The 255901-nt window shown below is 46.4% G+C and overlaps 69 protein-coding genes and 3 non-coding genes across 72 annotated transcripts; 40 read left to right on the top strand and 32 right to left on the bottom strand.

Moving 5' to 3' along the window:
* Nucleotides 1–16593: 16593 nt before the first annotated feature.
* Nucleotides 16594–17413, bottom strand: F5B22DRAFT_470676 (uncharacterized protein). The gene is made up of 4 exons (XM_047972148.1): nt 17410–17413; nt 17251–17345; nt 16947–17179; nt 16594–16883 (listed from the first exon to the last, which is right to left on the bottom strand). Exons 2-4 carry the CDS (start codon nt 17254–17256, stop codon nt 16775–16777), a joined length of 348 nt encoding a protein of 115 aa, XP_047834333.1. The 5' UTR covers nt 17257–17345; nt 17410–17413; the 3' UTR covers nt 16594–16774.
* Nucleotides 17414–18593: 1180 nt separating this feature from the next.
* F5B22DRAFT_t45 lies at nt 18594–18674 on the top strand. The gene has a single exon. It is a non-coding gene; the product is annotated as a tRNA-Ser (tRNA).
* Nucleotides 18675–19224: 550 nt separating this feature from the next.
* Nucleotides 19225–22119, top strand: F5B22DRAFT_470558 (heterokaryon incompatibility protein-domain-containing protein). Its single transcript, XM_047972146.1, has one exon. The coding sequence runs from the start codon at nt 19554–19556 to the stop codon at nt 21933–21935; it is 2382 nt and encodes a 793-aa protein (XP_047834332.1). The 5' UTR covers nt 19225–19553; the 3' UTR covers nt 21936–22119.
* On the bottom strand, nt 22101–23529 carry F5B22DRAFT_470573 (uncharacterized protein). The gene has a single exon (XM_047972147.1). It carries the CDS (start codon nt 23376–23378, stop codon nt 22266–22268), a length of 1113 nt encoding a protein of 370 aa, XP_047834331.1. The 5' UTR covers nt 23379–23529; the 3' UTR covers nt 22101–22265.
* A 4218-nt stretch (nt 23530–27747) lies between these two features.
* Nucleotides 27748–28830, top strand: F5B22DRAFT_593850 (uncharacterized protein). The gene has a single exon (XM_047974012.1). The coding sequence runs from the start codon at nt 27820–27822 to the stop codon at nt 28645–28647; it is 828 nt and encodes a 275-aa protein (XP_047834330.1). The 5' UTR covers nt 27748–27819; the 3' UTR covers nt 28648–28830.
* Nucleotides 28831–29189: 359 nt separating this feature from the next.
* F5B22DRAFT_634197 (L-Aspartase-like protein) lies at nt 29190–31027 on the bottom strand (the record flags this gene model as incomplete). Its single annotated transcript, XM_047976945.1, has 9 exons — nt 29190–29455; nt 29491–29650; nt 29712–29888; nt 29945–30064; nt 30130–30181; nt 30224–30434; nt 30502–30718; nt 30751–30808; nt 30954–31027. 9 exons carry the CDS (start codon nt 31025–31027, stop codon nt 29190–29192), a joined length of 1335 nt encoding a protein of 444 aa, XP_047834329.1.
* Nucleotides 30809–32195, top strand: F5B22DRAFT_470547 (NAD(P)-binding protein). Its single transcript, XM_047972145.1, has 2 exons — nt 30809–31582; nt 31637–32195. The coding sequence occupies exons 1-2, from the start codon at nt 31087–31089 to the stop codon at nt 32017–32019; spliced, it is 879 nt and encodes a 292-aa protein (XP_047834328.1). The 5' UTR covers nt 30809–31086; the 3' UTR covers nt 32020–32195.
* A 1-nt stretch (nt 32196) lies between these two features.
* F5B22DRAFT_470509 (uncharacterized protein) lies at nt 32197–34668 on the bottom strand. The gene has a single exon (XM_047972144.1). The coding sequence runs from the start codon at nt 33943–33945 to the stop codon at nt 32689–32691; it is 1257 nt and encodes a 418-aa protein (XP_047834327.1). The 5' UTR covers nt 33946–34668; the 3' UTR covers nt 32197–32688.
* A 1669-nt stretch (nt 34669–36337) lies between these two features.
* F5B22DRAFT_660627 (uncharacterized protein) lies at nt 36338–37910 on the top strand (the record flags this gene model as incomplete). The annotated part of the gene is made up of 2 exons (XM_047980307.1): nt 36338–37355; nt 37519–37910. 2 exons carry the CDS (start codon nt 36338–36340, stop codon nt 37908–37910), a joined length of 1410 nt encoding a protein of 469 aa, XP_047834326.1.
* A 163-nt stretch (nt 37911–38073) lies between these two features.
* On the bottom strand, nt 38074–38611 carry F5B22DRAFT_593847 (uncharacterized protein). The gene has a single exon (XM_047974011.1). The coding sequence runs from the start codon at nt 38401–38403 to the stop codon at nt 38176–38178; it is 228 nt and encodes a 75-aa protein (XP_047834325.1). The 5' UTR covers nt 38404–38611; the 3' UTR covers nt 38074–38175.
* A 2110-nt stretch (nt 38612–40721) lies between these two features.
* Nucleotides 40722–42959, bottom strand: F5B22DRAFT_470460 (uncharacterized protein). Its single transcript, XM_047972142.1, has one exon. The coding sequence runs from the start codon at nt 42749–42751 to the stop codon at nt 40781–40783; it is 1971 nt and encodes a 656-aa protein (XP_047834324.1). The 5' UTR covers nt 42752–42959; the 3' UTR covers nt 40722–40780.
* An 815-nt stretch (nt 42960–43774) lies between these two features.
* F5B22DRAFT_470465 (uncharacterized protein) lies at nt 43775–45284 on the bottom strand. The gene has a single exon (XM_047972143.1). It carries the CDS (start codon nt 44804–44806, stop codon nt 44102–44104), a length of 705 nt encoding a protein of 234 aa, XP_047834323.1. The 5' UTR covers nt 44807–45284; the 3' UTR covers nt 43775–44101.
* On the bottom strand, nt 45160–46977 carry F5B22DRAFT_593844 (RraA-like protein). The gene is made up of 5 exons (XM_047974010.1): nt 46376–46977; nt 46125–46299; nt 45845–46015; nt 45540–45743; nt 45160–45393 (listed from the first exon to the last, which is right to left on the bottom strand). Exons 1-5 carry the CDS (start codon nt 46558–46560, stop codon nt 45319–45321), a joined length of 810 nt encoding a protein of 269 aa, XP_047834322.1. The 5' UTR covers nt 46561–46977; the 3' UTR covers nt 45160–45318.
* Nucleotides 46978–47020: 43 nt separating this feature from the next.
* On the bottom strand, nt 47021–47368 carry F5B22DRAFT_593841 (uncharacterized protein). Its single transcript, XM_047974009.1, has one exon. It carries the CDS (start codon nt 47322–47324, stop codon nt 47103–47105), a length of 222 nt encoding a protein of 73 aa, XP_047834321.1. The 5' UTR covers nt 47325–47368; the 3' UTR covers nt 47021–47102.
* A 159-nt stretch (nt 47369–47527) lies between these two features.
* F5B22DRAFT_634191 (major facilitator superfamily domain-containing protein) lies at nt 47528–49395 on the bottom strand (the record flags this gene model as incomplete). The annotated part of the gene is made up of 5 exons (XM_047976944.1): nt 47528–48275; nt 48327–48665; nt 48749–48955; nt 49018–49275; nt 49343–49395. The coding sequence occupies 5 exons, from the start codon at nt 49393–49395 to the stop codon at nt 47528–47530; spliced, it is 1605 nt and encodes a 534-aa protein (XP_047834320.1).
* A 2199-nt stretch (nt 49396–51594) lies between these two features.
* Nucleotides 51595–53643, top strand: F5B22DRAFT_470373 (aspartic peptidase domain-containing protein). Its single transcript, XM_047972140.1, has 2 exons — nt 51595–52398; nt 52477–53643. The coding sequence occupies exons 1-2, from the start codon at nt 51796–51798 to the stop codon at nt 53365–53367; spliced, it is 1494 nt and encodes a 497-aa protein (XP_047834319.1). The 5' UTR covers nt 51595–51795; the 3' UTR covers nt 53368–53643.
* On the bottom strand, nt 53643–56652 carry F5B22DRAFT_470376 (uncharacterized protein). Its single transcript, XM_047972141.1, has 6 exons — nt 56370–56652; nt 55912–56291; nt 55772–55844; nt 55521–55702; nt 55397–55457; nt 53643–55321 (listed from the first exon to the last, which is right to left on the bottom strand). The coding sequence occupies exons 1-6, from the start codon at nt 56443–56445 to the stop codon at nt 53919–53921; spliced, it is 2175 nt and encodes a 724-aa protein (XP_047834318.1). The 5' UTR covers nt 56446–56652; the 3' UTR covers nt 53643–53918.
* Nucleotides 56653–56862: 210 nt separating this feature from the next.
* On the top strand, nt 56863–58148 carry F5B22DRAFT_470216 (Molybdopterin biosynthesis MoaE). Its single transcript, XM_047972138.1, has 2 exons — nt 56863–57244; nt 57318–58148. Exons 1-2 carry the CDS (start codon nt 57115–57117, stop codon nt 57680–57682), a joined length of 495 nt encoding a protein of 164 aa, XP_047834317.1. The 5' UTR covers nt 56863–57114; the 3' UTR covers nt 57683–58148.
* Nucleotides 58149–59378: 1230 nt separating this feature from the next.
* On the top strand, nt 59379–62888 carry F5B22DRAFT_643319 (OPT family small oligopeptide transporter; the record flags this gene model as incomplete). The annotated part of the gene is made up of 12 exons (XM_047978251.1): nt 59379–59609; nt 59672–59965; nt 60025–60085; nt 60138–60385; nt 60449–60473; nt 60569–61010; nt 61084–61145; nt 61267–61433; nt 61549–61659; nt 61839–62045; nt 62212–62424; nt 62583–62888. 12 exons carry the CDS (start codon nt 59379–59381, stop codon nt 62886–62888), a joined length of 2367 nt encoding a protein of 788 aa, XP_047834316.1.
* Nucleotides 62889–63064: 176 nt separating this feature from the next.
* F5B22DRAFT_593818 (P-loop containing nucleoside triphosphate hydrolase protein) lies at nt 63065–64753 on the bottom strand. Its single transcript, XM_047974008.1, has 3 exons — nt 64324–64753; nt 63535–64260; nt 63065–63448 (listed from the first exon to the last, which is right to left on the bottom strand). The coding sequence occupies exons 2-3, from the start codon at nt 64189–64191 to the stop codon at nt 63404–63406; spliced, it is 702 nt and encodes a 233-aa protein (XP_047834315.1). The 5' UTR covers nt 64192–64260; nt 64324–64753; the 3' UTR covers nt 63065–63403.
* A 2092-nt stretch (nt 64754–66845) lies between these two features.
* F5B22DRAFT_593811 (MmgE/PrpD family-domain-containing protein) lies at nt 66846–69313 on the top strand. Its single transcript, XM_047974007.1, has 3 exons — nt 66846–67565; nt 67670–68447; nt 68531–69313. Exons 1-3 carry the CDS (start codon nt 67266–67268, stop codon nt 69142–69144), a joined length of 1692 nt encoding a protein of 563 aa, XP_047834314.1. The 5' UTR covers nt 66846–67265; the 3' UTR covers nt 69145–69313.
* Nucleotides 69314–69340: 27 nt separating this feature from the next.
* F5B22DRAFT_469255 (SH3 domain-containing protein) lies at nt 69341–71273 on the top strand. Its single transcript, XM_047972137.1, has 2 exons — nt 69341–69789; nt 69913–71273. Exons 1-2 carry the CDS (start codon nt 69727–69729, stop codon nt 70657–70659), a joined length of 810 nt encoding a protein of 269 aa, XP_047834313.1. The 5' UTR covers nt 69341–69726; the 3' UTR covers nt 70660–71273.
* Nucleotides 71274–71609: 336 nt separating this feature from the next.
* F5B22DRAFT_643315 (uncharacterized protein) lies at nt 71610–73676 on the bottom strand (the record flags this gene model as incomplete). Its single annotated transcript, XM_047978250.1, has 1 exon — nt 71610–73676. One exon carries the CDS (start codon nt 73674–73676, stop codon nt 71610–71612), a length of 2067 nt encoding a protein of 688 aa, XP_047834312.1.
* Nucleotides 73677–74472: 796 nt separating this feature from the next.
* On the bottom strand, nt 74473–76080 carry F5B22DRAFT_643314 (Endonuclease/exonuclease/phosphatase; the record flags this gene model as incomplete). The annotated part of the gene is made up of 3 exons (XM_047978249.1): nt 74473–75323; nt 75401–75846; nt 75914–76080. The coding sequence occupies 3 exons, from the start codon at nt 76078–76080 to the stop codon at nt 74473–74475; spliced, it is 1464 nt and encodes a 487-aa protein (XP_047834311.1).
* Nucleotides 76081–78211: 2131 nt separating this feature from the next.
* On the bottom strand, nt 78212–79757 carry F5B22DRAFT_643313 (putative casein kinase I; the record flags this gene model as incomplete). Its single annotated transcript, XM_047978248.1, has 4 exons — nt 78212–78281; nt 78418–78955; nt 79012–79573; nt 79746–79757. The coding sequence occupies 4 exons, from the start codon at nt 79755–79757 to the stop codon at nt 78212–78214; spliced, it is 1182 nt and encodes a 393-aa protein (XP_047834310.1).
* A 5919-nt stretch (nt 79758–85676) lies between these two features.
* On the top strand, nt 85677–87324 carry F5B22DRAFT_469216 (uncharacterized protein). Its single transcript, XM_047972136.1, has 3 exons — nt 85677–86399; nt 86504–86732; nt 86790–87324. The coding sequence occupies exons 1-3, from the start codon at nt 85933–85935 to the stop codon at nt 87123–87125; spliced, it is 1032 nt and encodes a 343-aa protein (XP_047834309.1). The 5' UTR covers nt 85677–85932; the 3' UTR covers nt 87126–87324.
* A 2234-nt stretch (nt 87325–89558) lies between these two features.
* On the top strand, nt 89559–91228 carry F5B22DRAFT_660609 (uncharacterized protein; the record flags this gene model as incomplete). Its single annotated transcript, XM_047980306.1, has 5 exons — nt 89559–90005; nt 90126–90545; nt 90655–90719; nt 90789–90853; nt 90978–91228. Exons 1-5 carry the CDS (start codon nt 89850–89852, stop codon nt 91226–91228), a joined length of 957 nt encoding a protein of 318 aa, XP_047834308.1. The 5' UTR covers nt 89559–89849.
* A 525-nt stretch (nt 91229–91753) lies between these two features.
* Nucleotides 91754–92376, top strand: F5B22DRAFT_660606 (uncharacterized protein; the record flags this gene model as incomplete). Its single annotated transcript, XM_047980305.1, has 1 exon — nt 91754–92376. Exon 1 carries the CDS (start codon nt 91858–91860, stop codon nt 92374–92376), a length of 519 nt encoding a protein of 172 aa, XP_047834307.1. The 5' UTR covers nt 91754–91857.
* Nucleotides 92377–92607: 231 nt separating this feature from the next.
* F5B22DRAFT_469158 (uncharacterized protein) lies at nt 92608–93357 on the bottom strand. The gene is made up of 2 exons (XM_047972135.1): nt 92921–93357; nt 92608–92779 (listed from the first exon to the last, which is right to left on the bottom strand). Exons 1-2 carry the CDS (start codon nt 93207–93209, stop codon nt 92724–92726), a joined length of 345 nt encoding a protein of 114 aa, XP_047834306.1. The 5' UTR covers nt 93210–93357; the 3' UTR covers nt 92608–92723.
* A 727-nt stretch (nt 93358–94084) lies between these two features.
* F5B22DRAFT_643308 (Mpv17/PMP22 family protein) lies at nt 94085–94960 on the bottom strand (the record flags this gene model as incomplete). The annotated part of the gene is made up of 3 exons (XM_047978247.1): nt 94085–94604; nt 94725–94804; nt 94862–94960. The coding sequence occupies 3 exons, from the start codon at nt 94958–94960 to the stop codon at nt 94085–94087; spliced, it is 699 nt and encodes a 232-aa protein (XP_047834305.1).
* A 1735-nt stretch (nt 94961–96695) lies between these two features.
* F5B22DRAFT_469137 (YIF1-domain-containing protein) lies at nt 96696–98214 on the bottom strand. Its single transcript, XM_047972134.1, has 3 exons — nt 98170–98214; nt 97042–97996; nt 96696–96967 (listed from the first exon to the last, which is right to left on the bottom strand). Exons 2-3 carry the CDS (start codon nt 97846–97848, stop codon nt 96809–96811), a joined length of 966 nt encoding a protein of 321 aa, XP_047834304.1. The 5' UTR covers nt 97849–97996; nt 98170–98214; the 3' UTR covers nt 96696–96808.
* Nucleotides 98215–99076: 862 nt separating this feature from the next.
* F5B22DRAFT_660600 (SRP54-domain-containing protein) lies at nt 99077–101429 on the top strand (the record flags this gene model as incomplete). Its single annotated transcript, XM_047980304.1, has 3 exons — nt 99077–99310; nt 99379–100890; nt 100949–101429. 3 exons carry the CDS (start codon nt 99077–99079, stop codon nt 101192–101194), a joined length of 1992 nt encoding a protein of 663 aa, XP_047834303.1. The 3' UTR covers nt 101195–101429.
* A 4477-nt stretch (nt 101430–105906) lies between these two features.
* F5B22DRAFT_634176 (uncharacterized protein) lies at nt 105907–108037 on the top strand (the record flags this gene model as incomplete). The annotated part of the gene is made up of 2 exons (XM_047976943.1): nt 105907–106490; nt 106564–108037. The coding sequence occupies 2 exons, from the start codon at nt 105907–105909 to the stop codon at nt 108035–108037; spliced, it is 2058 nt and encodes a 685-aa protein (XP_047834302.1).
* Nucleotides 108038–109181: 1144 nt separating this feature from the next.
* F5B22DRAFT_469041 (ribosomal protein L14-domain-containing protein) lies at nt 109182–110316 on the top strand. The gene is made up of 3 exons (XM_047972133.1): nt 109182–109339; nt 109568–109702; nt 109784–110316. The coding sequence occupies exons 2-3, from the start codon at nt 109580–109582 to the stop codon at nt 110093–110095; spliced, it is 435 nt and encodes a 144-aa protein (XP_047834301.1). The 5' UTR covers nt 109182–109339; nt 109568–109579; the 3' UTR covers nt 110096–110316.
* A 1392-nt stretch (nt 110317–111708) lies between these two features.
* On the top strand, nt 111709–113984 carry F5B22DRAFT_634174 (uncharacterized protein; the record flags this gene model as incomplete). Its single annotated transcript, XM_047976942.1, has 6 exons — nt 111709–111945; nt 112090–112148; nt 112202–112493; nt 113282–113677; nt 113764–113850; nt 113955–113984. The coding sequence occupies 6 exons, from the start codon at nt 111709–111711 to the stop codon at nt 113982–113984; spliced, it is 1101 nt and encodes a 366-aa protein (XP_047834300.1).
* Nucleotides 113985–115204: 1220 nt separating this feature from the next.
* Nucleotides 115205–117063, top strand: F5B22DRAFT_634173 (uncharacterized protein; the record flags this gene model as incomplete). The annotated part of the gene is made up of 2 exons (XM_047976941.1): nt 115205–116512; nt 116656–117063. The coding sequence occupies 2 exons, from the start codon at nt 115205–115207 to the stop codon at nt 117061–117063; spliced, it is 1716 nt and encodes a 571-aa protein (XP_047834299.1).
* An 853-nt stretch (nt 117064–117916) lies between these two features.
* On the top strand, nt 117917–119545 carry F5B22DRAFT_468921 (RNA polymerase II transcription elongation factor-domain-containing protein). The gene is made up of 2 exons (XM_047972132.1): nt 117917–118164; nt 118246–119545. Exons 1-2 carry the CDS (start codon nt 118050–118052, stop codon nt 119229–119231), a joined length of 1101 nt encoding a protein of 366 aa, XP_047834298.1. The 5' UTR covers nt 117917–118049; the 3' UTR covers nt 119232–119545.
* Nucleotides 119546–121232, bottom strand: F5B22DRAFT_468915 (uncharacterized protein). Its single transcript, XM_047972131.1, has 2 exons — nt 120913–121232; nt 119546–120778 (listed from the first exon to the last, which is right to left on the bottom strand). The coding sequence occupies exons 1-2, from the start codon at nt 121113–121115 to the stop codon at nt 119860–119862; spliced, it is 1122 nt and encodes a 373-aa protein (XP_047834297.1). The 5' UTR covers nt 121116–121232; the 3' UTR covers nt 119546–119859.
* Nucleotides 121233–122748: 1516 nt separating this feature from the next.
* F5B22DRAFT_634170 (uncharacterized protein) lies at nt 122749–124671 on the bottom strand (the record flags this gene model as incomplete). Its single annotated transcript, XM_047976940.1, has 1 exon — nt 122749–124671. The coding sequence occupies one exon, from the start codon at nt 124669–124671 to the stop codon at nt 122749–122751; it is 1923 nt and encodes a 640-aa protein (XP_047834296.1).
* A 4987-nt stretch (nt 124672–129658) lies between these two features.
* Nucleotides 129659–132245, top strand: F5B22DRAFT_660592 (cryptochrome; the record flags this gene model as incomplete). Its single annotated transcript, XM_047980303.1, has 2 exons — nt 129659–130164; nt 130222–132245. 2 exons carry the CDS (start codon nt 129659–129661, stop codon nt 131732–131734), a joined length of 2019 nt encoding a protein of 672 aa, XP_047834295.1. The 3' UTR covers nt 131735–132245.
* On the bottom strand, nt 132246–133534 carry F5B22DRAFT_468814 (uncharacterized protein). Its single transcript, XM_047972130.1, has one exon. The coding sequence runs from the start codon at nt 133401–133403 to the stop codon at nt 132420–132422; it is 984 nt and encodes a 327-aa protein (XP_047834294.1). The 5' UTR covers nt 133404–133534; the 3' UTR covers nt 132246–132419.
* Nucleotides 133535–134516: 982 nt separating this feature from the next.
* On the top strand, nt 134517–136869 carry F5B22DRAFT_468665 (uncharacterized protein). Its single transcript, XM_047972129.1, has 3 exons — nt 134517–134789; nt 134849–135775; nt 135828–136869. Exons 1-3 carry the CDS (start codon nt 134767–134769, stop codon nt 136648–136650), a joined length of 1773 nt encoding a protein of 590 aa, XP_047834293.1. The 5' UTR covers nt 134517–134766; the 3' UTR covers nt 136651–136869.
* On the top strand, nt 136776–139515 carry F5B22DRAFT_593688 (phytoene dehydrogenase). Its single transcript, XM_047974006.1, has 2 exons — nt 136776–137525; nt 137602–139515. Exons 1-2 carry the CDS (start codon nt 137489–137491, stop codon nt 139308–139310), a joined length of 1746 nt encoding a protein of 581 aa, XP_047834292.1. The 5' UTR covers nt 136776–137488; the 3' UTR covers nt 139311–139515.
* A 355-nt stretch (nt 139516–139870) lies between these two features.
* Nucleotides 139871–142697, bottom strand: F5B22DRAFT_468581 (Annexin). Its single transcript, XM_047972128.1, has 2 exons — nt 140751–142697; nt 139871–140609 (listed from the first exon to the last, which is right to left on the bottom strand). Exons 1-2 carry the CDS (start codon nt 142473–142475, stop codon nt 140016–140018), a joined length of 2319 nt encoding a protein of 772 aa, XP_047834291.1. The 5' UTR covers nt 142476–142697; the 3' UTR covers nt 139871–140015.
* A 1717-nt stretch (nt 142698–144414) lies between these two features.
* On the bottom strand, nt 144415–145242 carry F5B22DRAFT_643293 (uncharacterized protein; the record flags this gene model as incomplete). Its single annotated transcript, XM_047978246.1, has 2 exons — nt 144415–144580; nt 144653–145242. The coding sequence occupies 2 exons, from the start codon at nt 145240–145242 to the stop codon at nt 144415–144417; spliced, it is 756 nt and encodes a 251-aa protein (XP_047834290.1).
* A 6637-nt stretch (nt 145243–151879) lies between these two features.
* Nucleotides 151880–154177, top strand: F5B22DRAFT_593675 (phosphatidylinositol N-acetylglucosaminyltransferase-domain-containing protein). The gene is made up of 2 exons (XM_047974005.1): nt 151880–152278; nt 152386–154177. The coding sequence occupies exons 1-2, from the start codon at nt 151996–151998 to the stop codon at nt 153549–153551; spliced, it is 1449 nt and encodes a 482-aa protein (XP_047834289.1). The 5' UTR covers nt 151880–151995; the 3' UTR covers nt 153552–154177.
* A 9864-nt stretch (nt 154178–164041) lies between these two features.
* On the top strand, nt 164042–166141 carry F5B22DRAFT_468375 (uncharacterized protein). The gene is made up of 3 exons (XM_047972127.1): nt 164042–164586; nt 164734–165707; nt 165758–166141. The coding sequence occupies exons 1-3, from the start codon at nt 164478–164480 to the stop codon at nt 165899–165901; spliced, it is 1227 nt and encodes a 408-aa protein (XP_047834288.1). The 5' UTR covers nt 164042–164477; the 3' UTR covers nt 165902–166141.
* Nucleotides 166142–174915: 8774 nt separating this feature from the next.
* Nucleotides 174916–176477, top strand: F5B22DRAFT_467964 (Ctr copper transporter). Its single transcript, XM_047972125.1, has 4 exons — nt 174916–175569; nt 175634–176065; nt 176129–176202; nt 176227–176477. The coding sequence occupies exons 1-2, from the start codon at nt 175112–175114 to the stop codon at nt 175746–175748; spliced, it is 573 nt and encodes a 190-aa protein (XP_047834287.1). The 5' UTR covers nt 174916–175111; the 3' UTR covers nt 175749–176065; nt 176129–176202; nt 176227–176477.
* Nucleotides 176478–180997: 4520 nt separating this feature from the next.
* On the bottom strand, nt 180998–182171 carry F5B22DRAFT_468118 (MADS box protein). The gene is made up of 3 exons (XM_047972126.1): nt 181711–182171; nt 181452–181586; nt 180998–181399 (listed from the first exon to the last, which is right to left on the bottom strand). Exons 1-3 carry the CDS (start codon nt 181960–181962, stop codon nt 181118–181120), a joined length of 669 nt encoding a protein of 222 aa, XP_047834286.1. The 5' UTR covers nt 181963–182171; the 3' UTR covers nt 180998–181117.
* Nucleotides 182172–189872: 7701 nt separating this feature from the next.
* F5B22DRAFT_643287 (uncharacterized protein) lies at nt 189873–190264 on the top strand (the record flags this gene model as incomplete). Its single annotated transcript, XM_047978245.1, has 2 exons — nt 189873–189999; nt 190056–190264. 2 exons carry the CDS (start codon nt 189873–189875, stop codon nt 190262–190264), a joined length of 336 nt encoding a protein of 111 aa, XP_047834285.1.
* A 1794-nt stretch (nt 190265–192058) lies between these two features.
* Nucleotides 192059–192861, top strand: F5B22DRAFT_643286 (tetraspanin; the record flags this gene model as incomplete). The annotated part of the gene is made up of 3 exons (XM_047978244.1): nt 192059–192227; nt 192294–192526; nt 192586–192861. The coding sequence occupies 3 exons, from the start codon at nt 192059–192061 to the stop codon at nt 192859–192861; spliced, it is 678 nt and encodes a 225-aa protein (XP_047834284.1).
* A 4045-nt stretch (nt 192862–196906) lies between these two features.
* Nucleotides 196907–197229, top strand: F5B22DRAFT_643284 (uncharacterized protein; the record flags this gene model as incomplete). Its single annotated transcript, XM_047978243.1, has 2 exons — nt 196907–196927; nt 197020–197229. 2 exons carry the CDS (start codon nt 196907–196909, stop codon nt 197227–197229), a joined length of 231 nt encoding a protein of 76 aa, XP_047834283.1.
* A 206-nt stretch (nt 197230–197435) lies between these two features.
* F5B22DRAFT_467597 (DNA repair endonuclease XPF) lies at nt 197436–200606 on the bottom strand. The gene is made up of 2 exons (XM_047972122.1): nt 200468–200606; nt 197436–200390 (listed from the first exon to the last, which is right to left on the bottom strand). The coding sequence occupies exons 1-2, from the start codon at nt 200513–200515 to the stop codon at nt 197622–197624; spliced, it is 2817 nt and encodes a 938-aa protein (XP_047834282.1). The 5' UTR covers nt 200516–200606; the 3' UTR covers nt 197436–197621.
* A 452-nt stretch (nt 200607–201058) lies between these two features.
* Nucleotides 201059–201781, top strand: F5B22DRAFT_467637 (uncharacterized protein). The gene is made up of 2 exons (XM_047972123.1): nt 201059–201168; nt 201277–201781. The coding sequence occupies exons 1-2, from the start codon at nt 201145–201147 to the stop codon at nt 201457–201459; spliced, it is 207 nt and encodes a 68-aa protein (XP_047834281.1). The 5' UTR covers nt 201059–201144; the 3' UTR covers nt 201460–201781.
* Nucleotides 201782–202898: 1117 nt separating this feature from the next.
* On the top strand, nt 202899–204858 carry F5B22DRAFT_634158 (uncharacterized protein; the record flags this gene model as incomplete). Its single annotated transcript, XM_047976939.1, has 2 exons — nt 202899–203108; nt 203167–204858. The coding sequence occupies 2 exons, from the start codon at nt 202899–202901 to the stop codon at nt 204856–204858; spliced, it is 1902 nt and encodes a 633-aa protein (XP_047834280.1).
* Nucleotides 204859–205744: 886 nt separating this feature from the next.
* F5B22DRAFT_593583 (uncharacterized protein) lies at nt 205745–207480 on the bottom strand. Its single transcript, XM_047974004.1, has 5 exons — nt 207140–207480; nt 206915–206973; nt 206708–206852; nt 206562–206648; nt 205745–206485 (listed from the first exon to the last, which is right to left on the bottom strand). Exons 1-5 carry the CDS (start codon nt 207158–207160, stop codon nt 206324–206326), a joined length of 474 nt encoding a protein of 157 aa, XP_047834279.1. The 5' UTR covers nt 207161–207480; the 3' UTR covers nt 205745–206323.
* A 396-nt stretch (nt 207481–207876) lies between these two features.
* On the top strand, nt 207877–209474 carry F5B22DRAFT_593581 (uncharacterized protein). The gene is made up of 2 exons (XM_047974003.1): nt 207877–208993; nt 209056–209474. Exon 1 carries the CDS (start codon nt 208158–208160, stop codon nt 208893–208895), a length of 738 nt encoding a protein of 245 aa, XP_047834278.1. The 5' UTR covers nt 207877–208157; the 3' UTR covers nt 208896–208993; nt 209056–209474.
* A 484-nt stretch (nt 209475–209958) lies between these two features.
* On the top strand, nt 209959–211195 carry F5B22DRAFT_643278 (uncharacterized protein; the record flags this gene model as incomplete). Its single annotated transcript, XM_047978242.1, has 2 exons — nt 209959–210030; nt 210143–211195. 2 exons carry the CDS (start codon nt 209959–209961, stop codon nt 211193–211195), a joined length of 1125 nt encoding a protein of 374 aa, XP_047834277.1.
* Nucleotides 211196–211345: 150 nt separating this feature from the next.
* Nucleotides 211346–212670, bottom strand: F5B22DRAFT_467534 (short-chain dehydrogenase/reductase-like protein). The gene is made up of 2 exons (XM_047972120.1): nt 211530–212670; nt 211346–211460 (listed from the first exon to the last, which is right to left on the bottom strand). Exon 1 carries the CDS (start codon nt 212390–212392, stop codon nt 211565–211567), a length of 828 nt encoding a protein of 275 aa, XP_047834276.1. The 5' UTR covers nt 212393–212670; the 3' UTR covers nt 211346–211460; nt 211530–211564.
* Nucleotide 212671: 1 nt separating this feature from the next.
* On the bottom strand, nt 212672–214477 carry F5B22DRAFT_467568 (kinase-like domain-containing protein). The gene is made up of 2 exons (XM_047972121.1): nt 214075–214477; nt 212672–213992 (listed from the first exon to the last, which is right to left on the bottom strand). The coding sequence occupies exons 1-2, from the start codon at nt 214297–214299 to the stop codon at nt 212922–212924; spliced, it is 1296 nt and encodes a 431-aa protein (XP_047834275.1). The 5' UTR covers nt 214300–214477; the 3' UTR covers nt 212672–212921.
* Nucleotides 214478–215799: 1322 nt separating this feature from the next.
* On the top strand, nt 215800–218010 carry F5B22DRAFT_467510 (uncharacterized protein). Its single transcript, XM_047972119.1, has one exon. It carries the CDS (start codon nt 215898–215900, stop codon nt 217767–217769), a length of 1872 nt encoding a protein of 623 aa, XP_047834274.1. The 5' UTR covers nt 215800–215897; the 3' UTR covers nt 217770–218010.
* Nucleotides 218011–218298: 288 nt separating this feature from the next.
* Nucleotides 218299–218863, top strand: F5B22DRAFT_467497 (uncharacterized protein). The gene has a single exon (XM_047972118.1). It carries the CDS (start codon nt 218385–218387, stop codon nt 218742–218744), a length of 360 nt encoding a protein of 119 aa, XP_047834273.1. The 5' UTR covers nt 218299–218384; the 3' UTR covers nt 218745–218863.
* Nucleotides 218750–225878, bottom strand: F5B22DRAFT_467490 (SEN1 N terminal-domain-containing protein). The gene is made up of 6 exons (XM_047972117.1): nt 225602–225878; nt 224811–225428; nt 221103–224756; nt 219116–221054; nt 218907–219059; nt 218750–218853 (listed from the first exon to the last, which is right to left on the bottom strand). The coding sequence occupies exons 2-6, from the start codon at nt 225158–225160 to the stop codon at nt 218755–218757; spliced, it is 6195 nt and encodes a 2064-aa protein (XP_047834272.1). The 5' UTR covers nt 225161–225428; nt 225602–225878; the 3' UTR covers nt 218750–218754.
* Nucleotides 225879–226306: 428 nt separating this feature from the next.
* On the bottom strand, nt 226307–228440 carry F5B22DRAFT_593575 (DNA glycosylase). Its single transcript, XM_047974002.1, has 2 exons — nt 228015–228440; nt 226307–227959 (listed from the first exon to the last, which is right to left on the bottom strand). Exon 2 carries the CDS (start codon nt 227949–227951, stop codon nt 226326–226328), a length of 1626 nt encoding a protein of 541 aa, XP_047834271.1. The 5' UTR covers nt 227952–227959; nt 228015–228440; the 3' UTR covers nt 226307–226325.
* Nucleotides 228441–231263: 2823 nt separating this feature from the next.
* On the top strand, nt 231264–232833 carry F5B22DRAFT_593572 (RmlC-like cupin domain-containing protein). The gene has a single exon (XM_047974001.1). It carries the CDS (start codon nt 231510–231512, stop codon nt 232596–232598), a length of 1089 nt encoding a protein of 362 aa, XP_047834270.1. The 5' UTR covers nt 231264–231509; the 3' UTR covers nt 232599–232833.
* A 205-nt stretch (nt 232834–233038) lies between these two features.
* F5B22DRAFT_t46 lies at nt 233039–233109 on the top strand. Its single transcript has one exon. It is a non-coding gene; the product is annotated as a tRNA-Gly (tRNA).
* Nucleotides 233110–234578: 1469 nt separating this feature from the next.
* F5B22DRAFT_593549 (S-adenosyl-L-methionine-dependent methyltransferase) lies at nt 234579–237169 on the top strand. Its single transcript, XM_047974000.1, has 4 exons — nt 234579–234595; nt 234657–235414; nt 235481–235647; nt 235712–237169. The coding sequence occupies exons 2-4, from the start codon at nt 234888–234890 to the stop codon at nt 236761–236763; spliced, it is 1746 nt and encodes a 581-aa protein (XP_047834269.1). The 5' UTR covers nt 234579–234595; nt 234657–234887; the 3' UTR covers nt 236764–237169.
* A 46-nt stretch (nt 237170–237215) lies between these two features.
* F5B22DRAFT_t44 lies at nt 237216–237289 on the bottom strand. The gene has a single exon. It is a non-coding gene; the product is annotated as a tRNA-Val (tRNA).
* Nucleotides 237290–238752: 1463 nt separating this feature from the next.
* Nucleotides 238753–240341, top strand: F5B22DRAFT_593544 (SUR7/PalI family-domain-containing protein). The gene is made up of 2 exons (XM_047973999.1): nt 238753–239281; nt 239348–240341. Exons 1-2 carry the CDS (start codon nt 239269–239271, stop codon nt 240088–240090), a joined length of 756 nt encoding a protein of 251 aa, XP_047834268.1. The 5' UTR covers nt 238753–239268; the 3' UTR covers nt 240091–240341.
* Nucleotides 240342–240971: 630 nt separating this feature from the next.
* Nucleotides 240972–243595, bottom strand: F5B22DRAFT_467333 (kinase-like domain-containing protein). Its single transcript, XM_047972116.1, has 2 exons — nt 241724–243595; nt 240972–241670 (listed from the first exon to the last, which is right to left on the bottom strand). The coding sequence occupies exons 1-2, from the start codon at nt 243269–243271 to the stop codon at nt 241263–241265; spliced, it is 1956 nt and encodes a 651-aa protein (XP_047834267.1). The 5' UTR covers nt 243272–243595; the 3' UTR covers nt 240972–241262.
* Nucleotides 243596–247902: 4307 nt separating this feature from the next.
* Nucleotides 247903–249923, top strand: F5B22DRAFT_467213 (auxin efflux carrier superfamily). The gene is made up of 2 exons (XM_047972115.1): nt 247903–248188; nt 248331–249923. Exons 1-2 carry the CDS (start codon nt 248007–248009, stop codon nt 249751–249753), a joined length of 1605 nt encoding a protein of 534 aa, XP_047834266.1. The 5' UTR covers nt 247903–248006; the 3' UTR covers nt 249754–249923.
* A 1117-nt stretch (nt 249924–251040) lies between these two features.
* F5B22DRAFT_660588 (DHS-like NAD/FAD-binding domain-containing protein) lies at nt 251041–252677 on the top strand (the record flags this gene model as incomplete). Its single annotated transcript, XM_047980302.1, has 2 exons — nt 251041–251191; nt 251331–252677. 2 exons carry the CDS (start codon nt 251041–251043, stop codon nt 252497–252499), a joined length of 1320 nt encoding a protein of 439 aa, XP_047834265.1. The 3' UTR covers nt 252500–252677.
* Nucleotides 252678–255901: the final 3224 nt, after the last annotated feature.

The raw sequence follows: 255901 nt of genomic DNA, 5'->3' as shown, positions 1-255901 counted from the left end.
TTAAATTTAAATAAGAAAAATTTAATAGTTTATATTTTATACTATTAAAGTTTAATTTAATATTAATTAATTATTAATAGATTTAATAACTTAAACTTAATAAATTATAAGTATAATAAAATATATTATAAATAGGGTTAGTAATTTAATCACTTAGTCTTAATCTTAATTATAAGTGATTAAATTAGTCTTAATTATAAGTGATTAAATTAGTCTTAATTTTAGTTATAGATTTGAATGACTAAATTAGTCTTAGTTAAGGCTGTGAGTGATTAATTTAGTTAAGTTGTATATGATTAGTCTTAGTTAGAGTGAGTGACTAAATTAATCACTTAGTTAGACTAAAACTTTAGTCAAGGCTATTAAAAATCCAATTTAAACCCGTTTTAAAAGCTTAATATATAATAATAACCGTCTTTTTAAATAGTATTTTAATCATTAAACAGAATAAAAAAAAGGTTTAAAATTTGATTTTATATTAATTATTTAAGGTGATTATTTATAAGTGACTAAATTAGTCTTAATCACAGCTGTAAGTGATTAAAGACTAATTTAGTCATTCATTTAGTCACTTTAGTCTGACTAATTACCAACCCTGATTATAAATATTTAAAAAATATTTAAATAAAGGATTTTTTAAAGTAAAAAAAACTAAAATTTACCTATTATATATAAAACAATAATTATTTTAATAGGTTAATTTTTTATATTTAATATTTACTTTATTATTTATTTTATTAATATATTAATAGATTTATTTATATATTAAAATTTAATATATAAAATAATGAAAGTATTCTTTAAATTACAGGAAGGTTTAATTTATATAAAACGAAATATAACTTATATTAAATTTAAAAAAATATTTCTAATACCTTTAAATTAATAAATATTAATTTAACTTAAATAAATATTTAAAATCTTTATAAAAGTTATTATTACTTTATAAGGGAAATATTATATAATAGCTTTAAAAGGGCTATTATATATTTATTAAATTTAAAAGTTTATTTTAAAAATTCGAAATAGCTATAAATTAATAAATTAAATATAACCGCTTTTTTTATTAATAATTATTAAATATATTATATTTAGGAACCTATATTAAAAGGTTTTATTTAAACTATATAAAAAGGTTCTTTAAAATTAAACAATTATTTCCTTTAAAAGTTTAATTCAAATAATATTAAAAATTATTAAAGTTCTTAATTTAGGTTAATTTTAAATTTAACCTAAAAAGCAAACTATTTATAATTTAATAGTTTATTATTTTACTATAATAATATTAAAAATAACATTATTAATTTATTAAATTAAAAATATATAAAATAAATAATTAATATTTATTAAAATATTTTATAATATTAATTTAAAATAGATTAAAAAATAAAAAAATTTATAATAATAATTAAAATATTAATATCTTTAATAAAAATAATAATATAAATTTTAAATATAATAATAATATTTATATAATAAATAATTTATTAATTATTAAATTAAACAATTATATAAATAAAGGAAAAAATCTAAAAAATATAAATTTATTTATTATTTATTAATTAATATTAAATTAATTAAATTAAATAAATTAATATTTTATTATAGTAAAAAGCAAATGCTTTATATTTTTTAACGTTAAGTATTTTAATTAAACATTATTTAACTATTCCTAATACTAGGGTTAGTAATTTAATCACTTAATCTTAATCTTAGTCATAAGTGACTAAATTAATCTTAGTTTTAATTATAGGTTTAAGTGATTAAATTAGTTAAAATCACTTAAGTAAATAATTAAATTAATTTTAATTAAGGCTGTAAGTGACTAATTTAGTTAAGTTATATATGATTAAAGTGAGTGACTAAATTAATCATTTAATTAAACTAAAGTTTTAGTTAAGACTTTTAAAAATCCAATATTGCTCCGTATTTAAAGTTTAATATACTATAATAACCGCCTTTTTAGGTTATATTTTAACCTTTAAACAGAAAAAAAAAAGGTTAAAATTTCGATTTTATATGACCTATTTAAGTTAATTAGTTATGAGTGACTAAGTTTAGTCTTAGTCACAGCTATAAGTGATTAAAGACTAATTTAGTCACTTATTTAGTCACTTTAATTTAACTAATTACCAACCTTACCTATTACTTTTACTTCTATTAAATAAACCTTTTTAATTTCGAATAATATTATTCTTTAAAATTAAAATAGAATTTTATTAAAAATAGTTAAACAATTAACCTTATTAAAAAGTAAGAAAATTAAAAAAAACTATATTTTATAATAATAATATATGGAAAATTAACGAATAAAATAATAGAAAAAAGATAAAGTAGATAAAATAAAAGAATAGGTTATAAAGGTTAAAGGTTAAAGTTAAATATTAAAATTATATAAAGTTAAAAAAAAGTTAAAAGTAATAAAAGTATATAAAAATTAAATATAAATATTTAATATAATTCAGGGTTGGTAATTAGTTAAACTAAAGTGACTAAATTAGTCTTTAGTTACTCATAGCCTTGACTAAGACTAAATTAGTCATTTACAGCCGTGACTAAGACTAATTTAGTCATTTATGAAAAATCACCTTAAATAATTAATATAAAATCGAATTCCCAACCTTTTTTTATTCTGTTTAATGATTAAAATACTATTTAAAAAGGCGGTTATTATTATATATTAACCTTTTAAAACGGACTTAAATTGGACTTTTAACAGGCTTGACTAAAGTTTTAGTCTAACTAAATGACTAATTTAGTCATTCACAGCCTTAACTAAGACTAATTTAATTACTTAAACCTGTAACTAAGATTAAGACTAATTTAGTCACTCATAACTAAGATTAAAACTAAGTGACTAAATTACTAACCCTGATATAATTTATATTAATATTATTATATTTTTAAAACTATTAATTTATATATATAAATAAAAGTAAAAGGAGGGAAAATTAAAATATTTTATTATAAACATTTTATTTAAAATGTTAAAATTAATATATTATAAAATTAAATATTAAATAAAAAATAAAACTATTATATAAAAAGTTTTTATATAATAATAAACTATTAATTATTTTTATTATTTCAATATTTAAAATATATTATAATATATAAAATATAATATAATATTTTTTAAAATATTGTTTAAAAAAACTAGAATTAAACTTTTAATTACTTTTAATTAGATTAAATTAATTACTTTAATTAAACTAAAGTTTTAATTAAACTAAATTAATTATTTACTTAAATGATTAAAATTAAATTAATTATTTATTTAAGTAATTAAAACTAATTTAATTATTTATTTTAATAATTTTTAATTAAATTAATTATTTAAATTTATAATTGAAACTAAAACTAATTTAATTATTTATAATTAAAATTAAAACTAAGTAATTAAATTATAATTAAAACTAAAACTAAGTAATTAAATTATTAACCCTATTTAATAATTTAACATTAAAGTTAAAACTATTTAAATTTAAATAATTTTAAATTTTATAAAAATATATTAAATTTAACTTTAAAATTATAATGTTTAAAGTTAATATTAGCCCTTTAATATTATATAATTATTATTATAATAAATTAAAAAAAAAGCTATTAATATTTTTGATTAAAACTTTAATAATAAAAAGATTATTAATAAAGGAAATATTATAATTAAACTTAAAAGGATTAAACTTTTAAAGGATAAAAAAAAGGTTTTTTAAAAAAATAATATTTATATTAAATATAATAAATTTAAATATTATATTATAAAATGTTTTAAAAAAATAAAAATATAATTTAAGTATAAAAAAAAAAAGTAAAAAGGAACCTATTAATTTCTTTTTTATTAAATTTAAATTAAAAAACTAATTAAATTATTAAAAGACTTTTTAATAATCTATAAATTATTTTTAATTTATATAAAAAGTTATTAAAATATTATTTAATTTATATATTTTATTTAAAGATAAATAAATAATTTTAAAATAAAAGTTATTATATTATATAATATTAAAATTTAAATATATTTAATAAATAATTATAAATTAATTTATTATATTAATTATTAATGAAAGGTTAAATTAATTATTTTAAAATAACTTTAATAATTAAATAATTATTAAAGGTAATTTATTAATATTATTAATTAATATTTTATTATTATATTAAAAGTAAATAAAAAAAGATTTAAAGATTAAACCTTTTAAATTATTAATATTAAATATAATATTATAATTAGTTTAAAATAGTTAATTAAAAATAAGCTTATATTAAATGAGACTTATTAAACTTTATATTAATTAAAAGATTTATTTCCCCTTATTTGATTTTTATCTATTATTAAAATTATTTAAAAGTCCTTTAATAATTAATAAATAAGGTTAATAATTAGTTAAATTAAAGTAATTAAATAAATAATTAAATTAATCTTTAATTATTTATAGATTTAATTAAAATTAATTTAATTATTTAAATTGTTAATTAAAATTAATTTACTTTAATTAATTTAATTATAATTAAGATTAAATTAATCTTTAATTAAATTAAAGACTAAAGATTAAAATATTTAATTATTTAATATTTAATTTAAAATAAAAATTTAAAGTATAAATATATAATAATAAATAAATATAATATAATAATAATTTTTATATAGTAATAAACTATAAATATTTTTTATTATTATAATATAAAGGTTATTATTATATATATTAAAATAAAAGGAATATAAAGGTAAAGTAATATAATTATTTTAAATGTATTATTAAAACTTTTAAAATAAATATAATTAAAAAGTTAAGAAATATTAATAATAAAGGTATTGAAATAATAGTTTTTATATAATAATAAATTATAAATATTTATTATTATTATAATATAAATATTACTATAATATATATTAAACTAAAGGAAATATAAATATAAAGTAATATAATTATTTTAAATATATTATTAAAACTTTTAAAATAAATAAGTTTTAAAATATAAAATATATTAATAAATAAAGGTATGATTTTAATAGTTTTTATATAATAATAATATATTTCCTATTTAACCTAAGTACTTAATTAAGCTAGCTACCTTAATAACCTATATAAAACCCTATTATTTTAATCTTTAATAACTTTATAAATATTAATTGTATTATTTAATAATTAATACCTTTAAATCCATTAGTTAAAGGGGAATTTAATAGTATTTTTTATTACTTTTTATAAAATTTATTAAGCGAGATATTAAGTAATACGTTAAAGGAATATTAAGTAAGGATTAATTTAACGCTTATTTTAACGTATTGCTTAATAATTTAACGAATATAAGTTGTATAAATTAATAAAGGGTACCGTTAAATAGCGTTCTTTATTATAAATTTAATGGTATACTTTATTATTTTATATAATTAATATTTATAAAGTTATTAAATTATTACGTGATTAGCGTACCGACGTTGTTTGTATGGGCTAAGGGGGTGGCTAGATTAATTAGGTAGCTAGGTTAAATAGGAGATACGTTAAATTATAAATATTAATTATTATTATAATATAATGCATCTCCCATTTAACCTGGCTACTTAATTAACCTAGTTATATTTTTAACCTTTATATATATATAAAAAAAATCCCTTATTTTTCTATTAATAATTATAAAAACCTTTTATAAAGAAAATAATTTATAGCTTATATTTTAAATTATTAAATAAAACTTAAAATTATTTATTTAATATATTATTATTATTTAACGCATTTCCCACTTGACCTGGCCACCCAATTGAGCTGGCCACCCCCCTAGCCCATACAAAAAACGTCGGTGCGCTAATCACGTGATAATTCAATAACTTTACAAGTATTGGTCGTATAAAATAATAAAATATACCATTGGATTCGTAATAACGAGAGCTATTTAACGGTACCCTTCACTGATTTATACGACTTATACTCGTAGAGTTATTAAGCAATACGCTAAAGTAAGCGTTAAAATAATCCTTGCCTAGCGCCCTTTTAGCGTATTGCTTAATACCTCGCTTAATAAATTGTATAAAAAATAGTAAAAAATACCGCTGGATTCCTTATTAAATAACGGATCTAATGGTACTAATTATTAAATCGTAGGACCAACATTGGTTAAGTTATTACAGATTGAAACATTGGATTTTTATATAGGTTAAAGGGGTGGCCAGCTCAATTGGGTGGCTAGGTTAAGTGGGAGATGCGTTATATAAAACTTTATATAAAAGAATATTATTACCTTTTTTTTTTAATAATTATAAAAGTTATTATATATAAATTTAAATTATATTATAAAAAAAATAATATTATTACTTTTTATATACCTTTTTATTTTTTTTATTACTTTTAACTATTTAATATTAAAATATTTAACCTTTTAAAATAATTATATAAAAAGTAAATTAAAAGTTTTATATAAATATATATTATTTATATTTAAAAGGAAAATTTTATAATTATATTTTTTTATATATTTAATAAAGTAATTATTTTAAATAATATATAAAGAGGATTTAAAAAAATAGGTTTAATATTATATAATTTAAAATATATTATTAATTAATTAAATTATTTAATTATAATTTGAATTACCCTTTTATTTTTAATATTATTTAATTTTTATATAATTATAACTTTAAATAATTTAATTAAAATTAATTTCCTTTTTAAATATATTAAATAAAAAATTATATAATATTAAAATAAATTTTTTATATTTATTATTAAAAGGTTAAATTAAATTATATATTATATAATTAATATTATATATTATTTTATATTATTAAAAGGAAAAGTTAAAAGCTTTTATAAAATAAATTATAAATTTAATAAATATTATTATATAAAAAGGATTAAATTATAAAATAAAGGATCTTTTATTATTAAAGATATTAAAGATTAAATAAAAGTATAAGGTATTTTTAAAATAAAAAATTATATTATATATTAAAGTAATTATTATATAAAAAGAAAGGAAATTTATATTTAATATTATAAAGTTTATAATAAACCTAATTATAATATATAACTTTATAAAAATATTATAGAAATATTTAATAATTTAAATTTAAATTAGTTTAAATTAATTATATAAATAGTTATTAAAATATTTTTAAATATATATATAAAGGTTAAAAATATAATTAAGTTAATTAAGTAGCTAAATTAAATAAAAAATATATTATATTATTTATAAAAATATATTATATTATTTATAAAAATATATTATATTTTTTATTTAATTTAGCTATTTAATTAAATTAATTATCCTTTTAATTTATATAAAAATTTAATATTTTAATTTAAAATAATTTAATTAATATTAATCATATAATTTAATAATTAATATTATTAAATTTATTATTTAATAAAAAATTTAATAATATTTTTTACTATTTTTTACTATTTTTTATAAAATTTATTAAATAAAATATTAAATAATATATTAAAAAAATATTAAATAAAGATTATTTTAATATTTATTTTAATATATTATTTAATAATTTTATAAATATAAATTATATAAATTAATAAAAAGTATTATTAAATAGCTTTTTTTATTATAAATTTAATAATATATTTTATTATTTTATATAATTAATATTTATAAAGTTATTAAATTATTATATAATTAATATATTAATATTTTTTATATAAGTTAAAGGGGTAATTAAATTAATTAAATAGTTAAATTAAATAAGAAATAATGTATTTCTTATTTAATTTAGCTATTTAATTAAGCTAACTATTCCTTTAATTTATATAAAAATTTAATATTTTAATTTATAATAACTTTATTAATATTAATCCTATAATTTAATAATTAATATTATTAGATTTATTATTTAAAGGGGAATTTAATAGTATTTTTTACTATTTTTTATAAAATTTATTAAGCGAAATATTAAATAATATATTAAAGGGGTATTAAGTAAGGATTATTTTAATGCTTACTTTAATATATTATTTAATAACTTTATAAATATAAGTTATATAAACTAATAAAGGGTATTATTAAATAGCTTTTTTTATTATAAATTTAATAGTATATTTTAATTTTTTATATAATTAATATTTAAAGAGTTATTTAATTATTATATAATTAATATATTAATGTTTTTTATATAAGCTAAAGGGTAGTTAGCTTAATTAAATAGTTAAATTAAATAAAAAATATATTATATTAATTATAATTAATATAATTATAATAAATATTGAAAAAATAAAATAAATTTAAATAAATTTAATTTAATATTTAAAATTAATTTATAATTATTTATTTAATTAATGTTTATAATTAAATAATATTATCTTTTTTTATTTTATAAAAAAAACTTATTTAATATTTTAATATTATAATAATTTTATATTTTTTAATTAATATATTATAGTTTTAAAAAATAATTAAATTAATAATAAATTTAATTTAAAATAAATTAAATATTTTAATAAATATATTAAACTATATTTAATATATTTCCTATTTAACTTAATTATTTAATTAACCTAACTACTCTTTTAACCTATATAAATAATATTAATATATTAATTATATAATAATTTAATAACTTTATAAATATTAATTTTATAAAATAATAAAATATATTATTAAATTTATAATAAAAAGAGCTATTTAATAATATCCATTATTAACTTTTATAATTTATATTTATTAAATTATTAAGTAATATATTAAAGTAAATATTAAAATAATTTTTATTTAATACACTTTTAATATATTATTTAATATTTTACTTAATAAATTTTATAAAAAAAAATAAAAAATACCGTTAAATTTATTATTAAATAATAAATTTAATAATATTAATTATTAAATAATAAATTTAATAATATTAATTATTAAATAATAAATTTAATAATATTAATTATTAAATTATAGGACTAATATTAATAAAGTTATTATAAATTAAAATATTTAATTTTTATATAAGTTGTAATAAATATATTAAATATATATTATATTAAAATACTATACGCATTATAAAGGGATATTATAAAGATATATAAAACCTATACTAATAAAGTTATATAACTTATAATAGCTATTAATATATATATATTTCCATATACACTTATATTTTAATTTTATCTTTCCTTCCTTTCTTCCTTAATTTAGAATTTTCGTCTATAGCATTAATATAGCTATGCTCTAAACCCCCCCTAATTATAATATTATTTTAAGCTCCTCCTTTTCATTAACGAATGCTATATAAATATATTACCTATATCTAATTACTATTATCCGTAATCTATAAATTAAACCTTTCCCCCCCTTTTATTATTACATCCCATACCTAACAATAAACAAATGTAACCTTATAATAAACCTAATTAATAGAATTAAACCCTATATTCCCTAAAATTAAAAAAACCTTAATTAAAATAAATAACCTAAAATAATCTTAACAATTATTATTATATACCGTACTTAACATTCCTATAAGTAATAAATAATTAATTTAAAACTCTATCCCTTTTATTAAAGAAGAAGAAATTAACATTAAATCTAAAAATAGCTTTTAAAACTTTTTAAACCTTAAACCGGAAAATATAATACTTTTACTATTAAACCTTAATTTAAATAAAGGATTAATCAAACTACCTTAATTAATAAATAAAATAAACGTTATTAATTAAGCTACCTTAATCCGATAGCTATAAAAATAAATTACCGCTTTTTAAGCTTAAATAAAAAAAGGTAATTTAACCCCAATGCTATAAAAAAGCATAGTTAAAAGTACCTTTAGCAGAATTAACTTTAAACTAATTAATATAGCTATATAAGCTATCTTTAAAATAATTAGCTTAATAGGTAACCTTATAAGCTTAAACCCGGAATATATAAAAAAGATTAAAATTTATAGAACTAACTTAAACACCTTCTTTAAAAATAAAGATTTATTTAATAATTAATTAGAAAAGTTAACTAATAAATTTAAAAAAGATATAATAATATACTATATTAAAAAGAGCTAAATATATTATATTATATCCCTTTTAAAAGAAAATATTAAAAAAGTAATTAAAACTTACTTTTATTTTATTACTTAACTATATAGCAATTTAGTTAAAATAATATAAACGTTAAAAATGGCCTATTATAACCTAAATTAAACTACCCAGGTATAAAATACTTTAAATAAGTTCTACTTTAAGCTAAGTTCTAACGTTTACCAGTTTATTTTTTAATTTAACAACCTAGCTTTAAAGTCAAAGTTGCCTAAATTTAAATAATCTTAATTCTTATAAAAATATATTAACTTTAACCTCGAAACCAAAGTATTCGAAACTAATATTAATTTATTAATACTATATAAACGCTTTTATAATAAAGTAATAAAGGCAATATATAACTATAATTATTACTATAATCGTTAAAAGAAAAAACGAACTATTAATTCTATTAACTATAACTTTAACAATAAAAGGAATATAAATAAAGGAAATATTATAATAAAGCTTAAAAAAATAAAGCTTTTAAAGGAAAAGAAGAAGACCTATTAAAAAAATAATACCTACTTTAATTATAGCAAAATAGAATATTATATTATAAATTGCCCTAAAAAAAGCAAAAATATAACTTAAGTATAAAATAAGGAAAGTAAAAAAAAACCTATTAACTTTTCTTTTATTAAATCCAAATTGGAAAATTAGCTAAATTATTAAAAAATTCCTTAACAATTTATAAACTATTTTTAACTTATATAAAAAGTAATTAAAATATTACTTAATTTATATACTCCGTTTAAATATAAATAAATAATTTTAAAATAAAAGTTATTATATTATATAATATTAAAGTTTAAATGTATTTAATAATTAGTTATAAATTAATTTATTGCATTAACTACTAATTAAAAGCTAAGTTAATTACTTTAAAACAACTATAATAATTAAATAACTATTAAAAATAACTTATTAATATGGTTAATTAATACCTTACCGTTATTTTAAAAGTAAATAGATAAAAGTTTAAAGATTAAACCTTTTAAGTTATTAATATTAAATATAACGTTATAATTAATTTAAAATAGCTAGCTAAAAATAAGGTTACTTTAAACTATACCTATTGGACATTATATTAGTTGGAAAATTTATTCCCCTTTGCCCTATTTTTACCTATAATCGAAATCGTATAAAAGTTTCCTAGCGATTAATAAGTTAACCCCGCTGTCCAATAGGATGTTAACCGGAAGGATGCTGCTTTAAAAAAGAAATACACTATCTTAAAGCGACCAGCTATATACCTCCGAAAAAACATCTAACTAAAAAGTTTAAAAATAAAACAATTTTAAAATAAAAGAATTATTTAACGATTTATTAAAAAAACTAAATTAAACTTTAAATAAAAACAATAAAAAAAAAGGGTATTCTTAAATAAACTAATACCTATTAAATTTATTAAAGTAGCCTTAAAGGTAGCTATAATAATATTAAAAAAGATTTAGAAAACTTTTAATAATAAATATATTCCCTTCCTATAAAACGAAAACCTTAAATATATTAAATTAATTTATTATTTAATCCTTAAAGAATTAACCTATTTAAAAAGGTTCTTTTTAAAAGTAAAAGTTAATAAATTACCCTTATTATAATTAGGATATAATATAATCCTTAAAACTATTATTAACAACCCTTTAAATAGCCCTCCTTAGTATTAAACTTTAATTTAATACCTACTATTAAAAAAAGAAGTAATAAATAAATTGCTAACCTATAACTTTATTAAACCTTATATAAAAGTAAATGCTTTCCCTATCTTTTTTATTCCTAAACTAAATTTAACTAAAAATAGTTCTATATTAATTACTAATAAAAAAATAAATACTTAAAAGACTATATTATCCTAATACTAAATTTAAATAGTACTATATATAATAGCTAAAAAGCTAAATATTATATTAAGCTTAATATTATTAAAGCCTTTTATAAATTAAAAATAGTTTTAAAATCTTAATATTTAATAGTATTCCAGATTTAATAAAAAGTATTCCAATAGTTAATTCTACTTTTTAAATTAAAAATTAGCCCCACCTAGTAATAAAACTTTATTAATTCCTAACTATATAAACTATTTAACCTTTTTATTAATACTTATATTAATAATATCTTAATATTTATAAACGATAAAAAAGAATATTAGGAATAATATAAAGAAGTAATATATTACCTTTATAACGTTAAGCTTTAAAGAAATATAAAAAAATCCTACTTTAATATAACTTTTATAAACTACTTAAGTATAATTTTAAAAGCTAGATAAGGTATCCAAATAAACCTTAAAAAGATAAATACTATTATTAATTAGAATTTTAAAAACTTAATTAATACTTAAATTATCCGTTTATTTTTAAAGCTATATAACTTTATCCGGATATTTATATATTATATTAATAATATAGTTAAACCTTTAAACCGTTTATTTAAAAAGGGTATACTATTTAAAATAAGTAATAAATAATATAAAGCTTTCGAATTAATAAAAAAGTTAGCTTATAAAGCATTAATATTAGCCTTCTTTTAGTTTAACTAACCTATTAAAATTAAAACCAACACCTTTTAAAATATTACTAGTAGAACTATTTAATAATAATAAAAAGATAACACTTAAAAACCTATAAGGTATTTTTTAAAAATTATATTATTAGTTAAGTAAGCTTATCCTATATAAAATAAAGAATTATTAACTATAATTTAAACTATAAAGTATAATTACCTAAAGTTATTAAATATAAAGTTCTTTATAATAATTAACTATTAAGCCTTATTATATTTTACTATTAAAAAAGTCCTTTTTATAAAATAAATAAAATAGGTAAACTTTTTATCCAACTTTAATATTACCTTCCAATATTAGCCTAGTTAAAAAATGTAATAATAAATACATTATCTTATAAAATAATCAATCTATTAACTATTAAAGCTCGTAAAGCTAAAAAATATAATATAACCCTAATCCTACTTAAAGCTCTAAAAGGGCCGGTAACTGCTGTAAAAGAAAAGGTAATAATATTATATAGCTCCAACCTAATAGACTTAATCTAATAAAAAAACGAAAAATAAGGTCTAAAATGTAAAAACTATTAGTTAATCATTTTAAAGCAGACCTTTAACTTAAAGGTTTATTTCCGGATAGCCTTAATTAAAGAAGCCTACTATTTAATAATTGCTATTTACCCTAAGCAAAATAAATATATTAAAATAATCAAACAGGATTATTATTAACCTTTATTAAAACAAAATATCCAAATATATATTTATAATTATTATAATTATTAACAAAATAAAATCCCTTAAAATAAAACACCTAAACTATTATACCTATTATTAATCCTTATAGCTATTTAACGTTATATCATAATTAATAGGAAGGATATACCCTTAAATAAATATAGTTATAATTATATATAAATATTTATTAATAAATTTAACTGCTTATTAATTATAATACCCAATAAAAAAAACAATATAGCGGAAAACGTAATATATTAATACTATAAGTATACTTATTATTTCTTAGGTTTCCTAAAGGTATAGATTTTAAATAACGTAAAACCCTTTATTTTACACTTCTTAGCAAAAATTAATAAATTAACCTATATTAAATACTAATATAAAAGTACCCTTTACCCTTAAACATAAAAAACTATAAAGTTTATAAATTAAAAGTTAAATTAATAGTTACGCTTTTATATTAATAAATATTAAAATAATTAAAGCTTTTATTTATTTATATTAAATTTCGCATATAACGCTTTTTAATATTTAACTATTAATATAGTATTATTAAAGGTCTTAATAGGAACTAACGTAAGGAACCCTCTATCGCTACCCTTATTAAATATTATTAAAAAGATAATACTTAAAAAGCTAACCTAATAATTAATATAATAAACCTATAAAGTATAAAAGGTAGCTTATAAAATAATAAAAGCTATATAAAAAAGGTAAAAAATATAGGTAAATAAGAAATAATACCTAATAAACTTCCATATAAAAGATAAGGTCTTCCTAAAAAAGAAAAGCTTTATAACTAATAACCCAACTACCTAATTAAACTCCTAATAGGTTGGACCCTTTAAAATATTCGAAGAAAAAGAATATAACTATATATTAAACCTTTTAAAGTTAATAAAAATAACCAACCTCTTCTATATAAATCAACTATGTAAAGTAAACAAAAATCCGCTACCCTAATAAACCCAACCACTATTAAAACTTAAAAATATTAAAAAAGGACCGGAATAAAAAGTTAAGCAGCTATTTAGGTTACAAATAATAGGGCATAATAAAACGCTACAATACTAAGTTGCTTAAAAAGGTTACAACCCTAACAATACTTAATACCCAGTAAAAAATTTTAAAAATTTACTAATTAAAATATAAAAGTTTTATAAAAAATAACCTAGCATATTAAAACCGCTTAAACAGCTAAACAAATAAATAAAAGCTATAGCAATTAATAAATTTACCGCTAATTACTTTAATAATAATATTATTATATAAAATAGCATCATAACTAAAACTAAACGCTATAAATAATTCTTTAACCCATTTTACACCTATATTTCAATTTTAATAAAAAGAAGTATAATAAACGTATTAAATATATATTATACCGGAATATTATAAAGATATATAAAACCTATATTAATAAAGTTATATAACCTATAATAGCTATTAATATATATATATTTCTACATACGCTTATATTTTAGTTTTATCTTTCCTTCCTTTCTTCTTTAGCTTAAAATCTTTATTTATAATATTAATATAACTATACCCTAAACCCCCCCTAATTATAATATAAGTTAAAGGAATAATTAAATTAATTAAATAATTAAATTAAATAAAAGATATATTAATTAATATAAAATATCTTTTTATTTTTAATAATTATAAAAGTTATTATTTAAAGGTTTTTAAAAAAATATTATTAAAAAATAATATTTATTTACTTTTTTTTATAAACTTTAACTTTTAAATATAATATATTTTAATTTATTAAAAAAAGCTTATAATATTAAAATTAATAATTTTATATATATAAATATAATATATATTTTTAAAAAGAACTTTTTTTTAATATTTTTTAAAATATATATAAAGTTAATAATATTTAAAAATATTATTTATAAATTTAAAATTATTAATATTATACCTTTTAATTATTTTTATATTATTATTAAATAAAGTTATTAAATTTAAAAAAGTTAATATTATTTTTAATAAATATTTATAAATTAAAAAAATAAAACTTTAAATTATTAAAAAGAATAATAATATTATAAATTAAAAAAATAATAAAAATAATAATTATTAAATAAAAGTAATTAAATATATATATTATTATAATATATATAATAATAATAATAATTATAATATTTATATATATATAATAAATATAAAAATATTTAATAAATTAAATTTTAATTAATTTTAATTAATTTAAATATATTATAATTATTTTTTTAAAATATAATTATATATTAATAAAATATATTATATAATATTAAAATAGCTTTTTTATATTTATTATTAAAAAGTTAAATTAAATTATATATAATATAATTAATATTATATATTATTTTATATTATTAAAAAAAAGGTTAAAAGCTTTTATAAAATAAATTATAAATATAATAAATATTATTATATAAAAAAAATTAAATTATAAAATAAAGAATTTTTTATTATTAAAAATATTAAAAATTAAATAAAAATATAAAATATTATTAAAGTAAAAAAATATATTATATATTAAAATAATTATTATATAAAAAAAAAGAAAATTTATATTTAATATTATTAAGTTTATAATAAATTTAATTATAATATATAAATTTATAAAAATATTATAAAAATATTTAATAATTTAAATTTTAATTAATTTAAATTAATTATATAAATAATTATTAAAATATTTTTAAATATATATATAAAAGTTAAAAATATAATTAAATTAATTAAATAATTATATTAATTAAATAATTAAATTAATTAAATAGTTAGGTTAATTAAATAGTTAGGTTAATTAGGTAGCTAGGTTAATTAAGTAGTTAGGTTAATTAGGTGGCTAGGTTAATTGGGTAGCTAGGTTAATTGGGTGGCTAGGTTAATTGGGTAGCCAGGTTAAATGGGTAGCCAGGTTAAGTGGGAGACGCGTTACCTAGATGTACCCCAAAGAAAATTCTACCTGCAAAAGCTTTGGCCACTATCAGGTCAACAAGGGGGGGTAACCCTCAGTTTATCGCATCACTCCTCCTCGCCTCCCAAAATCAATCATGCCGCTGTAGGGCTATTTTTAGGTGCCCATTATATGCGTCTGGGGATATAGTGGCTGGGCCAGTTCTTTGTCCAATGACGTTTAGCTCAAATACGCCGTATTAAGATCCAACAAATTTAGCGGCGGAACTTTTTCATTGCTATGCTGGCCACGATCGCAGGGATTCCTATCACTTGATGTTTTATATTCGTGGCATGTATCTTTGCTCATTGAAGCGAACACATGTCAACGAGCCATTTAACGCCCTTCCTGTCTTGCCCATCCGCATAGTATCCTGCTACTTTTATCCCATTCTGCGCTTCGTCAATCAGCCTTAACTCCAGGGCGTCAAGTGAATCCGCTAATGTTTACTATAGAGCTAGCTCGAGTACGAGTTCGAAGATTGCAGATGTTAGACTGCTGCAGCGCCTAACAGCCATGATATTAAATCGAGCTACGGTACGACTCGTCTAAGAACCATGGCAACTCACTCCAACTCCTCCAATATCTCAGATTCGTATCCACCCTCGAGAAGCATAGCCTGGAGGCCGAGTAGACTCATGTCTGGAATCGAGTTCACACCCGAGTATTTATCCCTGGCTTCCGTTGTAAGCTTCACCTGATACCGCGTTCAGGACGTGCAAGCAGCGTAACCGTACCGGTAGTTCATACATTGGCACCGTATCCCACCACAATTGCGGAAACTATCCGTCGCTAATGACCCCGTACTCATGCAATACGTATTATACGCGTTCTTGCATTCTACCAAGACATCATCCGTGAGGCATGTGAGGTAGTAATTTGAACTCTTCGCCCTCAGCTTAGCATCGCATGTTGTCGTGTTCGCCATGAATTCGAGAAATCCTATAAGGACGACGATAATAAGGATAGACTGGATAAAGTGAGCTAGGTCTTGCTGAATGGTTCCTGAATTGGCAAGGGAGCTATTGGATTCATACTCACACCCATCGTATTGGGCACCTATTTCTGGGTTTATCCCGGACTCAGACGGTGTTGCGTACTGTTGCTTTCGGCAAGTTCACATCGTCCTATGAAAGCTGATGGGGGCCAGACAGTTGTTAATGAGAATCTACAATCATTTATATTGGAGTGATGTATTACAACTGCTCTAGTGAGATACCCCTTCGTCCGCCGTGCGCTGGTCCACGACATTTGTGTAATCATCGATAGCGAGTACGTGTTCACAGCGGGCTTCGTGATGACATCAAGGGAATCTCTTCAAGGCCATCCTGCTCATGGTGCAACTAACACAGTGACAACTATTCGTCGCTCTCCATTGAATCAAGATTCTATGGGCCGGGTCACACTCCTAGCAGCCTCACCGTATTCAAATCTGAGCCACCGCTGTTTACATTAGAAGGGAGCGATGGCAAGCACGTGCCGCATGATCAATCGAGCGTGATATCATTCTCAGTGGTTACTAATCACGCCATCTTCTTGCCTTGGCAAAAGACCATAATGGGCGTGACCGTCACATTTGTCCCGCTTCGTACGACAATACCAGTGCCTTTACGAGGTACACAAGACGGCTGATGCGGCCGCTACTAAGAAGAAACCCGACGATCAGGCTATTTTTCGGCCTGTTTTAGATGTGCTTATCATGTCTAGGAACAGCTCACCTGTAATTCTTGATGTCAGCTAAGACTGCTGAATACACCGATAGACCCAACTGCTAGATGCGGTTACCTTCATGAGACACGGTATTGACTTGTTCTAGATTAGATCTGCTCCTTTCAAACGAATATAGTAGTAGATATGGGCTCCCAAGATCGTGGCATTCGACCGTGGGTTTAGTTCCTAGGCCGATTTTTTTTACGCGGGTGGCTTGATGTTGACACGGCCAGTGATGATAATTGTCCAGTCACTCAAGATTTGTTCGTAAACTCATATTGATTAAGAGGGAGATTATTAACAACACTTGTAAGCTGTTTAAGCGAATATCGATATCGTTAAAGTTATGCCCAGCCCTAGCAACACTTTAGTGATAACTTATGATAGCATTGTGAAAATGTTGGTTGTAGTATAGATGAAATACGATATCCTCGTTGAGAAACAGCAATAGCAATTAAAACTTTGTGAAAATAAATAGCGTACGTACAACTGAGGACTCGAACAGGGGACCCGTCATCTAATCCTCTAAGTACAAGAGTTGATCTTTTATCAGAGCAGCCAATCTGACCTGTGGCAATATACCTACCATGACCCATCAAGCACCGTGAATGGTATGATCCGTATGAGAGGCACGAATTATCAGTCCAATGGATCATCATGAAGTTCGGAAGTAAGGCACTTTGGCGGAGTGGTTAACGCGCAGGACTGCTAATCCTGTTCCTTCGGGAGCCCGAGTTCGAATCTCGGAGGTGTCGTAAATTTTTTTCTTTTTTTCCCTCCGAACGCATAAGACTTGAAGCAAATTGTATCTACCACAAGACAAGCTTTTGAGACTATCCTCGTGAGAGCTCCTTGAATATTGTTGGCGAAAGCCTATTGATGCCTTTGGGCACCCCGTCTTCCCCCTTCTTGGAAGCACATTATGTTGCGGGATCGTGTGCCTTTTTATGAATTGAATACCTACCATTTCGAACATTGAACGTACTAAGTCTTGTCCCTCAGTCCATAAAGTGCGCAAGCCCGTGGAATGTTCACTTATCACCTTCACAGTCTCTTAGAATGAGAGCAAGTGGCTTCCCGAATGAGGTGGCTTTGGCACCCCTTTCACCACTTGCTATCTCACGAAGTGGAAACACGATCCTATCACCGCTTTTGTTTGCTCTAGGAGCGATGCGATATTGCGAGACATGTTGACGAAAAACGTGACAGAACTAGAAGCTGTTTTGCAATAATACCCTGTTTGATCAAGTGTTAGCTTAGAAGCTTCGACTGAAGATTGAGATATGTGATTGGGTTTATAAAGCAATGCTGATGACAAGCAGCAGCACGACGACCTCGTATCCTTCACCCTTCAATGCCTAACTCATTTAATGTCTCCTTGTACCTACCCGTAGGCAGCCCTAAAAGCGGTCTCTCTTGTATCAAGACATGCGTCCGGATTATTTCGCCTCATAAACGCCTAACGCTCAGCTGGACTTGGCAAGGCGGGATACAGTATACTATAAAAGCGCCTATGCAGTATGTCCACCTTGTTATCAAGGGCTATATCGGTCTCAAAGTGAAAACCCTTTCCAAGACGAACCATTCGATAGCGTGGCAAGAATTGTATACGGCATCTGCAAGAAACCTGCTCAATGAGCGATACTTATACCACCTTCGCCAAACGAAAACCAGGTGACCAACCGCGCAGCTTTGCCAAGCCTAGAAGCAGAACCCACGAGCTATCCAAGCTATGCGCGAACTGCCAAGCCATCTTTCAGGGTCACCTCAAGTTCAGCCGTGGGAGAAAGAGTGACGATGGAGCAACGGCATACAGCCTTTATGGAGAGGGCCGTGCTGATGGGAGCTTGGATTGTCACCTCTGCTTTTTACGGCTACGGGTCTTGGCCGAAACCGGAGTCGAATCGCTCGAAGGCTTGACGACGAGATATCGCATCGAGTCGGGCAAAGAGAGCGGCGACTTTTTCGCGCTTGTGTTCTCGTACAGTTTTGTCCCCTCATCCGAGGAGTTACTGGACTCGTCTAAGGATGCCTTCAGCGACATGTTCAGCCTTTCGCCTGTTTTCGACGAGACCGCCGCGGAAACGCTAAAAAGTCTCGTACCTCCTGAGCGTAGTGGATTTCATAACGTAACTCTCAGTGCAAAGAATCTCAGTTTCAGACACTTCCCTCCTTATAACATTGAAACAGAAGATAAAGTGGTCACATTCCATCGAAGGCAAGACATCGTCGACCGTGGGCTTTGGACGAGTTACAGGTCTACAATTCAGACCGAGACAGGCAATGCATCTAGCACGTTTAACACGAATTCCCCGTCAACGTGGGCTATTGCCAAGCTTTGGATTAAGAACTGTATTGACTACCATGAACGGTGCGAGATGACTAGAGGTACACTTACACGCCTTCCAACCCGCCTAGTGTATGTAGGAAACGATGCAACAACTCACCCTTGTCTTGTTGATGGGTCTCATCTGGCGGCATCTACCCCCTACGTGACATTGTCACATCGATGGGGGAATCAAAGGTTCATGACACTAAATACCAGAACGAAAGACATATTCTATAGGTCCGTTCCAGCAGCTGCTCTGACGCCTACCTTCAAGGACGCAATTGAGGCAACGTTGCGTCTGGGTTACCACTATATCTGGATAGATAGCCTCTGTATCGAGCAGGATTCCGCAGATGACTGGGCCGCGGAGTCGCAGCGAATGGGAGAGTACTATTCCAACTCCGTCTGCAACTTAGCAGCTTCAAAGGCATCCGACGATGGGAGCGGCTGCTTCGTGAACCGAAACCCTCTCGCAGCCCAGCCGTGCCTCGTCCGGGAAACGTGGACCAACACATCTCCGCAACTCACTTTTCACATACACGACTCTACGTATCAGTTCGCTCGTACCGTCCACGGCTGCGAGCTCGGTAACCGCGGATGGGTCATCCAAGAAACAATGCTAGCGCCGCGCACTCTCTACTTCGGATACGACCAGGTATTCTGGGACTGTCTCGGCCACCGCGCGTGCGAGGCGTATCCCGCGCAATGGATCACCCAGTCCAGCCTCAACAAGATCGGTCGAATGCCGACCTACATGTATCCCAACAACAGCCACCTCGACAACAAACTGTCTGATTTCCTGCGCTGGGAGACCCTCATTGAGGACTACTCGGCGTGCTCGCTGACGTTCCCAGAAAAAGATAAGCTCATAGCGTTATCTGGAATTGCCAAGGCTTTCGGTGATCCCGCTGACTATCTCGCAGGCCTCTGGCGCGACAATTTCTGCATCTTACTCCTCTGGCAACCAGCTAAGGCAACGACACGGCACCAGAACTTCATCGCCCCATCCTGGTCGTGGGCATCGATGGACGGCAGCGTCGAGTTCGATAATATATGGGACGATAAAATGCTCGACAATGAGGCCCGCTTCCACCGCGTCGGCTCGCGATATAGACTTGCTCTGTGGGGCTTGCGGAAGGAGGCTCGAGACGCATTAGCCAAGAAGCGTCTCTTGCACGTCCGTAGCATTACAAGCTCATTTGTCACACTAGTCTCGGCCGAAATGCAGCTTGCGGGGGACGACGCGACTGGCCGTTTAACGGGAGGTAGTCTCCGAGTCAAAGGGTTCCTCTTCGGTGTCGAAGACGTGCTTGCCTGCCGTGCGCAGAAATGGCCCGATTGGAATCACTGCTATGATATGAATCTGCTTTGGGACGACACGTCAGACGCGATGCAGGCCGATGTGCGTGCGAACAGCAGTGCATATCGGATGCTGCCCGTCCGCATCCGCAGTATTAATACGCTGTCTGGCCTGATCATCCAGAAAACCAGCAATAACCCGGGCGAGTACAGGCGTGTAGGGCTTTTTAACTTGAGAGATATCTTGGGTAAGCTTCCGTTGGAATCATTAGCGGTTGTGAAGAAATACTTGAAACATCGACCTCGTCCACTCGAGAAAAGCGATTACTTGGAGAAAACGGGACGGACTAAATATGGCATCGCAGAGTACGTTATTTCTATCATCTAGTGTGCTTGAAAGGGGGATTCAGGTGGTATAGCACAGGGAGGCACTAAGAAAGCAGTGCAAGGTAGCAATTGATGCCCAACACACAGGGGCAGAACTTCTCGACTTTATTGGCACTGAGACATCAGGGTGGCGTCAGGAATGATAAGTCAAATAGATGCCTTGTGAAGCTAAATCTAATAAATGAAAGAATCAATAACTATGGAAAGTGCAGCAATCCATTTGGCTCGAAGTGAAGTGTCAGGAGTCCAGACAAGTTATGCCTCTCGTCCAATAGCTTAGCCTCCTGTTATGTAGCTATATGTCTTATTGGAGAATGATTGCTACGCGATATTACACATATTGATAGCAGTATCGGCCGGCCATAGGATCAGCTATCTCCTCTAGAGTAACCTTCCCACCAAGAACGCCAAAGTCAAGGGTCGTGCTGTTAGTAACCTCTGGAGTGTCCGGCAGGCTCATATACGTGTTAGTACCATTGTACGCGTATCTTCTCGAAGTTGGATCGTGGGCCTGCCACATGGTCCACAATCGATCGATTTGTGCGTGGTGCAAGAAGAAAGCGGGATCAAGTGGACTAACAAAGAAGTCCATCATTGGACCACCGACTGTTACATGGCCCCCACGGTGGATGGCGTTAAGCTGATATTGAAAATCGGTGATGTTAGGGGCAGCCACGAGGCTCTTGATACGGTTGGCGTTGTTGAGCAGCCGCAGGACAGCATCATTCAGGTTCCGAGTGAAGCAGTGTGGATTCTTCTCTGTCCAGTCGTCTGGCAGACCAGTCAGGGTCAGCTCTACAGGGAACGGTCCAAGGTAGAGGGTAGTGTTCGCGAAAGGCCCTTCTACCACGCACCCTCCCCCAGATCCGGGCGGGATCATGTTGCCCTTTTCAAGGACTGGGGAAACCATGGGAGCTTCAGCAGCACTAATGACGTAGCTTCCTTGCCGTCGCATCGATTCACCATCTCCACCAAGAGATGATGGACTCCCATCGAAAAGGGTGCTCTGGTTTAAAGGGGCGTCGAGATAGGCCGTCCAGTCCCAGTAAGGAAGTCCCATGTCGGAAGGGTATCCGCAGCCATGTAGAGAGTCTTCCATGAGCTGAATGAACTCACGGTGGAATGAGAGAAAAGAGCCGGACATGTGTACGTGGAGGGCAACCCCGGCGTGATGTGCAGCAAAGTCCGAGTAGTAATTATCGCTGGCGGGCAATTCGCCCGCGGGATACCGACTGTCCTTCGCCATGAGACATTCAACGGCACTGATATACTGCTTTCTCTCATCAGTAGACAGGGAAGACCATTCCATGCGCTTGGTGGCCGTCTCCTTTGTGCATACCGATCTTTGCTGACCATAATGCCTCAGTTGCACAACCGGGCTCGAAAGGACGGTGGCCACTAAGGTGGCAAGGACGCTGAAAGCTGAAGACTTAGTCGTGTGCATCTTTTCTGGAGAGAACAGACTGAGTCTATCCTGAGAAAGCGGTGGAGTTGTCGTAGATAGAATGCTTCGGTGCTGGTGACTGAAGTGATACAAATGAGCGTCGTTCAACAGCTTTTATATGCTGTCGGATTGCTGCATTCGCGTCCCATCGTGACAATTGTTTCGAGCCATACAAGCTCACCTCTACCCATTTGGCAGTGCCAACTTGGCACTACCGTGCCATTCTCTCAAGATGCAGAACAAATTCGCAGTCCTACGTCCACGTCCCACTCGACGACGAGGCTGTGAGCGTCGTGACGACCATGATTAGAAATATACGAGCAAACCAAGCAATGGGATACTTCAAAGCTGTTGGCGATCAAAGCCCAAGCCGTGGCGGGGACGGCGCTACTACGGAATCTGCTGACAAGCATTTGATTAGTGTCACGATGGTATCACTTAGGTATGTGGATTTCAATCTCGCTTTCGCTTTCGTGTCCGCTCCAGGGTAACACATAGCTGCGCATGACCTGCACGATTTCACAAGATTGGCGGCTTCAGACACTTGTGGGATACCATAAGTGATTTTCCTCCCTCTTGTGATTTCGTGCAATGTCTACGCTGTGCGATCGCGAAAGCGAGAATGCCACGTTGCCCACCAGTTAGTTCTGACCTGATATGACAGCTCTTCTTGTCGTGTCATTTAGGATAACGATTTGTCTTCTCCCATGAGTTCCATCACCGCAAACAGATCTAACCAACCTTTTTATCTTCCCTATTCCAAGGATACCAATTGGCATGGGCTAGACTTCGATGGACTCGCGTTACCAGCCCGGAGATAAGATGCCAGCTTCAACGAGTCCTCTGTGATCTTGATCATTCCTATCAGTGCCGAAGACATTAACAGGTGGAGATATTGGACGCATCTCCCGACAGGCTCCATCCGAGAAGGGGCAAGGCGCGTAGGGTTTCATAGATGAGTAGTGGTCGCAGTCCTTGTATGGGCAGTTATATGACTGATTGGATCATTTGGTTCATTCGTAGTCGCGATTGATAGGGAATAGCTTCAATAAAGAAGGGATGTCTAGTGCTGCTGACTGTAGGTTCAAACTCTACCAGCACATCGTAGGCTTTTAAGAGCGTGAGACATCCAGAATCATTGATCAGTCCGCTGACCTAGAAGAAGTGCTTGACGTATGGGAAGCAGATTATGGCAATCCATCATCATGATGGCCGTGAGTTATGTAGGTAGAGGGTTCAGTTGAATTCCTAACAGCGCTTAGGTACCTAGGGAGGTAGGGAGGCACTGCACTTGCCTTAATCCAAGCCCCTCTAGCTCCGTACCCAGGTAGGCGCTATAGGTGGTATGTACCCGCTAACGCTATACCTACAGTGGGCCGGTTACCCTGAAACCCAGTATCGCCTCGGGGCTGAAGAGGTCATAAAGATGACTACTTTCCTAGTAGGAAATTAATCAATTGTTGATACTCAGACGATATAATTGGTCGAAGCAGGAATCAGTGCCTACGGCTGCTTTGATGACTAGAAATCACTGTCTACGATGTGAAGGGAGTCGGAAGTGGCAGAGAAACAGCTTCAGCAACTGGTCCCCTAACGGACAAGAACGTCAAGTGAAATAGCTTTTCTTCACCTTAAGCGTTTTAACAGCTACAGAGAACTAAACTGGCTATTCGAATCACGTCGAGGTCACTGTAAGTCTACATATCTACATATTTCACAGCGATAACTTCTGCGATCCTCTCGCGTTTTAAGCTCAAGCAACGAGGGACTCTATCAAGATCCCGAAAACTACAAAAGTCGGCTAGAAATCGAGGCAACTTCTTTTTATCCGGCGACTTCAATTTAAAAAAAAAAAAAAAAAATATTTGGTTACTATATCTGTAGAACTCTGCAGCTGATGGTATTAAGGACTGGAAGAAGATCTATGATAACAAGCGCCCGTTATGAATTACAAGACTTCGTTCAATCCGAGCCCGGGGCCATTGGCTGTATTGGCTTGAGGATCACGGTGGCGTCTTCTATTTTATTATGTTTAGGCTCTCTCCTCCACCAGTCGTTTCAAGTGAGCCATCACTATTACTCATTATTTAAGTACCAGCCGACCAATCTTTGAATAAGGTCGTCAACCAGCTAAAGGGCATCCCGTGCTCGTTCACCCTACTACCTGAGGTGCGATCCGATTACCACACTTAAAATAATGTCCTTAATCAGAGCATCGCTATTAGACTTTCACTAGTCTGGACCAAACTATTATTCAACAGCGAGATACTCTGTTTGGTGGTCTGCTTCAGCATGGATTCTAGTTCCAAGGTCAGCTTCCGAAGCTTGTCTTTTGACCACGGTACCTAACGAGTTACTCAAAGGAGTGAGTGTGATGTGATTGTTAACTCATTTTTAGGGTAACCCTGTGAACAAGCTAGAAGCGCTGCATCGTACATTCGGTTTTCTAGAATCGGAGACAGAGATACCATAGACAATAGTCGACTCGACACGACATACCAACGCTACTTGGGCAGACACTATCCGCATACACTATCCGTATATATTAGGATGCTCACATTTTCGCGGAGACGTTCCGAATTAGAGGGAGTGCGCAGATTAATTCATATCCCTTACTTCATGTAACCATCAATACGATCCATCCATTCCACACTAAAGTGCTGAAACGAGTCCCTGCTCTCAGTCGCTGTGTCTCCTACACCAATGATGCTAGCAACTGTATGAAGAAGATAAGCAAACAATCTCTGCCGTGCGCTGTGCCCTCCCTTTTTATTTTCTCCCTTGTGTCCTGCTTTATATATAATGCTACGCGTAGACGACTACAATAATCCTCTTGTTGTAACTCTTCATGTCCAGCTCTTGTTTGTTTGCCTCTATACGGTGGTTTATTTTGGAGCGATACTCCTAGCCCAAAACACATATATATCGAAACTCGTTCTATTGATTTCTACGAATAGCAAAACTCCTATCGCCATGTGTCCTTCAAATGGCGGAAATTCCAATGGAGACCAGAACTCCACCGGTATGTTAACCCTTCATCAGCTTTAATATGCAACAGTCCTATTAACATATTGTAATACTAGTTAGACCGTCTTCTCCCGAAAATTCATCGCCAAATAGATGCTTTCTAGTTGGTGCGGAAAAAACAATGGGTATTTCAGGGATCAGTCACGGTAAACTACACAAGATCTACAGAGAATTTGATGGCCACGTCGAATACGTATGCGAAAATTGCGTGATTGCGCTTGGCATGCCGAGGCCCATTACCATGGGATCTGACCAATCTCAATCAACTAATTGAGAAAATGTTCTCATTCTTGGTGATGGGGCGTATGACTCAAGTTTGGCGCAATCTCGGTCGACGTGTGTTGTACAGCAGAATCTTCAGGGAAGATGAGGCAATGTCCCTGCAAACCTTTATGATAATTGAATATGTCTGATGAGAATGGAAGAGAGATGAGTTGTTGGATGGGGCCAGACAAGTCGGAAGCTTCGATATAATGAGACATCAGTTGAGACTCTTTATCAAGTACTATGCATGAATATAGTCAAATCCCGAACTTATTGGACTTGGATATCACAACCCCGATGCAAGTAATGACGTTCCTCATCTTTACTCCTTGTCCTGCCACCCGCAAGTGTGTTGTAAATGAGAATATCTATAGAAGATCGTATGTAGCGTTAGGTATACAAGTAGTAATTGGGAAAATGATGCAAATACACACACACACACACACACACCAACATCATATATATATACGTAGAATGAATTCTGGGTTTGTCGAGCCGAAATAAGGAAAGTAGAAAACCGACTATCATGAAGAAAGAGCCTGGCTTGGCTAAATACCACCGCTGTTGAGCATTCAATGAGACAGCTTGAGAGATATTTCCCGTAACTGCCGTATCAACTATACTAGATTCTCACATGATGCCAAAGACTTAGGAAAGCTTAGAGTATGTAGTCATATAGTGAGTTCATAGATGATATACTTGTATAAGCCATTCATGGCATTTGATGTGTTGAGTTTGAGACTTAGTATGGTGATTATACGTCGAACTTGAATTGCGGGTGAGGAAACATATATGAATAATGATCCAAGGTTATTCATTATATATTTCCAATACCACAATGAATATTTGTCTTTCTACCCTTTTTTCTTTTCTTTTCAGATTCACTTCCTGTCAAGGAAAACAATCTACCGGTAAATATGTTTTTTTCCTTTTCTAATAGGCAAGCAGTTTGATGTAATCGACATCTATCGTGGCTGACGTATGAGAGTGACGTCATAGTTGTCCGCGTCTCTGAACAGGATTTGGCTTGGAAGCCTAGATCAGGTCCACCTCCACCCAACGCTTTTTTAGTTAATACATTTCAATGAGTTCTAATAAAACACACTATCTTGTCTCCAAATAGGATTACGGCGTCTTTAGTACAAGCACAATGCCTGCGGTATCTACAGAATTGGCCGAGCTTCAAGCCAAAGTGGCTCAGCTCCAGTCGCAGCTGGTTCAAGCCCGCCAGGCGATCGCTTTCAATCCCTCGCAGAGTGAGAATGACGCGAGGTTGGCGTGGCTAAAAGACGAACACCATCGTGCCATGCAGCGGTTTGCGACGCAGATCATCACCCTGGGTCACGATGACATGATATCAGAAGCCGATAGGAGCATGGAGAAGCATCGGATATTTCACACCGCGGCTATGCGTGAGGCCGACGAACGACTGGCCGCTGCACAAGGCGCTATTGAAGAGCACCGCAAGTTCCATGCTGCTGCTATGAAGGAAGCCGATGAGCGCCTGGCCATGGCAGATGACAGCATGATTGAACACAGGAAGTTTCACGCCCAAGCCATGCGTGAAGCCGACGAGCGCTTAGCAGCAGCGCAGGGGGCCATCGAAGAGCACCGCAAATTTCATGCAGCGGCGATGAAAGAGGCAGATGAGAGACTTGCGGCTGCTGACGACAGCATGGTTGAGCATAGGAAGTTTCATGTACAAGCCATGCGCGAAGCTGATCAGAGGCTGGCGGCGGCCCAGGGCGCCATCGAGGAACACAGAAAATTCCATGCCGCTGCCATGAAAGAAGCAGACGAACGACTAGCGGCTGCGGATGATAGCATGGTTGAGCATCGGAAATTCCATGTTCAGGCTATGAAAGAGGCGGACGAGAGACTGGGGAGAGCGGATGACGCAATGATTGAGCATCGTAAATTTCACACAGCTGCCATGAATGAGGCGGACAAAAGGCTTGCGAATACTGTACTGGCATGATACGTCGTCAGACAGCAATGTATAACACATTTACATGAAGGTAATTACTAGAATGGGAAGATAAAGACAGGCGTTTGTGATGATGGGTATAATTGTAATATGAAATGAATTCTATCGTGCACAGACTTCAGATGATATCGGCAACCCTTGCCACCAGTGAAGCGTGTTGCCGTTCGGGTGCACTTAAACAAGTATCGCAGTCAGTCATGACGGAGCACGAACGTTGTGTATCTTCAGATCAGTAGATGATTTTCTTCATTTCTTCTTTGATCAAATACACCGAATTGGCTCGTAATTACTTAACAGGGATATGGGCCTTCTCCATTTCTCTCGATGACGACGTGACGTTTAGCATGCGAGGATCTCGCTATGACCTTGACAATGCCCATGTTCTAACATTCTAAAGTTCTTTGATCTATTATTTCTCCCTAGAATTTCGTAGTAGAGTCATGTATATATCTTTTTCGTATTTCCATAATTGCCTTCATAATTCCTGATACTTGATTTTCTAGCCCGAAACCCTGCGGGTGTAGTCCTGTCTATTATGCATGCCGTGTGCCGTTACCGTTACAATTCTCTTTACCTGATACAGTAGCCCGCTGTCCCATTTCCTTCGCTTCTTTGAAACTGTTCAGAATGATATCATATAAGCGTCTCAACCGAATCGGCTCGTAGACTCGCGTATTATATAGTTCTAGGCTCGACGAGATACCGTCCATCGTCACCCCCTTAGCCGAATCCAAGTGTTCCTCGCCCAAGAACGGGGTGCCGAGGTCATTTCTAATAAAATAGTACATGCGCCGTGAGCCTAGCCGATGCGCGGGGTTGCGTCAGGTGACTCACTTGTCCGACCATCTATCTCTATGGCACGCGGGTCAAACGCTTGACATAGTGCTAGAAGATGTGCTGCAGCGATCTGGGACAAAATGTCGACGCCTTCAAGCGTGTAGCGCGCTGATAGCAGTGCCAGGGAGTTCAGGGCTTGGTTATCCATCTCGGCTGTCTGCACGTGCGATCTAACGAGGTTGGCCAGGAAGCCCAGCTCAGACGTCAGGCTGGCAAACTAGAATGTTCATTCCTTTAAATAGGAATGAGATGTTGGAGTCGTCAGGGCATGATGTAGGCGGCAAGCCGCGGTTGGTGGCCGGATTCATCATCTCCGTGCATTGGGTGAACAGCATGCGGCCGATGCTTTGCAGACCCTGGCACAATTTCTCGACTGCCGATCTGACAGCGCGTGCCTGGAAGTTGCCGCCATGGAACACGCGCCCCGCGTCTGCGGAGGGTTGTCAGTTACCAAGTTCAACTCGACTGTCAGCTGGTCGTACGCCAGGGCAAAATCCTCCAGCACGGGGCCGATCCATTGACTGGCGGTGCGCCACGAATAGCGATCCTGCCACAGTGTCGCTTCATCTGGCTATCGTGCTTATTGGGCAGCTGCGAGCCGATCAGGAATGTCTTGATGTTCCGCGCGCTGTCTACCTGGCCACTGTGCGGCCTTACTTGTGTGATAAACGGCTTGAAGCTCTCGTCACTGCCTCACAGTGCCTCCACGCTCATTGCTGTTAGAATCTACGATAGCGCCGCGAGGGCCGTACCGTTCATGATAGCAAGGCGTTCCTTGGCTTGTAGGCTGATAGGCTCTATGTCAGCCTCAGACAGGGCCGTATTAGCTCTTGTTACTTTCCTCGCCCCATCAATATCCCGTGGATCGGTAAACGCCATAGCCGATAACTTGCATTCCATCAAGGCGCTCATCCACGCGAGGGCGCTGCGGTCCCCAGATGCTGAGATGGTACTCCCGCGCATAGGGATGCGCGGCACGGTGTCCTCGTTAAGGAACTTTTGTCAGACATTCAGCGATGCTGACGCGTATGCCTGATGCAACCCCAGCCAACAAATTGAGTCGGATTAGTATGGATGCACGCGCCCACGACTCTGGCATGCATGTAGCGGCCAGGGGGTCGTTGAGAGGAAGCGAATTTCGCACCCATGCTCGCTGGTGGCTTTCTCTTGAGTTTCCGTTGCTAGGCTGAGCTTCACCATTAATTTGTCTGGTGTAGCTATTGTTCTTTGAATTGTCTTTTGCTTGTCGTTTGCGACAATCCCACATGTTTGATGACTAATGAGGCTTTGCTGAATTCTCCTAACATCGTTAGATCTACGTAGTAGTGTCGGCAAAACAACTCACAGGGGTAATACACATTTACTCGGCTCCGGATATAGCCACTAGTCCGCAAACTCAGGCCCGTGTTGTCAGAATAAAGCCGATTTGAATACACGTATCTCCGACATGTGCTCTCTACGTTCCAGTGTCCGAAGGTGCGGATAGAAAAAGCTGCTTCATCACCTTGAGATTCTTGCCAAAGACCTTTACCATATCACAATCGTTCGGTGAACCATCAAATTCATTGGTTCTTGGCGGTTGCAACCCTTAAAATGAATGGTACACAACAGAAACTCACTTGGCTCGTGACAGGCTCTAGTAACGGCATAGGGCTGGCTCTGGTTAGATACATCTTGAACACTGGAGATAATGTCATTGCCACATCTCGAAATCCATCCAAGACCCCTGAACTTGTCAAGGAGGTCGAATCGCATCTGAACGGGAGATGGATTACGTTAGACATCTCATGGCCCCAGGATAAGATAACTCGAACCATTGAGGAAGCTGATATCCTGTTTGAAGGGGGAATAAACGCAATTGTCAACAATGCTACATTTGCGATTGCAGGCGCAATTGAGGATATTCCTGAGGAGGATGCAAAAGCCGAATTTGACATCAACGTATGGGGGACACTCCGCGTCTGTAAAGCGATCCTGCCTCTGATGCGCCAGAGAGGGCGCGGTACTATCGTGCAAATAAGCAGCCTTCTAGGGCTTGTTGTCTTCCCTGCGCTGGGTATATATTCCGCGTCCAAATTTGCGCTCGAAGGTGAGCAGTCTTCGATTTCCAGCATCACAAGCTCGTTGCTAACTTGATCAATAGCTATCTCGGAGGCCATTTCGCAAGAAACATCTTCGTTCGGGATCCGCACGCTGATCGTGAATTTGGGTTCATTCCGGACAAATTTCCTTGCGCCAGATGCAATGCCTGTACATGAGCCTTCGGAGCCGTACAAAGCGCCGCACGCCGTTGCCGTCTCACTTCAAAATGAGCACAACAAGCATGGAAAACAGCCAGGAGACCCTGAAAAGGCGGTGAAAATCATACATGATGCCGTAAGCGGCCGGGACCCGAGTTTGACCAAGGTCTTGAGGCTACCACTAGGGGAGGATTGTTGGGGCGCAACGATGGCTCGCGTAGATCAAATGCGGAACGACATCGATGGCTGTAAAGAGGCTGCGTGTAGCACCAATCATTCTACATAGATGAGAGATGCTCAATGCCGCGCAACTTCAAACTTAATGTATGTCTTGGCTGCTGTGTAAGTCGTTTGCCACTAGTCCCCGGTTGGGTAGATGTGTGACCTACCCGTGACTTGGGTGACGACGCTCCTCTCCCTTGTTGAAACTTTGCATCATAGTGGAACTTACGAGAAACATATCTATAGAGATAGCTTGCCAATTCAACTTATTTTCTAATAATCTAGATCAATAAACCGTTGAATGTGGTAAGTTCCCGTTATGTATTGCGGTGCGCTGTTCGTTAAAACCAAATATGATTTACCATATCACCCGAGTCGATTCTCAAGCACTTGCACTTCGTGGCTCCGATCCCTTTGTGATTAATCAAGGGACATTATGCACCACGAGACTAACTCACTCACCAGACCAGAGTATGGCTTTAATAGCCACACAGGCCTCGAAAGCCCTAAGAGATTGTACTCCGGGCTACTGGCCTACTCTTACTAACGTTTACTCGCACAATATTCAATAGTATAGTATTAAACCACAAGCTTGAGTTTCATCAGGCGTAACAGAGTCTGATGAGTGATAACATAGTAGCCAACGTCTTCAGTGTTTCTAGCGTGGCAACGAACCCTAGTCCGATAGAGACTAATCCTCAGTCGGAGTTTCCCCAGCAACGGCAAGAATATGCTACTTAACCTCCAACAACCCTCCCTTGATGATCTCATCTTGTTCATCTGGTAGTTCTAGACTCGGCAAACAAACTCCCTTCATTCTGTCCTGCTCACAAAATATACTTGCCCATCTCACGTACTCAGCCCAAGTGCCCTTTTTGATATCGGCATCAGCGTTCTCTGGCATACTCCAGCTCATGGCAAGGGGCACCCTTAGACCAGGCTGCCAATGCCCCTGGCTATGTTTAGCCATGCTGCAGTTTGCGAGCACATAACCAACGTAGTTGGCGGCTTCTTTCTGCTTAGCATCGGTTTCGGCGTTCTCAGGCTTGAATGGAAGTGAAAGTAGTGGGAATAGCTCGTCCTGAAGCATCATCTCGTGGGATTTCCAGATTTCGTCTATAGTATCGAGAAAGTGGACGTGGCGACGAAAGTACTCAGGCCCATTCCATCCTGCGTCATCCACAAGTAGTCGCACGCGCTCGTACGCCATGTTCAAAGTCAAGTAGTCGGTGGTGATCTTAAGATCGAATCCTCCAGCTCCTCCAAGGTCTATTTGGCGGGGATTCTCGTGCTCCTGCTCTTCTGGCGGAACAATCAAACCCAGGGGCTTCAGAAGTGGGTGCTCGTGCAAGCCAAAGCAATTGGTACGTCCGTCTTTCCAGAGCTCTAGCCACAGCTGCATCCAACGCTGGATAAATGGGTTGCCCTTCCTCGCACCGAGAAAGCCCGTTATGCATTGCCCGATATATTTCCGTGACTGGAAGAGGGTAGTGCCCATCTCAAAAGGGGATTCTGGATCCTCCAATGCTTGCCAAAAGATATGATCAAATTTTCGAAATAAGACGGATCCAACGTCAAGCCATACACCCCCGTGCAGGTATAGGAGGCCCAGTCGTGCGCAATCACTAGCGTGCTGGCCTTTCGCTGGTCCGTCCATGGTGCCGTGCTTGAAGCATTCTGGTAGATACTCTGGGGGTACAAAGTTCTGCACGTTTGTTAGTGAGCCAGGCACCATGTCAAGAAGCCGCACATCCCAAGAGGGGCCTTGGCGGCGCATCCAACCGAGGACATTGCGCTGTGTCCATGACCGCATATTATCGAAGCCGGTATCCCAAAAAGCCCAGACATTTCGCTCGTGGCGTACTGGCTTGGGATGCTTAAGGATCTCAATGAGCTCCTCATCAGACCGCATGTCAATTTCACTCTCTGGGATCAAAGCGATCCCAGCAGTGACTGGTTGAAATGTCTTAACGTCCATGGTTGTGCTCATATTGTCACTAGGAGTGTTGAGGAGGAAGGAATGAGAAGCTGGCTTTTGAAAGGATGAGCGGGGTTGGAAAGGCTTTATAACATGGGCTGAAACGTGGGAAATGTAGCAAGAAATCCGAAGGAAGCCGGGGGCTTAGTTGGGATACATAAATTATCCATATAGACGGAAGACCCCGAAAGGCTCCGAACGCATTATATGTCCTATCTTTATGCAGAGTAGAGCTTTGGTTACATTCGCATAAGCATCAGGCACAAACGAGATGTTTTATGCATCCTTGTCGTATGTGGCGGTGCTAGAGTGTGTTGTCCGCTTATCCTCAGTTGGCTCGGTGGTTGGGTAGGAATGAATAAGCTGCATACTGCCGACATATATTGCAGCAGGAAGATACAGCAACAAGATTGTCAGATCTGAGGAATAGGTTCCAAGCTATGTTGCACTAATAAGAAGCCGTTCCATTCTAGGCTCGCGGTAGTCGATATATGTATTCATAGAGACATGCAAAGTTTTGGGGAAGCATTGCCAATAACGAAAAGGCATAGATTGAAGGACAGTGATCATTGATGAAGGTTAGCAAATGTGAAAGTCTCATTTAAAACAGCCTATCTGGGTCATATTAAGATAGACAGCTATTACACCAAAGTAATACTGTTGTCGAATTGACTTAGTATCTGTAACACATAGCACTTATTCTCTCACGCCACTGTAAGTTAACATTGACATCAGACTATAGTATGAGGTTTAGCATAAATTCCATAGTGTGTATTCACCTCAGTGCTTCTAGAATTCCTTCTAGTAATAACCAGAGTGCCATGGACTGTCGAGATGGGAGTAAACATATTCAAGTGCCGATTTAGGCAAGAAACAAACATATTAGGTTGGGATAAAGGCTCAGATTCCTTGGTAAGTTTCAAGCCCTATTTAAGAGTCTCAATATACAGTGTGCTCATCGTATACTCTCACCGAGGCGGTAGCTTAAAGATGTAGATAAATGAATTCACTGTCAGACTTTAATTATATTCTAGTTATTACTAGTGCAGGAAGAGCTTCTTGACGTCCCGAAGAAGCGTGAGTTCCGGGCGTTTTTATGGGCATAAGCCGCACTGGGACAATGTGTTCGGGCAGACTGGCTCTAGTCTCGTTAGCCACTCCTCTCCACGAGTACTTCAGAGTGACATCAGACATCACTATATGTCCTAACTAGATTCATTTGGCTTTTCGACTGACCGGCCATGATGATTCTATTGATATAGGAGATTTATCCGTCTAGCCACGATTAGTCTATTCGATGATTAGTGGTTTTAAACGTTATGAGGTGAAGATTAAGTAATATTTATAAGGATATATCAGTCCACTCTCTATTTACTTTGCATAATATACGGGTACATATGCTATTTTTGCCTTTTTAGTAGACATCTAGGGGTATACTAGTTTGCTATTGCTTTTATAGGGTATTAACTGGATAGGGGCCAATAGGATGAAAGGTAAGAAAAAGAAAAGGAGGAGAGAAAGGGCTGGACGTCCCAGACCACACACTTAGCTATAAACAGGGTTGCAAGATGAAGAAGAATGCTGGCAGTCAATATCACTGCATTGTAATCCTTGCGCACTACTTTTACCCATAGCCTTTGACTTGGCAAATGAGTATTTAGACTTGAGAATTGCGCATGGAGCTTTTTCAGCAGGGTACCATCTTATGAATTGCCTGCGCGTTGTGGATGCTTTGATAATTCCATCACAACTTTGCACGCCCTTTTACGTATCTTGCCTGCACGTTTAGGCCATAGCTGATAGCAAGGGCCGAACAACTGTACATAGAGTCAAGGCCAACTACTAAGGTTGGAAAAGAGCCAGACAGGACTATATGGATCTCGGCGTCTATAGTGGATATCACGCTGTGAGCGAATACAGTCAGTTCTAAATTATGCTGCCAACCCTTATTATAAACCCACAACTGCCTCGTCTAGGCAGCTTTAACTCTGCAAAATGCAGTTTCGGTAATGCATCCGTGCTGATTTTTTCATCTAGAAATACTTGAAATTGCTCGGCGAATTATTTTTTGTAGTAATTATCGCTGGGCGAACGGTCAATTTGACTTGTCTTTGTATCCTTTGTCCTCTTTTTTTTTTTTTTCTTTCAAGAACGTTTACGTACAGCCCTAACCCAAAGTCATAAAGCGCGTTTGGTCCTAGCTGACCAAATCCGGCAATTTTCCGAGACAGCACGCGACATTTTTTGTCCCAGCATCCCTTGTGCTGCAGATATGATATATAGGAGTTTATACGCATATGGCTGGCTAGAGTCCAACGGTGCTATTTCTATTTCAGCTAAGAAACGATCTCGCATCTAAGTTGGCGTCCCCTACCTGCCAAGTTCATAACAAGAGTGCGTAAGCATGTCGTCGCTGCTGCGGGTGGTCATTATCGCGGCGCGGTATCTCCTATGGGGAGATCTCCTAGTCCTCCTCTCGTGGTCAATGGAAGGAGCTGTCAAAATAGACAAAAATCTCAATGACGACCTGAACCGCCTCGAGGGGAGTTCCGGAGATCCAAATGCCTCCCTAACAGAAACAATCATATTGAAAACGACGGCGGAGTATGCTATCCCAAAGATTACTCTGCATGCACCTGAAATTTCATTCCCTGAAATGGACCCTTATCAAATCTCTGAAACCCTATCTGAAGTCCTTACTACTTCTACAACTCCTTCTGCTGAATCATCATCCATTACTACTATCACTGATGCTGAAACGGCACCTATCACTATCGTCACTGTTGCTGAAACACCCGCTATTACTACCGCCACTACTGCCGACACCGTGGTAATAACGGATACTAAAAGTCAATCCCAGGAAACCGGGCTTGATACACAAAGTGACCTATTAGGGTGCAATTTCCCTGAGTTATACCTGGGCTCCTTCAGGCTTCATCCGCCGCCTTTCGACATCTCAAATCGGATTGGCTTGTACCACTGGGAATCGGCAGCACGTCAACTACAAGAGATACGCCGTTTGATCAAAGCCAATGGAGAAACATTGGTTAGGAAATATGGGTCTATACACGTCGATTATCTTAACAAAGAGCTAGACAACTTTGTGGATAAGCCCCTGAGGTTCGGATGTAGAGTGCTCCCGTACCTACAGGCCAAACTGCTTGAACTTAGCACCAATACGACCGGACTCAATGCTGCAAAGAGAGAGCGTCGAATTGCATTGGCCAACTTGTTGGACGACGTAGAAAAAAAGATACGACAGTCCCCATGGGAATCCTGGACTTTGACTGTGTTACCGGCGTGGGCCCGCGAGGCTCCAGAACTGCGCAGCAAGGCTTGTCCCAAACAAGACTGTTTCAGGGTGAATGGAGCCACGCTTGAGTCTGTCACCCAGGACATTCCGGAGAAGCTGCTGTTTGCAGGTTAGTCTTTCTGTTGAGTTTTGCATTACCCTCCACCCTGTTGTGAATCTTGGGTATAATCCAGTCAGCCACTGCCAGCCACTCTTGTGTGTTCGGCTTGGATCAACGTCACAAAACCCTGATCCCTTTCGAGCCCGAATCACTGACTTCGATTCTTTTATAGTACTGGACATCAAAGACCACGCACAGTGGACTGTTGTGAACATTGGGAAGGCGCTCTATCGTCGGATGAAGGAGATTTTAGTTGAAGTGGACAGCGCGTTCATTACTTTCTATGAGTCTAGGCAACTTAACACAGCACTACTCATAGCCCTTCTTCTAGTCAATGTATCTCTGTTTCTATTCAATTTCTGGCCCCAGACGTACAGAAGTGTGATGGCTGCCAGGAGACCTGAACCGGGGCTTTTTAATATCGGTGGTCCTGCTGAGGGGATCGAATTTATGGCTGGTCCTCGAGCGGCGGGTGGTCCTCAGGCAGTGGGGGGTGGTCCTCCAGGCAACGAAGCAGCGGATGGCCCTCAAGCGGCGGGTGGTGATCCTCCAGGCGACGAGTAGTAGTACAAGCAGTCTAATCCTACTCAATTACCCGGGAGGCAACGTTACAATCTATAAACGGCAGGTCCAGCGTCATCTAACGATGCAATTGCAGCATGCAAGTTCGCAATATCATTGGCTTTTGATTTAAAGAGGGCTCACTGAGAATATCCAGAGAATTTGTGGGAAAATGTATTATATAACTGAAACTTAAAACAATATGACGACGAAACATTGTAAATTAACTAACTCCACTCATCACACTGCTCGAAGCCTTATGCGCGGCTTAATAGGGTATCAGATTTTGAGAGCAAATGGAAATACTGTGATACGCGACAATTACCAAAAAAATAACCAGCGTGTACTTGATACACCTAACGAGCGCATTGCAATAAACCCTGAAAATTATGCCGTACCCCAGACACCAGAACAAATACCATAGGATATCCAAGACGACTTCTAGGAAATCATAGAAACTTATGCGACGCGGTGTCGGCCAGCGGCTGCGGGGCATAAGGCCGTTAATGAAGCCTCGAAGGACATAAAGAAGACAAAAAGGATTAAGCTGTCGAAAGTTCACCCTCACTGCGTATGCATATGTCGATGCGATTTGAGAAGGCGTACTCCAGAATAACAGGTGTGTTATGGGTGCAACAACCAAGAACCAGACTGGCCAGGAAAAGGGAAGAAGAAGTACGTTGTAGAAGTAGCGGATAGAGAGGATGATGGTAGTAAGCGCTAGATTATGTTGCAAAAGAACGTGGAATAGTGCATTTCTCATGACCCGACAGCGGCTTGCGGTTGTTATAACTCCCCGACGTTGTTCCGCGCGGCGCCCTGGGTGATACATTGAAATCCAATGGCACTGGCGGAGTATTATCGAACTAATATACCACATTAGCCTAGATTTATCCAGAAAGTTTGGGTGTTCAGGGCCGTAAGTTCGAGAAAAGTCCGTTGGCGTACGGCGACACACGATACAAATATGTTGCTGTTGGGGTTGAGTCCACAGCTTCAATAAACAGGCCTCATGGTAGATATGCTGCGTTTGACGTTCCTCGTCGCAATGCAAAGTGATCAAGTCGTCTTGTGGTTCTACCAATTGACAGACTGGGCAAACGCCGATATCTTCTTCATGAATGTGTATTTTGGCATTGCGAATCCATTGATATACTAAGATTAGAGTTCCAGTGGCGTAGAACATGTATAGCAATGCTAACATATATCTTAACTCGTATATAGGATCTGGCGCAAGGCATTTGTATAGCGCTAGAGCTGCAGCAGATAGTATAGAAACCAGCGCGAAGAGCAACCCCTTTTCCTGGCGAAGAACAATATCGAAACGTGGAGGATAAGCGGCCCCCAAACCTATGCCCTTCGACCACAATAAGGAGTACTGAGGAGTAGGGCTGGGGTTGTAGCCAAAAAGCAACCCGGCCCAGTAGGGCTGCGAATATACAAAAGCATCCATTTGAGATTCTTCACAGAAATTGTTGCTTTAGGATAAAAATTCTTGGCTGCTGAGTTAGTTAATACAAAGAATGATAGCTGCTAGGCCTGCCAAGAATTTCTGGTGTTTATATGGTAGGTTTAGCTTTTGACACCTGCTCATACAAGGTCATTGTTAGAGTATACGTCTATTGTATATGTAAAAGGAGGGCTTGCTTGATCAGCTCTCCTGAATGGGTGCTCAATGGTTTTGTTTCCCAACCTTTGTTGTTGCCATTCAAAGTTGCTGTTAATATTATTGAGAGGAATGATGGATATTCTTATAGTATGAATATGTAGAACTATGCCACTACACTACGCACTACTATGAATTTGGCACGAGAGTCTATGCTACCGGGTTATGTTGCTCGCGACTATTTACAACACCACGCACCTTGAATATGAATCATTTGTAGCTGTTTATCCATTACTACCAACTAGATATAAGCCTTGTACAAATATGCATAATTGCTACGCCTACTTAATGATATTTAGATACTCAGTCACCCTATAATTAGCGCATTGCCAGCCTTTACTTACCAGACGCGCGGTTCCCTATTATTCTCGGCCCCTTGTCTAACCAGATGACTATCAATTTTAGCCATTCAGGACCAGGGGTAACCCACTCGCTACATCAAGCGCATCGTTTCAAAGAGCAAAGTATTGCTGCCTATAGAATGGTCTCTGGCACCGGTTTTACTCGCTTATACCTGACTTTAGTGAATGCCCTTCTAGATATGCCTCAGTATACAATGATATCAGTATATAACGTCATTGCGAGGTCCTTTTAGAGGCACAAATCAAAGCAAGGCTTGATTCTCATAAAACTTGTCACAGTACCATAGTTGAGTGTAGAGATGCAGGGTCTCGACCTAATAACGTCATTTACCTTTGAATAGCGTTGTGGTTATAGTACTACACTCCTATTATCTGTTCTGTGACAGAACTCGCCCCGGGATTGCTAATCTTCGGGGGTTGCCACTACGTCTCAAATAAGTGAGGGCTGAATAACTTCAGTTTCAGCACCATGGAGACAAGCGCAATACAAGGGTTGTGCGGCCAGACTGCGCATGCGAAATGGTGTACAAGCGCTCAGCACGTGTGACGGTCATATGTATTTATCTCGTTATTTATCTAGAATGCGTGTCATAACTTCAATATGTCCCCTTTACACGAAGGTCTTAGTACCTTCGTGCGTATGCTGGGACTACCCGTTGAGACACCCTCCACTACCATCTACTAACGTACACACCTATCCAGGTAGGCTTATGGCGATTCCTGAGTAGCGATCTTTGATGCCCGAAAAATAATTTCGACTATATGCAGTGGCTCTAGTGGCTTCATGAAAACACCAGAGGCCTTGAAGGAGAACTCGTTACGCCCATTCCACTCTTCTACGGCTATCAATGCATCCACTTAGGCCAAGGCATTAAAAAATTGTCGGGGTGGTCTCTGTTGTTGAAGAAATTGATACCGTTCATCCATCTCTTCGGCATGATCTGTTTAGTCGCGGGATCGAAGCCGACTTCCAACGAGGTCACCCAAGCATTTCGTCGCGCTAGTGTCGCCCCTCGATCTCTCAACTCATTATCCGTCTCCCTTGCTGTGAATGCATAGGAGATGACTCCGGAGACGTCGAAAGGATCATCAGGGATGAAAATACCGAGCCAAGGTGTCCATCTTCCTGGGACATGACGCCGTGAGAGCCACAGCACCCTACCCTCCGCAATTGCCCGACAGATGGCTTTCGCCATCATTACTGAAATATGAAGCAGGCTCCAATATTGCGCTGATCTTCCTGCTTTCTTCTCGGCGGCTTTCTCATATAGGAACTCCTTTAGCTTAGTATGAAGCGCATCGCCGCCCTCCTTCATTCTTTTCAAATCTGCTATCAAAGCCTTAAGCAGGCGTATCTCAGCGTCAGTAAGAGTACTCGTCAGAGTGGTATCGTTGGTCTTCCAATAAAGGTCCCGATCCGACTCGAGAACTTTGACCTTCATTTTCTTGTCCAGGCGCGACAGTACACCTTTGACCATTAGCCCTTCTGGTTTCATGTTAATGGCCGGAAGGCGGCACATCTTGATAAAGATCAATTCTCCAGCGGGCACGGGTGGCTGAATGACCAGCTTTACCCGGCTCAATACTTGAAATATTGTTTGGTTCAGGACGGCGTCTCGCGGTATATCGTGCCGCAGTATCTCTCCATTGACCACGAACAGGGTCAGGATGGCGATACTCAGACTCGCTTTGACGAGATTCAAGTCTTGTGAGTTCAGCCTAGTGGTATATCTGCAGCAGTTTGCGGCTATTGCCAACATGTCGGACGGCACTGTTATCCCACGAACACTGATATCCTCAAATATCGCCGGCGACATCGCCTTCACAATCGAGCCTGCTCCTGGCGTGTATCCGCTTCTATACAGGAACGAATACCGCCGAGCATTCTTTAGGATCTGGTTGCAACGATCCTGACTGGTTTTGTCGACTTGTTGGTATAGCGCAAGGCAGAAAATAGTGACCTCAGTTCGGAAATTAAGCGGTCGCACTTCAATTTCCCCTCTAGTCCTCCCGAAAAGGTCGACACCGTCTTCGTTGGTCTCGTACAGACCTGTCCTGTCCAATGTACAGGGCAGAAGCAGAACCATATGCTTGGAGGCGAGAAACTCCTCTTGGAAGATCCATGCCCGATGCCACCAGTTGTCGCTTAGAATCAATTCGATGAGGTCAAGAACGGCAACCGCCTCCTCCACCGACACTCGCAGCGTTGGCTTAGTCTCAATGGTATCAGCGAACTCGCCGTCTAGCAAGTTGCGTAACATCGTCAATCGGTCGACGGTCTTGATTTCCACGAACGCGAGGCCCAGCGAACACCCGACAAACCGCACATTCCCATCTGTGACTACTTTTCGGCCGCTGTACTGGTATACTAGATCCATGGAGTGGACTGCTATCTCTTTCTGGTCGCTCGCCTCTTGATTGATACAAATCTTGTCGATCCAGAACGGCGTGTTCACATAGTCCGGATTGCAGAGCTTGAAATTTAGGATGCGATTGAGTATGTCATCCGGGGGCATAATCACTCCAGACGGCTGCTCTGGAGCAAATCTGTAGCGACCAGACACTGTGTCATGGCCAGGAATGTACCACGGACACGAGACCGCGATGTACTCGTTCGACTTGAAGTGTTGCAGCTCAATTGGATCTGTCCCGCTTAAGGGGTCATTGTCAATCCTCAAATCCGCCTGTACGCATACTCGCATTGGCGTCTTCTCCTGCACATGCCGTGATCTTTGTAGTTCATAGATCCTCGTGCTTAACGGCTCAGGAGATCTGGCCCTCAGCTCACTAAGAACGCATCCCGTGTCGTTCTCCATGTCGAGCAATATGTGATCTTAGTTTTGAGTGACTAAAGGACTTGCGACTCTCGCTTCTCCTGAGGGTGTCAAGGGGAGGGAGGTTTGAATCATCACTAAAGCGGTCCACTGGGGATATAATGGTCGCCAATCTCTTTCCCAGTACCATCCAGGAATGTAGCTTCGCTGTCCGATAACTCAGCCACTTGTCCTACTCTACCTGCGCGTCTTTCATCCCTACGGAGGCGCAATGAAGGGTCCAAGCCCCTGATGCATGGGACTCGGGCACGGTAGTTCAGAAGCTTTTTTAAAATTACCGCCGAAAATGAAGGCAGGTCTGCTTCGTGCTGCAAGAATCCCAAGTGTTCAGCGGCAATCCAGTACTAGATGCCTTAATGGTGAACATTGACCAACTTGATTTTGATACTGAATGGACCAATGGCAAGTGGATTCTTGCCGCTAGGAACACCTACCCTAGTCTTTTCATCTTCAGCTCTCGCAGCAGATGGCGTGGCTGAAGACGCCCCAATACAGAGCATCTCCCCGGGCCAATGCCTACAACTTGCAATAATAAGCAGCACCAAGCCATATCACGTGGCTCAGGGGACAGAGGCTGATGGTTCAGCCAACAGCCCATCTATTCGCGTGCCACTCTCGCCAACTGCAGCCTATGGGATATCATATGATGATGCCCCTACTAAAACCCTACAAGGTTAGAGAAAATAGACAACACTGTATAGGCAGTACTATGTAGGCGTTTATACTTCTCTGTCTTGTCTCCAGGACGTAGAATACTACTAGAAGCTATGTTTGTGATGATAGGTCTATTCAGCAAGCTTGCATCGCCTTAATGAATTGGAGCTATGAAGTAGGCCACGGGTCGACCTTCAAACGATACTCTGCCGAGCAATACGCTGTACCATGTGGTCCTTCACGAGCATGGCAAACGGCCATGTTCCTCTACTCACTGCTGGCTAAAAAGGCTGCCTGGGAACAATAGGGCCTCTCGTCCTCAATCAAATGGGGACTTTGCCCCGCCAAGGAGAAAACCGAGAGAGGAAGGGCAAGTGATGAGCTTGGAAGGCATGAATCCAGCGAGCACTATACCGTTCCGTCAGCAACTGGTCCGACGTCCATTCGTTGGTATCGGCATATGCCTCCGCGGAGTGAGCACTCGAGAGCGACGTACGTGTTACCACAAACGTGGGAGGCCACTGATTTGAGATGATTTGTTCCCCCGAAATTCCTGGAGAGCAGCCTTGGTCTTATATAGGCGCTTCAGGACGAGTCCGATCCGTGTGTATCTGATATGGCCGATATTCTTCGTTTGCTGCGGGACGGACCGAAGCCTCCGATATAGCTAGCTATTGGTCACCACTGAATAGCATCTCGAGAAGAAAGGTTTGCTTTAGTCGATGTTTCCGGCAATGCCGCACTTTCATCGCGCTCGGATACTCCTTTGGGCTCGAGGACGGGCAGGGTTTGATCGACTTGCCACCTATCTGCCTCATCACGTACGATCCGGCTCCATTTAGCGATAAGGGGATGCTGGTCAGCGACATCGGAATAAATGATTTCGCCGCCCTCGTGAGATGCTGTGACGGGGTACACCCAGCTGCCATCCGCGGCCCAGAACTCGGAAGTAAAGATGCATTCGGGGTTCAACTCGGCCGCGGCCTCGGAAAGAAGCTTATGGGCGTGGTCGGAGTCGCCAGCCTCGGCTAGAGCAGCGCTGATGCCTTCGAGAAGGCCGAGCAACTGACCGGCCTTCAGACCGATGTTGGCGCCGAGAGAAAACCCTTGGTCGAAGCCGGTTTGAATGCTGCCAGCCTTACCGGCGGTGATGCCGTCGCGATAGCCCACAGTGTGGTGCTGAGCCTGAAGACTTTGGGTATCCAACGATATGTCATGGTTGCCCTGGAATACCGATGCATTTGGTCCATGTGCAGGCGGATCGGGATCCGGGCCAAATATATCGTCCAGGGGGTCATAGACCGATGGGGCCGTCATTTGGAGGCCACTGGCGTGAGAGTCGAACTCGTCGCCGAAAGACTCGGGCGGCGGAGCTAGATGCATTTGATCCTGTTCCTTTTACGGTATTCCTTCACTTTTCAATCCTCCTCATCTCTTGCTGCTCTGAACGCAAGTCTAGGTGCGTGTCCAGTGGTGACACCAGCATGCGCTGTATGCAAACTTGCTCGACTTTATTACTTATCTAATTAGGCTTAGCGTACCGCAGCTCTGACACAAGTATTTAAACTACGTAGGTAGCTAGGTACTTCGTAAATAAGGTACAGTGGGGAGTGTTCCGGGGTTTGCACCTAGGTACTGGTACAAATTTAGGTACCTACCAATCAATCGGCTGGCAACAGTCCAATTGCTCTTAATACTTACTGTAGTACCGAAGTAGGAATGGTTACATACGTACCTGGGTAATAAAAGCCAGTAACAAGAATCACTCAGAAAGTCATCTTTAAGTTCATTATCCTAGCTACAATGTGTCTAAGAGACTTGTCAAGAATTGTCGAATTTACAAGACAGGACCCGTATCATGGGATATCCATAAGATAGCAGCGCCAAAGGCAATCCTACAATCGAAACCTCTTGCTAGCCTCCACAAAACCCATACCCTTCTTAATCCCAACCGCCATTTTCTCGTCCGCCTACCCATCTTTCTGTTAGCGAATTGCACTCCAAGATTATAGCACACAGTTTGGATGAATCTGAATGCAAGATTTTGGGTGAATGAGAAACACAATGACCTCCAACCGCTTCTTCAATGAATGATAGCACCGAACTTGGAACTCACCTCGACCTGCTTCTGCATTAGCGGCAAAGCCTTCTCTGCCAGCTCGACAGGCAAAACGACGACGCCATTTATATCTGCAATCAAATAATCGCCAGGGCGAATCTCCATGTCCTGTTCGTCGGTCTGTAGCTTGACGGGCACGTTGACGGCGGCGACCTTGAGTAACTCGGCAGGAGGCGCAGTTCCCACATCTCGCGCAAAGACCTGTATGAAATAATCGGGTTAATTCTATGCTACTTACATAAGGTGCGAAGGAATATCGCCTAGAGAAAGTACATATTCAGCGAAGTGGAAGGGTTCTTCACCGGGTAACCAAGGGCGCGCTGCTCCTGTACATCACGGAACCTTCCGTCGATGACAGATCCGACGGCGCCGAGGGCCTGAGCACGCGTCGACATCAGACCGCCGTAGACGGCATTGGGAGTTTTGGGCGGGCAGGATACGAAAACCACGGCCCCAGCCGGCACGTCGTCAATCTAGGACAAGAGTGAGCGTGATGAGCGCAGTAAAATTGCACAACGGTTCGGGATTGGGCTGACTACGAGAGTAAAGGCATAGAACGCTGAGAGGGAGACAAGGACCTACATAATGAGTTGGATGCTTTGGTGCCGGATCATCAAGAGGCACGTATTTGACAGTGTAAGCTGGACCGACAATTTTCGTATCACCGTCCTGCCGCTGTGGAGACCACATGGTCAGGCCGGAGAGGAACCCGCCATTTCTATATTTCAATTTACAAAGAGCGTCGGACACATCGCACCTAGAATGGCCAAAGCAACCCCGGAAGTCAGGCCGTGTGGACTTGTTATGGCATGGCTATTGGTATTTTGACCTACGTCGTATAGTTCTGAAGGGCTCTCACAATTGGATCCTGTGAGGCGGCCATGTTGGTGAGTCGACGTTTAAAGGTAAGGTAAGTGTTATGATGGGTGGTTGCGGGCTGGGAGAGAACAAAGATGCTGCTCGGCAATTGTGTCTGAGGACGGGAACAAGCTCGTTTGAAGGCGTGAAAAAGTATCATTATCCCAGCGAATGAGCAATGTTGTCACTCAATTGAATGGATTATAGCTATCTAGGTAGGTATTACGGCTTGAGATGCAATGAGCATTCTCTATCGGACCCCTGCCGGTTAACCGCAGACCATGTGTGTAGTTACCTCCGATCGGAAGGAGAGATACGGTAGGACGGAGCATTCTCCCTGTAGCCGAGGACAATGACGTACCTGCAGCTACGGTTCAGCTGCTTGCATTCACTGCCCGAACAGAAAAAGCTACCTAGGTAGATTACCACATGCACTTGGGCCTACTGAGGTTAGTACCTTAGGTAGGCAGGCGCTTGACCCACTACCCCACGATATCACATGCTGCGCTGCCTTACATAGCTGCTTAGGTAAGGTAAGAGGATCTTACCCAGGAAGATAATAAACTTTACATAATCGTACATAAATATTTATGATAAGTCCTCGATTAGGAAAAGGAAATGTACGGTTCTTTTCTCTGAAAGTCATCTAGCCCGTTGCTCCCTCTCATACAATACAGAAATCATGAACATGAGCCGTAGTTTTCATATAAGAGGTCTGCCATTTTGTTCAAGTTCCTCACAGACAAGACACAGCAGCCACCGGAAGACTGCGTGCCACATAGGCTCTACGTCCACTTGCAGAAGAGATATAGCTTTCACAATCGTGACGAGCCCCGGCAAGGGGTATAGGAGCAAGAGTGCTGCCAAGCTTCGCCCATTATCGCCATAGTTCGAGTCTAACTCCTCGAAAGAACCTCCCGGCATAGTCGCCAGCAGCCAGACACGCCCCGATGGGTCTTACGGCAGCGTAGAAGATTCCGAAAGTTCGCAAGATGTATTAGTGATCGTCTAAGCGACTAACTGTAGGGGTATAAAGGACTAGAAGAGTCTACAAAACACGTGTCACTTAGGTATGGTATACAATACACATAACATACGCCAACTACCAACATCTGAAGAAAACCTGTCTATGGTCGATGAGGAAAATCGTCCAACTCCATCTCACTATGCTCCGCCCCCAAGGCTTCCTTGGCCGCAGAGGTCCCGGGCATGGGTGGTGGGTGCCTCTGGTGTGTAAAGCAGCTCGTAATGATGCCTACCACGATAATCCCCATCAAGAGCTTGATATCATCGGTAAAAGCCTCGGCATACACCATTTTGACTTCCCGCCGGAGTTCACTGGGGAGCCACGGTGCAATTGTTGGGCTATGGTGAATCGCCTCCAGGTCAGCTGGGTCTATCTTGCCACTCAAGCTGTGTGCCACTCTAGTATTTAATATGATACTGCAGAGAGCGATGCCAATACTCCCGCCGAAGACTCGCGCTTGTGCCACGATGCCCTGAGCCACAGCAAGATCGGCTTGGCTAGATTGTACCGAGGCCATGATGGTCGCCGCCCCAAGGGAGAGTCCGATACCTAATCCGAGCAACAGCTGGAAAATATATTGTGCCTTGATCTCCGTGGTGATATCGCGTAACATTAACATAAGACCAGCGCCCAGTAGCTGTAAGCAATGGGCGGCCAAAAGTGTCCAAGATGTGTTATTACGCCGACGGGAGACGGCTCCGGCGCAAAATGCGCCCAGTGCTGTGGCACCGAGCATGGGAAGCAGGTGAATACCCGAGTAGAGAGCATTGTCGCCGTTGACAATTTGGAAGCGCTCCGGCAAGATGACCAGGATAGCGAGGTAAGTAAAACCGGTGCAGAAAGTGCAACTCACGACTGTGTTAGTTTCCAGCGACAAGTACGGCGATTATTATACGTACACAACACAAGCAGAATAAACTCTACACACTAGTCGGAGCGGTAGGATAGGCTCGATTCGTGTATTATTTCTGGAACTTAGGTGGATTTCCCAGGCCACAAAGCCCAGCCAGCTAAGTACCGAAACGATCAAGGCCAGAATAATCACGGGATGATTCCAAGCAAAAGTATATGCCCCAGCTTCTTGGAGTGCAAACACTAACAGTGCACAAGCAGCTATAATGAGGATGTTACCCAAGAAGTCAATTCGTCGGATGGCGTCTATCCCGCGTCTTTGGCGGCCTATACCAGTCGGCCAGGCAAGGTAGAGACCGGCGACAAGAACAACGCCGAACGGCACACTAAGCAGGGCAGGTAGTTAGCACTGCAGGGGGAAGGAAGGTGCGCAGACGTGGAATGATAGAGTGAAAGGTCGCTCGCATACTTGATCCAGAAGACCCATCTCCAGGTAGCCGTAGAAGAAATGACGCCGCCCAAGATAGGTCCGAGTACGTAGGAGATGGCAAGCGTAAGTCCGATCATGGCACCCATAAGACTTGGCTTGTGTGCTGGACCAACTTCGAACAGCGCGATTTGGGCCAAGCTATAAAGTCCAGAGCCTCCCATACCCTGGAACACACGGCAGATAATCCTACTCGACCATCAGTGAATTGCCACGCTGTGTCTTCTGAGGAGGAAGCAAGTATTGCATACAGCTGGGGCATGGTCTGTGCCAGGGCACATCCGATTGAGAAGCCTGCAAACAGAATCCAAGCAGCGCAGAGAGTATCACGACGTCCGTAAATATCACTGAGCTTCGCAAAGCCGATGGCCAGGCCCAGATACGCCAAGAGATACGCCAGAACGACCCATGGTGCGTTGAGGAAGTCCTGGAGGTCGATAGAGATGGTAACTAGGGACGTCGATACGATGGAGGCATCCAAACTCGAGAACAGGAGGCCGATGAGTAGACTAAGCACAAGGGCACTGAGAGTTAATACGTTTGCAACGACGAGAATGGGGAGAGGGATAAACGCACATTGCCACAAGCGTGACTTGTCGCCAGCCGTTGAGCAGATGCTGATACGCCATTGTTGAATGATGGGTAGGAGGAGGTGGTAGGTGTGCAGAGTTCCAGCTCCAGAGATAGAAAAATACTAGTACCCTGGGTTGGTTGGTCAAATGGTCGCCTAATGCTTTGTTCTTTCCCAATTGTGGTTTATTCCAGTCTAGAATGGAAACTGGGACCAACGGTCATCAATCGACAGTTCCGTTCAAATCGAATCGTCAAAGATCTAGGTGCCTAAGTTAGGTAGATACTTAAGGTAGTCTGAATGTATTCTCCAGCGTTTGTTCAGTATCTATTGCGTCGTTTGCAGGCTGTTGGCTGTTAGGAGCTCAACCAGCCAACCCTCAACAATTTATTCCTTTCAGTACTGTTATTACCATGACGTTGCCGAGATGCTTGACCGGCTACCGAGCAGTTGGTCGACTAGCGGACGGCTACGGTGGTTGTTGACATCGGCCAGGCGACGGCCTATCTCTTAGACAACACAGATGGGCCAAGGTAAGTAAATCAGTACCTGTATGATTATCCGTCCGGTTGACTGAGTCTTATGCTCACTAGAGTTTTACGATAAGACATGTGCTTGGGCAAGTTTGCTAGATATGACGGCAACAATAACTTTTTTTTTTTTATCACGAGGATCTAGCCGACTGTGTCTCCCTCATTTGAGTTGTCTCGGCGTCGCACAGATGAAGATTCCAAGCTATTGCAGGATCTTTGTGTGGCACAAACATCGTACAATATGGCACAACGTAATGCTGTTCATTTGCGAAACGACATTCACAGCTTGGACAGGGCGAAGAAACCTGTGTTTGCTGGTAGTGTCCAATGTCACCACGGCCTGCTTACAGCCGCTTATTCATAAGACCATATCACAGGAAGTCTTACAGGCCTGCCATACTCTCTCTCTCTTTCTCTTTCTCTTTCTCTCTCACCGCCAGCCGGGCTACTGATGGATGTGCTTGGGATTGCCAAAGCGGGTAGTGACACATTGGCTTGTATGATGCTACCTAGGTAGGTGAGGTAAAAGAAACAGATATGGGCAAGCTGCTTAGAGGGAGCATGAGTATATCTGTGTGTCTAAGCATGATTGTCTTCATCGCCCTTTGTGCCACTACACCCCTGACGTGTGCTGCTTCGTCCGAGGTCACAGGAAAACAGCATGTGCCCAATTATGTTGAGTTGCGAATGCAATTAGTGCTTCTTGACATACGAAGTAAGATTTTACTCACCTAATACTGCCTAACACTAGGTATCAAAATGTAGGTACGAGAGATGTAGGTAGGTAGGTGTCTATGCCGCAGTATGCATGCAGACTAGATAAAAGTACCTATCTAACCTATCTGATATTCAAAGCGAATGCGGCTGATATCGCCAAGGCTGCTTGCTGTTAAGTCACTGTTCGACCTTGACTTATCACAACTTAAAAAGGACCTAATATGTAGGTAGTACTACTTTGTATGTACAGCGTATCTGCCCCAGCGGGCTGGGCGCAGCACCGCGGCATTGCAGCTAAGAAGCACTGCCCCAGATTGAGTCTTGGCGGGGTACATGAAGGCAGAATAAAAGGTAGAAAAGGGTCTGTCTCTGGTCTGTGAAAGGTGAGAAAGAGCATAACCGGGTAGATCGGCCGTACCAAAAGGGAGACGGCTCCTTGGATGCTGGCTGGGCCTGCTAGCCGGGTCTGGTATAAGCAGTGCTCTAAGCGACTTAGCGTCAGCACACAGGGGGATCACAGGGCATCTAGCGTCTCGGCGCGATCCGCATCACTCCCAAGATCAGAGTCTGGCACAGCAAGATGGAGCAAGATGGAGCAGGATGAGGCGACATGGGTCGAGATGGGTGTCTTGGCGACCTTCTGCCAAAATTTGGGTTCCATCTCGCATTCTGCTCGGCTCATCCCCATTCGTTCGTTCGGTCGGTCGTTTTATCGTTTCTTCGTTCGCTCTCTTTTGCCTGCCTTCCCATCTTTGCATCGCAACTCTAGACCAGGCAGACACTGGGTTGGCGAGTCTTTAGACTAGATTCTGTACACTATCTTCGTTCCTTATTTGCCTTCTCCTCCTTCGTTTCCGCCTAGATCGTCGTTGTCCTCTCTTCTCTCTATCTTCTTTTCTTCCTTCTTCCCGCTCCTTATTTTGTGTTGTATATTGTAGCGTTCGGCTTCGTTCCATTTCGCTTCTCTTGTGCCTATCTTCCGTCCACTGCAACAGCCGAAGACCCGTGTGTTACCATTCCAAGGTTGAGGTAGCCAGATCGAGTCGTGATACGTACGTACGTACTCGTATATACACATAGAAACACAAGTATATATCATATATATTCCACCGCACATTGGTTGCAATCGCCGAATCACCTGAAGCCTCCTCTCACAGAGTTCCAATTCCGGCTCGACTCCCGTCCGAAACCTCGCTTCCCGCTCGACAATGAGGACCTCTCTCGCCTGCCTTGCCGCTCTTGCGACACCCGCAGTCGCCCAAAAGGTCGTTTCCCTGAGCTTCGCGAGAGCCGGCCCCGAACACAAATCCCTACGGAAACGCGCTGGTACCTATTCCCAGGAACTGAACAACAACCTGACTGGTGGTGGTTATTACGCCGACGTTGCCTTGGGTACACCGCCTCAGCCCGTCACCCTCATCCTTGACACCGGCAGCAGCGATGTTTGGGTCTTGGACACACACGCCGATCTCTGTCAGTCGCAAGACCTTCAATACTACTATGGCACCTGCCTCGCTACCTATAATCCCGACAACAGCTCTACCTACGAGCTCGTTGACCGAGACGCTTTCAGCATTCAGTACCTAGATACCTCTGGTGCTGAGGGTGACTATATCAGAGACACCTTCCACGTCGGCGGCGCCAGCATCAAGGCCTTGCAGGTCGGCCTGGCCGAGAACTCAACTATCAACTCGGGTCTCCTCGGCATAGGTTTTAGTACGAACGTTGCCGCCAGCGATCCGTATCCTAACATTATCGACTTGTTCGTTGAGCAAGATTTGATTGATACTTCGGCATACAGTCTGTACCTTGTACGTCTAGCCTTCATTTGCATATCGTTCACCCCGCTGCTTGATGTTAGAGATATTAACTATAAGCTTTCATTCTAGGACGACCTTTTCGCTGAAACTGGCACTATCCTATTTGGAGGCATTGACACCAGAAAGTTTATTGGACAACTGAAATCCGTTGACATACTTCGTGACGCTCAATCAAGGATTTACTCATCATTTACCGTTGCGCTGAACTCCTTAACGATTGGCAAGGGCTCCAACTCTGAGAGCTCAGATTTACTTAGCGAACAAACGCCCGTCATTCTTGATTCCGGTACCACGCTGACATACCTGCCACCGCGTGTCGCAAGACAGATCTACCAGCAATTCAACGCCTATGACGATACTGGTGTCACTGGTCTTGTATATGCTGATTGCGGGCTTTTGAGCTCTGAAAGAGATACGACTCTCAACTTCCAATTTGGCGGCAGCAATGGCCCGGTGATCAAGGTCCCCATGCGTGAGTTAGTCCTCGATAACGTCAAGGGTTATATAGCTCTAGGGCTCGAGCTACCACGCGACATCGGCTTCGATGATGTGTGCAGTTTCGGCATCCAGTCGCTTCAGGGTATCTACCTCCTTGGCGACACATTCCTGCGCTCCGCTTACGTCGTGTACGATTTGGATCACAAGAAGATTGCTCTAGCACAGGCCAATCTCAATTCCACGGAAACTAATGTTATGGAAATCACCGCTGCTTCCGGTATCCCGCTTGTGAGCGGCGTTGCCGCCCAAGAGACTCATACCGCTGGTGGCAACAATAAAGATGATGCAGGGAATGGCTCAGGCTCAGGCTCAGGCACGGGCTCAGGCACAGATGCCGACGACGAGTCCACGACTGACAACGCTGCTCCTCGAGCGCTGCCAGTGCTGAATTGGGAAGCTACTGCTGTAGCAGTTGCTGCATCTCTTTTCAGCCTGGTAGGCGCCGGTCTATTCGTTCTTTAAAAGGGACGATGTACGCATTCTCCACCGTCTCTAGCTTTGCTTATGTATATTGCATCCTGTTGTGCCCGGAGTATGACACATTACATTATAGGGTGTGGCACAAGACACAACAAGACGCGAATCGGGTCGCATCTTATGTTCATAAAGAAATTGCCATGCCATCAAGCATATATAATATCACGAGAGTTACGGCCCGCTACCTTTGACGACTAGAAGGTGCATAGTTCAACGAATGGCATTCACACATTTCCACACAGCATATATATTTAGAAAGAGAGATAGGAATACATAGTTAGGCCTACAATAGGTAGAAAGACAGCGAGCTCTCTAGCATAATTATCATCAGTAGAATTGGTAAAAACGTTGCCTTATAATCAGCTAAGCTAGATAGTGTAGGTCGTCCTTAGGGCTAATGTTGATTGCAGTACAAAGACCTCTAGTTCTGGTCCGATATAGTCCTATTATCTAACGCCCCTATAATACAAATGGATGAAAAGCTATGAGCAGATCGATGTGAAACGGTTGAGATGGCAGATGAGTAGTAGGAAACACTATCCCATCTTTTCATACCGCTCTCTAGCTTTGTCTTTGGCTTTAGAAACGAAATCAGCATAGTCGTTCTTCGTAGCACGAGCAGCTTCCTGCGCCGCATCGCCAATCTTGCCCCCTTCGGCCCCGAGGCCGACGCCGGGTGCGTACGCCATCGTCTCGATGATATCGGTTCGTCCACCGCTTTCTGCACCCAGGCCTTCACCGGTGGTCCAGCCCATCTTAGCGAGCAAGCCCGCACCTTTGGAAATGGCGGGCTTGGAGGGCGGGTCCTTAGTGGGCTCTGCTTCTTTATTGTTTGATTGGACTTTTCGGGGGAGATGAATTTTTGGTTTCATGGGCTGGTTATGAGCTAATCGTCGTTCTTTGGCTCGATCTCGGTAATTGGAGGTGGGCTCTTTGCCTAGAGCTTTCAAGTCTTGAGTTGCTTTGGCGATAAGGCTCTCGTCCTTGAGGTTGGCCTTGTGCATGTCACTCATCTGCTCGTGTCGGCGAAGAGAAGGTTCGTTCTTGAACTTGCGCCTACACAATAGGCAGCACATTTGATCGAGATCAGCATACGACACGGATGGCAAGGTTGTGACAGTGCTTTCGCTTGCTTTGGTGGTAATTGGGACGGTGACAGAGGCGATCTCCTCCGAGGATATTGCGCCGTCTGAGGATTCCTTTGACCCGTGGAGTTCTGCATGCTTGTTTGCCCACATCTGCAGTTGAGGTGCCATAGCGATGACCTTTTTCCCCGTCGGCGCACTTAAGTCTTTATCAGCTTTGCGCTTCTTCGAGTCCTTGCCTGCTGGCATATCAGGCGCTTGTTTAGCATGATCAGGCCTCTTTTCTTTCTCCTCGTAGAGAGATTCATCGAAGATTAAGTGCTCATTGGCGTAGACGGAAGGATTCCAGTAGCTCAGTCTAAGGGTTGGGTTGTGAGTTGCTGCAAATGTGAATTTGCGATCCTGATCTTGTACAGGATGTAGATAGGGGATAAAGACCCCAGAGTGTATGAAGGCAACCGTGACCGGCTTAGAGGATATGGTGAACTGCGGGTGTGCGTTGTACTTGGCAACGGCAGCTCGAGCATCATCAAGTGTAGAAAATTCAGCAAAGCCGTAATTACAACTGATTTCTGACATCTTCTCCCGCACCATAAAAACCCGGACTAGTGAGCCGGGTTTGGCACCAAGCCCATGAGTATTACCAATGGGTGCAGTGCTCCTCAGCTTTGGGGGCATGCCAGAGGCTTGCTTAGGTTCATCTTCTTTTGTTATGTATAGCTTCTTGATACCAGTTGCAAGAGTGGTCTCGTTGGTGGATGGGGCTAGCCCACGAATGACAACAAACTGTGATGGTGTCTGCTGAGGGCATTCGTCACTTTGGCCGTCAAGCCGCATCTCAACCGCATTTTCGGCTGCACCAGACTGTTAGATATGGATTGAAATAGGCCTGGAAGGAGAAGGCCGGGGGTTCAAGTTGCTTTACTTACAAGAACGAGGGGCTTTACACTGTTTGCACGTTGCCCGACGGGAAAAGTTGTCAAAATGACACTGTTGTCTGGTTGGCATGGGCTCCCAATGGCTTTAAGGTAGCTACACCGATGGTAGACTCACTAATGTGCATTTCCAGTCATCCAAGTTCGGTGCCGGACGCCGCTCTCGGCTGTACTCGATATATATGCGAGTGGGAGCGCCATTGCGGTCCTCAATGTCGATAGCGGGATAGTACCGATCGAGAAAGTCTACAGCATCGCTCTCATATTTGAACTCTGCAAATGCATAACATCTACGGTTTCCTAGAGGAGGTGATAAGTTTAGTTGCGAGAGCCGAGCAAATGACAGATGTGCGATAATGAACTACATACCAACGCGACTGTCAGACTTGATGCGGACTTCAATGAGACCTCTTGCACCCATATCACGCATAGCATCATCAATCTAATGAGTTGCCATGTTAGCTATGTGGAAGGTTATCGGATCAGAACTTCTAAACCAAGTAGCTCACCTCTTGAGGTCCTAACCAGTCGGGCACATCATCGAGCTTAAGCGTGTGGTAAGGCCGACCAGACACATGCTGGTGGTTGGCATCACGATGGTAATTGTCGTCGGGAGAGCGATAAGGCGACACGGAGCGACTGGCTGATCGCCGGTTCTGTTTATCATTGTCGCCATCATAATCATGACTGGCATCGTAATCCCTGTAGCCGTGGCGGCCTGAGCGACGGCCCGGCGACTCTCTCCGGCGGTAAGGGGCATCTTCACGAGGATAGCCCCGATTGTCGCCATCGTCTTGAGTGTTATTTCTTCGGTAGGAGGGCGAATGATATCTGCGCGCGCGTGACGAATCATCACCGCGCGGTCCTTTTGGTGGTGATCTGGAAGAGTCTTCCCTCGTAGGGCAAGTCAGCGCAGGCTCAACAATGACGAGGAGAACGCAATGCTCCAGGCTATATCATGTTTTACCGTGCCGCGAGCGATAATGGTGATCCCCGGAAGGAGGTCGAGATCTCGATCTACGGTGGTCGTAGTCATCGTACATTGTGACGGAGTTTGCGATTAGGATTGCAACAAAGCGCGTTGCTCTCTCGGCCTGAGGCGGGGTATGGGATCATGGAGAGAATAATTAGGGTAGATTTCAGCAGTAGTACGGCGTGACGGAGAAGGTTTGTAGGCTTGAGGGGTTTGAGAGCGAACAAGAATGTTGAGCTTATTGTCTTGTCGTTAGTTACGAAGTAGATGATGTTCTCTGGATTCATGCAAACCTACGTGGGTTTCCTGAGCTACCTACATTGGTCCCTACGAGTAACTCGTTCTCCATCTTTATTACCTACCTAGGTAAGGTACAAAGCTCAAGCCCCACGCATGTACAGTACCTATGTAGGTGCCTAAGGCCTACATGTACATGTATCACGGGTAGTTTACGGTAATTTACTACCTAGGTAGTTCTATCTTCAGGGCACAACAATAAGCCAATCACGTTGCCAAATTAGGTAGCTGCTATCTAACACCTTGGTGATAGTGCTTGGGTAAGCCATGTGTTGGTTGGTACCTAATCTTGATGAACTTTCAAATCATCTTCACCACCCTCACCATTGTTATCACCATCATACCGAGTCTCGCTACTTTCACATAGCCACTGGAGAGTTGCAACTGGCCTGACCAGCACCTGACATTGAAGCACACCATTGGAAGGTAGGCTCGGGCCGACATGGAATCCCCTTTGACTGAGATCAGTGAGGAGGGCTGCTTCGTTGCCCTCACACATGAACACCTACAGGTCCAGGACATCATGGATCGCGTTCGTAGTCCTCAGGCCGGTGCAATCGTCCTTTTCGCCGGTGAGCTTGCGCAGCCTCTTCCTGACCTTGCGTCGTTTTCACCATACTGAACGCCCGCCTTCCTCCCTTTCAGGCACTACTAGGGATAATTTTGCGGGAAAGCCAGTCAAGGAGCTTCAGTACTCGTCTTATGCCCCTTTGGCTCTGAAGACCATGCTATCCCTCTGCAAGAGCGTGATGGCACGTCATGGCCTCAAGGGTATTGCCATGATTCATCGACTCGGTACTGTCCCCATCGGAGAGGAAAGTATACTCATCGCGGTCTCGGCTCCCCATCGTCAGGCTGCCTGGAGGGCCGGCGAAGAAGCCCTTGAAGACTGCAAGAAGCACGTTGAGGTGTGGAAAAGAGAGGAGTTTGAAGGCGAAGAAGGTGTTTGGCGTGCCAACCGTGATGGCATTCCTGGTCAAAAAATCACCGGAAGCGGCGAAATCCATTGATATGCTAGCTCCGACAGCCCTTCTCAGTCATTGCCTGTAGACCGTGTTGATGTGACAGACATGTTCAGCATATCTCGATCATCTGAGAAAGGCCAACTGGTCACTGACTCACTGCGCAGAAAACATCGGACTCGCTCCTCGTTGCACGGTGTGATATGATGGACTCTAACGAGTGCAGCAGCCGAGCAAACATGAAAGGAGTGTCTTCAATTCAGGTACGGAAACCACCTGAGGCGCTATTGGGTCCGTGAACCTGGTCTTCGTCAACATGTCGTACGGTCTGCGCCGATGGTATCCATCTCGCCTGAAGATCTCGCCTGAAATGTACTACAGCCCTCTACCACTCCGAAAAGACGAAGGTTTTTGAAGACGGGGTGCTATACGCAGGTCAACTCACTGACAGAAGTCTTCGGTGTCGATTTTTGGTCCCACGGGACCGTAATTCCACCCTAGCGGAGTATCGCATCTTTTGGCTAAATTGGCCCTGGCACATCAATTTATACTGCAGCGCTAAGCCATACGAAAGCTACCCAAACGCGCCCAGGGGGGCAAACGACACCAAATAGAGAAAGTAAAAATACGAATTGACTGTATGGGCCATGATGTTGCACTCTTCGACGTACTTCTTTCTTGTGCTTATCAGCCAGCCGCTTAGGCGAGGGTCGGTGCGAGTAGATGATGCTACCCTAGACTGAAACAATGACTGAGGAGGCCGTTCTTGAACGTTTCAACGGCTACGAGTGGCTAGCAAACAGTTCTTCGCACAGAACAGAAGCTGAATAGTTATGGTAGTCTGAAGCCCTTGTCGACCTTACGAATGGGGATGACTACGCCTACAACCCATAACCTTTGTCGCATTCCCGCCACATATGCATTATGATACTGTACTTTGAAACGACTCAAAGCCCTGCCTTACATCGTAGGTCAGCTGATGTCTATTCACTCTTTTCTGTGCCAACTTTTGACTGCACAACGTGGCGTCGGAGTTGGATATGATCGTATCTGCAACTTCACGATGTCATGCATGCCTTTTTGTTCCTGCACACTAGATTCAATCGACTCATTCCAAATAGCCCTCGAGACGGGTAACGAATTATGAAGGGAAACGGTGTGATAATCTCTCGTCTTTCTCAAAAGAAGATCATATATGGTTACTTGTGAACCACGAGGCCTTCGAGCAGCTTCTATCCACACTTCAATCTAGATCCTAGCTAGAACTGATATTGTCTATCATACAAAATGCAAGGAAATCTGTCGGCCTGCTTTCAAACTGTGGTGGCGATGGTCCAGCCAGCTCGGCTTTCCAAGGTAGCAGAGTCTCCAATTTAGGCATGATGATAGCGGACAGGGTGTCTCCATCCAACCCAACAGAGGCAGGATACAATGTTGGTATCAGCCAATCTACGGCCTTACCATTCGGTCTTCCAACGTGGATTCTGTGGACGTCCCGCGTACCTAGTCCTTATCCGCGTTCTGATATTAGCGATGGTCCTGGGCAACGGTCTCGATTCTAGCCAGGTCATCTACTCTCCATGTTGACAGCTACTCCACTACTATCAATTCATGATCCTGCTTGCCCAATATCTAACACCCCAAAGCTATTCTTTGATACCACTCATCGGGTGACATTCTGCCTCACTCCGAATTGAACTTTCGCCGACAATCTCATATGAGCGAATGAAGAGGTCTTATAATCATGTTTCGTTTTCGCAGACGTGTGCCGGCTGAAAGGGAACAACGAATCAAGCCCAGCGGAGGAGATGAGGCTACAGATACTTCTGATCGCTCAGAGTCCCGTTGCCAATTCGACCCTAACTTGCCTGTGGACGAGATCGAGCTTGTCGACGCATCGTCGAATAGCGGCGATGTCGAAAAGTCCGTCAAGGTAGATGTTAATGCTATAAAGGATGATAGCCCATATCCAGAGGTACACACTTTCGCTCATACTGTATTTTTTTCCTTCTGATTCTCACCGTTTCTCTTATTAAGGTTCGCGCTGCCGTCCGAAACTACGATGTCGATTTGCCAGCCAACACGATACGGGCGTGGGTCATCGGGATGGTCTTATGTACGGCCGGTTCCGCCGTCAACATGCTGTTCTCATTGCGAAACCCTTCCATCACTATCACAACATATGTGATCCAGCTAATCGCGTATCCCATTGGCCTTGGCTGGGATCTGGTATTTCCCGACCGAGAGTTTGAGTTTATGGGTATCACATTCAATCTAAAGCCAGGAAAGTTTAACTTCAAAGAGCATACTGTCATCGTTGCGATGTCCAATGTAGGTCCATAGCACCTCGCGTGATCTGATATTTCGAGCTGACAACCGTGCCAACGTAGGCAGCTTATGGTGGGGGTGTCCTATATGCTACAGATGTGTTGGTTGCCCAACAGGTTTTCTGTAAGCGCCATAGTCGTTGTTGTTATGAATGGGAACTAATGAATGCATGAAGATAAGCAGAACTTTGGATGGGGGTTCCAGTTGCTGTTTGGAATAACGACTCTCTGCACCGGTTATGGGCTAGCTGGGATAATGCGTCGATTTCTGGTATGGCCGGCTGCTATGATTTGGCCAGGAGACTTAGTAAACGCGACTTTGTTTTATATCTTACATGATAATATCCCGACCGACCCTACGCAGGCGAACGGCTGGCGCACAAGTCGATACCGGTGGTTTCTCTATGTTATGGGCGGCGGATTTGTGAGCAATCCTTTACTTGAATTACAGTGCTGATTAGGCCAAACTGACTTTGGGAACAACTAGTTTTGGTATTTCTTTCCGGGATGGAGTACGTATTCCTAATTCCATCTCTCTCGGGTGACAACTTGCTTCTTACTGCTTTGCTACTGCTGAACACAACCTCTGACGATTCCATTTACATAGTTTTTCAAGGCTTAGCGTACTTCAATTTTGTCTGTTGGGCTTTACCTAATAATGTCATCATCAACAAGGTCTTTGGAGGGTTGCATGGTTATGGTATCCTTCCTACAACGCTGGACTGGACTGTGGTATCTGATTACTCCTTGTCTCCTTTAATTCCGCCGTTCCACGCTATAGCCAACACAGTCGCTGGAGTTATCGTGTTCTTTGTAATCGTATCCGCGGGTCTTCATTTCTCTGGCACTTGGTACGCAGACTATTTCGTCGTCCAGTCATCGGACGCTTTTGACAATACAGGGGCCAAATACAACATGTCCAGGATCCTTAACGACCAAAATCTACTAGACCCGGACGCTTATCACGCATACTCTCCCGTATTTTTGAGTACACAATTCGCTCTATGCTACGGCCTCAGTTTTGCTGCCGTTGCTGCCGTTATTGTTCAGTACGCACTCCAAACTGATTTCTTCTATGGTGGCAGGTTTCAGATCTGAGACTAATTTATGAACTATGTGAAGCACTATCTTGTACCACGGGCCTCAAATCAAGAATCAATACAGGAAAGCCCGCACACAGGAAGGTAATGCGCAGACTACCTCGCGACAATCGCATCTACAGCGAAATATGACTCAGATTCTAACAACATTCGTTGTTCCAAGCCTGATATTATGTACAGCGAATATACTAACGTCGTGATACAGATGACATCCATATGCGTCTCATGAAGAAGTATAAAGACTCACCGGATTGGTGGTATTTAGTCCTCTTCACCGTCATGGTCGCATTGTCCTTCGCCGTTTGTACTGCTTGGCCTACAGGATTCCCGGCCTGGGCGTATGTCATTTGCATACTCATTCCTATCGTTTGGGTATGTAGCCCCTGTGGCTTGAGTGCCATTTCGTCGCCATAGGCACACTTACTCATCCACTCCAACTCATGAATGTCCGAGACGGAAAGTAGTTGCTGATTCCTAGCTCATATAGACCATCCCAATTGGGATTATACAAGGTGTCACAAATATCCAGATTGGTCTTAATGTCCTGACCGAATTCGTTATTGGCTACATACTTCCAGGCCACCCTCTTGCCATGATGGTATGTCATAGCAGAGCTGTAATAGTGTCTTGTTATACAGGGGCTAACTTTTGCATAGTGAGTCTAATGCGTGGCTTTTCCCCGGACTACCTCTACTGGCTTCAAGGATATGCCTAATTTTTTTAATTACAAGCTTGGAGTCGTGGTCAACCCTGCTGACTAGCTCCAGGATGTTTAAGAATTACGGTTATGTCGCGATGCAACAGGCCCTCTACTTTATCCAAGACCTTAAGTTGGGCCACTACATGAAGGTACCGCCTAGAACAATGTTTTCGGCTCAGCTCGTTGCCTCAGTTTGGTCTGCGATCGTCCAAGTCGCAGTATTGAACTGGGCTCTGGGCAATATCCCGGAGATATGCAGCAACCAACAGCCAGACAGTTTCACGGTAAGCTATCTTTGAAACTATTTCTCTCTTGCGATAATCGCACTTGAAAGCGAATATTTCCTGTTAGGCACTGTTTGGGAGACGGGCATATCCGTGGATTATACATGAGTCTTTAAACTGTTGTGCATATACTGGAAAAGGCATTGCTAACTCTAATAAACTGTAGTGTCCCGGTGGCAGAAACTTCTTCACGACTTCCGTTATATGGAGTGTCATCGGACCTGCTCGGATCTTCAGCGGTGATGCTCTTTATTCGTCACTGCAATGGTTCTGGCTTGTGGGTGCTGTGTCGCCCGTCATTACGTGGTTCGTTGCACGCCGATATCCGAAGTCCATCGCGCGGTACATCAACATGCCCCTCGTGTTTGGGGGTTCAGGTGTAAGTAGTTTCCGGCGTTGTCTTCCCCTTTCTCTAAAGTTTGCAGGAGAGATATGGCAGTGTTTCATCTCTTCGCCCGAAACAGACGGGTGAATATGCTTTTTCCAAATTATTTACAACTCATGTTCAAAGGACGATAACTAACATAAGTATTACAGTGGATTCCTCCTGCGACGGCCTACTCGTACCTATGCTGGGGCAGCGTCGGGTTCTTCTTCAACTACCTGACGAAGCGGCGGTTCAGGGGCTGGTGGCTCCAATACAACTACACCACGTCCGCGGCGCTCGACTGTGGCCTCGCTCTCTCGACCATTCTGATCTTCTTTACGCTGTACCTCACCTCGGCCAATGCACCGCAGTGGTACGGCAACTACGACATCTACGAAACATTAGACCAGCGGGGCCTGGCGATCAAGAGCTTCGTTGCAACGGGCGAGACGTTCGGCCCTAAGAGTTGGCCGTAAAGGGGATGTGAATAGCTACTCCATTCCGACGATGTTAGTGTGAGGTATGGTTATAAGGATGGGCACGATTATGGCTTCTATGATAGACGGAGTCTTCTTTCAACGTGGATGTGTGTTCTTTAAGTTCAAAAGGATATAGGATTTAGGTGCGCAATTGACTTTAATTACAAAACCCATGGCATAGCCTAACGAAGATATGAGCAACTCAATGAGATGTTTGCTAACTAACTGCTCACTGTCACCTATGCAAGCTACCTGATGCAATGAAATGAATGATGTAGGTCGTATGTCACTATCCTCCTTGTTTCCCAGCAATGTAGAGAATTGTGTAAATTCTAGACGTTCGTCAGTATATCCCGGGACATCTGCGGGAAACGCCATACGTAACCAGTAACGAGGAAAATTCAACAGGTCTCTTCAGTGACAACATTGAAGTATAACATCGATTTAGCACAACATGTCACTGTATGAGTACCTACGATGCCATGGTCTCGATGGACAGACTCGAGAGAAACCTACTCTTCTGGAGATCCGATCTTGATCCAGTTATCCCTGAATTTCTGATTTCGAAGGTTAGTATCCGAGCCCCATCTCATCAATAACTCCCCACAAGCAAGTGAATCATGCATGTAGCATATGTACTAACCTCGAAATGTCTGGATATATCCGAATAAACCGCATCAGGATCCCTATGGGCATTAATTTTCACGACAGGAACATCAGCCTCTCTACACGCCTTAAGCATCTCTTCACTATCCGATATGTTTCTTTCAACTCTCTCGCGTGCCTTCGCGTCGTCAGGTCGGCCGGATGACTCCGCACGGCCGCGTATCCGACGCACCAGGACCTCGCTGTCACAATGCAGATAAAGCGCACACACAGCCTGCGGCATCTGCGCCTCTACCCAAGGGTCCATATGCGCCTTGGATCGCGGGAACCCGTCAATCAGCCACATGTTCTGGCCGCGGGCAACGCCAGACTCTATCGTCTCGCGGAGTAATTGCACTGCGTCGGCGGTGGGTAAGACCGGGTTTCCGTCGACGCCGCCGTCGCGACGTGGGAACGTGCTTACCCAGGAGGCTGGGATGGAGGCGTAGGGGAGGTGCATCAGGGGCTGGAAATCACGTCGTAGACGCTTCGAATGCGTCCCTTTGCCTGCGCCCGGGGCGCCGAGTATGAAGATTATGAGAGGTGGTCTGTTTTCATTAGTCTTTTCAAAGCGAGTTTCAGATGACGTTTCTCTAGATGTGTTGAAAACCCTGAAGACGAGTCTTGATATCATGTTATACATGTCAGTAAACATGGTGGTGTGTTGTCACGGGGCGCGATGCGTAGGATGATGGGTTATCGGTTGTTATCTTGGAAAGAATGTCTTGTAGATATTGGTCTGTAATCAATTGATGCTGTTTCGTGGTGATGGCTTGAAGTTTCTTACTTAATCACTGAGACTGAGCTCTCGTTATATATGGCTGGGAAGTATCTCCATTGCCTTAGGTATATGGTGGCTTCTGCTATCGTGAAGTCGTTATATATCACTAGAGATCGGTAGTTCGTCAAAAGTTGAAATTGCTGCGTACAGCTTTTACGGTCTAGCTCCGCCTGAGAACGAAAGGAAGATTCGATTCCGCTTGAATGTGACGTGAAAACTGTCGTAACTGATAGAACCCGCCGGATGCTCAAATCGTCGGGTCCGTATTGGTTCCAACTAGAATGGCTTCGCATACTGCCATGTTACCTTCGCCAACTCTTGTTCATAGCTCCCAGGAGAAGATGTGGAGGGAGGTACAGTGACCGATCAAAAAAAACGGTACAGTCACCAAAATCCACTTTTACCCCCAACCACCTTCACTTTTAGATTTCGTATTTCCCACCCAATTAAATAGGGAAAAAAAAACTAAATAGTACATTCTATTCGTAATTGATTGGGCTCTATATATAAGGCTATTTCAATACTTTATATACCACCCGTTAGCCGCGATAATGGCCCGTATACATCGGGGCATACTTTTTATTAGCCCATTCAATATATTTTATTTAATAGCCTTCTATTATTTAACGGTAGCATATATAAGTAAATCTAACGCTTCCTACGTATTATTTAATATTTATAGCTTAAAATAGGCTTTATAAATTTATTCTTTAAATACCTTTTATACGTTTTCTATAGGGTTTAAATTAGGGAAATATAGTAGCTAATTTAATATATGGATACCCTCCGCTTTAAACCACTCCCGTATAATAATTACTATATATATAGGCGTATTATCTTATATAAAGATAAAGTTGTTATCGAAGTTATCGTAAAGGTATTCGTTAAATATAACGTAATAAATTTTAACGGTTATACCTCGTTAGCACAAATCAAGGTTACCGTTAAGGGCTATAATAAAGAACCTTTAGCTATAGTAAATATTACCCTAAAACATTTAGCTAAGCCTTAATTTTTTATAGTAAAGCTATATATATTTAATTAATAGGTATAATTCTTCTATATTATATAGTTTAATTTAATAATAATTAAAATATTATTATATAAAGGGAAGGGTTAAAAATAAACCTATTTAATAATAAACCTACTTTATATAATTATTATAACTATATTTAATAATTAATTTATTATTAAAAAAAACGTTATATTATTATTTAATAAATTTATTTTTATATTATAATATTTAATTTAACCTTTATATAGTTATTTTTAATATTAAAAATAGGTAGTAAAATATATAGTTATATTTTATCCCTTTTTTAATAAAGTACCTTTTTAAGGTTAAAATAAAAATATATAGATATATCTTTTTATTTAATTTTTATATTAGAATAAAGGGATTTTATTTAATTATTTAAAAAATATAGTAATTAATCCATTTATTAAATTTTAATAGCTAGCTACTATATAAAAGTAAAGTAGTTAATTTCTAACATTTATACCGCATTAAGATGCTATATATAGTATTGCGCAAAATGCCTAAAGAACGGTAAATAACCTGGGGTTTCCAGCTTAAATCGTATATTACTTTAATCCTCGTATATATATAAGGACTCAGGTGCTTTTTACGATTATTTAGGGGCGGAATAACTTCGCGATCCATAGTTGAAGGTAAAAGGTTATAAAGTTAAACTGTAGATTAAACGCGAAAAATCGCGGGGTTCGCGTTTTGTGCCGTTTTTTTTGCCCCCCCACTGTACCATAGTTGAGTAAAGGAGAGACGAATCACAGATGACGAAGACAGTTACTTGGATCATTGTTAAGCGCAATTCACATGATCGTACCTCACTGAGCCAAATCACATCGTAAAGAGCGAGGGTATCATTTGGTTCTTTCTCGCCAAAGTTTCTAGCTGGACTGACAGCAAGAGGTCGGACACTCCGGTGGGGCAAGCATGGGCAGTATCGGTGCTGTCCGAAGGGTCCGACAGTGTGCAAAATATGAAGGACTATCCGAGCATGTCATCGGAGTCTCCATACTTATGCTTAAATGGTATCTTCGAACAGTATTTACCTAGGTAGGTATATACCGTAATGCCGAAACCCTTCTTGCGTTGATTGTAGATTGTGGGAGTGTGGGGAGTGTGAGAGGCGGAGCGGCTTCCGAGGGGTAGGCACGGCATTGTTCCGGGCTAAGCTGGGCCGGGCTGAGGCTAATCAACGATATCCGCTGCCCGTCCAGGCCTCGTCTAACCTAGACGGGTTAGATGTTGGTGGGCAAATGGATGGGTCAGGGCGCTATCACCTAACCTCGGTAGGGTTAAGATGTATTCTTAGAGAGTGCTTAGAGGAGTGCTTGGAGGGGTGAGGGGTCCGTTAGGTCGTTTCTCCGCATTCCTCCCCAGTCTGCCCAGTGTTATTTATTTATTTCATCACTTCAACTGACTGAGGGTACGGTACACAAAAGTATACACACAAGTATGGAGTAAACATCTATGTAGATACCCGGCAATACACCGCCCTCTAGTAGATACGAAGAGGTATGTCTGTAGTATCTACCTAGGCAATAAGTACAAGTCGGCAAATAACTCGACTTTCCCAACACACGCGTAGCTATTGTATTGTATTAGTGGTTCGGCCCTTACTATGTACATATGTATGTAAGTATGTACACCCTCGGCATCCTCAAGGCGGCAGCTTCCCCAGCCTGGCCAATTATTTTAGTCAATTGATTTAATATCGTCTTCCTTCCTTGGACTTTTACTTCTCTTCCTTGCCTCTCAACCAGCACCCTTCTCCTTCTAGGAGTTTCTTTCCTGCTTACTTTCGCTGCTGGCTTGGAGAAGTAGTCTAGAGCCTCTGCTGGCATCCTCATCATCCCTATCATCATCATCACCATCCATTGACGTAGTCACAGCCCAGAAGTCACCCAGTTGTGCGTACGGCATTATGGCTGCTGTAACTCGGGGCATCCGAACGGCTTCGAGGCCGCTGCGACTCGGGTCAACCCCTCTGGCCCCTACACTTACACGCACCTTCGGCCCATCGTTAGCGTGCTCCAACGCCGCCGCTACAATAACCTCCTCTCAACCCCTCTACCACCAACACCGCCACCACCACCGCCGCCAATTTTCCACAACCTCCGCCAAAATGTCTTCCCCTCCCATGCCCACGCAGCACAAGGGCTATGACCCCGAAATCACAGACATTGCAAAATATGTTACGCAGCCTATCAACTCCGAGTTGGCTGTAAGTATTGGATCCTGCCATCTCTACTCTTTTTCCTCGAACCCCGCCTTCCCCCACGTAGAACCGCCGCTAACCGGTGTCCAACCCTGTTTGCGCAAATACAGTTCGACACGGCACGATGGGTGTTCTTAGATACCTTGGGTTGTGGTCTTGAGGGCCTGCGATTCAAGGAGTGCACAAAGCTCCTAGGCCCTATTGTGCCCGGAACCGTCGTTCCTAACGGCACCAAGGTCCCCGGTACCGACTTTGTCCTCGATCCCGTCAATGGCGCCTTCAACATCGGTGCCATGATCCGCTGGCTTGACTACAACGACTGTTGGCTAGCCGCCGAATGGGGACATCCTTCCGATAACCTCGGCGCCATCCTGGCCGTCGCTGACTGGGTCAACCGGACCAACAAGGCTGGCGGCAACCTCGCCAACGGCAAGGTCTTCACCATCCGCGATGTTCTCGAGGGTATGATCAAGGCCCATGAAATCCAGGGTTGCCTAGCCCTCCTCAATTCGTACAACAAGGTTGGTCTCGACCACGTCGTTCTCGTCAAGGTTGCCAGTACCGCTGTTGTCTCGCATATGCTTGGTCTCAGCGACTCTCAGATCGCCGACGCTGTTACACAAGCCTGGGTAGATGGCCAGAGCTTGCGTACCTACCGTCACTCTCCCAACACCATGTCGCGTAAGTCATGGGCTGCCGGTGACGCCTGCCAGCGCGCCGTCAACCTAGCCCTGAAGGTCATGAAGGGTGAGCCTGGCGTCCCCACTGTCTTGTCTGCTCCCGTCTGGGGCTTTTACGATGTCCTGTTTAAGGGCAACAAGTTCGAGTTCCAACGTCCCTACGGCAGCTATGTCATGGAGAATGTTCTTTTCAAGGTCTCCTACCCTGGTACGTCTAAATTCGCTTCCCACTCCTCTCAACCCTTGAAGTCTTGTGCTGTTACCTGTTCCGCCTGCTAACTGTATTTGTAGCGGAATTCCACTCGCAGACTGCAGTCGAGGCGTCTTCCAAGATCTTCCAAAAGCTTAAGGAGATGGGCAAGTCGGCGGCTGACATCAAGGGCGTCACATGCCGAACCCACGAAGCCTGCATCCGCATCATTGACAAGCAATTCAAGCCCATGGACAACTTTGCGGACCGTGACCACTGCATCCAGTACATGTGCGCCGTGATGCTCGTGTTCGGGCGGCTCGAGGCTACTGACTACACGGATGGCGGTGAGGCGGCAACATCGCCCCTCGTCGAGTCGCTGCGACGGAAGATCAAGTGTGTCGAAGACCCCCAGTTTACCAAAGACTACCACGACCCGGCTCTCCGCACCATCTCCAATGCCCTGACAGTAGAACTCAACGACGGCACTGTCCTCGATGAGATCGTAGTGGAGGCGCCCCTCGGCCATCGTCTCCGGAGAGACGAGGCCAAGCCACACATCCTAGCCAAATACAAGCGACACTTATCGCCTCACTTCTCCGAGGCGCACGTTAAGGAGTTGGTAGAACTAGGCATGGACACTAATAAGTTGGAGTCCATGTCGGTGGACGAATATGTCGACAAGTATGTGGTTAAGGATAGCAAGTTTGTTTAAATTGATACCTATATGTACATTGGGGTTTATATAGATGTAGATTTTTAGAATCTGATGTGCAGCACATCTCGCAGGCATCATTTGGTACAAATCAACATCTTGATTGAAATATGCCATACTCCCACGTAGTATTCTAGCATGAAGAAGTAAACATGACCTCGATCTCACAGATTCGTACACACATACAGTAGGGGGGTGACTGTCTGGTAGGATCCTAGACTCGTCCTCGCTCGTCCTACTAAGGCCAAGGCGGCGGCGGGGCTGTGGCGGGGTATGAGGCCCATAATATTTCTCCAGACAAGGGGCCTCCTTACCTAACAAATTGCCATACGGAGATGTCCCAGCAATACCATTCATTCATTGGTAATTATCATACAACCTGGTTGCCTCCGACAACATCAATCGACACCCATCTATTTCCTAATTTTTGCGTATCCTATCAGTAGCAGCAACAGGAACCAACGATAACCTCGGTTGACCTCGGTGTGCTCATCCAAACAAACCTCAACCCTGCTACCAGCCTGTTTTACCAATCGAACCACGGGCGCTTCCGAGACAGTCACCAACTCATATCCACCCATCATGGTGACCCTCGACCGTCAAGAGATCATTGCGAACAACAAATCACTGCGTCTCATCAAGAATGTATGTGCTAGTATACGTATATATCTATCGCTCTCTATTCATTTGTTCACATATTCGTTGATCATGGACCCCCCGTTCTTCTCCGTGTCTACTTAACGCTGACAGCACCGCCACGATATCTAGGAGCTCGAGCACTTGCTTGAAAAAGGCATCATAACCGACGATGTCTTCGATTCCATCTCGCGCCTCCTACCCACGGAATCATCTCTATCCGGCGCCCCGACCCCAGCATCGCGGAATGCCTCGGCCGTGTCGCCGCCTCCCGCGCCAGTAAACGCCATGGCCAACCTGGCGCTGAGCCAGAACCCATCACCGGGCCCGGCACCACCGGCCTACAACACCACAGGCCCGCCGGCCTTGCCCTCGCGCGCGAACCCGCCGCCGCCGCCTCCACCAACAAAGCCCGTTATCGCCCGCGCGAGGGCGCTGTACCAGTACCGAGCCGCCGACGACCGCGACCTGTCGTTCGAGCGCGACGATCAGATCGCCGTGCACGAGTACATGAACGACGACTGGTGGATGGGACGCAACAACCGGACCGGCGCCGAGGGCATCTTCCCCAAGAGCTACGTGCAGATCGACCACGACGAGAAAGCGGGCTACTACGCCCCAGCACAGCCAATGTACGCCTCGCCGGCGCCGGCGGGCCCGAATGGCGGCTACCCGCCTCCACCCCATGCCCAGAACCCTTACAACTCGCACGTCCCGCCCATGGCTGTCGCGCAGGGAAGCGGTGGCCAGGAAGGCCAGCAGGGCGAGGAAAGCAAGGTTGGAGCGGCTGGCAAGAAATTCGGCAAGAAACTCGGCAACGCTGCCATCTTTGGTGCTGGTGCAACGCTCGGCGGCAACCTCGTCAACAGCATCTTTTAGATCACTGTCGGTTTCTAATATTAATCATATCCTAAGGGACGGGAAGGGTAGCATTATGATTTGGCTGCGTTTCTTGCCCAAAGTAGCTTGGCTCTTTTGTCAATCTGTAGTAGTATGGGATGCGACAAGCTTTGAGCATGAGCAAGATCGCTACTCCAGTGGATTGAATCCGATGCTTGTGTGATAGACACTGCGTAGGCACTAGTAGTGTCTTTGGGTTTCCTGTTCATAGGCTTAGATATATTGGGCGTTCTTGCTTTTCTTTCAATTTGAAAAATCTTCATTGGCTTATCATGAATGACTTAGGATGTCTCGTTTTTATCGTGACAAGAGAAGAACTCGGCTTTCTAAATGCATGATTCTCTGTACTGCGTGTGGTCTTCAAAAGAGGGCGATATACCACTCGTAGTCGGTCACGATTAGACGCAACACATGGCTGTGTAGAATAGCTAAATTATAGCCCCTATCCAAGCCGAGGAGGAATCATATCACCTAAGACTTCTCTAAGACTTATCCATGTGAGAAGGAAAAGAGGTGCGGATGATCATATGAGAAAGATAGTTTACAACGAGAGCTCATGTATCGTAAAAATATGTGTTTTGCTATAATATGGCTTTTCAACACTTATATGACGGGGAGCGCGACCCCCTCCCCCGGGCGTAAGGTATCAACTAATGTTCGATTTCGGCCTCGTGTTTTTGGAGACATTAGGCAATCATAGAGCCCGTGCCGCTCAGCTATAGAGTCAACGAAAACTCTCATACCTCGTACTATCCTGGCCTGATCCTCGATTACTGGCTCATGAATTTACCAGAAACATAACAAAATGTCTAAACGAACGAGTCCCTAAGTCGTATATTCACTTCGACTCAGCATTTGCTTTCAAAGCGCTATCTACGCCATTCATATAAGCAGAGGACTCTAAGCATCTCTAATTAGCGTTGTTAATACTACCATACAACAGCACCCCTCACGAAACCCTTATCTATCAATTCCTTCATATTACTGACGAGATATTTCATCTTTCGAGGATCCATCTCGTGTCCTTCTCCCAGCGTATCTACGAAGAAGTCGAAATCCAACTCCTCAAACGGGCGAGAGCATTTCTCCAACAGACGTCTCAGCACTGAAACTCTACATCTCGGGTCCCGGATCGCCGCGTCCAAGGTCAGCGTCAGGAGAGACTGTTTCGTGATGTCAGTATCGACATTGCCATTGTCCTCGTCTCCGGAGTTATCATTTTGAGGATCAGCATCCTCACCCTCAGTAACATGTGTCTTCCTCACTTTTCTCTTGTGCCTTTCCCTCTCCTCGCACATAGCGCTCGCATAAAACCCTCTGAGCTCCCTGAGCACCCAAGGCGGGTCCTCGAAGCGATTACACGCAGGTGCGTCATGCTGATCTAGTCGCCAGAAATCAGCCGCGGGTTCCCATCCCCAGACGAACGGGTTGAAGTCGCGGACGAGCCAGCGCGGTAACGCCTCGTTCCCGAGGCTCCTCGGTGCAGCCCGCGCCCCGTCCCAGCCGAGTATGGCCTTGATGGTCGTGCCGTCCTCGGCGAGGACGATGTTGCGCATGCTAAGATCCGGGTGTGTGAGGACGAATTTCTTCCTCATTTTCGTCTGCCGCCCTTTTTCACCTTTTGCCATGCCACAAGGGACACACTCCGTCGACGATTGTGTGCCAGGTTCTTCAATCAGGCCGAGCAGTAGTCTCAACAACCCATCGACGCCCCTTTCGGCCACCGTGTCGGGCGGCCAGGCATCCAGCAAGGCAGTGTACATATCCCGGGGATGTCCCCAGGGTCCAGTCCGGCAGTATAATGGCAAGGTCGAGCACTCCTCGTCGCTGAACCAGCGCAGAACCATAGCTTTCACGTCGACTTCGCGCAGGGGCGCCGTGGTGGTAGTAACGAGTTCGCCGTGGTGTCTATCAAACACCAGCGCGCCACCAGTGCTGAACTCGTACCTCCCCAATTCCAACATAGCTTTCGCGACATTCCTCAGTATTGTCTCCCTCCTCTGCTTCAGCGAATCCCCATCTCCGCTTTCGCATCTCGTCCTCCCTTCGTCCCGTCCAAACCATACGTCTTCGAGCCGTCGTCCCTCAACATACTCCATCAGCAGCCACGGCACGCCGACCTCGTTATTCGGGCGACAGTCCGCGTCGATGACCTCGGGGACGGGCACATCCGTCTCCTCGCGCAGCATGTGCAGCAGAAACGCCTCCGAGCGAAGCGTCTCACAAGCAAGCTCGTCCCACCCACACCCGTCATCCCTGGACGTAGCCGCAGGTATCTTCACAATCCACTGCACACCCTCCGCATTCCCATCAATCCCCCGCGGGAACCGAAGCCCATAAAACACGTATCCGCTCCCGAACGTCGGCTCCCCAATCCCCGGCAGCGGCACCGGATCCACGGCTTCGCGCCCCGAGAGCCTGCGTCGACGGCGCTGCTCGAGAAGCTCGCGCGCGAGGTTCGCGAGGGCGCTCTTATCAACGCGCGCCAGGACAGGCGCGAAATCCCTCCTTTTCTTCTCGCGCGCAGCGCGCATTCTCACCTGATACTCCCCAGCCGTCTCCGCGTCCAACCTCGACGCGCCCAAGCCGTGCAGATCAACGGGCGCAGCCTTTGCAACCGCGAGTTTCCAACAGCTCATACTACTCACATCCCTTTTCTTTCCCCCTTCTTCTCCTCTTGTTTCTCTTCTAGGCACTACGTGCTCAGATCCAGCCTTCGTTTTCCTTCCCAGCACATCCGGAGAGAAGAAGTAATGCGCTATCCGCGATAGAAAGGAGTCTCCCGACGACGAAAACGGAGAGGTCAACCCCCGGTAGATCCTCGCCGTGTCGAGACCCCCCGTGTAGTCGACGTGGGCCTGGTGCCCTTGCACCCGCAGGGAGAGCCCCATGACAACAGACAGATTCGCGTGGCGGTCGTGAGCGAGCTTGGCCAGCTCGACTCGTCGATCATGGCGAGACCGTTCCAGATAATTTCTAGCTGCGAGTTCCGTCATATTCTCCCCGCGGTCCGCATGAGTAAATGTAAGGAGAGAAAAAAAAGAAAAAAAGAAAAGCATAGCAAATTAAAGATGAACTCAAACCATAAGTTGATTTGAGAGGGATCAATCGTCCATGCATTCTATTACGGTTGTCTATAGAGCATAATGGTTGTGTCCAAGCTAAGGAGTAAGAGGACGTACTCACGGCGCAGACAAAGGCATCCAGCAATAAGTTAGTCAGTGCATGCACTTGTGGAATGTCAATACCATATCCGGACATCAGAGACATCTTCAGACGTTAGGCATATCCTTGCGTTGATTTCTAACCGAAAAGAGAGAAATATCTATATAGAGCTCCAAAAAAAACCCCCCCATGCAAGCTCATCTATGAGTCTTTACCAAATTCTAATGTCAACGGGGTATAACCATTACACTCACCCATCTGATGCAAACGCCTTGCTGCCGCTGTAACCTCATTGTAGTCATTATGAAATAACTTCTCCAATCCCGTTGTGAGGCCGAGGTAAGGAACCCGCCGACGTATTAGTCACTATAACTATTCAGTGATAAATTCATAAAACCCAAGGAGCGAACAAGGTGAGTGCCTCCATAGTGCCCATGCTGAGACTGAACCGTTACCAATTAAGATTGAGTCGACTTATATAATCGTTGGGAAGTCTGGTAGACAGACCTGAAACACATGGATAAATAATGAGCAAGTGACTAGTAGTTAAACGTATTCTTGAAACGTGCGAGGAAGCATGGATGTGATGGTTCGAGTCCATCGTCTCAAGCGCTCAGAAGTCGAGTCCTACCGCGACCTAAGCCACCAAGTTCCTATGCCCACGAAGACGAGGGCAGTGAAGACAGCGATTCCTTGTTTAGATTGAGAAACGAGCATCGACCAGCCAATCAGCCACTCCCACTTCTTGACGCGACCACGATGATCCCACGACTCAAAGTCAATAGGATACGGAAGCTTGATGCGAGGGTCTTGAATATTTTTTGACGTATACTCTTCTTCGGGGGGCGCCAACACAGAAGGTTCAATAACTGGGACGGCGAGACGAAGAAAGACGGCCCTGTGGTCACTGGTTCGAACCGGTGGAAGCGCGTCGTAGGCTATAGTGTCGATTGTGATATCGGCCCCGCTAGGAGATTGAGAAACCCAGCGAGGAATATCGAGATACAGCACACGATCACACCAACCCGGCCATCGGTTACGAGCCCAGCCCCAGTACACTACGTCAGGGCCGGGCGAGGCGTAGTTCTCGTGGTCCTTCACCTGCGCTTCGGTCATATGTTTCAATTTATAAGTTGGCGGGAAGGAAATTGCAGACTCTGATAGCCCGTGCAGCGTCCGCCCTGCCGCCTTTTCTATCATGAGTTGGTCTAGCTGGAGAAAGTGACTGAAATGATTGTAATCCTGGGCGTTGAGGGAGGGGAACACGGACTTGGGTGTTGGAGACGTTTTGGATATTCGGTAATTCAAATCTCCCGCAACAAAAAGGTGGGAGCCGGGCTTGTAGATAGTGATGTCATGTAATGCCTTCACATTTGCGTCTCGAGGCAGGAGAACCTCACGCTCGTCGTAACTTTCGGGTGTGCGGAGCGTAGGATCCACAGATTTGCCTCCGTTAAGCTTCTTAGGGTTCTCGAAGACTATATAACAGTGAGCAAGTAAGGTGAGCGTGTGCTTTCTCGACCTAGCATTGAGCATTGAGGATGGCGGCACTCACGCAATCCGGACACAATACTCTCCCAATTCTTGTTCCTCTTCTCCAAATTCCACTCGTGGGCAGCCAAGTGGGTGCCCACGAAAGTAAGCTCGGTCTGTCTCTTGCGGCCGTCGGCATCGGGCTTGGAAAATAGCATGCGAAGTCCCACGGCTCCCTTGTTGGCCATGTCGCCGGCGCCAAAGCCAACCTCGGTGGACTTGAGGTTCTGTATAGCACCAGTGTCACGAGCAAAGAGCAATATGCCGGTCATACCAACATTGCGAGTTGTCATGAGGGTGTAAGGGTAGTCGGTCGGGGATTCGGCTTCATAATCATCGTTATGAGGTGATGTAGTATCGAGAGGGAGAGCTGCGAGGTTGACAGCAGTCACCCAACTTTGGAAATAAGGGTTAATCATGTAGGAGCCGATGAAGCTGCGTTCGAGAGGAGCCATCTCCTGGAGGCATCTGGAGGGAACGGAAGCTTAGCATATCCAAGCATATACAAAGCGTCTAGAGCGGCAGGCAGACATACATGACAATGACTTCTGGTAAGACATCAGTGTCTTTGACCATGCCCTTGGCAAAGGCATCGCGAAGATGGACTGCAAAGACGGAGGGGTTGATCTGTTCCTTTCCAGCGTTGAAGGTGAGGATAAACAGGTCCAGGGACGCTGTCGGATCGTGGGGCTGACCAAACATGTTAGGTACTGTAGGATGGATATCGAGGTACGTAAGGTGGTACCTGGATAGATCAGTACCAATTGTTTGCTTACTTAGGTAGGCAGCCCGATTAATCATAGGGGCGGGGTAGGGTTCCTACGTACTTTTTAAGTACCCAAGCAGAGCAACGGTGCTAACCCTGTACTGTACTGCCAGGTAGATCCGATGTGGTGTGGTGTGGTGGTGGCGTGGCTTGGTATATAATATAGTGTGGTGCCGTATCTGGTCAAGTAGAATTAAGCTGCGATGGTTACCAAGCAAAGTATAAAGTAAGACTCCAGCGATTTTGACTAGAACACGAGAGTCTCGTTGAGCTTCGAGGTTGTTCAAGTTTGTCATGAGACCAAACTGAAAAGCCAGGGAGGAGGAAGATGCTTGGACGAGAGATATGCCGGGGTGAGTGTCGATGTGTGTCCATCTACCGATCTACTTTGTATGTATGCATCCCAATGCCCTTGCCTGTAATGACTGGCTTGTGCATGAGGAACCAGAGGTAGGTGTTACCAAACTGTTGGTGACACAGTTGACCAACATGAAGTCTTGTTTGAATGGTGGGTGGTAGCGACTTTTTATATCTGCACTACCTACCTTCCTCTTACCTTGTTACCTCTCTTCCACACTAAGCATCACGAGTTGCCATGACTAGGTAGCCGGCCAAAATGCTGCTCATGTGACAGGGCACAGCCTCACGTCATAGTAGGAACCCTTTCCCAGGATGCCCTGAGAAGCAGGAACGACTCGATTCTGGTCCAAGCCTCAATAAGAACAAGCATACAGGCACTGCTCTTCTTTGCTACATTCGTTGATGCAATACCATTTTTCGCAAGCCTTTTTCATCCAGGCAACCTCCTACATGTCACGAGAAGAACCAACCATGGACTATTATAACTGAAATCAATTTCTTAATGTTACCTAGCGTGTATTGTCTGCCTACCATGTTGCCATTCGAAGGAGTGGGGACATATATAGCTTCGCCACAAGTCTCAGCGTCCATCGACTCGAGCTGATATTTCTCCTTGAACTGTCTTCCAGTGTCATCCTCCGGCGCCACTCCTAGCGTAGCCAGCTGAATATCACAACCGACTGTCACCAATCTACGCCTTTTCTCTCATCAAAAAGTCTTGGCTTGTACAGTAGCGGCGACAACCAAAGCTGGCGTCTCTAGTGGCAACCAATAGAGTAGGACCCAGTCTAGTAACAACTTTTCGGCATAATTGGCATTAACTTGCGCAGCAAGTATGGGGCGCGAGAGACCGAAAACTGCGACGTCCCCAGAATATGGCAGAGAGGGATATTGCTAAGGCTCTGGCAGTTTGCAGCGACCGGTCGGATCAAGTCGTAATTATGGCCCATGGCGTAACTGATTGTGCTGCTCGACGCATACAACGGTGGAATCGTCGAGGGACTCTTGTCTGGCGTACCGAATTAAACGACGAAACCGTTCTCTGGTTTGTAGATCTGCTTCTTCTACCGTGATGAGGTAGCAACCCGAGAATACATGCTGAAAGAAAAAAAGTGAAAACAAGTTCAATGAATCAAGGAAACTTCCAACCTAGTCATATTGGCGGTAGGCATGAAATCGCATCGAAGGGGAATGGGAAGAGTGGCTACGGCTCACTCAATACCATATGCACAATCTCTGGTTGAGCAAATGCTGAAACGCGGCGGAGAACAGACGTGTTTGACCTTAATATCGCCTCAATAGACCCGGTCCATGGAACGACACCCCGCGAATTGCCGAGTGCCGGACGTGCCGTTCAAACAGGGGTCAAGTGCTGAAGATAGGAACATAATACAAAACCGGGCGAGCCGATAATGATTACGTTCCTATTAGCCTTTAACCTGTTCGAGCCATGGAATTGAGTCGTGAACCAAGAGCCACCGAAGAACGGAAATCAAAGTAACCCAAACACTATGAAAGGGGATAGTGCGTGGTTCTCCACTGCCCAACCTGCGACCACGATCTAAGAATAGACTCGGTGATGCCATGTGAACGGACAATAGTGAGATGACCACAGGGAGGAGGGGAGTGTTCGCGTGGATGCGATTATAGGAAGTCGACGCTACCTCCACAATACAGGTGATGATATAAAAGCAATGGAGCTCATCATCATTTGGGGCGGTAAGAGCCAGATGCATATCCGGAACCTGTTCCTTGAACTTTGGAAGCTGAGCGCAGCCTGTTACCGTAAACTGAAGCGTCAGCAAGCATGTCAGCAATTCCTCCGGCCAGCGATTTGAATCACACTAAACTCGAAGGAAAGATGATTCCTTACTAGGAATGCTTGAACTGGGCTGGGTTGGCGAGACACTCACATCCTGTCGCTTCCCCCGACGGCTCGGTTGGTTTCGGGAGTGTCAACGCCCTGAGGACCGCGTTCAATCACCTTACGTCGGGTGCTGGGAATCGCGTTGGCTTTAATAGCATTAGCTTGTGAATTAACACCAGTGACATTGGCATTCGTACGAGCACGCTTCTCGTCCTCCTCGGCACCCTGACCAGCAGCCTGTGCAATGGCCTGTGCGTTCTTCTGGTACTTGTACACTGTCCAGTCAAAAACGTAATCGTACTGGAAACCTTCGCGGACGAAAAGATCCCGGAAAATCTTGCGTAGGTAGCTATAGTCGGGCTTGTCGTCGAAACGAAGGGATCGAGTGTAGTTGAGATAGATGGCGAACTCGTTGGGGAAGCCTCTGCAAAGAACTTCGGTCGGTGTAGTCATCTTCTTCTCCATGATACGATCGTACTTTTGCTTTTTAGTAGCAGCCTTCAAGCCCTGCCATGGAAGAGAACCACGGCAGAAATATAGCATAACATAACCGAGAGATTCCATGTCATCGCGGCGAGATTGTTCTATAAGCTTGTCAATGTTGCTCACGTTAGGGGCTTGGGATTACAATGTAACTTACCGACACCCAAATGAGTGTTGATGGAGGCATAACGAGCTGTGCCTGTCAGGTTCTTATTCTCACGGTAAGGAATGTGGAAGTGAGTCTTGGGGTCTCGGTATTTCTTGGCCAGACCAAAGTCGATTACGTTGACCTGGTTACCACGCTTGCCAATTCCCATGAGGAAATTGTCAGGCTTGATATCACGGTGGATAAACGACTTGGCATGAATATACTCAATACGGGAGATAAGCTGATCAGCCAAAAGAAGCACGGTCTTCAAGGAGAACTTTCGGTTGCAGAAGTTGAAAAGATCCTCCAAGCTAGGACCAAGCAGATCCAGGACCATGGCATTGTAGTCACACTCGGTGCCGAACCATCGAACAAATGGAATACCGACACCTCCAGCGAGAGATTTGTAAACGCGGGCTTCATATTCAAGCTGAGGGTGCTTGGCTTTGACGGATTCTAGCTTAATAGCAATCTCTTCACCCGAAATGATGTTGGTTCCCAGGTAGATATCACCAAAAGAACCAGAGCCGATCTTGCGGCCAATACGGTACTTGTTACCGACGCGAAGATCCTACTCAAGACAAATTAGCCTATGTTTGAACAAAGAAAGCTGCATAGCCAAGCGGGCTTGTCAATCCGTATGGTACACATTAGGTCTATATTTGCTAACACCAGTACTTGGACCTCACCCGCCGCCTTCCGAAACACGTCACCACGAGTATGTGAAGTTAGATTAAACATACCATTGTAGTCATCTTGATGACGGATGGAGCTAGAAGCTGCCTTGGTGTATTTAAATTCGATTTTGGATCGAGAAATGGGTTTCGAGCCACACGGGTCAGTCGGCGGGACGATAGTTCTAAGGACAATGAAATGAGGTCCAGTGACAATCTATGGCATACTGGTTAGGTCAGCATGAAACAAGCCGGCGGTGTCTCAAGTGTGAGAGATGGTGAAAGAAACAAGCGAGTTGAGGCATTGATGATGTTTAGGGCGTTCGGGGATCAAGGTAGGAGGGAGTGGGATGCGGTTGTGACAGGTAGGCGGTATAAGCATGATGTTGTAGTAGGGAGTTGGGAGATATGCAGCCTTACAGAGACAGCCTAGTGCTAGTTGCTACTAGTAGTCGTAAGAATGTGTGGGAATACAGCGGTGAATGATTAGGATGAACAAGCCATGGGGAAGTGGAAGAGGAAGATAACAGTGACGGTTGATTTTGATCAAGTTGCTCTAGTGCGACTGTCATCTGAAAGGAAACGGAGAGCAGGAGACACACACGCACGCACAGGATACAGGAGAGAGAAAGAAGACACGAGACACAGATGGGGCAACGAGATTGAGGGTCCTGCTTACCCAGTAGGCGCTGAGTTTGCGTTGTCGTCAGTGCTGGCTCCGGTCGACAGAGGGGGATTATCAATCGATTGAACGTAGCACTAGCGGACTGCTGGTTCGGGCCCAAGCAAACAGAAAACGACGAGAATTCGAAGAGAATAAATCGAGGGCGGGCTAGAGAAATGAAAGTCGTGACAGGCTGGTGGACGACGCCTTTCACACACCCGGAGAAGAGGACGGATGGATAGATGGATGGATGGAAGGGCGTGGCCGAGTGTGCAGATTGTAGATTTGTAGAGGGAGAAGACAGGAGAGAGGAGAGAAAAGGAAGACAGAGAGACTTGGGTAGACGGTAGGGGAGTACCGTGCACGACCTGGCCAGCAGCAGTGCCACTGACTGGCGGGCTGGGTACTGGGGTGCAGCGAACTGGATGTAGGTACCTGTAGGCGCCTTGCTAGGGGGGATTGGCCAGTAGCTCGCAGGCGGTACCCGGTAGGTAGGGTCTGGTAGGGCTCGGTAGGTACTTGCCACTATGTAAAGCCTGCTAAGGGAAGGGAAGGGCGCCTTACTACTACCTAGGTAGGTACCTAGGGAGGTACCTAGGGAGGGGGGCGGCGGCGGACAGACAACGGCGGTCAAGTCAGGCCAGGCCAGGTCAGGTCAGGTCAGGCAGCGTCTCCACAAGTGTTCGATGTGTTTTTTTTTTTGTTTTTTTCCGTTGGCCGTGCTTTGCTGTCGCTTGCTGGGTTGGCCAGGCTTTGCTGGTTTGCCGGTTTGCTGATTATGGGATCAAATGGTGCCGACATGCAGTTTAAGCGCTGCTGGTTTTGCGGCGGTTTGTTCTTAGCTGCCAGCTGAAGAGGGCACAGACAGGCACAGACCAACACGGGCTAGGTATGAAGTTCCATAGAGGTGTTCAGTGCCAACGCAATGTTCGTAGGTGCATACGCACGCCTCTGTTGGGCAGTTATGGTTATCTCCTGCTTCAGATGGACTACTATGTACCTGCTACTATGTACCTACTACTACCTACCTCTATGTACATGTAAGGATTGTAGATATCTTAGGTACAGTCAAGGTCATTGAATTCGAAATAGGTGCGGTTACCTAGACAGGTAATTTGAATGTCTATCTTCCTCAGCGCTAGTTGCATACTACCTAGGTAGGTAAATGGTAAATAATATCTACCTTAGCGAGGGTACGGTAGTTATTGGAATTTGCAACTTTCAAGTTCCAATTCTCCATTCAAGCCATTTAGATAACACAGCTACATATGTCGCTAGCATAATGGATACATATGTAAGTATGTAGGTAGCGAAGTACCTAGTGAATTGGATAGGTACCTAGGTAAGATAATTGCCTTATTCTTTCCCCTCTTCTCCCCAGGGCTCGAAGTTGGTCAAATCACCATTCGCCTTCTTCATTCCCTTTATTCAGCCTTGATTAAGGCATGAAAGGCCGTCCAATCGACGAAACAAGTCAAGCTGGTCGGTTCCCGTTGTAGCCTGTAGGTCCCCCGTCTCTGTTACGTGCCCCCCTCTTCCCCTGTCATTCGGCCCCGCTCGCTCTCGCCCTCCCGTGACAAAAGGGAATGTAATGTCGATGCATTCGTATCTGCATGAAATTGACTCCATAGCAGCACGTACTGTAGGCTAGCTGTTGTTTGACATTGACCTGACAGGCGACGAGCTCACATTCGATAGGGCATACCCGTTAAGCGCTCGCCCTTACTGCCTCTTGTCTTAACTACCCAACAGATATGCTTCCCAAACAAGTCTACCGTACACTAACTATAGGTACTGCGCAGCTGACCACAGCCTGAAAGAAGAATATAGCGAGGTAGAACTTGACGAGACATCGATACGGTGTTATGTTGAAGCCGTTTATGAGAATGAACACGAGACTACCATATCGGTAACAATAGGTGAACGTGTACGAATCGTTGTTGATAAGGTAATGCCACAGGCCATACCCGAATATATATCATATAGACACATACGTCATTGCAGCCCAACAACCAAAAGCAAGAAAGAACTGGTAGAAACTGAGTGTGGTTCGCGGCCCAATATACCAATAAGCAGTGCGATGGATCCCTCACCGAGGTTCTGCCTCGGTACAGTGATTTCGGTATGCCTCACGATGCTATACGAGGCATAAATGGTAGACCGATATGCAAAACGAATGCCTGCATACCTACCCATACCTACTATGGATTTAAAAGGGAGTTGTCAAAGAACTAGACTAGCCAGCCTCTGGTCATCTTGAAATATGCATCATTATGCCAACCTCCTTGGGTATCTGCATCAGGTAGGTATGTACCTGGCATATGTCTCTCTCATAAGGTAGGTATGGTGCAGCTTGAAAGCCCTTATCACCCGCTAGAGGTCGGTCGAGTCCGGTGCTGATTGCCACCTGGGCAGTATCCTGACGTGTTTTAGCTTGTTTGGTTAGTGTTTCAATCCACTGAGGCTCTACGATCAGCTACACTACTATGTACGAAGTATGAAGGTTGAGGGTGTCTGGAGGGTCCTCCAATATACTCTTACCTAGAATAGTAAGTACTTACTTTAGTCGCGGACCGCGAAATTCTAGAATTTCCAAGCTTACAGGGAATGTCGAATCTACCCTGTAACTCCGTTTTCCATATTAGAGATGAGTTCAAAGTCGGACTTGCACCAGGGAGAGATAACATTCTCCGGACAAACTCGGTGTGGCACCGGTGGCAGCTATTTCTTAGTCTGTTCTGCCTCCCGCTGGCTTGAACTCAGTCGCAGTTACCATCCTAGGTTAATAAGGTAGGCAAGGCGAGGCAGGGTTAGGAGGTCGAGGCGTTCGGCGTTGATCAAGCTGTCGGCTGGACCACGCGGCATTGATGAGTTTCGCCACTATCTCACTATCACGTTAGAGGCCGTTCTGTCTTTGGTGCCACAGTTACGTACTTACTACAGAGATCATCAAGGTGGCGCCAATGTAAGTAGGGAAGATGACTGTACGTGTCGGCACTAGCAGATGACTTCGACAGCCAGACTCACATGACTTTTTATCCCGCAGTGTCAATTCGAGGCGGGCCATGTTGGGATTTCTTTGATCTGACGCCAGCCGGTTCGAGCCGACCTTGGCGGGCCTATGCGAAAAGCTGCCGTTTCCGCCCAGACCCAAGGCGAGTCCGACATTCCAGCTGACCATCGGTTGTCTAGAATCAATCCTTCTTGTCTTACCTTCCACTCTCAGACGCACGCTGCATTCGCATCTCGGATGCAAGCGAAAAGGTAATGTAAGTAGAGGTTGCAGTTGCAACAATGCGCTCCGGCAGGATCAGGAACTTCCCTCGTGGTGTAGAAAGAGGCAACGAGATCTGCATGCATGCAGGCCATGTCACAGACTCACAGTCCTAAGATGCAGCAGCATCAAGAACAAAGCGAAGTGGAATCGACAGGCAGGGTGAGTGCCTACATATACGTAGGTAGGGCCACTTCGGTTTCATATAAAAATACTCGTACGTCTACCTATCTCCTTTTCCAGTCCTCTACCGCTTGGCGCGACAGCCGCGCGTTTGCCTTCCATCCAAACTTGGCTTGGCCCAACGACCCATAATATCGTGGTTGACGTGGAGGAGGGTTTTGAGGATATCGTGGGCCAGTATGGTCCACCCACCCCATCCAGCTAGCCAACTTATTAGTATCTAACCTGCCTTACTCAGGACATGTGGTTCCGGCATATACTTACATTTTTCCCAAGAGCTATTATGCCATGCTTGATGACCGTCTTTAATCTTTCAATATATGAAGTATAGCATCTGAGTCAGCCTTTCAGCTGACCATCAGCAAGCTCTGCGATGTCGGTAGGCTTCACTTTCCCTTACCTACTCTTTGCTCTCTTCGTTATACCGGTAAGGTACGGTAGAAGCTGTGTCCACAGCGTGCACCCATAACTGAGTTCAGTCAACTATACCTATCAAACAATACCCATTACGTCTAGTCTCGGCGTCATCAGGAGCTGTCCTGCAGCGGGGTACTGCGGCAAGAAAATAAATTCTCTCCTCAGCCGGGCGCCTCTTAATCTAGCTCAGTGGTAGCCTAATGATCGCTTACCGAGACGTGGGTGGTCGGCGAGTGTGCACTGAGAACTCTTCCATTGGTTAATATCATATTATTACCAAGTTGACAGGCTCCAACCGATGGCATGCCTTCATGATTTTCCAATTCGCAACTCATGACGTGGCAAGAATTAGAGCAGTGTGTAGGTAAGTAGATATGTAGATCGAGCGTCAAGGAGCCTGTCGCTGAGGCAAACTTCCCTATATACCTACCCGTACCCATCTGTCACGAGAGCGCAACGACGGAAATCACATCATATGTGGTGTATTATATAATCCATATTCAGACCTGCACATGTCCGTATTTGCAGCACTTGGCACGAATATTCCATATTTATCTCCCTAGTTATTTATTTCAATGAGCGAGCGGTGACTAGTCACATAAGTGGTCTATCAAGGGAACGTACCGTAGAAATGGTTTCGCCGTCCATAGGCAAGCTAGCTACGTTGGGGGCTAAGAATTCTCCCTCTGTAGCGAATATGTGAGGCCGTGGCACAGTCATACTCGAAGTTCCGAGGTCACAAGGTTGCTTTGTTACCCCTACCTGCTCTTGGATGCGGTTCTGCATTAGTCGTTACGGGATCGACTTGAATCTTACTATTAAGTAGGTATACGAAGTATGTATACTACCATATGCATTCCTAAATTTACTATCACATTGTATTGGCGGCACCTAGATCTGGTGCTCTCCCAATAAACATCTGGTATGTGCGTTTAGTATGATATCTCCAGCATCGATGCAAAGAGACTAAAAGCTGCCAATTGTAATTCAAAATTAGCATTCAGCCATAACCGCTAAATCGACCCTACCGGATATCAAGATAGTGAAAGGTTTCCCCGTCATATGCGCGGTCTGCTTATGGCGCAGGCAATACGTAGTAGTTCCCGAGACGCTCGATGGTGGGACGGATGGAACCCCGGCACGCCGAGGAACTTGTGAAACCCCCCTCAGATGGATTTTGGGGTTAGCAGTTCGCCTTGGTTGCATTCAGGGAACCTCCAAGACCCTGGCAGGCCGCCACTGTGGAGGTATCAGTCTCTTCGACCTTTCGTGCCATTAGTTACAGGAAACAGACTATATTCTGCTTTGCTACAATGAAGTTGTCCAGCCGATGGAGGATGTCGAGTCTGCATGATGAGGTTGCGGCCCTGGAGTCTTGTGAATCCTGTAACCAATAGGGTAAGGCTGACGTTATCAACCTCGTCCAATTCCGGCCCCTGTGGCACGCCCATGCTTTTTAAAAACTTATCGTCACGCAGGCAGGCGTCCATTATTGTAACCATAACCCCTGGTTTCTTAGTGTACCAAGAGTAGATCAAGCCCAACGCGCCAGACAGGGGATTTGACATGGTGTCGATCCATTTAACATATCCTTCCGCACATGTCAGATAATGAAATGTTGTCTTCTTACCTACATGTACACTATAGTCCATAAGTGTGGTTCGTTGCGACGCATGCGGTTGCTTAGTTGCTTAGATCTATAACGCAACTTGTACGATATGGCAGCATGGTCTTCAACGAAGGCAGCAGCTATGGCGCTTTTTTATGCTAGCACCATAGCTGGATCGAGGGATAATCGAGTATCACAGATGGAATTGGACAAAGCAGATGCCCTTCACCCACGGGCAAGCCCAGAATCAACAACAACGAAAAGTATACGACCCACGATGTCAACACCGTATGCTGTTCCCCTCGTCACTACGTTCATACCACCAGAGTCATGTAATGAGGCACATCTTACTATGTTGTCGCCCCCAGGTTATTTTATATGGCTTAATGAGCCTGTCCCGGTTCCAGGAACGACCTTTTCGGATTGTTATCCTCCTGAGTTCCTTGAGTATTATACGACCTATCATGTGAACCCAACCACTGTGGGCTCACACGTGCCATTGATGAGTCCGCTCGTCTGCCCTTTTGGCTGGCAGGTAGTCTCAAGAAAGGGTGATTACCAAGCTTGCTGTCCCAGGTAGGTCATAATGCCATTACCTTGCTTCTCCTTAGCCGCCGTCAGGCCAAGTCCTGAACTTCAGTTGTTTCCCATACTTAAGAAGTCGAGCTAACTTACAAAAGTGGTTACCAATTCACACCCCCACAAACGGAACTGGACCCTGATCGTCCGGCATACGGAGGCACATGCTATAGCGAATGGCCTCTGAGTAGTTCCACATACATAACAGTATATGGCTCTGCCTCTGAATCCGGGGAGATGTTGATCACGGCTTCAACATCAGGGTTCGCCAATTATGCGCATGTTATTGATGGAATCGTAGTTTCAACATCGCCACCTAACTCCGAACCAGTAAGTAGAAGTCTCGGTTCATTCGAGAATTTACAGAGGTTATTAACAAACACCTAGTTTCAAAACCAAGGCACCGAGCACACCACGCTTGCACCAGGAGCCATAGCTGGCATTGTAATTGGTGCCGTAGCAGCAGTAGGACTGGTGGCAGCGGCTTTCTTTATATATGCTCAGCGTCGCCGTCGGGCATCACGACAAGCATCGCTTATCCAGCCTCCCGTGGGCGGGGGTGGGGCAACACTCTCTGATGCGGGCAACCCAATTGTCGCTGACAAGCCACCTAGTCCCGTCACCGAGGGCGAGCAAACGCATACCAACTTCTCCGAAATGGATGCAGGTATATATCATGTACATGAACTGGATGCTGGGTCGATGCCCGTCGAAAAGCCTTGACCACTAATAATGGCATGCGCTTGGTCAAGCGGGTGACGATAAGTTCAACTAAGTCAGCTATGCAGCGGGCGTACAGGTTCATGATATACCAATTAATAAGCAGATGTGAGGGGCGGCGTTTACCTTATGCTGTCCTCGTATACCTTATCATCGCCACCTTTATTTCTTTTTCTTTCTTTCTTGGAATATACAGTTATACCTTCGCCTTTCAAGCGGGATGGCTAGCGATAAGCGAGGAGTTGGTCGGAAGGGATTTCATTGAACAGTTCATTTTACCCACATACATACAATCCAAGTTGATACGACAGACATTCCTGCATGGGCGATGATACCTATGATCTCAAACGCCCCATCACTCTATTTACTTTCCAGTTTTAATCCTAATCCTCTCCAGCGATATGTGCTGCCATATGTATTACATTTTTCCTATCTTGACTAAGGCCATTCTTGACACTGCAGCTCAAGAAGTCATCGGTCCAGAAGCAAGTCGCGGTCTGAATCTTACCATGACAGGTTTAATCAGCAAGGAACTAGGAGCAGACAGTCAGTCTAGAGACTGTCCGCTGACGTTGGATTAAAGCTAAGAAAGCTTTAGCTACCCCATATCATCACATGGTCCCAGTCTCTTTAAGGCCATTGAGTCGAATATATATAACCGGGGCACCAAAGCTAGAGAAGAGAAAAGACACAGATTGTATTATATTCAATAAAGCCGTGATTCGTAGCTTGAGGGACGATTAAGGCTTTGCCTTGGGAACTGAAAGTGACCCTGGTCTATTGAGCCGGACACAATACGAGGAACAGTAAAATCTATAATCGTGTAAGCAATGGTAGGATCTCACCCTGGCGTCCGTATGTGCTACCCGAGGGCTCAACCCTAGCGGACTTTACGAGAGTCAAACCAAGTCTACTCAGCCTATCAGTGACTGCAGCTACGGACAGCTTCCCTACTCGCCGCTCCATAGAAAAGGTCCATCATTGCCGTGTATTTGTTCCATACAACTTATTTCGGTCACGGACACGCATAGTGCAATCGCTGGCAGTTTGAGAATTCAATAACCAACCTATACCTTGGTTACAGAAGATATTGAAGGAACGATACATGCTTTGCGGTCCATCTGGCTTATTGTATGGCGGCGGACGGGACACGCGCCAGCAAGTAAGGCGAGCGGGTCGATTGATGAGAGTTGTTCAGAGCACTTTCTCGATGGTGATCGAATGTAACCAAGCTTGGACCGTATTCTACGAAGTATGCGACACTACGGCACTGGAAGCAGCAAATTCAACTAAACGATTTTGCGTAAAGCGATATGTAATATCCTGGGATGTTTTCAAAATGTCGTGAAGTTTTCGTTGCAAGGTTTCTCTTTGTGCTCCGCGCTCACTGGGCGTTATCAATGTGATAGGTGCTAATTGTCCAAGATATCTCCATCACATACCTAAACCCCAACGAAGTGGCAGGTTTGCCTAGCCTTCATTACAGGGGAGTGTAGAGGGTAGTATGCCTAGGTAATCACAGGAGCGGTGACTTCTCAATCCATACTATGAGAATTAAGTCAATTTAAATAACATCGCAGCATCCCGTCTCGACGTCACTTGCATCAATAGCCTTCGATGTTGAAGACCAGTGGGTGTGATAGATTGTATAACAAGATCGATAATGTGTCTCTAGATATAGGAATCAGGCTCTCTATCTCTCTATTCTCCTTGCATTCCAGGTCAAGGGAACACCATAAAAAGAATAGATGCGTATTAAATAGCCAAGTATTGTTATCATTATTATCTCAGACCGCGCCTGGGCGACCACTACCTAGTTAGCGTCAATATAGCTCAAGTCTTTTGGCACGGTGTTACATTCAAGTGCGGTGGTGGAAGCAAAGGGGCAGAGGTGTCTATCACGATATTTCACGATACCTACCTGGACGTCATGAGGCAAAGCTTGGACATCTTCGATTCTACTATGCGATGAGTCTACCAAGATCGGGAAGTCTTTAAGGAGCTATTCGATTGACCTGAAGCCCTTTTCACTAGCCCGTGACATAGAATCATAGATACTGGAAAAATCCTACGACTACGGTAGCCTCAGCTTTCTAGCCAGCTAATTAGTCCAACTAATCTGTCAGTTACCATGACGTGAAAGTTGGGGGCCATTGTCTCACTCTCAAAGTAGATCTTCATTCAACATATACCGATTGTGAGTTTAGGCTGTACTGGGCAATTCTTCCTAGAACCCTTCGCAGTAAACATAAATGCGAGGTGAAGTAATAACAGCGAAGCTCATGAACCGATAAAATAGAGACTCAAACTTCAATAGATGTACCCCTAACGAGTGCTAATGACTAGTGAAAGAGCCCAGGAAGTGTTCGGGAGAGGCCTTGACCCGGACTTCTACGCTTCTCCACGTTCGAATGATCCATCATATTTGTGTTTTGTGCTACCAATATCAAGTATCGGCCAAGGATCGCCACCAGTTAGAGTCCGAAATATCGGGTTCTCTTTCCCCTGTCCGTCTTCCGTCACTGTGCAACGGATCAATCAAAGCGGGTAGGCATAGTATCATTCAACACATGCGGCTGGGATGGTGAACTCACACTCTATTATAATAACAGAGGGGCAGACCGCATATATACTAGGTACTAGTAATCAGTGCTTCTTTCTGTGTTCCCGATACAAGAGATCTGATGATTCTCTCTGCGGCCGCAGTACAAGGCTTTTGCTCCAGCGATGGCTCAGACCATCGCCAGTGATGCGTCCACAGCGCTTATGACACTATGGGCCTTGGCCAGCTTTACATTCTTGTTTGTCGTACTACGCCTCTACACCCGTATCAGGGTCCTTCGAATGTACGGGACGGACGACCACTTCTATAATGCAGCTTTCGTGAGTCCTTATTTTGCTACATACCAAGCACAAGTTATTGTGATATTCTAGGCACGACACATATGGAATCACCTGCTTGCAACGCCAAAATACTTCACTAATGAATGTTCTTTTTCGCAGATGCTTTTCCTTAATTACAATGTTTTACTACAACTGGCGGCTAAATACGGCTTCGGTCGAGATATTGTGGACATAGATTCACCCGACGACTTGAGTAGGGCTATCTTATACGAGGCTATTGGGCAGACGCTGCTGATTACTGGGAATGTGTTTGCAAAACTATCTATTGGTTGCTTCCTTGATAGATTGGTTACAAGCAGGACACACAAAGTAGCCATTTGGAAACCGGCTTTGGCTTTCAGCCTTATTGTCATGATTTCGATCATTGTATTCTGGTTCTCATGCCAACCGACGGCATATCTGTGGGATCGGCGTATTGATGGGCGCTGCGATATCGATCCCGGACCAGCAGCAGTTCTAGCGGGTGCTTCTAGCGTTTTTGTTGACCTTTGGTACTCGGGATTTCCCTGGTACCTTCTAGTAAGTGATGCTGAAAGCCTATTTTTCCTAACATTATCCTCTCATCTGCTGGAAACGAGCTGTCGATTTTCTCTCATCATCTAAGGATTGGCTGACCACGAGTCTGTAGTATACAATAAATATGCCCCTGAAAGAGAAATTAGTTGTCGGATCAAGCATGAGCCTTGGTATTGTGTAAGACGTCAAAATCGCGAAGATTATATTTAAAATAGCTGCCCGCTTATCACATTCTTGCTACTATAGGGCTGCAGCTTGCGGGGCCAAGAGAGCCGTCGAACTGATCAAGATAGGGAGTCCAAATTATCCAAGTAAGTAGGTTCTCACGCCGTGTTTGAATTTGAATGTCTATGACCATGGAAGCCGATATCTTATAAGAGGATTTGGGAGTCTGCAGTTCCAGTTCATCATTGCTCGCTGATTCTGTTATGCTAGAAGATACAGTCAATCTGGTAGTCTGGCATGCAGCCGAACTCTCAGCCACCATGATAGGGATCGGAATACCGATATGTCTGCCCCTCTACAAGAGCGCAATATCCCGTGCTTTTCCTAAAACGAGCTGTTCCTGTTGCTCCAATGAGCCCCATAGGTGCAAAGAAAACGAGGTGGAGGTTGGCGTTTTTGGCATGACTACTATTGGCGGCACACCATACGCTTTCAGGGGGCAGGTGGCTCCTGCAGATTAAAACGAAGACGACTGACCTAATCTGGAGATGGAGAGAGATTTCGTTGGTAATCATGACTCGGGCCGTAGCATTTCTGGCAGTGGGAATGGTGACATGCGATTAAATGGTGAACTTTAGCGAGGTTTATGAGTATTCTAGGTCAAAGACTCATACGAGAACATAGCTTAAGTTCAAGGCGATTTTGATAATGAGAGGCCCATTTGGATGTGGGCATAAAGAGAAATTCAGAATGATTCAGCGTCACCATCAGAACACTAACGTACCAGGCGAGACATTTCATGTACTTCCTAGCTTGTTTCTAATTCTAATACACTGATAGCGGTGGGCTGGTTTCTTCAACTATGTATTACTAGATTGTTAGACATAGGAGTAGCATTGTTAATGCACAAGCTGTTTGTAGATGGTCCTCTTACTTAATAGAATAAAGAATAACATAAAGAATAACAAAAGGATTTTTTTTTAAACTAGCTGAAAGAACTAACGCTCTGTTCAACAAGTATTTTCATATAAATTTAAACTGGGAACGCCACTTTAGTATTTCGAATAGAAAACAACCACCGACTCGGCGTCTTTGTTCACATTTCACAACCCTTGGTCAACCGATCACCTAGGTAAGTAACATCGCCAGCATGTCATCCTCTGTATATTCATTCCCTGTACGTGCAAGATGCATGCTTCCAGTCCCTAGTTCCCCTACGTCTCCTTCGTACTTCACACCTCTTCACACAAAACACGCGGCTCTGAAAGATAATGTTTCCCTTGCACCACACGAATGGTTGAACGTAAACCGCAGAATCGTACGAACAGTTGATACTATCCTACCATATGGTCCGCTCATTCAAGGCCCAGGTCCAAAAACATACGAACTGCATGCCGACCTGGGGGTTGCATTAGTCGCAGACATTGCAATCCGGCCAATCCGGAGACCCTGCTCCCTTTCAAACGCAGAGCTTCAGAATAAGATACGACAAATGGCAGCAGATCCGAGAAAATCCGAGTTCCGGCACACTTACCTTAACGGGAGGGTGTGGTTCTCTTTTCGTATCTTGGATCTCGAGCTAGCGAGCCAACCCCTTGAAGACGATAATTTCCAAACTTTCGTGGGAAGTATACGCACTATACGCGAGGACCCTGAAGAGGATGAATAAGATATGATCTTTTTGTATATAGATGCTCCAAGAAGGTGAGTCACAGGAAGCTAAGTAGTTTTGAGTATATAACTTATATATCACACGTCCATACTATAGATCTAGGGCCGAGTTGATGAAGGGAATCCATTTACTTCTCGAATCAACAAGTAAATATGTAAGTCCTAGACCTTATAGGTGGGTATTCAGTACTTGGTGTCCCATAGTAGTAACATCAACCTAACCTCCAAAGGCTGGTATCTAGGCCCTACTTATATGTCCCCCGCCCCAGCCATATGCGTCGAAATGCTAATGGCGTGTTTCTGCCTGCTCAGATAGGCTATATTTCGTCTTTAATAGCAGACCTATTAGGCCGCAGGGATGAAGTGAAAAGCCATCCCATATAATATCATTCTCCCATCCACTACAATCTCAAATCAGCAAGACCTCTACCTCTTTGCTTTCTGCGCAAAACATGAGAATCAAGCTCCGATAGGAACTACCCCGTTACTGGACTGCTACTTCCGTGCTTTCACGAAACTTGACTTGTGGGGACATGACTTACGTCCTTCTTTCGCCATATCCTTCAGCCCTTCTGAAACCCCAGGAGCAGTGTGTTCGAGATAGCCAACCCCTTTGGCGCCAGCAGAGACGATGAGAGTAACGCCAGTTTCCAGCTCGGCGCCGATCTGTAAACTCGTGTGGGGGTAGAGCCAATTGACGCGGAAGCCGTTTTCTACGATGCGGTGTGCCGTAATCTCACAGAGCAGGCGCCAGTCTGCCTTCGACATGGAGGCCTTAGAGCCTTGGTGACGCCGCGGCCTCGGCGATAGGGGGTGTGCGTGGCGAGGCATGGTCAGTCGGGAAGTGAGCACCCGCCACGGAACCTTTCTCGTGTTCGGTTATTGATTATCAGCCTGCTGAATGACGCACTCTCGCTATGTCTGATGGGTTATTGCGGAAGATGCCCTGATGGCACACGCCTGAATAATGCTGATGCCGCAACGGTTTACGGGTCTCGCGGTAGAACGTTTCAATGATATATATCTTTGACTTGTCCGTCATTGACCCCGACATGGGCTTCGACGTATACGTTAGAAGTTCAGGGGCACGGAAATCCATGATGTGGAGCATGGGATGGTCGTCCCTGTCAATTATGTTTCCCTTTGTTGAGCTCAATGAAAGGATTCTGACCAGTAATTCTTAGGATAGCTGTTCTTTGTTGGTAAGTAGCGCGTGTCATGACCGCTACCGGTCCCCTTGAAAACAAAGAAAGCCCCCCAACTGCATGCCTAATGCCAAATACATTGCTCCAGATGGGTATATTGTTGTTGTTATTGCACATTTGATCATCTCCGCCCGTCCCTATATTTGTACCGCTAAACCTACCATGGTAGGTGACCGCTCGTAGAACGTCCTTTATATGTGGTATCTCAGGTCATCTTGATATTGTAGGCGTTCAGGCAAAGCTCGCACACTCCGCAGCAAGTTCACCCCCAAACAAAAAGGGCGCAGTGGCTAATAAAAATTCGTAGTAAATATGAAATATCGTTATAACGTGTAGACTATTCCAAATTTGGATGCAAATAAGCGCGAAAGGGAGAAATAGGCAGTGTCACTGAGATATGTCTAAACCGAACTCGCCCACGAGATTAGTCCTTGTAGACATCGAGCCTCGATAGTCTTCTCCGTGTATCTGTCTCTCTTGCCGCGAACACGGTTAAGAGAATCACGGCTGAGAAGCCAACAGACTCATATAGATGCCCCACGCGACGCCAGCAAGACTAGCGACAAGATTTCGCCCCTCAATGCTCTTGACAAACGCAAAATTAATCAAGCTCACGAAAGGCCATAGCTTCCACCCGGCAGCCATGATGGGAAAGAACTCCTGTCGACTGTTCGCGACCACTTTCGTCCAATCCACTTTCCTATAGTCAATAGCCCCCTTTGTAAGCAGATATTGCAAGCTCTTGTCGGGGTTGCTGAGCGGGGCGCCTAGGGGGCGCGGCATGGCGGCCTGTATGGAATGAATGAAGAGACTGAAGAGAAAAGTATTGACGGCGGCGCCGATACTCTGGTCCAAAAGCAACTTGATAACCGTGTTGGTGATGTTTAACTTTGGCTCGACTAACTTCCCTTCCTTGGCCTCCCGGTCTAACTCCTTTTCGTCATTCGCAGAGGCTGATGCTACAGCCGCGCGAGTGGGCGATACATGATAGGCTGGGAAGGTCGACTCTAAGAAGTCTTGCCTGTGTGAAGTGTCAAAATGGCATTGCTTAGAATCAGTGTGATGATGTAAGGTAGGAAGTGACAAGGATAGGGAGAGCTTTCAAGCATCATGCGCTACATCATTAGACATCTTCACTCACCATAAGAAGTTAGGTGGGATATTAATGAACGCGTATAGTATGAATTGGAAGATGGGCACCAGGTCAAAGACAATAGGTTTCTAGCAAGCCACACGGTTAAAATGATTCTGATTTATTGACGCAAAAGTGTCACATACATCGGTCTGATAAGCTGTCAGGCATTGAGCCAGTATATTGGAAGTAGCAGCAAGAACAGCGGACTGCAAAGTCGCTGAGACGATCGGTGGCAGTGCCATCTTGCCCAAAGCTATGTGAGATGAAAAGGTTATAGATAGCAAATAGCTGAGTGTAGGCGCGATTCCACGAGGTAGTCTTTGACGTCAGTGGGCGCTATACAGAACAACAATGAATCAATGTACACTAAACGTGATTTTTATGTTATGAGAGAGGGGCCTTGAAGGTTTGGCCTTGGCTGTCTAAGGACAATTGGGCTCCAATCACCAGGTGGAAACAGCCGTGGTGGCCTAAGTTTGACCACGTATTTGTGAGACTTACAAATCAAAAAGGGTTGGACGACTACTGGCTGGTACGATAATTCACTTTCATATGCCAATTGTAAGCAGGAATATCAAACGTGTTCACTTCACATCAACCAAGCGTTGCGAATCGTGCATCCTCGAGTTGCCCCTCGCTAAGTACTTAGGTAATCATCTGCGGCGTGTGGCTGAGGAGCTAAGTGTGGCGTGAACTCGATCACAGTCCCTATAGAACTCAACTGCAAGATCTTACGAAACGGTTCACAGATTCAAAATGTATAAAATATGTTAAGGATTTAAATTTATTGGGGGAATGGAGCTTTGCCAGCAAGACATTCTTTTCCCTAGGACATTAATACTTGGTTGGCTCTAACATGGCTTTTAAGTCCTTACACAGCCCTCACTATGCTTTTAAGAAGAATAGTGAGTCAAGATGCAAGCCGAGCATCTAACATGACCACAGCCTATACGGGGGCACAGGCTCGGATGATATAGTAGGTCGTTGTTCGTTCGACAGTCGCAGCAGTTCCACGTAACGGCGCTTTTACCCATCTTTGCTGTTATTTTGTGCGTGGAAATATTGTTTGGAGATCACTAAAGGATTGAATAATCGAGTTATCACTAGCAGGCGTGGTATGATGTGGTTTGGAATTAGAAATAAGATGTAGACTTCGAGGATGTCAAGCTTATTTATATTATATACTTCGGATTTCCATCTAACTTGTTATATAGAATTAGTTAGCAACAAAGGACAAAGGGTTATGCATGCCTTTTGTAATTAATGTAATAAGGCTATTGTATGACAATATTGAGATTGTCTAGGCTCTTCAGCGGTAAAGAACGATCAATGAAGCTTGTCGAATGGCATTGGATATAGGTTGTTGCAGTCCTATCCTCTTGCACATGGCAGCACTTCATATTATATCGTGACAGTATGTCTTTAACTTCGCCTTTCTTATATAGGACACTTCAACTTCAACTTGAGCGACTTATTAAGAAGTCGCTGCACGGCTTATGATAAAATGCCTAAATCCATGTTTTAATCAAACGGTTGGTCTCTATTACAGCCAGTACATCTATAATGATTAATGTAAGTTCACTCAATTTCATTTTTTGAAAAATTGATGTTGCTCAAAATTTGGGTTTAGACAGGCTTAGGCATATAAGCGGCCTGGCTTAGGGGTGATTCCCATTGTGGAATGCTTTGGCAACGTAAACACCCAACTTAGAGGTATTGTAGCTATTATATAGATTTCCAGTGCCAGATCGCTTGGTCCCCATACCCGTAGTTCGGGTATCCTCTCAGAGTTCACCGACGATAGCTGGTTGTTGTTGAAGAACGTCACAGCCAACGAAGCAGCTGAGAATATCACGGATGACATTAACGCTTGAAAGGCCGTGACGCCCAAGCCACCGAAGGCTGCGTTGTCATCTAAGCCAACTCCCACGCTGATCCTAAACCGGATCTGGTCCCAGTTCCGACTCAAGCGGTCCTTCGCATATGCATGCACAGCAAACGAACAATGATTTACATCATTTTCTAGTTTTTGAACAACTTGGTGTCATGTATACTAGAGGGCTAGAATGTTGTTGGCCTCCGTCTCCCTTCTAGCATAGAATAAACATGAACATCAACTGAATCAAGTAAGAATATGTAAAGAGGAATTGTGTTCTCTGGTTTCGCTTCGTCCTCGAATCTGTTTGCATAGGCCCTCTTCCATCGCCTCCCGAGCTCTCTGGGAGGAGCACGTATCTCAAAGATCGCATCTAATCTTGAGTATCAGTGGCATAGTCGCGGCCAAGAATTGCAGACATCAGTCAGCAGGGGTATATAGACTTACCAAAAAGAGAGAGTTTGCAAGGAAGGTGTAGAAGAAGACCGACCAGCCAACCCAGCCTCCAGTGCCTTTCCCGCCGTTCACAAGCTCTGCTATGGCTACCGTCACGATAATGCCGACAAACTTGTAGCCCGAATAAGCGACGAGATCAAGCAGCTGGGATTCGTTGGATATGCTCAAGAAGTAGCAGCCAAGCTTGAGGAGAATAATTTCGACCACCACAACCACACCGGCCTTGGAGGCGGTGTACCCTAGCAGCTCCGGCTGGAACTGACCCCTCAGGCCAGCTAGGAGGGTCGACAACAAGATGTACGTGACGAGAGCCATAACAGGAATATACATGTCTGGGCTATTGATATCATCCCTTGGGGGCAAATACCATCCCTCTTGGCCGCTAGGACCAACTGCCTGTTTCCGCGACCAGGGCTTGTGGCGCCAAGGGAAGAGGACTAAGAACAGCTTGTTGATGACGTAGCCATTGGTCACATTGAAGTAGTGCTTCAGGGCAGAGAAGTTGACCCATCGGTTTACGTTTTGCTCGACATGCTTGAAGGCGTTCTGTCCGACCTGGCCGACGAACTGGGCAGCCATAGGGTCATTTATGAAGTTTCCATAGGCCCCGAAGACATTGCTCCCAGCGCCGGCGGCGGGGGTGCCTTGCTGATAGGGGTTCCCGTTACCATATGCACCGTGCTGCTGAGGCTGTGATGAGGTCGGCGGCGGCGGCGAGCGTAGTTGCGGTACAGTGGAAACATGTTGTGGCACGGGGTGGTGCAGCGGCGGCGACTGCGCATAGCTTGCCCTTTGCATTTTCGGGAGGTTTGGAGGGTTGTTCGCGCCGGTCGAGTTGTGGATGGCTCAAGTCAGTTGGCACGATGCCGACGTTGCGACGAGCGATGCGGGACGGATCCGTTATAGTGTCGAGAGGTCGAAGTTATGAGGGTGGTCTTGTTATAACCTGGAGTGTTAGATACTGCTGGTCTCCATGTGGTCTCGTTCTGTGGACAGTTCTTCTGTGGAGGAAGGGAGACCTGCTGCGGCCAGGTACATGGAGGTACCTGGGCCTAGGTATCCACTCCATGAAGGCGTCCAATGGCCAACCCTGTCTGCCCTGTCAAGATACCTACTTACATACGTATCCAGTATGGTAGGTACGCGACTTTATGTACAGACCGACTTCCTGGGAAGATGCTGTTGGCAGGGGCAATACAGCGAGACAATTCCTGACTCTTGGAAAGGGGAGGAAAGGAAAAATTAAAAACACAGCAAACCGCAAAGGTGGTGGGTTAGCTTGCTAGCATGAGTCCTTAACCGTTCAATTCAAGGCCACGAGCCAGGCGGTTAGGGATCGGATGAGGTAATGAGCAATCTATTTACAGTCTACGCATCTTGTCGAAGCCCGACGTAGCATCCACCTGCTTCGCTTCTGCTCTCCTATACCTATACAGTACATACATAGCATGTGTCTTCGTGGCCGTATTGCCTCTGGATGGTAAGGTGGTTGATGGGGCCTTGGCAGTTCCATGTTATGACGTACATATCTGAACTGCTATGGCTGTTGATCTCAGCGACCTACGATAGGTAAGTGCGTATTTTACAGTTTCCAAAGCATCTATCACTCATTACTCATAAATCAGCTTTTATTTCCTCGTATCCTTCTAGATAGGTCGTTGAGACGATGCTAAATATTTAATTAAAAGTACACATGTAGGTACACCATCCTAGCTTATCTCGTGCTGTGGAGGGTGGGGGACTTTTACAGCACCGCCGTCCCGAATAGGGGGTACAGAGGGGATACTTCCAATACTTGTGGTGGTATTCTAGCGTACCAGGGCAGACCAGGGCAGCTACTCATCCCTGCCTGCTAGGTACCAGCAATGTGATACCTGTCTTTCCAGCTCTATCACTTATCTATCATCTACCATGCCTTAGCGATAATCTCGGATCACACCTTGATGCGCATTTCGTTCCGTCCTCAATTACGCCGTCTTAACAAACCGCTTCTACAAGGGACACGGCTTTTCATATCCTGCATGCCATGTTAGACACTTTTGAGATTCTCACCACCTCAGGCGTGGTGCTGTGGTCCCGAACCTATGCGCCCATCAGCCCTGCCATCGTCAATCACTTCATCGCTGACGTCTTCATCGAGGAGAAAACCGCTTCTGCCGGCGCAAAGGACGACCAGATCACTTCAAGCAATCCACCCTACAAATACGACCAGCATACTCTCAAGTGGACATTCGTCAAGGAGTTAGGCATAATTTTTGTTGTATGTCGCCACCCCCCGTTTCCTTTCCGCCCCGTCTCGGCACGTCACGGCTCACATTGTCACTTTAGGCTGTCTACCGCTCCCTCCTTCATCTGTCATGGGTTGACAAACTTGTCGATAACCTCAAGACAATCTTTGTGGACCTCTACGGAGACCAACTGAAGAAGCCGAACACCACACTTGTGCACTGCCATAAGTTTGACGAATACTTTGACCAACAATACCAAGAACTTGAGTCCAGAGGTTCCGCCAATGGCGCGCAGGTCGCAGGCACGTCTTTCTCATTCGAGGAAGACACAGTATCCGGAAACATAGGGGATGAGCCGCCACTTCCGCCCGGCCTTAAACAACGGACGAAGCCGCATGTCAAAGATGTATCACCTCCCTCCGAAACGACGTCAGTTGCAACCCCTAATGCCTCCCGGCCCTCGACACCTAGTGGGGGTAGTCATTTACTAGTCGGTAAAAATGGGCCCATGACGCGCATGTCTCGGAAGGCTAGGAAGATGCAGAACACCAACTCGGCGCCAGCATCTTCAGGCGACGAGGCGCCATCGAGAAAGGGGAAGAAGGCACCTAAAAGGGGTCGGAGATGGGATGCTGACGGGTTTGCCGATGAAGAAGATGACGTGCAGTTGGATTACTCTGCTGCCCAGCACACATTGACGAGCGATAGTGAGGTTGAGGCGGGTCGTTCGACAGCTATCGAGGGTGTCGATTCTACGAGCTGGGGCACAACAACCTCAAAAGGACAATTTGTGCTGAGAGATTTAGGCGACGAAGTACACTCGATTCTGAAGTCAGCTGAGGAAAAGAATGCTGCGTCGAGCACGGCGCCCAAGGGGGGACTCGTTGGCTCAGGGTTGAGTACAATAGGCGGACTGTTTCGCAATGTGGTGGGAGGTAAAACTTTGACGAAAGAAGACCTTGACAAAGCCATGAAAGGCATGGAAGATCACTTACTCAAGAAGAACGTCGCTCGTGAAGCCGCTATTCGCCTTTGCGAAGGCGTAGAGAAGGAACTCTTAGGTGTAAAGACGGGAAGCTTCGAGAGTATTAATGCACGCATAAGCAAGGCAATGGAGTCTTCGTTGACCAAGATGCTAACGCCAACCTCGTCCTTGGATCTCCTACGTGAGATTGACGCTGTCACGAGACCTTCGGCGACGTCTATGCGCAAGCGCAGGCCCTATGTCATCTCCATTGTAGGTGTCAATGGTGTGGGCAAGTCCACAAACCTGTCGAAGATCTGTTTCTTCCTGCTGCAAAACAAGTATAAGGTTCTTATCGCGGCCGGAGACACATTCCGATCGGGTGCTGTCGAGCAACTGAAGGTCCATGTGCGTAATCTAAAGGAACTGACAGAACGAGAGGGTGGCAAAGTCGAGATCTTCGAGAAGGGATATGGCGGCGATGCAGCCACAGTTGCCAAGGATGCGGTACGAGAGGCCGCAAGTGAAGGTTACGATGTTGTTCTCATTGATACTGCGGGACGTCGGCACAATGACCAGCGTCTGATGTCGTCTCTGGAGAAGTTCGCCAAATTTGCTCAACCGGACAAGATTCTGATGGTTGGCGAGGTCAGTATTCCTTATATCTCTGGTCTTGAGTTGACTTTGCTAATGTTATGTACTACAGGCACTTGTGGGAACAGACTCGGTTGCTCAAGCTAGAAATTTCAACTCATCATTCGGACCCGGACGACATCTCGATGGTTTTATCATCTCCAAGTGCGACACAGTGGGCGACATGGTGGGAACGTTGGTTAGTATTGTACACGCCACCAATGTCCCGGTCTTGTTTGTAGGCGTCGGGCAGCACTACTCGGACATCAGAAACTTTTCGGTCAAATGGGCTGTAGAGAAGTTGTTGAGTAGTAGTTAAGTCGTCGATATTAATTCTCTTTAATAGGTCGTCTCTATCCGTTCCCTTGTCTACTCCAGCGTCTGTGATATGTCTGAATTGGCCATGCGAATGCTTTGCAGACGCCATCAATATTCTAGGGTTTAAGCTGTGTCCTCATGTTTGTAAACGCAAGCGTCACTTAGCGCAAGTCTTAGCTATGTAAAACTGGAACTCGCTGTCCCCCCAATGTATTCATGCTGTTGTTAACTCTTTATCATCTGCCGCGCCGTGAAGCGCAGAGCTATCATCGTGTAGAATGCGCGTCTCTTGCTCTACTGTACCACTGTAGGGCATGATCAACACTGCACAGGCGTATAAAGTTTTTTACTAGTCATGTGCTATGTTTGCAATGCTCACTGTGTTGAAGGTGAGAGGGTAGGTACCACATCGCAACGTGCCATCAAACTTAGTTATGTTGATCTTCGGGTGGCAGCTTACCAAGCCGACGATAGTCTCACATGTCAATTTCTCGACTAGTACTCAGGCTGATCCACGAGTATGGATATGAACTTGCGATGCGCTGGTGCGAATCAACACAAATCACTTTACGCACGGGTCAACCCTAATCACCATCAACACCATCGGTTGATGTGCGTACCACTGCCCAAGCTACCTGTGCTGCCTGGGTAGCTTCCAATCGCAAACCAATGTAGTACCTACTATGCACCGTGATAACACTTGTTATCTGCCTGCTCGTTGTTGTGGTGAAAAGCCTATTAGGCAGTTGTGATAGGTAGTGGAACAACTTGGCGGATAGCTGCGTTGATGGTAAGAACCTGTATTCCTTGTGCCGCCCTATATTCATCAATGATCGAGATCCTTTTCGTCTACATATTAGGACTCTGATCGCAAAGAGATAGACCGGCTTCCCTCTCGGGTTAACATTGGATATCAATGAGCATTAAGCACCCAGCACGTGATTATACTTGCCGATAGTGTCATTATGTATCATCACATGAGACGAAGCACTGGGAAGGGTCTGCTTGCTTCATGTCTTGACTTCATTGTGTCATAACTATAGGGAGAAACTATATACTCACTTGGACTGTATGTAGCATGTATCGTAGCTAATTTATCTAAAGATCTACACAAAATTCGACCTTATCCTCTCAATGTCCAAATAGGGGAGATACGATGCGGGTGCTTTCTTACTTAATTAAGTTCTCACCCTCCTTCCTTTATCTCTGGGTGATACGAACACTCAGGTAGAGTTTAAACTCGGAGGCTGTCGTCGATACGTGCTCGTATCCACCCATACCTGCAGCACGGCGACTTGACGCTTGGGTTCCCAACTCAAATATGCGTCAAAGATTAGCCTCATCACTGGCCGTGCCGGCTCTGAAACCCTTGCTGGCGGGGTACGGAAGGAGAGCAGGCTCGCATTTGCCATTCGTGCCAGATGATGCGAATGTCACTGAGAAGCTGCTTGTCTCAGATTTACTCCGCTTAACAAGTTCCATGCCGGGGTGGTGGGAAATGAGTTGTACAGACATGAAGTAGCTGAATCTTTGGGGACTATTTCCTACAGACGTAAATAGGTTTTATTATATTGCCCCCAAGGATGACTGTAAAATTTCACAAGAGCCTAAAAGAGAAACTTGAATAAACGAGCTGTCCAAGGTGGTTCCTATTTGACCTAGTCCCGAGACACTCGGAAGTGTACCACGTCCTTCAGATGACGGTGCTACGTATTACATGATTCCCATCACCCGAGACCCGCAACTATTGTCAACTTCGTGAATTTTATAATAGCGCATAGCTGCGTTATAACACGGGCCGAGATCGAGAAACATCCCTTGATCGTAATAGGGAGAATGGGCGGCCCAGCCCCCCTAGAAATCGCGTCACACGGGTTGTGCAAGTTCAAAACATCGTCATCATTGCAGAGGCAATTAAACTGTAGATATCTCAGGTGAGGGATATTGAAGCGAGGCTTGTGTGACCAAATATTATGCAATCAACATCGATTATCTACCAGAGCTCACCGAGGCTGCGCACACAGCTCATCGCCCTCTTTGCACACCGCAATTTCATATGTCCAAGGCTGCTCACGGGAGAGTCAACAGGGATTTCCTGTATGACGGTCCCTTCATAGGTATGCCTAGGTAGCACATAGCAACTTAATCTGGACAACAGAAAGGGCCATGGGAGCTGGCAAAGGGCGTGCATAATTAGGCCCTGGATCACATACCCGGTCCAGAGCCCCGTGGTTCATGTGTACGGTACCGTACTACTTGTTACTGTATGTACCCTTAGGTTAGGCAGAGTTAGGTGATGGTAATGGAGGCGAGCATCAAACCGAAGCAAGCTGCGCAAGCTCCACAACTCGGCCTACTAATGTATTTATCGCGGGCCGCGTGATCCACTGATCGCCGCCTTTAACGTCAACTGTCTTTGAATATGTATTTACTTCAGGAAAATGATATCTAAGTTGCATTATATTTTGTTACTTCAATTCGTTGCTTTGTGACAGCGACGCCTTATCACGTACCGCAAGTAATTACATACCTAGGTAGGCTCCAGTGGCTTACTCGGGGATATCCCATGCAGGATGCAGGTGATTGGTACAAGGTCGGGTTTCTGGGAAGTCTTACATGCGCATATGTAGGTAAGCAGTGGAATACGCAGGATGGAGGTGTTTGTGCAGAAAATCAGTATTCCCTCGGAATACTAGAAATCAAAATTACCTGTGAGTACCTACACAGGTAGGACAGTAGGGTAGCGACTATGTAAACGTAGGATACCTTCCATGCCCCCGGAAAGCGTATACGAAATTCTATCTTACTTCACTTGAAGCTCTTATGTAGATAGACATGGACTTACGTAGTGATAGATTTTACTAATGTTATACAGCGGACATGATACCACTAGCTTCATCGTCAGGTTTGCCTTCTTTGAGCCCCTACACATGTTCCAGTACCCGCGGTTGCCGTTGAGCCAGCTCGTCATCCAGTTTCAATAATGCTTACTCGGGTAGAAGGAAAAAGCATAAGATAAAATGAAGGATTCAATCAAAGCCATCCGATGTGCACCATTATTAAACGCATCCTGGTGCTACTCGTACCATGTACTATGCTCACGGAGACGTTTTACATGCATGCAAATGTATTTACATGTACATTACCTAGTAGGGATCGTATCTGGTGCTATGTACAGTGTCATTGCTGTGAACCGGGGGACTTTTGGCCGATTTCCCGTCTATCCCAATTACGGTAGAAGAGACGCGGTAATTAGGAAACATAGTTCAAATAACCAAGTCCTGCTCTGTCCTGCCCTGCTTCGCTGTGCAAACGTAAATGGCTTCCACGTCGTTATCTCCGTGTCCCAAGCTGGTTGTTCATACCTAGAGGTAACTCTACCTTAAAAGTACCTAGGAACAACCTGCCGACATCATGAACCTGCAATAAACAGATGGTTCCCTTTCCCTTCTGATGTGGCAGCAACTTGAACTCTTGCTGGGCAGGGCTTCTAGGCAGGGACATCGCCTGAGCCTCCTACTGACCACCGCCCTCTTTATGATGGAGGTGCTGGCCAGGTAATTCAGTGATCATAGATCATAGGCTCATCAAATCATTGTACCTGAAAATGTACTTCTTTACCTATGTAGATACACAAGTTCCTCCTATGCTCTACCTACATACCTAGGTACTTTAGGTAGACGTACAGTACACTACCTAGTAGATAGGTAGGGCAGGTAGGGATTGCCTAAACCCCCCGCCTAGCGGGCAAGGGCATGTCCAGATCTGGACGACACAGTTTCTCGCGCATCATCTTTTAATACTCGCGCGCCACGCTAAACCTACCATAGCAATTGTCGGGTCTCTGTCTGCAACCCCCCTGGTTTCCCATACAAATTGGGTTAGTTGCAGACATACCCTTGACAGCGATTATGAGAACAGTCGTTTTTCATATCATCACTCAACAAGTACACCCTTCAATCTCTTAAGTTCAGAACTTTTATAACGAACAGCTTATTAGGTACTATATTTGCTAGTAAAAATGTTCCCTTCTAAAAGTGCCCTATGATATATTTTTCAACCTGCTTTAAAAAAGTGACTTGCTTGTTGATCTTAATACGAAATTACCCCTTCCACCACCTATTTGACTAACCTTCGAAGTCAAAGATAACGCCCGTTAGGTGCGTGTTTTTTTTTTCTAATGGTTCATGGGTCCTGCTGGGAGATACAAGGGTTATACTTCGAAAAGGGCTAGATTGGGTGTGCTAAGGACCGTTGTGGGGGTATCAGTACGTACTGCCCCAGCAATTACTATGGTAGGTTTAGCGTGGCGCGCGAGTATTAAAAGGTGATGCGCGAGAAACTGTGTCGAGATCTGGAAACTATCGTGGCCCCGCACCACAGCCCCTCCCCCCCCGGCTGCCGCTCCGGTAGAGTCTGGTAGAGGTACCGGGAACGCTGTAGCACTCCACTCTGCACTGGCTGGTGTTTGGTTTGCTGGTCCAGAGCTGGTCATACCTGCACTACCACCTACATACTTAGTCCGCCTACCTACCCACCTTCGGGTTAAACACATTGACAACGCTTCTCTCACTGCACTGACCCGTGCTGCTGATCATCGGATGATGATTCGAGTCGTTTGAACCATACCCTGCTTGGGTTATTTCCCTATCTTTTCTTTCTCTCTTTCTGTTGTTTTCGTTCCGCTTTCCTTTCGTTGCCTGTTGCGTACCAATGGCCCGGTTGCTTCGGTCCCTCCCGTCGCCAGATCAGTTCCATGGTGTTGCCGACACCCTGCCTGAGCTCCGAGACGTTGATTATTTACACGAGGTGCTCCAACTGTCTGCTGACGGTTATGACGCCTACCTTGACGGCCTCTTTGCGAAAGCAGCAAAACTTGGCATCTCCTTCCCACGGCAGCCCTCGACTGGTTCGACGCCTAATATCCAGGACAATTCGGGTGCCGAGTCCAATACGACCATAGATACCACAACCCATGCGCGGACAGTCTCAACTGGGTCTGGAGCTTCTGCAAGTACGGCAATGACATCGCGCCCATCGAGCAATGGCCACAGCCATGCCGGCAAGCTTCTCTCGAGACGACGGTCGTGGGGGTTAACATTTGCGCAGTACGAAAGCTACTTGTCTCATATCAAGCCAACCCTTGGTCAGTCCAGGTTTTCAGCATCCACACCAGTCGAACCGTCAGGTAGCATGTTTGGTATGGGCACGAAGCAAAGACGTAACGTAATCAGGGAGGGGATTTCAAGATTACGAAGTAGGAGGAAGCCGGTAATTTCATCTGAGCCCTTGAACATGTAAGTTGACTTGCAACAAGTTGATGATGTGAAATGGCGAACAGGCGGGAGACCCCTAATGCTGGTTCTATAGTTCCTGTAGCGCGTGCCGAGAAGACGTACGACCTGATCAACAGTTGCAAAAACTACCTTGCGGCCACAGCTACTGCTCGACCTGCTTACGGGTTATGATCAACCAAGCCACGATAGAAGAAGCCAATATGCCACCTCGCTGTTGCACACAACCAATACCGGGCTCTGTCGTCAAGTCAATACTCCCTCGGGAAGAGCAGACCAAATTCCTGAAGGCAGTCCTCCAGTTCAGTACTCCCTGGGAAACTCGAGTCTTTTGCTCGAACCCTTCATGTGGTGAATTCATCCCACCGCGTAACAAAGTTGACCCAAAGCACCCATTCAAAGTGATTTGTCGGAAATGTAAAACACGCGTATGTGTCATGTGTAGGAGAGACGCTCATCCTGTTGGCCAAGACTGTCCGAACGATTGGGAGTTGGATGCCGTACTAAAGATTGGCGAGAGGTCGGGCTGGCGAAGGTGCTATAAGTGCCGCACTTTAGTTGAGCTTACCTATGGTTGTACTCATATGACATGCAGGTGTAGGGCTCAATTTTGCTATATTTGCGGCGCTGTCTGGGATCCCACTGTTGGATGCCCTAATTTCTGCAATGGTGATGAGGAGATGGAGCGGAGAAGACAAGAAGAAGAGGCGCGTGCCGCAGCGCTGGCAGCTGAAGAAGCTATCAAACAGGAGGCGGCGGCGAAGGAAGCCGCAGAGGAGCTTGCAGCTGAGGAGCGAACAAAAAACTCTGATGAATTCAAGGTCTTACGCGCGAACCAGACCAAGGAAATGGAACGATTCGGAGCGTTTGAGCAGAAATCAAAATGGCTGATTTGGACGCGGCATGCACAACAGAAGGTTGCTCTGGTCGAAAAGCACTCTGCGGCTATAGAGAAGATGCTCGAGCGACACGCCAAAACATCTGTGAACCTCGAAGATCGACAGGTTTTGGCCGAGATGGAGTTAAGGTCAACGCTGGAGCAAAGTGAGAAACACGTGCGGGTACGACTCAAGCACATGGAGGCCTATTGTGATAGTTTGGGTCACACTCAAGCTTCAGAGATGCCATCGCGAATCATCACTGAAAGGGATCTGCGTGAACTTGGGCAACAGTATAATATCGAAAAGAACATGAAGCAACTCCATCAGGCAAGAATCAATGTCATGCGAGATCGACAGGCTAAGGCATTGGAACAGTTGCTCGAGAGACAGGAATGCGAGATGAAACGACTGATGGAGAAGAATACTAAAGAGGTAGAGAACCTCGAATCGGATTTCGCGGACGAAGAGGACACCTTGGCCACGATATTCAGCGCGCGCCAGTCAACACTCGAAACGCGCTGGAAGTTGGAGGTAGAGATTATGCGTAGAGAACTGGAAAGCGAACATGGCGCGAGGTATAATTCGTTATCACCCTTAGAGTGGCCACGGGAGAAAGGAGCGTTCGAAGACGGCATCTTAACCATGGACGAGCCATTAGCGGGCACCTGACTTCGGATGTACAGAGCAGATGGACATTTTTACCTTTGACCTGGTCTTGTTGCGACTGCTGGACTTGACCACTCATAATCACTGGATCGTGGACTTGATTTTGCTTTCATTCATTCCTATCACTCTAAGGCTGCGGATATACCCATGAAGAGGCAAGGCGTTGATATACCATAGAAGGCATTCAGAGCATCTACACGCATGTACTGGACGCCCAGAACATTAGCGTTGTTCTAATCTTTGAGAATTGCCAATAGATATGTAGACTGGAGGTCTATTGGTAATTATTACCGAAGTATATAGCTCAACATAATAGGCCAAAGTGTCTAGGCAGTCGCCCTAGGGGTTAGCTATTGATTATATTAACTTGCTCCAATCTCGAAAGGATGTCTACCCATTGCTGGGTTAGATGTTTCAATCATGTTACAATCCGACCGTATTGAGATGAAAATATGAGCACGATAAACATGCTTCTGTATTGATTGGTTGTACAACCCAGGCACTAGCTACACGTGAACGAAATATGACAAGAATCAATGCCAACGAAACCTTGAGACACATATGATAGCAAGAACGACCACACGCTGGTGTGGCAGAACTGCGATTCTCCAGGTGCGTATTGACAACGACAGAATTATTCGCTGCGAAACCTCTTTAAAGCACAATTATTCCCGTCCAAGAGTTGAACTGCAGTCTGGTTAGCTGGAATTCACAAGCAAACATCTCAATTTGCTAGGGATTCAGGAAATGCTGTTCAGAATATGTAAGAAAGAAATATCAGTTTTCTACGCGATATAACAGCTCCGGCGAGAGCGCCATCGACATAGAATCAATCGCAAATTACCTCATCAGAAGCAATTGGAATCAAGGACCGGAAACAACGAGAAATATTCTCTTACCTAGCTGGAATGCACACTAAAGTATGTTGAAGCGTAATGACTGAATCAGGATCACTCTACAAAAAGATGGCAATGGCAGAACAAACAAGCAAAAGAGAAACAAGAAGGGATTTTGGTCCCATGGGCGGCTTTTGTAGCTGTTGAAATTTATTTTCGGTGGAGCCATTTAAGGTTCATTTGATCTAAGACGCGGCACGCGATTCGCTGGCAAGTGCCGTAGCTGGTGGCTGGTGGCGCACAGCTGGCAGCTCGGGTAACGGCTGGCACGCCTAGGTTTGGTGCACACAGGAATTTTTGAGAAAGTGTGGACAAAAATCCATCATCCCGGAATCCCCTCCAACGACTTGACAAGCAAGACGACACTGATTGAGCCTCACCTCGGTAATTTTCATCAACCACTCAATCTGTAAGTCCAGCTACCTGCACCATCGCCCATCGATATAGCCCTCGAGCACCGTTCGTGCATCCTGAATTAGCCCCAATTCACCCACTGAAGCCCAACTCGAGAATTTCCTTCGACATCAAAACCACTACGCGTTGCACATCTTGAACCTTGCCTTTCCATTATACCCGCTTGATATTTGCCGACCAAACCTGCACTTCTGTTATCAACTTCTAACAGCCAGCTACGTAGACACCTGTCACCATGTCCGCGTCCGTTGAATCCCCGTCGTGGCGAACCGTCGAGGTCGGCCGCCTCGTCCTCATCAACAACGGCCCCTTTGCCGGCCGGATCGCCGCCATTGTCGAGATCATCTCCGAGAAGCGCGTAAGTTCATCCGACATGCAGGGTGATCGTGGGAATCGAGTACAACGAAGAATTAGTGGTTGACTTGGCTTTTGTGTATAGGTTCTGGTTGATGGACCCAGCTCTGATGAGAAGCTCGTCGTACCTAAGGGACCTATCGCCCTATCTGATGTGTTCCTCACCGACCTCAGCCTCGAGATACCCCGTGCTCTTCGAACCAGCACACTAAAGACTTTCTGGGAGAAGGGCGAGATCGACAAGAAGTGGTTGGCCAGCAAGTGGGCTCAGCGTGCCCAGCGGACGGAGCGCAGGAAAGCCCTGACCGACTTCCAGCGCTTCCAGCTCCTCCGTGCCAAGAAGCAGCAGAGATACGAGGTCCGCAAGGCCCTTGCTAAGGTCAAGGCCGCGGCATAGATTCTGGAAGATCAGAAGGGGACGACGCTCGATTCCGATGGAAGTTTAAAAGTCTCTCGTAATGAGAGCGGTTTCGGTCTGCATGGCACATAGGCACGGGGTTTGATGGATTCCTTTTGCTGCATAGTCTGGCAAGACCTGTATTGTCACACACAAAACTTATTTCTGAGGTGACCGGCGTCAATGATTACGGACAATTACAAGCATTCTCTTGGTGATGTGTTTTCTCCGTCGGCTGTCTACGTTGCGGTTTGTGGGATGAATACTAGGATATGGAGACGGATGCTGCAGCTGTAACTGCTCTACGCTACAAGTGCCTAGATACCCACACTTAGATCACGAAAGAGCCTGTAACTCTTCTCAGGTGAAATTGGGCTGGAAATACTCAGCGGACTCGAGCCAAAATGATGAAAACTCATTCAGAGCTTCTCATAAGTGTATCATGGGTAATACCTACCCTACAATCGATGCGTACCTAGGTGTTCTGCCAACGTGTGTAAACAAACTAGATAGAGTGAGCTATAATTGTTCGGTCGAAGAGTCATATCTAATACCCAGTCATATAGGTAATAGCAAGCAACCTGGATGGCAAGTGATGTAAACCGTTAGATTACACTATTAAGATGAGAAGCAAGCATTGCTATACAATAATTGTAAAGAGCATTGATCATAACGTGGTTATTTCCATAATCTTTATATTAGTTGAGTCCAAACGCTCGAACCAATTCATACATGCATAGAACCCTTACTCATCTATTACATCTCCTTGACGAGTTGTGAATATTACCAAGGTACCGGTACTATAAAATATGGGTACAGTTCAATTCTTGTAGTTTTACAGTCTGTTCTGGATAACTACAGTAACCTCATATTTCATGTCATCTATTAGTGCATATGGTTTGAAGATTGAAGGGATGGCTGAAATATATGGAGAAAATTCATAGCGAAGGAGCTTAATAGTTTGGATAAGAACTACTTGTACCACTCTCCCATATTACTTGCATCTGTTACAACAGGCAAGTCCATTTATTTTAAGCAAGTCTTGGAATGCTGGTGGTGGGGTAGGTACTTTCTCCGTTCGATTTTATTTATAAGCCTTGGGGGATACATCCAATGAGGAGAAGGTATAATTGTAGCCCGGAACCTATCCGCATATCTACCTCCCCGCCTAGGTACATAAATCCAGGCAGAGAGGGACAGCTGTGGGCGGTCGGGCCACCTGCGAAAACCCTAGCCAAACAATTCCAGACATCAATTTGTGCAGCAACTTTTCTCGCCAAATCTGGGTACAGCCAGTGACACTACCCCCCGCTACATCTTCCCCTAATAGCTTTTGCTCGTTGACTCTGCTGGATAATCGCCGTTGCTGTCGCTTCTTTTTATGTGAGTATAATTTCTGTCTCTAGCCAATTCCACAAATTTCTCTCGAATTCCTGTGCTTGCTGGAGCTCTTTGGAGCTCCCTGTTGCTGGGACAGAGCTCGTTTGTGGGTTGCGCCGATTTCATCCCACCTTTCACTCTAGCTAGCCTCGCTTCCCACCCCCCAGCCTTCCCCATGCAACTCAGCTAATTGCATTCTGTCTTGACAGTATAACCACCTACCACCTACCATCATGGCCAACCCACGTGTCGAAGAGCTCCCCGATGAGGAGCCTCAGAAGGTCAACGTCGAGGAGCAGGACGACGACGACAGCTCCGACTCCGAGATCGAGGCCGGCGAGAGCGGCCCAACCGGTTCCAGCGCCGTCATCCACTCCCGCAACGAGAAGAAGGCCCGCAAGGCCATCGAGAAGCTTCACCTCACCCGCGTCACCGGTATTACCCGTGTCACTCTTCGCCGCCCTAAGAACGTGAGTTGGGATTATCTGCCATATTATAGGAGACAGTCAGCAACCACTGCTGGGCTCGTTCTGTCCGAAATGACGTTTTACTAGCATCAAGCGACTGGTTTCATCTTCTATTGATTTTACTTTGCTAATGTAGTTCTCTGGTAGATCCTCTTTGTGATCAACAACCCCGAAGTGTACAAGTCACCTAACAGCAACACTTATATGTAAGCAACCACATGGATGGCACATCAACTTCATTGGCTTATGATGAATACAGTGTCTTCGGTGAGGCTAAGATCGAGGATCTTAACTCGGCTGCCCAACAAGCTGCTGCCCAGTCGCTCGCTGCTCAAGGTGGTGAGCACGACCACAGTGGCCACGATCACAGCCACGGTGACGCCGGCAAGGCCGCTGAGACCACTGAGGAGGACAAGAAGGAGGATGAAGACGACGACGAAGAGGTGGATGCTGACGGTCTCGAGGATAAGGACATCGAACTAGTCATGACCCAGGCCAGCGTCTCCCGCAAGAAAGCCATCAAAGCACTAAAGGAGAATGACAACGACATAGTAAATTCCATCATGGCACTTAGCGTTTAGGAGATCAGATAAGATAATCGGAGAACGAAGCCAGCATGTTTTTTACAGGCCACAATGCCAATTGGCAGAATTTGTTGTGGCGGACTGATCGTGTGTATCTGTGCCTAGATAGAGTGAACCGACCAAGACACAAGCATTAGAATGTGTCATAATAACTACGATACCCTGTAATATGGATTCTAGGCTCATCGTAGATTCTCAACCGGGGCTATTTAGATATTTAGCATCACTGACACGTGAAATCTTTCTGGTAGGCTATCCTACCACTCTACTCGAGGTTATGCATCTTGCTCCTGGCAGTCAACAGTAGCAAATGAACCAGTATCTCGACTAGAAGGTAGAACAGGTACTATTCCCACAAGGTGCATAAGAAAATAATTGTTATAATTTCCAACAGAAAATAATAAAAACCCATGTCTGCAAATGATAATAATGAACATGCATTCACTCTATTGTAAAATCACGTGACGTGGGTCACGGGATCTAAGTTCGGGCGTGCGCCATCCCAAACGCCGAGTCTTTCGGTAAAGACCAAGCAACCTCTGCTGCGAATTGCTTCAGATCTCCACTCATTTACATTTCTCGTCATATTGCAAAGATGGCCGCCCCCGCAGTAAGTAATCCCCGAATTACTGACATGGGCTGCTCTTGGGCTGCTATTAGAACAGATCTATAAAAGCAATTGAGCTTTCAATGGCTGGCTGATGATGCGCCCGGTAACGATCAGATGAGCTAATTTTATTTCCCCGAACCTACAGCGTAGCGCCGCCTTGAAGCTCGACTGGGCCAAGGTCACCTCATCTCTCGGTCTGCGCGGCCAGACTGTCGCCTCTCTACAGGCTTTCAAATCGCGCAACGAGAACGCTCGCCGAAAGGTGCAGCTTCTATCCGAGCAGCCGACTACCGTTGACTTCGCCCACTACCGCTCCATCCTCAAGAACCAGGCCGTTATCGACGAGATCGAGAAGCGCTTCAGCGCCTTCCAGCCCACCACATACGATGTCTCCCGTCAACTCAAGGCCATCGAGGCCTTCGAGGTCGAGGCTGTCAAGAACGCCCAGGCTACCAAGGAGAAGGTCGACCTAGAGCTCAAGGACCTTGAGGCTACCCTGAAGAACATTGAGACCGCTCGGCCATTCGAAGAGCTCACTGTGGTATGTTGCGGCTACGCCTTGGCGATGGTGAAGGAGGAGATGGTTATAACTGTATGGAAGACGGATGCTGACCTTGGACGCTACAGGACGAAGTTGCCGCTGCCGAGCCCTCAATCGACGAGAAGACTGCGAAGTTGGTGTCAAAGGGCCGCTGGTCCGTTCCCGGATACAAGGTACGATTTCCAAACCCCCTACTCCTGCGTGCATCGTGTTGGCAAAATCTTGAAAACGACGAAGGGAAAGCAGTTGAAGCGCTGTTACTAATATCTATTTATAGGAGAAATTCGGCGACCTTTCCGTACTATAGACACCGTGATGCATATCAACGCGTTCTTCCATTTGTGTACTCTAGCATTGTAGATAGTCAACCCAGAGAGGTCATGGCAGTGGAATCACATCACTAATTTCTCAAGTCCACATTGTGCAAAGCGCTCACGGCCTTCGTGGCCGTGAGTCTTTCTAGTTCTGATTGCAGACACGTTTCGCAAGCGCTAATCAGCATATACTTACCATAAAATAGGCCACGCTCGCTAGTCTTGATATATATTGCGTATTTTCTATGAACCGTCTGGAGCAATGCCACCGAACCCTCTTCTCATATCCGTATATTACTGATAAATAGTATGCTTCTACTTGAAATAGGTATATATATAACACGATCATGCAAAGTTTTGGTAGCTTGGTCTTTTAGTAGCTCCTGTGGCTGAGCACAACGCTCGCAATTTGATTGAGGTGTTGTTGAGGAGGTATTGGCATATATCCGCTAGTTTCCTACATGATTCAAGCAATGTGCTTTGTTTGGTTCAGACTCTGCTTAGAAAGATAGATATGAGTCCTCCTATATGTACTATGCGTTGAAACTGCTGGAACATCCTGTACAACCGTAATCCTTACACTTCTTTTGGTCAATTTGTTTGTCTGACTTTTCCTGCCTAACAGGGGCCGCGAATCATCGTTGAGAACTTCAGAACCCGTTTTCGCCACGGGCAGTTAATGGTCGGTAGGCATCTTTGAGCACACTCATATCTCCAGAAACGCTACAATCATCTTGACCTGTCTGGAAACGTAGAGTCTCATACTACCTACGTAATCAAACCCATCAAACCCCTCTTACATGTGATCAGTAACCTGCATGTTTCCGTAGCCATTTGCTTTTTTAACTCAGACCGGGCGGCGCGGGGCAGAAAAGGCCCGTGCAACCAACCGTTATCATACCGTACTGGCATACAGAGATACTGCAGCTTTATCGGACGGAAAGTCAACAGGCTGCCCAAGGCCGGCCCGCACTCAAGCCTGCCCAGGTACTCCTCCTCACTACTATCGTATGTACCTGCATACATGTAGGTATCTATTGCAACTCTATGACGACTCCTCTCCCACCGCTCCCATCTCCATCACAGTAGGTAGCATTCACGACACCGAGCGCTACCGATCAGGGCGGCAGCGTTTGGGGTACCGGTATCTATCCAACAACACAACAACCATACTAACCACCACTCTTTCAGGTGGCTTGGCCATCCTCCCATGATGAAGAACATACCAGCTGAGATTTGCTATATCGTTTGCTCCTTTCTCGATGTCACAGACATCCTTCATTTTCGACTTGTCAGCAAATTGTTTGCAGACATCGGCGCTGCGTACATGTTGCCTGATGTTTCCTTCAACTTACACCGCGACGATCTCAACCGCCTATCTGCCATATCCTTGCATCCTATCTTATCCAAGCATGTCGAATCACTGACTTACTTCGCCGAGGCCATCGACTTGCCTAAAGTCTCGTGGATCGAGTTTGTGCAGAACCACCAGAGCAAGATGAGGTGGAATGGCATGCTGAGGAGACAGAATAATAAGACACCCTCTCAGTTAGCGTCGGAGTACAAAAGGTATAGTGAGGCCGTCGATGAGCAGCAGAACCTGATTAAAGGGGAATGGGACCTAAGAGTGCTCAAAGAGGTTCTCCCCCGCTTCCCAAATTTGAAGACCCTGCACATGTCAACGACTGAACCGTTCTACGAGATGTGCAATCATGGCCAGATGAAGAGGCCCCTTTCCGAGTTTCTCCGAAAAGGTTACGTAGGCAGCGCTCACCCTGAGGGCAAACGCACGCTTGACACCCTCCTTCTGGCCAACGCTCATGCCCCATGCGCAATAACAGCCCTTCACATAACGATGGTATACTGGAAGTTCTTCAAAAGGAGCGAACGAAAGCTTTCTCGGCTGTTTAAACCATTTGCCAATCTCACAACCATCAGGCTCACCATCAGCATTGAGCCCCAAGATGAGAGGCTACTACACGATGGACTATCGCTCGGAAGGTGCCAGCGAGTCTTCGCTAAGGGCGCCTTACGAAAGATCTTGCGGTGTATGCCGCAACTACGATTGTTGCATCTCGAAATCCGCAATTTCGAATACGAACAGCCGGAAAGGGGGGCGCAACTACACGACATCATCGAGCCCGGCTTTCACTGGCCGGACTTGGAAGAGATAATCCTTTGCGGCATCGCCGGGGACAGAGTCGAGTTTATGGACTTGTTTTTGCGACATAAAGATAAACTTCGGACGCTCCGCCTTAGCGATGTGACCCTTGCCTCGACATCTTGGCGAAAACTTTTACCTGATATAAGAAACAGGCTGCATCTTGACACGGTATGCATCTGCGGCAACATTTACGGTATTCGTGAGGACGAAGATGATCCACCAGGCCCGTTAGAAGGGATGCCAGGCCTCGAGGTTTGGAGTTTGTCACCGTCCGACATGGACGTCGATGAAATGCGTGACTCCATCCATATGTATTGTCGGCAAGGTGGTACGAATTATCCTGACGAGCTGCCTCTGGTAAGATATTATAAACTTTTGAATTTGTTTCTACAGACGTCTTGGTCAGCACAGAGTTTCGCACGCCCCAAAGGCTTGTTCTCTTATCCCGCATCCACCCCACCCCTTAGATCAGCTATTACTGACACCTCATCCTCGTACAGTGCGGGACTGTAGTAAATAAGTACTACAAAGACTACGTAAAGCCTTTCACAGTAGGCGAGAATGGGCAAGACTTCGATGACGACGATTTCCACATCTGTGATGGCCTGAGGTTTGGTATATGGGGAGAGAACGACGAATTGTGGGAGGACATTTCGGATGAGGAGATCGATGATGACGACGTCGGCGCCACTGACGATGAGCTGATGGCGCAACATACCATGGAACATATCATATTCGATATGATGATGGAGGAAATGCTTGGTATGCCTGAGTATTACGATGATGACGCTGGCATGAATGCTCTGGGAGCTCCTTTGCCATTTCTCGATCCATTCACCTTTGACTCAGAGGTCCCCAACGTAGAATCGGATGATGAGGTACCGGATCTCGTTTCTTTTGACTTTTGAGGGACTTTTACTTTTCTTGGAAGGCGTTATGGAGGGAGGGAGGGGGGGATTAGATTGGTGCGGACGCATAAGAAGGGCGAAATAGTCTGTTCTTTACCGAGATACCTTGTGCTGCTTATGATTTGGTCATCTGTGTAAAACGCTTGGAGCACCTAGCTGAGCAACTTTATCTACACTATCTACAGAGCCCGAATATCACGAATCTATCATATACCCTTTACAGCTAGATGAAGCATCCTTAAGAGTGAGCGAGTATACTGACTTGGTTGTGTTCATCTATTTAAGGACGTACTTAAGTACTATATGCAGTGTGCCTGGATATATCTTCTATTCGGAATTTAAACTCTTTTTTTCTCTTCCGAATTGCTCGTGACTTGCTACTAGACAAAGGGTTTGGGCCCATCTTGTAATCATGCGTGGTCTTGCATTGGTATTTCCTGTTTCTTTGTGATTTCCATGTACGTATCAAAGTTACGGTGGGTCAGGCTGGTCCAGGTGGATGGATTAGCGCCGGACTGGATTGTTCTAGTAGGCCCAGTACGGACGCTGACGGGGCTTAGTCGCGCTGCATCTACCCGCCTCGCCCGTCCCCGTTCCAGCATCGTCTCCACCACCTCCTCCTCCATCTCCTGCACCTTCATGCTGAGGCATGTAGTCTTCCGATCAGTCCCATGCAATCATACAATCATACAATCCAATCGTCTCAAATCCTGTGCATAGATCGATACCTCGACTGCTTCTTGTTAGCCCATCTGCAGTCTGTCACGACTGGCCGAACCTTACTCCGCCCTCGAGCACCCTGCGGGCTACCGCTCTACCGCTTCTACCCTTCTCCACCACCATTCGGCATCAAGCCAACCATCATCTATCAACACCACTTGGCCGCCGACAGCACTATCTACGACCTCCTTTCCGATCATCGTATTTCCCCCATTCTCTGTGAATAGTCTGCGAATAGCCCACGAATCTAAAGAAACAATCCCTCCATGGCGGCCCTTGCCACGGGGGTAATCGACCCCACCAAGGTCGGCAAGTACCGTGTCGTGTTGAGTGATGCCCTGCTGGGGAAGGACCCTAAGGAGGTATACACAGGCATTAGATGTAAGGATCGCTTCTCTTCCTGCAACTCCGTAGCCATATTTACCTCCCCAAATTTATATGCCTACTAATTGAGTGTCTCAGATAATCATAAACCCTCACTCTCATCAACGACGGCGCCTCACCAAGCGCGCATAAAACCCACCGGCTCGTCTGATCCTTCAGCTTCATTCGATTTATCTTTCCAAGATGACGGCGGTCGCTATGCCTTCCAAGGGTCTCGTGGCCACGAGGATAACCAATACGTGCTCATCTTTGATCCCGAGAGGGAAGTCTTTGTCTTACATCGTGTCGACTCCATGTTCAACATGAACCTAGTGCGAACACCTAGTAGTACTGATGCCGATGCCCTGCGGCAAGAGTATTCGCACCTCGAAGCCCATCGTCCATCAAAGGCAACTAAGGTGACAAACAAGGCTACTACGGGAAAAACTACGGGAAAAGCTACGAAGCCTATGAAATCCAAGAAGCCTGCGCCGACTAAGCCGTCTGTGACCAAGAAACCTGATCCACCAGCGCCCGTACAACCTGCCAAGTCAAAGAAGGCACACCATGACTCGGAAGACGAAAGCTCAGACGATGATCTTTTGACCATAGAAGATCCAGGCGGTGCTCCACCTGCATCCAACCGCGATTTCTCTCCAGGCTTCATTGATCAACCCCGCCGGTTTTCCGACTTTGTACAACAGTACCAAAATGAAGAAGAAGAGGAAGAGGAGGAGGATGGAGGTCTTGAGATTGAGGTTGAAGCTCTGAACGATGCAGATGGAGAAGAGGAAGAAGAGGAGGAGGATGAAGATGACGAACCAGAGAATTTCACGCTGCCGAGTCCCATTCATCGTCAAATGATGGGTCAAAATATCAATGGTAGTATCGGCGGACATAACAGCGCTAGCACTACGACACAGAAGGGACCAGTAGAACAAGAATCAGATGAGGATGAAGAAATGGAGGACGTCGACGATGGTGGCGCATCCGTGGCCCAGAACGACCCGGCGGTCGATGATTTAGAGGCCGAGCTTATGCGCGAGCTTGAAAAGGAAGAAAGCGACGTCAGCGAAGAAGAATGAGGAAGCATTGAAATTCGTGACTTTTCAAAAGATATATATATCCATTAGCTAGACGAGCACATTTGCATTCTACGTCCCATTCTCTTAGCGACAGTTCAGGGTTTATTACTGAAACGGGGAGATATATAACGCCAGGGAAAAACCGAAAGAACCCGGGCATGGCTGTGGCGTTTAGGATGTTATGGGATACCACTACAGGTTTTGAAAGCGTTTGACTTTATAGAAGGATTTGGGAGCGTTATCCAACCCTAACAAAAGAAACATTGAAATTTCTCTACACCTGGTAGACAGCAGGATAGTCATATTTCCGTCTTATTCATTATCATTATATACCGGCCTGTCTACCATGACCTTCTTTGACGCTTGTTGTTATTAATTACAACTCGGCCCAGCAACACCTCATTGTGCAAACAACTTTACTACAACAAAATCGAGGATGCCAAAGTCATGCGCCTTCTTCTCAGGTGATATGAATTACACAAGAAGAATGACGTCCCAGACAATGCTCGTTACTCGATTCCACTCTGACGCATGGACAGAACGCAGAGCTGGCTAGTGTAACGATTCTAATGCAGGTATGCGTCAAGGTCTTCATCGGGACCTATCCGGTCGCCGTCATTTCCTTTATTCATGATGCTCCTGAAAAACTAAGCTGCTCGTTTCCTGGCACGGGGTTCAACACGTTCAAGTTGGTGCCAGCAAGAACTCCGTCGCCACCCTGCACGACAGCCGCGAACGAATCCGCCATGAGCTGCACGCCGGATACGAAACCTTCCTCGTCAAACTCGCAGTGCCCGCCATTGGGAGAGTTATCGACGGTCTGGAGCGCAGCGATCTGCTGCGTTGCGAGACCTGCGTCGGACACGGCCTGCTCGTACGCCACGATGGCCTCGGGAATCGACGTCTGCAGCTCCGCCAGCTCGGCCTGCGTCGACTGGAAGTGGATGCGCGTGTTGGCCAGCGCGGCGACAGCGTCCTCGGACATGCTGACCTGGGGCGCCAGAGCGCCGCAGTTGAGGAGTACCTGGCTCGTCTTCTGGCCCGTCGTCGTCTGCGTCGCCCTTTTCGCGGACTGAACGAGTGCGAAACGGCTGCGCGCACGGGCGCCCGCCAGACCAGCGGTACCGGCCGCCGGCGACGCGAAGTTCTGCATGAACGCAGGCATGAAGAAGCCCGAGAGCAGAAGCGAGCCCCCGCTGACGCCCGTGAAACTGACGCTGTCGCCGTCGAACGCGAGGACCTGCGGGAGGATCTCCTTGATGAGATCGTTGACGATCTGCGCGTGCGCGACGCCGTCCGTGCGCTCTAAGCCGCTGCCGCCGCCCCAGAAGAGATTCGGGTCCGGAGCCAGGACGGCCACCCCCGCCAAGTTGTTCTGCACTGCTTGGTTCGGGAAGTCGAAGAAGGACTGGCCGCCGTCGCCGTGCAGCAGGACATTTATGCCCAGGGTGCCCGCTGCGCCCGCTGTCTGCGTCGACCCTGTTATGCCTGTGTCTGTTGTGAATTGGTCGGCGGGCGCCGAGACTTTGAACCGAACGTTTTGGCCACTGGATAGGCCGATTAGCTTGGACTCTCTCTTTCTCTCTTCTTTTCCTCTTCTTGGGAATGAAATATGTTGAGGCGTTGCGCAGTGAGGAAAGAATAGCAGGAACCAAGTACAACGAGGGCTAGGAAAACTCACTTCACCCGCGCCGTGGTATCCAGGATCGTGCTACCGTCTGTAGCTGTCGAAATTCCCTGCGGTATCTGATCGGCCTGCTCCTGCGCCGTCAAGCGCTGCTGGCTGCCGCGTCCATTTCCGTTCCTGCCATTGCGGTTCTGTGGCGATGCTTCGACCATGTACAGATAGAGGGCCGCGGCGAAAAGGGAGCGGAGGTTCAGCATTGCGTATTGATTCTAGAAAATACCAGCTAAGTCAATTATAAATATGAATATAGATATAAATATATATATAGTTGAAAAATCCAATAGTACTACTAGGGAAAGAGGGCAAACCAGCTGCCGCAGTATTAAAAAAAGAGAAGGGTCCTTCAAGCACCGGGAGAAAAGTGACCTATCAAGAAGTGAAGAAGTTAACATAAATTACATCCTGTATATGAATTCCTGAGCAGACTCACCTCTATGTACGATAGACAGACAATTCGTTCCAAAAGGAGGCGATACCAGGGTTGTTTTCCCAAACAGTATTGGTTTCGAACCATGTTAGCTCCAACCAGACTTTAGACCGCACCCATGAAAGAACACGATGATCGACCATTGTTAAACAAGAATTAAAGACAATTGCTACCATGGGCACAAGAAACTCTAGTTAAATCACTCAGTCTCTTCGCAGACAATGTTCCTCGCGAAGCAATTGTCTAGGAGTATGCTCAATAGACGCATTGAAGTATTCCCATTGGTTCTTTGGCCGTGGTAGATCATACCCTGCAAACGGTCATGGTATGTAGACTACTTAGTATAACCATACTACACTTAGCGTTGAAACGGATCCGAGACGGAACGACCAGATTCATCCCATGTTACCCCAAACCTCGTATCGGAGAGATCGTGCTCATGATGACCTTCGATTTACTACCTCGCCGGTGCGGATCCAGCGCATATCTTCTGTCAATGAACAAAACTAACATTGACATTTCACTCAACCCTCACAGCGCATTATAGCCCTGGGCGCCTAAATCGGCAAGCATAATAGAAAAGGGGAAGGGAGAGGAAGAGGGGATGGGGGTATATTCACCCAAGTGGCTCCATCGACACATCTCATCAAGGACGAATGTCCGCGGTTCGTCTGTACAATCCCATGGGAGCGAGCGAGCGCTATGGCTCGTATTCAACCGTCGAGGATTTTGATCACTTGAGATGGAATTCAGGTACTCGCAGAGAAAGGCAAGAATGACCGCTGCTTCATCTATCACACAGCTCTTTAGGAAGGCGGGCTGTATACAGGATACAGATGTTACTTCTAAAGCCTACCTACTAGGAGACTCTCTTGTTGACGTTTTAAGGTGCACAAGGTACCAAAGATAAGAAGGATTCACTGAATTAATCTGTCCTAAGTGGACGAATGACGTTACAGCCATTCGCTTTACACCTTTAGTCATGGAAGAAGAAGAGGGGCAGGTATGACAGCCAGAAGGGTATCTGGACTTGATTGAGTGCTATGTTGAACTAATACCTTTAATCATAGATTGGCTCGCCTTTTTGAACGATACCATCATATACACCGCTCCCCTATGCGAAGCATGTTCCAAATAAATATGTACTCCTAGCCCTTGACACCACTACAGATAAAATCCAAGTAACCAATCGCTTGCTTCCATATGCCTTTGTACAGTATAATAAAAACCTGATGAAGAATGTAGCCGCCAGAAAATAGAAGTACTAAAAATAAAAATAAAAACTAAAACGAGATACTACATGCGAGAAGAGGCAAAAGAAGGAAAAGCCCAAGTCTTCCCGCAAAAGTTGCCTTTTGAAAAGACGTTGTAGTCGTACATAAGGGAGTGGTTCTAACCAAGGTTCATCCAAACGACATCTCCATATTATCGACATCTTGAGGTATTGATCCATGTTTCTTGATCATATGCCGCCTCCAGTTATCCTTCCGAGGGAAAGATTTGCCGCCCTTAAACCATGGACAGGTAGGCTCCGTACAATGATAAGCCTTTAACTTTAAATGCCTATCATTGATATGGCGATCAAGATGTGTTTTCGTGCCAAACTTCCTATCGCAGGCCTCATACGGGCATTCATGCGTACGATCATGATAGCGCTTATGATGGTTGAGTTTGTGGATTTGGTCAAACTCTCGGCCACACTCTGGACATGCTAGCGGGCTGGTCATAGGTGAAGGCCTTGAAGGGTTGGGCGATATGCTGGCATCGGGCCTGAGTTTGCCATGTTCAGGTATAGTAGGAAAGGGTGATGGAGAAGCCGTCGGCCGAGTATCAGGTGTCATTCCATTTGACTCAGCTACAGAGCTGTGCCCAGGCGTTGAAGGATACTCGTACGAGTCGATGGACCGACGGTTTTCATCATCACTGGGAAGGTCGAGGTACATATCGGCGAAGTCTTCCTCCTTGGGTGACGAAGGGCCGACAGTAACCTCTTGTGTGGGCTTCCTGGTGACAATCTCAGGGGCTGGCGGCGGCATAGCTGGCGGCGAGGCCGAGTGTTTTATTTGGTAGGTAGTATAAGCTGCTTGCTCGGTAGGGTTTGTTGGATGCAAGATAGCCATGGGATTTATGGTAAAGGAATCTGGGGCGGATAGTTGAGGAGAATGTGACGGCCGGAATGGGGAATGACCATTAGTATCAGGCTGAGGGCCGTCAACGTTCATGGGCTCTGGGATCTCAGGGCTCTTAAGGCGTTCCCGTTGTTCAGTTGGGTTTTGTGGCTGAGACCCTGGAGGTAACCCATTATAAGTGGAGCCGGTGGTTAGAACAGATGATGGAAGCTCATAATTTCTTTCTGTAGTTTCCCGAATTGTTGAGTCAATACGACCGGGGAAAACGCTGTATTGCGAATCTTGCGTCTGGCGCTCATATCTTCCCTCTTGCGATTGCGGGGGTTGCTCACCGTCCAGTCCAGTCCCTGAGGCCTGGAAATACGAGTTTGGTGCGCCCTCCGAAATTTGTTCTGGCTCATCAACATATACTGGCGCAATGCCTTGCCAGTTAATGCCACCAGATGGTTGTTGACCTGGTTCTTGCTTGATCGAAATAGAGTTGTCCATGGATGCTGTTCCCGGTTGCTGCTGCAAGTTGACAGACTGCGCGTTGTCGCCGGATGTTCCTTTCGAGTTGCGTGTGGACTGCCGTGTGATGGTATTCCATATTTTGCGATGCATCGAGTTGCTTCTCCGGCGTTCCTCGGCCTCTCGTAGCTGTGCCTTATACATCTCGCTCATTTGCCTCGAAAGAGGCGTAATGGCCTGAGCTGGGTCTGAGTCCATGGAAATTCTCGTGTCATAATAGCTAGAATTGGCGGCTTCGGGCGCCGTCGATGCATGGTTTAGAGGCGTGCTTAATGACTGCTCTGCCGTTACAGGAAAGGTTTGTTGGCGAGGGAGTGAAAAGTCTATGTCATGAGGCAGGGTGTCGTAGTCAATAGCTTGGCCATAGGCCGGGCTGTTCCCCATCCAGTCTTCCCCATAAGGTGATGTTGGAGAGCGCTGTGTCTGCGTAAATTGGTCTGTAGGCAGGGCTGAAACATTGCCGTCACGTCCGTCCTCTTTGAGGCCCACATCAGGATGGTGCAGTGCCTCTTCTGCCTGGGCTATCTTGGACTTCCGCCTATAACGGAAGTATAAAAACCCAAGGACTATGAGTAAGAATCCCCCTCCTAGCACGCTGCCGATGACGGCGCCAGCAATGGCCCCAGGCGACAATGCATGGCTGCGCGGGACGATGACTGTCCTCGAGTAGATCATGGTGGGGATCATAGGGATGAGCTTAGATTTCAGGCGAGTAAAGGCTCGCATGTGTAGAAGAAGGATGCTTGTAGGATGCTAATGCCAACTACTCTTATTGTCAATGCCGGCAGACTGATTCACTCGGCTGCCCTGGAAGGCCTTAGCGTGTAGTTGCCTGGCTTGCCGAGTGAGATGGGTTGGGATGGGCAGACAGCACAAGCGGGCCGCCTACGGGGCCGGTGAGTGACACTTGAGGGAGCTGGTATGTTTCTGAGATACACGAGACTAGACTGATTACTTGTGACTGCTAGGTTGGCACGTAAGTGTGTGAGTGCCGCCGGGTCGCATTGGAGAGCCAACAAGGGAGCAAGGCGTTTTCCACTCAGGTTTCCAGCTGCTTGTTATGACTTAGAATAGAGACGGACGGGCTGTGGCAGTCGGCGGCCTCAATTCATTCAACTCGTCTGGGATGAGACGAGACGAGACGAGACCAGCGGAAGCACGCTGTGGTGAGTGCAACGGCGACGACAACGACAGCCACCGCTCTCCCGAATGTTAGCAACGATGAGCTGACGGTAGGCCGACAGCAGACATGGTCAGTCTGAGGGTGAGCTGGGTATGTGTGTTGGGGTGGACGGGGATGAGGCGACGTTAAGCTTGGGGATTTGGTTTGCTGGAAGTCCTTCAGCCTCACGTGTAGCGCGGGTGTGTCGAATCGTGTGTCCAATGGCGGACACAAATAGCCGGCTTATCGATATTTCTTTTTATCTTATTTTATTTTTAAGTCGATAAGTCGATAATATGCAGGATAATAAGGACGGAAGATACCTAGGGGAAATAAGAAGGGGAAAATCCTGGAGGCCGGGTAGGGCGGGGCGGGAATAACTCCTTACTTACTACCTACTTTAGGTACCTAGTATCTCTAAATGGTAGCGGTCCAATAGTGCTCTGTAATACCAGCATTAGGTACCTAGTCGAGGGTGTACGAACTTGTATGTAGGTGGATGATAGGTGGATGGGAGCCCTCTGATTCCCGAATACATAGGTACCTAGTAACTGAAGTCAATTACTGAGTTGATTGGCATGAGCTATAGCCACTTGAGGCATAGCGCTGACATACTACGACCTCATCTATCCCCTTTCTGGACTACATAAGTACTTATATATCTCTACACAGAAGTACTACGTACTGTATCAAGGTAATGGAGGCATCCTGGCATACAGTTACACTGCCTCGACTGTCTAGCACATCGGGACATGTCCGGGAGACATGGTCTCGAGGCATGAATACAGTACGGACAGAGCACAAGCCACAGTCTAGCGGAGAGCGGAGCTATCATCGTCGGCTATGGCCTGTTCACACGCCGCCGAGCCACACAAGTTGTCTTGGGCAGTGCTGGTGCTGGCCCCAGCGTGCGACAATCCCGGAGGCAACTCGACGGTCATGCCGAAAATCACCTCTTATAGGTACTATAGTATCTGCTTTCATCGCCTAAATGCACATGCTGGTGCGTGCATGCATCCGAGTTGCTGGCATGCTGCAACAAGCAACCAACATCAACCTACTGCGCGGTCTTTTCCCTCTCTATCTCTCTCTCTTTTTTCTTTTCTTTTTCCCCTATATCGATAGCTAGCCGGTTGGTTCCCTCAATTGGACCGATTCCCAATGGGTACTTAGCTAACCTGCCAATGTCCGCTTGGTCTTGTGTGCTGTAAACCACCACGAACCTACTTACTTATGTAGTGTAGGACTAGGACATGAATGTAAAGAAAAGCTAGGTTACACGTGCAGGTAATGAATGTACTTAGAATTTCAATCATAGATGTTGTGATGATATGATATGGCTCTTAGCCGCTAATAGGTCACTACTTACATGTAACTCTTCCAAATGAATGAGTGTAGGTGGCCGAGGTGGCGTAAACAGTCGGAATCAAGAGCGCGCGAGGAAATCGTGCCATGACTTAGATCTACGCGAAACCATTACACATATAACATAATAGGCACTATATAAGTTAACGACCGTCGCAGAGATCTCTGACGTCACGGTTTTCAGGCCGTAGCCACTGAACACAATTGCGCATTCGGAATTCATCATCGATGATAACACATTGTGTTACACTAAGAACCCAATCTTCAGAAAATCTAGACCATCAACTCTCCACATGTTCTACCTAGGCTGGTCCCTTTCTCGGCCCCTTGCCGGCGTCTTGCGTGGTAGTAGCTCCGGACGGCAAGAGCCTCTCGCACGCTATCGTCTTAACTAAACTTAAAGCATCAATAACCTACCTGTTCGGATACCTAACAAAGCTGAATCTCCAGTTCGTTTAGCCATCGAGTTTCACAAATCGTTGACACGTATATTTAAACTTACTGCCTCACACAGCTACAATAGCCCAAGTGGTGGTAGCTCTAGGCCAATATACTTAGTTACCAATACTATGTGTTGACACTGTCTGTATTGTCGCTAGTTAGTTGAGTTCTATCGGGTAATTCTGATGGACTCTACAGCTACTTCAAGAATAGTGAACTAACTGCTTGGGGATTTCAGACAAAAATGACCTGTCAGTGACGGGCGATTTCACAAGCCGCCACTCATCAATAAGCACATAGGTATTTCTACTCATTTACACCACTCTTTATAGACTCTCAACGACACAGACTTGTTCTGTCTGAACAATGGAGTGAGTGAGTGAGCGAGCACTTAGATATACCAATCGCCAGTCTCATGGCTACGCATGCGATTCTGGTCAGGCTAGGTGCACAGGGGCGGAGCGGAATTTGACTGAGAACTTACTATTAGTACTTCGGATACCTTGGTAGACAAGAGATATGGCTCCTAAAGCGCCTTCTCAGCCACGTCGCCGGTAATAGTTGTGTACGATGAAGTCTAGACAATTCTGTAACCAACAGCTGGGTGGTGTGATCGTTGATGGAATTCGTCTAGACCTCAGGGAGGCATGCCACCCCGCACCAAGAGTAGGTACTTACTTTACCATAACCATAATCTAGCTTGCCATATCACAGGTACCTATAACAGTTGGCAGTTTATAGTGCAGATACAAGTAGATTCGGCGCGAAGACAAGAGACTACGAGAGGCTGATCTAAGCTTAGATGAAACAGTTCCGCTCAGTATATCTGCCTACCTGCATCTTTTGAACGCCGGTAGCCGAAATATCTACATATACCTAGTCGCGAATTGCAAACAGAGAGCACCACTTTTCGGAGTTAGGTCTCATATTTGACTGAATGGGCTTGAACTAGAAGGCTAGAATCGTGTCCTTGGCACACTAAAAGTCCCTGCATAATGCACCCAGCATTAGACTACTACCTAAGTAGGTACTTTAAGTATGTATGTACAGTGGGTTAAGCGAGGTACCTGGTCTAGACAGCATTGCCATTCTCGTTTCCCATGCTTGCGCGAACTTGTCGATTTATATAGACGGGATTTGGGAACCACACGTGATGTGATGTAGTATGTCTGTAATAAAGTCCGTGCCACAGGGCCTCGGCATGATGACCCAGATGTGAGACAAGACGAGGCAGTAGTCTAGTCTAGGTTCTCCTGGAAACAAACGAGCCTTCGATGGTGCTAGTAGTACCTAGTCGAGAGTCGGAAGGATTATGAAAGTGATTATGAACGAGACCGTCGACTGTGTACATAAAGCGGGGAGAAAAGAACAAAATAATGCACAGGGGCGAGGGAGTATAGGCTCGTATGGGCAATATGACCAACACAAAGACTCCAGCAGTTACATAAAACTTATTTCCATGATGTAAATTGCAGCAGGGATAGACTAGACAAGTATACACACCTCTAAGATGAAGTACCAGTGTTCATCGAACACATGAGTCTGTACCTAGGGCATGGCTGACTATACCTCCACTGCTAATAGCGACGTCACGTCACAACTGGCAGGGTTTTCGCGTTCAGCACAATTGCCTAGAAATCCTATTTTATGGGGCGCACACCCCCTTCCGATCTCGAGAACATGCGTCTTGATCGGAAATCGAGCCTGTCAAAAAACGCAGACGCAACACAGCATTCGCTTCACCATATGTCTATTTCAACCCTCTGGTCGACTGTAGTCATGGCGGAAATTCAGGGCAAGAAGCGACGAAGCACACGGAAAAGACGAAAACACAAAATCCCATAAAAAAAGAGAGAGGCATTTTGGCCGCAAACGCCTGTTGTTGTTAGGCGTTTACCGTCTCTTGTTGGCTCATCAGTGAGTGCCAAAGTCAGAAGATAGAGTTTTATTGCCATACGTAAAGCATCTCGAATGCCTTTTATCAAAGAGCGATAGAGGATCACCACTGGACCCCTCGAGACTCTCTAGCTCAATAGTACACCCGTTCTGCTTTACATGCTTCACGCTTTGAGCTAGCAAACGCTCCTAACCCAGGCCTGGTGGCGACTAAAAGGTCATATGGATACTGGTGAGTCTTGCACCTCAACCCCATAAGATATGGCCGGATCGAGACTTATAAGGGTGCTTCGGCACTACATGAGGCCTCGACCTCCATTACCCCAGAAACCGGAGACTAACAAATGTTTTATTTAGTTTATGAGATTTAGGATCAGGTCTTAGCTGCTATGCTTCTAGGCTTTATTCTATGATACTGACCTGGAGAATCGGACTTCTACTAGCATCTTTAGTATCGTTCGCATAGTTGTGCTCCAGTCACTAAACCGCTTGCCTTTACTGTGCTGTGGTTCTTGGATCACGTAACAGCGAGCTTGGATGCGAAGCTACACTCTCCTTGCTCGAGTCTTACAGACTAGATCACTCAACATACGGACTACGCGTGGAATCACTTCCTTGCCTCGTCTACACCACGTGCGGTACTGGGCTTTGTCCTTGTGCACCTCTCAAAATTTAGCTTTCTTTTCCAACACTATAAGTTCATCGGACTGCTCATTTGGTAGAACAAATCGTCTACTAGGTCTCTGTTCTCCCTTGCCGGCTGGGGTTCGATATTTCTCGTCAGCTCGGACAGCAGAGGGTGCAAACAATATGTCGGAGGTCAACGTCGTGATCTATCTAGTGCGGCACGACATGCGCGTAAAAGATAATCCTATATTGGACCGTCTTGCCTCGTCAAAAGATCACGGCTTCACACATCTTCTCCCTCTCCATGTCATCCCTCCCTATCAAATGGAAGTGTCCGGCTTTTTGAAGAATGGTACAAAATCTCCCTATCCCGAGGCTAGAAGCGAAGTTGGCCGTTTCTGGCGCTGCGGACCGCACCGAGCTCGGTTTATAGCTCAATCGCTCTGGAATCTCAAGGACAATTATATTAAGTTGGGCAACGATTTGAATATACGGATCGGGAAGTCTCATGAATTGCTAAAAGATCTTATAAATGGCCTCAAAGAACAGCAAATAAGGGTCAGTGCAGTCTGGATGATTGCTGAAGAAGGGTACGAAGAGGAACAAGAGGAAAAGAACTTGAAGGAAGCTTGTTCGGCCCTTGGTATCCAGCTCGAAATGTGTGTGGATGAGAAGTATTTTATTGACGAGTACGTATGCTGCTCTCTGCTGTTCCTCCGTGGGTAGAGCTAATGATACTTCGTCAGCCGAGATCTAAAATTAGCAACCCCTCAAGATCTTCCAGATGTTTTCACCTCATACCGCAAGATGAATGAACCATTGAGAGAGCGTCCACGACCGACGAAATCGCGACCTTCAGGGGGCTCTCTGCCCAAGCCCGTCGAGGCATCTCTGATACCCGCCCAACCAGATCCTTTCGAGATTCCGACGTCTCTTGAAGCCCTTGAGGCCGCCTTTCTTCGTCCTATTGAACGAGATCTTCCGGCAGTCATTCGTGTGGACGAGATGAAGTCTGCTCATCCATTCCGAGGTGGTGAGGATAATGCGTTAGATCGTCTGCAGTACCTGATTAACTCAGGCAGCGCTTCGTCGTATAAGTCATCGCGCAATGGGCTATTGGGGGTAGATTATAGCACTAAGCTATCTGCCTACCTAGCACAAGGCTGTATATCTGCTCGCCAAGTCCACGAAGAACTCTTGCATTACGAGGATGGAGCTGATGATAAGTACGAAAATACGGACGGATACGGACAAGGGGAAAATGAAGGTACCCAGGCCATTCGGTTCGAATTGCTATGGCGCGACTACATGAGACTCTGTACCCGAAAATTTCGAGCGAAGCTGTTTCATCGATCGGGCTTTCGGAATGAACACAGTCAGAAGTGGAAAACAGCGCGTACGGACGACAAATCCGCCGAAGAGCAGTCACAATCAACTGACGACGTCGCCGCCACTGTGCACCGAATTCTCGAGGGTACAACTGGTCAAAGTCTGATTGACGCATCTCAACGAGAGTTGATACACACAGGATACACATCCAATCGGGCGAGGCAAAACGTCGGCAGTTTTCTCGCAAAACACCTCAACATTGACTGGCGCTATGGCGCAGAGTGGTACGAATTCATGCTCGTCGACTACGATGTCAACTCCAACTGGTCAAACTGGCAGTATGTCGCTGGAGTAGGCAACGACCCTCGGGGTGACGCCCGTATTTTTAACCCTGTGAAACAAGCTTTCGACTACGATAAGGATGGGGAGTATGTTCGTTGTTGGGTGCCTGAAATTCGAAAGGTCGAGAAACTCGAGAATTTATTCCAACCATGGACGACGCCCAAGGAAGATTGGGAACGGTTCGGCCTGAATGGTCTCGCCATGGCTGAAAACCCAGTGAAAAGGATAAACTTCTCAGTCGAAGGGAAACCAAAGTCTTCCCGTAGGCCTTACGTTCGCAAGCGTGGCCAGGGACGAGGTGAAATGAACAACTCGACCACTTCTAAATCGACGCCTTCTGATAATGGTATTGAAGAGAAACCGCCTACCGCTCAGGGACCACACGGGGCGAGAAATTCTACGGCCAACTATCGTGGCGGTCCTCGTGGGGGAGCACGAGGTATGGGTGGAGGTGGAAGGGGGCGTGGCTATGGTGGCCCAAGAAGAGGATTCCACGGAGGTCGTGGTGGCTTTCAACAATCGTACACCCAAGTGCATGGGGCCATACCACCACATCCATGGTCACAATCCCACATCGGACCTGCATAACGAGACGTGCAGCTCTGCGCCACAATCATGATCTATACAACAGGAGTCTGTGTGTGCAATTCAAAACGAATAATGGTTAATGAGTGTGTACAATATTTCAAGCACGGCCTTGATTGCATGTTGCTATTAGGACAGCATAGGCGATCACAGGAGCCTATATGTGTTCCCGGTTGGAAAAGAAAAGGCAGGGTTTCATTAAAAACAAAATTGCGAAGTGTCAGCAAGTTTAGATCTTTCGTCGACTATATTAGTCAATTCAATACAGCGCCAATGTTGTTGGCGGACTTCAATTATGTTTCTACCATCATGGTATCTACCTACACGCACATCAAGTAATCAGCCTGGCCCAAAGGGCGATTAGGTTAATAATATATTGCCAGATAGGCATCTACAACAATTCGGTCATTTGTAGCACTTCTAACTGAATGGCTTGTAAATATACGGGAGGGTGTGCATCGTCCCACTGTCTGATAGCTTCTTGGTCAACAGCTGATGAGAAGATGGACAACCCCCTCTCCATTGCATGTATCGTGCACACCCAAAATCTACTCGTCTCGTGGACGTACAAGGTTTTGCTGTTTGCAAGTACAGCAGACTTCTATTCTACTCTAGAGCTCCGTAATGCATATCCGTAAACCCATGATGAGCTTAGGACCATCCACATCTACCCCTATCGGCTCGGGATCTAGAAGTCTTTAACGAGAGGTTGAAGTTTGAATCCCTTAGGGACTACAAACAGACCATTAGCCTCAGCAACGGTAAGGCCCTTCTCGTTCTCGAGGGTGCCGCAAACCCAGAGCTTGCGATCGCCTTTCCTAACGCCATCCCTGCCGACAACGTCATCGTCAGGGTTGACGACAGGCTTCGCGCGAATGATGTAGAAGTGCTTCGTCTTCGTCGGGTGGCGGTACGTGATGTCGAGGTTCGCAGTGACACCGGTGCGGCTCGGAAAGTGGAGAATGGCACAACGTCCCAGCGACTCGTCAAGCAGCGTCGCCAGCGCGCCACCGTGCACAAAGCCCGGGAACCCGGCGAGCCCCCCGCCAAAGTACACGACCGTCACGACCTCGCCGGTCGCCGCGTTGTGGAAGATGCGCTGGAACGGGAGCCCCGCGAACCCTGCCATCGGGCCGGAGGTTATGCGCGACCGTGCGGCGGACACGCCGCTGTACGCATCCCAGGACGTCCAAGCCGGGTCTGTTGATAGCTCCTTGACAATCGGAAGCTCGTTGCCGTCCTTTTGGATCTTTTCTACCAATAATCTTTCTCTCGCGGAATCAATGGGCGGCGGCAAGATGATCCATTCGGCTACTGTGCCTATGAATCCGCCGACGATGATAAGCGTCATGGCGATGATCCATCGTCTGCGCTTTGGACGTTGAGGATTTGGCGGGGATAATAGGTCGCTGGCGTGTGTTTCTGTGGGAGTTGATGGAAAAGCGGTCGCGATCGGCTCTTGCGATGTTGGTTTGGAGGGCGCGGAGAGGCGCGAGTGGGATGTTGCGAAGTGCCTCGGTCCGTGAGTCTGGGCAATAAAGTTGCCCGAGAGACGGCCCCATGGTATTATCGTCGCGCGCCAGCAGCTCGAGGAAGTTTTTTGGCATAGTAATGAGCGGCCAATTGGCCTAGCGATGCCCTGGCGACACAGGTGCTGTGATGGTCGGAGCATCTTGACGCCAGCTACGTGACCTGGATGCTAGGGTTCCCAATACCAACAGCCATGATGATATACACGTCGACATATCGTACAGTAGAACTTCCAGCTTGCAAGTCAGCGGATTCATATTTTACATATTATAGCTTTAACAGATAATATCTGTATATGCCGTATATGTCATTAGTGCGTTTGAAGCTAATAATATACCATCGTGAGTTACCGAGCTATCTAGCTACGCATTCCATCTAAGCCTACCAAATTCAAGATTTTCATGAGGGATGGGTAAAGCGACTGTTGAAACATTATCGGGAAACCGTTCGTAGACAACAACATGGTGGCTAAAGGCCGAAATTTTTTCTGGCTGAGAAGTCGATATTGCGACTAGACATTGGTTTTGCATGAAACAATCCCATCGCCAAAAGATCTGCGCCCATCCCACATAGCAGCGAACCAAGACAGCAATGTTGCGGAAAGCGGTCTAGGATAATGAGACACAAGGTGATCGTTCTCAGTCACGGATGTTCCCGTTATGAACACTCGGTTTCAGACCCCTCCCAGCTTTTGCAATGGTATGTGAAATCAACTCCAAGACGTGGCTCTTATAGTAATGCGCCTATGTCTTCATACTAATATACTCGGTCATGTTACAAGGAGTGTCTTCAAGACATAAGGACGTTTTACACGAGACGTCGCGGGAATGCACGCCAACAAGTCAATGCATAGCGCAAACAACAACATATACGTGGTCTACTCTGTCTAGAAAACTTACGATACTGCCACTACGATCCGCGAAATCCGGGCACGTTCTGGTTGATCCTACCACGAAACATGTTTTATACGCAGTAGTCATGATGTTCTCGACATTCCATAGTTGAGTTAGATCGGCCCTACACCTACGCTAGTTACTAGATCTGAGCCGTCTATGATATCCCGCCTTGGCAAGTCGATCAGAAACGATCATAACGGACAATAAAGAGGGTGTGAATCGAATAAGTTCCACTCCCGGAGATAAGAATTAATCTATGATCTCATGAACTTACTAGACACCGGCATGCCAGCCGAATTTGGTATGTACTCTTTCGGGCTAGGTGTTGAGGCACGCGAAATAGAGACCGCCAAGCGATTCGTGATGGGACCACGCTGGAATGGCATCGCGTAGGTAGTCATGGGGAAATTCTTTAGGATCAATATTGTATGATGCGTACGTTGTCTCTCTGTCACTCTCATTAGCTCTTGCGTTGACCTAAACCTAAATATAAACACACGTCACTCAAACAAAAAAAAGTGAACCTTAGCCGAGTGAGCTTCCCTTTCCCGCCTGCTGCCATAGAAGCCAAATCATTTTCTCCCCGTTGGCATATTGACATTTCCGGCCATGGCGTATGATTATGCTTTTGTGTAAGCCAAATCATGTATGGCATTTGAATTCAAACTCTGTGACTAATATTCACCACCAGGCACCTTGTGTACACCATTCCCCTCGCTGGTGTCTTGACAATCATCCTGAAGCCCCTTCTTCATCGATTCGATGTCTTGAAAACCTTGGCTTTAATTCTGATAGCCTTCTTTTCAACTTTGCCTTGGGATTCGTATTTAATACGCAACAGTATCTGGACTTACCCTCCGGATGCCATAATTGGACCCCGACTCTTCGCCATACCAATTGAAGAGCTGTTCTTTTTTGTAATCCAAACCTATATCACGGCGCTATTCTACATTCTATTGAACAAGTCTGTTCTGCACGCCCAATTCCTCACGAACCATGAAGTGTCGTCTCCAGCCGCTCGCCGTCTCAGAACTTGTGGTCAGCTTCTGCTGTCTGCCGCCATCCTAATTGGCGGTATCCTTGTGAGCAAGGGAGGCGAGGGAACTTATCTGGGCCTTATTTTAATTTGGGCTTGTCCTTTTCTTCTACTTACCTGGACACAATCGGGCTATTTCCTGCTCAAGCTCCCTTCTATCTGCATCGCACTTCCCATCGGTCTTCCTACAATCTATCTATGGCTTGTTGACGAGCTCGCGTTGGGGCGAGGAACATGGGCTATCGAATCAGGAACCAAGCTTGGTTGGTGTCTATGGGGCAACCTCGAGATTGAAGAAGCTGTTTTCTTCCTGGTAACAAACACTATGGTAGTTTTCGGCCTAGTAGCATTCGACAGAAGCATGGCGGTTTTCGACACATTCCCAGAAATGTTTCCTGAGGCTTCCCGACGCGTGTCTCCCAAGGCGTTCATTAAAGCGGCACTTGCAGACCCGGCGAAGTATGATATGGAGCGGGTCAGAGGTATAAGAGAAGCTGTTAGCACGCTCCGGAGGAAAAGCCGCAGTTTCTATCTTGCTAGTGCTGTCTTTCCTGGTGCCTTGCGCATCGACTTAGTGTTGTTGTAAGTTTCACAAACCAAATTGCTTCCACGACGAAATCTAATCATTTACTAGATATTCATTCTGCCGAGTTGCCGATGACCTCGTCGATGATGCTGATAGCAAAGCTGAAGCGTTGAAGTGGATACAAAAACTTACTGGGTATCTTGACCGGGCATACAGTGGCCCGGGTAAACAGTCGCGCGTAACGGCCGACGTCGATAGCTATGCTGAGAAAAACTTCCCTCTGCCCGCGCGGTCAGCCTTAAAACTGCTGCCCACAAGGCTTCTCCCAAGCGGTCCCCTCTACGAGCTCTTGGAAGGGTTTCGTATGGATCTAGCTTTCACTGACGCCAAGTTCCCTATCGAAACTGAGGCCGACATCCAGCTTTATGCGAGCCGCGTTGCGAGCACTGTTGGCGAGTTATGCCTCCGGCTAGCGTTCCACTACAGTGCTACAAGGCTATCCAAGGACGACGAAGCAAGACTCATTCAAGCGGCTACAACCATGGGGTATGCGCTGCAGTATGTCAACATTGCTCGCGATATTCAGGTTGACGCTGAAATGGGTCGTGTCTATCTGCCTACAGATTGGCTCAGCCATGAAAATCTGACTCCTCGGGATATCTTGAAAGGTCCCAAGCAACCAAAAGCAGAAGTACTCAGACAGAAGCTTCTAGATCTTGCGTTCCAGGAGTATGGGAAATCACGGTCTACAATGGACTTGTTGCCTGACGAAGTTAGAGGCCCTCTCATAGTGGCGGTAGAAAGCTATATGGAGATTGGCCGTGTTCTCCGAGAGGGAAGCGGTGTCCCTCACAAGACGAAAAAAGGGCGAGCAACCGTCCCTCGTTCCAGACGCCTTTGGGTTGCCTGGAAGAACCTTCGAACATCATGAAAGCCATTTCTAGTTTAGAACAGAGCGTGCCAGGGGTAATACTGTCTACTTGTGTTCCTTGAGCTGCAGCGAATAGCTCAATAAAGTGACCTTCCTTAATTCTAATACTACACCTTTCAACTCAATAATAAGATGAGGCCCAAAGTAACGCCACGTGTCAAATGAAAAATGCAGGCATGATGTAGATATGTAGTAGCTGGAAGAACAACGTGAGTACTTTCACATGCCAGACAAGCTTAAGGTCCTTAGTAGTGGGGAACCGTAGACAGAATCTCGGGATCGAAATTGCGGATGGGAAAACAAAGAAAGCGATAAAAACACCTCAGAGGGGTGGAGTCGGCTCGTGTCTTAGCTTGGCTAGCTGTATGCGGTGATGAATCATCGAAACTCTCTCAGGCACGGACAACCCAAATTCCCTTCTCTTCGAAAATGATGAGATCATCTCACACACCACCCATGTGCTTGGAAACTAGGCTTCTTTTTTTTCAAATTCCTAATGTCACAGACTAATCTGCATGCATATGGGCTGCAGCGTGCCTGGGATATTCGCAGGGCGGGTGGATGAAAATTTAGCGCAATTCTGCGATCATCCTCTACCATGTTGTGTCAGAGAGATCGGTGTTCATCGTATAAACTACGGGAACACCCGGATCTGTCTCATTCCGTAGATATGATGTACTTATTAGTGTGATACGCCGCGTGCCTTGCTTTTCCAGGGCAGTCAGTATACGGAGGTCACAGTACTCCCCTCTTTTGGTTTCTCATCCCGAGATCTCGTACTCAAGATTCAAGACCTTTATCGTAGTATGCTCTGTATTGGGCTGGGGATTTACTTACCATGGAGAAAGTACTACCAAAAAAAGCGATTGTGATCGGTGAGATTTACATTCGAACCTTTGACACCTCTCTTGTGTCATTCGTGTTGCCATGTTCGCTGACAATATGACACAGGCGCCGGTGCTGGTGGCATCGCAACCGCGGCAAGACTGGCTAAAGCTGGATTCTCTGTAACGGTGTTGGAAAAGAACTCGTTCACAGGCGGACGATGCAGCCTAATAACACATGAGGGCCACCGTTTCGACCAAGGGCCCTCGCTACTACTGCTGCCCAAGCTATTCCGAGAGTGCTTCTTCGATCTCGACACAACGTTGGAGGCTGAAGGCGTCGAGCTGCTCCAATGCCCCACGAACTACAACGTCTGGTTCGCCGATGGCGAAAACTTCGAGCTGACGACGGACCTCGCGCGCATGAAGACGCAGATTGAAAGATGGGAAGGCAAGGACGGATTCGTCCGGTATCTCAGCTGGCTCCAGGACGCTCATGGACATTACGAGCTGAGTATCTCTAAAGTGCTCAACCGCAACTTCACTGCTTTATGGCAGCTCGCGACGCCCAATTTCATCCTTGCGGGACTGAAACTCCACCCGCTCCATAGTATCTGGAACAGAACGTGTCGATACTTCTGGTCGGACAGATTGCGTCGAGTATTCACGTTTGCGACTATGTATATGGGCATGAGCCCCTTCGATGCGCCGGCAACTTATTCCCTACTTCAGTATACAGAACTTGCTGAGGGAATATGGTACCCCCGGGGTGGTTTTCAGATTGTACTCGCCGCCTTGCAGCGAGTAGGAGAGAGATTGGGCGTCAGATACCGACTCGACACGCCCGTAAAGCAGGTGTTAACGCACCCAGACGGCAAGACAGCGCGTGGAGTGGAACTAGAAACTGGCGAAGTACTAGAAGCCGATGTCGTGATCGTGAACGCAGACTTGGTGTACGCCTACAGCAACCTGTTCCCCCAGAAAGCAGCGCAAACACAGAGTTACAGCGAGCAGCTTCGCAAGAAGGACGGGTCTTGCAGCTCTATCTCTTTCTACTGGAGCTTGGACCGCAAGATTCCCGAGCTCCAGACGCACAACATCTTCCTCGCTGACGAGTACCGCGAGTCCTTCGACGCCATATTCGATCGCCAGACACTGCCCGACGAGCCGAGCTTCTACGTCAACGTGCCCAGCCGCATCGACCCCAGCGCCGCCCCTGAAGGCCGCGACTCCCTCATCGCACTCGTGCCCGTGGGCCATCTTCTCCAGTCCAGGGGTTCCGCGGCCCCTGCCAACGGCGAGAGCGGGATCCCTCGGGAGCAAGACTGGGACGCGCTGGTATCGCGAGCGCGTCGCGCCGTCTTGGCGACCGTCCAAGCGCGCACAGGCTGCACAAATCTCGAGCAGGCGATAACGAACGAGATCGTCAACGACCCGTTCACATGGGAGGCCAAGTTCAACCTCGACAAGGGCTCCATCCTCGGGCTGAGCCACAGCTTCTTCAACGTGTTGGCTTTCCGCCCCAGGACGCGCGCCGAAGGCTTCAAGAACGCCTACTTCGTCGGTGCTAGCACGCATCCGGGAACCGGCGTGCCTATCGTCCTGGCAGGGTCTAAAATCACCGCCGAGCAGATCCTTGAGGATATGCGGATGGCGGTCCCGTGGAGGGGTCGTCCGAGTATCATTCGGGACCAGGGCATGCCGCAGAACTCCATGACGAGGCAGTTGGACAGGATACATGCACCGTTTCGCGAGTCGAATTTGTTTGCGGTCTTGTTAATTGTTGCCGCTATTGTGATGTATTTTCTGGCATATAGCAGTTTCTCTTCGCGGTAACACTTGATATACATACATAATGAGGCTGACGTGCCTACAGTTTGGCTTTTGTGTATATAATTATTGATCATACCAGACGGGAAGCCGAGCCATGGTATTATTATTAAAAAAATTTTGTTTTAGTTAGTCATATTATTAGGAAATTTAATCCATCTCCATATCGTGAATCTTATTATGCATCTGCCTGACATTATTGGCATGCTATATTAGAGTTGACTGAGCAGTAGTAATCTTGGGCCTATCCCGCCATTGGTCGAAAAGCACCGAGAACATGTATTATGGGTTACTCCCCCTTTCACAAAAGTTCTCAGCGAATGAACAATATGGGCTGCTCTTTGGGCATCAACGCAGCACAGTAGAGTTATACTAGGGCATAGACTGCGAGACTCGTCCACGGACACAGGAATATGCAACATTGCAATCTAATCTCGTATCAAATTGTGACATGGCTAAGCTAACCGAAGTCTCCAAAAGAAATGCCAAATTGCACCTATATATCTAACATGCATGCATGCATTTTGCTCGTTTCATTTTAGTCTCTTCGACTCATCATGGTGATTAGGTGGATAAGTAACCAGTCGTGTCCCGGGCCCTTTTGAATCAGTCGTATAATATAAAGATGTGAGGAAAGCAAAATCATGACAAATAACAGAGAAATCGTGCTCAACATCGTAATCGAGGAAAGGTGTACCCATTCCATTCTCTTTAATCACGACGTCGGCTTCTGCTGCGCTCCCGGCTCCGGCTATGATCGCGGTGCTTAGAATCCCTGACGACTAGCAGTCCTTCGCTGCTCTTACGGCCATGGTGATGTCTTCCCCTCTCCCTCTCCTTCTCCTTCTCCTTTTCTCTTTCCCTTTCCCTTTCCCTTTCCCTCTCCTTTTCTCGCTTTCTCTCCTTCTCCTTCTGTCGCTCGTACTCACGATCCATCTCCTTCTCACGCTCGCGCACCCGTTCTTCGGCCTCGCGAGCCCGCGCATCGGCGACTTTCTCGACGGCCTCGAAGCGCTTGACTTCATCGGGCATGCGCGTGACGACGAGCTGCTCGCAGAACAGCCCCCACTCGCCGCTCGTGCCTGCGCGCACCGCGTCCGCGAGGTCCTCACGGTACCGTTCACGATACGCCTTCTTGATGGCAGCGAGGTGTTGCCGGTCCCAGTGGAAGCGCACGAGACGGCTGATGAGCAGCTCGCGCCGCAGACCATCCTTTCTGGACGCTGTCAGCGCGTGGTGTAGGAGCAGCGCGTCTCGGACGGGCTTGTTGATAATGCCGTTGAGGATGTGCGCTAGTAGCTCGCCCTGGGGGAAAAAAGTCACTGTTAGCTTTAACTACGCATGCGTCTGCATCTACGGCTCGATCGAGATCTAGATTGGCAGATTAAACAGGAGGTATTGCGAACTTAACCTCCAGTGAATAAGAAAGATGTGATGAAAACTTACGACTAGGTTCCCACTCTTTTCAAGCGCGTCTCGCGCAAAGTTGCTGTGGCACACTTTAGCATAGAGTCGGAGCACTTCTCGCATATGCTCGTCGCTACGGAGTAGCACAATCTGAATCATGGCGCTCTCACCGCCCTTCTCGGCGCGCACCGCTTTCCACAAGGCCTCGACGTCGTCATCCACCAATCGACGATCAATCGGCAAAAGACGTCCGTACCCGTCGCGGTCCTCCATGCGGCGCTCTTCGAGGACAAGCAGGACTGCCTTCTTGAACTTGTCTTCCTTGAGCTCTGTCCGCATGCACTGCACCAGCGAGTCCTTGTACTTCTTGTCGGAGAAGGCGTCCTTGATCTTGCGGATCTCCTCGTTGGTGCGGCCCATAAGGCTCTCGATGAGCAGCTCGCGGCGCGTCTTGTCGCCCTGGTACCAGAAGTTGGCCCAGTACGCCTCGGACTCCCACTTGCCGAGCGCTGTGGCGTAGCAGGCCTTCATCAACACCGGGTCTTCGTCCTTGAGGCGCAGCCGGATGTGCTTGGCGATGTTCACGCCGCGCTTGTCCGGGCCGATCTTGACGAGCTTCTTGTACTGTGTCCGCAGCTCCATCACCTGCTCGTGCGTCAGTCCTGGCAGAATCTCGATTAGCACATCCGTCTTGGGCGCCCGGTGCTCGCCCTTGAGGGCCTGCGACAGCCGCTCTGCGTCATCCTCGGGATCGTAGAACCGGGCGCGCCGTCGCGTCTTCTTCTCCCCGCCTTCACCATCTGAGAGCCCAGGCGAGAGCGGCTCGATGATATCAAGCCCGCTCGTCTTGGGGCTGTGCGCGGCGAGAAGCAGCGGAGACGGCATTGGTGACGATTGTTGGTACGTCCCATGGTACGACTCGAGGAGGGGGGATGCAGGCGGCGCGCCAGAGCTGCTGCTATAGGATAAGGACGCCGAATGATGACCCGTATTCACGCTCAGTGTGGACATGCGGTTAGTTGGGGGATTAGGCGAATGGTCCCTGCGGCCGTAGCTTGAGGGCTGGTTGACCGCCAGTACATTGGGCGCCGAATATCGAGGATCCGCGCCATAGGAGTTGCGATGAGATGAGCTCGGCATAGGCGGAGCGGCATTGACGCTTGAGTACGGCAACTTTTCGTCAGGCTTGTCATGAACCCATTGTCCTGGCATAGTATAATTCTGCGTAGGCTGTGGAGGCTGATGGCTGCCGGCACTGGGCTTGGTATTAGCCAAGGATGGGACGCTACCGTAAGCCAGGTGTTCCTCTTCCTTTTCCTTCTTGCGGCTCTTTTTCTCATCGCGGCTCTCTTGTGGCTTGGACGCATATTTAGCGGGCAGAAATGCGTCAGCACCCTTTCGAAGCGTACTTTGCACGGCTTCTACCACATTCACGTCGCCTTTGGACCTGCGCGGTTCTTGGGTAGTGGCATTAGAATACCGTGAGTCTACATCTGGCATGGAGGGCATGTCGATACCCTCATGGCTCCGACTATAGTATCGTGACTCTTGGGTGGGAGAGGCTATGCGGTATGAGTCTCGGTGACCATTGTGGTTATAATCGTAGGCAGGCCGTCGCGGGCCTGTATCGTCGTAGCTGAAGCCGGCGGGCGGAGAGGGCATGCGAACGGCGTTCAGGATGGAGGGCGACTCTGAGACGCGCTGCCGACTACGATCGCGAGACTGAGAGCGTCCACGTCCGTCGTCGCCGACACGCAAAGACATACTTGCAGCGCGCACGCGACGCACGAGTCTCGGGAGAGTGACGAGTTATTGAGGCCCGTGACCACTGACTCGGACCAATGTCTTACGTAGATGGACACTCAATAGTAGGTAAGCTACCTCAAATTGGTTCCTGGGAGAAAGCACACACGATTCAGCGAATGAGATTAAATACTGCGGGGTAACAGCAGATGGTAGGGCTGGACTTGGCTTGTTGGATTCCCACAGCGGTGGATCTGATGGGGAGCTTGTACGGTAGCGTGGTGTGGTTCTGGCGTGGTGTATGTAGCTTCTCGGCTTGGATGTGTGGATGATGGCCAAGGTCGACGCCCCACGATGCCCCTGGTCACGGTGAGGCCGAGCTGCGGTGTGCAATTGCGCGAGACGTAGCGAAGGCCGTCACCGCGTTACCGCAGCGCTTGCTAGAGGTGGTCACAAATGATATCCCTTACCTCGTGATACCGCACAGGGCCTGATCTGTGAGCGACAGTGGAAAGGGAGGAAGGAAGGGGGAGGAGAGCAGCAGATGATCAATAAATAGCGGATTTCCCATTTCGTGTCCATGAAACAAACAACTACCCTTCTGACTAAGAAGCTCAGAATGCCTGTTAACACCACACAGTGACCACACAATACTATAGTACACACACACATGTGCAAGGTAGGTGGCTAGCATCTAGCCGAGATAGATGGAGAGGCCGTGAGGCGCAGGATTCGATCGCCTTTCCTTTGCTAGAAGTTCTTATCCTCTCGAGTTCGAGAGAAGCAGCTGGTTGGCCCGTCGAGACAAGCTCCCAAGACTAAAGAGCTCTTGCAGATGAGGCGGCCATCGCCAAGCAATGTTGCTGCAGGGCCCGGTTTGGGGGCCAAACCCAACTTTGCCCATCATCGCACAAGACAAAGTCGCTGTTGCACGCGTGAACTGGCATTTGGTTTGTTTGCGACCAACACACCGATTATTAGGATGCGTAGACGTGTGTACGTCGATAGCTAGGCGTGTTGTGGTTTGCTTACACGGAGCAGGCTTAGGCTTATTCAGTCCCTAAGGGAGAAATGATTCGCTTCTCGCATGGCAAGTTGCTTGTCAGCTTTTGCCTCAATGTCGGTGTATGGCCGATGGCAGAAACAGAATACAACCGAAGTGATGACGCGAATTGAAAGTCCAAGGCAGCCAGTCAGTCGTCAGCGCATCTTTCTCCGGACTCGACATCATTTGCGGACCCAAACAATGAAGCACTATAATTGATAACGGGTGCAGAAGCCAATGCAAGCCATCGGTGTGTGTATGTTGAGGATTGGACATACGTATGGGAATGTATGCATACGCATAAACACGTACAGAGTTGTTAAGAGACATGCAGGTAAACACAGTTGAACGTGGCCCATTGTTGCGTTTGAATTGATGTCAACCAGCGAGATCTAGAATGCCACTTTCCAGTTACTCGCACCCACCTAATCAGTATACAAGCTTACCAGTGGACATCGACGGGGTGCCCCATGATCATATGCCATCATCGAAACCATGTACGAAACGTGCGTAAATATGCTTTGCTCATCGGCTGCTCCGTGGATCTCAACCATAAAGGCGTTGTAATGTTTATGTTACGTCGAGGGCGCCTCCACTCAATTGGGTCTTGTTCGCTCTCTCGTTCGAAAGCCACACATCGTCAACGCATTGTCTTATCACTGCTCGAGTTGTAATGATCTCTGTTTACAGGATGGCTGATACCATCGGTTTTCATTGATTGTGTCATAATCCGCATTATGCCTTCATCGCCAAAACTAGCGATGGTGTATTCTATCAGCCCATGTCAATGTTTCTCGCTGGTCGCGAGCATATGAAATAGACCCCCGAAACGAGAATGCGAATTCGTAATCCCAAACGCCAGCGCATAAAAACCTACATAGCCCTGGATATATATTGCCCACCTCGTGACAATCATTACCTTGTTGTCACCAACTCGGTTTTCTCAGCCTCTCGCTTGCTGTCACTAATTTCTCTGACCGTCGATCCACAGAGGAGGCGCGCGTCTCGTGCTGGATCCTCCTTGCCCACCCCTTCAACGCTCAAATAGATTGGGCCATGGCTGGATCGGAAGCGGCGAATTCTAGAAATCCATGTTAGCGTTGAACGTACACGTCGGCATATCATTGCCTGTTCTTATTCACGTGTCCCTTACCTCGCGGTCACCGGTCTCCACAGCTCGATGACAAGTACGACAGCAATGAAAATAAGAACAATGCTCACCGCGAGCGTGTCAGTATTTACTCGGATGCGGTGATAGTGTAGGGTCTTGTCGGTAGAGAAACATGGGAGCCACAAGGTAGCCTCTCTTGATGCCTTTGTCTCTGATTCCACAATAGTCGCTTCCGACTCCCAGTCCCCTCTGCTAGCCCTCGTTTCCTCCCTGACAATGCTCGAGTCGGAGAATGGTGACTTGCTGCTCAAACGGTGGGCCAGCGACGCTAGATAAGAAGATGGCTTAGGCTTCTTTGACTTGTGAGAAGTCTTCTTTGGCGACGGCTTTGCGACGCCACTTGACGATAGCTGATGTTGACTGCTACTGGGCTGGATCCCCTGCGTTTTGGATCCATTCTTCTCGGAGGGCGTACTCGGCAGGTTGATCGGGACCTTGATTGGCGACCTCATTCTTGGCTCCTGTCGCTGACCGAAGTTGGACAAGTCAGCTCGGCCGGAGACCCCGGATATCGGGGCTGCTATAGCACATGACGAGAACGCCACAAAGTAGAGTGCTGACGATAACTTCATGGCAGACTGATGTGTTGATTCTTAGGCGTTGGAAGACAATGACACAATGTTTCGCCAATAAAACAAACAAAGAAGACCGGGAGTGAGTTCGAGTGTTTCTCGAGGTTTAATTAAAAAGGCGAAGAATTGATGAAAAGTAGCAAGGATGAAACTCGTTTCCTCCTTTCGTGCCGCCGCACGGATACCTGGAAGCGAGGCAGCTGAAATCTGCAGTTCCTCTCCGTTGGCTACAAACAAGCCTTTTCTGTGTGGTGGTCGCAGGTACAGGTACAGGTACAGGCACAGGCACAGACACAAACACGGCAGTGACCGGAGTACTGCTACACAGGCGGGCGTAAAGGATGGGAAAGAAACAGGTCATGCAGGATTGGACCAACTGTCGACACAGGGAGAGAGGGGGAAAAAGAGGAAAGAGGAGAAGATAGAAAAGAGAGAGAAAAGAATGGGGGTCCGATACCCAATGTTCAAAGTGCCGACAAGACTAGGCGAAACAGAGGGGAAGGAAGTAGTAGGGTAGAAGAAACAAAACGGTGACTGCCAGAGGTGATATATAGCTGCAGCGGATGTGCTAGTACTACATACATATACATAGGTAGTATGTAAGTAAGTAAATAAATTGGGGTTAGACAAGAGATGAACCAGATGGCCCGGGAATGGGAGGGCACAAACTGGCGTGTTGTGTGTGTATGGAGGGGGGGAGGATGCTATATAATTCTATTGTACACTACCTGCAATGCGTGCTTCTAGCTTCTAGTAGGGCTACGTAGGCGAGATATGAAGGCATAAATGGATGCAACGCGTCTTGTCGTTTCCAAGTTGTTCCTAATCGAGCCTGAATCATCTTCTCTATCTACTAAGTATGTATATACCTACCTCGGTATGTACCTACACAAGTGGGACGGGCAGAGACCAATATGGGATGATGGATTAGATGGAGACGGACGGATTCAGTGATGTGTTCATGGATGCTCTACCTACATGTTCTACATGCTCTACATGCGGGTGCGGATGGGGTTCTCGAGATGGGGACGACACCAGAGACACGCTATTGCTAGCCTGGTCACAGACCTTGTTTTGCCTACATAGTGACTATTTGTTTGCTTGCTAGGTATTTCTTTCCCTGATGGTCTTTTTGATACCTGGAACCATGTCGTGAGAACCGAGTGCGGGGACTGGCAAAGTGGGAGAGTCTGACGCCATTGCAAGGGAGACTACCACACAGAGTATAGTACCGGTAGACTAAATAAGTAGATTACTAGAAGCAGGCACTGCCAACACGGAAGCACGTAATGTTAGGTTGTGGCAGTCCAAGTCTATCAAACGAAAATAGGTACCAACAGGAAGAATGCTTGCTTACCTAGCTCCATACATATGTAGCTATTCTATTCAGGAGGGTCAGGGTATGTACCTGGTTGACAAGCACGGCGCAGGGATAGGGGAGGGAGACTTCGGAAGCAATTCATAGGTTGTTGGCGATCCCACCGAGACCATGGTACTACCCGACTCGTACTTAGTAACTGAGTAATGTAGCTGCCTCGGGCCCCTTGCTCTTTGGAGACAATGCGCGCGCGCGCGTGTGCTATCATGAAGCTCGAATCAATTGTCGAGCTGGATCACCACGGTTTCAAGACGGTGGACCAAGGTTCCCTGCCTGCCTGCCTGCCTCCCTCCCTCCCTCTCTCTCTCTCTCTGTCTCCGGTGGACCAGATCATTTGCACCATTGTAGCCATCTATGTACCTGTCCACTACTGCAGAGTGTTTGCCGGCGGCTGCACATCATCATCAGCAGTGCAATGTCGAAGATGATGTGAACCTCTTATCATCCGCGCTCTTGAATGGACAATTCCTATATTATCATTATCATTCTTATTATTATTTAATCTATTCGCTCGCACATTCCATGTCGTCCTCGGCGGTGGTCAAGACCTGTATGTACATACTATCGATGCCATGGAAATGGTAAAACGGTAAATGTCTTACAGCGTGCAAACTTTGAAGTGGAGATACATGTGTCTACCTAGGTACTAGGGTGCACATGATGCCCTCGATATGTTGTCATTCCCTTTTTCTCTTCCCTTCCTCGCCTATCTCGACGTTGATTTCTTTCATGTCGTTCTGTTCACATGTACAGGCCCCCCCCAATGCCTACCTGCGGTGACAACGGCCCGACACACCTACTTAACACGCGTACTATAGGCATTGCCTACATAGCACGTATGTATAGTGTAATTCGCTGTAGACACAGACGCGCACATATCCGACGGCTTAGAACCCTGCACCGCTCACGAGATGCAGCAGTGCAAGGATCTACCTTACTTAGTAGATCGATAGGTATGGTATTCACAGTACTAAGTATGCAGTAGATGGGGAGGAGGCTGTACTTACTTTGGAAACATTCGTCTGCCGCGTGGTGTGCATGTCGAATACCCCGTTGCACATCAGGATAGCGTCTTGGCTCCCACACCGTTGTTACCGAGGACAGACGAGGATACCTGTCGTCCCACGGGTCCTAGCTTGATACGTAAGTAAGTAAGTAAGTAGGTTCGATACCCGGTAGTTTGAAGATGTCGAGAACACCCTCCGAAGTAGGTAAGTATGTATGTACTTAATGATCCATCTCAGATAAACAGCGACTACCACAACACCCCAAGCCGTGTGCCATTATCACGGTGATGGCTACATTGTGAGCTTCCCAAATCACGTCCCTAGTGTACTCGTATACCGACTAGGCAACTGCACCTAACCACGGCGAGCTCAATTATTCGGTGCTTTATAAGGGGTAAAAGGTCTCGATCACTCGTATCCGGGAAGCCCCGTAAGGCACAGCCTTCTTGGCGCAGGGGACCCAGCAGACTACTGTACGCAGATGGCACTTTTAGCCGCATGCCTCTAAGTACTTTACTTACTTAAGTAGTAGAGGTCAGATAGAGGTGTATTGCAGGCTCAGCTCCAGCAGAAAGGCAGTGTAGCGCACCTCAATCATGTGCATGCTTACGTATTACTCGATCCTTTTCATCTTCGATTCTCCGTCGCCTATCTAAGTATCTATCTCCCTACATAGTAAGGTACAGATAGGTAATGTGTGGGTGTATGGATGTCGTTTGGCAAGTTGCTGCGCTTCAGGCCCAAGCAGCCAGGGACAGATGTGTCTTTCGGCATGTCTATACTGGCTATTTTCATTCCATTACGCAACTAGCATTCGAGAACAAACGAAAGCAGAACCGAAGAGTAAACTACCTAGCAGACCCGTTGAGAAAAGACTCATGTACGATTGCGGATCGTAATTCTTCGCTCACATACGTAGTATGTACGTGATCTACACGTCTATCCTTGTACGCCACATACCGACTTGCTGTACACTGGATCTCTTCGCAGGACGGTTTGGAAATGGGGTGACGACGACATTGCCTACGGCTAGCCAACCATACCCACTCAATAGACCATGTTGTCCTTGATGGACGCTAATTGCAGCACGGGTTTCAATCCCCTCACTTCATGCCATTTTGACTAGCGTATATCCACTTAGTTGTCGCTCGTGTCCATCCTGCTACAATTGGAGTGTCGCGTATGAGGCAAGGCCCAGACTGAAGGGAACGCCTGTATATGTACTGAGTATCGTGAGATCAAGAAACAAAGGAACATTCCCAGATACTGAAAATATGGTAAAAGCATTCCAGTGCGCATGGCTGCGCGATAGGTCACGTGGCGATGACGCCAGGCGAAGCTTCGTCCGTCCAGATCTACCGTACAAGCATTACCTACCTTTTGATCTTCGGGCACTAAAACTAAACTGCATTTAAAAGCTACCTAGAAAGTAGTGTATCTCGTGTACGTAGTAGTGCCTTATGAAATATCTGGACTAACCTATTTTCAATGCTTTGTATGGCAGTCCTCTTATTACTTGAATCATGAAGCAGTTTCATCAAATATAGCTGCAGTACATATCTGGTTGCTGGAAAGTCTTGGTGCTCCCATACCTTTCTCCACCGCAACATTGACCCTTGATGGGCTGATGAAACATCTGAATTTGGGGTTTCGAGATCGTTTTGTATATTTTGTACTTCGTACTGACAATAATTATTCCGGCTATACTTGAAAACATCACCTGCATGCATGGCCATCGGGTGTTTATATGTTGACATGTCGACATGCTTCAATGTCTCAATCACATGTGTCGGGTAATCTTGCCGTTAATGATTGGACGGCTTTAGATATCTCAGCCTTCAGCTCTGACTTGATCGACCAGACGTCTCTTTTTTTATTTGCCTTGAGCTGCTTTTCGAGGTCTTCTATGACGGCACATGGAGTACCTAGGGATTCTCAGGAAGTTACAAGCTCCGTATAACAAGGGCAGATAACTGGGCTTGGAATTGAAGCTATTCACACAACGCAATAGTCTGCTAGGGGTGCTAAAGTCCTTGGTCATCCAATTCACTCTTAGCCTCCGCGGCTTGACTTTGGCTCTATATATAATTGAGCTGCCGGCCTTGACCAGCTAGGTCTAACTGATCTGTTTCATGAAGCACGGTCTTTATAGCCTCACTTTCAATATTGCCCGTATGTCTCTTGAAGGACTGCCTTTGCCCACAGCCGCTGGCGAACTGCACCATATCACCAGAATGGTGTTCAACATGGCTTGCTACTGCCAAGGTAGCTGTTAGCGGTCGCAGTGGCAGTGGTGTAGGCATCTACGGTCTGGTTAGCAGAGAAAAATGCGCTGGTGTCCGTACAACGTACCAGTGCTGGAATATGGTCTGCAGTATTATCAAGAGCCTCGGGTCACTCTGATTCTTCCGACTGATGAGCATCCTCTGTTGTTAAATCCAATGCGTTGTTCGTGCCCTGATCCTTCAGGCCAGGATAATTTAGATCAGTCTCAACGTTGAACAGTATATCTTGTATGTCGAGGTCCTTTGCCCAGATTAAGAGGCAGGGCCGGGCATGATGCACTACATGAAATCTCTGCCGAAAAGAGGCGTATAATCGGCTAGCAAGGGCTTCTCAGCAATTCCTATGTCTTCTTTAATCTTCTTTAAAAATGATGTGGAGGTTTTTAGCATTGAGCCCTATCCAAAAGCCGGTCTAGATGTCAAGCTGCGCAGGTCTATCTATCATTAGCATCCACTTGCTATCAAGCTATATCATCCAGCTCTTGTGGAATGCTTTTATATCTAAACTATTAAGGATGAGAATAGCAAGGAAGCCCACCGACTTTTAGAGAGGTAGAGGCAGCTTGCTACGAGTTGACTGAGCCGTATCCTGCCAGCTCGTGTGGTCACCATTCCTTCCACTTACTGGTGCGTTTAAAAGTAGACTTAGCTGATCTGATAAGCTCGGGGCGTGACGAAGTATAGTCTGGTAGAGAGCAGAGCAAGTAGTTTCATCATATTTTCGCTATAAATGTGAGCGAGATTATTAACGAGGCCGTTGAGGAGGTGATCACAAAGACACTTATACATCTGTAAAAAGAGCCGGCGTCGCGCAATCCGGCTCTCCTTGTCTTGATCCGTGGATTTGCCCATGGCCGAGGCCAAACACATGAACCAGTCGCTGTTTTCCCTTTCCCTGATGTAATACGTGTTCACTCTCAAGCCCTCGGGTTGTCGTACGGGGTTTAGCCATTCTGTCTACGAGGTGGTTACCATTTTCGAAGAGGCCGCTATCTTAGAGGTTTCTGCTATCCGAGGATCATCTTTTCGTGGAGGAGCATACCCAAACATTCACAGGTTGGACTAGAGGCATTGGGCTTACAAAGGAACAAGGGAGCATGCTGTATTTGTATACTATCACCAGGAACTTGTATGATGGAAAGTGGAATAGCCACTCGCGGTTGGTGTAACACCTTGCACATCAGCACACTCTAGGTTGCTCTTGATATATATTAGCCTTGCCAGAGAACAGTACTAACTTGCACCGAGTACGCCATGTCAGGTACTTGGGGGCGTTCACACTGTTATCTGCGATATGTAGCAACAGAGAAGCCAAGGGTTGTCCGTAGCCTCAGCTTCCACATCTTTGTGCATACCTAGATGATACTGGGTTCTGCCCATCTTGTTCCTATGACCGCAACTTATGAAGACTTACATAGGAGTGTTTCCTGCTAGTCTTCGGATGTAAGAACCGCGAAAATAAGCGGTGAGCAACAACAGGACCCAATATTCGCTTGTTGTTGTTTGAGTTGACCACTTCCCGCAAGAAATACTCTCCGACCTCGAAAAGCGAAAGGTCTTCTCTCATCTCCTGCTCTGCTCCTGTTCCCCTTCACCTAGGCAATCTAATCCATGACGTATGACTGTCTATTGTAGATTCGCAGATCTATATCTAGAACGAATCTAAATTTAGATAGCCAGCCTGTTCCTGAAATACCGTACTCGTAGTATTGACATGCATCTTGGCGTTATGTCATTCAGTGTTCAGTGTAGGGACTTTGTATCTCGCTGGGAGCCCCACAAACTGGCCCTACAGATTACCTATCTGATACCTATCTGATACCTACCTGGTACCTACCTGGTACCTACCGCCAATGCGCCAAGCCAAGCCCTTTCCCCAGGCGATCTCTGCGGCGGGTAAGTAACTATAAGTAGTTAAGTTTAGTTACCTTATCCCGCCGTGGCGCCTGCCCCAATTAGGAACCATGATGGCAAGCTATTCAACTTCTAACTTCTACAACCTCTAGTCTAGAACAGACATAACAGGTACAACACAACAATGAGTTTCTCCCAGATGCGATGAACTTAGCCTTCCCCGGCAAACATGGCAAGATCTCCAGTGCCTGCACGGGATGGCCCTTATCCAGCCTTTACGCGCTCTGCCACGGCTCCTATCGAGTTGTCGTCCCCTCGCTCGGCCCGCTCCCATCTCGCGCCTGAAGATGCCTTCACCTCCCAGTTGTCTCCGCGCCGTGATCATTCCGCCGCAGTACACGACTCGGCCACTGAACTGCGCCCGAGTGTCGCTAGAAACAAACTCGATAGCCGGAGCCGGAGTCGCAGGAGGAGACGCAACTGGAAGAAACTGCTCTGGGTCAAGCAATCATGTATGTTTTACTTTTTCTTATTCGCTATCACTTCTTATATTCCGTCCCAACTGAGAGACAACCGGACTGTTTGGCACCATCATTGCTCATATCTTCCTCTCTCCCAGATCCGGATAACTACACGGACCAGGCGACATTCCTCGAGAATCTCCAACGAAACCCCCGTCTACAGCCCTACGAGTTCTGGCCCCTTGTCGCCGATATCAGCGTTGTCTTGCAACAAGTCTGCTCTGTTACAATCTTTGTTGTTTGTTTCGTGGGTATCTTCCAAGAGCTTGTCTCGCCTGTCTCTATCGTTGGTTGGGGAAGCTTCGCGACATTCGTGGGATGGCTCATCTGGGACAATTGGGTCGGTTTAGAAGATGAAGATGAGGTGTTGCAGAGGCGTCGCAGTAATCGCAATCGCGCTGCAAGGGAACAGCCGAGTCGTCGTGATCGCCCCCAATCTTCCCTCGCCGGTCTCTCCTCATCTGCTACCGGGTCCATGACCAATTTAGCAGCCGCCGAGCGTGCGTATCCTCCGACAACCATTTACCAGTCACATTCTACCTCTGCTCTTTCCCTTCAGTCTAGTATATCACAGGCGAGCAATATGGCTAGGTCCCCTAATGACTTGTCAGACGATATCAAGCACCGGCCACTATCTCCTCCCCCATGCAACCGTACAACTCTGCGGTTGGGCACTATTAAGTCGGCTATTCTCATCTACTCTACTCTCCTAGGGCTGTCGCCTATTCTCAAATCCCTCACGCGATCTACCTCATCTGATAGTATTTGGGCCATGTCTTTCTGGCTACTTGCCATAAACATATTCTTCTATGACTACTCTGGAGGAGTTGGCGTCAAGTTCCCCGCCTCGCTCTCCACAAACGCTGCCCTTATGGCGTCGACCGTATTAGCTTCACGACTTCCTTCCACCGGACAAGTGTTCAGTCTCACCCTATTTAGCATCGAAGTTTTCGGGCTTTTCCCCGTTTTCAGACGGTATGCCAGACATCAGAGCTGGAGATACCACGTCGCTCTATCCATCATGCTCGTAATAGGAGCCGGCGCTGGGGTTGGCATGATACTAGGTGCTGAGAAAGACGCCTTCTCACCGTGGAAGAGCGGCCTTTTGGGTGTGCTCGTCGCCACTCTCATTACTATAGTCGCTATAGGCGGCTGTAGCTGGTGGCTGATTTCACTGCAGAAGTATAAAAACGCCATCAATGGGCCCTGGGACCAAGCACGGCCTATCATCATCAGCCGCAGGCAGCTGTGGGATGACGATTAATGAAAATAATGATAAGATCCATCGCACTCGCTTCTTGAGTCCTGTCCACTGCTATCTGTTCGACCCATGTCTCTTGCAGCTTCGGTACGATCTTTGAGTGTCATCTACTTATGCTACCGATGCTCTATGTGTTTCTCATGAGTAGGTCTAGGACTCTGTGTGTGAAGCAACATAGTATCCGAGTATTAGACGTAGGCATATTCATCATCTACCAACGTGCTGTGTAGCCTCGTCATTAGGCCACGGGGTTCCGATATCGCGTAATAAAAGCCGAGATGTGAGGTCGTGTTGTAACATTGCGTTTGTGGTAGGAGAAGAGGCTTCATTGTCAAACTTCGATCACTTGTATCGTGTGTAATCACAATGAATTAGGATGGCGATACGGTCGCTCCTCACACCTTGTCAGGGAAATAGAGTACACATGACAGTAAGGTTCTCTCGTACGCTTCTCAACTCCTCGGCACCGGCAGCGACTGATTTCATCTTGCCAGCGGTTGATGGTATAGGAAATGGAGGTGAGTGCGAAGACGCCTGCAGGTTCTGCTGGAGAAGTTTAAACTCTATTCTCACTCAGATATTATTTGACAGCTGGCTGTGATTTTGAGAATCGTGTATGCAATATAAGGAAATAACCATTTGTTGGATTCATGGTGTTTTCAGGTCAAATCGCGTCCCTATCGCATTCCCTCACAAACTTTGCATCAACATTTCTCGTGCCTGGCTCTTCTAGACACAGTGAGCAAACAGCGAGCTCGTAAGTATAATGAGCTAGAAATATATTTGAGGTTTCTGGAGATTCGTGTCCTGGTATCTATGAGGCTGTACCCAAGCTCAAACTCCCATCCCTTCGGTCTACAACTACGGACCACGAGTAAGAGGATCATAAAGTAACGAATGTACGGATCTTGTGGTATTCACCTATATAGGTGTAAAAAAAGAATGTATCCTGGTCTCATTTGTTCGCAATTTCAATAGACGATGCCAATAGGTGCTCGATTGTAAATCGACGCCCCTCGAAAGAGAAGGGGGAGAGAAAAGAGAGAATATGCTCTCACACAACATCTTACAAAGTCGCGAGAGAATATGTTTTCCGTAGCTTCTAAGCTGCAGATCCTCAATTAACTTTTATTCTGACATACAATCCCTCATCGCGAAAATCGTATATTATAGCCATCACTAGTCTATACACCCACATCGACGATATTGGTAGTTGACATTCCTACTTGCCAGTGCTAGCTTTGCACAAGCATTCAGGTTAGTATCTGACACCATGTAAGGTGTTGGGCTCGATGCCTCATAGCCCCAATGGTACTTTCTGCGCGGCTCATCTCAGGTGCCGTAGTTAAGAATATATCACGGCCCAAGTTTGGGACTTTGCACGTCTTCCTTCATCATCGAGGCCGACCACAGAGATAAAAGCTGGGTATAGGATGCAGTTCAAAATTATCCGAATGGAAGCAGACGCAGCGCAAATGCAAGGTTGTTCCTAACCAGAATCCAGAGGTGTGTCAGTTCGCGGCGTCGGACCGATGCCTGGTGGGGAAGAGAGTTGGGCGTGTGCTTAAAACGCTGTTCACGACCCCCAACGTGTTGCTGTATTCTACGCCTATTTGTTGATATAGGTGGATTGTCGGTTATGACTCTGAGCGGGAGTCTTAGACATGCAATCCAAGAACTCTCGTGGGACAACTTGGCATGCATTGGACTCAGAAGGGAAGCATTTTCGTGAACTGCTGTCTCGGGACGTCGGCAGCTTCTGGAATTCCCCACATCCAGGTCTTCTTGTCTCAACTGCTCCGACCACCTTCCTTACCTGTCGTCGCCCTCATGGCTGACTCGGGCAGTTGAAGCATTGTTTGTTAGACCGAGCTATTTCTGCTGGGCGGTTTTCTAAGTTGGGCATGTCGAGGATACAGCTGAGTTGAACACATCGTGGTGTTTTGAAGTTATCGCTTCGTTCATCTTGCAGCAAACGGTGGATAAGGTTGTTCAACAGGTCATCGCCGAGACTGGATCGATAATGACAGATCTTGGCGCTGTCATTGTGAACGCTGGCAGTACCATTTGAGGTTTCTAGATTAGAGGCTGGTAAGGAGATGCGGTAGGTGTACGTAGTGTAATCTCACCTCGGGGGAAATAAGCGAGGGCTGACGGGCTGTCCAATCTGGACATCGGCGCCGCTCACACTTGGCAATATTTCGAGTTGGGGTCACGGCGGGTGGAATCGCCGGGAAGAGGGGGAAAGGGGGAAAGGTTTGTTGGGACTCGGTTGATCGACGAAACGGTCTCCTCCCGGGGTCCAGTGTTCTCGATTGTGGAGTCTCAGATCTGGGGTCTTCTTTCTCGGAACTCCTAACCGAAAGCCATAAGCAGCCATGAAAACCGTTTCGGAAAGTTTGGAGGAACGGGCTTGATTGAGGCTCCCCTTGTGCCTTGCGGCCTGTTGCCACACAGAGAACTTATGCTGTGCCCGCCAACCGAACCATGACCCGAGACTGTGGGCGAGGACCATGCAGCGCGGCAACGATAGCAGCGGCGGCGGCGGCAGGTTCACGGTGTCTTGCTGGCCAAGAATCAACCCTCTGTTCACTTGGTTGGATCATGATGGTGGAGCAGTGGTCCGTCTAGGTATTGCCTTGTGCGTGTCCTTTCAATCAACACATGTACATATCAGCTACTAAAGATTCAAAACTACCTCCCATCTTCGAGCCAATATTGGTGGCACTACGCTGCAAATTATGCAAATTATGACGATGCAGGTCTCGTATCAAGCGTTCGCCCGGCTGAAAGGGATGAAAAGGGATGCATTTTAGGAGGGGTATACTTAGAGATCGATGGGCGCCGCGTCCCCTCACCCTGGTACAAGTGTGATATTTGTCATGGTTTCTGATGAGCCGGTGCCTTGGTAGGGACCTGCAATTCATACCTACTAACTGAATAGTTAGACTAGTGTCTAGACTACCTGCTATTATGTACATACATGTACTCAAGTATAATCACCGCTTCCCATAGGTATATAGGTATGGGAAAAGCACGATACCTACGTGGATGGACGGCTGGATGGATGGGTGGGTAGGTATGCTGTGGCCTGTACACACATACTTACCCTATCACCTATTGATCATCGTCGATTTGCTGAAAGGGGTGTTTGGAAATCAACCGTTCGGTAATGGCCAGCGGGATCATCCCTCCCAATATACTCCGTAAGGTTGCATCGTTCTTGAGATGCGACGGCGGCTCCTGCAGCCACATCTTGTCTTCGGGTCTCGTGGCTTGCGATGAGATCGCTGGTTCTCTATACTTTTCGGATAGACAGATATATGCTTACGGTTGGGGTCTACTTCCCACACGGCATGAAGGAGCTGGCTGGGAGAAGCCGAGAACTCTTGTTTGGACGGGGCCGGGCATATCCAGCTGCTTGTCAAGATGGAGAATGATGGACTCCTTCAGCCTGACACTAGCCCGTGGCTGCGAAAAACACAAGGGTCAAATCAATGTGTGACGAGAGGTGGACTGACTGATTTCGTCTGTCATATGTTCAACAAGTCACCAAGCCAACCAGGGAGCCGAGACAACAAATCCCCCCCTGCTGTCAATCCATCTCACATCCACGTACACCAATTTCTATTTCGGTACCGGCAAGCCCAGCATGTGCTTACTGACCGTTATGGTTACACAGTATTCATGCAGGCCTGCCAAAGAGGGACAATATCAGGCGCTTCGTATTGCTCCGAGTAACACGGATGGTACCGAAGAAGAATTATGACATTCTTGGTGAGCCGGCCCAAATCCCAAATGCGCGGATGCTCGAAAGGCCCTCGATGCAGCATTGGCAGTGTCACATACCTAGCCCAATATTTCTTGTACAGTATGATGAAGTAGGTACCTGGACCGACATGCCCACAAGGATTTCTGTTTTTGCTGACAGACTCTGCGATTCATTGATAGAAGCTTGAGCAGGATACAAAGTACACTAAGGACCACGATATCAGCTACCGGTACAAGAGATGATCGGCCATCGGTCGCGCGGATAATTTGCAAATAGGTTAGGGCTACTTAACCCAGTCCAGTAGCTCGAGTAGGTTCGGTAACGCACTCCACTCGGGAAGCTTTCCTTTTCAGCCAAGGATTGCAGAGAGTCTAGACTCCCAGAGTCTCGCACTACCTAGACTAAGCCGCTGGGTCCTTACTTATGATTTCAGGATAGTGTACCCATAATGTAGAGCTTGATGATGGGTGACGTGGGGGTGAGGAGACTCCACGGCGCCGTCCCTTAGTGGCCTGTCTGTATCGACACATTTCCACGGACAACGTCCATGTAACCCAAAGCCAGCTCGCGACATACATCGTAGATATCCTTCACGGCATTGCCAACCGAAGGACATCCTGATATTGGAGTGGTAGCTGGGTCCGTGGCAGCCGGGCTCGGCTCGCCACGGCTCCGGAAGACTTTCGAAGTCTGCACCCTCCCGAGACATGCAAGACAGTGACATGTCTGCATTGTTCCGAGCAAATCATTCACGCTCAAGCATCGGGTTCCCCAACTGCGGGCCAGCAACGCGGACCCTTCCATTCCTGGGACCTGTTGCTCGAGGTCGACGGATGGACAATGCACTCCGGTTACCGGCATTGCCTAGTGGCCCCTGTGCTGCGCTCCGATTATCGACTACCAATCTGTTTTGACTGACATTTGTCACTTGACAATGAGCCGTGACGATAAGTTCGCCATATGGAGCGAAACGCCACAAAGAGTTGTGCAGACAACTCCATCATCCCCTTGGGTTGTCTCTATATACCTACGACAAGATAGTAATTCGCTGCTCTACAACTTGCCGCCGCGTCCCAATTAACCTTAAGGGTAGTTTGCGCCACGCAGCAGCCTAGGTAATCCGAGGTTGCGCCAAGATTCTAGGACGATAGCCTCCGAGTCCTTAGGGTAGGCGCCACGCATGGGCACACATGGCATCGTGGATTTACTTATACAGACAGATCTTGACGGCAACCATATGGCAAGTGCATCAACGTCGGCCGGCAGGGAGCGGTGCCCGAAACTGTTGGGTAGGCAGCCAGGTTGACTATTCTGCTGACGTTGGGGGCGAAAACATATCTATGTACTATACGTTCTAGATATATGCCAGTACGCACGTACTTACGCACTGGGAGAGCTGGTGGAAGGAAAAGGTCAAGGTACAGTGTAAGCCGATGTGTACTGTAGCAGCCTGCGCGCGCGGCGTTCCTCGGGATCCTTTCACCTGTCAGCTTTAATTGACGGTGTAAATCGGTGTCACACGATGCTTATTTTTATTCTCACTCCTTTTTTGCCCCGGCACCACATGACAATGGCTTGTCAAGCAATCTCTCCTGAGTCCTAAAACCGCGTAGTACAGCGAGAGAGTCACTCTAAAATTGGACACTTCTTCGGGCTCCTAGGCGTGAGCATGATGACTACACTACCTATGGCCAACCAGGAGGGTGAGCGTCATCTTGGTCCTTAAACGACTGATTGGTCTGGACACAGCAGTCACACACCATGGGCGATCAAGATTCGGCCGGTGAGGAGCAGAACATCATCAGAGCTCGATGATGAGAGACCGAAGCCGGCGTAACAAAGGCTTCTTTTCTTCATTATGTCCTTGACGGATACGGTAGACGAGCCAATGAAGGGATAACAGCTGGAAAGAGCAAGAGCAGCTTGCTAGTTAAGAATGACTTAGTACCAGGCCCAGCCGATATACCAATACGAAGTAAGTGATGTGTTGAGCCTTGTATGGTAGACCGACTCTTTACCGTGGTGCCCCGGTTAGCGCTTGTCTTCCCTCCGCTCCAGCTTAGACAAGAGCTATCCCCAAATCTGCCATAGATCAAAAAGAACCACGCATCGATGATCGAGGCTATCCAATCGTCTCGTACCAGCGAGCAAAAGCAATACTGGCAAGCTGGAATATGACCAATGTCTCACCGGCTTCATTGGATACCAGCGCGTCACACATCATACTCGGTCACTCTGCTAAGTAATTCCAGTAGCCTCTCTCCCTTTGGCATGTGTGCAACTTGTCGAAACTGCTGGCCTGCCATGCCATGCCATGCCATGCTATGCGGGGGATCTATCTTATCAACGTCTCTGAATCTGCCTGCCTGTGTATCGATCAGTATTGTAGTTAGTGTACATTCGAATGCTCAAGTGACCAGACCCATGTTCGGAAAATGGACTGCAGCATGCAGCATCCCTTCCGAAATTTCGTTCATGGTCTGCGCACACAGCGGATGCAGATGCTCCTACATACTTACGAGTACACTACTTGCAACGCCTAACTCTGACCTACTGTACCCTCTGGTACTAAGAACGTGTGGTAGGGTCACAAGTATTCTGGTATGTTCTCTATCCACAGTGTCATGCTGGAGAAACTGATATTTACCGCGTGTCAAATCCCAAGTCTCTCTTCCCTACCCACGAACCTTTTTGCCCTGCGACGGCAGCATTGTCGCTATCTTCTCTATATCATCTTTGCATGTTCCTATTCTAAATTGTCTGACGATTCGCTCGTAACTTGAGGTCAATTGTTGAGGGAATAGCTTGTAGCAAACGAGATGGTACCTACGCTCACTCGAGAACTGCTAGTAAGCAAGGTTTTACTACACTACGGGTCTCATAGTCTCAAAACGTCCCGATGTGGATAGGAGGTCGTGCCAGGGGACCCTTGCTTCATAGCCCTTGTTGCATTTCAGAACCTCATACCTACACTACCTACCTGCTGCTACTTGCGAGATGAGCCTTATGCTGTGACCACCTAGATGCTCAGAATTCCCAAATAGTCAAGAGATCTGAAGCATCACTATGGCCTGGAACTTATAGACTTCTTCCCCTAGATGTATTCGCAAAGCTTGGCGGATATAAACAGGCAGCGTTGTCGTTGTGACGAGGCAGTGGGTGCGAGCTGAAAACATGGTTGTTGGTGAGATGGTGTTAAGATGCGATAGATCAAAAGTTTACACCCAGAGTGTATCATCAACAGCGCTGAGCTCGCCCCCATTCTTACCATGGTGATCTGAGATTTCGACAAGCTGTTTTAGATACATATGGCACGATCAGAAGGCGCGTTCAGATCTATCTTTATCTTTCCTGGGAAAGCTGCTGTTGGAAAAGCGGTCAGAGGCTGCCGGTGATACGCATACCGTTAGGACCTACTCTAGAATCAGCTCTCTAGTGTCTCATTGTTGCTTTCAATTTGCTTCAATGGGAAGCATGGTATGTACGGTGGTGCCGGCGATGGTTGACGACCGTCATAACCCCCCTCCGAAAGACACCCCAAAATCGGAGGCTAGAGCCTGCTGAAGCAGATCCAGCCGCAGACCGCAGACTCCGCTCCAGCTGGGCGAAGCTAAACTCACATCGGATGGTACATCGCTGATCACACGCCAAGACAATAGGTTGACAAGTATGTCCTGGTCATCTAGTGGCAGAAGAAATGTAGATCGTTTAGTGCGAAAGAACGGCGTTACCATTCACCCATGCTCCATGTTCCATGTTAGAGAAATCGACGACGCAAATATTTTGATTCGTCGCAGCGCATCGAGTGCCTCTGCCCAAGTCATTCCGTAGTGAATGACAGCAAGGATGTCCCAGAAATTATCCACGAACAATGATTAGCGTTGACGTCCATCTTTTCCCTCTGGTGTACTCCGTTTCCTACAGTAGGTAGTTGATAGTCCCATTTTGTTTTCGGACTAGGGTTAGTTGCAGACATTCAGCCAAGCGATCAAGATCCTTGTCGGATGCATATCTGATGACAGGGGGAAGGTGGAAAACCCTAGTCGACCATCCCATCGGGGATCTCAGCAGCTAATTTCCAAATCTCGTTCCAAGATGCTGCTGCTCTTTAGTGTACATACGCTTTCAGGCGGCAAGTCGGTCGGAGGATGTCTTGCTTCCTCCCACAAGCAAGCACATTCGTGACCATGATTGCGGTGTTGTAGATATCTAGGAGATCCAACAAAAAAAATAAATTAATTGGTGGCAAAAGATTAGAAGAGCAAGAAAAAGCAAAGAAACTGAAGTCTTGCAGAGGTGTAGCTAGCCAGCTAGTTAGTCAATGCGGTGAGAGCTGCTGTATGTATATCTACATTATATAAATGAAGCAGGATGTCTACTCTATGCGCTACATGAGGTCATCAAGCCGAGCTCGCCGCACATGTATATACAGTATCTATGTGTAGGCATAAGCAGGTTTGCGGTGTCATTAAGCGTGTCTTGCTCGGGTCACCTCAACTGTACAATCCCCCATCCTCAACATAGCGTAATAATAACTGTTCTATTTATGCCGCGGGCATTATTTAGCGTACAGATGCACCCAGAATATTGGGAGAATGGAGCCCTGGGGTGGGTATCAGGAAGGATGCGCAAGGGTTTCTAGCCTTGTCTCTTCCCTCACATCTCACTAAGGCCCCTACACCACTGCAAGAACCTAGCTCTTTCGCTGTTGACGGTCCATTGGACCTATCAGCCGGGCTTCTCTGTGTTGGATTTCTCACTAGACCGGCTATTCCTTGCAGGTTGTCGTGAAGGGGGACAGAGAGAGTAAGAAAGCGTGTGCGCGCGATAGAGAGCCAGACTTACTTAGTAAGAGAGCGGGAGAGCAAGACCCCCATTGGCAACGTGCGGTAGTAAGTTTCCAAGTATGTAATTCTACTGCCTCTTTCTGTAAGTAATTGGGTAAATCCCCACCTTGACGTCGACTGCTCTGTATTTGTTGTACCTCCTTCTTCCTTCTTCCTTCCTGCTGGCTGCTGGCCTTGTCTCACAACCTGCATCAAGCTGGTAAAGTCACGCACCCTAGATCCGCCTGCAGAGTTGGTGTGATCCGCGTTGTTGATTCACACCTGTTCCGGGGCTGCATTGGTTGTTCGCCTCTTCCAGTTCGTCCACAACATCTCAACTCACATCACCAAGTCGTCCCCGAGGCCAGGATGGTAATGATCAGACCTCATTCGTTACATACTGTACATCTTCCCTGTCTCCCCCAGTAGTATAGTGGACGCCTTCCTGCGTCCACGCGCTTGTTGCCGCCGGCCCAGACCGCATAGAGATTCCCTGCCTGAACAAGTCTCTGGCTGCAGGAATGCCTCGAATTTAAGCCCGATTTGGAAAAGGACAATAAGACAGACAAAGACAAAGTTTCGAGGGATCTAACCTACAATATAGAATAAGCTACCTCACCCGACCTAGGTAGGCATATTTTGAGCTTCGCTCAGCGAAACATCAGTGCTCTGAGAGAGTTCTATATATAAGGCACAGCTTAAGAAGTCTGGATGGAGCATACGGTATCTAACCGATCTTAATTCTGATAGAGACCAGCCATAGCTGCGAGGAGAGGTTGGAGACAGGTATCACACAGTGAGCATACTTTCTTCTGCCATCCCCGAGTTCTCTCGAGGCTTATTTCTTTGCTTTCCTTATTATAATTACTATATACATGGGAGCTCTCAGGGCAAATGTTCAGCTCCCAGCATATCAGAACACAATCATCTGTACTTTTTCACCATAATCCTAATTAAAGAGGAGGGTGACCAAACTATACCACGGGAGACTAAGCTAGCTAGCGAGCTCAGCTTGACGAAGCTAGTCTGGGGTCGCATATCTTTTCTTTCCCGGTCCCTGGGCTAGGCCACCCACTCCCGCAAGGGGCGTTTCAGTTTCATGGACTTACAAAAGCACCGTTGTCAGCTGCGAAGTCCAAGTATTCGCTACAACATACGACACGTGCCACGAGACAACCATCAACTAGCTGGTACGCGCGGTACAACCAAGACGCCTTTCGCTCTCTCGCCCCCGGATACAGCTGTACATGTGGTACGTTTGTTCATAGGTCAGATGGACCGCCTGAAGGACAAGACATCAGGCTAACCTAGCGGAGAATGTGAAGAGACAGAGGCTACAAGACTCATCTTCAGGTCTATCTACTACTTCTGCAACTACAGCTACAACTGCTACTCTACTACTCTGCTGCCGTCTGCTACCATAGCTACCGTACCCAACAGTACGACTAGCCACATACATACATCGGTCAGCCTAAAACCAATACGTACACTTACATGATACAGAGGTTCCCACGGCCCATGCAAGCCCGGGACCATATATATTACGACAGGCGCCTCCCGATGATCGACGTCTCCACAACCCACCTATATCTAAGTCCCAAGTAGTATCTAACCTAGGTCTATTTATTACTGACCTGCCTTCGAAGCTCGCGAACCAGCCCGCTCGTAGGTGTGTATCAGCAGCAGGGAGCACCACAATCCGTGGCCACTGGAACCACGATATAAGCCGCCCTCGGTCTATATCCGAAGCTATTGGCAAGTACAGTGGGAGTTTATTAGCGCCCAGAAGCAGCGCCAACGCCTTATTCGTCTCGATTCCTCGATTCGTCTATCACACTTACACCAAAGTATAAACCGGCACTTGGACCATCACAGCGACACGGCGGCGCCTCTATATGTCAAGACTAGCTAAACTCTTTACATCAGCGAAGACCAAAGTACCATTGTTTCTAGGATACCGTTGAACCAATATTGCGCACAAGGAGAATCAGCGACCAACTCTGAAAGACCGTGAAAGAGTGAACAGGAGGTGGCAGTAGTACCAATCTTTATACACGAAAGACGGCGAACACTGGATCATTCCCGGCGATCTCAGAGACTTTATACTCGAGCATATAGGATCACTGCTCTATTATCGTATTGGACTTCTACAAACCTTTACTACGGACCTACTACGGCAGAAATCTATCCAGCGGTCCTCTCTTCTACCACCAGTGAGCATCCGTGCGGAAGAAGAACGGATACCAGAAAGTGCGAGCGTGGTGTGGGACTGGGAGTACGAGGGAGACAGAGAGGCAAAGAGAGGGAGGACGGGTTGTATTGAAAAGAAGCATGGACTCCGCCGCCTCGCAGAGCATACTCTCTCGTCGACCAGCAGCTGGCGGTCTTCCTCAGTTCCATCTTCCTCCTCCCAATACGTCCTTGGACCCTCAAATACCGAGTATGGCAACTTCTCATCGCTTTCCCTACTACCCATCACCCCCTCTTACCTCTCCTCCTCCCGAGTCTCGCCAAGAGACTTCCTCGCCGTACTTACAGCATACCCTCCCGCAAGACCTTGAAATCAAACGTCTGACTTCATCCTCAGGAGTGAGTGACAGTATAAGTCCGCCCTCCTCGAGTCTCAACAGCAGCAGCTCGCACAGCCCCCACACAGGCATAACACAGTATAGTAGCCATCCTAGTTGGTCCATGTCGAATAATTCCTCTTACACATACGGCTCGATTACTCCGGGGGCGCAGTCTAGCGTAATGTCATCAAATTACAACCGCCATTTGTATTCCCCGAGTGCACCAGGTGCCCCAGGGGGGCCAGGGCAACCGGGCTACAGCTCGAGAAATTCCCAAACGCCTGCAACAACAGATGGGTTGGCACAAGCGTATGATAGCCACTCTTTTCCAATGTCTATTACAGGGGGCGCTACAAATCACTCGAGCTTTGCTTCACAGCCTTCACATAATCAGCATATACAGCATGCGATTCTAGGTTCTCAAACATCACAACCACCCACACCTGCAGCGCCCGCGCCATCCGAAAGCTATTCAAGACCACCTCAAACGCCTAGTTACTACGCAGCACCATCATCAACACCACAACAGAACTCATTCCCATCGTTCCCACCACCTCATCCATCTCCTACGCAACTTTCGCCGTCAACAACAGGGGCTCCAACGAGAGCCATCCCAGCCTTGAGTTCACAGCATCCCGGTCCTATGGGATCACTTCCACCTTATGCGAGCAGGCATTACGGCTATTCGGCACCAGTTTCTAGCTTAGGGCCCATGGTTCTATCAAATATGGGCAATCCAGGAGGTCAAATGCATCTTATGGGTGCCCCAAATCCTTTAAACGCTTATCACCACACAGGGCATGGACTCCCGCACCATTTATACCCTGGAGCTCCAAACTCGCAGCAAGACCGCCCCTACAGATGTGATATATGCCCACAGTCGTTTAATAGAAACCATGATCTAAAAAGGCACAAGCGAATACACCTTGCGGTCAAACCCTACCCGTGTGAGTATTGCGATAAAGCTTTCTCTCGAAAAGACGCCTTGAAGGTAAGCTACATTCCTACTATCACCCAGCCATTACTAAGAAAATTTGATAGCGCCACCGGCTGGTGAAAGGTTGTGGTAATAACGGAAAGACGTCACCGAAAAGTGGAAACGGAGGTTCCCCGGAGGACGATTCGAAAAGGGACTTGGATGGGCCATCAGGCTCCTCAGGGCCCATAAAGCCGGAACCGGCTTGAGATATTTTGGACATCACGGGAGTTGGTTTCTATTCTGGCATTTGGGAGCGGAACTTGTTGAGCACATCAGCATGATCAGGGCGATGACATCTCACCACCACCATAATGGGACGGAAAAGGGGCAAGGTTCTGGAGTATTGGGTTTTTGAGCACACCGCACTCATGATTGATTCAGAAGGATACCAAAATGGCAGTGATCATCGGACTAATACATGGTCGAGGCGTTTTCAGGCCGGAGGTGCATTTGAATGGCTGACTTTAGATTTTCGTTTGTTTGTCTGTTTGTTTGCTTTGTTTGTCTCTTTTCTTTTCTGTTGTTTGCTAGCTATAGGTCTCGGCAGGATTTACGTTCGTGAAGCCATCATAGATGTAGGAATACTCCATCGTCTCGTTAGTATTCTTTTTCGAGCAAGGAGATTATACCCACTACCAGTAGTCTGTTGACAAGACTCAGGAATATAGCGTTTCTCGGTTGTCGTACTACAGCAAAATGTTATAACAAAGCTCAAGCTCGGCCAAATCAATTACGGGGTGGATGCCTACGTGTGATAGGCTCAGACAAGTGCTGTACAATACTCGAGCATATTTGCTACAAAATTGTGAATTTTTGACTATAGGGCGATTGCCTATTAGCCACCTACTGATTCGTGGAGCTTGAGACAAGGCCAGACTTAGACTAGGCTTGCAAGTAAGGTTAACTAAACAGCCAATTGTTCGGTACGAAACACCATTAGAAACGGTATATAATATTAAGCCTGCTTCGGGACCTCCCGCACAATCCCTATGTTTGTCCTTAGACAGACTCTATAACAAAGCACTAGCTTTGCTTGTAAGCTATCGGAAATATAAAATAGCTCTATTAATTTAAGAAACGAGTGAGCCGTGTGCGGCATTCGCAATATAATAGGTATTGCAGGATTCGTAGACAAAAAAGTGCCGAGATGACTATTTAAAGCAACTTCAGGAAAGGGGCGTAGATACGGCCTCTTACAAACCAGGGATTTGTTCCAGACCATATGGAAGTTGTTAGATTCTTACTCTGTAATTATTGATTGGCCTCAAGCATTCTTTGCAACCGTCCATGGATAATACAATTTACTCCACGTAAAGTAGCAACTAAGAAATAATTACACGCGCATGATCTCCAGTTGCGAGTTACTGTCTAAACTGAGAATGTGTCCACATTATCTTTTTTCCTCTTAGTATCTCTCCATTTACACCGTAAGCCTGAGCTCAACCTAGCTGTAAAAGTAGCATAAGCCAGCTCACGCGCAATTTGCGCTAGGGTGATGAGGTAATCATAGTCCGTCTCCCTGCCTTCCAACTTAATGTAGGTACTTCTTGTCTCCTCCCTCTTGCCCATTTCCCTATGGTGCTTGACCAAAAGGAGTCATCCTTATTTTTGATTCTTCAAGCCAAAGAGACAATACGCTTGTTGGTCGTCGGAGGAAGCCGAACCCTTGAAATGTGAAGTCTCACCGGTCGTTCCCAGATGTCTGCAACAGCCCCAGGTATGTGTGTCGGAGGCGTCCGCTATCGATGCTCTTGCAGCATCTTAGGCGCCCATTCCGCCGTTGTAACCAGTCGATATGTAATTCAATACCTGACTACCTCACTTTCTCGAGTACTAGCTAATCATAACCATCGCATAACGTAGATAAGACAACTATAATTATTTCACCAACTAGGTATTGCTACCTTCCTTATTTTGCTCATACTTTCCACAAGGATAGGCTTCTCGTCTTAACAGTTCCAGTCCAGCAATGGCGATGACAGTTGCGGCAGGCAACTAGAAGGGAGGAGTTACATGCGATGTATACTGTACACAACTCAGCCAAGGACTTTGAGAACTTGTGGCTTAAAACTAGTCTTGGTCTCCCACCAATACATCGTCACCTGGGCTATCACTATGGCATACAGTACCACACCCCGCTTCATATCGTCTCGTGGGGTGGCTTTCTGTTTTCTTTCCTTTTTGCATTTCCGAAGCATATCTCTCATATTAATCCAGCACAATGTTGAAAGAAGAGAACTGTCACCCATCTCCATTTTCCCAGTGATCTGATCTTCTTAGCGCTGTCCACACATGAGGCTGAATGGATGGCGTTTCGGCGAGCCAACCCGACCTACAAGATGCTGTAGGTACATGTCTTGGCCTTCGCCCGGAGACGAGGGCCCAGGGTTTGCATACTGTACGATCCTTCATGATCTATCGAGCAATGCGTAATTTGGCCACCTGCTTTACATATTACCTACCGTAGCCCATAACCTACTGTAATGTACATGCCAGACATTGTTACATTAACTATTGCGACGGACTAGTGTCCTTTAGGAAGATTGAATGCGACAGCTGAAACAACACATGTGAATCCCGAAACAGAGGGGCTAGGAAAAGCAAATCGACGCAACGTCGATCCTAGTCACCAGTGAATTGTATCTGGCGCACTCTCTCTGATGGGCTGTGGGACTACCCATGACCTTGTGGAAGACGGTCTCTTTACTACCAGTACTCCTATTCAGAGTTAATCGCTGGTCACAACAGAGATTTAGCCTGATGAGATAGATACATCAGGTAGCAAGGTTAAGAAAAAGACTCGAACGGAGCTGCTTCCTCCCAATATTTCTATCGCTAGCATTTTTGCCGCCCCTTCATTTCGACGGCAATGCTGGAGGACTAGTAAGCCTATACTGAACGAAGCCTGTTCATACTTCTACACGAAGCCAGCTGAAATCTAGCCTGTCTTTTTCTCTCGATAACCGTTGCACAAACAGGGACGAGGGTGTCTTCATCTTACAGCTTGGTCTTGCTTCCAGGAGGGCTGGGTGTTCTCCAACCATGATACGTGGGTATATTGTCACCGGCCTCTCAGATAGGCATGGTATATCTCTCATGGGGGAGTCCATGCGTGAGAATTAAAAGTGCAAAATCTCTGCCTGCCTACAGTACCTGGGTAATTCTGGGTGAGACAGTTGTATCGGTGAAGCATTCATGTCGCAATGAACACATGTTACCAAGTTTCTTAGATAACAGGTACCATACCGGCAAGATACCCCATTCGCATCATAAGGATTCTTGTGTGAGGTGCACGACCTATCATGGTAAACCGCAAGATGCGTCTTACCCCAAGGATGAAGAGCCTTGTAATGGGGTCTTCTGATAAATGATTACTTACCTATGTGTGCAATATCCCCGCTAGCTTCTGTGTAATCGGCGATTTTTCACTGGAGTCTTTGGTGTCACATCTCGTCATCATGCAGGCCGACTACCATTCAACCCGTGTGCACATGATAGTCTCGGATATGTGCTTTAGTCAAGGAGAATGACGACCAGGGGGGAGGGTCTCTTTTTTTTCTGCCTCGGGGTTTCGGGTGAGCTCTTCCTAGGATGCCACCTACAAAATCCATATCTATGAAGCAATATTAACCAGCGTCACTAAGCCGCTGGGCAGGTATACTATGCTAGAGGCATCGAAGTCAGGCTACCGGTATATGGCCAGGTAAGTACTCCGTAATATGCATTAGATTGAAAATATTCCGTACAGCTCTATCGATTATAGTCGAGGTAGCTTATTACCGTAATCTTGCTGACTGTTGCAATCTGAATTACGGACTACCGGTACCCCTGGCAACCTCCCGGTGCTCTTGTCATATAGCCACTTTTTTAACTGGAATAAATGGTATGAGAAGTTGATGATTGAGGCCATCGGTATACGCACGAGCTTTTACCCTAATGAATATGTATTATACACCAAGTACTCGACTGTTCCCAATATATTTATTAAATATCACAAATATGCTGCATTGATCTGACAAGTTTCGATATGGGCATTAGTATCTCAGTTGTATAACAGTTTGAGAACGCGTGTCTTAGTTATTTACTAAGTTTGGTACGTAAGGGGATTGCAACCATAAACACTTGTTCTTAGGGCTCACGGTCGATGAATCAAATATCTTATACGGTGCTGTTACAGAGTCATAATCGAATTTAACTCTTCCATCCAGCTACTTTGTATGAAATAGGATTAGATTATGCTGGCATTTGTGACTCGTGTCTAAGTATCTTTCTTGATAAACACGCTACCTTAGAGCTCACACAAATTCTACACAGAAGAACAAGCTGAAAGTCATAAGGCAAGAAACATCACATGTGAGCAAGTACTTACTGTGTTACCCTGCTCGTGAGTGGAATGAAGGGTTATTATGCGTCGTATCGACCACAACGACGTAGGTGGGTCTCGCCTCTAGACTTGTTCCGATGTGAAAGTAGTTGATGATCATGATGGAGCGCTTGCACCCATTTGCATAGAATCACAGGCTGCCTGCCAACCGAACTGATTGGATAGAGTAGTGAACCTATCAAGCAGACCGCGCTTCATTCCAATAAGCAGATGAGCAAAATAACTTCCTTCTATCGATATAAACTCCGAGACAGGTCAAGCCACTGTACGCACGTAACACAACGTGTTTAGAGGATGCGTCCGGCGCTGTTTGTCTCTTGTATTCTCCGTAGCGGCACGAGACCAAACGGTGTCAATGCATCATATGCCCCCTTTCCGCTCTTTCCTATAAGTGGGTCGCTGCAATGAGCGGTGCATAGGCTTGCGGGACACATGTCAATAGCGCCGGGTCGGACTGCATGATAAGACATTGGGAAGATTGGTGTAGAGGTACTGGAAGCTAAAGTCGCTATGCCGAGACGTTATGGCGAACAATCACGGTATATGACACAGCTCGAATGTGATTCAGTCGACTATCTCGGAGCCGAACATTCTGCAACCTATTGCTGACAGATAATCTCCTCGGTCTGTTTATTCGTAGAGGCCTTTTGTCATGGAAAAGGAGTAGTAGCGTACGTTTCAGGGATAGGGGCACCATTGCATGCGAGGGGTCCATCTCGGGACCGTTGAACATTGAAGCCTACATAGTTCGTGACGCTATGGATTGGAGAGAGCGAATAAGTCTCGGAACTCGCGGCTCGGTGTAGACTTGGCATTATCTATCTTTCTCAGAATCGTATCTGTGACCAATGCTGATATACAGCTTGTACAGTATACCCAAGCAGCAACTCCACAGCTCCCCAGCATGCCTCTAATCAAGATTCCCCGGGACCGTAAGCAGGATGTTTCGTTGTCATGCTAGGTATACCTGGCAATTCGCCTCGATGCTCAAGAGATAAGGTAGAAGATAGGTCGTTAAGTGTAGAAACGTCAAAATGAAATCCATGAAGAAATTACCATTGTCTATCATTCACACAGATGGGCCATCCAGATGTCATACTTAGCTTATGAAGACTCTTTCGTTGAGCCATTTAGAGTGCGGGGAAGAACACGAGCATTCTGGTACATCAAATTGGTCTCAAGGCATGTAGGCTCTTGAGCTCTGTGATGAGTTCGCCAATCGGCATAGTGAAAACCTAATCTAAAAGCAATTCCACTGCTTGGCTATTTCAGCAACCTACATAGAAGTACGTATAGTCTAATAAGCTCGGCGAGCACCAAAGTAATAGAGAATATGATATGAGCATGGAATTCATACAAATTAAATATCAAGTTGCATTATTCTGAGATTTAGCTCCTCCACATTGCTAAACTATCAGTGCAGCTATTCTCGGCGGCCGGGCTCAGAACCGCGATGTTGGACCCAAGTCCATCTTCTGCTATCATGTTTGGTTCGAAAGGAGATATCTTGCCTTTACCACAAGTCCCATCACGTCTTCTTAGAATTACAAATGATAAAATAAGCGACCGTCACGGGATTACCTGAGCCTCCTTTTTGACCTATAGCACGGACCAAAGATTGTTATATACAAGGCTAGTTAAGGGGCTTAATAGTCGAGCTAGAATTCCCTGCCTGTGTCCTAGCAATAAGTCAACGTTGGAATAATTTTAGTTTCTACGCAGTACTGTAACAATCACCTCATATCTAGGTGTATTCTTATCTAAAAGAAAATTTTAAAAAAAATAGTGCCATACTTTCTTCAGAAGTTGACTTCGCATTTTTTGATAGATCATATGGCGGCGGCACAAGCAAATAGATGCCTCTCACCTTGGGCATAACTATAATGTAGAGAGAAAGTGAATGAAATTGGTCTTCGAAAATCGCGAGTTACGGCTCATAGGTTACACTGCCTTTAGACTGGGATGTATGCTAACATCCATTATGAATCAATACCCTAATCTCAACCTAACGCTCGTGGAAACTTCAGGTCCCAAAACCCGTAGCTTCAATGCTGAGATACTACATAAATAGAATACAATTTCTGCTATGGGGGAAGTAGTTAACTGCATACACGCCTATCGAAGTTCGACATGAAACTTCCTCAGTTTTGGACGTTGTCAAACTATATCGAAAATCTTAGTAAGTACCAAATAGTCACATCGAGCAACAACATGCCAGATAGGTTTGCCTTTCTAAATATATTTCATGCCGTAGCATGTCCTAACGCTGATAACGGCACGCTAGATAATTCCCCAAGAACCGGTCGCTTCCCCTAGTTGTGCAGTGCTCCAAGCACTCACGGATAACAAACCTGAACTGTGAACCGTGAATCCCCACGATGATATTCTCCATGAGCCATAATTATATGTAGCAACGTTACCTTAAAGACCTGGATAGTTGGTCTGCGCACTTGATGAGATAAACGTAAAATTTCTTGTGCCTAAATGAGATTGCTCCAACCACTTACCCCTGGAGCTTCGTGAAGTCATCGAGAACGTGAATAAATTCACAACACTCTGTTGAAAGTGTAGGTGGTAAAGGAGTCACTTCATGTATACGGTACGGGTCAAGGGTCACGAAGGGTCACGAAGGCACTGTTCATATATATAAGGCGGTCTTCCCACCTCACTCAGATCAAGTAGTTCAGTTGAATGTAACCCTCATATACCTTCCATTTCAACACACTCCAATTAGGCTTCTAACACAGTTCGAACATGTCATTCTGCAGATGGATCCGTCAAAACTATTCGAAACAAGTCAGTTGAAAACACCGAGAAAAGGGTTTAACACGGTAGTCAGTCAATGCCACTTACTGCCTCACAAGAACAGAAATTGTATTAACGCAGTGGAGGCTGCCATGTCTCGAACCGGAAAGATAGATGAACCAGTGGATGATATTTTACTCACAAGTATCGAGCCCCTCTTTCCTCTACACACTTTGCGGCCTGCTGGGATTTTAACGTAGCGCCTGTAGCCTGATTACGGTTATGATCTCGAATATTTCTCTTCGTCGAAAGTACTTCTGAAGTGATCGCAATCAGTCACCAACCGCTACATGAGCTCATCGTGTGGGGAAAAGGGGCATGAAGCCGCTAGCGATATTGCAGATCTCTTGGATACACGTGTTTTCCCAATAATTATCGTAGCTGATTTACTATCCTGGCCTCGAATAACCTGGACACAGTTACAAAATGAATTGTCACTTATATATACTTGAGAGGGCTTGTACGCCTGCTTCAGGTCATGGATATTCCTTTTCGCCCTACACTGAACTGAAAAGGGATTCGGGGGATCATCGACTTATGGGCCCTATTGCCGGCCCTGACTACCCCCATCCTCCCTTTCACAGTTCCTGAAATCATGCCCGAGTTGCCGATTGCGGTTGGCCTTGGTTGCTACAGGGCATATCACGGAACGAGTATATCGGAGCATAGTACATTATACCGTTGCGCTACCAAAAGGTAAACAACGTAATCAGGTCGAAACCCTGCGTCTCTATACTCAACTATAATTATAGTACTGTGGCAGGGCACAAGCAAGCTAAGAAAAACGGCGACGTTCACCAGTCCGTCAATTTTATGATGCCTTCAATACTAGGCTCGAAGTCCACATCTTTGAGCAAATTGTGGGTATTTGGATTTCGAGAAGCGGTTCCTCAGAGGGATCATAACCTTTATCACACCAACAATGGTGGTGAACTACCTACAAAGCCCGCTGGGGACTTTCGGCGGCAATGTCCTATATATGCTCATACTTCCCGGGTCGCTATTGATGAAGGTCCGTGAATAATTTCAGAACTTCAGATATACATCTCGATAGTGTATATAACGAATATAGATCGACGCATAGCGATGAAGATTGCTTATGTAAAGCTATACATATATACCTACCCCTTGGTGAATTGTCAAAGACGGCTGTTGTTTGAGTTTAAGGAGCGCGCATGCGTACCTAAATTAAGGTCTGGAGATCTCAGGTGATCTCGTATCAGTGTTGCAGCTCAATTGTATAGGTGTGCGCATACCTGCTCCAGGCGCGTCTGAGTCTGGATTGACCAGACCCGATGTTCCGATCTCGTTTCATGGTCTGTGTACGGGGAGAAACTCATGTTCGCAATTTGAAACCTCTAGACTCGGATGAGCGATGAAGGTTGACTGCATTCATGACGCCGACTATAAAACTTCAAAGCTGCTACTACCAGTACCCAAGTAGAGCGCTTTGTTGGTTGGTGGTTGGTGGTGTGTTCTCGATATTGGTCAAGTACTGGTACCTGGGAGAAATGGATCCACACCTCAAAAGTTACTGCATTTGGACGGATCTACAAGGATGCCGGCCACTCAGACAGGGAAGGCTCCATCCCGGCTTGGCCGGGGTTTTAGCGAGTCTGGTGCGGATTGCTGCGATTGCTGCGATTACTGCAAGGTCGAGAGGTACAAGCAGTGAGCGAGTTTGAGCAGGAAAGCGGCTGGACATCACAAAGGAACGGAATACAGACGACCCAGAGCCTGGGCCCTGGTGCCATGACCTAACCCAGATGCTTACTGCGCTGTACGTACATGTACTTACTGCCAGTGTTAGCACTGGCCTTTTTTGACCTGGCATCCTCGAGTCCTACCCACCTTATATACAATCGAGTCCTATTTTAACCTACTGGTACTTCACTCTCTGTCCATCTATATACCGTCACCATCTGAGGTCCTAGATTCGAGCACTTCTCCCTCCGAGTAATACACAATCACATTTCAATTTCCATGCATACATTGTTCAGAGTCGAGCAATCGTCCATCGCAATCCGTGTACAGTGTATCGCGAGGTCCACATAAAGCAATCTCCCCCCCCCCCCCCCCAAGTCCCGACACCATCCGTGAAACAATTCTGATAAGGCACAACGCAATCTCAATTGTGTCCGTTTCGTACCGGACAAGCTAAAGCATCGAGTCTGGCACTCGTTCCTTACTCCTACAACCTTGAAAAGACAAGTCACAACCAGACAAAATGGCACACTCACACGGCGACGACATGGACATGGGGTCGTCCTCGTCCTCGCATAGCTCTGGTGGACACATGTCCGTTTTCAACAATAATCTGATGACGGCTCTCTACTCCGATGAATGGACGCCCTCGACGCCTGGCGCCTACGCCGGCACCATCATATTCCTCATCTTCCTCGCCGTCGTGTTCAGATTCTTGCTGGCAGGCAAGGCGGTCGCCGAGGCCCGGTGGCTAGACGCCGAGATGAAGCGTCGCTACGTTGTGGTGCAAGGCAAGCTACCCGTGTCGGAGCAGATCTCGCGCGACGATCTCTCCAAGCGAGTGACGCTCACTGAAAACGGCGTCGAGGAGAACGTCTTTGTCGTTCAGCGCAGAGAGCAAATCCACCGCCCTTTTAGGCTCTCTGTCGATCCTTTGCGTGCCGCCTTTGACACTGTGATTACAGGTGTTGGGTATCTACTGTAAGACTGGCTTCTCATACTCTAGTAACCTGGAACATTTGTCCCGCTAACTGCGTCTGTGTAGCATGTTGGGCGTCATGACAATGAACGTGGGCTATTTCCTGGCCGTGTTGGGTGGCACATTCCTCGGCAGTCTGCTTGTTGGCAGGATTTACGCCACCGCAGGTGGCGAGCATTAAGTACGACGATGCGATCACACATGATATAATACGACACGGCCCGTGATACACAGCCCCTTCAATAAGTGGCATCAGAGAGATGATGGTGCCAATAACCATTGTGCAACACACTCTCGCTAGGGCAGCGACTACAGACCCAGACACTCGACCAACGAAACTGGGTTCAGGTATGCCGAGGAATATATTGAGGGCCATAACACGGACTAGATCACGACGGGACCATGCTATACTGCTGGCAGCGCCAGCAATTCTAATGGGCGATAATGAATTGGGATATACACGGCGTTATGGGAGAGCGGGAATAACACAGCGAGCGTGTGAGTATGAGCAGAACGAATGATGTCCACCCATCGTCATAATGACCAAACCGGTCAAACAAGAAGGCACGAGCATCATGTTAGGTTTTGGCATGAAAATCTCGTCGCAAAGCTTTTGTGTCCTGTCCCTCGAATGGGCTGATCAGTTAGCCAACAAGCAGAAATCTTACGACCTTGCTCCAAGTCACCAGCCAGCAAGCATCTAGATTTCCACGAGGGTGTCGAAGATGTTAGTTGGGGTTGTTCCTGTATGGTGACATGTACCGGTACTTAGCTGTGCCTGGGGGCTCGCTAGTGTGCATAAACCTTCTCAAACCCGCTCACCTGGTGGGGCAGCGGACTACACTACCCCGCGTTATTCATCATCATCTCAGTTAACTCACTCACATCACATCATCACCACATATCTTATAATTCACTCATAATGTTCTTTACTGTGTTGTAGCATGATGTTGCCTTTAAATTCATGAACATATACGATGTACTTGCTTATGAAAAGGTAGCCAGCCTGAGAGCGGAAAAATGCTATTGAATATCCACAATCACTCGCTCGTATACTACTGTTGCTATTGAGAACAACTCTCTCAGGGTCTTAAATGTCAGCTTGATAAGCCTTTTCTTTTCTACTGAGTAATGTCATTTCGTGTTACTAATATCATATCAGGTGCGGCCCTGGGTGTGAATAGAATCCAGTGGCGCTTCAGTTTTGTCCTTATAGCTGAGTTATAGAAAGCTGTAGCTGCTCTTTACCACTGCAAATAGCACTTATGTTAAGGTTCCGATTTTCCTAGTAAGCTCATTCTGAAAACTCCGGAATAGAGTGTATGATAATTATACCAGGCTAAAGAGACTAAGTTCCTGTTTAATCCGAAGTTAGTATACAGCAACAAACCGCTCCAAACCTAGTGTTTGACACTAAAGATTCGCCTGAATATGTCGACGAAACTGTGCTTCATGTCAACACGCACGGTATAAAAAATATCGGATATTCTGTGTTTGAACTCATCCGTGCTCACCTGCCTCGTGGAGCTCTAGAGACTCAGTACCCAAATACCCACTACGAGTCCCTCCGTGCCAGGCCAAGAGATGAGTGAGTTTTAGCGGCCTAAAAATGATGAGTATAAACTAACTACGATCTTCACATTCAAGAATGCCGAGAGAACGTGCTTGAGTGATATGAGACTGAGGTAAAGCCAACGTGACACATTCACGCATCGTGAGAATCACGTGTCACTGTAGGATGTTTCACCCTTTGGCGTTAATAGCTGAGCTAACTCCAGGACATCTACTCATATATCTATTAGGGTACTTACCGCATGATATAAGTATTCATGTTGGAGGGGGAAAGAAAAGGGATCATCGGTAAAGCAGACTGCACATTAGTATTATGTATTTTCCAGCGCGTAATGTATAACCCCCGCGTTCTATCAGCTTCATCTAATCGAAAAAATAAGTCGTCTCTGCTGGACAACCCACAAATTAGGAAGAGAGTGTCTGATCTCCTTATTCTCATCATCTCGCCAGCTCAGACTTTCTAGCAACGTAGCTTAAGCATTGGAACAGGTTACTTGTGCGCCCCTTGCGGCTTGAAATACAAATGTACCATCAACTAATTATCAACATACAGTCGTGACTCCTGCTTGCAACCCTAACGTTATTTCTGTCGCGAACGCATTCCTTCTTATATCTTATCTTTTATACTGTGAGGTAAGCCCCTACGGCACTCAGATCACTCCTATGATACAGCAGCCATGTATAGGAGGGTCTACTTACCCTTGCTATATATCAATACTAAGTTTATAGCTCGAGATTATTGCATACCTTCTTGGCAGGTATCAGATACAAAAGCCTTGCTAACGAAGTAGAAGTATCTATTTAAAGGTGATATAGAGGTGGGGTTTCAGTTCAATTCCTTCTCTCCTCGACCGAACAGCATGAAGACCACCAATACAGTACCAAACAGCAACAGAAGAGACTCTCAAAACGGCTACTGCCTGTGACTAGGCCGGCCAAGCGATGGCACTTAATGACATTTATGCAAGGGGCTATAACACTGCTGAAGGAGCTGCACTTCTTATTTACTTAGGTAAACCGATCTCTGAAACAACAAGGAGCTAACGACCAACGACCGGTAAATACATGTTAGCACAGATTGGTAACATGCCCTTAACAGCCATGTGTGAACGAGCAATGCTAGAACTATGTCTCCGTCGATCTTCGGAAATCTCCTTTGCCGGTGGGATTTCAAAGATGACGACAGACCGTGCGCCTGAACGAGCCAAAGCCATACTGGTCGGAATCGATGGCCGAGAAATCGATGAAAGTGTCCCGCGAGCCTCAAAAAGCCCCTTAAAGATCTTGCTTTTTTATCTGGAGAATGAATGTCCAGAACCTAAAAGACACCGAATGTCGTAGACTGTGGCTATGGGAAGGACTTGGATTATTTTCCCGAACCCATTTCGGAATCCCCTGGCATCAATTTACACCACACGACGACGCCTTGGATACTATCCCAGACAGTCAGCCCTTCACTCCCTCGGACCTATGTACCTGAAGACGATCCCGTGAGCCCTGATCCCTTGGAGAATAACCCTTCAAGAGGCAATTCCCTGACTATCGCGAATCCATCGTCAGTGGCCACGGTCACACAGCTAAGCTAGCTTTGCTCCCCATCAGCCTCGTTCGCCCTTGATCTCGAGGTTCCCCTGTCTCCGTCAACCATCGGCGTCGACTTCACTCTTATTCGCTCCCATCAACAGCGTGCATTCGACGTAAAGCTGATAATGCCATAGATTTCACCACGCTAAACCAGCAAAGGACGATGGGGAGCCCGCGTCGTCGATAGGTGGGTTCAACTTCGAATATGAGTATCTCGAATGGATATTCTCGCGAAACAACAATAGCCTCGAGATCAGCCAACCATGCACACCTGCATCTTCGTCCACTTCCATCTCACGTAAGGCTTTTTTCGCACCCAAACACTCGCACAAATGTTTTCAACTCTCGTTGTAAAAGCGCTGAAGCGAGTAATCAGACCATTCCACGGTATGATGAATAAATACTACACTCGCGCAGGCAAGGTTTGCGTGATGTGTTTACGACTAAGAATATTGAGAAAATAAACGATCATTTTATTGTGTGATTCAGAAGCACCCACACTAAAGATCTAGGCGTCGCAATTTAGGCGACCAGGTGCCCAAAGCTATGTGAACCCTCATCAGCCTCGTCGTGAGCTTGAATAACCGTACAACTAATAATTTAGCAAGTTCGATAAATTAGTAACCTAACTACCTATTAGCGATCAATAAGACTGCACCTCATTCCGCCACCTTATGGTTCCAATCCAGGAGATTTGTGCCCGCGCTCATGAACCTGTATATTCAATTCAATAATATAACTGAAAGTTGCGAGCAAGGCCCAAACCTTTCAAGAAGTCTCATCACACTTTAGTTCAACCCTTCTTGGAACACTTTCACCTAAAAATTACTCTAACTACCAACTGTTCCGATCATAACACTGGTTCTCCTCCTTGATAATGCTCAATGTGAAGCTCAATTACTACTTAGTATTCATGGTCGTCTAACACATGGATGATGCTATGATACAAACTCCAGAATGAGCTACTCTCCATAACCAGGCGCAAGACCAATACATTTGCCCGGAAACCCAAGTTCTTTACTCTACTGTTGGCCACAGCCAAGCTCTAGACCCGGTTTCGCTAATCGCGATGGTGATTTTAAGGCTATGAAGATGTGCACCGTTGTAACACGGCGCACTGATGGCCTATTAGTTGCTGGTTATGGTCTATAGACACTTGAGTTCTCAGCCATTCGACTCTCAATCGTCCGGGTGAGTTCCCAAGAACCCACAAGTCTTAAGCAACGTCACGGTTTGATTCGAGGATCGCTTCATGATAGTCACAGGCAGAAAGAGATGGAATACGACCAGATAATGAAGGCCAAGATCTTCGAAGTTGTGGTTGAGAGGACGTTTTTATGGGAGGGATCCATAGTTGGAGAAAACTGATATGAACTTGGTGGTCGTTGCGATCCGTCGATGTCGTAAAAATTCGTCAACCCCTATGAATGGTGTATACTGATTGCGAAGGGGCTAAATTCGTCGCCACCACAGCCATTAATGCCAGCACCTATTTTCTTGTTTTCGTATATGTGGTTTTCGAGTATGAACGCCAGTTTGGAATGGTTGTAGTATCCGAGACCTCAGTTAAGCTGAGTGAGGCATTCATTAACGTAGGTTTGAAAAGCTCATTGCCAAATATTACGTGCCGACTGCTTCGTCCGATAATGTAGTCAGCTCATCACATTGATAATGGAGCATTCAAAATTTGCTGCCTGCTGTGCTAGAAGTCGCGTCGAGATACCTGAAGGTTTTCGAATTTCTTCGGACGCTCCGGGTAGCTCGAGGTCTATGTTGGATAATGCGGCGTCATATCTGCGGTAAGGCACAATGGACAAACCTGGTGCTTAGGCTAGTAATGGGGAGAAACTGGTAACCAGGCGGAGCAGTGTTTCAATCAGACAACTCGCCTTGATTGACTGGTGAAAACACCCTCGCCCAATGATACAGCCCTGGGCGGCAGCTGATGCGAGTCGCTGCCATATGGACTTAATTCGAAAGGAGAGATGGGAAATCGTGGTATTAGAGGTTACCGCAAGTACTGTGGAATGGTTGGATCGGATTGTTATTGCCTCCAATCAACTTCATCATTTTGCCAAGTCACGGATGAGGAACAGGATAACCGGATGGCAATGCCAATTTTCCAGTGCTCATCATAGAAATAGCCCGGCATAGGCCTGGGAACGAGAGAGCAAATTTTTAGGAACAAAAGTTAAAAGTATGAAAAAGATGGGATTGGAAATCGCATGAGAAAACTAAATTGACATTGGGGGAAGGTGACGACGACCAATGATCGCTTGGTGGCCATTCTCATAATTATAAGTTGGACGAAGAATGCCTGGGTAGAACGAGCCTCATCAATGCATTATAATCGGGGTATCAGCGCAAGGCAGAAAGTCACCGGTAGAGTGACGACTAGGACTGGTGAGCAGAGTGTTGTGGCATGCCAGACTGTGGTGGCATGCCGTAAGCAGGAGGAGCGCCGCGCTGGACGTAACCTGGGTAGGCCATGGCGTTAGGATCCATGGGGACGTTTGGCATATAATTAGTTGGCATATGTGGGTTCTGGGGCATTCCCGGCCGGCTGGTCTGGGGAGGAAGGTGTGAGTTGGTCGGCTCTTCGGGCGATTCGATTTGATTCCCATCGTCGACGCCATTCTCGTTGCCAGGGGTGGGCTCTGGCGCATTCAGGCAAGCCTGCAGCCGTCTGGTTAGCCTTGCTCAAGATGGAATGCCTCGCCATACTAACCTGGATTAAATTCTTCCCTTCTGCCTTGGTTACCAGAGGCTGAAGTTTGGGTGTCGTAAATGTGTAGACGAGGCCAGTTTCCGAGACAACGAGTAGCAGTACTTGTGTGCCGGTGAGGACGGAAAGTTCGTATGCCTGTTTTACCCAAGAGTCAGTACTCATATCGTGAGAATATGCTGCAGGTCGTTTTTGACCAGGGAACGCGTTCCACGCGTGCGCTACGCGAAGGGACGGTGTTGAGGAACCATTAGCGACATACCTTCTTCATAATGCCAGCTTTGCGCTTCGAGAATGTGATGTGCCGACGCGACTTGTCGCTAATAAACTTGATTTCAATTTTGCGCCTTTCGCGCCCGCCCTTCTCGTCGTCGTCATCATCATCGTCAGGAATGCTGTTGCGCGGACGCTTGACGCCGCGATTCTCGGGGGCAGCGGCATTGCCATTACCGACGTGGCTGTCGTCCAACTCCTGGGGAGTGGTCTGTTCGTGTTGGTCGGTGATATCTGCCATTGCGGGATGGATGCTTGGATGGTATCACGAACGAAACGGGCAACAAATGGTGGAGATGCTGTTTTGGTCGTGGTGCCGAGGGCCTATACTGGATCTGGCGCTGAGCGGAGAGGCTCTGTTGTCGTAGGCTGGAATCTTGTCGCAGAAACCGGGTCCGGGGGACGCCTGCTGTATCGAGTCTGGTGTGAGTGCTAGGCGGAATAAAACTGGAAGCGAGTGCCGAAGAATTTACCAGGCGCTTGGCTGGTGGCACTATTGTTTATTTGGGGGTGTGATTATTACCAAGGCAAGACAAGGCAAAGCAGGCTTTCCTTCGTCAAGACCCCGAGGGAAAAGACAAGTGACGCTGGCAGGAGGTATTGCAGGATGGTGCGCTGTGTGGCCCAATTTTGTCAGATACTAGAGGCCGACACTAAATTCACCTTTCAACAGCAGTGGAGCAGTGAATAATAGGTGGAAGGACAGGCGTACGTAGTAAGAGAGTGCAGTGCTGTCTGTATTGTATAGGTAGGTATTGTGCATGTGCATGACCCTTGTGGCTTGAATCTGATTGAACAGAACAGGAAAGGAAAGGGGGACGAGACAGGACTAGACTCGAATGATAAACGAAATATACAATGCGCTGCAAAGCAGACAGAGGCGGAAAAGGCAGTGTGATAGGTAGGGGCAGTAATAATAACAAATAATAGAACAATGGCATGGCATTATACCACGCCTAGTGGGAAGGATGGGTGTAGCTCGTGGACGCGAAGATTATAGGTCCAGGGCAGTTGGTGTTTGCCCGGTATGGTAGGTTCCCAGTCTGGTAGGTAGGGCAGGATGTGCTGAGAGAGGGGGGGGGGGGGGGGGGTAAGGGTCGGCAAGCGCTGGCGTACTGGAGCACTGAAGCACCGAAGCGCTGGGGCGCCTGGGGCTTTGTGAGGGTTGTTCTGGCGGGCTGACTGACTGACCTTATCCGAAAGAGCGATAGGTGGGCAAAATAACAAACAAGCGAACAAACGAATAGAAGAATGGAGAACGAACGAGCAGCGAACTATCACAGTACAATGCAAAGGAGGGAGATGGATGCTATGCGATGTGATGCGACACGGGCACAACACGATGCAATTGGGGGGGCTCAATGGTAGATGGCTCAAATCATGTTTGCTCACCTTTCCCTTGTAGCGAGCGGGCGGGCAAGGCTGGCTGGCTGCCTGCTCTGGCAGTGTCGGAAAAAGATCGATCAGTATCACTGTATCATGTATCAGTGAGGGAGAGGGAGAACAGGTCTCAGCGCGCAACTTGACGTCGCACGTTCACGTTCGGCGTAGTGTACAGCAGGCAGTACGGCGGCAGGCGGATAGGCGGATAGGTAGTAAGGGGCCCTGGATTGCGGCGTTGAATCAAGGACACTTTCCCCAGTAGAGCAAAAGCCCAAAGTCTGCTCGGGTGTCAGATGTCGAGCCTTTCCCTTTTCTTATCGGTTTTGGGTTTGGATGATTGATCAGGAAAGGTGAATGCGGGATGGTTGAAAAGAGGATAGCGAGGTGGTAATTAAGGTAGCACACGGGCTTTTTGGGCTTTTCTGTGACGCACATTGAGACCTTGCGACCTGGACAGACCTGGAGACTCAGTTACTTGCCCGACAGCTGTAGAGGCCGCTAGGAAGGCTAGGTAGGTAGGTAGGAAGCTGCGGGCGGGGGGGAGGAGGAGCAGAGAGGAGGAAGACGACAGTGGATGCAGTGGATGCCAGTGCCGGAGGTGTGGATGCATGGTGCATGGGTGGGTGGATGCACACGGATGGAGGAGGCCACCCTGTCTGTCTACAGTACTTACGGAGTACTTACTTAGTTGCACCTACCAGTATGCACACACCTACTTTGCAGTCACAGTCTCTCATACTGTATCAAGATGATGTACATCACACGCGCCCTTGCTACATGTACCTACCAACTACCTATCATACCTTGTATCTACTCTGTGAATACCTAGATACACATCTGCACTTTACCATCTGGGTTTACTTACTTACATACTTAGGTAGTTGCCTACATGTACTCCTGTACTAGCACCATCGACCATCGCTCGTTACACTGTACTGTTGCAAACCCAGGTGTTGTACATGTAGAGTAGAGTACATAGGAGGCGCGTGTACCCATCGTGTGCTTCCTTTGTGTGCTAGCATATGCTATCTTTCGTACTACCTAGGTAGTGTAAGCCCACGGAAGAAGTGGCAGAAACAAGGTGGAATTTTACGGACGGAATGATCGAGATTTGCAGGCGCGAAGGGCGTACCTAGTGCTTGTGGATAGACACTGCAGTATATACTTTGTACTCCGTACACCAAATACCTACATAGGTACATAGATGCCAAGGTACCTGCATGTCTCTGGTGCCTACCTAAGAGACATGCAATTCAACGCTCTAAGCTCGAGTACGCATCTACTCGAGCTACTTTACCACTGCAACATAAAATCATTTACCCTGAAAGAAAGCCGCGAGTACCATCATTTTATAGAGAACGAATTGTCCATGAAGTGTAGTTACTGCATACATATAAGTGCTATGTACTTGTATGAACTAGGTACATACATGTGCTGTAGGTACAGGGCGGAGCGAGCTATACTCCGAGTTATCTACATACCTAGGTGCCTACCTACATACATACATGTACCATGGCTATCACACCGTACTAGGTACCTTTGCTGACGGTGCACTATCTGCGTACATGTACACTAGCACGCGTCTCTACATAGTACACGTAAAGTACGCTACCCTGGGTTCGCTAGGTTCACTACTTAGGTTCGCTAGGTACGTGTACAGTAGCGTAGGTAGGTAGGTAGCAGCAGAGTAACAGGAACCAGACACACTACGCGGTGGGTGGGTAGGAACTGTGGGCGCGCCTCCTCTCCTCATCCTTGGTCCTTGTCCTGATGCGCAGCAAGAAGAGCACACCACAACGCCATCGCCCAAGTGTCCAATCACAAGCCCTGCCCAGCGGATACGTCGACTACTGCACAGACTAGTCTTTAGCGATGCTACTCTAATTCAGTAGTGAGGAGTGATTTGCTACCGTCAAAACAAGATTGACGAGCCCTCTCCATTATTCCAACCTCACTTCTTGAACACTGTGCGTAGCATCACTCGCCTCTGCGCTAGCGCCGACCCGGCCATGGATCCTACCTTATTAGCACTCGACGTGGTAGCTTGGTCGTGCCGGGGACCGTACCAGACACCGTACCTAACCCACTGAATCTTGCGTGGAAAAGGCGAGAGGAATGTAGAGAGGGCGTGAAGACGCGCAGAGAAAAGTGGTAGCATGTTACCTAGGCAGGTTTTGCAGGTTATTTCGCAGTCACCTACCTAGGCGGCATTTCACTTGTTCACTCTCTGCGCCTTGTCGTATTAGGATATTCCGAAACAGTCCATCACGATCCCTGCTTAGGTTTGTCGGCTGCAGGTTGCTCACGAAGGAAGCGTGAAAGCGCTGTTGAAACGCCTCAAATAAAGCTGATGAGACACCAAAGCCTCTCGTTTGTCTTGTGTGTACATATGTAGTAGGTACCGTACCAAGTATACCATGACAAGAGAATGGGGAGAAAAGCTGCAGTGTGAGAGTCCCCTAGAAACTGGTATCTGGCCACTCCCATTCAACCTTTACGTGCCCAATCAAGGTAGGACACATTGTCTTGGATTCGACCCTACATACACCACATTTCTTACTCAAGAATTTGATTTGGCCTGACAAATCCCGCCGAAGAATACTGAGCTTGTTATACTGTATGATTCGCTCGGTACTGCTCGCCAGCTGTCAGCCTCATACACCCTCCTAGCTACCTAATTAGATAATACTAAAGTTGAACATAGACATAAGGCTGAATTCCTTTTAGAGATATGATGCTGCCATAATGGGGGCAATTGGTTGCGAAGCCATCAAGATATGTTTTTTTTTACGGCTGGACTCTATTTAGTCCAGCACCTCTCATGATAAGGGAAACAATAGTAGATAGCTACCTCACTTAGAGGCTGCCCTATCATCCACTTTTACCTATCGTACACAAGCTTTTAATTTCGAAGTGTTGTAGTAGATATATCTAACGGGTAGGATCACTACACGGTCGGTGACTACAGTAGTTGTGGTTGAAGAGGATCTCTAAAGTAAAGCCATAGTATATATGTTAGAGCCAGCGGAAGTTTTAAGCTTGACGTTTAAACCAAGTTTTGGAATCATAGATTCAATGGTATCATTGGAGTTGTGATGATTGGTGCCTGTGTCTCGTTTTATACTTGGCGCCTATTCCCAGCTCCCCGAATCTTAGCCCTTTAGGATAGCTCTCCTTCTAACGAGTTGCTGTAGCCGTGAATGGGTTCTGGCTCCCACATTTGTCACTCTAGAACTGCTAGTTGTGATTCTGATATATATATGACAGTTGCAGTTAGCAGCTCCAAGTCGGGATAACCGTTATGGTGGAAAGTGACGGATCACAGTGGCACTCTCAAGCACAACATCTGCAATATGTTAGTGTAGCCTTCAACCCAAGACATTGGAGTGCGGGGGCGGGGCAGTTGTTTGCCAGGTGAAGCGCAGTACTACTTGGTATGTAGGTATCTAGGCTCCGATGCCTTGGTCTTCACTGTCGCACAGTAGTAGTAGTCGTACCGAGTGCAAGTAAGTATAAGTCGCTGGGCGAGATTTGTGTACACAGACATGAAATCTATCTTAGAGGCTGTCTCCAGGGTCCATTGCTCCATACCTCTACTACGTATGTTACTTCGATGTTAGACTTGAACATCCACTGCTCGCCATGGGAGATGATCCAGTGCGCGTGTGATTTGCAGGCTTGCAAACTTTACTGTGCAGATGGGCTACCTAGATATTGAACGCCGGCCTCTGCCTACAGTACTATAGTATGTAGTAGTAGGTAGGTATTTTTTTTAAGTTTGCTTTATAGTGTGCTTTGGCGGTAGTATGTCTACATTAGTAGTAGGTACCTTGGTAGTATATCTTAGGTATGTAAAAGGGCACATGATCGCAGATTTGGAATGGACCGAGATATAAACTTGCTAGCGCTGACAGATGCTTGTTTTGCTTTGATCAAGGCTTGGCCGCTTCACTGAGGTACTTAGAAGAGCTTTCCCAAGTACATGTAGTAGTATCTTACACAAAAGATACCTTCCGGTACCTTTTACAGTGCTCATACCTATCTGTTCATACATGCACACACTCCTACGCTATGCTATCTATACAAACAGATAATGGTAACAGGCAGTCGTGCTATGTAAGCCTTACCAAAGTGTAGGATGTGTTACTGTAGGTATCAGCAGATGTCAAGATGCGAACACATAGGTTCCCTGCTGTTCGAGTAGAAGAGAGCTGCCAGCTGGCAATACAAACCGTGATTTATCAGCGCGATTTATGTGCCAAGAGAGGCTAGTCGAGGTTATGCTTGTCACAGTAATCTGCCCCACACAGTACGATACGCTAATGAATAAACACTAGGTAGTGTGGGCACGCTACGAAGCCCTGGAACTTGACTTCGTCAACTCACCGGGCCTGAGACATGGGGGTGAGAGCAGGGGGCGGATGCACTAGGGTGATATATGTCTGCCCAATCACAGCGAGGCTGGTCGACTCTTTGGGAGTGTATCCAAATTGGGACTTTCAAGGGCCGTTCTTTCCATGCATTCAACAGCTGGTCAGCTGGTTAGTGCACAGAGGGCTGGAGTGGTGATAATCGGAGCATACGGAGTAGGCACTCATCCTCGCTGTTTCAACACGTCTTTTCTCTTCGTTGGCTAATCTTCCCTTGGGTCCCTTGAGTCCTTTGGGTCTCTTGGGCCCCTTCGGAGAACCAGGATAGCAGACAGAGCTGAGAATGCACATGGATACTTAGAGGAAAATACTAGTGCGCAAGATAAGATCTGTCCGCTACCTATTTCCCTCACACGCACACACACATCCTGTGTGGCACCGACTCGACTTACGCTCACCTGACTGGCCTGTTTAATGAACATGGATGCATGCTCGATTCCGCCATTGCTCACCGACCAAACGCCGGGCTGTTCCTACATGAGTCCCTACAAATAGCGTGGGCGCCACTACGAAGGTTGATGTGTACAGTATGATCATGGCACAGAATACATTTGCCTACAAGATATTGAACAGATATTGTGCAGTAGCGACATCGTTTTTTGCCTCAGACTGGTTAGGGCACAGCCAAACGAAACACGCCTTGTGGACCGTTCTGCAGTCTAAGGCTTGTGGGTGTGAACGCTACCACTGAAGAGCCCACCACCACCGAGAACCATTGCAGACTACTTACTTATGGTGTGCATAATAATACCTAAGTAGTTGAGTAAGTATGTCTGTCGTGTTAGGAAAAGGAACAAGGCAAAAATGGTATCTGCATTATGTAGCATAGGTAATAGAAAAGAAAGATATTGACCACACAACCGGCCATGAACACTGGCGGAAGATTGGAACCAGGCCATTGCTACACCTCGTACACCTTGAACCACCACAACACCTACATGTTCAGTAGATAGGGACTAGGGTCAAAATATTGAAGAGGTTGGATGTTATCAAGAGGGCAGCACAGGCTTGGTTCCCTCATGCAACGAGACCTCGGGAATGTCAATGCGGAACCAGGGAGTGCTGTCACCTGCATCACGTACGCTACGCTAGGTGCTGTGGAGGCAACAATGGGGGGGGAAGGGCCTGCATTCCCTGGCATAGTATATTGATGACTGTTCCTGTGATGGGGAAGACTTTGGACGTTGACAGCCATCGTACTGTTCAGTGTGTAGTGGTGTAAGTAAGTAGGTAAGTACATATCTCTCATATCAACGTACAGAAAGAAGGCTTGACTACTGTGGAGTTATATTGAATCTTATCCTATTACGATAGGTACTTAAGTACCTAGTTCACTTCGCGGCGAAACAAGCTCGAAAAGCTTCATAGCTCAATGAAATAAAATAAAATACTTGCTATTCTGGAGGCTGAAAGCAGGGCCTCGCCCCTATTTCTTGCTTCTGGAGCCCCAGACCGAGGACATGGCAGACATGGCAAGGCCGTCCATACTACGTACAGCAGGTACACTGCGGTAGTCTCATGCGACATTCGATAATACACCATCTATTGGAGTGGAAGTGCCAAAGAGATTGGGAATTGTTGTTGATCCTAGCCAGGGCGGGCAAAGCGCCGAATGTTTCCCCAGGATTTAGCGGTTGAAGAAACTTGCCAACCTTGGTTTGGCGCACGCGGCAGATTGACAACAACCCTTATGTCTTCGTTCCAACACGGCGGATTGCCCAACCAACCAAGCCCCCAAGAAGGGCTGAAGAATGATTTGCACACACTCTACCGAGGTTGGTACGCTCAGCTGCATCCATCGCTTCGCTGAGGAGATTACGAACCAGCTCTGCCATTGCGTGAAGAATCCCTGGGCAGTACTGGGACAGGCCAGAGGCTTCGAGGCCCCCAAATACTTACACGTATCTCGCAACTTCGGCCATTACTACTGGACAATCGCGCTGCATGATCTTTGGCCAGTTCACCCTCGAAACTGGCGGTGAGAGAGGCCACTGCCGCTCTAACGCGAGTTACGAGTTTACCATAGGGTGACCTTGATACTGCTGGTACAACTGTCCGGTTTTACACCTCGGCACTCATTATCCATTGGTGTAAATACACGATAGCTACCTACTGGGACGTGGTACTGAGTACCCGTACACTAAGATTCTCCACATGAACTTGATGGACGGAACTACAGGCCTGCAACCATGGTACTGACTAAGGCCAGCTTGCGTGGGAAACACCTTGTCTACATACAGTAGTTTTACTCACCTGGCCCTGTGCATGTAGGTATCGCGTATCCGGCGCGATCACTGAAAGCAAACTAGATTCGCGGGAACACCTGCGGCACGTCAGAATGCCGCTAGGGCTTGTGCTCTCCGTGCTAGCCGTCAAAGACGCTATCGTCTGCCAATCAATTGTGGCGAGCATCGAGATGGTGGCAGCGGGTGATAAAATCGGTAGTGGATCGTCATCTCAAGACTGTTCGACAGGCGACTAACCATGCATAACACGGACCTGTTGATGCATCGTAATTTAGATCTGAGCACTGTAGATAGTGAGCTGTCGTGTAGTAATAGCACCCAGTATCAGCAAACCCAAGGCGCCGGAACGTTGCCTCAAGAAGTGGTTTGCCGCGGTGTGATGATGCTCGCCCGCGCCCCGGCGAGCCCATGTCCGATTCCGCTCCGATCACCATTCCAATCTCCGCGTAGTGTTACGCAGGCCATCAGGTATTTCGTGTGTTAAAGATGGACAACACTTCTCCGCTCTGGAGGAACATCCGTCAACTCGCGGGCCGCTTGCTTCCGAGGCGCATATCTATTGAGGCAAGCGAGATCATCGATACCCACACGCATAGCGTGCCCACCAACCTTATCAATGGATTTCCGCCCAATGATAGAGCCAGATCGAATATTTGGACGGCTACACTTTGATATGAACTACCTTCCAAGGTATTAGGCATAACTATTCTTGTTGTTGTGCTATTGCGAGCTTCTATGATCCGATATTGGGAACTTGAACTGCGCTTACTGTGTAGAAGTACAACGTCTAAGTACTTACATACCAACATGGGAACATACCTACAGTAGGTTTCTTCGGGTGTCTTGCCTACAGCTATTTTAGTTTGTAACCCCCCGTCTCAGATCCGAGTTGCTGTGCAGCATCCTTGAATAGCAACACGATGATATGACAGCCACATGAGTTTGTCCGATGTCATCTTAGGAGCCGCATGAAACGAGCCTGGCTAAGTATGGTGTGAGTATGCATATGATTCAAGAATAACGTGGCTCAGGTAACAGTGAAGAGGAGCGCTGCAACCAGGAAGATCAGCCGAGCTCTGTTTTTGGCCAGCACTCGGATTAATCTACCTACTGTCTAGGTAGGTATACAACAATTAATCGAGCGTTATCAATGGGTAAGTAGATAGCTACGCAGTATACACATTCGAGTTGCAATCAAGGTATTGGCCCTTTATTTCCCGTTTCGCACGGCGGGTTCAGATATCTAACCGCCAATTGGTGGACCAACCGCCCAAAGTCCGAACAGAAAAATGCGGCGCATACTCGCTTGGTGTTTCGCTGACGTGTGCGAGTGGCCGAATAAGATACAGGCTGTAAGTAAAACAGTGTGATAGGTAGGGCACCCTGGCCCCGACCAGCATCACATCGTCGCATCTACCCGTACTTTTGCCTCAGAATCGGCTACGGCTCCCCCTGATTAGCATCACGCTGAAACCACAATTGTCTTGGAGTCCCGCATCATTTTGGCCTGTCCCAACGCCCACCCATGCTTCAGAATGCATCGTACTAGAATCATGCCAACGCGCGTGGATAGTGTAGCCATCTCTCCTATTCGCTTGCTTGCTTGGAGCACGTTTCTCTGCGAAGCTGGCCAGGGCCCATCAGACCATCAATGCCCCCCCTCGACTGCGCTGTCTGAGATATGCCTGTAAAATTAGCAATGCGTGATAAGTGAGTAGGCCATTCATTGCAACTAGTAGTGGATTGTACCGTGGATACAGCCTGAGACCAGCTAACAGTGTGCTGTGTGTGGAGCGTTGGTGTTTCTCAGCCTGTCCAGCGCTTGTGTCCTCGTATCATACCCCGTCTCATGTGTTCCTTGCGTCCTCTACTATCGCTTTCGTCCGCCTCATGCACTTTCCCTTCTTTTCTACTCGCTCTGGCTCTTCAGTCGAGACTGTCCTTTTGATCGCCGTTCATTTTGTCGATTAATATTCGGCCTTACGTTCTTTCTGTCGCTGGCTCGTCATTAAAAGCAATATTTTATTTTAGTTTTATATCTCCCCTTCTTGAGAACCACCGATAATCAGTGAGGACATTTCGATTCGTAGAGGACGCCGGTCGTCACTTTTTACATCAGTTCTCTGCATTCCGACAGGGTCACGAAGGACACGTTGGAGGAGATACGGGCTCGGCCCTAGGATTACTTGAGAAGAAGCGGAAAGGAGGTGAAAATTAGGAGGGGCATCGTTCGAGGTCTGGATCAACGGCAACGTCACTTCTCATCGGCATGATCAAAATGGTCAATAAGGTATTGGCAGCGTTTATCGGCGTCGACATCGTCTTCGCGATTACCGGTGCCATTATCGTAGGTTTCTCCGTAATTGTCAGGAACACATGCTTCGACCCTCCGATCGACGGCCACGAGGCAGCCCGTGATCTATTATACCGGCAATTTCCCCTCACAGGTGAGCAAGGAATACTGGGGAGCGAACGAAGGGAAGAGGACCGCAACACAGCTAACACTATCGCAGCTGGAATCGGCAATGGTATCTTCACGTTCGTTGCCTTCATCGCCACCCTACCAGCTTTGGCAACCAATAGTCGCACCTGGCTGAAAGCCGCCGTCTGTTTGATAGTGGTCGATGCACTATACACATTGGTTATCGGCCTGCAGTTGTGGATTCTCACGCTGCGCATCAAGGAGACCTTTTTCGGCATTTGGAAAAACCAAACTGAAGATGTCCAAGGTTTCATGGAAGAGGCCGTAAGTGAAGATCCATATAGCTGTGAGCGCCCGGGGTTCAATTCTAATTATTTTATCAGTTTAACTGCTGTGGCTACTTTAACAGCACCTCGCCAGCTTTCAAAACCAATCCCACTTGCCCCAGCCCAGCTACCGCTGCATTAATGACGGGCTGCGCGACTCCCTTGACAAGGTTCAGCAACACTTTCGTCGACAATATCTTCACTGCATTGTTCGCCATTGTTGGCGTGGATGCGGTACTCATCGTTGCTGCCCTCTGCTTATTGAAGGAAAGGAAAGAGATGGAACGTTACCGGCATATCGACGAGAAGACCGGTGCTCGAGGCACATTTTAGACAACGGGATTCACATTCTAGTCTCCTCCGTACCGTATTCTACGTGGGCTCACGTCGACTACCAACGGTCCATGCCAAAAACTCACAATCAGACCACCAATGTTGGTTGGGCCGTATGGAGACGATGCAAGCTTGCTTTTGATTTGTTTGCACCCATTTAGTCATCCAGCTATCAACTGGCATTTGATATATACCTTCTTTATTCGATTTAAGCGTGTGTTTGAATTCGGCTTGTTCATATTGAACCTCATTTTCGCGTGTATAGGTTAGTTAGATGCAGATGATAGAAAGTAGGGAGTATATGCTTGAAAATAAAAATACATATAGTCTGCTCAAGCGGATGTTAATTTTATTTTTTTGAGGCACAATTCATTAGTGACTAGTTATGCAATCAGAACATTTACGTGTTACTTCACCTAGACCTATGAATAAGAGTTCGCTAAGTATAGTTTGTTGGCTCTTCTAATTGCTTGGATGCTTTACCAGTCTAGTCATGAAACGTCCAAATTAAAGCCGGACTTCAGCTAATTCATCTGACTACCAACATGTCACGCCCGTTGCGATTATGTTCATTGAGAATGAAAATGTATTGAAAGGATAGTTATCTACTAGTTTCGAAATGCTCGCAAGCAAGCATCTCTGTAGGAGAAAAGACACCATTTGTCAAGTCGACCCGCGAGAGATATCGGTAAAGACTAGTGATACAACAGCCAGTTTGTAAAATACCAAGACCTGAAACCCACGCCTTTCTCCTACAACTCGCTTGCTGAGAAACAGTCGAAAAGGCAATGGCCATCGGGCAAAACTGAACCTTTAAGTCCCTTGACTGTGCTCTTCGCTTGCTGAAGAGCAAGTCAAGGGATGTCAAGTTCCAGAGCGCATTATGAAGTGAACGGTAAGTTATCATGGATAATAAAACCACTTGAACAAACCCAGATCCTCATGACATCGTAAGTCGTTGTCAAATTGGTAACATTCTGACCCCCCACAACACAAATTCTCCGCAATGTATTTTGCATATTCATGCAGTCGGGTATAAGAAGGATTGCACTGGGAACAGGCCAATCCAGCACTCAAGCCACGTCGCCAGGAAGTTTTTGGTGCTAGCGACGGCTGGAGAACTTAGAGATGGGTGACGAGAGTAAGGAGATAAAACCCTCTCTTCCCAGCTCGCAGGCGCTTCCAGCAGAAACGACTAAATCATCCCCGAAGAGAACCAAGATCAATCGAAGTCGAGGCCGGGGGTTCGCGACAGCGGAGAAGACAACATCACCCCGCGGCGGGCGATATGAAGCAATTCAAGGCCGGAACGCCGTCACATTTCGCACAACAGATGCGACTCTCTCTAGCATCTTCCGCAGATATTCATAATCCGAGAGCGTAGTGGTGCATCGATCGAACAAGAGATAAAAGTAGAAGGAAGAAAAAGGATCATGCTGAGGAAGGCAAAGCAGCGTCCTCGGGCCGAACAGCAGCTATCAAGCCCAGCTGCACGGGGTTCGCGTCGATTCATCGACGCCGGCAAACGCGCGCACAGAGCGCTCTGTTTCCGAGATCTCTACCGTCTCAATCCGGAGGCGCCGGGACGCGGAAGCTGCACGGTGCGGCGGAAAGATGAGGGGTGCCGCTGCAGGAAGGGAGCTCTTCGTCGAGATCAGATTGCGTCGATCGAGTGTTGCTGAGCTGTATTCGGGACCGAAGCGACGACAAACGGTGCTCAAGACCACCGAAGCGATCGAGCGGGTTCTTCGTTACTTCGGAAAATTGACAAGAGAGCATGGAGCGTGGTGAGCTAGACTCCGTTGGGCATTCGAAAACGGCTCGAAGCTTCTCTCGAGATCAATCGATCAGTCGACGAGTGCATCAGCACTTAACATTACAGCGCCCAGAGTCGGAGCAAGTTCCGAGACTGCTGGAAAGGAGTCCAGCGTCGATCGAAAATGCTTCACAAAACTCGGGGGACCTGTATCCGCGGTCCGCACGGGGTGCTCTGGGGGCGCCATCTTGGGTCATGAAGAGGAGCGAGGCGAAGGGGTCGCTCAATCGCTCAACTCTTGATCCCACCGTGGAGACTATTCGTACTGCCACAGTGGGAGCCGACCGCCTGCTCGACCTCCGGCACAAGGGAAGGAGATGGGGTTTACGGTCGACTGCCTAAGCGAGCATACTGGAGAGAAAAGAGGAGAAAAGGACACTTGGAGGGGGTGGGATACGGCTGTATTAATTAAATACCACCACCACCACTGATGGTTCAAGCATGTACGTCACGCTGAACAGGGGTTGCCACCCTTCACTTACGAAGTAGTGAAGACTCTATCTAGCCTTCGAGGGCTGGCCCTGCCCTTATCCCCTTTCACATAAGTTGTACCCTTCACACATTTACCCAGCAGGCCAACCTACATAGCGATAGACGCAAGAGGAAGCATGTTCAAATAGGAACATGCGGGGACAACAGCTAAACTGCCAAACTCCTGAAGACGATCGAGCGTAGAATCGTAGTAGGCGATAGACTGTACTTTTACGTCATATCAAGGTATCAGGCAACCTGCAGTTCCAGTCAAGAATAGGTAAATCAGGTTTCTAGCTAAAGCTTTGCCTATTCCAACCTTCCCCACCTCCGATTACGTCGTCAAGCCACACCCCTCCAACGCCATCGTTACGGTCATAAATGGTTCGTTAGGCCTGGTTAGGTAACACCTCCTACTATGTACATACAATGCTCGAATGGATCCATGGATGGAGAGGTGCGTGATGGTGTGGTGGAGGTGGCTTGATTCTGCGTGAGACAACGCCACATTATGATGACATATCCTTCCTAGGCTCCTCCTACTTGTCCACTTGTCCCATTCATAAGTACAAAAACTGCGTATTTAGCAGGAGGTTTTGCCGATAGGTACACAATACAAAGACAGACATCTATCATATGAGTGTGTTTTACTAGTAAGCTACAATACTTAGGGTACAACTAAAATATAGCTGTAGCATGATCAAAGTTCAACCAATCCCAAAATTAGTAGGATTGGTAGAAATGAGAAGCACTTGAAAAATGTGTACATAAGATGCAGGTTGAATTCGTCTCACACAACCGGACTATTTGCACCGGCGTCTGCCACCGCAAGATGTGACTAGGTTTCAGGGCACGTACATGTACATGTACAGGAGACAATATCGTACCATGCGACAGGAAAAGATAATTGTAGAAAGACCAAGAAATCGTGTCAGGTGGTCTAGATCGTGATCCGACCGGTCCCCTGTCAAACGTTCGGAAGCTAATGCCATGTCGCTCTAAACTAAGAATGCCGAAATGGGTAGGTAAGCCGGCAATAGGAAGAGAAGATAGCTAGCTTATGACGTCGATTCGCGAACAAAAGTGCCTCCTCTTCGTTATGAAGCATGTCACAACAGCTCGTTTCTATGCCGTATCCTGCATCGCGGTACCTGGTAACCACATGTAGGTAGATGAATTAAATTGGTACCTCGTCAGATGCTGCAACGAGGGGGTTACATACTCCCGTCCGTCCCAGATCCTATTGGACAAATGTCAAGATCTATGACCTAATTCCTCAGCTCTCGTTGTGCACATCCATTACCGTGCTTGTCCGTGCCAGCCTCTAGTGAATCATGGCATATCGGAGAACCTTCTATTCGTATACCACGGTTTTGCATGCGTTTTATCTTTTCAATTAAGTAGATGGCTCTATGTATGAGCACATGTCATGCGTGATGATCGTGGTCTCCTCTGATACGCCACTTGCCTTGTCAGGCACATTGACGACTGGAAGCTCAATAGCCCCCTCAGTCTGATTGATTTGATACGTCACAGACAGCTACTACTGGTACTTGCTCATTTCTATCTAAATATTTAAGGTTCGAATGACTCGGTCTGTGAAGCTTTCCTCATCATTAACCCATACAAACGCAAATATCAATCAACAAATCAACCAACCTAGATCCTAGCGCAACAACACCACTAGGCATCCTATCAAACCATAACCAATCACCAAAACACCTCGTTACCAACGGTTTTCGAACCAAGACTTTCAAAATGGGTGCTGTTCTCAGCTGTGTAAGTTCAACCATGCAGAAGTCCGTCCGACTTCTGTCCCCGCGCCTGGCTCAATTAGATAAGCCGAGCTAACACATGCCGTCAACGAACAGATTCAGAGCATCTTTCGCACGATCGGCAGCGTACTAATGGCCATCGTCAACGGCGTCGGTAACATCCTGCACGCCATCATCAGCGGCATCGTGTCATTCTTCGACATCCTCATCAGCTTCTTCACCTGCGGCTACTGCGGCGGCCGACGTCGACGCATGGGTGGCACGAGGGGAAGGCGTCATCATACCACTACAACAAGTCGGATCTAAAGGCTGAGGGAGGATCGATGGGGAGAAAGAAGTAGTGGAGGACCGCATGGAATGAATTGAAAGAACAGAGCGAGAGTTTTGGCAAGTTGGAATTGACGATGGCTACGAGATCACGATACCCATACCCCCGGCACTTTTTATTTAGACGTTTTATTCTCCATTCTTGAGCATGAATATAAATTCATAAATTATACAATAATATGGATCTCAAGTCGTGACATTAGAGGTGGAACTATGTAAGAAGATCGGGAACTCGTACTGAACAGCTAGTTCATTATGACTATAATCTCACGATGCGCTTAGTTATACTACATTATGATATTTTCCATACTAACATCTTTATATTTTCACCACGTCTCCTCATTTCAACTCTGGAAACCCAGTCTAGGTATTCACAAATCTAAATCGATGAGATTCCGATTGAAAAAGCCATGAACCTTCCTCGCTGCTTCCTTGCCAATCAGGGCATCTAGCTCTTCAATTGTCATATTGGCGACGTCTCGTATATTCTCTGTCTCTAGGATGAGATTCTTGAGGTTCTGAGGGGTCACGCCGGGGACAACACCCAACATCTCCTGAGGCTCGAGGTTGAACGCCTGGTCTTCCGCCTTCATATCCTTGTCGAGCCCCGCACGCACGGCGGCGATAGGATCAGGTTCGGGCTCCTGCGTCTTAAGATTCTCAAAGATTTCGGCCGTCTGGTAAGGACTGCTGCTCCAGATAATACGGAGACGCGGAAACGCGAGGGTGAGCAGCACGATTTTTGACTGAAGATCCGAGGGCGCCTCGTTCGGGTTGACGGACCGCATATTCCCTGACAAGTCGGCAAATGGCTCCAACGTAAATGACTTGTTTTGGTCAAACTCAATTAATAGCATAGGGTTCTTGTAATGTTGGAACATGGTCTCCGCTTGGTTGTATAGCCGTCCGTCCTTAAATGAGCTGATGAGATCGCTGATAGACTTACGCTCGATACAAATGTTAGGTGATAGAATGTAGTCCGCAACGGTCAGCATGCAAGGTATGACATTCAGGTTGCGGCCATGGAGTAGTGATGGCAATGAGGAGCGGAATTCTCGTACGTCGACAACAACCCTCGGCTGCTCAGCTGTTGCGGTCAAGCGCCCACCGCCAGCTATTCGCGTGTTGACTGTTCGTAAGAACGCTTCTTGGGGGTCTTCTACGCCATGTGCATCAACGGTCATGACGACAGACATGCTAGCACGCTCTTTGATGAGCTTCGTGAAGCAATCCTTCTCCCGCCGAACTGACGCAAGATAACGTTGTTCCTCAACAGAACTACCGTAGAACATGAAATATACCCGAACGTTCCGGTCATTATGTGAAGATCGATAAACTTCAACTCGCCGTATGAATGAAGCATCTGGCTCGTACATGATAATGTAACGGGGCCTGATCTCTTCAAGGACATGTTCATCTTGGTCACCATCGTAGGCGTGTATCACGACCAGGTCCTGCATATCATAGAGTTCGAAATAATCATCCATATCCTCGAGAGGATCGGCGATTATCTCTGCTTTCTGTCCCGCTTCTTCCTCTAGCATCTGTACTTCTTCCATCAGATCCGCCACCTCGGCAGGTTTCTCAAAATATTGTGCAACACTTCCATCGGCTGTCCGACTCGGTGCATTAGAACCCACTACGCCACCACCCCGTATTCGCCGCCTCTTGTTTGCGGGTGCCCTGCCTTTATAGCCGCCTCGAGCTAATCTCGGATCGACTGCACTCTCCAAAGCTTTCTGATTCTCGGAAAATAACTCGTTGTTCACCTTGGCGAACTCGCGTTTCCAATTAAGATAATTGCGGAGTTTTCTCCTCATCATGAAGGAAGCGGAGGGTTTGTGGTCTTCTTTCTTTAGGTTTGGGTTTTCGTCTGTTTTCGGCTGTACGTGCATGGTCTGCAGATAATCTCGGAGTTGGCGGCAGGTTGCCGTATCAGAACACATGATTAAAATTGTTTGGTTAGAGTCACCACGAATCGCGGGCTCGAAGTAGAGATCTCGGTCAATCTCCTCGAGGATCTCGGCTAAGAGGGCCCACTTTGGTTGCTCTTCGAGCACAGGGCGGAGGGAGTCAACTGAACTCCGGGCATTCACGTTTGCCTTATTAGCAGCATAAACTCGTTGCTTGGCAGTGCTGAAGATAGTATTTGCAGCGTCAAGGAATAACCAAGGTGACTGGTTTTGCCTCGTTGAGCCAGGCTGTGGCGAATGCGCCGCATGAATAGTATCTAATTGTTGGAGGAATGACACAGCATCAAGCGCTAATACAGAATGCAACAAGCCTCGAAGAACAGTCAAGTCACCGACTATTTGCTTCGTCTTCCAGCTTACCCGATGCCAGTTGGGATCCAGTTGGCGGCGAACCATGACATCGAAATTCTTCAGTAAAGCGCTATCGAGATTCCAGTCATCCATCTCCAGACCGCTGTTTCCCTTTTTAAGTTCATGAATGCTTACTTCAACACACTCCATGATGGCTTGTTGTATCGCGTTCATGTCATCAGTCATGGGAACTTCAAGCTCGATTACCTCGGCCTTCTTTTTCCCCTCTAGAGACGTGGCGACGGTCATATGGAAACGAGGCCATAGGGATGCCTTGCGCAAAAACATGTTTCGCATCATTGTAGCTAAAGGGGAGAACCCAATGGTAAACGACTCGGGGTTATCAGAGAAGGCTTTAAGAAAGCCCGTCTTGTTTTTCTGGCGGTATATGCGAAGGATGAAGGCTTCCAAAGCGGTAGCAACAACTTTGTCGGCATGTAGTAAGATGATGCCGGTGATGCTCTCTGTCCTGAGCAGGCCAGTCAAGAGGTCGACGACGAGGATTCGCGACGTGATGCTATAGATGCCGCCCTTGGCATACATTTTCTCTCGCGCAGCAACGCTGGTAAAATCGGTGTTGACGACTGTCAGACCCCTGGCCTTTGGTGCCATGCTAATGGCAGCATGCTCCGCCAGTGCCTCTCCAATCCAGGCATTCTCCCTATCATCGGCACCAACGATTATAACGAGGTTATTGCCGGCGGCGTCATAGCTGTGGAGGAGATTTGTAACCAGGCGCATAAGGCCGAGGCCCTTCGCAATCACGACGAGTTCATCTTCCGCTCGGAGCTCTTGGAAAAGATGTTGCTGGTACTCCTACGGCGAGAGTGATTCGTTAGTGTGCTAGTGGCTCCTAGGACATTTCTGCGGATGTTGCTCATGGATTGCCATACCAAGGGCAGTGATAGTCTCACTGGTTGAGGAGCATTGCTTGCAGACATGCGGGGCACGTCTCTGTTGAAGGTAGTGATGGTAGTAGGCAGGGTTCAGCGAATGGCGTGCATGTTGGATGGAGAATGTGACATATGCCTACGGGCTACCGAATGAGTGAAGAGCTACCTAGCGGCTGAGTAGCGAGGAGTAGGTAGATCGATCATTGGACATCTACGGGCGGCAGCGGCGGGATGGTGAGATACCGTAGATGGCGGGCGTTCGATTCCGATATTGGACTAGGTGCCTGGAAAGAGGAGTTTGACACCCGGGCCCAGGACCAAGGAATGCGAAATCCGGGGTACGCGCATCGCATCATTACCTCTGCTAGCTATGTAGGTATGTACTATGTATGCGGCGTTAGCTGCCGCCACTTCGACGCCGAATCACGAGACCTGCTTACATGTATTTGATGTCAGGGTGCGGGATACGTCATCGTCGACGCAACCGTGTGACAACAGATCAAGGCTGCAGTTTTACTTATAAAGATGCCTAAGAGGGGCGCTTTCTCTAACATATATTCCAATCTCAATCTCCAACCGAACACCAATATTGAATCATAAGATACCTGCTCGCTATTGTAAGAATCAGAAGAAACGGTCAAATAAACTAGCAACACATTGCACACTACCTAGTCAAAATGCCTGACAACTCTACCACTCAAGTATGTCTTGCCTATTCAGAATCACATGGGTTCTTCTCTACCTTCCAATCTAAGTTCTCCCTCTTGTTTTCTCTTCCAAATAAGGATGCTAATGAAACTCTATATCAGACTGGAAAGTCCAATGCCGATGCTCATCAAAACCCAGTGAGCAAGGGTATTCACGAGGCGGTGGATCAGGCGAAGTTTCAGGCCCACAAGGCAGCGCCTGGCCCTGCGGTTCCTCAGAACATGCCCGAGCAAGAGGGAACAAAGGAAGAGCGACAAGCGAAGGCGCAGGCCTTGAACAAATAGAAAAAGGCGTTTGATCACAGCATATTATGATTTGAGAGAAGCCTGACGGGCGTACCCCAGGCATCTGAGAATTATGGTTTAATTACACATGGGACTATTTTTATGATCGATACGACTCTCACGAATAACAAAGAAACTGCCGTTCAGGTCCAAAGACTGCTGCCTGTGATTCTGTCTCTACACATCTACATAGTAATAAGACATTGCAAACTAGATTTCATTGCCATTGTATTGCACATTACGCAATTGGGGATGCCTACGTACCTCAGCTGAACTATCTGCTTGGCCTCATCTGGCCTCGACAGAGTTATCATAGGTACATTTAGGCAGCGTTACTTGTCTTGAGGTTGTACGCGCGTCAGAGGCGATTTGGAAAATCATTCCACTCAAACACCTGCCTTGTATGTAGGTATGATTTGTACAGATATCAGCCATTTCTACTAGTAGCTCTACCATACATCTACCTACCTACCTACTCGCCTACCTACATAGGTACTGCCCAAGTATGTACCTGTGTGTCGTGGCAGTGCGACAATGAGTATTTGTTCCTAGATCTAGCAATTCTGAGTACTACCTATGTATGTATCGAGTCCCTACTCCACCCAGACACAGACCCCTTGTTCAGTGGCTTTTTCTCTGGTTTGTCTTTTGTGGCGGTGTAGAAGGAGGCGAGTACCTACGGAAGGTTCACTGGCGAGACTGGGCTGTCTGTCACAGCTGGTGGGGTAAAGCGTGGCTTCTCTTCATCTTGGCATGGAACCAAATTGAATTGTTGGATGCCTTCCTTCTTTTAGCGATCCACTGATTGGCGATAGCCGTTTGGTTGGATTCATGACGGTAGCACTACAGTAAGGACTAAGCAAGGTAGCCCCCCCATTTCACCATTCATCTATTCAGCGGCCTACCTACTATACTCAGTACATCCATTTCTACCTACGTACAACGTAGCCCGTTGTATCCACGGAGCTCAACATCCCCCCAATCATCATCAGTAGGTTACCGGCTCACTTATCTCTGCTTTGTCTGCCGTTGCTGGCATTTTATATGATATCTTTGCCGACAATTACAATTCGTCATTTCCTCTACCTTCTCCGTTCGCTCGGGGAGTTCCCTCCGAAAGGTCGGCTCCCTCTGCCATACCCGACATTGCTCCATAACACCGCCCAAGTCGCCGCGTCTTCCTCCAACGTCGTCGACTCCTGACGACCATCGATCGCTCTTCGCTCTGTATTCACGAGCGCCGGCCGCGCTGAACCCCTTTGTGCGTGCGGTCGCTTTCAAGGAAACTGTCTGTCGTATTCTGTAGGACTTCGGACTGTCGATCCCCCATGGTAGCCGAATCCCGACTCCGAACAGCTCATCACACGACCCCTTCTTCAGTTAAATTTCGCCGTGGGCGAGCCTGGCCCCTACTCGCCTCACCTCGCTCTTGATAAGAAATGCCCTCTATTCTCAACGAGGAGGATAAGGAGACCGTCAAGCGAGTCGTCCCTAAGCAATCCAACAAGATCCAAGCTGTTGCCGTTGCCAGACTCTATGTCGCGTACCCAAACAGGCAAAAATGGACCTATACTGGATTGCAGGGTGCTGCCGTCCTCGCCAATGATTTGGTGGGGAACACGTACTGGATCAAGATGGTAGACATATCAGTGAGCATCTTATAGCCATCACAGATTGAGATATGCCGATGTACTAATCTTTCTATAGCCTGCTGGTCGGGGTGTCATATGGGATCAGGAGCTCTTTGATACGTGGTCTTACAATGCTGATCGCACCTTCTTCCACACCTTCGAGCTCGAAGAATGCTGGGCCGGGCTGTCTTTCGTCGATGAGAAGGAAGCAAAACAGTTCAAAAAGAAGATGGACGACAGGGAAAAGAATGCTTCTAAAGCTACCAAGAACACTCCATTTGGTGGAACAACTCAGCGGCATCAAAAGTCTGGCGGCTTCTTAAGTGGCCTCTTTGGAGGCCATAGGCACGTCTCCAATCCGACTCCGCCCGAGTCGCCGCGAAACAGTCTCCCATTGATGCAGCCCCATGCAAGAACATCTTCCTTGAATCTCAACAGCTATCTAAAGCCTTCCTCTGAATTTGCTAAGCTAGAGGCATACGATCCGAACTGGCGGCAAAATTTTGGGAATTTCCTGTCTGAGCAAGGGCTTACGGATGACTTCATCAAAGAAAATCAAGATTTCATTGTTGAATTCTTGAAAGAGGAAAATGAAAAGAAGACAACTTCTGCAATGCCGGCACTACCACCTCCTCCCATGCCACCGGTGAATGGAAGCACTGGAAGTATTGTAAGCACCAGTAGTAGCGGACATGGTCGAGCACCGCCGCCGCCGCCGCCACCTCCCGCCGCTGCGCGACCCATATCTGAAAGCATCTCTTCATCTTCTGGCTCTCGTCGTGGCGCGCCTCCACCTCCTCCCGCCCCACGGAGATCTGGCAAGCAAGAGACCGTACAGCGCGAGCCAACACCTCCTCAGGAACCCACACCCCCAAGGCCTCGTTTCAACGCCCCTCCTGCCCTACCCGACGCTGGTAAATATGCACAGGCAGACCCCCCTCGCGCGGCGCCAGCAGGGCCGCCTCCTCCTCCGCGACCACCCAAGACACCGATTGACGAAAGAGAGGCAACTACTCAGAAATTTGGTGTTCCTCCCGTCTTTACAGGCCAGAGATTGAACAACGTGCCTCCTCCACCTCCAGCAAGGGGTCCTGTCCCTCAACCGCCTCCGCGCGAACAACCGCAAGCTATGCCCCCCCCTGTGCCAGCTGCCTCGAGGCCAGTGCCTGCACCTCCCCCCAGGAATACACCACCTCCACCTCTACCACAATCATCGGTGCCACCTCCGCCTCCTCCGCCTCCGCCTCACCCGTCAAAAGCTGGCGTCCCGCCGCCGCCACCTCCTCCACCTCCTCCCCCATCCAATCCTGGAGTGCCGCCTCCGCCTCCGCCGCCGCCTCCGGGTCCGGGAATACCACCGCCACCACCGCCACCGCCACCGTCTTCCGTTCCAGGAGGACCCCCTCCGCCTCCGCCGCCACCTCCAAATCGCGACTCTGGTTACTCTTCCGCCACGCCTGCAGGAGCTGGGTCTGGGGCAGACTCGGGACGCAATGCTATGCTGGCAGGTATCCAGGCAGCTGGTGGTATTGCATCTCTCAAGAAAGTAGATAGGACCCAAATCAGAGATAGGAGCGGGGCTGCGGTTCCCGGAGCAGATACGGGCCCTCACGGCAGTGGACTCCCACCAGCTGGCGTCAACCCTGGAGGGCAAGAGGGCGGTAACATGGCTGACGCTTTGGCGAGGGCTCTACAGCAACGACAAGTCAGAACTCGCGGTAGTGGTAAGAAACTCCCCTCAGAACACTCGTTTTGTATTTCCTGCTGATCATTTGCTACAGACGACGAAAAGAGCGACGACGAATGGTAGAGTCTTATCGAGGTTGCTCGACTGCGCCGGTCTAAAAATGAGGCGCCAAATTAGTGGAGGCTTACTCCGGTCTGAGCGCGCTCGCAACAATAAGAAGAGCCCGGGTTGTAATACTACGACCACGTGGATTATATATTTACGAGAAAGCCGATGTATCCTTTTCTCAGATGCGCCCTACATTACTCTTGACATATCCATTTTCACGGCAAGGCGATGAAATGATGCGACGTCTCGATGCTTTTCAACACTCCTCAGCGAACTAATTTTGTGAACTCGTATTAAGATTCCCTCCAAGCTTTTACGATTTTTACACTTGAAAAGCCTCTCGTGTCTAGTTACGATATTGCTACCAAAGACAGATCCAATAGATCCAGACGCTGATCCGATGTTTCGGCTCAGACGTTAAGGGAGGGCCAATCACAACGTTTTTATATTCGATAACCACTGGATGCATCAGAGGAAACGAAGATGAAAGCTTCTGCCGGAAACTTACGGCTCTCTATACTTCCCATCCTGAAACTACGTTTCTAGCACATAGATGTAGTGGCGAGTGCACAAAGCAATGGAAAGTAGTGGAGTGATCAAGCGTTGAAAGAGGTTAAATTTTGGAGATAGATCAATATAAATAAATCAAAAGAGAATATTATTCAAGCCGCGAATAAATCTTTGCAAGTGTCATAACAGGTGCGGTATAACGAAACTGGGTAGGTATTTTTCTAGATCCAGTGAGGGCCACGTCATTTCATACTTACTCGCTTTATAAGTCATTGGTTCAAGCTACGAATCCAAATGCTCATTACATATGCGAACAAATTTCAAACGTAGAGGAGTCATATGCACAGAATACTGAGAGAATGCATTTCCATATTCATGACTAACGACAACCTAGGATACGGAAAGTTCGACAGAGTTATGCAGAGAAAAAGAAAAGACGATGATGAAAACGAAAACCCTCGCGACGAGTTGAATGACGTCTCTCCCGCCATGGACTCGATATCCTTCCAAATTACAAGCGTAGAAGCGGCTCCTATCAAACGCCTACACCGTCTAAGTTGCTGTCGGGGAACCCACACGAACGACCGTTGCGTGGGTTAGAGAGAGAAGACAGGCTCGAAGGCTCCCAGGGTATCCCAACCGAGGAATCTTGTGATAGAAATAATTCCTCGGTTTCAGAGGGATGGTAGCCCCCTCGTTACTCGTAATACTTTCTGCCGTTATGGCCGCCTTATCGCATATTTCGTGGCCGTGATGGAGGGGATGAGCTGGCGAGTACTGATGAGATAGACGGACAGTACTTGTAAACCCGCCCCCAAATGGGCACTTTCCCCCCCAGCTTGAACCCCCATTGTTGATGATAAATTATGCTCTCAGGCCCACAAGGTATGCAAGTAGTAGCGTAAAGGGGAAGAAGTTGGCGGCTGGTTTAGATGTCATCGATCTCAATCTCCTTGTTGTTGCCAGAGTCCGATTCGTCGTCGTCGGATTCCCGGTCGTCGGCGAAATCGAAGTTGCATTCGCCCTCGTCGCCGGGACCGTAAGTATCGGTCTCATTGATTCTAGCGCTCTCCGGAAGTTCACCGTAGGACTAGGGGCTAACGTTAGTATACTTATTATTGTACTTCAGGATGTTCATGTCGGAGGTAGAAGGGTATGTGACATACTTTCAGTGTTCGGGCTTCGTCAGCTGTGTATTTGATGAGAACATCGCCCTTGTCGTCTTGGTAGTCACGGAGCGAGAGTAGTATGATCTGATGAATGTCGGTCAGCAGGGTATGGTAGTGGTGATGTAGGTCATTCGTATACTTACGTCGCCGTTATTGATCCAGACCTTCTTGCGTAGCTTGCCACGAATGTGGGCAAGACGCGTCTGCCCGTCGAAGCAAGAGCATGAGAGGCGGCCGCTACCAAGCATCTTGACTACCTGGGCATACTCTTGGCCCTCCTCCTTGAAGCTGTGATTGGATTTGTCAGTCGAAATAAAAATGCCTGAATCCGATTATGTCATAGAACCTACACAAGTTCTCGCTTCTCCTTGTCGCTCTCGTTCTTACCCCTTCTTCGATTCTTTCCTCCCTATATGGATTAAGCATGTCAGTTAACCGTCGAAGACAATACACTGGCGAGTTTGATGATGCAAGTGTTTGGTGAACGAGGATAGTGTCGTGAGGCGGGTCGAAGGGGGGGAGGGGGGCAGTGTTGGACTGTAAAACGTGGGAAGGGGGGGGACGTGTAGGCGTACCTTTCCCTTATTCTTAGGCATGTTGACAAGGCCACTCGCTGTCGAGCGCGACGCTTTGCAATAGAGATTCTGGTTGTTTTCTGCGGTGTACGGGTTGAGAGGGGGCGCAGTGTGTGCGGATGAATGGGAAGAGTCTCGTTGTGATGTTGGTGTGTTGGTCGGTTGGTTGGTTGGATGACGGATGGACGATGTGGATTTAAATGCGAATGGACGGATGGTGGGATGTTTTGTGGCGACGAGGGGCTTTGTTATCGGAAAATCCTGGTTTTAAGTCCAATGAGCAATGGCCGGCGGGCTGGGTGGGCCCGGGAGGCTGTTTATAGGCGGCTTGTAGGAGCTTGTAGGGGGTGCTGGCAGGAACGCTAGGGCAGGAGTGGCTTAGCGGTTCGGCCGACCTTACTCCCTTGGCCGTTTGTACCTACAGCCTGTAGCTTGTAACTACCCATGCTCGCCATGTATCTCCAGACATGTACATGATTAATGCTGCATTCTAACCCAGATGAGCAGTTACTATGCAAAATGCCTACAGGAGGCACACGTGTGGTGATAATAGGCGTCTGAATACCTACCTAATGTAAATGCCTAAATACTTGCCTAAGCCAGTGCTGCCAGGGAAGCTTGTCGACATGAGTACATGTAGAGATGCCGCTTAGAGGCGGGGTGGAACGGCAGCCTCAGTACCTCCTTTTTTTTTTTTTTTTTTTTTTTTTTTTTTTTTTTTTAATATAACTCTTCACACGAACTGGCCCGTGCAGTCCGTGTACCTACAACTACAACGATGCATTGTTAAACACTCTGTATAGGTACCTCTTTATTTCTACGCCAATCACATGTCCGCGTACTGTCTTCACTTCTACTCTGCCCAGGTGGCCCATGTGAATGGAACTTAAAGTCTCGTGCGAGAGCTTTAAACTTTGTCCCAAATCCTCTATTACCACTGTCACTGTGGTCGTTGTTGCAGTAACCCGAACATGGGCTGCCAGCAGCTCAACTCTTCTCACATCTCCCGACCAAATTCATGAAGAGGACTATATCCCGGCTGGCCTCTCTCCGGCCCCTGGATGCCCGTGTACAAGCCCAGCCCTCTCCCGTCCATTTCAACGGACTGGCAGCCTGGGATGATCCCAACGTCCAGGTCAAACCGGGACAGCATGTTATTGCTATCTGCAATCAATATGACATTTCTTTCCCAACTGAGCTACGTCCCTTGGGAACCAGACTGACGTCAAATCCATACAAAATAACCGTGGTCGCCTCTCCGAAGCACTGCTTTTTCCATCAGTCGATGAAATACTTCGACAGGCTTGAGCATCCGTTTGCCAAGTCTCTACTGGATATCTATATTCAGAAGAAGAAAGAGCCGCTGTGGATGTCTGCTTTTGCGCACGGGGGATCTCCATTCGCAAATGGCACCGCCAAAAGGAAGCTTATGCATGCGGTGCGAGATGCTTTGCTTGCAGCAGGTTACGATCGCTTTGGCCAGAGCGTGCCGGTTGACGGTGAATCGAGTGCAGTAAATGGCCTTTACGGATCACTACGCCTTATGAGCCCCTGCCCTCAGGCCATATGTACTGCTAAATTCGCGGACCTTTTGGATTGCGCAAAACAAATTATATTTGCCGCCGAGATCAAGCTTCGAGGAAACAAGAGTAACCCGCACCTCGAAAGCGGGCAGCAGCATAGCCCTCTCTCACGAGGCACATTCGGCGGTCGACCGCGCGCCCCTAATAATAAGCGAAAGCGAACTGCGAATTAGCAATCTAGCATACGCCGGGAAATGTCTCCTCCTACTACCTCTATCGATGTTATTGAGGTACTTTAAGTCCTTCTTGGGGCGTTTTCATGAGCGACCAGGTATGTCGGCATAGCTCGACTCTGTAATTTCATGATGCTTTCTTCTTACAGCTAGTATATAGCTGCATATAAAACGTAAATATTTTTCGAGGCTGTTGTAGCTATTGGAATCCCCGTTGTAAATTATTTTCAACTGAATTGCCCATACAGACTTGCCATAGACGATACAGTTATGTCCCTTTTCAGTCCATACAAAGCCATCTACGTACATGTAAGCCATACATAGTATAAAGCTCATTAGTCATTTAGATTTGGTTGTGTATCATGTCGCATACTTAGTTGTACTTACTGCGCAGTGCTCTTATTTCTCCGTAGGTCATCATATCCAACTAAACATATCCTATCAGACCAGATAAGTATTCCATATAATTATATCCTATAAATTTACCTAGAAACCACCCAGGGAATCTACATTCTAGAACATGCTTTGTATATTGTTGCCAACAAATACATAAAAGCTGATCGCAAATTTGTGAAGACCTACTAGGTAGGCATGTCACAGATACAGTTCCAGGCTTGAACCCCAGCCCCTGGACTAGTACTCTAAATGTACCTTGCCCTCATGTCGCATACCTAAATCGATAGGAAGGTACCAGGCTCTACAGACCCAACCAGCTGATATGCACCTACCGACTCGGCAGTGCGCACCGACAGCCCCGCTAGATCTTGGGCGGGGCCACTGTCTTACAAGTACCAGCCAAGTACCAACCTAACAGCACCTGGGCAGGTACATGTAGATGCTAATAATCAGGTCCATTAGACTGTACATGCCTAAGTACTTACCTAGCTTAGGTAGGCAAGTTACACGTAGAACGTCAGTGATGGCTTCATTTTAATTGACACACGCTCGTCAACAAACGATCCGGTTTATCCACTCGTCGGATCTTCTATTCTCGCAGAAACAGAGCGACAGTTCGACTGATTAGATATCTCTATTGTTCGTATCACCCGACCAGCTCTTCGATATGCTCGTTTCCCTCACTGTCGGCAAGGTCGATGCCGGCGTGACGGTGCTCCTGACTCCAGACAAACGGTTGGTATGCAACACCGCGGCTATGGCGCCACTCCCCATCTCTCCGTATCAATTTCGCTTTATCGCGCGCCCAGCTGGTTCTGAGATACACACACGAAGCTGATGGGAAATTCTAGATTGAATTCCCTTCTATCCTCCTGCCGCCCAATATCGTGTCCGGGTCAATAGTAGACATCACCGTCGCGCGCAACAATGCCGCTGAGGCCGAGTCCGACAAGAAATTTGCTGCCCTTCAGGAGAGTATCCTTGCCGCCTTTGGCGCGTCCGAACCCAGCACGCCAGTCCTCCGCTGCAAAAGTGCCTCCCAGTTTGCCATCGTCCTAGAATGGGATAACATCGAGCTGGCGACCGCCGACCTCTTCTCCCTGTCGCTGTATCGTAATGGCCAAAAGATTGGCAACATTCCTAGGCCGCTAGAAATGTCCAGTACCAAAATGAGCGGCCTTGACGTTAACGCCAATTACACCTTTCACCTCGTGTTGAGGACATCTGCCGGCACCCTAACCAGCAATCAGCTCGTCGTGCGGACGCTAAAGATGACAGACCTCGCGGGCATCACCCTCACCACCGGCATTCTACCAGCCAATGTACGCGAGAACCTCATTGCCGCGGTGGAGCGCATCGGCGCGCGAATTCTTGATAATGTTTCGATTGAGACGACGCACTTTGTTACCACCGAGGGTCGTGGAGTCGCTTGGGAGAAGGCTCGTGATATGAATATTCCTGTTGTAAGGCCCGAGTGGGTAACCGCCTGCGAGGAGAGGGGTCAAATTGTGCCGGTAGCCAAATTTTATCTTGACGCTCTTCGACCAGACCCCCTTAGCCAGGGCACTACACCCAACAAGCCCATGGCCACGCCACCGCAGACACAAAAGGAGCTCCCCACAGCACCCTCCTCGGATGAAAACAACGAGACTAAAGATGCCATGGAGAAGAAGACAGAGGAAGATAGTAGCGCTGAAGATGCCAAGGAGGAGACTAGTCAAGCAGATAACGTCAAGGCGAAGTCTACGGAGGAACAGAAGATGAGGTTGGAAGATAAAGAGGAGCAAAAGGTTGCTATACACCCGAATAAGCAAGCCACAGTAGAGGAGGAGGGTGCTGAGGACGAGAAACAACCTGCACCGTCCCCCGGCGATGGTGCGTCTTTCCAGGATGTAGCACTATAATACAGGCGATGGCGTACAGGAATTATTATTGTTTTGATGCCGCATGGCGTTTGTCAAGACGGGTTGAAAGGGTCACAGTGTATGAATTTTTTATTTCTCAGATACACCTCGGCCTTCTTGTCGGCCGTTGAAGGTGTCTGCTAACTGTATGATACTGCGTGCGCATTACTACACATTCGTACTATTATAATACCATGGTTATTTTCAACCTTGGCCAACGCACATTGGCCATGTAAAAGTGTTGAGTGGGAAGCCTTTGTCTGGTCTAAAATTGAGTGCTAAACGTGTTTAACTGGAATGATCTCGAAAGAAGTCATAAGAACGAGATACCCACAGTCGTATTCAATCTCATGCCACAGAGTCTCAATTTCACGGCGGCACTTCCTCGCCCTTCCAATCCCAACACCTCCCCCCGTCCTGCACGGTCCTACTCGCCACAACCTCCAACATCTTCCGCACAGCAAACTCGGGACTAAAAAGCTTGTCCTCAGCTACATTCCCCCAGAACTCCTGGCTGAACCCCGTCTTCACCGTGCCGGGGTGATACGCCATGGCCATCGCGTTCCCTGCGCCTCGCATCCGCAGATGCAGATCGAAGCTCTTCGTGATGCTGTTCACGCCCGCCTTGGACGCGCGGTAGCTGTACCATCCGCCTAGCCTGTTGTCGGCCGTGGAGCCTACGCGCGCCGAGTTCGTGAGCCAGGTCGCGTGCGCCGGGACGCGGAATCCGGCTGCTTCTGCTCCTCTCACATCTGAAAGGTCCGTCCCCTTGCGCGGTAGCAGGTCCCCGAACCACTTCATCAGCATCAGCGGGCCAAGAGTATTCACCCTGAGCGTCTCGAGCGCGTCGTCGTAGTCGATGCGCCGCGGCTGCTTCTCCGGGTGCAGGATCCCTGGTAGCGCGAACGCGAGGTGCAGGTGGTGCGTCGATGGCGGGAAGAGCTCTGCTGCTTTTGCCGCTGCTGCTTCGACGCTCGACTCGTCTGTCACATCTAAGTGTGTCACGTGCAGTCGGGATCCATCGTCTTTGGACGTTCTGTTATTGGCCGATGCGGAAACGAGGGATTCCTTCACGCCGGCTGGATCAGAGCGCGCTGTCGCAAGGATGGGCAGTGATGTCGTGCGGAGGAGATGGGCTGTCAACGCATGTCCGATGCCTCGGCTTGATGGCGAGATGAATATCCATGGTTTCGACATAGTGGTAGCTCCTTAGTCTATCCCTCTTCCCAAGCGATGATTGGCCGGAGTGGGCTATGGAATGCCGAAGAGGGCAATTCTCAAAAAGGCGGCCTGAATGCGATGGAATCGAGGATACAGATGCATATACCTCATATGTGTTGTGCTACTCTCGCCTAAACACTTTGGAAAGGGGCTTTGATAGTTGCTGAGTTACAATTTGGCGTGCCTCCTCAATTATTAATTGGTCATGATTCATCATAGCAGCCGTCGATCCAAGACACACCCAACCAATGTTGCCATCGACGTTTGCTATCATCGCTAAAGTGACTCCTGGCAGCGCTCGGTTCTTGAGTCATTTTTGTATTTCATTCTAATGATGGCATATCTTGCCCTTGTCTTCGTCTTAACTAATTGGGATTTTCTTCCGCCAGCAGTCTAAACTAACCGACCAGGTTAGCTACCAGGTGACGAAGTTAGCTGCCATGTAAATAATGCAATTCCAACACTTGAAACATCACTTAAGGCAACGGTATGTAAGGTCGGCGGATCAAGGCAAACAGAATAGCGTTAGGATTATACCCTTGGCCTCCGTGGTGCTTAACCATATCTCCAAGGCCTCAGCCTCATCTTTCCCAGCCTTTCTCAGATAATCAGTCCCCGCCATTACCATCTTGTTCCGTAGCTCATCCTTGGAGACTGCATAGCCTTCGAGATCCCATGCGAACTCATATGCTTGGTTGATGGTCTCACGACCGAGAAGAATTACCGTGGAGCGGAGGTGCCGGAGCATGCCATCCGTTGTTAAGGGATCGCTCGAGACTTCGGGATAGATTAAACATAGTCCTCGAACGAAAGCTTCAGTGCATATGAGCGCTTTGTGGGTTCCTCTCGCTTTGGACGATGTGTTCGGATCATTTCCAACGGATTCGAGCAACGCTTCAAGGTATAGCCAATGACAATGCAGACATGCCAGGAACTGTGCGATGTCCCCATCTACACCACGGCCAGCAATTTCCGAAAACTCCCAATCTATCACAGCAACAGAGGCTTCAGGAGAAAAATCGCTGTGGTCTTTCACAAGCTGGTCCCAGCTAGATAGCAAGATGGCCCCTGGGTGACAATCTCCAAGTGAGAAGCAACCCTCATCGGGGGGTGAATGCTGGTTGAATGCGCTGAGCACAACTTCATACAATTTGCCCGCATCATCAGTTGCAAGCCGCTCACGAATCGGCTTGACTGCTACGTCGAAGACGAGACCTTTTGTTAGGCTGTGAGATAACTGCTGTACGGAGACTGCTATATCGGGATTGCTCTTCGAAGCATATTTGACTTGCTCTACAGTGTCTGTGGAGTGAAGCATAGCGAAGAATTCCCCCACTCGCTTGCCTATAGCACGTCCTACTTCGGCGATGCGATTGTCAGCGAGGTCATTCCCCTCAAATGCCCTTGGCGACAAAAAATCCCAGAGCGTCACAAGTGGACCAAGATCCTCAATGATTAACACAGACGACTTGACGTTGTGATGAAGGACCTTCGGGATTCGAATGCCAGTCCGCTCGCGGAGACCGGCCAGAGGCCCGTCGTCATCGAAGAGTTTGAGCGCGCTGGCCTCGACTTCCTATATTGCTTAAATCGTTACCATACCCCGACTTGCGAACGAAATGTGATAGAAGCACCGTCTAATCAACTAGTTATCATACCTGTCGCTCCGACGAGAATGGCGCCTCAGGCCCAATTGCAGCAACAAAAGGAGGTGCATACTTGAGAACCAGACTACGAGACCCTGGAAAACTGCCTATTTCACTTGCTGTTGTCTTTGAGGCTCGAACTGTCAAGTTGACCAATCCACCTGAGAGTTTTGTAATGCTGTAACGTGATGCGGGGTCGACTAATTGAAGATACGATTTAAAACGAAACGAAGCCATCTCGTCTCAAGTCCTTCGACTGCTGCTAGAAGGATTAAGATACTGCAAATATGTAATGGACTTGTGTATGCCCTCAGATCTCTGCGTCTACGATAACTTTGTTGCCAATTGATCTTGGAGATGGTTTAAAACGCCAAGCTCAGCGGATGCTCTCTGATTACGCTGCTGCAATACGAAATACGTTGCTGAGCCTTGGCCTGCCCCTACGACTTCGAATTGAGTTAGCCACTGAATAACCACTAAATAAGATATGGATAACTTGACTATAGTCCCCGGTTAATCGCTGTATAACAATTGAATAACTAGCCAATTACGTGGGTATGCCTACTATTGTCTATAAGATGGGGGAAGGTAGTAATCTTCTCCGATAGGTAATGGAATGAATAATACTGTCGTATGTATAGAGGAACAACGAAACTAAATGCTACATACGACTATAGGATCTGGAAAGCGCCGGGCCCGTCCTTCTACTAATCTAATCCAGACAGGCGTCTGGGCAGTACATAAAAAGGGTGAAGTTATTACCATGTCGAACTCCAATTTCTTCAGAAGACGAAATCGCACGCAGTTGCTGTTATGTCATTAAATAATATATGTATCCTTATTTGGAATTTTTTCATATATGCATACTTAAATAGATAGCGTTCATTGCCTGTGATCCTCGACCACATATCATACGTGTATGTCGATAATATAATTACCCTAGATGTCGCCTACGAAAACACTCAGTTTCGCCTATTTTCGCTAGATGTGTCACTATGTAATATTGACAACATAACTCATGACGGTATATTCCCGTGTCTCTGGAAAGACCAACCGGGCTTATCCTTGGATTCATCTTGCATAATGCCGTCATCTGGGAACCCAGCTGCTGCAGAAGCCAAACTTATAAATAAGCTCAATGGTGCTAGTGGCTGGAATTATGTACTTACCTAGGTATTAATATACATGATAGACATATAGTTACCTCTTAATACCAGCTAATCTAGCACACTGCTACCATACAAGCACAGAAGTGAAACCTTCCGCTGGGCAAACAAGAACTAGGAGTCTCGTCCTTCGACATGGCATCCAATCCATCATTTATTCTCATTGATCTGAGGTAACTCGGCAGGGTCTGAGTTTCCCGAGAGGCCAAGGCAAACCCATCTCGCGCCCAAGGGTTTTGTCTAATAGCAAAACCGTTAAGCTTTCTTTTCATATGAGTATCTAGTCCCATCATTGCCGGTGATCCATTTAGAAGTACAATGGGGAGGAGAGCAGGACTTTCTGACACAGACTTGACTATATATGCCTAAGTTCAGGTCGTATACGAGGCAAAGCATAGGCGCGTTACATCTACTACCAGTCATCTTCACACAGGCTAGACAAGTTGGGGCCACAATATAAGCTTCGGGAAACGTGACATCTCTCTATCCTGACGTACCCCTGAGACTAGGGGCCTGGTAAATAATGACAATAATAATACGGTTTCTTGCACGTCGCCAGTTATCTCAGAAGGCCGTTGACATTGAGGCTGCGATGCATGCAGATGGCAATGGTTAGGGAATGTTAAGCTTGCATACCTCTTCTATTAGAATCACCCACTCCTCAGCTCAATGTCTGATGAACAACCACAAAGCGGGCCAGCTACGCAACCAGAAGGGGATTCAGACGCTTCACGAACACGCCGCAGTCACATCACGCATCGCACTGTCTCCAGGTTTATCGAAGCCTCTGAAGATCTCGACCTAGAAGGTGGCCCCGAGACCAGCGTCGTAGATCTAATTCATTTCTTAACAAAGACGTCACCGCCGCCATCAAACTACATGTCCATACCCGATAATTCCAGCAGTGGCACCGAAGACGACAGATGGGATAGGCTTAAGAGGAAAATATTCCGATACCGCGGCAAGGCTCGCAAGCGACGACCGCCCGTCATTATGCTTCCTGACTCCGCCGTATCAGCAAGGACTACCGGCGGCCATCGGTATATCGCCATCTCCATCCCACTGCAACATTCGCCGCTGGCGGCGCTCACCAATCCCCAATACCCCATTTACGGCTCTATAGAAGCTGCCTTCGCGAAGGAAGTAAACTCCATGTACAGCATGCCGAGGAAGACTTTCCCTACTCGTCTGGTCCCAGTGCTCAACCCGGTGGTCGAGGACCGCGAGTCGACGGCGTCTAGTTCGCCGGAACGGCCGCCGCGGTCAGCGACGCCTCTGACTAGTGCTTCGCGGAGAGCGAGGTCCCAATCTATCCCCCTTTTGCCAAGCCAGGAGCAGCGATACACTCCCTGTAAACCGATACACTTATCCAAGAGCAAGTCCGTCAGCAACACCCGCTCGGTCCCGCCTCTCTCGGACACCACCTTGAAAACACGGGGCGACGATTGGAAACATATATCCTGGCCCGTCACAGCTGAGTCTATAATTATTCATCCCTTTGAAAAGCCCACGATATTCCCACCGCGAAGATCGAGCAAGAGAGGCAAGGGCCCGGAATTAGCACCCTCTGAACCGACCAACCAGCCCGTCGGTACTGCTCAGAATGCTCCCCCAAGTCCCATCGAAGGCAACAGCAACAGCAACGGTGAGCGGGGACGTCCCTCCGTCTCCGCAAGCATAGATACGACGGGGTCATCATCGCCGCAGCTTCTGAAGGCGCAAACCGCCACGGCGGTTCAACCGGTGCCGATCATCGTCACGCAAACAGGCTCTACCGGACCCGAATCGCCGCTGGACCCGACCTTCACCGAGTTCCCAGCAGAGCCAAGGGGCAACAACCCCACAACCTCATCCGGTCCGCCACCGTCACTGTTCGCAGAGCGAGCCCAGCACAGGAAGAAAACGGTGCGCGAGAGGAAGGCAGGGAAGACAAGGGTCCGGATAGAGCACAAAGGGAAGGGTAAAGAGCGCGTGTCACGATCTTACACGCCAGACATGCCCGCATCGTCAACAGAGCAACAGCACCAAAGACAAGACACCACCACCACGCCCTCTTCGACATCGCCATCCTCATCCTCATCGTCGACACATAGGCGCGGCGCGCAACCCACCGGGCGCCGAGAAAGTCGAGCGGAGCGCGACTCGCGGTTCATCGCCCGGGCGCTCGCAGAGCAGCGCGAGACGCTAGAGAACCTGTCGCGCGAGGAGCTAATACAGCGGTACGAGGCGTTGCGCGAGAGCCGCGCGTACGAGCGGGAGCGACGGCTACGCAGGCTCGAGCGCAGCCGCGACACGTGGATCCGGGCCGTGCCGATGCTCCTTCAGGACTTGAACGGGCTGTTGCGCGAGCAGCATCGGCTTCTCGAGGGCTATGCATTCCCCGTGCCGGCGGGGCAGTATCGACACCACCGCGAACCGCGGTCTCGGTCCGTCGAGGCTTCGCCAAGCGCTTCCTTGTCGTCCGGACATGGTGTCGATCTTCTCGAAACCCGACGGTCCAAGAGTGTCCACGGCAGCAGCGAAGCTCGCTCGAGTCATTGATCGCTTGGACTGCGTTCAGGGTGCAGGAAAAATAAATGCCCGCATTTTATTGTGTTTCTCCATTCTTGATTTGAAACTTCGACGTTATTGATTTAGCATATGTGACCCGGACAAATAGGAATAGCAGCCGATGGATGTGTAAGGGGGGAGACAACAGACATTCCCTTGAAGATAGTAATGCATAAATGAGTTTTTGGGTTGGCAGTTTAAGCGTCTACGTTGTATATAATGAACAATGAATGATCACGTTACAGACTCTATTGCTAGAAATCTTGGATTGGTGCTATCATGTCCGATAGTTGGGCCAGCTTCATACCCATCAGACGGCGCAGTCTCTAAATATGTGAATGTGATTAATATTGCGCCGCCGATTATAGTATTATCAGGGAAAGATGCGACAGCAGTACATGAGGTCGTTCCTCACGGGGAAGATGCACGGTGAGCCAAGTGATAGCAAACGTAAAGTAGCAGGCGAGCAGTAAAATGCTATCAAAGGTAGACATAACTAGAAGCAAATACACTATCACTATCACCCATCATTGATTGGAAGGTTGTCTGTTCATTTACATAGGCATAGGCGCTTTCTGTTGGATCTCTTCACTTTGAGACACAGTAATGATGGTTCAACAGAAGGAAATCAACTTACCCCAACAGCCGATCAATCACGGCGGCAACAATGTATTCTGTGCCACTGAATATTGTCCTTCAAGACGAGTGACTCGTACCTTGGAAGGGAGGTATACTAGTCTCTACCTGTGCGGCTCTCTCTACCTGTCGATGCTGTGGCTTAGCCGTCAAAGTGCAGCTATGATGCCAAAACTCCCTAAGTCTAGATGCAGGCCGTCACGGCGCAATATCTACCTGCCCGCGACTATATACTTTTACACACCCTTGAACGCCGTATATATGTATCACGTTTTTCGCGGCCCTCCAGTTGCGTTCAGAATAGTCTACATCTACCTAAGAAATCCATGAAACAGAAATATTAATGAGGCTTATTCGGTTTTCGCTTGATGAATGGATCTCCGGCGTTCCTCTTCTTGGGTGGTACCATAGGTCTAGGTGGTCGAGGAACTGATGGTCCCTAGTAATCGTTAGCTCTGGGTCCATCCACCATACCATATAATGGTCACAAACCTTAGGCGCATTGGGCGGCGCTGTCGGCGCCTTGCCCATGTTCGATGAGGGATTGGTTGGTATCCCGAGGACAGCCATCGCTGCGGGGTCTTGAGGCCGTGGCATGGCGCGAGGACCGGTGGGGGGGTTCCTACCAGCACCCTCTTTCGCAACCTAAAGATCCCTATGTTAGTGATACGTTACAAGTGGCCAATGCATCATGCGCTTACTCTTTTAGACGATTTCCCTGCCTCGGGATCGTCCCTGTGCCGCTTGAGGCCGGATTCGTGGATGATAGGACGTTCTGAGCTCGATCTCGGAACGATGGCTGGCTCCCCACGTTCATTGAGGCCACCAAAGCTTACTGAGGGCGCGGAATTGGTGCTGCGGTTCCTCTCAATTAGGGTATATGTTTCCGGTAATTGCGGTGTCTTGAATTTGTTGGGTACTGTTGGTTTCACAGGAGGCACATCTTCCATAATCACATCCTCAGCGCCGCGTCGACTGGAGTTGCCAGGAGACGAACCTCCGTATGGCTCTGCCATAATCGAGGCACCAAGGCCCTGCGCATTTTGGGGTAGGGGAGACGGCGATGACGAGGATATAGGTGAAGGTCCTGAGCGGTTGGTACTAGATGGTAATCTAGCACCAGGCTTCTTCAGCATACCTAGTATATCTCCGGCACTATACCGATTTCTAGCCTTAGAATCCTCAATTAATTTATTCCAGAACTCTCCCTGAACGAGAGCGCGGGAATCACCCAGGATCCAGAGTGAGGACTTCGCTCGAGTCAAACCAACGTTCATACGCCTTATATCCGTCATGAAACCAATACCACCTGTAGAACTAGCACGGACGCAAGAGAATATTATAATCTCACATTCCCGACCCTGGAACGCATCGGTAGTGTTGAACTCAATGTACTCGGTGATTTTTTCTCCATACCGGCGGGTAAACTTTTCACGAAGCTCGAAAAGCTGTGCTTTATAGGGTGTGATGATACCAATCTTGCCCTTAAGATCTACCTGGGGGTAATCAAGAGTAAATCTCTCATAAAGCTGCATGGCAACTTTTAACTCTTCCAAGTTGACGAGTGATTTACCGCGGTGACCTTTCTCTTGAATACCTTTCACATCAAAGAAGCGGTATGGACCGAGAAGCTCACTCTGATGCCACGGTTGGTGGCGGAGCTTGGCCATGTCGCCACCATCAACGAGACGCCGTTCGTAGAATTCTTGGCTTGGAAATAAGCTGATCTCGGGGTGCATACGATACTGAGTGTCAAGCAGGTGAACGTCATCGGGAAAGTTGCGCTGCATCCGCACGAAAAGACTCTGGTCGTAACCATAACGGGCAGCTGACTGGGAAAGCACCGTAGGTGGCAATTGTTTTGGGTCTCCGACTAAGATGCACTTTGAACATCCATATTTGAGTGGTATAAGTGCACTTAACTCAACACATTGAGCTGCCTCGTCAATGATGACAGTTTCAAATTCAACAGCCAAATTCTTGAACATCTCATGTCCACTTCCGCTAAGGGTGGCACATAGAACTTGGGCAGAGTCGAGGATTTCCTGTTGAATTTGCCGACGGCGAATTTCACTCTCCCGCGCAGCGGTATTTCCGCTATCTTTGTCAGCATCGATCTTTGCGCCGATTTGGGCCTGACGCCGTTTGTATTCGTCAAACTTCCGTTGTAATCTGTTGATTTCAGCGCGATCACCTGTCTCGCGCGCTGCTTCGAGCTGGGGACGGAGCTCGCCGAGCTCCTTCTTGATCTGACCGGCTTCTTGATGCATCAATTCCCTTGAGCTAGGGCCATTATTTTCTTTCTCAGTCCCTTCGACGCGAGCTTTCACCAATTCATCTAAGGTAACGTCCCGAACTGCTGCATTGATAGCATCGCTACGACCAAGTCGTAGAACGTTGATCTTATGGAAAGTTCCGTTCATAGATTTCACGCCTGCTTTCAGACGTAGGACCAGTTCATCAACTGCCGCATTACTGGGTGCGCACACTAAAAGCTTTTTGCTGACTCCCTTGTTGCTTGTAGACGCTAGGCCATCCGGTCGCTTGATCGCAGTGCCCATTGACTGAGCCGACTGTGCGCCACCCATTAATGCACCAACCATGGCAACAATAGTTTTTGTCTTTCCGGTTCCAGGAGGCCTATTCCGAGTTAGCTAGCAATAGAGGATTCTAGTGAATCTTACGTACCCTTGAACCAGTGTAAAAGCATCATTTTCCTTCGCATGTAAAATAGCCTTGGCTTGGCCTTGATTTAAGTGATAATTCTTCATTGCCTTGTCCACAGCTTCCTCGCTGAACGAGAGCATTGGAGAGGGCTTAGCTTCCAGAATCTCTGGTGCTAAATCGTAGTATTGTAAACTCTCGAGTGACGCGTATTCACGCTCGATCGTAGTCATGTTAGTAATCTTGATCGCGTAGAACTCTGCCTGAGGCATCAGATTTGAGATTATGGGCCCAGCACGACTGCTCAAGCGATACTGAACCTCGAGACTACCGTTCTTGAATTGAATTCGCCAGATTCGAGCCAGACAATGCAACTCATCTTTTGCCTCCAAAGGATTGGCTGCAAGTGAAAATAGAACAATGTCTCCTTCTGAAAGGAATCTGTCCTTATTGTTGGTGATAGGCATAGCTGTGCTTACTTCAATGAATTTATCAACATTCATTCGATTGACGACTTTAGTCTCAAACGGCTTCGAAGTCGCCTCGTCCTTAGCAGTAACAAATGACCGCCATGCTTCATTGATAAGCAATGGAAGAAACGTCTGTTTATACTGCTGCGGGTCATAATACGACTCGGCCACTCGAGAGCATGTTATGCCATTAGGGGGATCGTTTCCCTCATGAAAGATATCCCACTCAAGGATAGCTTGGTGCAATATATCCATAGGAGGGATGAGTCGAGCTCGCATGTCCTTTGCAGATCGTTGTAACTTCGTCTTCTTTACTGGACCCCGAGGGTTGAGCTTCATAGACTGTATGCGATTCTGCGCGTCATTGTTTTTGAGAGCAGTTCCAGTACGCTTTAGAAACTCTACATCATCGTCTGAATCGTCCTCATCTTCAGATGAGGAGTTCACCATGATTTCACTCTTTTGGACAGGAGCAAAGTCTTTGCCTTGGATGCCTGAAAGTCCTTGAAGACCAGAACCTTCACCGGCGACAGTTTGCTTTGGCGCTCGAAGCGCTCTGGCTCTAGCAATGGCCTCGGCGTCACGCTTGCGCTTTTCTTCGGCTTCTTTAGCTCGCTTCTCTCTAATCGATGGAATGGAAGCAATAGGAGGTGCCTTAGGAAGAGTCTTAGGAAGAGCTTTGGGTGCACTTTTTGTTGCCGCTTGTCGGGCGTTCATCCGTTCAAGAATAGATCGGCTTTTCTCGGAGGATGATCCCTTCAACAACTCTCGAACATCATCTTTACCTGATTTGAGCATTGGTTTTAATGCTGCTGGTGTACTTGGCGCTTCACTGCCTGTTTTCGACCATGCATCGAGCTTGGTTTGCTTTTTAGGTCCCTCAACCTTTTTGATAGAGAGAATTTCAATATCATCCTTAGTATCCTCTTCCCCGAGAGCTTTAATTAGCTCGGCACGCTGTCTGTCATTCATGTTCGTCATCGTTTTGTAGCGGCCATTTTCAGTCCGGATACAAGTATCTTTGATATATGCCAGCGGAGCTCCTGGTACTTCCATGTCAAACTCACGGAGACGTTTGAGAAGTTTGCCCAATACATTGACGATGACACTAACAAGATATAAATCTTTGAGGCGAAGCATCTTGCAAAGGCCCATGCAGTGAATACGGGGTTTTTCAAGGATATCTTTCATCGACTCGTTCGACGCATCACCACTGACAGTTGAGGTGCTATGAGCAGACCCAGCACTCAACGCCGAAGCCAATAGTCCATCTTGGGCGAGCAGGGCTTCAGCATGCTCCATGACTGTTCTGCAGAAATTCTTCATCGTCTCCATGTCCACCTTCCGGCTCCAAGCATCTGTCTGATTCAAGGCATTCTCCAGGAAAACCCACTGCGAGCTCCACCAATTGCGTAGCACACCTTGTTCCGTTATTGTCAAATCCCTGGACCTTATGATTCCAGAGGCTGGGTTGCAAAGAGCATCAAGAATCTCTCTTGAGTAGAGAATTATATTCCTTTGCGGCGACCAAAGCGATCTCTTCAACGTGATGTCACTCACAACTTTCGTGTATGAAGATATGACGGGGACAAAGTGCATTCCGACAAGCTTCGAAACAGCGTCTGAACGTTTTCCATCTTCTTCGCCTGTAATTGCTTTGATGAAAGACGCACCGGCCTGGCTGACAGACTCTTCGCCATGTATGAGTGTGGCGACAATAGGGTACATAGTTGTAGGTTCTAGGCACAGTTGTCCTATTGCAGTCGAGTTAAAGCTTTCCAGGCGACTCAACACCCGCTCAATTACCTCTGCAGTCTTCTGAAATTCTGAATTGAAGTCAATCTTGATCTGTGATAGCTTCGTGTTCTTTAATGGACGAAATGTCTCCACTGTAGTCAACGGTGTAAAAGCCGATAACATTGCTTTAGCAAACTCATAGGCACCTGGCTGAAGAATTTCTAAGAAAGCTTCCCATAGGCCAGCAGAATCTCGTTTCACTTCCCTCTGGACAAGATTTTCGTTCTCCTGGAGAGCATTACACTCCTCGGCCGTGATTCTCGAGTCGAGTGCCAAAGCAGACCCAACTACATCTAACGCAGCCTTAGACAGTGAAGCCTGCTGCGGATCAGAAGCTGGGAGCTCTGCAAGTTGGACAATAAGATCCTTATATTTCAGCGTGAGATTGAGTAGCGCATTTGTATGAATTGTAGATGAGCCTGCATGGAGTCTGTACTTGGGAGACACAAATCCCGCCAACGACGAGGAAAGCGCCTCAGTCGCACCACGATAGCATGCGAATTTGCCTTCGGAGGACATGCCTTGGTCATTGGCAAAGTCGCCAAGAAGGTGATGGACCAACTTGTCGCAGACATCTGTCTTCTGGTTCGGGGAAATCGAGTTTATTAATGGCTTTACCCAAGAGACAGCCGCAGGCCCATCGGGTGTCATATCGTGCTCGCCGGATTGGAGAAGTAAAGGACGGAAGGCAGGACTCCTAATGATTTGCTCAAGGATAGACGGTGGAGACCATTGGCTATAAGCGTCCCAAAAAGCTTTTGGAGATTTCTGGATAAGACCACAGAAAGCTTTCAGCACAGCTCTCAAAACAGCCGCAGATTGGAGTTGCGGCATCTGGGATATCATCAACTCATAGATACTTGGCTGCACAGCCATGCCTCGCAGACATTCCATGACGATGTTTTCCTCCAGAACGTCGAGAATATAGAGAAACCCCTGCCAAGTGCGCTGCAAGGTATGGTCGTCAGTACTTTTACTGTTAGCCTTCAGGATGGCATCTGTAAGACTGTCGTTTATGGCCCAATCAAAATCCGACTTAGTGACTAATGGCTTCCGCTCAAAGGTTTGGACCGCAAAGTCTCTACGAGTCTGATCCTCATCGAAAAGGAAAATAGTCGTGGTGGGCAGGACCTCGTCCAGCTTCAAAGGCTTCCGCTGCTGAATAGTTGTGAAGACAAAATTGAAGTGCTTGCGATTCCCCGGTGTGCTCAGATATGCTATACAGCACAGTGACTCATAGATGGAAACTAGAAGGTCGGCCTGGCCTTCTTTAATGAAAGTGCTTTGAGTGACTATACTGTTGTGCGCAAGGATAAACTTCTCGGCAGCTTCGAGACCTTGTGTGATCCGGTCGAAATCGAATTGGTTTAGGCGGTTCCTCATCTCTTCTATTACGGAGTCTTCGTAAATCCTAGTTCAGTTAGCACAGTACAGCAACACAGCATCCCAAATAGCTACGGCTTACGAAGTTATGTCTTTGAGAAATGCCGCGCGACCCTTGTGCCAGTTGCGCACACAGCTTGCGCATGTCGTAAGGAAGGTATCGCATCGAGAGTCGAAATCGGGACGATGGGGTCCGGCAGCCTCTCTGGAGAGGCCTAATATTAACGAACAGTTGTACATCAAATCCAGTCTTGTCTGTCCATCCTCAATCCTCTGCTGCTTTTCAGCAGGACTGATACTAGAGGGGGCATCGGGATCCTCGTAGATTTCATCGTCGTCGGGCGAAATGCGTGGGCAGAAGAGATGGAGATCCGGTGGAACCTCTCGCAGCTTCGCGAATCCTGCATCTAGCACATTGTGTACGCCGGCCATGTTGACTCTGTATGGGCATGTCGGTAGGTGGATGAAGGATAGATACAGAAGGTAGAGGGCTCAATATGATCAAACTTGGGTGACCAAAGCGGCCCTCCTCGACGTCGCGTTGCTAGTGGAATATATCTGGGTGCGGCTGGGGCGAAGGCAGGTGATGGAAGACGGCGGGAGCAATGAGCAAGTGCTACTTGACGTGCTTCGAATCAAAGCTTCGAGGGTAGTGTTGTGGAAGATGCGCAATGGTAAGATTTGAATACTAGATGGGAATCTGAAATAGGTGAGAAGTCAGCTTTTAGTTTTAAGCAGAGATGAGTTGAGGGCTCCCAGGGAAATTTCCAAAGCCCCGGGTTGTATCCTATTGTGTTGGAAACGCAGCTAAATCCACGATGGCTTCGCGGAACCTTGAAGGGCCTCTACTCTAGCAGGCGCCAGCATACTTACAAGATAGAGGCGAGCGCCACCAAAAAGAAAGCAGTAGCTAGGTAATATTAAAGATCAATATAGAAAAAAGAACCCCAATATCGTTCCCAGCTTACTACCTGCAACAGTACTCCTACAAAGGGAGGTGTAGGTCGGCGCGTGCCTCCTCCAGAAATATAGTAGAAGTTGGGATGTGGAATTGGTGTTGTTTCATTGAGTAGGTAGGTACCTAAGGTAAGGTACTGTACTACTATTTACAAGCCGTGCCTGTGGAAACCAACCCACGCGTTAAAGTGGTTAAAGTGTGTGCAGCTGGCTGCTGGCTGTGCCAACTGCCCCTCACCCAGGGCCAGGTACCTTTATACACATACCAGATTGCTGACACCCACTTGACATGAATGAACTCACTGATTAGACTGGTGCATACATACAATGTATGTGTTTACTTTATGTGATTTGCATGTTATATTCGTGAGTTACTTGGAATTTTTAATACTAATACTAATACGTAAGATACTCTTTTAGCTGTAGTTACTATCAAATGACATGCAGGTAGGTACATAGCAGGAAGTAGATGAGCCCCAGTAGCTCAGAAATACTAGCCTAATATAATAGCAATGCCTTTATGATGGATATTTACTTAGCAAGTAAGAGATGCTATCTAAATCCATATATCTGCTCAAGCAAATCCATCGCCAACGCATTGCGTCTGCATCAAAGCAAATATATATGTCAATATGTCGAATCAATCTTGCTCAGCACCCAAGATGGATGAGTCATCCTCTAATATGTCTGACTTAATATCATCTTCCTGAGAGTTAAATCCTTCGCCGTTAGCTTTAGCCTTGGCCATTTTCTTAGGTTTCTTCTGGACCTTCGTCACCCTTTTGCCACGGACAAGTAAGTGTTCAAGGGGACAAACAACGGTCTCCCATTCCTTGGTTCCCTCTACTGTAGACATCTTGCATCGGCCGCATTGTTTTCCATGATGGATGAACAGTTGATGTAGCCCGTATTTGAGGTGGTCAGGACAACGAACTTCCAGATGACTAAATGTGTCGTTCTCGTCTGCTTTGGGTGGTGTCCAGCCTAGCCATCGTGAGAACCTGTGAACATGAGTATCCACCGCAAAGCATGGTTGTTGGAGGCAGAAGAGTATAACACAGGCAGCTGTCTTCACGCCAATTCCGGGAAACTTTGTGAACTGCTTCATCGCCTCGTCAACAGATAACCCAAGTAAGTGATCCAGTGAGAGAATGTTTCGGTCTGTTTTCAATATCTCCAGGTCCTTCTGGCTTTGAGTCTTCTGTGACGCTCCATAGACATTGGCGGACACACCAGTTGCTTTCTCCACCAAGTATGCTTCACGCCGGTGTAGGTTGTCCTGATACACCATGTCAAGGATGCCTTTGATGGCAGTGGACTTCCTGTTGGCTAGCCCACCTATGTAAATCGTTTTCCCCAGCTCTTCGATAGTAGACAGCCGAATCCTGTTCCAATTGATCGAGCCTGCTGCAAGCTCATCATTGATAGTGCCATATTTTCGGATAATTGCTTTCACCATGTTATCTGCACCGTCGAAGGTTACAGCACCACTCAAGAGGGTCCTTAGGAGAGCGTCAAGGACAGAGGGGACCTCTCCGCAGCCCGCAACTTCGAGTGAAGGGGCTGGGATAGTTGCCGGTTGTTTGACCTCCCCGTGGATACTTGCAAGAAGCCAATATACCTCTTCACATTGAGCAGCGCTGGGGGCCTGCCACTCAGGGAAGGGACTTCTCCCTGGAGTTAATCCGTAGGGGTTGTCTTTCGTCTTGCGAGGAGTTCGTTTAGGCTTGCCCAACGGGTCACTGGATTCCAGAGCATTAGCTTCAAGTTTCGCTTCGCTGGGTATCGTCTTGGCTTTCTTCGGCAACGGCTCCTTTATCTCATGCCCTTCATCACACCCCTCAGTGGCCTGGGCTCGTGCACGTATTCGATTTGATCGCCTCAGTGTAGTTGTCTCATCGGGGCACTGAGACTGCGTTCTAACCTCCCGGTGGGCTTCGTCATGTTCTTTAGGCGCGGCTATGTTTATTAAAATTTGGGCTCTACCCTCTCGCATGATTGCAGAGTTCTTGTTAAGTTGTGACTCATTGGTGTCATTATCCTCTTGAGCAAGTGTGCCGTCCACTTTCTCCCACGGCTCCCCTGACATAGAATTGAACTCATCGTTATTGGCTGACTTCGTTCCCGAAGTCTTTTCTAAAGGCCCAGCTTGCTTCATAGGTTGACTGCCAGAAGTAGGGAGAATGCCCATCCCATGTGGGAGGATATCCCATTGGCCTTGAACAGGTACAGCATTGCGTCTGATTCTTGCACTTCGCCTTACCATGGTGTTTGGTACGTTCCTCGAAGTTGATGACAGAGGGTGCGCTAACAGAGTCTGCATGTGCAGATGACAGAGGTTTCAGCGGTCTACAGACCTGAAGGGGGAGAATCTATATAATATCAGTCTCAGATGATGGGTTGGAGGCCAGCTCCTGTCTTGCGAATGTAGTCAGCAACAAATGACAGGGCGAATCTCCAGATCTGCCAAGTAGGCTTTGGACCAAATACATAGACAGTGGACTGGCAGCAAGTGTAACATAAAAAACCAGCAAGGACGAAAAGTGAGGGTTGAAGGGAGGACGGCAGGTTCCTCTGTGATCATGTGGGGCTAAATCATGGCGACTTCCTCGGGAATCACAACATCTGTGAGCCAGCTCGATATTACCTGAGCAGGGACGGTACAGGGGGTTGGAGTGCAGTTGTCCGCCTAGCTTCAGGGCATGTGCCGACGAAATATCATATAGCTGGGTTAGATAACGGTATTCTAGTTATGGAAGTAGATCTTGGTTTTGGGGAGGAAGCTCACTTTTGGGGAAAATTCTGCACTTGCAAAACCCGCAAGTATGATTCATAGGGGCTCCTGATATATCAGCAATGAAGTTTCTGTTCAGATCAATCAATCGGGGTCATAGCTAAGAACATCAACGGCGCTAAGGGTATCCCAAGTATAGGGGCTTTGTAAGTCTTTAGAGTTGAAGAGAAGTAAGTAGCTTACAAATATGACGTCTTCACAGTCACTGTAATTGTGTGTTCTCCCGACTCTAGGCTCACTTAAAGACAACCAGCAGCGCGAGAAGAATGAAGTACTAGGCATAATTGAGTCCAGAATTCCCTTCGATATACAGATAGAGTAGAAGAACAGGATACTGGGTAAGGGTAGTAGAGCGAGAAGCATTTCTATCTGTAATCCACTAGAACCATCGGGATATCCTTATTCTGAGAGATCCACCGGTGAATACAGGCTGGAGGTAATGAACAGCAAAATTCCATTACCTGCAAACAATCTCGCCTACTGGGTCTCTGTCGAATAACCAGGTCACACACCCCCCTATCTTTTCAGTCTATTAATAGGATCTCCTGTGCTTTACTACGTAATATGCACACAAGCTTCTCGTATTTCTTTCTCATGTCAATACTGCCAAATATGATAGATGATCTAACTTTTTATCGATCTGAAATTAAAAGAGACTCAGGGGTCGTAGTGTATCAGAATCTCAATTCTTTAAAATCCAAGCTTAAATCACCAAAAGAAGCAAGCAGCTTTTAGCATGATGCAGTCTCATCTCTCGGGGCATCCTGTATAGATTACATGTTGATTTCATTTACAACATTTGTACGTGACTATCCACCCTTTAACTTCATGTGGAAGTAGAAGTAATATCTCTTAATAAGCAACTTACAACAACGAATACTGTAGCAAGCCCCTATTAGATACCAGGAGTCACTTGTGTCAGAAAGGTTGGTGTTATTTATCCCAACTTTCAAGCTACGCCATTATATGGATCCCATCGATGATTGTAAACGTGGGCTTGCAACGCTGGCTGCCCTATGCACAATATTTTCCGAGAACATAACTGGTCTGAGAAGCTTAGGTTGCGCACCATAATACACATGAAACATGGAACGAGAGGGGCAATGTGAAAATAAAAGCAAGAATCAGTATTGACTAAGCTGCTACAGAAGATAGATATACTAAACAGCACATGGAAAATGGGTTTAACCCAGAACGACTTAAAATATGCATAGAGAATAGGAGATGCGATGCGATATTGTACCAGTCTTGCACACTTGTCTCTTCGACAAGATATTTGCCTATTGTGCTGCTTTACCAATAACTAGCTTGAAGGTAGTTGGTGTCTCTTGGGCTACACGAGGAGGACATATTCATCCATTGCGATGGCGCTCAGGTTCTATTTGTGAGCCTTTGTCTAGGCAATGAGAGTCGCAATCTCTAGCGCCGGCTTCTAATTTGGAATGTTCATGTGACCAGAGACATGAAGAAGGGTACCAGCCCTTTGGGTACAGTCGGCTTGCTCTTGACATTCATTAATCAGTATTGCAGCATACTAGTAGATTCAAGCATCGCAGGTAATAGAACGTATAAATAGAAGCAAACGAAGATTGACACATGAGAGCTACATGATGAAATTCTACTCCCCACTTAGCCAATGATGACAGCTGCGTACGCAGTACATGTACCACTTTTTATTGGCTCGTTACATATTAGCATATCCTAAACAGGGAACAAGACGTGCTCTCCGAAGTGGGTGAATGTTGTATGAGTTAATACGATCTCTTGTCATGCTTCAATATTCTACTATCTTGAATGGAATGCTACTGATATGGCAATACAGGCTGAAGGCGGTGGGTGAAGCCGTATCTAGGCACCCGTACCCTCGGACACAGACCACGTCTATAATCACCGTCCTCTGAAACCCTTGACAAAGTCTTCCTGTTCCCGAATCGAGACTTATCATCAACGATAGGTTGAATGCAAATCAACATTTGGGCGCAACGCTGTCTTCACCTACCAATACAAATCATGCGATACGTCTAGAAGCACTCCAATCATGGTTATGTGCTACTTGAGCGTGTGATAGACAGCAGCAAGATAGACCTCATCGCCCTAGTGGTAGGTAGGCTAAGCTATGTACTACGTATATCCTAAGCTTTATATCAGTAACAGCCCCTTATGTGTCATTTAATGTCAATGAAAAAAGTGATGTTGTTCGTATCAGAGTATATATATCCTCATTGATGATCAGAAGTCGAACATTTGAAAAGAAATAAAAGCTCATCATAAAACAAATTGTGCAGTCTGGTACAGGCGACTGCAGCTCTGGGTGTTGATACCCAACCGAGGGTACACCACGGGGAATTGAAACAGGAAAGACATAGAGACTCACAGTAGAGGTATTGAAAATAGGGTACATGCGTCATTTACATACTCAAACAGAGGTGCCTGAGTCGTGATGAGCCACGATACCTATATAGGTGGCAACGGAGTCGAATGTGACCAAGCAGCGTCGATTGATGAAGAGGAACAAATATCCTGGGATTTCGTAACCGTAGAAAATTTCTACTAGATAGCCAAGATTGGTGGAGCCAAGCTTAGGTAATAGGGATATGGGGATAGCGCATGGCTGATACAGAAAGTACATGGGTACATGTGAGGCTTCGGGTGGGGCTCACTCAGCATCATTCAGCATGGCCCCACATATATGTAATCGCTGACTTACGGGCTTAGCCTATCTGGACCAAGCTCATTGACCCCTTTGCGATCTTTTAGCTCTTTAAGCCCCTCCAAGCCCCTCCAGACCTACCCGGTACCTAGGTACATATGTGCTTAGGTAGCAACTGGCGTGACTAACAGCGAAGTTGACAAGACGAGAATTTCGTAATTGAGACCGAGGCAGTGTGCCGTAATGAATAAGTATTACCCAGCATAATTCCTCGCCCAGCTAAAACTTTCCAATCATTGTAATCTGCTTTCTAAGAAGATAAGTTGTCTCCAGGCTAAGTTAATTCGCACTCTTGAAGGGTGCGCCATAGAGAAGTATATATGAAGCGCATCGTCCTCGCCCTGTCGATTTTAGTTGCTTCCATTTCCATCATCATCTACAATTCAAATATCATTACGAGTTTCCTTCAAGGGACAACATCTGAAGACCACCAAAGCTCGATTACTACCACATCTCAGGGAATACAACTCTCATCAGTAACACACCTGGATCCAGATCTACCCGTTTCATCCCCAATCGATCCACACCATCATATGAACGCAATCAAGAATACAATGTCAAAGGCACTATCACACGCCAAGATCACACCTCACCGCTCGGCCGCTCGAGGGCACTCTGACCATGGCTGGTTGAACACATATCACAGCTTCTCCTTCGCCGACTGGTTCGACCCCAACTTCACACATTTCGGGTCCCTGCGCGTGCTGAATGAAGACCGCGTGAGGGCCAACTCAGGCTTCCCCACCCATCCTCACCGGGACTTTGAGATTTTCAGCTACATCGTCTCGGGCGAGTTGACGCACCGAGACAGCATGCTCAAGAAGGGTGCCGAGGGAGCCCAGTCAGATAAATTCTACCGCATGCACCGGGGCGACGTCCAGTTCACCACTGGCGGAACCGGCATCGCGCATTCCGAATTCAACGAGCATAACAAGGATACAGTACACTTTCTTCAGATCTGGGCCATCCCGTGGAAGCGTGGACTTACTCCTCGCTATCACACGCGTCACTTCGACGATGAGAAGAAGAGGCTGGGCTTTGTCCCCATCCTGAGCCCGTTGAAAGGTGGTCCCGAGGCCACTCACCAGCAAGAGCAGGCCGCCGAGCCCACCATCGATGGCACAATACCTATCCACGCTGATTTCGTCATGAGCGCCGGCATCATCGCGCCGCAGAAGAGGTTCGAGTGGGTAGTCGGGGCCAATGCCACTGAGAGCCCCAAGAGGAAGGTATACATCCATCTTCCCATGACCAAAGGGGGAAAGGCCAAGATTCGCATAGATGGCCGGGAGGAAGTGTACAATGAGGGCGATGGCGCATTTGTAGATGGCGTGCGCGCTGGGGATAAGCTAGCTGTTGAGAGCGTTGGTGAAGCAGAGGCTGAAATTGTTCTCCTTGATACGGCGTAAACGGAAAATAGGAGGGCACGAGACCAATTCGAGTGTGGACTAAATGGTAATTGCGGTTATGTATTGTACATATCTAATAATATTCATTACATCGTCGCGCCAGACTTGTTTCTTGTACACTGTGGTACCGGTATTCTGAATGTCAAGACAACTTTAAGATGGCGGCAAATTCGTCTCTCAGCCTTTCCACGATTGACCATGTAAAATAGATACAATAAAACTACTACTTCCTAAAGTCTGTTCTTCTCATTACTAGTCACATATGTTCACTTCTTTTATATTGTCTTGTCGATATCAAGTTGAACGTGAGGTCCTAGTCACTGGAACTATAGAGATAAAGGGTTTGGTTGTATGTCCTTGTGGATTGAGCCCCACGATGATGCAGTCAATATAATTACAGAAGAGGCCCGAACAATCACTCACAAATGTCAGTTCATGAGGCATCAGTGGTTTAGTGGTAAAATCCATCGTTGCCATCGATGGGCCCCGTGTTCGATTCACGGCTGATGCATCTTTTTTCGTTTTCACCATGCCGGGTTTCCCGTCCCTAAGATGGTCTAGACCGCTATATTTTTGCGATGTCACGCCCACTTTCTTGACTAGCTCCCCAGGTCTACGATGTGGAAATGAGAGTGCTTGTCTGTTGCCCTGAGTACATGGGCGACTTAAATGAAATTGTTACCCACGCCATTATCACGACTAGCAGGGGGGGCTTAACAACAAAGAGAATGCTTGTGCGGCTTGTTTATAAACTTTTTATTGGCCAATTTGTGGAATATTCAGGCATTATCCACAGCCTCCAGCAACAATACCGCACAACCTGGCCCTCCACCAGTCATACCGAGCTGATATGGAGGATTCAGCGTATTGCTACACCACCAAGCTAGTTCGGGGGTGTTTCGAGGCACTTCGAGTGTGATGGCCTCTTCTAAAGGCCTAATAAAGCCGCCCTATGATGAGATCAACATAACAGGAGAAAGCCAGCAGCGGGTCAAGGTCATCCATTGACCCAGGTCGCATGATGAGATTTGCCATCTGTTCTGACGATTGCTAACAATAATCGTTGAAATGCCCGGCATAAACTTGCGGGCAGCGTCAAACGCCAACTCCTGATCCACTCAAAGGTTGCTCCGCCGCTACGATCTATGTAAGCCCGGCAAGGGCCACTTATACTTCCGGGCGTCTCAGGCCGACTGTCCTATGGAGGACCTTATGCTGGTCATATAAAGACCAAAGAGAAGCAGCGTAAACCAAGACATAGTTGTCTGACATAGGGTCAAAAGATTCGGGTAGCAACGGCAACTGAGACCTAGTTGCTGCACCAAGGATTGCCACACACTGGGAAGTGCTCATGTCCTGGATCGTATGTAGGTGCCTGCCTACCCAGTGTCCTTGGAAGCCTGTAGACGTGTTAGCTATATAGATGTCGGACAATAAGCCGTATGCACTTTGACTTGTGGCGTTGATGTTGCAGAGGACAGCTGACATGACAACCTAAGTACCTAAGCATGTCCCCCAGAAGCACAGGTACGTACCTTTGCACAAATCTCGCGCCTTCCTAGTAACTGCTAAATATATGAACAAACAAAAAAGACCACCAAACAACTTAGTAGGTACTATGGACTTTCCCTCTTCTCTTGGAAAGCTGGGTGTCGTCTTTTTCAACCCCGTAAACATTACGGTTCATCGCCTCTGGGTATTCAGAGTTTGATCTTGGATAGATCTCGCCTGTTTACCACTTCGTTAAGCCCTTTATAAACAGGAAAAGTCATCACAGGAGATTGCTCACTGAAACAAATCTTGACGATGTCTCGAACGGATAATCCACCAAACCGCCGCAACGTCATTCTCCTTGATGAAGACGATGATGGCGGGGTAGAGCTATCCCGTGTCGAACGAGGTCTACGCCGTCTCAAGCAGGCCTACGCGACAGGTCAGCCTGTGTTGATACCCGTTGTCGACTTGACCCGGGATGAAGACATTCAGAATGCTCGCGACTATGAAGAAGAAATTATTAGTGAGCTTGGGGGACTTGGAAGAGGCAGGTCTAGCTTTAACCTTCAACCGGCACTATCACGGGGTCCTTCCACCCAACTGCGGACAGAAATATATTCCATTCGACATAATGCCATCCAACTCAAGGCAGGAAAAGTGATTGAGGTATCCCCAAGGCCTCGGAACGAATACTGTTGGCAATTTTTCCGTATTGTTCATATCTATGTGGGTTGTCGATCCTCCGACATAGTCTTGAAAGGAATCAGACTCACACGAACTCGCTATCTACGCGGAATGCTGCCACGAATGAAGAACGAAGTATGCGCATTGTATAATATCAACCTGGAGGACCCACGCCCTGAGCATGCCCAGGGTCTAGTAGAGATTCCAGTTGGTGAACTTGTCAGAACTCGTGCAGTATTTAAAACGAACGATGCTTTTCCAGCGCACCGCTTTAGCCCTGATCAATGGGATTGGGATATGGATGCAATTGAGAACAAGGCCAACTTGGTTCAACGTTGGAAATTCTACCGCTACTGGCCCACGTCCACCGCCATGCTGACTAAAAGATCTTACAGCGGCGCTCTTACTCGACTTAGATCAACGGATATTGAGGACGAATATTTTAGGGTGGATGATGACCAGCTTAGAAATACGTTTCGCGGTGGTATCATACGTGGAGGTTCATCGATTGGTGGCCAAGTTCAACTACCTATCGTCGATCCTAATGCGCCTCAAGGCGAAAATACTAAAGTGACTCTGGAGCATAACCAGAAGTATACTGTGGATGATATGTTTTGCGGCGCTGGTGGAGCATCACGGTAAGCAGTTGTTCATAAGTTTTCAGATGAAACTTGAATTGAGATTAATCACTGTTGATATTATAGGGGCGTTCAACAAGCTGGCTTCCAGTTAAGATTTGCTTGCGATTTCGATGAAGCAGCTTGTAATACGTACCACGAGAATTTCCCCAGAGCACTACTTGAACAGATGAACATCTTCGAATTTGCGAAGTCGGTGACATCGATGGTCCGATCAGATGTCTTACATATATGTGAGTACTTCAATATCAACGCCAGCATTAAGAATACACGAATGCTGAATGTGATGTCTGGCAGCACCACCGTGTCAGGTCTGGTCGCCAGCGCATACTCGACCGGGCCAAAACGACGACGCGAACGTTGCCGCCCTCTTCGCTTGCACGGAAATCTTAGAAAATCGCCGGCCTCGATTGTCCACTGGTGAACAAACATTTGGACTCCTATTTGATCGAAATGAGGAGTTCTTTAATGCCCTCATCGGTCAATATACGGCGCTTGGTTATTCATTTCGCTGGGACATCCTACGATTCAAGGAGTATAGTGTACCTTCGACCCGGAGACGTCTGATTTGGATAGCGTCTTGTCCCGGGGAGCCTCTCCCGTCGTTTCCGACACCTACGCACTCTGATACTGACAAAGATCTGGCTGCCCCCGTCACCATTCGATCTGTGCTAGCCAGCATTGCACCAGGTAGTCAGCATTATGATCGTCTTCACAACGTCCAGGACATGTTGCATAAGGCCAGAAGCGGTGGCCGATTCCCTATGCCATCGTATGATGATAGATGTCAAGCTGGAACTATAACAACGTCAGGGTCCGAGTGGGCTCATCCATCTGGCCGGAGAGACTTCACCTTGAGGGAACTTGCCCGCATACAAGGATTTCCTCAAGAGCATAAGTTTGTGGGGGGGACAACGCAGATCCGCCGCCAGATTGGAAATGCATTTCCACCAGTTGTTGTCGAAACATTGTACCGCCACCTCCGAAACTGCCTACTCCGTGAGGATAATGTTGTCACATCCGAGCGCGCGAGGCAACAGGATATCATTACTCTAGATTCTGATGATGATATAGGTGTATCATCGGTCTCCAAGTCTAGAGAATTCATGATAATTGACGATAGCGACGATGAAAGACCTCGCGGTCGACGAGGTTCTGTTAGACGCAGAGTCAGAGATGTGTCGAGCGACGAATGCTCAGATACGACCCTGGCAGACCTCATCGATGAACCTGCAATTTCCTCACTTTTTTCTCGAGAAAGTTCGCGTACTTTGTCGGTCGAAAGTCTTCCATCCCTCATTGAAATGGAGGTTGATAATGAGCACAATGGTAAAAGAATGAACATGTGAAGAGACTCTCATCTCGCCTGTCTCTACCTAATGGAAAATATGAAGGAGTAATTAGATGGGTCAATATCCTGGTCATAAGAATAACCCTTCTTGTTAGAAGCGGTATACACTGGAAGCTAATGTTGGACGAAGAGCATTATGAAAAAGAGATTTGGGGAAGAAACCTTACCTGTGTTGGTCATTCTAGTATAAGGCTTGCTCTAATGAGCAATATCATGTATACATCTTGTCTAAACCAGGTATAAAAATAAGAATCGTACCTTTTAACTTGCTATATCCTGAGATCTTAATGCTAGATGAGCAGAATACTGCCACCTACTTAATGGGCATAGTGAATTCTATGTTCTTAGGGATTGAGATTGTATATAGTAATGCACTTGGGAGAAAGAGAGGGAGAAAAAAAAAAGAGCATTCATCAGGTGATGATGGGGAAAGAGCAAAAGAATAACCCATGATTTCGCCCGGACTTGAACCGGAGACCTTCAGTGTGTTAGACTGACGTGATAACCAACTACACCACGAAACCGGATGATGCTGCTGAAGCACACGAAGTTATAATTCGGCACGTAATTTTAATATAATAAAATGTGCTTGTAGGCTACCAAAGAATGCAGGTAGCTTGGGTTTCTAGTTGCTGTGAGTATCTATGGGGATACTATTCGCAAGCGCTATGGTAAGAGGTGGGATGTAGGAATAACATCCGGGCGGGTTGTCGTGGTTCTCGGATTCTTCCACCGAGGCCTCCAGTTCCAGCTTGGTTGCGGCTTAGAGCTTGAGCGTATAGTCATTTCACTTCATCACCAGCTCTTGAAGAGATATGAGGTGATCTTCGAGCTGTAGTTGCTAAACAAGAAAGTTGCATTGCTCAAGGCAACTCGATGCAAGGACAACTAAAAGTTGATGGAATTGCTTGCGTGCGATGGAATCCGTCATTGGGGTCGAGTTTCGGCATAACACCTAGTTCGGAGGCTATTATCTGTTAGATTGTTCAAGTTCAGTATGGAACACCACCAGGTTCGATACCAAGCCCGAGTCTCGAGTAAGTCAGTACATGTAGGTAGAAAAGTCATTGCAACCCCGGATTTGCTCCTGGTGTTTGAGTTAGTTGGCGTGTTTACGAGGCCGGCTCTTTCATGCTGGCCCATGTTTCCCCAGTGTCGACTTTCAATATGAAAGATGCTAGGTACTTAGAAATGCTGCTCAGTCACCTCCATTCTAGGGCTAATATCTACCAAAGCCATGGCATTCTGATGTCTTGGGTATCTACTAGACGCATATACACTTTATTGGATGGTATCAAAGTTACAGCCACGGTTCCTTCGATGCTTCAGTCGATCAGGGTACCTAGGTATGTATCTGCAGTTAGATAGTGTGGTGTGGTGTAGCGTAGCGTGACAAGATAGACGTGGCTTGGCTGATGACGACTGAACGAACTTAACGTTTTCATGTGTTTTGTTTTTTTCTTGTAGGAGACAACCTACTATTAGCATCTCGAAGAAACAGCGCGACTCAACACCAAGCGAGACTTGATCTGACGTCTGGGTGCAATCACTTCCAAGTTTCCTTGCAGTGATTTCACGGGTTACAATAACATCGATAAAGTAAAACTTTTTTTTTTTCCTTTTTTAAGTTGCACTTGCAGTGCATTATTACATCACCCACCCTTTGGCCAGCTGACTGTTGTGATGGACTCAGCGCTCGATACCTACTTGGGTAGCGGTAGTGTATGCAGGGTCGTCCCACTAAGTGCACTCGCGATAAGACGCTATCCTGTCTCTGACCCTGGTAATAAACTCGGCTGATTGCGAGAGGATTAGCGCTAATAATCTCCACTAAGCCAGCCTAGGAAAGGAGCTATGGGCTCTGCTAGTAAGTTCTGGGTCAGTTCTGCAATAGGAGGCTTGTCGTCACTGTCGTCATTGTGGCCCACACTCAAAAGGCTCAAAAGGTGGAGTGGATACGTAAACTATATTTGCAGTCTGCCGTGAACCCTTCTGTATATCATCTAATTACCTACTATAGGCACCACCATCTCTTCTTCTTAATGTTGATCTCGTCTCTCCCCTCTCCCCTCCCCATCTCATTGCTCATCCTCTGCTCATACCATCCCATCCCATCCTATCCCTTGCATTGTACTACTCTGCAATATAGCCCTTTGTGCGGCACCTGCTGAAGCGAGCTAGCTAAGTCGAACAAAGAGCTGCAATCTAGCCTGACACAATCCCAAGCCTCCTCGTCATCGCTGCAGATCAACGTCAACGTCAACAAGCTTTTGAAACAGCCGACCTACCGTACGTGCTTCTTTCCCCTCACCTTGGTCCTCATCTTGAAACAATTCCCTTGTTGTCCAGCCAAACCCTGCAACCAGCGTTATTCACTTTTTGAAACAAGCGATAAAGCGTGCCGAGGATATATTCGCTGACTCCAGAATTAGCACAACTGATTCGATCCCGATCCTGCCAATTACCATACTGAACGAGAGAAAAAAGATAGATCGTCAGCGAAATGGCGCGATCAAGTAAGCCCAACTCAACTACCACCACACATTCCACCGACTCAACTAACAATTCACCCTCCCTCGCAGACGCTGCTCTCGCGCCGCTATCTCTCATCTTCCTCGGCGGTGCGACCGTGCTACTCTTTTTCGTCGTCCTGTCTGGCATAACAAGAACGTCACCCCTGCGGCAAACATACTTCTTATCCGCCGACACCTCGGGTATTAGCGGGGCTCGCGACGTATCGCAATGGACCTACTTCCGCATCTGCGGCGCGGGTAACGTCGACTGCAGCCGTGCCTGGCCCGACCCCCCGGTTGGTTATGCCTGGGATGGGAACCCGACAGGGGCCAACCTACCAGAACGCCTTATCGGGTCGTACGGCGGCAATACCACTAGCCAGACCTACTACTACCTATGGCGGTTCGGTTGGGTCTTCTACCTACTATCTCTCTTCTTTACCGTTGTCGCCTTTTTCTCGGGCTTCGTGGCCTGCTGCGGACGTCTTGGTTCCGCTATTGCCGGCTTTATGTCCCTTGTAGCCCTCTTCTTCCACACTGTTGCGGCGGCCTTGATGACGGCTACTTTCGTGCGGATGCGCGATCAATTCAATTCAGTGGGCCGCGACGCGCGCATCGGAACATACGCTTTCGGCTTCACTTGGGGAGCGTGGGCTGCGCTCTTCATCGCTACGGTGCTATTCTGCATCGGGATTCGCGGCAAGAAAGACAACTATTCCTCCGGTGGCTCGCGATGGGGTCGCAAGAGAAGCGTGCGAAGCCGTCGGAGCTACGACATCGGCAGCCACCGTGTCAAGGAAGATTACGCCTAAACCACTCATAATAGACTCTCGCCACTACGAAGGATGCAAAGGACTGAATTTTCTTTGCAAATAGACAAGATAATGACTACTGGGGATGACCTAGGGGAACGGAGCGAGATGAAGTGATCTCTTAACGATGATGAATAATTTTAATGTTTTTGCAATTTAATTTAGAGGCGGTAATCGTATAGTTACCTGCATATAAGCTTCTATACCGCTAATACGTACGCTATGAGATGAATACACGTTCCATTATATAATTTCTAGTGCAACAAGCGCGGATCTGAAAGTGAATTCTCTTTTGCGTGTTTGCAGAATATTCAGAATTAGCTGTGTACTGCGTGAGACACCTACTTCAGATATGTACCAGGCAAATAGGCAGGCATTCGGCAATTGAGAGGAGATATATTCCAGCAAGACAGAGCTTACTTGTCCTATTCTCTACCTATCACTAGCGCTGTACATTTCACGGGATTTACATAAGATCGGAATTGCCAATGCTGCCGTGTCATATATATATTGGACAAAATAGGGGATAACAGAACAGCCAAAGAGACGCGACGAGGCATGTATATCTGTCCCTTTCTCTTGACATCTCATCGATCTGCATGTAAGTAAGTATGTTGATTGACCCAACTAGTCAACCGACTGAAGCCCATCTTTTGCAAATTTACAAACTTCCCATTCCTGTCGCACCTTCTCGCCTTCCCCTCTAACCCCCCTGCAAATCCTCGAATATTCTTCTTCTAATCATAGACATGCGTTATCCGTTTGCGTGTATATCTAATAACATAATGGTTTTTTTTTTTTCCGTTTTGCCTCCCGAGATACGTGTACAGGGATCAATCAATCATTCCACCGGAACCCATAAATAAAAATTAAAAGAGCACAGAAAACAAGGAAAGACGAACGAGGAAGAAAAAAAAAAAAAGCAATTGGGATCAATGTTCATGTCCTCTTGGAAGGGCACTGCAAATTTGTCCATGTTTGTATGTACACATAACAAAAAGGGAGTTTCGCGTACGCCACGCAAATGCAATGGAAATGGAGCTTCGTCAAAAGAATTGGTGGAGAACCCGCTCCGACAATGCGTGCGTAGCTACTGCATGCACGCACACAATGCCCCTCATGCCGCTGTAGAATGGAACGTGATAGTGCAAATGTGCCGCCTTTCGAGAAACCTAGCTCGCAATGTTGGGGCTGCTGGTCAAGGATGTAACCACTTTATCTAATTGTGCGGCGTGGAGCGCTGGCTTCCCATCTATTTCGCCATATTGCCCATTCGCCTTCTTCTCCAGTATCTCCTTGACCCATGCTGCGGTTTCGGCATCCTCCGTACTGGAACGACTTAAATCGACATTTTCAGCGGCACCTGCAACTGCTTCGGCACTGGCATCGTTCTCCTGGGCTTCTTCCTCTTCTTCAGTGATTGTCTCCGGCTTAGATAGCCCACTAAGCCACTCGGATGTCAACAGCTTTTGATAGTTTGGCCGCAAACTGGGCGATTTGTTGAGACACTGGTGGACAAACGTCCGAGCGGTCTGGGAGTATCTGTCTGGCAAATCAGGTGGATCACCTTCGACGATAGCCTAGTAAGGGCGGTTAGTGTGAATCAGGTGTTATACCAATGTCAATGACTTACAGTGAGTTGACTAAAGATCGTGGATGACACATCAGGCGGGTATGGGTATTCACCCATACCACATTCAATAATCGTCAACCCTAAACTCCATATATCACTCTGCACACTGTATGTGCCGTCCGAGGCGCCGGACTGCATAAAAGCTCCACCAGAAATGCGCTCAGGGGCCATATAGCTTTGACATCCAATGTTCGTTTTGGCGATACTGGCAACAAGGTTACCGCTCACACCAAAGTCACAGATCTTCACTTGGCCCCGCGTATTGATGAGAATGTTTGTGGGTTTCACATCTCGGTGTATAATATTATGTTTTTCTTTCAATTCCTTCAGCCCCATGATTGTGCTATATGTAATCTTGCGGAGAATGTTCTCGGGTATACCCCCTGAGTAGAGCTTGTCGATCGAACCACCGTCCATGTACTCTATACACATGTAGACAGCACTTTCCTGGAAGAATGCTCCGTAGAAATCGATCACATATGGCGATGCGCATTCATGAAGAATCACCAGCTCTTTGATGATGGTCGTGAGCTTGGTCTCGTCTAACTCTAATCGCATTTCTTTCATGGCCATGACCTTGCCAGAATTGCTGCCAGATTTTGAGTCAACCTTGTCGCTAGCTGTACTGGAGAGTCTTGGAAATGAAGGTGTTTTTGAGCCAGCCAACCCAGGGCCAAATCGCGGAATACGGGGTTTCGTATGCCGAACTTTGTAAACAGTACCGTAATTTCCCTTCCCTAATTCATCCAATTTCTCAACTTCATCAAGCGATATCCGAAAGACCGAGCCATCGGAGAAATCAACACCCTCATTCGTGATAATGGCCTTGCCCTTGAAGGTGAGGTAGCCCTTTTCCGTGTCAATGTATTCTTCGAATTGCTTCAACTGAGAGACATGACTGTTGCCATTCTGTGTCATGGACTGTTGACTTAATCCCGAAGAACCAGTAGGCGCTGGAGAGGGACCGCCGTTCATATCTCCGAGTTTGAGTCCAAATCGCCTCTTGCCAGCTAGACCACCACCTACTGGGTTGATAGCGGGCGCCGAACGGTGGAACGACGGGGCGCCAGGTCGTTGAAGTCCGCCTGGCAGCCGGATATTGCTTGGTATACCACCCACCATGGAGCCGCTTGGGGACAAAGGGGAGGGCGACGCTGAACTAGGGGATGAGGCGTGCTGGCTTGAGGAAGAGCTACCCTGGCGCGATAAATGGAAGGCTCTCATTTTAGCACTAAGATCTTCGGGTAGGCGCCCGCTTGATGCGTGAGGCGCGGCGCCAGGACGTCTTGCGTTCGAGAGAACGCCTAAAGGCGTTGAACTAGCGGACATTGGGTGTGTAGGGTTCTGAGGGTCGGATATGGATCGAAGAGACGGCATTCTCTTAGGGGGATCTGCTGATATTTCATCTGGAGTATTGAGAGGAGTGCTGCCCTCTGAAGACATCGGCGAATCGAATGATACTGGGCTGCCCATAGGCTGATCGATGTGATCAAGGGCGAGCTCGCCCGACGTGTCCGGCTCTCTGCCGAATGTGGTTCCGCCCATCATTGTGAGTTTTCGTAATGACTGTGGCGCGGGTGACAACAACTAGGTTTACTAAGCTGTACACACCAGCATTCCGCGAAAGAGGGTCAACAGCAATGAGAACCAGTGGTGTCTGTTTAATACGCCAAGGAAAGAGACTAGGTCAGTAGGGTAGCGCAAGAAAAGGTCCCGGCAGAAAGACGTCGTCGAATTGCCGCTCGTGAAGGCCAATCGAAATAGTAGGTGCAGTTATTTCCAGGAAGATACGGTACCGCTCTTCGGAGAACTGGTCTAAAGCACCTATACGGTCAATTTAAGCCCATAGACAATGATCGCAACTAGGCGGCGAGTATCGCGATGGCGAGACAGTAGGACAATAGTCGTCTGGTCTTAGGGATCGTGGGCTTGAGGTACCCTTTACGATGACGACCGTTGGAAAAGTTACCAGTGTAGGTAAGGTCGGTCGGTTGGCAGGCAGGTTGACCGGGTGGCGTTGCGTACCTAGGTAGCTTATACCAATGTTACGGTTTCGCTTCTGACAAAGTTCTGGCCCAAGCAGACAAGTCGGCGCAGCTAGTCGGTTTGCTTACGTCGTGAAGCCTGAATGCTGTATCTAAGCTGGCGTGAGTCGTATGGTTGAATATGGGGCGGGACTAGCGAGCGACGGAGCGAGAGTAAACGGGGATAAGCTCGAAAGGGTCTGTCTTGTAGCAAGACGTGTGCGTAGACAGGTCAAAGGTAGATATGTAGTTATAACAGACTCAAACGGGATGGAGACAAACAGATGGGTGAGGTAAGTCGAGATTACCTAGCAGAGTGAGGAGGGGTGAGAAAAATGGAGCTTGTAATTCCTGTTTCTAGGTAGGCAGGTCCCGAGGGTAGGTGCTGTAGTTACACGAGGGTTGGTACTTGGGTACTAACATACTAAATAGGTAGGAATAGGTAGGACTAGGTAGGTAGCTGCGTAATCAATCGACGCTCCATGTTACATGCCCCGTGGCCGATTGTCGATGCGATGGGCAAGATGGGGAACAGGAAATGGGGAGAGCGGGTGAGTGTGACGATGTGCCCCGCGCAAGCGAGCTTGGAGATGCAAGATTCGAGCAGTATGATACAGTGTCCAGTGTTCAGTGTAGACACTGTGTTGATTTTCACGTGGCTGTCAGGACCTACATACCTAGTAGCAACTCCGCCAGCTAGCTGAGCAGCTTCGCTTTGCTCTAACACTGCTCTATGTTAGAGCAGAATAGAGGTAGGTATCAAGGTGTGTAGCCCGGTAGATTACTTAAGTGTGCCACAATGACTTGCGTACCTACAGCAACGAAGCTACAATGGATCGGTAAGACATTCTGATAGGTGTGGTACCGACCAAAAGGCATCTACCGTGCAGGAATGGTGATGGAACTACATACAATATACCTACTAACTGTCGCTTTCAATTATGTCGATTTTGGGAAACTTGGGAATAATCTCCGTCTTTGCCGCAATGCTCACCTGCTCGTGTCTTCTACCTTGACTTCTCTCTCATTTAGTTGGTGCATTACAAAATCGCGGCATGCTATCTTCCTAAACCATAATTGCTGTATCATACACCCTAAACTTCTTTGACAAATCCTTTAGGTATCTATTCGTCCCACATTAATGCCCAGGATACGAGTCAAACCCGTGATTAGACATCGAGCCTACGCCCTTTGATTTGTCCAAGATAGAAAGAGAGGGAAGGGAGCGGTAGGAGGGATGACGCCGTTTGAGATCTTTGATCTAAAGTACAGTGGAGAGGGTCTGGAGAGTATTTGGGACAAACGCTATTTCGCCTAGACATTATTCGTCATAGCTCAAACCAGAAGAGATGGATGGTATAGACCATGAATGCACACCAGTTCCTTACCTAGCTCAGCCTCTTGACGTCGGTCCTCCCCTCATGTTTCAATGCGCGCCTGGGTTGTAAGTCATGTCAGTATCGTGGAGGTAGGTACTGACTGCCTTAGGTAATGACTTGAGCTTGCATACCTAGTTGAAGATTGTGGCTCAACAGACGTCATCAAGCCACACGCTCTGCACACACCCATAGCGCCAGCTGAGATTAGGTACGTCATGACTATAAGCGGTTGATCGATTATATCAGACAGTATCGGCGCACAGTACATAGTACACCAGTTCTATCACGACCACACAGTACCCAGCTACATATCTACTACATACATAAGTACCTAGGTAGATACCTATTTATTAGTAACCCCGATGCGACGAAAAGACAATGATCCTCTGTGTAAATATAAATCTACACGTCAAGAAGATCATGCAATTATCTACCTAGTCTAAGCTACCTGGTCACTTGCGGCTATTACTACTTATGTAGACAGTAAAAGCTTTTCGTAAAGATTAGGTAGAACTCATTACGTCATAAGTAGAACAACTGAGCCGCGTGGGTTACGCAGATAAACGGGAGCTTAGTATCGAATCACACCGGGACAATATCTTCGTAGAAGAATAGTAGGTTATTCAATTCCTTTAGCCAAGCACCTACTAGAACAGCAGTTGAGCCGGTCACTGCTGATATGTCTGTTTATTCGGTTTATTTTCTTCTCTTAGTGGAGTAGAGGTAGAGCCTTGGTTGGAGGCCTCAAAAAAAATTTTGGGCGGCCAATTACCTACAACGGGCATTCTGCTCCGATTCTTTGGATTTGGCGAATAAGCTGGTCCAGTACTGCTTAAGTAGGAAACATACGGGGCGGCACTTTTATTCGTTGAAACAATGCCTGACTCTGACCTGGCGTTACAGGGGCTCTGACAGGGCGTTCGAACGAGCCTCTACCAATTAGGAATTCTGTTGGTGCATTCGTGCAACCTAAAGGCGAAGCTCTAGCAAAGAATCGAGAAAGAGAGAGTTGTAGGTAGAGTGGCAACACATAGCTGGCCTGGCTTACCTCCTTATAGTTACACAAAATAGAGTAGTATGTATGCTACGTCTTCGTAGGTACTGATCCGCATGGTTTACTTGAAGGAAGAAACATATACCTAATTGGAGAGGCGAGAGACAACATTCCTGGCTGCGGCCTTGGCCTCTTGGCTTTCACCGTGGATCGTTCATACTGGTTAGGATGAACAGCCAAAAGCAGCCGCCTTGTGCCCGCCAAGTAAATGCCTCATCACTAAAGTTCGACCTGAATGATGCCATTGTGTTTGTTTGCCCAACATAGAGTGCCGGAATGCCGTTGCGGACGTATAAGAAACAGGCCAAGAGGCTGTTGTGCAGAGAGGTGATACAGACTCGCTCTCGTGAGGTATGAGGGTTGATGATGGTGGCCGAGGAGTTGTCGCCCAGACAATTGGTTTCAGCACAAGTTGCCACAGCGCACGGAAAGAGAAGCACCAGCAGCACCAGAAGACACCATCGAATACCTACATAGTAACTTGGGACAATTCGTAATTCCGTACCTATTGGTACCTACTCCGTACAGGTGTATCTTCCAAATTTGAGCCAGGTGCCTCCCTCGCCTCCTTAGTATACTTACTTAACCGATACCTGCAGTTTGAGAGGGGTACTGGTGGTCTGTGGTGGATATACTCGTTTCTGCCCGCTTGATCAAGTTTATCAGATGTTATCAGATGCAGCATCAAAAGGGAAAATGAGTGGATTTATCGTCAATATGGACAGGCCGCCGGCCGCGTCAACGGACTTGGCGGGACTTGGCGGAGACGGCAGCGCAGGCTGGGCGCAGGCTTGGCGGATTAGCTTGTCTGGCCACCAATCGCGGAGCATCACCGCTGGGAGGCATGGCGCAAGCAGGGCCGCCAATTGCAGGGTAGGCAGGCGAGCTAGGTACGCTATGTGCTGAGATCTGCTGAGGGCCACCGCGAGGCCCGCCCTCGAGACGACGGCGAGACAACGCCAGCCCTCTCTCCCTGCTCGCTGGGCAGAGTCGTCGTGCCAGGCCGGACTCTGCCCGGACCCTTCATCTTCATCTTCGTCTTTCTTCTTTCTTCCTAATCGACACTGCCGTGCTCGCAGCTACCGGTACATGCCATACAGACCTCGCCATATCACAGTCAGTCCCCGTGCCAGAGATCGACGGCTTGGTCAAGTGGATCTGTCTGGTGCAGAACATCCTGTACGTTCTTCCTGACTTACATAGTACATTGCGCCGTATGTGTTACATGGGCCCAGTGTGATAGTATGAATCCTTACGCGCATACATAATACATGCATCGTATACACTAGACTCTCTTCTTTGAGTCTTTCATTCCCTTTTCTAGACCACCCACCTCCACTCTTCGCGCGCCGACGCACTCGGTGAATAGAGTTCTCGCATCCCTGCCTTATCTGCGCTCGAGCCTATACTACCGGACGAACCCACGACTGCACCCCGCGACCTTCCAGACGACTATCGTACCGCACACGGACGGCTATCACGGCGCCTATCACTATTAATATCACCGGCAATCGATTTCTGCCCCTCTACATCTATCTGTCCTTTGTTGTCGCCGTCGAGCCTGACTCGCTTTGTATAGCATTGCGCCTGGCAGGAACAATTTCGAATTCTCGCCATTCTAGGCTGCACACTTCCATCATATTGTCTGCCCAGTTTGAGGTCCTTGGATCAATCCTACCCAAACACTTGGCGTAAACGACCCTTATCTTGTTCTGGCAGACGCGTGCAGCATCTTAACCAAGGCCAGACGCTGTTCCTTCGAACCTTCCCTTCTCGCAACGAGCACACGCCCTTGGACCTCAATAGCTGAGAACCAGAGACGCAAAATGAGTTCTCCTTATTCATCTTTGGTTCTCGTCAACAATGCGGGCCTCAATTGGACTCCTGATGTTGTGCCAGCTTTTGATGCCACAATGACGCCTCATGACAAGCACCCATCGCTTGTTGGCCTGGTAATCCTCGTCTTCGAGGCCGTCTTAGAGGTCATTTGTGTCAGCTTACCTGGATAGTGAGTATTTATCCGCTTGTTCCAGCAGTAATTCGGACTGCACTGGCCCTTTGTTTGCAGATCAATTGTGCCAAATTCTGCATACCTTTCCAAGTATCTACGTTGTCACGCGCTTTAGCAATGACTGACCCCAGCTTGTTAGTATCCTCGCCAGGCGTGGCCTCTTCAAGCCAGAACACCAGAAGTTCGTCGCAAACTTGAACATGTGGATCTTCACACCCTGTCTCATATTCAGCAAGCTCGCCAAGCAATTAAACCCCAGCCAACTAGCCGATCTCGCTGTCATTCCAGTTATCTTCGTAATACAGACTGCTGTCTCGTACGGAGTCTCCATTGGTGTTTCGAAGTTGTTCCGATTCAGGAAACGAGCAACTAACTTCATCACGGCCATGAGCGTTTTTGGAAACTCCAATTCACTCCCTATATCTCTCATCATATCATTATCCCAAACCTTGAAGGGGCTATCTTGGGATCAAATCAAGGGTGACCATAGCGGATTAGTGTCTGCTCGGGGTATATTATACCTACTGATCTTCCAACAACTTGGGCAAGTGGTACGGTGGAGCTGGGGCTTCCACATCCTATTAGCCAAGAAAGACCAATATGAGGATTATCGGGATGAGTGCATCGAAGAGGGACGCTATCGTGACGACGACACATCTAGCGAGGTCTTGATACCTGGTCTTGACGGCAATACCGAGAGCTCAGATGATGAAACATATGTTCCAGCAGGCAGAACTCCGGTCGGCGGTACGGCGGGTACTTCTCCCGCCGATTCCGATGACGAAACCGGTGCGCCGAAAAAGCCATTGGTAACGATGGGTGAGAACGGCAATGGTGTCCGCGTTCCAAATGAGGTGTCCTCCGATGGCCTGAATGATATTACGACATTCCCACATTTGCGTGACATGGACCAACCGGAGCCTTCCAAAGGGATCCGGGGCTTCGTGACTCGCTTCAAGTTTGCTCTCCATAGGGGTTTCAGCCGCACGAAAGAACGTATGCGCCAAATAAGCGTACGCACCTACTCCAAGCTACCCCGGTATATCAAAGTGCCTCTAGAAAAGACTGGAAATTTCATTAGCGAATTCATGAATCCTCCATTATGGGCCATGCTTATCTCCATTATTGTGGCCTCGGTTCCTCGCCTCCAACAGTTGTTCTTCGAAAAGGGGTCGTTTGTTAAGAATAGCGTCACCGATGCCGTTGTACAAAGTGGAAACGTTGCCGTACCCATGATTCTCGTTGTCCTCGGCGCCAATCTAGCAAACAACACCAAGGACAGCGAGGCCAAAGATCCTGAAGAAGCCAAGATAGGATCAAGACTCCTTATTGCGTCACTCATCAGCCGGATGGTGCTCCCTACCCTCATCATGACACCCATCATAGCCCTCACTGCGAAATACATTCCTGTTAGCATAGTGGATGACCCAATCTTCATCGTCGTGTGTTTCCTTCTCACGGGTGCGCCCAGCGCTCTTCAGCTAGCGCAGATCTGCCAGATAAATGAAGTCTACGAAGGCGTCATGTCCAAGATTTTGTTCCAGAGCTACGTCGTTTGGTGAGTATGGCCCACTCAATATAAGACACAATCAGTAACTAACCATCTGTAGGATTCTTCCGTCGACGTTGGTTTTGGTGATGCTGGCACTCGAGACAGTGGAATGGGCGGGACTCTGAGCTACATATTCAATACCTAGCTATCGCAGGCGGGGCAGAAAGGGGGGAGGAGCCCCGGTATGACATGCGGCTCAACTTCCCTCCCCGTTTTACACTCTCATAGCAAAGATACACCTATGACGAGCTTGCACGCTGTCAATGTGCAACACCAAATTACATAACGTATCACTTCTATGTCACACGACATTAAATTGTTCTGTACAATCATGCGGAGTTTGGATTGGGTCAGTTTATAGTCCAGTTGGAACGGGATTGGATTGGCGTTGAATTGGCGTTCGGGTTTGGTGTCGACATTACGACTTTGGCGGGACTACGGAAAAGGGATCGAATACAAATAAGGCGAAGAACAACCAATTGATTCTGTATCTTGCAATCCTGGTGCACAGGTAAAGGAACGACAATAAGCCACCGAATTGGTGCCAGTCGAGCAAGATTAAGGAAAATGGTACAAATATGACAACCAGGTTTAAAGAAAAGGCAGGGGAATCCATTTAGGTAGCGGATTTTGGAAAATCCCATGAGTCAGTACAAGTAGACACTTGATCAAGTTTAATTGAAGCAGAGTATCGCACAACCAAGCGGCCACGAAGTAGTAACACTACGCGCCTGATCAATATATGTGGTAACTGGAGGTTAGTTCCAGGATTTTGTAAGTCTCCAACCTTGGACAGACTTGGACTCAGATGTCTACCAGTTCTAGACAGTAAATACTTAGTGTAGCCCCCGGCTGTGTTGTCTAATCGATAAGATCCACGAGAGGTAGCCAGGATATCTGAACCATCAGACCCCTGTCCCGCCCGTCTACAACGCATGTACCTCTCTCTACTCTGCTCTACCTACCCGCTCCCGTTACCCCTCTAAGGTTGCTGTAGCGTGAAAAGGGGATCTGGAAAGTACCTAATCGCAGCAAGGGTTTCCAGGTGCCAATAGCCAGTGTAGAACATAATACCTAGGCAGGCGCCTGGTACTGAGCTATTCCTTACAGAAGCATACTTGGGCCTTTTGTTTTTCTCTTATCTTTATTTCCAAATCCCAGTTTGACATTATATTTATGCTCTTCAAGACGCGAAATCACTGCCATTGCTTACTCCTCCAATTTTGTAAAGATAGGACGCAAAAAGAAGGCCCGGCACCAGAAAGCGTCCAACTCGCTTTGGTCGCGACGCTCCAAAATGGGCCAGACTTCGAGCCTGGTGTCCGAGGACACAAGGCCAGACACCCTCTCGGATCGCAGCATAGCTGCTGTCGCCGACCTGATTAAGGGCGGGCGGGCAAAACGGATCGTCGTCATGACGGGTGCTGGCATCTCTACAGCTGCGGGCAGTGAGTTTCCCTCCTCTGTTGTCCACTGTCCAAGATACACACGAGCTCCCAGTCATGCAGTCGACAGCCGCATTGACGTTACCAGTCACCAAGTACAAATCAAATATGACCCGTCACTGACACACAATTCTTTGTCAAGTACCCGACTTCCGCTCTCCCAGAACTGGGCTTTACCACAATCTCGCGCGGCTTAATTTGCCCCATCCAGAGGCCGTCTTCGAGATTGACTTCTTTCGCGATAACCCGCGGCCATTCTATGTCCTGGCAAAGGAATTATATCCGGGAAACTTCCACCCTACCATATCGCACGCCTTCGTAGCGCTTCTTGCCCGTAAGAAGCTTCTACGTATGCTCTTCACGCAAAACATTGACTGTCTCGAACGCACCGCTGGCGTTCCAGCAGAGTTAATCGTCGAGGCTCATGGCAGCTTTGCCACCCAGCGTTGTATAGACTGCAAACAGCCCTTCCCCGACGCTGAAATGCGCAAATGCGTTGAGTCGGCCTCACCAGCAGTCTGTACTAATAAGAGCTGTGGGGGGCTCGTAAAGCCAGACATTGTATTTTTCGGCGAGCAGCTGCCTAGTACATTTTTCGATAATGCTACAGTGCCGCAGGAGGCAGACCTTGTCATAGTTGTTGGCACAAGCCTGCTAGTTCACCCGTTCGCAAGCTTGCCACGCATGGCCAGAGAAGGCGTGCCTAGATTATTATTCAACATGGAGCGAGTGGGCGATTTTGGTACGCGGGCCGATGACGTAGCTTGCCTGGGACCATGTGATGATGGTATTCGCAAACTAGCTGATGAACTCGGGTGGAGAGACGAGCTAGAGAACATGTGGGTAGATCTTGTCGGTGAACCAGAAGCAGCGCGACAACGATCAAAGGAAAGGCAGGAACAAGTGGACGACGAGCTTGACGAACTAGTGCAGGGATTGCAACAGAAATTAGAACTGTCTGAGGACCACGACGGCCACGAATCTAATACTATTGCTAATGCCAGGCTACAGGAGAAGAAAGAGCGCGAGACGTCAACGACGGTTCCAGATCCTCCTCCTACACAGTCAACAGATGGTGCGCCTGTGGCGGTGGAAGAAGTATTACCAGCACGACAAGATAAAGGAGACATTGAAGCGGGCGAGGGAGATGAAAGTCCTGCTCATGCGACGCCAGATGTTTCTAAGACAGATTCGGGGGCGAAGGAGCAAATATCCGACACAGCGAACACAACCACCTTTACACCTGTCCAAAATGCCGGGGGCGAGTACCGGGTGGAAAGCGATAACCAAGCTCCCAGGTCGAGTTCCTAATTGAATAAATATCATGCCAACACTTAGCCTCATTGGCTACCATGAATTAGACCGACCTAGGGGCATCCAACACAAAGGCTTTCTGAGACCTAGGTAACATTGCCCAAGACAACTAATAAGCGACCCAAGACCAGAGTTTTCTCCATCTCCTTCTCACCACATACCCCTCATATCATTGCTACATAGACGTGCCTGTGTAGAGATGCATTGCATATATAAGTCCGTGCTCTTGGATAGTTGCTCCACGACCATTCTTCATGTATAGGTTAGGATTTGCAAACCTTACGCCAAGAGATCCTGTGTTTATGATCTGCATGTATAAGTCCGGAGGTAGCCAAGGAGGAGCGGTGACTGCATGCCAATTGCGGCTTTTTCGTTCTTCCAGCCCATTCGTGCGACAGAGGAAACACTTAGATGGGAAGAAACAAGGCGGGCCGACGTCATGTACGTGCCGCTGAGACGGCCGAACAAGGCGTATGCCCACTCGGCACGGCTGGGCGCCGAGTGTTCTTCCATACCTATGGTACCTATTCTACAATGGATATCTTTATCTTCGGTCATCCAATTGACCATTTTCAAGAACAAGCTATCATGCCCTATAAACTATCGACTGAGATTATCAGTAGATTTACAAGCTCTCCGCGCCACAACATAGATTAGCGAATCACGCAGTGTGGCCATCCATTATCGACGCGTATACAGTGAGGCTTGGATAGAAGCGTTTGTTTAGGATAGATCTAAGATCCCAGACGCTCGGCGCTCTTGGCCGCGTCTAGGCACTCAGATCAGTGAAGCTCACAAGATACGAATTCGTTGTTTAGTCCTCGGAGGGTATCACTTGATATGCATGACATATTAAGTTGTCTGCAGTAGATAGATGGCTTATACGCAGGTCGTACTCGAAATAGTAACGATGGTAGTATAAAATGCCTCACTCATCTCTGTCCCCCCTCTCTATGTTTTCTATCTCTAGGTTCGACTTCTACCCTGAGCCAACCCACCGAGTCAAACTCTCACAAGGATACGACGATCCTGACAGGCACTTGACATACAGCCACATTGGATTTACACCGAATTCCGCCACCGGTCTATCATTTCCAAAATGCAGTCCAAGATCCTCATCTCCCTCCTCTCCACCACCGCCATCCTCTTCGGCTCCGTCTGCGCGGCACCAGCAACAGAGGTGGTAGACGTCAGAGCCGATAAACCGACACTGCTTGAGGAACGCCAGTACTACAATGGCCCGTGCTCGCATACGGAGTGCGGTGTCACCCGTGTTAATTGCCGCTCAAAGAGTTTGTGGTGCGTGAAGTATCCGCGCTTTGATATGCCCGAGGGGTGCACCTGCAGTCCCCTATAGTGAAGATAAAGCGGACGGGTTGTTGGTGCCTGGATGTTTAAGGAGCAAGGGAAGGGAAGAAGCGGTCTCGCCGACAAGGCTGTGAAGTTCAGGGGCCAGTCAAACTACACCCGAAACCAAACGTCTTGAGACAAATACGTACGGTACCTCTATGGAGGGGAGAAGGTTGTTGAAACCAGGCGAGAGGGAACGACTGCTTGAGAAAGACGATGACGGAAGAACAATACATAAAAGCTTGTGCCACGAGTTCAAAGTGCCGAATTCTGACTTTGGCGAGATTACTTACCTACCTACCTGCCTCTCAGCCTATCGACCAGAGGTCCAATATATCGAGTGTGAGATTTGACAGGCATCTAAAGCAAGTCGCTGAAATGTGATATACCATGATGTATGTTGTTGTGCCAAGTATAATACGTTGACAACATAAGTTTTATCATAGCGTAAGGTTTGGAGTTGGGACATCTACCTAGGGCGGCAAAACCACCTTCATTCAGCTCCCACCACACGATATAGTTAACTAGAAGTCGCAGAGGATAAGGTATAGGGTAGATAATGCATGTATAACAAGGGCAGGATAACTGGGCTTGGAATCTAGGCAATTCAGTCTATAGTGAATAACTAGGGCTGCATAAGTCCTTGACCAACCAACTCCTTCTCGGCTGTTGGTGGCTTGACTTGACTCTATATACAATTGGTCTGCCAGCCCAGACCGCCTAGGTCTCTGGGGTCTGTTTCAAGAAGCGAAGTCTGTATAACCTCACTTTCCAATATTGCCCAATATTGCCTGCATGTCTTGAAAGACCATGAACAGCCTGCAAAGATCCTTCGTACGGCCGAAGCGCAAGGCGAAGTGCATATTCAGCTTAGTACAGAGGTTACACATGTAACAGCATGTGGTGATTAACAATCACTAGACTAAGTCCAATGATGTATGCAGACTGTTGGAATTTTTTATACACAAGAATATCATGATCTCCAGTCACGGTTATCCCTCGTTAATAAAGGACGAGCCAGCCATAGGTTAAGATTGACCAGAATATCAATATCATTGTGGATACTAACTACTGTGAATAATATACTCAAGTGCCTCAATAGGAGAGCCTAGATAAGAGTTATGATGTTTCAGTATTAAGGTCAAAGATTACAGGCTAACTATGTATCAACTTACATCGTGTGTCACAGACTCTGTACTATTACATAGATGAGGAGTAGTTTTCGTAGACTGTTATCATGGACGACTGCGGATGATGAAGGTAACAATATGTATACGTAGTAGAAACTTGGTTGGGGAAGCGAGATCTAGACACCGAAAAGCCTCCCGAGTGAAGAGTAATCTAGGGCATACATATATCTACAACTCTTATCATTGGGCTCGTATTGTTTTAAGGAAATGACGTTATACTTAAATATAGATTCTAAAACGTGCAACTAACTACGTTATGTCATTGCAAACATATGTGGTTTATCATAGGTAATTAACACCTCGTGAAATCCATAGTGACTAAATGAAAAGACTAGCCAGTTATCATAATTGATTTGAAGATGACATTGAAAAAAAGCATCTACTTAATAGCTCTGAGGCTACTAATTGATAGATAGTGCGAATATTTCTCTCCATGAATGGGAAAGCATCGAGATTGAATTATATGCCTATCTCTCTTAAGCGAAGCGAGCAGGATGTAAGGGTCCGACACCATGTTACACAATTAAGAAGTAGGGGGACACAAACATACTGTAGGTATACCCATAACGCGAAGACGGGGCCTGGCAGCAAAATAGAAAGGAGATCGTTTTCAAGTAAGAGATGAATAAGCAGACTTTTAATAGGCATTGACTTATAGCACACCACTTCCATTATAGCTATGCCACTTATCCCTATCTTACCTCTATACTACGGCGTCATCATCTATAGTAAGTAAAATTGAAGATATTGAAACGTCACTGTCCAATTGGCCTTACATCTATCTATGTAGTGACTGAAACACTTTAAAGAGATATCAGCTCCGTTTTCCACACCGCAACACTGCACCCTACGGATACGT

Source organism: Xylaria bambusicola, assembly GCF_022495145.1.
Source record: "Xylaria bambusicola strain CBS 139988 unplaced genomic scaffold F5B22scaffold_6, whole genome shotgun sequence".
Lineage (NCBI taxonomy): Eukaryota > Fungi > Ascomycota > Sordariomycetes > Xylariales > Xylariaceae > Xylaria > Xylaria bambusicola.
Note: the sequence above shows the minus strand (reverse complement) of the source record. Positions and strands in the feature narration are given on the sequence as shown.

What these genes read in the sequence shown, in the direction of transcription:
- F5B22DRAFT_593581 (XM_047974003.1), top strand. Translation starts at nt 208,158, where the DNA reads ATGAAGAGGACTATATCCCGGCTGGCCTCTCTCCGGCCCCTGGATGCC.
- F5B22DRAFT_469041 (XM_047972133.1), top strand. Translation starts at nt 109,580, where the DNA reads ATGTCCGCGTCCGTTGAATCCCCGTCGTGGCGAACCGTCGAGGTCGGC. An exon ending in AGATCATCTCCGAGAAGCGC is followed by an intron (nt 109,703 to 109,783) that starts GTAAGTTCATCC and finishes TTTTGTGTATAG; the next exon opens with GTTCTGGTTGATGGACCCAG.
- F5B22DRAFT_470465 (XM_047972143.1), bottom strand. Translation starts at nt 44,806, where the DNA reads ATGCATCTAGCTCCGCCGCCCGAGTCTTTCGGCGACGAGTTCGACTCT.
- F5B22DRAFT_467333 (XM_047972116.1), bottom strand. Translation starts at nt 243,271, where the DNA reads ATGATGGGCGGAACCACATTCGGCAGAGAGCCGGACACGTCGGGCGAG. An exon ending in CGATCTTTAGTCAACTCACT is followed by an intron (nt 241,671 to 241,723) that starts GTAAGTCATTGA and finishes CGCCCTTACTAG; the next exon opens with GCTATCGTCGAAGGTGATCC.
- F5B22DRAFT_467964 (XM_047972125.1), top strand. Translation starts at nt 175,112, where the DNA reads ATGGCACACTCACACGGCGACGACATGGACATGGGGTCGTCCTCGTCC. An exon ending in ACAGGTGTTGGGTATCTACT is followed by an intron (nt 175,570 to 175,633) that starts GTAAGACTGGCT and finishes GCGTCTGTGTAG; the next exon opens with CATGTTGGGCGTCATGACAA.
- F5B22DRAFT_593847 (XM_047974011.1), bottom strand. Translation starts at nt 38,403, where the DNA reads ATGCCCCGCAGCCGCTGGCCGACACCGCGTCGCATAAGTTTCTATGAT.
- F5B22DRAFT_469216 (XM_047972136.1), top strand. Translation starts at nt 85,933, where the DNA reads ATGGCAGCATGGTCTTCAACGAAGGCAGCAGCTATGGCGCTTTTTTAT. An exon ending in TACCAAGCTTGCTGTCCCAG is followed by an intron (nt 86,400 to 86,503) that starts GTAGGTCATAAT and finishes AACTTACAAAAG; the next exon opens with TGGTTACCAATTCACACCCC. An exon ending in CGCCACCTAACTCCGAACCA is followed by an intron (nt 86,733 to 86,789) that starts GTAAGTAGAAGT and finishes ACAAACACCTAG; the next exon opens with TTTCAAAACCAAGGCACCGA.
- F5B22DRAFT_593583 (XM_047974004.1), bottom strand. Translation starts at nt 207,160, where the DNA reads ATGCCTAAGAATAAGGGAAAG. An exon ending in TGCCTAAGAATAAGGGAAAG is followed by an intron (nt 206,974 to 207,139) that starts GTACGCCTACAC and finishes TAATCCATATAG; the next exon opens with GGAGGAAAGAATCGAAGAAG. An exon ending in TCTGGATCAATAACGGCGAC is followed by an intron (nt 206,649 to 206,707) that starts GTAAGTATACGA and finishes GACATTCATCAG; the next exon opens with ATCATACTACTCTCGCTCCG.
- F5B22DRAFT_469158 (XM_047972135.1), bottom strand. Translation starts at nt 93,209, where the DNA reads ATGCCTCGCCACGCACACCCCCTATCGCCGAGGCCGCGGCGTCACCAA. An exon ending in GGATATGGCGAAAGAAGGAC is followed by an intron (nt 92,780 to 92,920) that starts GTAAGTCATGTC and finishes TTGAGATTGTAG; the next exon opens with TGGATGGGAGAATGATATTA.
- F5B22DRAFT_467213 (XM_047972115.1), top strand. Translation starts at nt 248,007, where the DNA reads ATGAGTTCTCCTTATTCATCTTTGGTTCTCGTCAACAATGCGGGCCTC. An exon ending in TGTGTCAGCTTACCTGGATA is followed by an intron (nt 248,189 to 248,330) that starts GTGAGTATTTAT and finishes CCAGCTTGTTAG; the next exon opens with TATCCTCGCCAGGCGTGGCC.
- F5B22DRAFT_470376 (XM_047972141.1), bottom strand. Translation starts at nt 56,445, where the DNA reads ATGTACGATGACTACGACCACCGTAGATCGAGATCTCGACCTCCTTCC. An exon ending in ACTGGTTAGGACCTCAAGAG is followed by an intron (nt 55,845 to 55,911) that starts GTGAGCTACTTG and finishes GCAACTCATTAG; the next exon opens with ATTGATGATGCTATGCGTGA. An exon ending in ATGACTGGAAATGCACATTA is followed by an intron (nt 55,458 to 55,520) that starts GTGAGTCTACCA and finishes ACCAGACAACAG; the next exon opens with TGTCATTTTGACAACTTTTC.
- F5B22DRAFT_467497 (XM_047972118.1), top strand. Translation starts at nt 218,385, where the DNA reads ATGATGGTTCAACAGAAGGAAATCAACTTACCCCAACAGCCGATCAAT.
- F5B22DRAFT_467490 (XM_047972117.1), bottom strand. Translation starts at nt 225,160, where the DNA reads ATGGCCGGCGTACACAATGTGCTAGATGCAGGATTCGCGAAGCTGCGA. An exon ending in TTTCTCAAAGACATAACTTC is followed by an intron (nt 224,757 to 224,810) that starts GTAAGCCGTAGC and finishes TAACTGAACTAG; the next exon opens with GATTTACGAAGACTCCGTAA. An exon ending in GCTTTTACACTGGTTCAAGG is followed by an intron (nt 221,055 to 221,102) that starts GTACGTAAGATT and finishes AACTCGGAATAG; the next exon opens with GCCTCCTGGAACCGGAAAGA.
- F5B22DRAFT_593549 (XM_047974000.1), top strand. Translation starts at nt 234,888, where the DNA reads ATGCTGCCACGAATGAAGAACGAAGTATGCGCATTGTATAATATCAAC. An exon ending in GGCGCTGGTGGAGCATCACG is followed by an intron (nt 235,415 to 235,480) that starts GTAAGCAGTTGT and finishes TTGATATTATAG; the next exon opens with GGGCGTTCAACAAGCTGGCT. An exon ending in ATCAGATGTCTTACATATAT is followed by an intron (nt 235,648 to 235,711) that starts GTGAGTACTTCA and finishes GATGTCTGGCAG; the next exon opens with CACCACCGTGTCAGGTCTGG.
- F5B22DRAFT_593575 (XM_047974002.1), bottom strand. Translation starts at nt 227,951, where the DNA reads ATGGTAAGGCGAAGTGCAAGAATCAGACGCAATGCTGTACCTGTTCAA.
- F5B22DRAFT_470216 (XM_047972138.1), top strand. Translation starts at nt 57,115, where the DNA reads ATGGAATCCCCTTTGACTGAGATCAGTGAGGAGGGCTGCTTCGTTGCC. An exon ending in TGCAATCGTCCTTTTCGCCG is followed by an intron (nt 57,245 to 57,317) that starts GTGAGCTTGCGC and finishes CCTCCCTTTCAG; the next exon opens with GCACTACTAGGGATAATTTT.
- F5B22DRAFT_469255 (XM_047972137.1), top strand. Translation starts at nt 69,727, where the DNA reads ATGGTGACCCTCGACCGTCAAGAGATCATTGCGAACAACAAATCACTG. An exon ending in CACTGCGTCTCATCAAGAAT is followed by an intron (nt 69,790 to 69,912) that starts GTATGTGCTAGT and finishes CACGATATCTAG; the next exon opens with GAGCTCGAGCACTTGCTTGA.
- F5B22DRAFT_467637 (XM_047972123.1), top strand. Translation starts at nt 201,145, where the DNA reads ATGCCTGACAACTCTACCACTCAA. An exon ending in CTGACAACTCTACCACTCAA is followed by an intron (nt 201,169 to 201,276) that starts GTATGTCTTGCC and finishes ACTCTATATCAG; the next exon opens with ACTGGAAAGTCCAATGCCGA.
- F5B22DRAFT_593811 (XM_047974007.1), top strand. Translation starts at nt 67,266, where the DNA reads ATGGCTGCTGTAACTCGGGGCATCCGAACGGCTTCGAGGCCGCTGCGA. An exon ending in CTATCAACTCCGAGTTGGCT is followed by an intron (nt 67,566 to 67,669) that starts GTAAGTATTGGA and finishes GCGCAAATACAG; the next exon opens with TTCGACACGGCACGATGGGT. An exon ending in TTTCAAGGTCTCCTACCCTG is followed by an intron (nt 68,448 to 68,530) that starts GTACGTCTAAAT and finishes CTGTATTTGTAG; the next exon opens with CGGAATTCCACTCGCAGACT.
- F5B22DRAFT_469137 (XM_047972134.1), bottom strand. Translation starts at nt 97,848, where the DNA reads ATGCAAAGGGCAAGCTATGCGCAGTCGCCGCCGCTGCACCACCCCGTG. An exon ending in TTGCAAACTCTCTCTTTTTG is followed by an intron (nt 96,968 to 97,041) that starts GTAAGTCTATAT and finishes ACTCAAGATTAG; the next exon opens with ATGCGATCTTTGAGATACGT.
- F5B22DRAFT_468375 (XM_047972127.1), top strand. Translation starts at nt 164,478, where the DNA reads ATGGACTCCGCCGCCTCGCAGAGCATACTCTCTCGTCGACCAGCAGCT. An exon ending in CTTGGACCCTCAAATACCGA is followed by an intron (nt 164,587 to 164,733) that starts GTATGGCAACTT and finishes CTTCATCCTCAG; the next exon opens with GAGTGAGTGACAGTATAAGT. An exon ending in CTCGAAAAGACGCCTTGAAG is followed by an intron (nt 165,708 to 165,757) that starts GTAAGCTACATT and finishes AAAATTTGATAG; the next exon opens with CGCCACCGGCTGGTGAAAGG.
- F5B22DRAFT_593850 (XM_047974012.1), top strand. Translation starts at nt 27,820, where the DNA reads ATGCCTGCGGTATCTACAGAATTGGCCGAGCTTCAAGCCAAAGTGGCT.
- F5B22DRAFT_470547 (XM_047972145.1), top strand. Translation starts at nt 31,087, where the DNA reads ATGAATGGTACACAACAGAAACTCACTTGGCTCGTGACAGGCTCTAGT. An exon ending in GTCCAAATTTGCGCTCGAAG is followed by an intron (nt 31,583 to 31,636) that starts GTGAGCAGTCTT and finishes CTTGATCAATAG; the next exon opens with CTATCTCGGAGGCCATTTCG.
- F5B22DRAFT_467534 (XM_047972120.1), bottom strand. Translation starts at nt 212,392, where the DNA reads ATGTCGAAACCATGGATATTCATCTCGCCATCAAGCCGAGGCATCGGA.
- F5B22DRAFT_468665 (XM_047972129.1), top strand. Translation starts at nt 134,767, where the DNA reads ATGGCGTATGATTATGCTTTTGT. An exon ending in GCGTATGATTATGCTTTTGT is followed by an intron (nt 134,790 to 134,848) that starts GTAAGCCAAATC and finishes ATTCACCACCAG; the next exon opens with GCACCTTGTGTACACCATTC. An exon ending in CGCATCGACTTAGTGTTGTT is followed by an intron (nt 135,776 to 135,827) that starts GTAAGTTTCACA and finishes ATCATTTACTAG; the next exon opens with ATATTCATTCTGCCGAGTTG.
- F5B22DRAFT_470573 (XM_047972147.1), bottom strand. Translation starts at nt 23,378, where the DNA reads ATGCACACGACTAAGTCTTCAGCTTTCAGCGTCCTTGCCACCTTAGTG.
- F5B22DRAFT_593818 (XM_047974008.1), bottom strand. Translation starts at nt 64,191, where the DNA reads ATGTTTACTGACATGTATAACATGATATCAAGACTCGTCTTCAGGGTT. An exon ending in ATATATCCAGACATTTCGAG is followed by an intron (nt 63,449 to 63,534) that starts GTTAGTACATAT and finishes CTTCGAAATCAG; the next exon opens with AAATTCAGGGATAACTGGAT.
- F5B22DRAFT_470558 (XM_047972146.1), top strand. Translation starts at nt 19,554, where the DNA reads ATGAGCGATACTTATACCACCTTCGCCAAACGAAAACCAGGTGACCAA.
- F5B22DRAFT_470460 (XM_047972142.1), bottom strand. Translation starts at nt 42,751, where the DNA reads ATGGAGAACGACACGGGATGCGTTCTTAGTGAGCTGAGGGCCAGATCT.
- F5B22DRAFT_468814 (XM_047972130.1), bottom strand. Translation starts at nt 133,403, where the DNA reads ATGCTCCGACCATCACAGCACCTGTGTCGCCAGGGCATCGCTAGGCCA.
- F5B22DRAFT_470373 (XM_047972140.1), top strand. Translation starts at nt 51,796, where the DNA reads ATGAGGACCTCTCTCGCCTGCCTTGCCGCTCTTGCGACACCCGCAGTC. An exon ending in CGGCATACAGTCTGTACCTT is followed by an intron (nt 52,399 to 52,476) that starts GTACGTCTAGCC and finishes CTTTCATTCTAG; the next exon opens with GACGACCTTTTCGCTGAAAC.
- F5B22DRAFT_468581 (XM_047972128.1), bottom strand. Translation starts at nt 142,475, where the DNA reads ATGTCTTTGCGTGTCGGCGACGACGGACGTGGACGCTCTCAGTCTCGC. An exon ending in AAAAGAGTGGGAACCTAGTC is followed by an intron (nt 140,610 to 140,750) that starts GTAAGTTTTCAT and finishes TTTTTCCCCCAG; the next exon opens with GGCGAGCTACTAGCGCACAT.
- F5B22DRAFT_470509 (XM_047972144.1), bottom strand. Translation starts at nt 33,945, where the DNA reads ATGAGCACAACCATGGACGTTAAGACATTTCAACCAGTCACTGCTGGG.
- F5B22DRAFT_593841 (XM_047974009.1), bottom strand. Translation starts at nt 47,324, where the DNA reads ATGCCGGGAGGTTCTTTCGAGGAGTTAGACTCGAACTATGGCGATAAT.
- F5B22DRAFT_593572 (XM_047974001.1), top strand. Translation starts at nt 231,510, where the DNA reads ATGAAGCGCATCGTCCTCGCCCTGTCGATTTTAGTTGCTTCCATTTCC.
- F5B22DRAFT_593675 (XM_047974005.1), top strand. Translation starts at nt 151,996, where the DNA reads ATGGCAAGATCTCCAGTGCCTGCACGGGATGGCCCTTATCCAGCCTTT. An exon ending in GCTCTGGGTCAAGCAATCAT is followed by an intron (nt 152,279 to 152,385) that starts GTATGTTTTACT and finishes CCTCTCTCCCAG; the next exon opens with ATCCGGATAACTACACGGAC.
- F5B22DRAFT_468915 (XM_047972131.1), bottom strand. Translation starts at nt 121,115, where the DNA reads ATGCTGAACCTCCGCTCCCTTTTCGCCGCGGCCCTCTATCTGTACATG. An exon ending in GATACCACGGCGCGGGTGAA is followed by an intron (nt 120,779 to 120,912) that starts GTGAGTTTTCCT and finishes CGGCCTATCCAG; the next exon opens with TGGCCAAAACGTTCGGTTCA.
- F5B22DRAFT_593688 (XM_047974006.1), top strand. Translation starts at nt 137,489, where the DNA reads ATGGAGAAAGTACTACCAAAAAAAGCGATTGTGATCG. An exon ending in AAAAAAAGCGATTGTGATCG is followed by an intron (nt 137,526 to 137,601) that starts GTGAGATTTACA and finishes AATATGACACAG; the next exon opens with GCGCCGGTGCTGGTGGCATC.
- F5B22DRAFT_470676 (XM_047972148.1), bottom strand. An exon ending in TGCCAATGTATGAACTACCG is followed by an intron (nt 16,884 to 16,946) that starts GTACGGTTACGC and finishes AACGGAAGCCAG; the next exon opens with GGATAAATACTCGGGTGTGA.
- F5B22DRAFT_468118 (XM_047972126.1), bottom strand. Translation starts at nt 181,962, where the DNA reads ATGGCAGATATCACCGACCAACACGAACAGACCACTCCCCAGGAGTTG. An exon ending in AAGCTGGCATTATGAAGAAG is followed by an intron (nt 181,587 to 181,710) that starts GTATGTCGCTAA and finishes TGGGTAAAACAG; the next exon opens with GCATACGAACTTTCCGTCCT. An exon ending in AAGGGAAGAATTTAATCCAG is followed by an intron (nt 181,400 to 181,451) that starts GTTAGTATGGCG and finishes AGACGGCTGCAG; the next exon opens with GCTTGCCTGAATGCGCCAGA.
- F5B22DRAFT_467597 (XM_047972122.1), bottom strand. Translation starts at nt 200,515, where the DNA reads ATGTCTGCAAGCAATGCTCCTCAACCAGTGAGACTATCACTGCCCTTG. An exon ending in TGAGACTATCACTGCCCTTG is followed by an intron (nt 200,391 to 200,467) that starts GTATGGCAATCC and finishes CTCTCGCCGTAG; the next exon opens with GAGTACCAGCAACATCTTTT.
- F5B22DRAFT_467568 (XM_047972121.1), bottom strand. Translation starts at nt 214,299, where the DNA reads ATGGCTTCGTTTCGTTTTAAATCGTATCTTCAATTAGTCGACCCCGCA. An exon ending in CATTCTCGTCGGAGCGACAG is followed by an intron (nt 213,993 to 214,074) that starts GTATGATAACTA and finishes TAAGCAATATAG; the next exon opens with GAAGTCGAGGCCAGCGCGCT.
- F5B22DRAFT_467510 (XM_047972119.1), top strand. Translation starts at nt 215,898, where the DNA reads ATGTCTGATGAACAACCACAAAGCGGGCCAGCTACGCAACCAGAAGGG.
- F5B22DRAFT_593844 (XM_047974010.1), bottom strand. Translation starts at nt 46,560, where the DNA reads ATGATACTTTTTCACGCCTTCAAACGAGCTTGTTCCCGTCCTCAGACA. An exon ending in AGCGCGCCCTTGGTTACCCG is followed by an intron (nt 45,744 to 45,844) that starts GTGAAGAACCCT and finishes TATTTCATACAG; the next exon opens with GTCTTTGCGCGAGATGTGGG. An exon ending in TAATGCAGAAGCAGGTCGAG is followed by an intron (nt 45,394 to 45,539) that starts GTGAGTTCCAAG and finishes AAAGATGGGTAG; the next exon opens with GCGGACGAGAAAATGGCGGT.
- F5B22DRAFT_468921 (XM_047972132.1), top strand. Translation starts at nt 118,050, where the DNA reads ATGGCGGCCCTTGCCACGGGGGTAATCGACCCCACCAAGGTCGGCAAG. An exon ending in GGTATACACAGGCATTAGAT is followed by an intron (nt 118,165 to 118,245) that starts GTAAGGATCGCT and finishes TGAGTGTCTCAG; the next exon opens with ATAATCATAAACCCTCACTC.